The sequence below is a fragment of the Ambystoma mexicanum genome, chromosome 11, assembly GCF_040938575.1.
Source record: "Ambystoma mexicanum isolate Mex_15411 chromosome 11, UKY_AmexF1_1, whole genome shotgun sequence".
In the NCBI taxonomy this organism is placed as follows: domain Eukaryota; kingdom Metazoa; phylum Chordata; class Amphibia; order Caudata; family Ambystomatidae; genus Ambystoma; species Ambystoma mexicanum.
Window position 1 is genome coordinate 245,748,220 of NC_090934.1, and position 288,358 is coordinate 246,036,577.

Here is a 288,358-nt window from a genome sequence, read left to right on the forward strand (position 1 = left end):
TACTCACAAGACCACAAGCACTTAGTTTGTATTGGGATTTGGTTTTCCATGGAATATATCCACAAATAGCCGACATCTCAACCCACACTGATTCAGAAACAGTGTGTGCTTTGGGGGGAATGCAAGAGGGCAGGGGAGGTGAGGAGGCTGTTGGGGAGTGGAGGAGTCGGAACAGATGAGGGGGGCACATGGTGAGGACCTGGGGGGCAAGAAAACCTTTTGTTTTTCAGCCTTGTTTTACATTCGCACCTATAAAACTACAAATAGCCATGGCTACCTGTAGTCCATACATAAAATGTAGGGCCGGACTGGGAGCCAAAAGTGGCCCTGGAATTTTTTCTAAGTGGCCCCATATTTTGCCAAATGAGTGAGCATAGCGCATGAGCCCAACCCTTCTATGACGGTAATGGGTGTACCCACTAAGAAAATGTTGAATAAAATGTGTCAAAATGAGTGCATTTAAAGCATGTTTGTAAAAATATATGTATTAAAAAGTCATGTTTTAAATATGTTAATGATCTCTCAAAGTAAATCTTCAATGACAGGCACCTGGGACATTACACATTTTGAAGATGAGAAAAACGAATCAATCCGGTATAAAAGGTGCCCAGACAACATGTATCCCTAATCCATTTAATCCTATTTCCGTGCAAGGAAGGGTAAACAAATAAAAGGCATTCTTAAATGAGCATTGGCAATACCAACAGTTTTGACTTTTGTGTAGAGATGAGAAAGGCATTTTCCAGGCGCTGCCGTAGTGGTATTAACTCTCCATTGATGGTAGCAGCTGCAAAGTGGTGGGAGTACCTGGGCATATAGTAGCACTGCTTGGTGAATGCCTAATATTAATACACAGCTTAAACTGTTGGTTTTGGCAATGCTTGTTTTTAACAGGACTTCATTGAAGGACAGGCATACTGCTTATAGAGTGGCTGAAGGAAGACCTGGTAGATATTTTCATTTCACCAGTAGCACTTTTACAGTTCCAATTAAGTAATGAACTCTCAGAAGACTGCTTTGCGAAAATAATTGCAGGCACTTCATGCACAGAGTTTGATGGTAAGGCTTGATAAAGCTAGCCCCAAAACATACCAGGATGATGTGTTTTGGGTGGAGAGGGTCAGAAAGTGGTTGGAAATGGTCGTAGGGATTAGCATGGCCTTTGGCAGCCAATGGGTGGGTAAATAACCAAACAATATGTACACGCTTTGTGTCCCGAAAGGCACAAACGGGTCAGAAAGTGGACAGAAGAATTCTGGGAGTTCATGTTGGTGGGGCGAGAAGATCCGCCAGACATGATCTGTGAATAAAACTTAGAGGTGAGTACAATAATGTGAAATATATGATAAATGCTATGGTTTGTAGACAGCACCTCTGTACACGTAGACAATGGGCAAACATGCAGTCCACAATGTTAATCTCAATAACACATACCTGAAATCAAGACTATTTTCCAATAAGGACTTACCCACCTACGAACTGTGAAATAATTCACTGTCTCTTTCCAGGCCAAAAACCATAGTGCTTGGCTGGCTGCCTGAAAGCAATCATTGGTTTTGGAAGGGCCGTTCGAACAGGTCTTTAATTTGAAAATGAAAAACTGGTCTAGCACGCTTTACCCCTTTGTCAAACTAGTATATCATGTTACTGAGAAACAGTGTTCAGCTCATCTTACTTTCCAAGTCGGAGTACAGTATATAGTAGACTAGAATGCAACAACCATTACGGTTTACAACAGGCCTATAAGATGTCACAACTGCATTGCAAGTGAGTGCATAAATACTTATAAAGTGCCCGAGTTTTCTCACAGTAATCATCTTACTATAAATGGGCAAGTATTCCCTTCCATCCATCAATTACTGCTTGCTTTCTTAAAATTGTTTGCAGCCCTATGTCGTGTGCCCTATTCCCATATTCTTTTTGAATATGAAAAAAAGACATTTCTGAAAGAGAAAGAGCTTACTTTTGGATGTCTTATGTGCACTTATACCACCTAAACAAACTGGTAAGAGGAATCCCACTTTGGGAGGTACATGATACCCGAGGGGGAACGGCAGCATGGAGGTCGGAGGAGTGTGCTAAATTGACACTGCAAACTTGCCCTCCTAGGGCTAATTTGTACTGGGGTATCGGGGTGTGACATCTTTCCAGAAACTACATACCAAGAATGGAACAGGACTTCAGAAGATACCGTTTATTTTAATGGAGTTCCTATTGCAGTAGTGGACTTATAAAAAAATGATATATTATGAAAAGCAGGGCACCTAGAGTATTTGATATTTTGTGTTGTGCTTTATGACACGTTAATAAATGTTCAACAAAAGCGCTGAGGGTTAAAAGCTGAGCCTGGGCCAATCAAGATGCGATCTCGTGACCAAACCTCTAGAGTGGGCCTCATCACGACTTTGGCGGTAACCCTTAAATCCGGCAGTCGCGCTATTACCGGCAGATTTAAGGGTCCGCCAAATCAGGACTTTGGCAGATTACGCCCCAGCTCTTGGCTGGGGGGAAATCCGCCGAAAATTTGTGCTATTACCGCCGGTGGGAAATCCGCCGGCGGTAAGAGCGCGAGTTTTCCCCATTGAGCCCAATGGGCAATAGGGCATTCCCGAATGGGCTCAATGGGGAATGGGGAATTACATTACCGCTGAACTCGTGACCCGGTGCTATTAGCGCCAGGGAGTTCGGCGGTAGGGCTAATACCGCCGGCGGTAATACTGCCGGCGTTACCGCCAAAGTCGTGATCAGGCCCACTGTCTGGGAAACAAGCTTGAATATTAACAGATGTGGGCTGCCATGGCCATCTTCCCATTCCCCACCGGCCCTAGAACGAGAAAGGTGCAGAAGCTTTTGAAGTCGCAGTGTGAAAACCCTGGTGGGTCTCCCCGCTCACTGAGGCGAAAACCAGCAATAGCCTCATGTAGTTTGCTACGCCCCACCGCCTGCAGCAGCAGGTAGAGGCCTCATCCAGGCTGATGCCCTGCGCCCCCAACATTTCATGAAGCAAAATGTTTCTTATGTGACCGTCATATTTACATTACTCTACATTTTCGTGCTTAATGTGGCTTCCTTTGGCCTACTGCTACTTGCCAAAATGAGGGCAGTTACAAATCTATTTTTACACCTCCTAGCTTTTTCCGACTTGCCTCTGGACCAGGACCCTATCCTCGAGAACTCGCCTCTCTTGGGCTCACCAAGCGAGACTGACTCTTCTCCGTGCCAAGGGGCGAGCCAGGATGTGACTCCCTCTTGTCAAGCACCAAGTTAGTTCACATTTTGACTGAGCATTTTAATCCATCTTCTCAAAGAAGCCTTCTCCAAAAAAAATGGCTTTCTGCTAGTGTGAAAACCCCGGTGGGTCTCCCCGCTCACTGAGGCGAAAACCAGCAATAGCCTCATGTAGTTTGCTACACCCCACCGCCTGCAGCAGCAGGTAGAGGCCTCATCCAGGCTGATGCCCCGCTCCCCCAACATTTCATGAAGCAAAGTGTTTCTTATGTGACCGTCATATTTACATTACTCTACCTTTTCGTGCTTAATGTGGCTTCCTTTGGCCTACTGCTACCTGCCAAAATGAGGGCAGTTACAAATCTATTTTTACACCGCCTAGCATTTTCCGACTTGCCTCTGGACCAGGACCCTATCCTCGAGAACTCGCCTCTCTTGGGCTCACCAAGCGAGACTGACTCTTCTCCGTGCCAAGGGGCGAGTCAGGATGTGACTCCTCTTGTCAAGCACCAAGTTAGTTCACATTTTGACTGAGCATTTTAATCCATCTTCTCAAAGAAGCCTTCTCCAAAAAAAATGGCTTTCTGCTAGTTCTCTCCAGAAAAGCTCCTCAGAATTTCCATCATCTTAATGTAGGCATTTTGAACTCCCTGAAACATCACTTTCTTTTACAGCACTATGCCAAGCAACGAGCATGCAGTGTTTTTTTTTACCAGGATTGAACAATGCAAGAGTTTGTTCCATTTATTTTTCCAATTCAACCTGGTGCTGCGTGAAGGAGGAGTGGGATCTGCTTTATGTGCGGTCTCGCTCATCTGACACACATACACACACTTCAAAAATCAGTGCACAGCAACAGCATCTCCTCCCGCGCAGAGTTCGAGTCCACTGGCAGCATAACCCTAATACACCATAACTCAAAAAAAAGCTACGAAGACAGGAATGGGTGCACGCACTGCACCATCCGCTCTGACTAGCACATCCCTGCACTCGCACTCTTTCTCAAATAGGGGCCCTAATAGTGACGCAAAATGCACTCAAACAAATGATACACCAGAAGCCACCCCATCCAAAACACTGATGAAATTATTTGCGTATTTAAGGTTTAGCTTAGAATTTAAGAATAAGTCTAAGAATCAGACTCGTAAAGAGATTAAGAAACGAGGAAGAGCAAAAAGAATAGCAAGAGAAAGGACGACAGAAAGAAAAAAAGTGTAGAATGTGGAAAAATAAAGATTGAAAGGGGAAATTAAGAAAAAGCAGGAGCAAGTGCAAGGAGGAAATTGCGAGATGCACGTGAGTGTCAGAGAAGGGATTGGCCTCAAACCTCACTATCCATCAGCACAGCCTTTACTGCTGTTTAAGCCTCACTTTCAGTTAGCAATGGGTTGTATCAGAATATGGCTAGCCCTAATGTCACCAGCAGGACATGGTTGGCCCTCAACCCTTGGTTTATATGTAGCTACACTGTTCTCAGTGTGTGCCCGCAATTTGCCCCCAGCCAGGGGCACCTTCATCATTCTCATTCAAGATGTATGGAAAAACACGTGATTAACCACCCCACCCAAGCTGAAAGGCATTACCCCCTCAACACGTGCTAGAGAATGGTGATGGAGCCCTCAGCGTGTCACACTGCAGAGCCAGTGAGGCCTTGCCCTCTTAGTGTGCAACAAAACATGACCAGCCCTCACCTTCATTGAAGCTGCAGGGCTGAGTGTGAGCAGAAGTCCGTGACTGGAATGTTGTCATTGGGCGTGAGGTGCAGGCGGACTCCTCTCTCACCTCCTCACGGCATAGTGTTCCACAGCAGCCCAAAGCCCACAATAGCCGTGTCACTACACCTTGTGCATCCGGAGTGCCAAATACCATAGAGCTCATGGGACAAGCACTAAAACATATAATACACCTGCTTGCTCGGTGCGGCATACACAAGGTCCATTCAAACTCATTGAGAGTGCGTTCAGCCTGAACAGCTGTTGCGAGCTACCTTGATGCTGTTTTGTGAGAGGTCACTGCACTGATATTGTGCTATTTGTTTGCTGCATGTGGAGCTTGGGACATTGCGGCTGCCCAATGTCATGAATGAATTCCTTGGAAAAATACCAGACTTCCACTTTTGCGCTCCAAATATACATTTTATTTGATTGATAACACAGTTGATTCAGTACATTGTTTCTCAGTTGTGAGGGTTATAAGGTTCACCCTCAGTTGATTCAATACATTGTTTCTCAGTTGTGAGGGTTATAAGGTTCACCCTCTACACGTGTTTCACCTTGCTTGTGTTGGCAAGGATCTTCAGGAGGGATTTTTAACGTATAGTTATGCTGGTTGGAGCTAAGGAGAAAAAAGGAACAGAAAGAAAAAATCAGCAAATCAATGCTTTATAGAGCAGATCATCATCAGGTTCGCCCTATTCAAGTTTATTTTTATACAGTACCTACTTACATATATTGGGATTTCCTTGTTAGTGCTAGCTTCTGATATTACATCAATTTCCTTCATCGTCTCATTTTTTAACACAAATTCGTTGTCTATATCCAAAGTTTTCTGAACAATCTACAAAAAAAATATAATTTTTAAATGTGTAGTTGATGTTAGCGTGGCTGTTTGCCTATTACAGTTGAAAAGTAACATCTTCTTTAACAAAAATAAGTTCTACCATTTAGAATATGCTAGGTTGCTGTTATTGGGCTTACCTGGAAGTGTTGTTTGGTCTTAGATCATCTTGGCGGTCGCTTTCGAGGGTGTGCATCGGATACGATTGTCCGCTGCACCCCTCGAGAGCCGCTGCTTTTTATGGTGAGTCCATGGCGTCGCGACATGATCACATCACCTTGCCGTGGACCCAAACTGACGTCACTACGCACCGTGTGTCGCGTAGTTGTTCCGACCGCCATTTTGGATCGGGAGAAAACGTTGTATTAGTGCCGGAGGAGAAAACTTAGTCTCTGCCGGTTTACATTGAGTCGAACATAGGGAACTGTCTATACCTTCTGGAGAAACCGTTTTGTAAGTTATCACTATGAATTATAAATTGACATAATATTTTGCATTTTTTTACATTTTTTGCAATTTGTTTAGACATATTTTACATATTTTACAAAAAGTGTCCCATTTCCATATCGGTGTTTAGACCTTTGTTGCAACAGTCCATTAAACAAATCCATTTTGCTTCATGTTGCCGAAGTTTCTTTTCTTTATTGCCACCTCTCTGTCCCATCTTGACTTGTTCAATGCCAAAGTATCTTATCGCATCCATACTCTCTTCAGAGTGTTCCATTACGAAGTGTTTTCCCAGTGGGTATCTATTGTCTTTGTTCCTGATTGTGCGTAAATGTTCAGCAATCCTTATTTTAAGAGGTCTTGTTGTGCTGCCTATGTATTGTTTATTGCATATACAGATGATGGTGTATACTATGTTGCTCGTGTTGCAGTTCATGAGGTCCATTATATTATGCGTTTTTCCATTGGGTAAAGTTATAGATTTTTTGCCATTTTCTGCAAATTTGAAATAGTTACATTGTCCACACTTGTAAAATCCTACTAGTTTCTCTGTTGACCATAATTGTGTTTGTCCTTCTTTTGATAAATCTTGTGTAAAATGCGATGGGCATAGAGTTTGTTTGAGATTACTTGCTTTGCGATATGTGATCAGAGGGTGGTCATCAATGTGATCCTTCAACTCTTCATCCAATGTAAGCATATTCCAGTGTTTGTTTAAGATTTTCCTTAGAATTTTGTTGTCTGAATTGAAGGTAGTAACAAATCTTATTTTGTTGGCTTTTTTGTCTGCTTGTTTTTGTTGTGTTGTTGTATGTAGAAGATCTTGGCGATTCCGTTGTTGAACTTTTGTTAGTGACTCTCTTAAAAGTTTGTCGTGATAGCCTCTTTTTCGAAATTTGTCCGTTGCTGTTTCCGTTGCTGTTTCCAGACTCCTCTCCCACCTCCTCACGGCAGGCCAATACCGCCCCAGGTAATGCCTACTGGGCCGAAGTTACAGGCCCGAGTCTAACGAGGACCTTAACGAAGCCCCAGGGGCATTACTGTGGGCGTTATTGGCCCGCCGTCGAGGGGCTTATAGCTATAAGTACCCCAGCCCATTAGACCGGGGTACTAATAGCATTTTTCTTCTGTTCCGAAAAGCTGCCGTGTTTCGAGAAAAAAAAGTCAAATAAAATGGCCACCAGGAAAGGGAAAACATAGTCCGTTTTCCCTTTCCATGTTGGCTATCGGGTGGAGACGCGCTGGGAACAGAAGTGTTCCCAGCGTGTTCGCTCCCGACAAAAGAAGAAAAAAGAAGGTAAGTGGGGTTGGAAGGGTGTGGGGATAGTTTGGAGGGGACGGGGGTGGCGGAAAAATTAAAAACTTACTAGAGTCCCCGACGGGGGACAAAGGCAGCCTCCAGCCTTGGGCATGCTCGCAGGGGGTTTGCCCTGTTTCGAGCCTCTTCATTGGCTAAGGCTGCCATGACCCCCCGCCAGGAACAAACGCAGGCACGTAGGTGCGTCCACAGGATTACACCGTGGTATGGCTCGGAATCGAGCCAATCACGTTACGTGTATCCCGTGGACACACCCACGTCGGGTACTCATGTTTAATAAATGTTGTTTATGCTTCTCACATACGCTCCCTCTCTTGCATTTCTCTAGCTGGAAAAACATTATTTGGAATTGGCCTGTCCTCTTTTTTTTGTGTATGCCCATTCACGAACCTGCACCTGTAACTCATTCATGATACAGGTGCAGGTTCATGTCCATCGCGCCAACACATCCTCACGCCAAGAGGTCCCCACGCCCTAATGGCTGTGGCGAACAGGGCTTGCCGAAATGGGACCTGCGGCCAAACGGTCACGCCATAACGTTTTAGGCTGAACCAGTCATGCCGAAACATCCTGCTCCGTCCTGGTGAGTGCAGACATGCATACCCCTGTGCAATAGTGACATCTAGTGGCCATTTCTGTGTGGTTCATTGGCTGTGGCCTTAGGGGGAACATCTATCCAGTTTTTATAATTACTGTGGCATTGGATGGAGTCTCAAGGGAGAAAGTAGAGAGAGAGAGGTGCAGGAGTGACGCACCCTCACAGGCCACTGTCTGGCACTATCCGAGGTTCCAGATCTCACAGATTGACACCAGTGCAACCGTGACATCTAATGCTGATTAATAGTAAGGTATTGCTTGTGATCCTGGAGGCAGAAGACAGACATCTGAGGACTCACTCATCTATGGAAGAATAGGCTACAGAAATCAGCGAAACATTTTCTTAATAGCATGTGTACAGGACACAGTGAAATAGAAAATGGAGCATCATACCGCAAACAAAAAGAATCCTGTTGGGAGTTCAACAGCCAGAGAAAAATGTGTTATGCACGCATGCTCTGCGCTGGCATTTGTAGTGGGGTACAGCAAACAAGCTTTGCTGCACATAAATCAACACCATATTCTCCATTGAATAAAATGTGTCCTGTGTTAATCGCACTGAAGACAACATGTTTGCAGATAAATCAAGCTATAAATACCAAAACCCATGACAGAGGAATATAAGAGCCACAACATAACCAGAAGTTGTTGGCTCTGCGGCTAGACATGTGTTTTTTCAATTTGTTTTATTTTATATTTAGTGTTTAAAATGTTACACCTTACCATTGGTGTTCCAAATGTTGAAAGATTTTAACATTTTATAGATGGTAACCTTATTTATTGAAAAAAAACAGACACGTTATGAATTTATAGACAATGGGCCTCATTATAGGTTTGACGGTGTGGGAAAAGTGCTGGTAATTCCATTACCTGCACTTTTTCTGCCCCGCCAAACTACAAATTTGGCCATGTGGGTCACTGATTTACCTTCAGCCAAGAGCTGGAGGTAAATCAGGCCCCCACTGCCTGAATAATTCTAGTATTACCGGCACCAGTATTACTGGTGCTGGTAATACTGGCAATCCCCTCCATGGAGAACTATTGGACTGCATGGAATGGGGATTTACCGGCCTTACCATCGCCTGTAATATTGCAGAAAATACCGGGATATCAGGTGGTGGAAATGGTAAGTCAGTTTGCCGGTATCCCACTGATACCGGCAAACTTCTAATGACCCCCAATACGTATTAATACAGATTTTAGCTTTGGATTGGTTTTCTGCGTAAGTCAGAGAAGTTCTTTCTTGTTTAGAGGAGAATGGGCAGACTTCTCCTCAGTTTGAGATAGTTAGTGAATGCATTAGAAAGGACACGGGCCTCATCACGAGTTTGGCAGTAACCCTTAAATGCGGCGGTAGCACTATTATCGCCGCATTTAAGGATCCTCCAGATCATGGCCTTGGCGATTTCCCCCCAGCTTTCAGCCGGGGGGAAATCCACGTCAAAATTGCCGATTTTCGGTGCTATTACTGCCAGCAGGAAATCCACCGGCGGTAATATCGCAAATTGTCCCCATTGGGCCCAATGGGGAATGGGCACTAACCGTTCCGCCAAACCCGTGATCCGGCACTAATAGCGCTGGGGGTTTGGCGGTAGGGCTAATAGCGTTACCGCCCAACTCGTGATGAGGCCCACACTGTTAAGCGCAGATGCAGATCTCTTAGTTTCATTGGTCGTTAATTGAAATACGTGTCAAGTTTTGGACACGCCTTACTGTTGCAAGGCATATTGGTAGTTGTAGTTTCATTGTCTAACACAAAGTGGGTATGTCACTTTAAGTATAGAGCAAACAGGAGCAGAATGTGATAACACATCCCATGAGTAATCTGTTTAGGTGAAACGTTGGACTGCAACAAGATTAATCTATCTGTCACATGTACATTCACGTGTACGTTTGTATATGAAAAAGAGGAGGCTGCCTCATGTTGAATTCAATATGTGTAGCTAATTGAATCACATTTGTGGCTTTTTTGTGATGTCAGCATTTATTCTGTGAGAAAACATTAGTTGAGGTGATAATAGGTTGATAGTTTAACACAATAACATTCTTGAAATTCAGCATGTGTCGGAAGCTACGCTAACTTAATTCTGAACTCCTCCCATTGCGCAGCCCATGAGCACACTGATGACATCAAATGTTACATCAAATATGCTATCACTGGAAACTAGAGCACACTCTAACAGGGAGTTTCCTGTGATATTATATGCAATGCCATTAGTGATGTCATCTGTGATGTTATGTTAAATTGATTTATAATGTGCACTGCTTCCACCAACTGGGGCGGTCTCCAGGTTCTCATGTGACTTTTCAGGAAAGAGGACAGGGTGGATTAGTGAGGCTCAAATGATAGGATAGGTCCAGAACCAATAGAAACTGACATCTGTTTGTATTGGCTTGCAGGTGAGTTGATTTCATGCACTGGCTTGTTGTAACCAGGGTGAGGCCCAGTTCCTGGGTTGTTCATTGCATGTGAATGTTTGGTATGTTGTTTGTGTGTTTGTGTGTTTTATGGATAGATTGGCTTTTAGTTAAGGTTGTGGTTGTGTACACTGGCTTATTGTATCCATATGGGTAAGGCCCAATGCCTGGTTAGCTGTCTGCAAGTGTTACTTATGTGTTGTGTGTAGTTTGGCTACGTCATATGGTGTGTATAGTACGTGGAAGGTGTGTTGGAGGGGAGGATGAGTAGAATGGTTAGTACAATTGAGTACTCTCAAAGAGGCTAATCTTCACAATTTTATCTAGTGCTATGCATGGCTACTTTTCATGAATATTTCTAATGTGATGCATGGCTAATTGTCACAAATGTATCTAAGTGTGACACATGGCTAGTCTTCACAAATCTATCTAAATGTGACAGATGGCTAATCTTCACAATTCTATCTAATGTGACGCATGGATAATCTCCACAATTCTATTTAATGTGACGCATGGCTAATCTGCACAATTATATCTAATGTGATGCATGGCTAATCTCCACGATTCTATCTAATGTGACGCCTGGATATTCTTCACAGTTCTATCTAAAGGTGATGCATGGCTAATCTTCACAATCCTATCAAAGTGATGCATGGCTAATCTTTACAATTCCATCTAATGTGACGTATGGCTAATCCCCACAATTCTATATAAATGTGACGCATGACTAACCTTCACAATTCTCTCTGGTGTTACGCATTGCTAGTCTTCACAAGTCTATCTAAAAGTGGGGCATGTCTAATCTTCACTATATTTTCTAAATGTGACACATGGCTAATATTCACAATTCTGCCTAAGTGATGCATGGCTAATCTTCACAATTCTATCTAAATATGACGCATGTGTAATCTTCACAATTCTATCAAACTGTTGCATGGCTAATCTTCAAAATTCTTTTTAAATGGCTAATCTTCATAATTCTATCTAAATGTGATACATGGATAACCTTCACAGATCTGTCTGGTGGTACGCATTGCTAGTCTTCACAAATCTATCTAAAAGGAATGCATGGCTTATCTTCACAATACTATCTAAATGTGATGCATGGCTAATCTTCACAATTCAATCTTCTACATTCTTCCTGGCTGTAAAGGCTGTGCCTCAGTGAGCAGCTGTTTTTCTTCACTTTACTCATATGCTGGACCTCCATACTTCACACGCATACCTTGCTGGTCAGGTCAGTCCCATGGGGCCATTTTACATTGCGCGCATTATTGTACACTTTTTCACCTAAATTGAGTTGTAAATTGTGATTATTTGCAGCGTTTCATCCTGCAATTCTGTATGCATGATCGGAAGTGTGCTGCTGGTTCAAAGGCATCTCTATTCCTTTATTCTAACCGCATCTTATATGTGACTGCCACTCCAAGATGGCTGCCCTCTGCTGAGCACTGGAGTGCTTAGGGCTCTTCCCTGCCATGGTCCGTGATTGGCTGGGCCTCACCTTTATTCAGTGAATTGCAACTCGGCAGGCTTGGCTGGCCCTCCAACCAAAGGCCCACTCCTAAGGCCCCTGTCTGCTCTCTGTCTGCTACAGGAACGGCATGGTCACCTGGGTTGCCATGTGATCCCCGCCATGGTTGCCTGTGTTGCTCTGTGAGGCGCCCCCCATGGTCGCCTGTGTTGCTGTGTAGGCCCCCCATGGTCACCTGTGTTGCTGTGTGAGCCCCCCATGGTCACCTGTGTTGCTGTGTGAGCCTCCCCATGGTCACTCGTGTTGCTGTGTGAGTCCCCCCCATGGTTGCCTGTGTTGCTGTGTGAGCCCCACCCATGGTCAATTGCGTTGCTGTGTAAGCCCCCCATGGTCACCTGTGTTGCTGTGTGAGCCCCCCATGGTCAATTGTGTTGCTGTATGAGCCCCCCCCCCCTTGGTCGCCTGTGTTGCTATGTGTGCCCTTCCCCATGGTCACCTGTGTTGCTGTGTGAGCACCCCCTTGTGTTGCTGTGTGAGCCCCCCCATTGTCACCTGTGTTGCTGTGTGAGCCCCCCCATGGTTGCCTGTGTTGCTGTGTGAGGCCCCCCATGGGCGCATGTGTTGCTGTGTGAGCCCACCCATGGTCACCTGCGTCGCTGTGTGAGCCCCCCATGGTCACCTGTGTTGCTATGTGAGCCCCCCTATCCCGGGAGGATAGCTCAGCAGAAACGTGCTTGCCTTGGAAACAAGACAACACGAAGCAACACAGGTTTGATCCCTGGGTCTGCACTTAAAAACCTCCAGCTATTAAGCGCATTGTTAATACGCAACTAAGAGACATATTCCTGTAACAGTGCCTCGATGCCGATGGGCTGTGTGAGCACTTTAATAAAATTCAAATAAATGGTTGCCTGTGTTGCTGTTTGAGCCCTCCCCATGGTTGCCTGAATTGCTGTGTGAGCCCCCCCTTGGTTGCCTGTGTTGCTGTGTGAGCCCCCCATGGCCGCCTGTGTTGCTGTGTGAGCACCCTCCATGGTCGCCTGTGTTGCTGTGTGAGCCCCTGCCATGGTCGTTTGTATTGCTGTGGGAACCCCCATCCATGGTCGCCTGTGTTGCTGTGTGAGCCCCCTCCATGGTCGCCTGTGTTGCTGTGTGAGCCTCCCTATGGTCTCCAGTGTTGCTGTGTGAGACCCCCATGGTCGCCTCTGTTGCTGTTTGTGCCCTCCCCATGGTCACCTGTGTTGCTGTGCGAGCCCCCCATGGTCGTCTGTGTTGCTGTGCGGGCCTCCCCCATGGTCGCCTGTGTTGCTGTGGGAGCCCCCACCCATGGTCGCCTGTGTTGCTGTGTGAGCCCCCCACCCATGGTCACATCTGTTGCTGCGTGAGCCTGTGTTTCTGTGTGAGCCCCCCACCCATGGTCCCCTGTGTTGCTGTGTGCGTCCCCCCACCCATGGTCACCTGTATTGCTGTGTGAGCCCCCCCATGGTGACCTGTGTTGCTGTGTGAGCCCCCCCATGGTCTCTTGTGTTGCTGTGTGAGCCCCTTGCCCCATGGTCACCTGTGTTGCTGTGTGAGCCCCCCCATGGTCACATGTGTTGCTGTGTGAGCCCCCCCCCATGGTCGCATGCGTTGCTGTGTGAGCCCCCCCATAGTCGCCTGTGTTGCTTTGTGAGCCCCCCCATGGCTTCCTGGGTTGCTGTGTGAGCCCCCTCCAGGGTCGCCTGTGTTGCTGTGTGAGCCCGCCTCATGGTCACCTGTGTTGCTGTGTGAGCCCCCTCCATGGTTTCCTCTGTTGCTTTTTGAGCCCCCCCATGGTCATTGCTGTGTGAGCCCCCCCCTGTGTTGCTGTGTGAGCCGCCCACCCTCCCTCCCTCCCGTTAGTCCTGCCCCTCCCCTTCTCCCTCTACTCCAATTCACGCGCACCTACACTGACTTTATGCATTTGTATGCTGCTGGCAGCCTGCAACAAGGGGTTCTGCAACAAGTTTGTGCCACCTAAAGTGACTCTGCATTTTATGCTGCGGCTGCCACCCAGAACCATGGGGCTATGCAAACTGTATGGGGTCATTCCGAGTTGGGCGGTAGGAGCTTAACGGCACCATTAAGGATGGCGGTGCCGTTAAGCCCCTACCGCCCTATTCTGAGGTCCCTTAGCGGGTCCCAGCAGGAACGGCTGGTCTGACCAGCCGTTCTTAGCGGGACCCGTTAAGGGACCTTGGAGATAATAACGGGCCCGCAATTTGCGGCCCCGTTATTGGCGCCTTCCCTATTCCCATTGAGCCCTATGGGGGCTCAAATGGGAATGGGGAATGCTTTACTGAATGGGGAATTACGGGGTCTTCTAAGGTCGGAATGACCCAATAAGTCCCCACTCAGTGAGACCGGGCCCGTACCCGGTTCAAACTCGTAATGACCCCCTATGTCTTTGAAAGCACCTAAGTAATCTGCCCTGCAACATGGGGTGAGGCAACATGTATGTATGTATGTTTTTGTAAGCACTTATGTAACTAAGCAAGCCTTCTGTAACAGCACTGCGATGCCTGGGGGCTTTTGTGCACTTTATAAATGCAAATAAATAAATCTAAAAGTGCTCATGGCTATACTTCAAAATACTATCTAAATGTGATGCATGGCTAATTTTCAGAATTCTATCTAAAAGTGACACATGGATGGCTAATCTTCACAATTATATCTAAAAGTGACGCATGGCTAATCTTCACAATGCTATCAAAGTGATGATTGGCTAATTTTCACAAATCTATCCAAATGTGGCACATGACTAATGCACAATGGTTAACTATCAGGTGCCGCACAGTGCAATACAGTAGCTAGCTATAGGGAGCAGAGCAGTTGGGCACCAGCTGACTATGAGGAGAAACAGGATGGCTAACTATCGAGATGAGAACAGTGAAAAACTATAGGTTGCAGCACTGTTCAACACAGTGGTTAACTATAGATAGCAGCACAGTTCAACACCGTGACTAGATGTAGGGTGCAGCACAGGTCTATCTCACAACACAGCAGAGGAATATAACTAGCCTATACCAACCGTTCGGATGTGAAGTATGGCTAACTCATGTAATTTAGGCTAAATGCAAAAATATGGTTAGCTTACACAATTAGGCTATATTGTAATAGGTAATAAGAGTGGTGGGGTTTTAATGGACTACAGTAATGGCTGTACTCCACGACCACACCAAAGTTACCTTATCAGTTGCTGTAGGTAGTCTGTGTCAGGCATCCCAGGTGAACACTGGCAAACATGGAGTGGAGCTGCTTACTGGGGAACTGCCTTTTGCCATCTGGCCCTTAGACGGCAGCTCCAGGCAAGACTGCCCTAGGGCTCCCAATTTTAAGGGATTCAAAGGGGCCAGCCGTGCAATTTGTGTGTGATGGAGGAGGGAACAGGGCAGGGAGACAAAGAAACAGAGTTTGGCACGGGTTAAGTTTGTTTGTTTGTTTGTTTGTTTGTTTAGTATTTATTATGCGCACCAGACCCTGGGGTATAAGGGTGCAGAAGGTAAGAAGATGTACAGCTTAGAGCACGGTTACAGGTTACAGGTTACAGGTTACAATAGTTGTAAGTTCACAGGCGAGTAAAACATGGTAACAGACAGGTAGGAATACATTCATGCATTCATTTATCATTTGTTGTTGTCAACCAGTTGATCACATATTGTCTGAATTTGGAGAAAGATTGTTCTAGCCTCTCAGTGATAGGTAGTTCATTCCACAATTGGGCAGCTTTGACTGGGAAGCTAGCTCCGCCTATGGTGGTGAGTTTGAATCGGGGTACTTAGAGGCGATTGGTGTTGGCTAGTCTAGTTTGTCTGGTGGAGTGTGTTCTGGTGAATCTGTCCTTTAAGTATTTATTATAAAGTGATTTGTATGTGAAGGATGCAGTTTTGAGTCTGATTTTCTCATAGGTGGAGAGCCATTTGTGTTTCCTTCTTGTTTCTGAGATGTGTTCTCTCTTGGGAATGTTCAATGCTGCTAGGAGGGCATTGTTTTGCTGTGCCTGAATTTTGTTGATGGTGGATTTAGTAGCTCCTATGTACAATTAGTTGCAGTAGTCTAGTTTGGAGATGATTAGGGCTCTGGCCAGTGTTAGACAACTGTGCTGAGATAAGAATTGTTTTCCTGCTCTGATTAGTTTACATGTGTAAGCTGTTGATGAGGCTAGGGAGTTTTACTTCTTTGGAGAATGATAAGGTGGAGTCAAGGTATACACCTAATGTTTTTACTTCTTTGGCTACTTGTATGCAGTTCTCATCGATGATGAAGGAGGAGTAGTTTGTATTTAGTTTTTTAATGAGGGAAGCAGTGCCTTGGATAAGTAGCTCGGTTTTATCATCGTTCAGGCATAGGCCATGGGTTGCCATCCATGCCTGAATGATGCTGTAGATTTTGTTCACTAGTGCTGAGTCCTTTTCGTAGTCCCCTGTGAGTGGTAGGAGGATCTGGGTATCATCAGCGTAGTTAGTATACACGATACCCAGGTGGTCCAAGTCATCAAACAGGGGCTTAGTGAAAATGTTACAAAGCGTTGGTGAAACGCAAGATCCCTGTGGCACGCTGCAGGTGATGGGATGGGGTCTGCAGCTGCAGTGGGTGAGAAGACCTTCATGATGCGATCGCTAAGGAATGATTGGATCCACACTATAGCCTCAGTAGAGAAATGTGCTGCTGTGTCTAAGTGGTTACACAAGACTTTATGATCTACTAAGTCAAATGCGGCAGATAAATATAATAGGAGGAGAAGTGCTGGTTTACCAGAATCTCGTACTTTATCTATTTGGGCTTTTAGATCAATCAATGCAGTTTCTGTGTCATGTAGTGGACGGAAACCGGATTGACGGGAGCCAAGTAGTTGGTTTTGTTCCAGGAAGTTCTGGATTTGGATATATGCCACCTTGTCCAGAATCTTCAGTAGGAACGGCACAGTAGTAATCAGTCTATAATTAGTGGGAATAGCTAGGTCTAAAGTTGCCTTTTTAAGGAGTGGGAGCACCCAGGACTCTTTTAGGTTGCTCAGGATGGTACCTGTGGTAAACGAGGCATTAATCAACTTTGTGATGAACGGTGCTAGGTCTCGTGCAGCATCTTTGACGAGTTGTGCTGGGCAGAGGTCTCCTTTGCAATTGGATGGTTTTAGACCAAGTATTACTTTCTCCATCTCTAGTATGAAGACTTTGGAGAAGTGGAATTGGGTGGTTGGATTAAGATTGGGAAGCGTTTTAGTAGAGGGTGATGTGGCCGATGCTAAGGTCTCTCGTTTTAGTTCTATTTTCTTTTGGAGGTTTAGGACTTTATTGGATAATGCATGCTGGATTTCAGAGCACCAATATTTATCTTTAGTGCAGTTATCTTGAGGTTTTATGGGATTTTCCAGTTCTCTGAGTATGGAGAATAGTTCTTTTGTGCTTGAATTAGCTTGTGTAATTCTGTTGTTGTAGGTCTCTTGATTAGCTAAAATGATTTCTTTTTTATATTGAGATGAGATGTTAGTTAATTTCAGTTTGTTTTTCCGGAGTGGGGTGGGCGTTCCACATATTTTCCCATTTCCTTTTTTCTAATCTGAGATTTTTTAGGAGAGGGGTGAACCAGTTGATCAGGTGGCTCTGTCGTTTACTGTTTCTAAGCTTAAGTGGAGTGATATCATTGAGGGTTTTGTTATTAAATTCTTCCACTAATTCGTTGGGGTTTAGGTTGTTAGGTAAAGCGTTCAAAGTGGGCATGATGCCGGGGAGTAGTTTGTCTAGTGTCATATTTTTTTTGTTTCTGGTGAGTGCAGGTGGTGCACAAGGTTGTTGCAGTTTAGGAGTTGTGGCATCCAATGAGAATGAAATGAGATGGTGATCTGTCCATATTTGGGGTGAGATAGTGAGGGTGGATATTTTGCAGTTATGGTCAGCAATCCAATCTAGGGTTCTCCCTTTGATATGTGTAGGCTCAAACACTCTTTGGGAGTAGCCCAGTTCAGTCAGAATGCTGGAGGCAGCTAAGGCTTGTGGGTCATTGATATCATTGAAGCCAATCTTAAGGTCGCCAAGTAATATTGATTGGGTGGTGCCCTTGAGATTTTCTGATAGGGTGGTAGATAAGTCTTCTATGAAAGTCTTGATGGTACCAGGAGGTCTATATATCAGATGGAGGTTAAGAGTTTGAGAGTTAGCTGTGGGAGTCTTGGTGGACATTATCTCGCAAGATTCAATGGTTGGTGAAGGAGTAAGTCTCATACCAAGCTTAGTTTTAGCGATGATGGCTAGTCTGCCAACTCGAGATCCACATCTATCCGTTCTAAGGATAGTGTAGTTGTCAGGAACAGCTAGACATAGTGCTGGGCCTGATGCTTCACGCAGCCATTTTTCTGTTATGGTTAGGAAGTCGTAGTCTTCACTAGAGATGACTTTGGATATTTCTATGGCATGGGCGACTAGATATCTAGCGTTTATTAAGACTTCTTTAAGTTTGGGTGTGGAGTTTGAAGGTGGGAGTGAGGCACGGTTTATTGACGGTGTGGAGGTGCAGCTTTTTTCTCTATTTATTTGAAGGTTGTTCTGCCTTTTGTAGTTGTGAAAGCTAGGTTTGGGATTGGGTTCAGTGGCCATTTTGGTTCGAAGGTTGTTTGTTTCATATTTAATAAGAGGATCAAAGATTCTCGGTAGTCGTGCTCGTAATCTTACATTTCTCTCGGCTATGTTACATTGTATCATGGGTTGTTGTATTATAGTTCCTGTAAAGGGCGACATACTGTGAAGTTCCAGTAGTATGAGTAAAGTGCCCCAGTGTACTAGGTTGGCCAATAAAAGGTGCATTATATAATGTGTAGGGTGTCCTGAACTAGGTGAAAGGCTAATTAGTCTAGTTTTCTAGGTGGGCAGGCGAAGTAGCAGGTCATAGAAACTAAGTCTGTCAGTACATCTAGATTTGAGAATCAAAATACAGCCAAGAATGAGAGTGATCTAGGCGGGCACAGCTATCTGAAACTAGTGAGGCACAAAATGAGCTAAAAGCAATAATCAAAGCAGGGCACATATGTACTGAGAAGCGAGATCAGATCATCTGGATGCAGCTATCACAAGGCAAGGCACTCGTAGTCTAATGTAGCTAGCCAAGGCAGGGCACATGGGCTAATGCTGCTATCAAGTCATGGCGCACAATGTCAGGCTGAGGGTACACAGTCTAGATGCAAATATTGCAGGCTATTACAATACTGCTAACAACGGCAAGACACACAATGACAAGTTGCCAGATACACATTGCAGGCAAGGTTAAAAAAGGCTAGTGTTGCTAGCAGAGGCAGGGCAGGCTAATACTGCTATCAGAGGCAGGGCACGTAGCAACAATCCAACAGTAAAATAGGCACTAGCCAGACTTGTTAGAGGCAGCGCAGGCAATCAAACACTGGGCAGTAAGTGACTTGGGAAAACAAACTGAGTGCACAATTTGCAGCAAAAAGTGCACTGAATACAACAGATCGAGTGAAATGCCAATATACCACGGATGCAGGTAATTAAGTAGTGTCAGGAGTGATTAAGTAAATTATTAAATGGGACAGGGATGAAGCTTCACAGAATGGCCTCACCTGGAAGCAAAATCACATTAGAGTGGGTCCCTCAGTACACAGGAGATGAAAGAGGGTCTGCCTCAGCAAGATGTTTAAAGCTGCCAGGCTTTCAAGAAGACAGCCAGCCAATCAGCATGTGAGGGAGGTGGGAACAGGGTAGGGAGTCAAAGAAACAGAGCGTGGAACGTGTTAATGGACCTGGGAAAGCACACAAGTGTGAAGTACCGGACAAGTACTGTTTGCTGCCGCTGCGCCCTTCACCTTACATCTTGTGGATTATTGCTGCCTTGCCTCTTTACTGCCGTGCGGCAGTGGACTTTGCTTGCTTCACAAGGAGGAAGTCTTAGCTGGTTACACCAGTGTGCCTGACTTGAAAGGTGACTGTTTCAATCTAGTGCCGCTCTGTGTCAGCATTGTGTTACCTTAATTGAGCTGGTGTGCCTTTCAATTTGTGTGCCTTTCAGACGACGTGTTTGACGTGTTTGCAAGTCAGGGCGTCATAGTTGTGCACATAGCATTGTCTATTTCCAATCACAAGCATTTAACTCCGCCTTTCTTTTTTTCGAAGGCACTTCCTACTGTGGTGGCCACGCCCTCTGTGACGAGTCACGTTGTTTGGGATTCAAATTGTAGCAGTCTGGCGCACCCGCGCCGCGCACCAAGTACCGGACAAGTACTGTTTGCTGTTCGCTGTGCGTGGCGCGGGGTGCCTATTGAGTGTGTTTAGGGGGTCTCGCAGTATATACTGAGGAATATTTTAGGTTGTAAGTATCCTAAGTATTGTGTTGATTGCGTGGGATCGAGTGTATTCGTACGTGCATCATGGTAAAAAAATTGCGAAATGGGAAGAGATGCCTAAATGGATCACCCTCAATGCTGGCTGAGGGGAATATGTCAGACGATGAGTCCATGCATGAAACGGTTAACCAAATTAGGAAAAAAGGAAAAGGTACAACTGAGAATTTGAGTGCTAGTTCGCAATCGAAATCTTTAATGGATACAAATGTAATTGAACCTATACCATCAGGGTCAAAAAAAGTCAAAATACTAGAAACCGTAAATGAGGTTGACATTGTGGCCCAAATTCACAGGGAAGAGAAAGAAGGCATAATCTATCCTTCAAATCCGATACACAATGTACCCATTACTGATAGCTCAATACTGGGAGCGGTAGGCGACGATTGTAACATCCCAACGATAGATATTTCACTAGTTGCCCCAGTAGTCCTAGCAGAACTCCACAGCAGAACACGCTTATCTAATGGCCCCTCAACACCCGCTGCAGAGTCAAGGGGCATTAGGGAGCAAGTTCACTTTCATGCAGCGATAGCCGAAAATTTGAGTCAACTAAAAGAAACGAGGAAAAATGCAAAGGGGTGGGGGATTAGGGATTTAAAACATTCCTCTAGCTCACCTACACAAGAAATTCAATTTAATCCATCAGACACAGTAGATCCTCATTCACCGGTCTTGGGCATTGACCCTATACCCTTGAGGCAAAGTGCTGAAAAACTGCACCATCCTACCTCATCATTTCCGTTATATCCACTAGAAGACACTTTGGTAGATCTAAATCCCCAGGAATTACAGAATCTTCCAGTCTTGACTAGAATCCTGAACCTGCTGGATAAGGGGCACGAATTTACTCATGGGGCAATTGGTGCTCTGAGTCTAGCAACGTCAGAAATCAACTCGAGAATATGCAAGATTGAAGGTTTTTTGATGGTTCAAGAAAAATGTCACATGTTTTGGGCTGAGAAACACTTGTGTGAGAAATGTCATCATACTGAAAAGTTAGAAGTCATAGTAACTGGATCAAAAGAGGAAAAACTGCACAATGTAAAATCTGTAGCTTCTCAAACTGAGAATGTAGAAAAAAAATGCACTATGGAAACAAATCTAAGTAATGGGGCTAAGACCGTTATATCGAATCAGACTCCACCGTATGAGGAAATAGCAAAATTACAACATGAAAGAATACTGATTCTAGAAAAGATAGTGCTAGCCGCAAATCTAATTCCAGAAGAAAGGATGGCTGAAGTACTTGGTCCAAATGAAGCCCAAAAGTCATCTCCTTCAAGGTACGCTCCTGATAGTCCCTCTGTGCTTATAGATCTGATTGATTTAAATTCGGATCCTAGCGTGAGGGAAAAGGAATGTACTGATGACTTGGCTGAGGCAGGAAGTGGAAATCAGAGCACATTCTTTATGTCTCGCAAAGCTAAAAAAATGCATGCGAAAGCATTGAAAAGACAAAAAAACGCCCTCTTGCAAAATCCCTTGATGTTAGCAGGGTCTAATAGTGCTGGCAATAATAAAGTAAAAAATAAAAAGTCTATGTTAATAGAAAAACAACAAGTAAAAAAGCAACAACAAACAAAAAAAATAAATAACAAGTGCGTTCCTAAGGAGGACAACAACATAGATATAATGCAACTTAATATTGAAAGTCAAGCTGTATTGGGTATAAATGATACTGTGTCAACAATCATTGTTCCCTCAAAATCTGACGTGAATACAAGTGAAAAGGGCTCAGATGATCTATCAAACAACCATGATGTAAATATAATCGATGACAATGCGATTTCGTCACCGATTCTTATACAAACGCAGTTACAGCGTTTCTTTGAAAAAATCGATAAAAAAATTACGTCCTTAGTACAAAAACCTCAGAATGTAGAAGACATCAGTGCTAGCCGCTCTGCTGCGAACACCTTAGTAATTAGCAGTGTGCAGAACCAAATAAGTCAGGATGCGAAGGAAGTTGTAAGTTCTCAGGAACAAAATTCTACCCACTTACAAGCTACGCAGGGAGGCCCTGATGCACTTCAGAAATCGCAGTCTATACCGCCCGTTGTACTCATTGATGGAGAGTGTGTAGATAAATGGTCTTATTATAATACACTGGGGCCCGAAATGAAACTGGTAATGGGTTGGACGTTGGATCCAACGAAAGTAGACAAACCCAACCTAAATCGAGCATCTTTGATGAAAGTATTCCATCAAATACCAGCTTTACGCAACTTAGTATCTAACGACATTGATTGGATTCGCTTACCGTATGTATCGAATGGTAGAATGCTATGTAAATATCAAAACACTATCATTGCTGCCCTAATATGGAAACATTCGAAAGATCTTCAATTGCTTGGGTATGAGTTGTCTATGTACAACTCATTGGAAAATGCTACACTCTTTGTAGAGTATCAGCCCTCAGCTTCATATAATAATAAGCTCATTGAAGATCACGAGAACCAGTTTGCAACTCTACATGAGAAAATCAGAATTCAATCTGAATCTGTCGCTCAAATTGCTACAAGTCTGGCATGGCTTGAACCTCTTATGAAAACTCTAATAGGTGACATGCCAGTCAAAGAAAAGCAATAACACAATAGAGTGGTTATAAATTCTTGGAATTGCTGTGGTTTCAACAATCTAGAGCAATGGTTTCAGAACATTTCACACGAACAGTTACCAGCTATAATTATATTGCAGGAAACTATGGCAATCCAAGATATTTATTTGGAAGGATATGTAGCTTTTTGTTCAAGAGCGGTAAAAGGTATACAGGGCCGTCCATTTGGTGGTCTTGCTATCCTTGTGAGACACTTATATTATACTAAGTTGCTGCAATTTCACTCTTCTTCAGACATACTGGTTGTGGAAGTGTCATCGAATGCTCAAGTGTTCTTTCAGTTAATCATTATTGCACTATATTGGAATCCAGCAACTACAATAATAGATGTGTTTATTGAAAAAGTGAACTCGGTACTTTTACAAGTTGCAATCGACGTTCCAAATGCACAAATCATCATAGGTGGCGATTTTAATTCAAATCTGAACTCCAAAACGGCAAAAACTGATATAGCGACAAATATCTATGAATTACTAGCATTTGAAAGGGGGCAAATATGGAAGAACTTCCTAAACGAATGGGAACTGTCTGTTGTACCTTTTGTACAATGTGAGCATATATATACGTGGTCTCGTAGTACGAAAAGATCAACTATAGATTACTTAGCAATTTCGGATGCGCTAATAGGAGCTACAACAAATTGTAACATCATACAGCCACACCTAGGTGATCACTGCATATTGGAATGTCTCTTAGACTGCAACTTATCTCTGTATGAAACTAGGCCTGCATTGTCCCTGTTGGAGACAGATCGGAAAGCTATCTCCATCAGGTGGGATGCTCGCCTATACAGGCAACTAAATTATCTGGTTAACAGAGATACTGTAAAAATCAATATCGAAACAACGAACAGTTGCGAGTTCACTGTATGGGAAAGAAAGAACGAGGCCATGATACGTGGTCATCTGGAAACTTTGGTAAAGGAATGCTCAATAATCAAACAGTTTGGCTATAAGAGCAGTTATAATGCAGGAATTGCATTGAGGAAGAAACAAAAAAATAACGAAATTCGTAAACTGACAAAGGTAGCTAAGGACATTGTGGGCTATGTAAATCAGAAAAAAGAAATCATTACCAGTTATAGAAATGATGTAAAACAGTTGAAAATTGGTATATTCATCGAAACCAATCAAAAAATGATTAGGAACTTAAGCGGAAAAAATTCCAGGGAAATTTGGGCAACATTGAAAGATCCTCTTTTAAAGGGTAAACCGGATTTATGTTCGGCAGTAAGTGGGGAAGTCTGGAGCACAATCTATAAGACCAAGTATGCCTTACCATCAAAATTTAAGGAGTTACCGACTTTAGACTTGGCTACGTTCTTTCCCTCTAAATGTCCTTGGGATTTGAACGATATTATATTAACAATAGCAAAGTTAAAGCCGTCTAAAGCAGCGGGATCGGATGGCATCCCACCGTGTGTCATAAAGGATGACCCGATCTTATGGGCAAAAATTATATTAAGGAGGCTAGAATGTGTATTTAAATCAAAGAAGGTGCCAGAGTCGTGGCTAACGGCAATCATAATCCCACTACATAAAAAGGGTCTATTGAACGATCCCAATAATTTCAGACCTATAGCGTTAATTGATATTTCTGCAAAGATCTTTGCAGCATTAATATTAAAAGATCTAAACGCCTTCATTATAAAACATAAAATTATTTCACGTTTTCAAACTGGGTTTCGTAAAGGTATGGGCACACAGTTGAATGCGACTTTGTTGGCCCACCTACTGAAATCGAGTAGGAAGAAAGGACATGGTCCGATATATATGGCCCTAGTTGACATATCGGGGGCATTTGATTCTGTAATCAGACAATTATTATGGCAAAGGATGAAAGATCTTTTAATCCCAGCTAATCTGATAGCAATGATCATAATGTTACATTCTGATACAAATTACAGGATTAAGATCGACAAGGAAGGATCCTTAACACCTCCGATTCCAACGTATGTTGGTGTAAAGCAAGGCTGTAATCTCGCAGCCACCCTGTTTAATTTGTATTTATCCGAGATATCCACAATTTGGTCTGCGTGTAACGCATTTTCAGTCCAATTAGGGGATCTTAAATTGGATTGGTTGGCATTTGCGGATGACTTGATTATGTTCGACCTAACGCCCTTTGGGCTACAAAATAAATTAGAATGTCTTGTAAAATTCTGTGAAAACCGCAATCTTAAATTGAATCCAAAGAAATCCCATATTTTGGTGTTTACAAACAAGCGAAAGATTGTAAGATATGAATGGAAAATAAAGGGACTGTCGATCCCTCGGTCATTGGGTATGATCTATTTGGGGTATAATTTGAATAATTCTGATTCGATCAATAAATGGCAAGTAGAAATCTCAATTAAAGTTATGCCACTAATTGCACAAATGAAATTGATTTACTCAAGAATTTGCAATTTTTCTATGATTCCCCTGATTGAATTTTACAAGCTCAAAGTAGAGGCAATTATTATATATGGGTTGGACTTGTGCTACTTGGAAATTGGTCCCATGCTAAATAGAATCCAAGGGAAAATTTGGAAGAAAGTCTTACATTTGCCTATGTCTCTCCCAAACTCGCTTATTATACATGAATTAGGACTGACATCCTTGGCTACTAAATATCTGTGGCGTAAGCTTGCTTCTCATGCAAAAATATTAGACCCATTGTTGAACTCCCTTTATGAAGATCTTGGAAACATGTTAAGAAAGGGTTTTCCAACATCTGTAGCCGAAGCAGGAAAAAAGTGTGATGAAAAGCTGGGATTACTAGCTATGGAAAGGGAAGATCTAATAAAACACCCACAAGTTGTTAAGGTCAAACTATTACAATATGATTGGGCATTGAACTCAGACAAAATTGGGACTTATGCATTATTTCAAGAGTACGCAAAATTTCGACATAAACAGTTACCCATATTGCCATATTTGAGTCTGTGTCCTGGTCACAAGCTTCGCTCTTTTTATATGAGGTTTAAATTCAACCTCTTTCCAACTCTAGAGCATATTGAGAAATGGCCTAACTATGTATCTGTGGAAGACGAAGGCTGTAGATTTTGTAAAAATCGTCAAAAAGAAACCCTGAAACATCTCGTTATACATTGTGTTTATTTTACAAAAGCACGGCAAACTAACCTGTCGAAATATTATAATGAAACTTCATCTTATCAATGTGAAATGCTATGGATACAATGTATGTGGGGCTATAGAATGCCTTTGATCATAGATTTAGTGCAATTGTTATATGACATCGAAAAGAACCTAAAGTGTAGGGAATCCTGCTTAGACAGATCTGTTAATGAGCTTTTAAATACATCAACTGATGCGGTGGCAGTGCGCTCGTTGTATGCTTGAAAGTGTTACAAGTATTTAGATACCGATGAGAAATCGTTGATTTTAATTTTTTGTACATGGTATATCCAAACGGAGGTGGTGATAACGTGTGGGTATGTATAAATTACATTTGTCACAAATAGTATTTAAATGTAAATAAGGTCTTGTGTAAAAACCGTTATGTGAGCGCAGCTGGTACTGTGAAACTGGCTTTTAGAGTAGAATGATATTTTAATAAGACAGGTATGTGATAATGTAAAAAAAATATATATTTTAAATTGTTGTAAAGATCAATTTGTATCGAAAAACAACAATAAAAAAAAAAAAAAAAAGAAATTAGCAGCAACGAGTGCATTGATCCCAATGGATCGAGTCAAATGTCAGGGCAAGATAGTAGTGCCAGGAGTGGTAAAAAAAATGTATTGAAACAGCCGGGGATGGAGATTCCTGGAGTGACCTCCCCGGGATCAAAATGGTGCTGGTGTGCCTCTGCCAGTACACCGGAGTTTCATCAGTGCCCCATCCGACATGCTGCATGCTTGTCAATTCACCTACAATAGCCACTTTACTTCCATTGTGGGTCCATGAGCCACATGTGAGGTTGGCCAGTTTATGGCAGTTCACAATACACCGGACACTGGTAAAACACCTTTACCCGCAAAGTAGTTCTGTAGGTATATTATATGAGTGATGTTATCTATTTTGTATATTTGTTATTCAGAGAAAAAAGGCCTCATCTAACTCCCCCCTCCATGGCAATCACACCCCAGAATTCCGGGGCAAGAAACAGGCTGTATTTTATTTGAAATAATTAATTAAATGTAAAGGTGGTCCCCTAGCTTTATTCTGTAGAAATCTCCCACAATATTGCATACAAATACTGGCAGCTTGTTTACAGAAAAGAAGAAAACATGTACACAACCTCCCTGCTATTCTATCGCTAAAAGTTAGATTCACAATCCACACAAACAGCAATGTTTATCAAATCAGAATATCTGTTCCAGGAAATATATTGGTAATTATCTCCAGGTTAAACATTGAAATGATCACAACGTTCCATCTTCTCATTTATTTTAATAAAAAACTTTAAATATTATCATCAGAAATGTACACTAAATTTACTTCATTTTCTCTAATACCATCGACAAGTCTTGGCACTTGAAAAAATGTAAAATATCTCAGGCTCCCACAACAAGTGTTGCCATCAGAGAAAAACATACATTGGATTCTGTACTGTACTGTAGGGTAGTGTTGGTTTCTAGTTTGTACATGTATATGACTTTAAGGTTTGGTATGTTGTGCTATTTATTCTACTTGTTTTGTTTTAGGATTGAAGCTTTTATTTTTGGAGAGCACAACATCTATGTTAATTTAGAGTTTGTCATGCATGCGTGAGAATATAGCTTTGAAAAGAAATCAACACTTCTTTCTTTTCTACCTGGCATTAGGTGTATGCTTAAGGCAGGATCATTTCTTTTCTGAGCAATCTTACTTGCAAAATAACATTGGTTAATAATTAAATTGACATTATTCAATTGGAACTTCAACAACCTACATCTAAAGTGGAATCCCAAATCAGCACTTCACCAGTTGGACAAGCTCCCTTCATCTGCAGATTCATCAATAATTATTTCCTGTTTGTTTAGTCTTAAATAATCTTAAACAACACCCATGCAGCATCATTTGAGGCAGCGTTTTCTCCTTGGATGTGGCTTCCAATTGAATTTCTTCAGATACTGAAACTCCCATTTATCCTCATCTTTATTTTGATTGGTCCAATGTATTTTGTCATTCTGATGTACAGTCTCCCATGAGATTCTATGTGATGTAATCAATGATGGCACCTGTATTGTAATAAGTGTTCTCTAGTTTCCAGTGATGTCATCATTGATGTCATACTATATGTCATTGGTAATGCCATCAGTGTGCTCATGGTCTGCACAATGTGAGGCAAGAGTTGCAGTGGTGTAGGTTCACAGTCTTTGTTGTGCTAAACTATCAACGTGGTGTCACCTCAACTAAGGTTTTTCACTGAATTTTAAGGGTTTTGTTTTTTTGAACTGTTTCATTTTAACTCTATCTTCACTACAGTGTTTTCACTAAATGTCAAGGGCTTTGTTACGCTATTACTTACATCTGCTAGAGTACCAACGCTTTTTCTATTCATATCATCATAGATGTCATATTAACATTTTTAATATTTTGCTAAGTTAAGCATCCTGGGACATTTTGAACAGAAAATAATAATCATACACCAACCACAAACACTAAAACCACACAATTGTAGCTGTTGTATCCTTCCCACATCCAACCTACAGGCAAACACTCTTCTGGCCCTATCCTGATATCATTGTAAGTGCATTGTGGGTTCCTGTTCTGGTGAGAATAGTCAGGAGAGCACCTCACATCGGTAAAAAAAAATACATTTCTGCAGTGAACCTTGGGAGAGATATAGATAAATTTGGTTTTGGCGTGTGTAAAGTTGCAGAAGTAAGAATCTGACACAGAGGTGGCATATTGGTTGGCATAGACTTTTATTTACAACCAGGAAAAGAAAAGCCTATATTGCCCTACTTACTATGGGGGTTGCCCAATTTCAACAAAAATACTAAGACCCAGTCAGGATGTCTGTAAAGTAAAATGTCCTCCATCCTGTGTCTAAACCTACTTCGTCCCTTACACTTTCAAAGCTAACTAAAGGAAACCGGATGTCTCATTAACCCAGAAGGAGGCCCCTCTCATCCTTGATGTAAACTCCAAGGTACAGTTCTTGTGAAAGAATATGTAGTTAAATGTTCACTACTTCAATGTTCAGACCAACTTAAAGAAAACCCAGTTCAACACACTCCTGGGAGGAACCTCTTCACTGGCTCTTGCTTCCATAAAACAAAAAAACAGTTCTCCCCTCTCCTGCAGTGCACCTTTTCCTCTGTTTCAGTCTTCACCTCTTAAACAAAACACAGTTTCCAATCTCCTGCAAGGAAACCTTTCCACTGTCTGTAAATCATAAATTAACCTTTGCGGTCTTTTCTCAGGCCTGGATCACTAAACGGCTGCCCATAAGTGAGTGAATCCATACTCGGCACTACGGCACAGAGAGAAAATGATGAGCCGTTGAAGCATACATCAAGAGATTGGTTCAGGCTATGCTTGCAGGCATTCAACAATATATAACCATCTGGATCGGGATTGTGATTGGAACTCCTGCTTCCTCTTTTTCATCAGCAAACATCTACAATAATGAGATAAGGCAGACAAATCACTTGCCAAATGATTCAACACACACCAAGGTGATCCGAAATGGAGTTTTCTTTATATGCCGTGATGATGGCGGTGGAAGGACAATCATACCAAATACCATGCCAGAAACTCGAGTAGACAGTCTAACAGCTCAAGTTCCATTTAGGATCTCGATTGTTTTGTCTATATAAGATTGTATTAGAATCACAACATAATGTATGCCATAATCATTAAATTATCAATGCATTTATGTACAACACAAATCATCTTGCATTGAAGGTCTAATTGTATGACCTGATGTTGTTTACAAATTGTTTCTATTGCATGTTTTGCACAAGTATGATTGGTTTTTGAATGTGTATGAATGAAGTTGTTATGTATGAGTTAGATTATGAGATCACAATATGGTGTGTTGTGTCAATATGAAGAAATTGTTTGACTATAGATCTAGTTGCACTCTATCAATAATTTTTTTAATGATTGTCTTTTCAATGTATATTTTCTTTATATATGATGATGAGTTCTAGAAAATAAAATAACAATAATAATAAAAGAAGAAATGGTAATAATTGATTGGCTTTGACTTTTACGAGAAGGGATTGACGTTGAATGTGTATAATCAGTTGAATGCAATGAGAGTCGGTACATCTCGCTGGCAATTGTATTTTTTGTGCTGGTTCACTAACCTGCCAGACCTGACTGTAGACTTTCCCATTGGAGTATCAGGTCTGGTTCACTAAGCTGCTAGGCTTGATTTCATATCTTCATTTCCAAAGATGTTTGCTCTCTCGCTGGTTTCTTCTGATTTTTCCTTTTTTACCTTCTCTACGACTGCTTCTTTATTTAGTGTGCACTTGTAAAGACCTGGTATACTCTCCTGCTAGGCACTATTCCACATAGGTTTATTCCCAATATTCACATCTGCTTGTGTAATTCTTCTGTTATCCCCTTGTGCTCTTTGGATTGTGTTTATCTGGTTTACAAAGTTCATATTAAAGAATACAATTCCTATTGTATCCCCTTGTTCTTTTTGGGATGTATTTACATGGTTTATAAAGTTCAAATAAAAGTGTATAATTTCTCTACTAACCCCTTTTGCATTTCAGGATATATCTACGTGGTTTACGAAGTTCGTATCAAAGTATACAATTCGTCTTTTATCCCCTTGTGCTCGTTGGGGTATATTCACAGGGCATTCAAGTTCATTCAGCTCCCTCAGTGCCCCAATAACCCTTCCAACCCTTTCCCTACCTTTGGGAAGTCACAGGACGTTTCCAGTCTATTCTGGAGATGGAGCAGAGCTTACCAGTTGCTGCTGCGCTTGTCATTCTCTTTGTCCTGACTCTGCAGCTCCAGACTTTCTCTTGCATCTCTGGTTGCCTGAGTCCTCATTCTCGGTCTGCTTTTACCGGTCTGGCTTCCTTTCTCTCTGCCACTGAACAGGTCCACCTTGCTTGGACCTCTCTGATAGATACATCTTTCTGCGCCCTGACTTCAAAACTTTGGATCCCCTGCTATGGAACAAGCGTCTCGTTCCTTACTCCTCAGGGCGTGCTCGGTTGGCTTTTGAGTCCTTCTTTCATTTTTATGATTGGGGCTGGCTCTTGACCACTGTTCCACTTGTGTTGGTTCTGCAGTGGAATTTTTACTCCTTGTTCCATCTTCTTCGTCATGATATTTTGTACTAAACTTGAGTAACTTGCATTGGTAGTGTTGGTCGTACATTTCTGAGCTCTGAGTGCTCTTGCTGCTTTTGTCTGAGCCTGCAGTGGAGACAAGCTACAGCTGTCATTATTTAAAATCCGTAGAAGTGTTTAGAAAATGTAACTGCTGTTGGCAGTCCGTGGGCAGCGGGGGACATGGGAGTGGTGCCTGAGCTGAAGTGGAGGGAACACACCAACATGTATTTTATTTGACACTTCAGTGTTTCTGGAGATTTGAGAGACATCAATTGAGTTTTATTTATAAGTGGATTTGATGCAGGTCTGCCTCTGATGATGGATCTTAGAGACTTTCAAATTGCTGCAGTGCTACAGAGTTTTAAAGATCTTACGTAAATTTGGAACTGTGATAATTTTTAATCCATTCGGACTCTAACCATGAGGCAATCCAGGGGGGATCTCACATAAGTGGATATACGACCTTCTTTGAATTATAGTAATTGGTTTGATATTCAACAAGGACGAGTGAAGGGTATGCACTTGCCTCTTGGTGGTAGCCGAAAATAGGAAGTGCAAACCTTGGGAGCCACAGTGGGTAGGAATTGAACCGCAGAATACCTAAAACCCCTGTGTTGGCCAATAAGGCAGGAAAAGCAACAAATCGGTGCTTAAGAACTATATATCAAGGAGTACGGCTCACAGAGGCGTGATGTATAATTTAAGGAAAAAAAGACACACCGAGCATATCCCGACCGGGTATAACAAGAGCCCCTTCTTTTCACTAATAGGAGAAACAGCCTTAGTCTGGCAATGGCCATTTCTCTACCCCCGTCCCTGGTGGAAGAAGTTACTAAATTTGTAGAGGGGAGAAAAAAGGGGAAACAATCTGGAGAAAATAAATGATCATTAGACACTAGACCTAAGAACAGCTAAGTATCAGCCTCCCCTCTGGATGATTTGGGTAACTTGCCGCAGATTATTTAAAATCAGATAGATGGATCGAGGACGATGGGGAAGGCCCACCCCACCAGGTGCAACAAACAACTGTGACCCCCTCTCTTTTAAATACTCTGACAATTTTTTCAGAGGATGAAAACCTATTGTTGGAGGTTTCTGAATATATTCTGAGTGAACAAGTGAGTTAGGCCAGTGTCTTCAAAGTCTTAGAGCAGTCATTTAATGTACTACCTTCCTGGGCAGACTTTCATTTGGTCATTTTGTCTTTGGAAACATTATGTGAGAATATGTGTGGGGAACTTAGAGTACAATCCAGCTATTTGAGCAACCTTTTCCTGCACTTGATCACTTTAGAAAAAGCAGCAAAGATGTCCAGAAGTGGTGTCTCCTTTAGGGGAGCAAGGAAAGTCAAACCAATGCACCATCTCCATATGATACATTGGGGGGCGAGCATTAAAGATCGCCATGATCTCAGAAGAAAGGGTGGACCTTGATAATAGGTGTGATATGAAGTGCCACACACAGTTTGTAACTACACTGACCCCTGGTGGTAATAGGCAACTTCATGGAGGGGGTCCATAGGCAGGTGGAGAATGGGGATGGGGGTTTAGATGTGCAGATTGAAAAGGTTCTGCAAGAAAGATGAAACAAGGGGGTTGGGTGTGATGCCCAGTGTCAAACACAACTACTAAGGGTACAGAGGGAGAAATCACGGACTCATATAGATACCACAGTGGCTATAGTGGTGGGGTCTGAATGGAAAAGCTATGAGAGCAGTCCGCAAAATGTATTGTTGAAATATATGTTTGATAGAGGGGACTCAGGCACACTTAAAAGATCTCATGTCCTGGCGCTCTTTAATGAAGTACCAGCACTCTACCTAATTACCACCAAAGATATTGAATTTGTGAATTCTACTAGGTTAGATTGTGTTAGTTTGGAGATTCCATCAAGAATGATTTATGATGTGTTGCTGAAGTTGGGTTATGACCACTTGCCCATAGAGGGGGGGAGGGGTTGGCTCTGGCTTTGCATGAACCCATTACTAAATTAAAAGATCTTAAACAGTATCTTTAATGTAAAACAGACCCTCACATGCATATCGTGGCATTCAAGGGGCGTTCCGCTTTGTTGACAGATGGTAGATTGTGTTCTTTTTAAAACCTTTTGCAATATTTTTTCTTCAAGAAATTTGGTTAATGCCTCCTCTCGTTTTGGACAGATTTATGATATCTTTTCAGCCCGCCTACCAGGGAACGAAGGGACGCCCCTCATGGGGGATGGTTGTTGCAATAAGCAATGATATACTTTTTGAAATCATTAAGCAAGTTGAGGTGCTAAAAGGGGTGCTGGCAGTGGGGTTCAAGAAAAAGTGGAGCAAGGACTATTTTTGCATTTACTTTTAGTAAAGATATGTTGGCTCCCCATAATCCTGGAGACCTTGGGTGTGCTGTATGCTATTTTCGGGGTATGTTTTTTGTCCTTCCCTTGGATAGGCAAACCTTGAACTTAGAAAAAAATGATAATTTAACATTATGCAATCCTATTAAGATTCACAGGGGGGCAGTTGATTCTGGCTGGGAATCTAAATGCAGTTTGAGGAGAGGGTTTAGATTCTGGACACACTAGTAAGAGGTGGCACAAGAGGAAAAAGGTGAGATGGAAAACATGCAGGCTGTCGAAAGGCATGGGATGATGGAGGATTGGGGCCTGAGTATGTTGAATGAACAGAGGGGAGGAATTTGGCATGACCACCCAACATGGTACAGGGGGAATTCCTTGACAGAGAATGACTATATTTTTGTAAGCAAGATGTTGTTAGATCACTGACTACATTTTGAGATATTGACGATAAGACAAGTGACCATAGTATAATGGCGACTGAATTTAGGGGTAACCTGGAGTTTAATCCTAGGAAGGGTATGAGCAACCTGGAAGTAAATGCCATCCTTAATCGCGTAAAGTGGCAAGATGGGAATATAAACAAATGTAATCTATTTAGAGCACACAAGTTTGCACAATTCCCTTATGAAGCCAAGATCAGCAAATAATCTGTTGGGGCTAAACATTCTGCCATTTAGCTGGCTATAGCCTCTTTGCAAAAGGTTTGGTCTCACAACGTTTTGGGGGTGCCTCATACACATAGGTTGGATTCAGGGCCTTAAATGTGCAAATCGGAAGGTGATGCATGATTTAAAAAACTCAAATTTTAAGGAGGAGGAAAAGATTCTGCGTATTAAGAAAGTAAAATAAAATTGAAGAATAGTATGATAGCCTACCAACATCAGCTACACCAAGAGGATGGATGTGGTAATGTTGGCTATAATATATGGGAGAAAAGAGGCTAATTTCTGGTCTCTGATCAATGCAGTTGAGTTGAATCAGGGGAATGGTGCATTAAATCCCATATTTTAGGAGGTGTGGTCAAAGCATTTTCGGGAGCTATATGGGAAACAGGAGGTGGGTGGTGCTGGATGTGAAACTCTGGCCTCTGGCAAATGTTCCCTTGATTTTTCAGTTGAAGATAATAAAAGAAAGATTGTTGAAGCCTGTTCCTCTCAGCCAGGTTTAGGGGCAAGTCTCCTTTCAAATAAAATATTTAAAGAGGCTCCTGGAGTTTGGGACAAACCATGCTGATTTTATTTGAAGATATTGTGGGAACAGTCTCATGGAAGACAGCATTCGTCATTCCCATTTATCAAAAGGGTGAGAAAACATCCCCTTATAATTATCGACCCATGCAGACTCCAAAATATTTGCTGCACTCATCCTGCAAACAGTTGCGGTTTGGAGTTTGGAGAATGGTATTTTAGCTAAATTTCAAACTAGATTCAGAAGCAGGTTACAACAGACTACGTACAGGGAAGGCATTGCTTTGCTGTATCAATCGACCTATCTATGACCTTTGATCGTGTTGACCACAACAGGTTGTGGGCCAAACTAAAGAGATGGGGCCTAAAGATGGGCCTTTTAAAAATCTTGATACACATACATGAAAGAACATCGGTGCAAGTTAGGCTCAACAATGAGGGAGCAATGTCTAAACCAATTGTGACAAGGGAATGCCCTTTGACAGGGGTGTATTATGTCGCCCTGTCTTTTTAATTTGTATATGGGTGTTGTTGGTGAATTCCTGTTAAAGGCTTTTTTTATAGCCCACAAAATAGGGGAGCTGTGTATTCCATGATTGGCATACGTGAATGATTTTACCCTGTTTGATTGCACACCAATAGGCATGCAAAAAGTAATTAATGCCTTTGTTGTATTTATAGATGAAAACAAATTAAGGATGAATCCACATGAAATGGTTGTCATGAAATTGTGTAAAAGGGATACAAAAAATAATTGATATGTCATGCAAATGAAAGCAGTTTGTCTTTTAAGGAACATATGTTGTATTTATTTTACACAATTTCAGCACATACTTCGAAAACCTTTTATCCGATTTTATTTTAAAGCAAAAGGTGATGTTTGCCACGCAAATGGATAAGGTGAATGCAAAATTTGGCACATTTTCAATGCTCCTGGTTTTAAAATTTCATATTGGTAAGGTGGTCCCAAAATGTACATATGGTCTGGATATGGTCTGGAGGTTTTTACCAATGTGCTTATTGGATGAACTTGAGCGCTATAAAGCTATTATTTGGCAAAGAGTTTTTTACATTATTCCACAAAGTGTTTCTATAGTGGGGGTCCATTTCCCCCTCCCATTCACTTTATGCAAATTTTGGACAATTAGGGAGAAATCAAGCAAAACCATCGAGAGAGTTTGATGAACATTGTAAAAAAAACACCCTGTAATACTTATTAACCATTTGACAAATGTGTACCAAATCTTTAAGTTTTGGGGAGCCTAGACCAAACCAAAAAATATCATTCAAAAATGTCATATGCCTGCATCAAAAATGTCATATGCCTGCATCAAACTAGAAAACAGTTGTTGCAATAGAATTCTTGCATAGCGAATGAATCGTATCTCATAGGTTACCGACTATAAAGGTTCATCAAATTGGGCAGTGTTTGTATTTTCCAAGACTGGTCTGGCAAATACCAGACCATGCTGAAACAGATGGAAGAAAAAATATCTTTTTTTGCATGGGGCTTTCCATACTGGCAGAACAATTAGACCTTATCCCACAATATCTCAAAAATGTTTTCTGGGGAGATATTTGGCAAAATTCTCAGAGCTAAGCTGAAGTTGTGCATGCCATTCCATGTCAGTGCTGCACTGTCTTTGTAGTTGGAACAAAAATGCAATACAAATTTATATTTCGCCTCTGAGGAAGGCAAAGTAAACTATAAAATGCTTGTAGGTCCTCCTGAGTGGGATCCTCCCCATAGAATAGACTTTTTGACATGTTCATTCTCGGTAAAGGGGCACACAAATTTGTTCAATTGACACATTTTATGTCAAAATGCCCACAGCAAAGGAAAAAAATTACAAAGTGCAACAGCATTGATAATATGTTGGTATGTGTTAGTAGAAAAACCATAACTGAGTTAATAGGAAATATAAACTGTGTTAGTAACCAAAGAGAGAAGGGCCTCATTACGACCCAGGCGGAGCACCATGGTCCATGTCGGTGTCCGCCATGGCGGAATGGGGAATTACCACCCCATTACGAGGTTGGTGGGGCGGTAATTCCCCATGCCGCCATGGCCCTTCCCCATTCCCATTTTTGCCCCATAGGGCTCAATGGGAATGGGGAAGGAGCTAATAACGGTACCGCAAACTGCCACACCAAATCCCGTTATTAGCACCAAAGTCCCTTTGCGGGTCCCTACTTTAATGGCTGGAAAAACCAGCCGTTAAGGTCGGGTCCCGCAAAGGGACCTCGTAATCAGCCATTAAGGGTTTAACGGCGCCGACATCTTTTACGGCGCTGTTAAACCCTTAACGCCAGGGTCGTAATGAGGCCCATAGCATACTTATGTACAGTTAGTAAATACAAACTGGTTGATTACCTGGGTGTTAGTCTTAGCAGTGCACGGTGGTAGAGCGAATTATGGTTGCTTAGCTTACCATAACTGGCGAATTTCTGTGGTTTTTCGGTTTTACTTGTAACCATAACCTCCCTTTAACAAAGTTTTTTCATTAAATTTCATAGGTTTTTATTAGTGCAACGTAACCATAACGTCCCTTTAACAAAGTTTGTCAGTGAATTTTATGGGTCTTTACTAGTGCATGATAATATACTTACCCAATAAAGCAACATTTTTGACAAATTTACAAAATGTCACCTTTAAACTCTGCCATTTCCCACCTCCTAGCATAATTTTTAACACTTCTATACTTTTTCCAGTTGTTGCTTCTGTCAACGTCCGCGAACATCTGACATCATCGTGGACCTTCGGGACAGTGCCACTTGACCATGCGCTCGCATGCGGCATGATGACGTGTCCAAGTATGCGTTTGCACTTCGTGTTTCGGGTCCTTGCTTCAAGGACAGTTTAGAACTGCTTTTTGTACTGATCTAGGAACTTTCAAGCTCAAAATGTACACTTGCACAGCTCCTACACCTATTCTTACTCATTATTCATTAGCAATCTAGTACAAGCACATACTTGGAAGAATAGTAGCAAAACTGCTATTATCTTAAAAATTGCATCAGCTATTGCCATCCCTCCTCCCCAAAGCCACCACCACTCAGAGAAATGCACTGAGTGCCGCTTTGTATTCATTTGTGGACTACTTGGACATTACGCCTACAGGAACACATCCATGCACTGCCACACCAAACCCAACCACCGCAATGCTCTCAGAAAGATTGTTCCTTTCTTAGCAAGTAGTAGGCTGTCTTCCTCCACATCATCATCCTCAACCAATACTGTAACCACACAGCCTACCTCTGTGGGACACAGAATCCCACCAGCTACCTTGCAAGCAATAAAGAGGCTGTTGATCCATATCTTTCGAGAACAACAACCATCTGTATATACCACAATACACCACTCTGCAGGGGGAAGCAATTTCGAAGTGCTTTTGAATCTGTAATCAAGGAGCATGAGAAACAAATAACGAGGGCTCCAGACCATTATCCTCCATTCCAGGCCCTGCGATGGGGGTTAAAGGCAATTAGCACTCCTGATTCCCAAAGCAGGAACCCGAGGTGCTAAAAAATAGAGTCCCGCTGTAGGAAGGAAAATCCTTTTCCAAGAGGGCCACCACGGAAAGGGAAGGCAGGCCTCCATACAAACATTCAAGGTTGGGTCTATAATTTTTCTGAAAACCTTTGTCCACATTTGTCAATCGGCAACAAAGTTATAAGCCATCTAAAAAATGTTGAGACCCCCCTCTAATTTAGCCCCCTCTTGAGGAAATCCCACCACACCACACTTTGCAAATACACTTATATCAGGATTTACAATTGTTTTGCAAACTATGCAGATTTATCAAAAGGCACCACATTTATAAGCCTTTACATTATTCTGTGACCCCCTCTAATTTTGCCCCCTCTTCACAGAATCCCATCATACTTTGCAAAATCCTTCGGAATCAGGTCTAGCATGGACGGCCAAAATGTCATGCAGTTTCATTGAGCGGTGCCAAAGTTATAAGCCATCCAAGAATGGCTTTTTACCAACCCTATAAATGTCCGCAAACTTCACAGAACTGTTCGCGAATATCCGGACCGTTCGCTGACTTTTATGGTGAAAAACATCAGTTTTTTGGCTTCTTATGGCCATATCCCATCCTCATCACCCCTCACTTCCCCAGAGATTGTTTGATAAGTTTGACAAGTGCAACGTTGTGTTCTTTTATATGTTTTTACCATGATGTCCCCAGACACCAGCGGATGTACGCAAATCCAACATGGCAGGAATTTCCAAAAATCTGATGCACTTAACGATTTTCACCATCCAATCAGAGGGCGCGTCAAATGTCCGTGCACATCACATCGTCTTTTAGGCCAATCAGATGCTGTCCGCGGACTGAACAGGGAAATGGGTCCGCGGACCGAACCCAGAGAGCACTATTTTTTTTAGACCTAATTTATGGTCTTTTAAAAAAAAAACTACAGGACGGATTTCCACCAAATTTACAAAAGCATGCTTTCGGGACCAAGCTGCCGCTCAGTTTTCACTGTGCTCAGATAGTGTTCACGGAAGCTTCAATGATGCTGCTTAAGGGTATGCCACTGTGGTCACACCCAGGCACTTGTACATGTTGTCCCTTGCAGGGACTGGCTTAGGTCCATTCACCCAAGCCTTCTAGATAATCTAGACTCATTCCAGTACAATCTTCAGCTAGTGCTCCAGCTCCCAAAGCATGGCAGGCAGTTTCCTTTGATAGCCCCCAACTATCCCACAGTGTGAGGGATACATTGGGGTGGTTTAGCTCTTTATACTCTCATGTAAGCAGACTCCTGATAGTCCTTCTCAGCTTTGTGTAAGCAAGTATTTAATGTAATGCTATGCTTTCCTTTAAACAATGAGAATTAACAAGGGTTCTGCACAGAGATATCATGTAATTCATGTTAAACCTAATCAGACCAAATGCTTTACTGAAAAATAAAATGTGATAATGCAAAGAAGCTGCTATATTCATGCTGCCATGTAAAAAGTGAATACAGTAATCTGTGTGATTTGTATTTTATCACTCTGCAAGGAAATGATAGACAGAATGTGAATGGTAAATCACAAAGCAGTTTAGTATATTTAGAAACTGAACAGTTTACTATTTATGTTTAATTATAATAAAAGAAAGGTAAATACCACATGTATGTTACATTGGACAGGACATCATATGTAGCTGTTATACACATTGAACCTAAGCTGAAAACCTTGGTTCACCTAAACCATATATTTAAACAGAGCTCATCCTTATTGAAAACAAACATTATTCATTGTTGTCATTGAGGTGTTAAAGGGGCTAATGGCGCATCTGTGTTTACTGGAAGGACTACTGTCAGCATACAATACACAAAGAAATAGGTCAAAATGCATTAAAATCTCAGGATTTGTTTGGTCCCAATTTTTAAGTTGCGTTACATGACCACCCTGCTAAGAGTCAGCTATTGTGACTTCAAATAGACACATGGCTTAAACAGCCCCTGACCTAGGACCTGGTCGGGCAAAAGCAGCACATGCTGATTGTGTCTGCTTCATTACAATCAGCCTATTAATTGGGCCTTTTGTTCATGACAGCAGATGCTTATGTCGATTCTGGGATCCTAGCAACACATGTTATTACGGACAAATGGTAAAATATGCACAGAAAAACCTGCTTTTAAATTGAACAAGGGGAATGCATTAAAGGCTCTAGTTTTTTAATACTGTGTCCAATTTAAAAACAAAGTTAGCTTTGAATTCAGCAGAGCAAATGTAATGACACATACATTAAAATGATATATTAAAATGTGTGAATTATTAATACATGTGCATACTTTAATAACTCAGTTAGACTAGGAGAGCCTCATCAGGAGGTTACCAGTATCCCGGTGGTAATTGTGCCGGGATACCACCAATGCAATTAGCCTTACCACTACTCACTATGGTGCAATTTGCGCCAGATCACGAGTAGCGGCATAGCTGTAATTCCCCATTCCCCATTGGGTCCATTGGACAAATGAGGCTGGGGGTGCTAATTGCTCCGAAAAAGCCCTCTCTGCCAGCGTATTCACCTCCAAACTCGTGATTGGGCCAGCCCTTAAATGCGGTGGTAGTACGATTACCACTACATTTAAGGGCTAAGGCCCAACTGTCACCAAAATATAAAGGATGTCTACTGATTTAGAATATTCTTGCAAATCTTAATATATGTTATTAACATTGCATGTCCATACCGTAAATTTTTATGATCAATTATAAACATTTCAGTCCAATTTGGTCTTACATTCTGTGACATATTGCTGGAATTTGTACCTTCTCCCAAGCCCCCCTCCCGTGAGGCTAGAGAGATGAGCCCACTCCGCAACACCCTCCCTAGGGGCTGAGGCAAGTGAGAACTCACCGGGAGTGACTCCACTTTGAGAACAAGAATTCCCATTCCTTTGAGGAACTCCCTAGAAAACCTTCCAACCAGACCTCTTCAAGTCTATCCAACAAAGAAGTGCCTGAAGAAATGTCCAGCATGTGTTATTGTGAGCCGAAAAACTGTAAATAGTACAGAAAATGAAAAGTCCCTTTTTATTGGGATGAGGAGGCTGACATATGGAGTAAAAGAGAATGGCAAACAAACAGAGAAGGGAGGAGACTGGAGATTGAGAGAAGAAGCCTGCTTATCTAGAAGAGAGGCTGGGTGTGCTGCAAGAATGCAAGAAATCAAACCACCAAGTCAGACGCAAAGCGTCTGGAAGTGAAGAGGAGTGATAAATCAATTCAGATGTACAGCATCTGAGAAGCAAAGAGGAGAGAGAAACCAAGTTAGATGCACAACACCTGAATCCTGAGAGAGAGTGACAGCAGAGTGGTAATGTAACCACAGCAGGCTTGTGGTGGACCGGGGTCTCTTGAACAATGCAAATCCATCTCTGATATAGCAAACACAGAACCTACCTGTCAATGAAGTATTGAACAAGAACCCTGTGCAGCAACATGAAGAGAAGAAGAAAATGAGGATGGGGAGCTCTGGATGAGTGCCAACATGTCTGGAATTGAGCAAGTGTGTGTGATGAAATTACCTCTAGGTATCCTGTTAGCCCTTGTCTGCAGTACAAAGTGCACATTAGGTTAGCGGTAGAGCATGTATTGTTTTTCTTCACATGATCACCAATTAATTTCAGCATCATGCCTGATGACGCAAAAGGAGGAACCCTCATGGAAGAAGATGGACGGACTGGGCTTGAACCAATGTCCTGCCATCCCTTATGGAGCAGGAAGCCTATGAATAGGGTCTCACCAACCAGCCAGTACCTTATGTAATTCACATCACTGATGATGCTGTGTGCCTTCATAAAGTGTTGCTTGTACTAATTCAGTGTTTTGCTGGTGCATTTCTATTTTTGAGGAAATAAAACTTTGTTCTTCTTGCAAGAGGTGTGCTGGGCCTTTTCCCTAGTGGGTTGCAATTTTTCTGGTGTGAGCGTTGAGGGGTTCCTCTACATTTTTGGTGACACCGACATAATCCCAGTTACCCCGCGAAGATGGAGGTTTCTAGGCTGCATCTCTGGAGGGCCACATCCAACTGCAATGACCAGTTCCAAACATGCTGTCAAACGGGAAATTATACTGTTCTCCTATTGCAACGAATATATGTATATTGGCCTACTCCAAGCTGCTTGTAAGTCCCTTGCAAAGAAATCCGTGTTGCAAGGTCCTGACCTTAGAATTAATGTAAGCCGCCATTTTAGATCAATCCGCCATTTTAGGTTCTCTCACCCTGTGAGTTAAAATGGTGGACGATGTCATTCCGAAATACAATATGGCCGTCTTGACCTCTGTGTGTAATTAATATGTAACTTGCCTGCAGGCCACTTGTTGAGGTCGTGAACTGAGACCTTGTCCTTCGCTGACCTGTGTGTAAAGGATTACTCGTGCAATGAAACTAATCCACGAGCATATGTTAAGAACAATGTATTCAAATACTGAACTGAGAACACTTGTTTAAGTACATTGTATTAATGTTTGAGAAGACCTCTATGAGATCCTAAAATACACAGTTACCGTGTAGGCTTGTTGACGTATGTATTAAAGGCAAACTAGTTGCATGTGGATATGCGAACTCGGCATGATTCCTAGATCAGTAATGTATTAGAGGAATATTAACCCGAAGTAGGGTTGGACATCATGTTCGAAAATGGTATAAAAGAGCGACGAATTCTAATGTACAGCGTCTCTCACTGAACACACTGAACCACGCTGGAGTTTGTTGTGTTGTACTGAGGGCCGATAGCTATCTGTTACTTTTCTTGGAAAACTGTTCAGTATAAAATAAAGTTCTTTGTATGTTCCTTTGTAACCTGTATTCGGTGTATTTCCTTTTGGGGTACTCAGCCTCGATATTTTGATTTTGTTTTCCCAATGCAACCCACAGTTTTACATAGGGGCCTTTTTAACAGAATTCCTGTCTGCTCTTTAGCTCCTAGGAGAGTGCAGGCCATTTTTGGGACCCCTTAATAGAGTAGCTCGGGTGAACATGCAGAAGTGAGTACACCTCATGCAAGCGACCACAATTGGGGTAAGAGTGATTGGGGAGGTGAAGTGTGTGTGTGGGTGATGAGAAAGTGTGAAGACCATGTGTGTTTTTTGTAGTTTTTGTATCATTATTATTATTACGGAGATAACAAGGAGGAAAACAGAAGTGCGGGACACTTCAGACTAAGGGGCAAAGGTTGCGCCATATTTTTATTGTGATAAAAGGAGATAAAAGAAGGAGATTTGTATAATTAGTGAGTTCGGATTCCTGTGTCCAATATATTTCAGGTGGAGGAAGGAGACAAGGTAGTGGTTGTTATTTTTGCTTGTTGTTTTAGTTTGTTGTTTTAATGTGTTTTATTATTATATTGCAGTAGGTGAGTGCCAAGAGGGAGCATGTGGAAGTAGTATGGGTGAGGGTGTGCAAGAAAGGAGTGTGTATAAGGGAGGAGCTGCAGATAGGGGGTGACTGGGAGGTGGGTACAGGCGACACGTTGTGACAGACACAACAGCATTGTGTGCGACGCATGTCTAAATATTTATTGTGGAAACATCACAAGTGTCAATATGGGGGTATTAAGAATCCTTTGGAGTATATGTTTAGTGGATGAGAGGGTATGTTCTTCTTTGTATATCAACCTCTTATGCCCAGCGACTCATTTGTTGATTTTATTTTTATTATAGTTAGATGTCATGTGTCGCGCTTGTTGGGAGAAAAAGGAGGAATAGACCCCACCTCTGCTACAAAAGAATCAGTTGTCTCTCAAATTGAGCTGTGCCACACCGTATTTGGGATTCAGTTTCAAACTCTAATCATATAGTTCCACTACTGTGGATAGGCCCTCCTTAATTACACATGTTTCGGCATCTCGTGCCTTTTTCAAATCTGGGAATTTTTTTTAATGAAAATCAAGTCAACGTATTGAATGATGATGCTGGGTGCATGAATGTTCCCTAAATCAGGATGCAAGATGTTGTTGAAAATCCTTGATGCAATCTTGGATGTTTGAACCACATCCCCCCCATGCGTAAACACAGTGAGAGCAACTAGTGTGCAGTGACTGTGAGCAGCAGTGCCGGAAGGACTCAATCACCTTCCTGCAACTGCTAATGTACAAGGGATACAAGATAGGTAACGCAAAGCTGCAATACTGCCTCCAAGAAGTATTGTATTTAAGTCAATTGATATCTGTTAACGGAAAGAAAATAATACCCGATCAAGCAGCCTCGGTGCACAGTACTCCCCAGCCCAAAACTGTCAAAGAGATGCAAACATTTCTAGGGTTGTGCAACTACTGTAGAGCATGGATTTTGGATTATGCGGCATACAACAGGCCCCTATTGCAGGTCCTCTAAGAGGCATAAAAGAATGACCGCAAGATTGCATGGACAGAGGACATGCTCAACAGTTTTAATGCCCTGAAAGAAGTCATCTCCACTGCCCCAGTGCCCCTGATTACACACAAGAGTTTTACCTATTTTCCAATTCAAATGGCCAATTGATGACCGCAGTACTGATGCAAAAGAGCATGATGGGCCACAAGCCATTGGCCTACTACAGTGTGCTGCTCGATTCTCTAATGCAGGGCCAGTTCCCATGCGAGCAAGCTTTTGCTGCAGTTGCGTTTACAATAGAGAAAATCTCCACAATGGTCACACGGTGTTCGCCATATTGGATCTTTCTAAATCTACTTTGAATACTCAGTGGGAATCCATGTATGAGATCATCCTGTCCAGCCCAAACATTCATATTGTGAGGTGAAAAACTGTAAATCCTGCAACTATTTTGACAGAACAATGTACAGAGGAAGACCTGGCAATGCATGATTGTTTTACCTTTGATGGGGAAGAGGACGACATCCCGGAGGCAAGGGACAGCTCTCTTGAGGTGGGGTGCTTTTTGTTGAAGGGTTAGCAACTATTGACCAGGAAACAGGTTTGGGGAATACTGGAGCAACAGTGGTCCATTTAGTCGAGGGGCTCTATGAGGTATTGGTGAAAAAGAGACTATCCAATACACTATTCGGCCCAAGCAGCGGGGCTTGTAACACTCTTTGAGGTGCTTCTATCGTCTCAAGGGTGCCGTGTCACCATCTATTCTGATTCGGCTTATGTCACCACCACACTGCACCCAGTAATGGCATGATGGAAGAGTAGGGGATTTATAAGGGCTGACAGGTCCCCAGTGCAGCATGCGGCACTGTTAGACAAACTGATTGACACACTGTCCCAGCCCTCGTTGGTGGCAGAGGTGGAAAGCACTGGCCAGAGGTCTCACTCTGTAACTCTGTCGCAGACATGGCAGCCAAACAAACAGTTCATCTCCCTGTCCTAAATGTTTCAGAACACCAAGAAGTGACCCAGAGAAAAGAGCAGTTACCAGACTGTGACAATGCCTTACCAATTGCACAACTAACAGAGTTGCAGGGTCAGGCACCACAGGAAGAACATAATCTATGGGTGAAAAGGGACTGCAAGCAGTCCCCTACAGCTTTACTATGGTGGCAGAAGACAGCTGGCAAAGCAGTTATGCTGCACAAGTTGCTACTGGTCACATTCAACCAGCTACATCATCCTTCTCATGCATATTGCTGCAGATATACCAGAGGACTGATTTGTCCCCAATTTACAAGAGGCATTAACTACCATGGTTATTCATTGCACAACATGCTAGACATACATTACTGGATATACTTCAACAACTATTCGAGGTCCCCTGCCCCACCCTACTCGGCCATTGCGCGAACTACATATAGATTATGCAGACATGGGGTAAAGGTGTAACGGGTCTCACTACTTAAAAGTGGTTGTGTGTCTCTTCTAACAGTGGCTGGAGACTGGTTCTTGTGCACATCCTAATGCAACATGTGCTGCGTGGTTCTTGGTCAGAGAGGTTTTTGCTCAGTGGGGCATCTGTGATGTATTCAGGTCTGACAAAAGCACACACTTTTTCAATAAACTCTTTAAAAAAATCACAGCATTATTGGGCATCAAGTATCCGATGTGCAGATACTTTACCACCGCTAGGCCAACGGAATTGTGGAGAGGATAAATGGTCTTCTTAAATGCAAATTGTCAGAGCTTTGTACCACTTTAAATAACAACTGGGTGCAATGTTTGTGCATTGCTCTATTCAGCATGCGCACACAGCCCTTTATGGATCATCATTTATCGATCCATGAGGTGGTAACGAGATGGTGCATGTACACCCCCCTACCTCCAATCAGGAGAGCATCTAATGCTCACAGGGCTGTGCCTATTGCAGGGGAGGAATTTGGAAGTTACTTGCATGCCTTAACCAATGCCATAAAATGTATTGCTCAACAGTTCGCACCGCCAAGGACCAAAGAGTACACTGTTTGCACAAAGAACAATCTCTCTCTCTCTCTCTCTCTCTCTTTCTCTCTCCATCTATCCCCCTTTCTCTCTCCATTTTGCCATGGAAGTACAAGGGTCCAACAACTCCATTTATAAAAAGCGTAATTCTCGTTTTCAAGCATATTGGCCCTCATTACAACTCAGGCGTTAACCCTTAACGCCTGATTACAAGTGTCCCTTTGCGGGTTGGTGTTTAACACCTGCTTTTAGCAGGCTAATTACGGAGCTAATTAGGGCACCGTAATTTACAGTGCCGTGATTAGCACCTTCCCCATTCCCATTATGCCCTATGGGGGCAAAAATGGGAATGGGGAAGGGCAAATGGTGAATGGGGAATTACTGCCCCACTGACCTTGGAATGGGGCGGTAATTCCGCCAACCACCATGGCGGAATCGTAACCTTAGCGGCATGGACCATGGTGCTAATAGCACCATGGTCCTCCGCCAAGGTTGTAATGAGGGCCATTGTCTCAAAAAGGTGTTTTCTTCCACGTATGTATGTGTTATGGACTGTGTAACTGATATTTTTGCTATCTCTATGTTTGGATTAGGCATTTATTTAGGATTTGGTTTTATATGGGTTGCTCATATAAAAGAGGGAGGATAAGACATGCAAACATCACAAATGGTTTGTTAAATAATGGTTCTTTTGAGTCTTTAACATATCACATTGCTGTAAATATAAACAAAACAAGGGAGGTGAATTATACCACAACCACAGTCAATGATGTACAGCCTTATGTATCTGTTAATAATACACTTGTTGCCCACCAGCACATGGGAAGTTTACAAATGCACTCATGTTGTCATTTATTCCTGTGCTAACTGACATACTTGCAAATGATAGCTTCCCTCGAAAGTGTCTCACATTTTATTGTTCCTAAATGTTTTAAAAGACACATTAGAAGGGTTAAGTAAGATCAGTGCTGAAGACTCGGGTTAGACATAATAGTAGATGTGAACCCTCCAGAGTTAAGTAATAGATGGTGTGCCGACATGAACCCAGTGGGGAAAAAGAAGGTTAATGGGTGCTGTTATGTTTGTTCCCTGACACCACACGCGTTGGGAGCCGCCAAGGTATTAATGCCACAGGAAACTCATATTTTGGTGGCTCAATGTTTACTTCATCTGACATTGTGCACGCTGCACTAGAAGCATTCGATCCCGATCAACTGCAATGTGCCCAAAACCCCAAGAATGTGCAGTGCTTGCAAAGGCTGTACCTAACATCGGAGGTTGTGAGGTTCGTGTCAAGCAGATGGCAAGAAACTACAATGAGCTGCATGACGGGAGGACTAGTAGGATTCAGAGAAGAAGTGATACAAAAGGTGAATAGTGTATGCAGCAGGTACTGGAATTAGCAAGTGGCAAAACTCTTGTGGAACGAAGCAATGGAAAAGCCAGTGAAGGTGCAAAAGCAGGAAGAATATGAACTGTGTTTTTATAACAAAGGGAGCGTCTTTGTAGGGGACAATAGTAGGTGCAATAAGACCTTACACATCCCAGACCTCAAGAAAGGGACAGCAGCCATGATGGATAACGATTGTGTGTGCAGCCAGCAGGCATTTCTGCACCTCCCGTCTTCATGGAGGGGCACCTGCTTGCTGGCCTTGTTGCACTCGGCACTCCTGGTGGTGCCTGAAGAACATTTGATAGTGGGAGCAGGCGGCTTGTAGGCTGCAACCCCTACACAAGTGCTCGATGGGGCCTATATTTCGCATCTTGCCAGAAAAGGAAAAAAAAGACAAATTGAAAAGAAGGAAAAGGTTCAATTATCTATGTTAAGATTTCTCACAGCTTCTGAAAGAAATACCAAATGGGTATTGACTGTACAGCAAAGAAGATTTTCTTTTTTGCATCATTACTGTCACCAGGAGTGCAAACAGCCGCAAATACTGACTGGCTACAGATAGTGAGTTGGGAAGTGATCCAGCTGGCCAATGACACGGAACAAGGCCTTAACAAGCTCAAGATGGAAATGCATGCTATCAGGCTGATGATGCCGCAGAATTGCTACATGCTAGACATCCTCACGGCCATGGAAAGAGGAGTCTGTAAAAATATTGGTGATTCATGCTGCACATATGTACCTCCTAATGATGCAGACAATGGGTCCCTCACCAGCATTATAGGCGCCCTGCTTGTTCTCAGCACTCACATGCAAACAGAAGCTGGCATACAAGAGACTGATTGGTTTGACAACCTTTTTTCTTGGGCACCGTCCTAGATGGGGGCTATCATGAAGAGGTTGGTTCCAGTTATCATGTTTGGGTTGGCAATCATCTGCAACTGCCATCTGGGGCTTTGATGCTGCACAATAGCAGTACCTAGCAGCAAAATGATGATGGTCTCAATTGGGGTACAGCAGGCACCTCGTGGTACAAACAATTGCGCAGTACAAACTGATGACACAGACAAGCCACACATGGTTGCAATAGATACACAAATAGCCAAGGTGTCTTCACTGTCTGCGCTTCCAACAAATGTCAAAAGATTGTCCGCTTTAAGAAACAAGAATACATGAAAAAAGAAACCAAACATGGCCACTTGTAGTTTCATATGCTATTATTAGGCAACATATGTCATAAAGATTTACATATGAACATAGAGATTCACAGATTGTAGCTCCACAAACGATTGAAAATGTTGAAAACACTACTACATAAAGTGCCTTTAACAAAAACCATCAGAAAGTTTAAACATTCCTACAGAAGCGCCTTTAACAAAAACGCCAACATGTGTTTTAACCCTACTGTGCCGTCCTCAGGGCGTGTAAATAAGAGAGTAACTGACAATTATAGGCGAGATACTAATTTGTCGTGTGTTCCCACACAATGCTTAGGTACATGTTCTCTTGGTTTTTAAAACATCCATAATGGGAACTATCTGCCGATTTGCATTTTGGTAATGAGTGAGTGAACAAATTTGAGAGAAGCTCCGTGGCAATTGTGTCCACAGTTATTGGATGTTGGTTGCAAAAGGTGTTTAGTTTCCTCGGGTAAAGTAATGTGATTGCCAAGTGATATCTTTTAGAATTTGGAGGGTGTGAGTCGTATCCTTAAGATATGCCGGTATCTCTGGTACTAGATCTTTGATGCTTGAATTAATGTATTCTGCTAGATTCTCTGTGGCCCCTCCTTGGCCACTCATTATAGGTCTCACCATCTCTCAAGTTTATACTTCCTGCCAAAGGTACATAAACCATTTACTTACTTACCTACTGTGAGACCTATAATGAGTGGCCAAGGAGCTTGCAATAGAGCAATGCCTTCACCCCCCAGGCATCACCACGGTTCCCCCACCAGATCAAGATATTTACACAGAACACTGGGTAGATCTAGCAGGGGATAGAGGGTGTATATGTATGACATGCACTCACCAGCAATATGCACAAGCAGGGGAAAATCTATGGTCTGCATTTAGAGTATGGGTACCAAAGGATGGGTCACCGCCATATTTGGAAGCTGAAAGATTAGAAAGGGAAAGAATGATAAAGGAGCAAGAAAGCTTACATGAGTATGTTAATGTAGTATTAACGAAAGGATGGCATGTTGGGAATGGGGGATGATTGTCCCATGCCCCCAAGCGCTTTCAGATGCGGCAGTGGCAGAGGGAGTGTGCAGTAGGGGCTCAGCAAGGTTACAGAAGGGACGATGGTGTTGAGAGGGGCTACAGTGTGGGGAGGGTGGTCCGTGGTTTAGGTTTAAAATACATTAAGAATTAGACACCATCTGAGATAATAGCAGCCATATTGAAATTGAGGTCTAGCTTTGCTCTGCAGCCAGAGCTGTAGCCCAAGCCACACACATGAAAATAAGTGTGTGCATGCGGGAATAGGGAATAGGTTGTATTATGGGCAATGGTGACAAAGGCCAGAGCTGCAGAGATTCATAGACCTTTCATTGTCTCATGTTGCTAGCATTCATATGGCAGAAGGAATGTGCCCTTCAAGGCCACATGGGGGTTGATAGCTCTCTGAGAAAAGTGATCCCATGAGAAGGAGGGCACAAGACTCCGACCTTCCATGTCCCAGCTCTAATTAATAACACCTAGAAGCCCCATCCCAAGACCCCCAGCATTCCAAGGGGACAGTCAGTCCCAGAACACAGACCATAAAACTGTTAAACCTCCAATTGATCAGGAAATATCAGAAAGCAGAGACCAGCTGCCTTCACCATAGATCATGTGATTTGTACTGCGAGGTGCCATGAGGAGTAAAACAACATACCCAAAATAAGGGTGAGGAGCTTTGGATGGGCACTGACGTGTCCGGAATTGAGCTAGTGTGCATGATGAAATGACCTTGAAGTATCCTCTTAGCCCTTGTCTGCAGTAACAGGTGCACATTAGGTTAGAGATAGAGCATGGATTGTTTTTCTTCACATAATCACCAATTAAAGTTAGCTTCATGTCTGATGACACGAAAGGAGGAACCCATGTGGAAGAAGATGGATGCACAGAGCTTGGACCAATGGCCTGCCATCCATTATGGAGCAGGTTTCTTTTGTATGGGGTCTCACCAACCAGCCAGTCAGATTTGTACCTTATCTCCTATCCACTAATAACTTTGAGTTCCTTTTTCTTACAGAAACTTTACTAGGAGATACATCTGGCCACTCTATTGTCCAGGCACTTCCAGACAAATATGATTTGGTCCATCTGGTCCATCTGGATCGTGTTGCCACTCACCCTGGTGAGGGAGTGGCCCCGACCCACGAAACTAAATAAAAAAGTATCCAGTATGGTCATGGAGCATTCCCTTAAAATTGAATGCTTTTTTATTCATATTCTAGCATCTACTAATGACACTTTCAAAATTTTGTTGGTATATCGTCCTCCATGAAATGGGCAAGTTGTTAATTTTATGGCCTCCATGTCTGACCTTGGGCTCCCTCAGAGGGTAACTGAACCCACCCACCACCAAGGTAACATTTTAGATCTTATCTTTGATTTTTGGCCCAGAGGCAGTAATTGATATGGCCCCTCCCATCCCGGTGGCCTGGTTTGACTTTCTTAAGACAACCCCCCCCCCGGCTTAAGTCCACCATCTGCAAACGCTCCCTTTAAAACATACAAACAAAAAAGTCACCCCCTGAACCCTGGTTCACTAAGGAACTCAGATGAAGCAAATTACGGTGTAGACAGGCTGAGAGGAAATGGTGCTCCTCTTACTCTGAGGAAGCCAAAATCACCTTTCGTAATGTTCTCTCCTCTTACCATAAAGAAATTATTAATGCTAAGAAAGTCTATTTCAGCCATACAGTAGAGGTGGCCTTGAACAAACCTAAGGCCCTATTTGATCTGATCCACTCACTCTCTGTTCCAGAGAAGGCCGCCCATCGGTGCCACCTTCACTACCATTACATATAATATTAAAGCTTAGGCCGATGCATCTCCCTTTGGGAAGGTTCACATTGAAGCTCTCCCTGCTCTAGGGACATGGTCCACCTTCCCCTATTTTTCTGATGCTGACATTCTTCTAGCCATTCAGCACCTTAAATCAGCCTCCCCAGTGGACACCGTAACTCTGGCTCTTTTAAAGGAACTATCTGGCAATATGATTGCTCATGTCTCCTCTGCTGTCAACCTTTCCTTTAGTACAGGTGTTATCCCGCCCTCCCTTAAACATGCTTTGGTCATCCCTTTATTGAAAAAAGCCTCCCTGGATGCTGAAGTGCTGGCCAATTATTGGCCTATTTCTCTTTTGCCATGCATGATGAAAGTAATGGAAGCCTTGGTTTCCCCTTTACTTTCCAATTTCTTAGAGTCCTCTCAGTACTTTGACACATTCAATCTGGTTTTCGACCAGGGCGGGGCACTGAATCTGTTCTGAATTTGGTGCTTGATGATCTGGTACACCTGGTGGACCAGGGCGCAGTCAGAGCCATCTTGCTTTTAGAACTGTCGGCGGCTTTCGACACGGTCGATCCCCTCACCCTTGTCTCCCGTTTATCCGCCGCTGGTCTGTTTGGCCGAGTCCTTGATTGGTTTACGGTTTTTCTTGCGGACCATTCTCAGTCAGTCTCTCTTCTTCCTTTTTCCCCCCTGTTTCTCTGGTATGTGGGGCCCTTCAAGGATTGGCACTCTCCCCCATTCCATTTAATGTCTATTTCAGACTTTTTCTTCTTCTTCAATCCCATGGATTCTGCTATTACTCTTATGCACCGCACCGACACCCAGATCATTGTCTGGATGGACCTGACTGCATCTGAGACTGCTGCTCGACTGAGGAAATGTCTGGAGGAACTGGGCAGTTGGATGTCATCTAACTGGTTGAAACTCATTGCTAGTAAAACCGAGGAGCTGGTTGTTGGTACCCCCCCCCCCCTCAGCTGTTCTGGACGGCCGATTTGTGACCTCCGTCACTTGGCCCCCTTCCCACGCCTGTGTTGTTGGTCAGACATTTGGGGGTTAAACTTTCTGCCTCCTTAGCCATGGAAGGGCAGGTAGCGGCAGTATGTAAAACTGGTAATTTTAAACTCTTGGTCTTATGGAAGGGTCTTCCTTTTATCCCCACAGCCTGCCAAGCTCCAGTGGTGGCTGCCCTAGTACTGAATGATTTGGATTATTGTAATTTGCTTTATCTGGGGCAGCCTCTCAACCTAAACAAGCGGCTGCAACTCCTCCAGAATACAGAGGCAAGATTCATTCTCTGCCCCTCTTTTGGTACTCACATGACCCTTCTGCTGAGGCAATTGCAATGGCTCCCCGTTGTGGCCTGTGTTTTGTTTAAATCTAAGTGTATGGTCCATCAGGCCTTCTACGGTATCAGAGCTGAGTATCTACAAGCTAAATGTTTGCACTAGTCTCCGACCCGGCCCCTTGTTCACAATCAGCTCTTCTTATAGCTGTTCCTCGGTTTAGGCTGGCTCGGTCAGGTGGCCGTACCTTCTCTGTTGTGGACGCAAATGCCTGGAACAAACTCCCATTAGCTCTGCGGAGTACTCCTGATCATCTCAGCTTTTCGGTATGAATTGAAAACGCTACTGTTTTTATAACTTCTCATTTTGTCTATGGTTTCCGTTCTCTGCCTCCAGCGTTATGATGCCTTTGGCGTACGTGCGCTTAATAAATTCTGGTAACATAACATAACATAACATAACAACCTTATGGAATTTATTTCACTGATGATGCTGTGTGCGTTCATAAAGTATTGCTCGAACACATTTTGCTATAAGGTTCTGGGGCAGCAGAGTGCTTTTCTGGCACATTTCTATTTTTGTGGAAATACAACTTTGCTCTCCTTGAAAGAGGTGTGCTGGGCCTTTTTCCCTAGTGGGTTGCATTTTTATTGGTGTGAGCGTTGAGGGATTTCTGTAAACTACAACAGACGGTCCTACAACACGTGCTCCTATAACACATACAGCTACTACACCTGCTCCTACTGCACACTCATACGCTCCTACGACACATGCTCTTACAACATGCTCTCCTACAACACATACTCCTATGACACACATTCTTACAACACATACTTCTACCACATAGGCACCTACAACATGTGCTGACTATGTATGCAGAGCATATTAGTTTTAGAGTTGGTACTTTATACAAAATTAACACCTCCTGAACATTCACATCAAGTCAAGTCTTATGAGAACATATGAGTTTTACTTTTTTATATTACACAATTAACCTCTGCTAAAAACTCACATCAAAGGTAAGTCACATCTGACTTTGATTTAGTTTTAAGGTGATGGAATAAATGTACACTTTTCTTATGAACATGTACACTTTCATACGAAAATGGACACTTTAGGAGACACACAATGCATAAGCAGAACAGAGGTACATTTTATATTAAAACCCTTTATGTACATTTGTGATATTAACATTGAGTATATGAACACTAATAACATGCTCCTATGATATGCACACCTAATAGACACATGCATACTACACATAACATCAAGATGTACAAATGTTCACACATGCATCTAAGGCACATGCACCTAGGACACATGCACTTATGACACATGCACATATTTACACATGCTCCTATGACACACACTCCTACCACACACACTCTTATGACACACACTTACTGTAAACTCTTACAACACACACTCTAATAAAATATACTCCAACAATACATGTTCCTAGGAAATGGGCTGCTGTAACATGCGCTCTTGCAACACAAACTCCTATAATACATAATCTGTTGATAAGCACATCTACTACACACATGTCGACTATACATAACCTATACATAACCTGTGGATGCATTTTTATTGGTGTGAGCGTTGAGGGATTTCTGTAAACTACAACAGACGGTCCTACAACACGTGCTCCTATAACACATGCAGCTACTACACCTGCTCCTACTGCACACTCATACGCTCCTACGACACATGCTCTTACATTATGCTCTCCTACAACACATACTCCTATGACACACATTCTTTTTTTTAAATATGTTTATTTATAGCAAGGCAGTATAGGTTACAAACAGTATCGGATGGCAGTGTAACATAGCAAAGGAAAGATTCTGGCTTTGTGTCCCTTTTCCCCCCATCATTCCGGTTTTCCCGGGCCGGAGATTCAGTCCATCGCCCCCACCTGGTGCGTACTCTCCTGGTCCCTCAGGGCCCAACGGGCGTTGATTGGTTTGAACGTCATTGCAGGAAATCGCTGATCATAGTCCAGCACTGGGGCCCATATATTCTGGAAGCGGTGCAGAGTCCCTGCTCTCGCTGCGGTGACCTTTTCCGCTATTAAGATGTCCCACAATTTTCCCCACCAGTGTGCTAGGCAGGGGCCGTCCTGCGACTTCCAGAAACGGGCCAGAACTGTCTTGCCCGCCAAGAGGCATTGTGTGAGGAGCTTAGCCCTATTGCCGAAGCGGGGGTAGATTCCGGGGACCGGGATCCCCAGCAGAATTGTTTCAGGGTCCAGTGGGAGGGCGGAGCCGGTGATTTGTTCAATGGTTGAGAGACACCTGGTCCAGAATTGCTGGATCTTGGGGCAAGTCCACCACATGTGAAAGTAAGAGCCTGGTTGAGTGCAGCCTCTCCAACAGACGGGGTCCACTCGTGGATTCATGTGGTGGAGTCTAAGGGGGGGGTAATACCAATGCAGGGTGAGTTTGTATGCACATTCTTTGTTGGTGACGCAGGTGGAGGAGGAGTGGGTGCGGGACCATATGTCCACCCAAGTTTGGTCATCAATCGGGTGGCCTAGGTCCGCTTCCCACTGGGCCATGGATCGAGTTTTTGCCACCAGAAAGTCCCCCGAGAAGCGTCTATATATGGCTGAAGTTCTTCCTCTAGCCGGCAGATCCGCGAGAGTTAGCTCCAGAGGAGTCGGGGGGCGAGTTGCCGCCTGGAGGGTCTGGGGGTGTGAACACCAGTGGCGGAGCTGGCAGTACGTGAATCTGTCCCTCTCTTGAAGCCGAAAAGTCTCCTTGCACTGTTCGAAGGTCCGCGGTTTGTTTTCGGAGTACATCTGCCCCAGGGTTTCAAGGCCCCCGTCTATCCAATTCTGGAAGTTGCGGGGATGAGTTCCCGGGGAGAAGTCGGGATTGTGAAAGATCGACGAGAGGGGGCCCCGGCCCCTCGGGATTCCTTTCTGCTTTAGAGCCCAGTCCCAGGAGCTTAGGGTCTGCTTCGTTGTCAGTAGGACGTCCTTCCAACGTGCCCTGAGGGAGGGTTGGATGTGAGGGAGGAACCGGAGGGGGAGCGGAAGCTGGGCTTGCTCCAGTTCCACCCATCTGGGGCGAGCTGTGCTCGACTGCCAGGCGTGTAGGTGTGATAGTTGCGCCGCTGTCCTATAGGCCTGCAGGTCCGGGACCCCTAGGCCTCCTAGCCTGGCATTACCAATCAGGGTCTTGTGGGGGATCCTGGCCTTTTTGCCTTTCCATATGAATTTCGATATCTTCCTCTGTAAGTCGTGGAGGGTCTGGGCCGGGAAGGGCACCGATAGGGACGAGCAGGCATAGAGGAACCTAGGGAGCAAGTTCATTTTGACGGCTGTGATCCGGCCCATTAGTGAGATCTCTTGCGTGGTCCAGCGCTTCAGGTCTCCCTCCAGCTCCTTGATCAGTTTGGGAAAGTTCGCCTGATAGGTCTCCTTTGGGTTCGCTGGAATGAGAACTCCTAGGTAGGGGATCGAGTGGTCCCGCCATTCAATCGGGCATAGACCCGTTAACGCCTCTTTTTCCTTTGGGAGGAGGCCGATTCCCAGGGCCACTGATTTGGCGAAGTTAACAGTAAAGCCGGTGACCTCCCCCAATTCCTTTATTTCGGCCAGGGCGTGCTTCGCTGAGGTACTGGCTTCCGTGAGTGTCAATAGTACATCGTCCGCGTAGAGAGCGATTTTGTGGTGGGAAGGGCCCACCTGAAGTCCCTTGATGGACTCATTCCGCCTGATCTTCTGGGCGAAGGGCTCCATTGTGAGGGCGAAGAGTAGGGGTGACAGCGGGCAGCCCTGCCTTGTCCCACACATCAGAGATATCGGGGCTGAGTGGGCGCCATTGATCCTGAGGATGGTTTTGGGCTGCTTGTAGTTCGCTAGGATCATGGCTCGGGCTGTGGGGCCGAACCCAAATGCTTCCAGGGTACATTCCAGATAGGACCAATCGACTCTGTCAAAGGCTTTGGTTGCGTCTAGGGCCAATAAGGCAAGGCCTTGGGAGTTGCGGTGGGCGATGTCCACTAGGTTCAGAGTCCGCCGGATGTTGTCCCCTGCTGCTCGATGAAGAATGAAGCCTGATTGGTCGGGGTGGATTATTTCCGGGAGGATAAGTGCCAGGCGGTTAGCCAAAATCTTCGAATACAGGTTGGCGTCGATATTTAGTAGGGCGATGGGTCTGTATGACGCTGGATCCCTCGGGTCTTTCCCCGGCTTAGGAAGGAGGATCGTCACCGACTCTTGCATTGTGGGGGTTACAGATCCCGAGACCTGGAAGGAGTTGAAAAGAGCCACCATGTGGGGGATAAGCTGGAGCTTAAATGTCTTATAGAACCTCGGGGAGAATCCGTCTGGGCCCGGGGCTCGCGATTTGAGGGCCTTGATGGCTTCGTCGACTTCTTCATCTGTTATCGGGGCTTCCAACCGCTCTCGTGTGGAGTCTGGGAGACGCGTCAAGGCTGCGTTCCGCAGGTATGCCTCCTGCTTCGTCCGATCTCGAGGGGGTGCTGTCATGACCTGGGTTAAGTGGTCCGAAGCTAGTTGTAGTTTCATCTGTTCGGAGTGATGTATCACCCCCTGTGGGTCTCGGAGCCCTATAATTGTATTGGTCCGTCTTGTTTTAGCTAGCTTGGCTACCAGCAACTTGTTGGCCTTGTTGCTTTTGGCATAGTAGAATTGTTTGGTCTTCGCCAAAAGTTGCGCAGAGTGTTCCGCATAATGGGCCTCCAGTTTCTTCCTGGCCGAACGGAGCGCTCTCTGCGTTCTGGGCGACCAGCCGCTCTTTTTCTGGGCTTCCTCAGCTGCTCGCAAGTCCTCCTCCAAGGATAAACGGACGTGTTTCCGGTGTCGATGGTATGCTACGTCTTGGGCTATCAAGGATCCCCTAACTACAGCTTTCATTGCATCCCAGTTGTTGGCTAGGGAGGTGTCCGCGGCTGGATTCTCCTCAAAGAAGTTCTTGATGGTGGTAGTTATATTGTCTCTGATTGACATATCATTGAGGATTGGGTCGTAGAGCGCCCATCTGCGTGACGCCTTAGCGTGGGTGTTCTGAGTGCTTAGTTCCATTATTATCGGAGCATGGTCTGATAGAATTCGCTGGCCTATAGATACCTCATTAGCGAGGGCGAGAGTTTGGGGGGAAGATAGGAGGAGGTCAATTCTGGAATAAGTTCGGTGAACGCCCGAGAAGAAGGAGTAGTCTTTCTCGGTGGGGTGAAGCACCCGCCAGGTATCCACCACCTCTAGGGTTCTGAAGAGCCGCAGCAGACTGAGGGCCTGACCCAACTCGCCAAGAGCAGGGGGGTGGGATTTGTCCTTAGTGGGGTCTGGAACCCCATTGAAGTCCCCTCCAATTATTGTCTGGCCTTCCGCAAAGCTTGAGAGGGAGGAGCCCAGAGAGTCATAGAAAGTTGCCTGTCCCGAGTTGGGTGCATATGCCGATACCAAGGTGTAGAGGTCCCCCAGTAGGAGGCACTTGATGGCCACGAAGCGGCCCTCCGGGCACATCATGGAGTCTAAGATCTGGGGGCGCAGGTCTTTCCGGAACATAATTGCTGTGCCCCCCTTTTTAGAGTTCCCCGAGGCGAAGAACTGGCGTGGGTACATGCTAGATCGGAGACGACCAAAGTCTGCCGGGAGGAGATGAGTCTCTTGAAGGAACACCACACCGGCCTCCTCATCTTGTAGCTTCTGGAGAATCGATTTGCGCTTGGGGGGAGAGTTGAGTCCGTTAACATTCCAGGAGAGGCATCTCAGCGTCTGGTGTTCCGGGATCAGGGAGCTAGAGGTTCCATGCTTGGGGGATGGAGGGGGGACTCCAGGTTGTCCATTAGCTGCCATCTTGAAGAGGGTGTAGAGGCGATCTGTACCGCACTTGCAATTTTAACAGAGGCCCCCAACGGGAGGCCAACTTCTTAACTGGAGGGGTGGGAAACCTTGTGGGTGTAACCCCACCCCAGGCCAACAGGGCCAATTGTATCTGAAAAGGTAACGTATGCATCCAAGGACTCTAAGATGGAGCGGACCTTGGAGGGGGGCATAGGCCGTGAAGGAAGCCCGCCGCACCGGGCGAATATAGGACTGTGTTGGGCCGGAGTTAATGCTTCTGAGTTTAGCTGAGGAGCGGAGGACATCTAGGGCCGCTCGGGCTCCGGCTATCTTTTCCTGTTTCGGGAGGCCCTGGACCATGGGGGACGCCTGGGTTGGGGAGGAAGGGCTGACGTAGGGCTCCCTGAGGCCTCCAGGTCTGGGGAGGTAGTTCCTTCAGGGGAGGAGGATATCTGCATGATTTTAGCGGCATCTTCTAAATGGGATATTCTCCGGAGGGAGCCATTATAAGAAAATTGCAATGCTGTGGGGAAGAGCCATTTGTATTTGACTTGACGCTCTTGGAGGAAGAGGGCTAAAGGTTGGAGAGCCCTTCTTTTCTGTAGGGTTGAGAGGGAGAGATCCTGATAAATTTGAAGAGGGTGACCTTGAAAGGAGAGTTCATCTCCGGACCGACTGATAGCGGAGATAGCTTCTTTTGTGGAGAAATAGTGAACTCTCGTAATGACATCCGGGGACCGGTTGGAGTCTACTCCCCGACGCGGACGCAGTCTGTGGGTCCGATCCAGCAGCAGTTGGGATTTGTCTAGTTGTGGGAGGAGGGTTTGGAAGAGGTCTCCTATGTAGTCTGCAAGATTTTGGTCGGGGACTGAGGGCGGAACTCCCCGAATTCGGAGGTTATTCCGACGGGCTCTGTTTTCCAAGTCCTCTTGTTTGTATTCGAGGATTTCGCATCTGTCTTGGAGGGCTCTTACTGTTTGCTGGATATCTCCCATGGCAGATGTTTGGTCTTGGGAGCGGTCCTCGATCTCACTCAGCCTCTGCTCCACTTTGGTCACCCTGTGGTCCGTTTGTTCCAGTTTGGTGGTGAGTTCCGACATGCAGGACCGAAACTCGGCTTTGATGTCCGCCATAAACGCCAGTAGATCACCTCTGGTAGCTGGGGTGTCACCCTCCTCCTGGGAGATCGTTGGGGTGAGATTAACTGAGTCCGGTTTCTTTCCCTTATCAGGAGCGGTGAGCATGGTAGCAATGTCCACGTTTTTAGTAGCTTTCGACTGTCTAGACATGTTGGCGAATCGTGGGTGGGGAGATGGTTTGGAAGGCGCACCCTGTAGACGGGCGTCAGGGCTCCTGATTGAGGAGAGGGAATGCTGGTTCTAAGCTTGGCCGGTGCACCGTGGCTTCAAATAGGGGGGTGAGCTCTCCAGATCTTGGTGGTGGGCAAATGTGTGGGGCGTAGGTCCCGGTGGGTAGCTAGATTGATGTGCGCCCACTTGGGACTGGGCCGGAGAGAAAGAGCGGGTGATACAGTGGGCCGGGGCGCCCCAGGAAATACGCAGTCACGTCGCTTCTGAGGCTGAAGGGGGCTACCCCTCCGGAGTCAGGGGTAGCCCAGGATGGAGGTGCGGCCAGGCCCGGGGGTTAGCCTAGCCGCGTCGGGGGGCGTCAGTGAGGGCCTTGGGCCGGGGCTCCAGGTGGGTGGCGTTGGTACGTGGTGCGTAGGTCAGGCCCTCCTCGGGGCTTGCAGCTGTGGGTCCCTCAGCGTGGGCCACTCCTCCTCTGTGGATTCAGGCTTGGAACCCCTGTTGGGGATGATAGTGGGAGGGGACCTCCAGGTCCCGGGCCTGGGCGGAGGCCCCAGATGTTGATATGGGCCGGGGCGCCCCAGGAATGCGGCGTATGGGGTCCGGATCTCCGGGTATTGGGCAGCGAGGAGTGGGGGCAGGAGCCCACCGGGGGGCAGAGGGGGGGGGCGGTGATGGTGCGGCCCCCACCTCAGGCGCCGGAGGGCTTCTCTCGTGTGGCCTCAGAGGGATGGGAGGCCAGCCCCCCACCCGGGTCCTCACCCCCAGCAGCCCCTACCTGATAGGCACCGTCCGTGCCGTTCTTCGTCAGGTGGCCGCGAGCAGGCCTGGGCCGGTAGCGCGGGAAGCGGGGGCCCCCCGCGGGTGGCACAGCTGCGCAAAGGTCGCTTCGGGGAGGCCACCGGAGGGAAAGTCCGGGGGGCTGATGTCGTTTCGCCGCGCCCCGGGCACTCGAGGAGCCGAGCCGCGTCTGGATGCGGCTTCAAGAAGCTCTCTCCGCCCTCCTGGGCCGGGAGATGAGCTCGGCCGCCATCTTGGAAGTTCGTTGCTGAAGACGGCTCGGGGAACCGGGGCGGATAACTTCGTCCCCGCTGGGCGTCATGGTCCCCGCTTCAGCCTGCATGAGCCCCAGGTCCTCCGACGTCCATAGGATCAGCTGGGCTCCGGTATCGAGGCGTAGAGCCGCATTAGGGGCCCAGAAGCGGCGGGCTTCGCACGGCGGGCCTCAGGGGAGCAGCCACATCGTTGGCGCTCCAAGCCACGCCCCCTATGACACACATTCTTACAACACATACTTCTACCACATAGGCACCTACAACATGTGCTGACTATGTATGCAGAGCATATTAGTTTTAGAGTTGGTACTTTATACAAAATTAAAACCTCCTGAACATTCACATCAAGTCAAGTCCTATGAGAACATATGAGTTTTACTTTTTTATATTACACAATTAACCTCTGCTAAAAACTCACATCAAAGGTAAGTCACATCTGACTTTGATTTAGTTTTAAGGTGATAGAATAAATGTACACTTTTCTTATGAACATGTGCACTTTCATACGAAAATGGACACTTTAGGAGACACACAATGCATAAGCAGAACAGAGGTACATTTTATATTAAAACCCTTTATGTACATTTGTGATATTAACATTGAGTATATGAACACTAATAACATGCTCCTATGATATGCACACCTAATAGACACATGCATACTACACATAACATCAAGATGTACAAGTGTTCACACCTGCATCTAAGGCACATGCACCTAGGACACATGCACTTATGACACATGCACATATTTACACATGCTCCTATGACACACACTCCTACCACACACACTCTTATGACACACACTTACTGTAAACTCTTACAACACACACTCTAATAAAATCTACTCCAACAATACATGTTCCTAGGAAATGGGCTGCTGTAACATGCGCTCTTGCAACACAAACTCCTATAATACATGATCTGTTGATAAGCACATCTACTACACACATGTCGACTATACATAACCTATACATAACCTGTGGATGTACAACACATGTTCCAACTACACACACTCTTACGATGCACACTTAACACACATTCTTATGGCCCACACTCCTACACCACATGTTCCGACAACACATGCTCCTATAACACATGTAGCTACTACACCTGCTCCTACTACACACCCACATGTTCCTTTGACACATGCTCTTAAATCATGCACTCCTGCATCATGCACTCCTACCATACATGGTCCTACAACAGACCTTCTTACAACACATACTCCTACCAAACAAGTGCCTATTGCATGTGTTGCAATCACGTACTCAGAGCGCTTCAGTTTTACAATCGTACATTACAAAATTAATACATCATACAAACTGTAGACAGAGCATACAAGTTTTACTGTTCAGACATTTCACAATGAATATCTCCTAAAAACTCACATCAAAGGCAAATCACAGCTGACTTTGATGTCAGTTTTAAAGTGATGGAATAAAAGCACACTTTTCATATGCACCGTACACAGAGCTTATGAGTTGTACAGTTGATACATTACATAATTAACATCTAAAAACTCACATCAAAGGCAAGTGACGGCTGATGTCCATTATAAAGTGATAGAATAAATGTACACTGTTGGCAAGCTAATGATAGCAAGATCAGCCTGCAGAGATAGGCATAGTTGGGAAATAGCATGAAGTACAAATTCATAAAAATACATACTTTTAGGACGGTAGGCAGGTCTGAAGGACTGCTCAGAAATATTGACAATTTTTAAGGTGCTGCAAAGTTTGAATGGGCTGGGAGACACACCTCTTCCTAAATAGAACTGGATGTGAGGAGGCAAACTGGTAGAGCATATTATGTGGAGATAAAACCTTGCAAGTGCGTAAGGATAGAGGGGGCAAAGACTTGGGGCCTTGGGCATGTCCAGCACATGCTCCTACAGGACATGCTCTTATGGCACACACTCTTACAACACAAACTTTAATGAAATACACTCTTACAACATTTGCCCCTATGACAAGCACTGCTATAACATGTGCTCCTACAACACAAACTCAATCTGTGGGGTATATTTAAGGCCCATTTCAGAACTCCCCTTGAAACCAAAAACCGCATTGAAGTAATGCCACAAAAACAGCAGTGCTTTCCTTCCCTGGCACATTTGTGGCGAGCATTGAACACTGCCACCCAAAGAATGGCTTCGCATTTGTTTTACTTTCAAATGAAATCATCATAAAATGGCCTGCATTCAGAACGGCACCACATTTGCTGTTCTGCACTCGGAATACTAAAGCTGCACACAGAATTCAAGACGGCTTTGCAATTGTTCTTTATTTCATTTTAAACACCACAAAGTTGTGCGCTTGATGGAAAGACACCCCTGCATGCTCTATTTCATCTGTACAACTCAAGAATGGAATTGTCTACTGTGAATTTACTGTAGGAGCAAAGAATTCTGTTTTCCACTTAACACAGCTTTTGTTTTCTTTTGCGCTCAAATTGCAGTAAATGAAAGAAATAACATGGTGTTTCTTTTTCCCATGTCAATATCAAAGAAATCCTGTGCAGCATCCATTTGAGTCCATAAAACAACCATATATGCAAAACCCCCCAGATGATTAATTCAAATGAAACTGTGGTCTGTAGAAATCACATTTGTAAACTTGAAATGAAAGGAAATGAACACTCATGTGAATCTGCTCTTTTTAAAATCAGGAAATGCGGTTTAAAAGTTAAATGTTAAATGACAGCTTGTGCTCGCACAGAAATGTGATTGAATATGTGGGAGGGGGTTTTTCTATATAATATACAGTATATTTATCCCCACAAGAAGGAAAAAAACATCAGAAACAAGCAAAACTGGGTTTTGGCCCAGGCACTGACTTCATGGCTGTCATGTCTCCCACAGAAAAAGTTGCATCTATACGTGAACCTGTCCAGAAGGACACCTGAAAAGCCCAAGAGTGTGAAAATTCACTGCCTCGCTAGACCTGCAGAAAGGAACAAAGAAACCCAGAAGGGCTAGCGCATGACCAAGAGGTGCGATTTCCTCCAGCATCCACCCTGAAGGGGGAACTGTAAGAACTTCAAAGTGCATCATGAAAATCCTTTGTTGCCAGCCAAGCCTGGCAGAGACAGTTGGCTGTGCGGTTTTGCAGGGTGAATCATAAATGGGATAAATCTGAAATTAAGAGGAAATATGCAAATTCTATTGGCATATGTGTACAGAATTTAAAATATTATGCATTTCATAAAAATGACGAAACTGTGCCAATGGGCGATGGAACCTCCCACAGAGTCGGCAATTGGACTGTCCAATTGCCTGTGACTTATGGAATCTGTATATCTGCTTCTTATGATGGTGGATAGTATACATTTGAAGTTTTCTCCACAACTCATTTCTGGTAAAAAGTAGTTTGTGAGACAAAGAAAGGTCCTAAAGGCAAACAAATAAATGATGTAATTTCCCATGAACCAATCGAACCAGGGGGAGGAGAGAGGGTTGAGAGACTCTCCAATCCTGGGGTAGGGTAAATTCCAGGGTACTGCCACCAGATTGTACATTTGATGATGTCATTTTGGCTATATAAGGGGGAGACAGAGAAACACAAGGGAAAATCCACTGAAACTCACCTTCAAGATACAGGAAAGCAGAACCATCCATCCAGATTTAGGCACACACAAGAATCCATGGAGAAAGGAGGGGAGGCAGCTGATCCCATTCAAGAGAGTCCAGTGACCAGATCCCTTGCCTAGCTGTCCAGCATCCCATCCTGCTGTCCACAGTGACCAGACCTTGTCTAGCTGTCCAGCATACCATCTTGGAGAGCCCAGTGACCAGATCCCTTGGCCCAGCTGTCCCAGAGTGACCAGACCCTTGGTGTAGCTGTCCAGAGACCTTGCTGGCTTTCTAGTATCCCAAACTCAAGCTTACATTGTAAGTATTGCATCACCCAGTTCCCAAAATTGCATGTCCCGCTCTTTTGAATCTTGCATCCTATTGAACAATCCCATTGAAAGTCACAAATTGCCTACACCATTTATTCACTTTCCTTAGTAGAATCCGTATTTAACCTGCGTATATTAGTGTGTTCCTTTGAGAAATCTTTCCATAGTTGGAATAAGTCCTTAGTATTATTTTGAAGTAAATCAATGAATTTCCCCATTAAAATTCACATTCATTTTTGTTGGCATTCGAAACCAACAATTTTGTTGAATGATTTTACTAAAAATAGTCATTAAAATATAGCCTAAATAGAATCAGTCCTTGTGTAACACAAACCGAATTTGCCTGTGTTCTTTTTGCATTACCATTGATTTCCGATTTGCATTCATCCCATAAAACCCCCCAAACTGCAGTCCCATTGAGAACCATTCCTTTCTAACAGAATCCCACCTGTTATGTGCCTCTGTTCCCTGTCCTCAATACCGATTTTCGATTTGGACAGCTAAGCCCTTCCTGTAGCTGCCTGTCATCCCAAGTCCTGTGTAGAAAAGAATTGTCATTCTGCTGCGTGTGTTTTTTTTGCATTTGTTTTCATTCCCAAATCTATCCTCTTACCTGTATTCACGTTGCCTTGGTGCCCTGCTAGTAGTCTGCAAGCTTCCTCATCTGTTTAGTGTAGCAACACACATTTCTGATCCTAGGAATCCCAACTCGGTTGCAAACTGCTGTGCGAGTAAATCGCAAATCTGATTATGCTGTTTTGCTCCTTAATCCGATTTTCATTTTCGTTTTTGGCCTCCCATCTTGGGGTGGTGGGCTGAATTCAAAATCTGTGTTTTCACTCTTCATTCTGACTCTTTGCTACTGCCTTCCATCCAAAAAGAATTTAGTTAGCAAATGTTTGGGGGTGAGTGTTGCAGGGGGAATGTTTAACCTGAATGCCATCTGTTGATTTTAAAACACTTTCTCTTCTGTTTTGCTATTAAAGGCTTCTCTCTTTTGTGTCAGGAGTTTGGTTTACCTGTATTGTGGGAATTTTTGCATTTGTATGGCCCCCACATCAGTGGCTGCTGCCCAATTGTTTGATTTTGCTTGATTTTTCATTTGACCAAAAACGTAATAAATATCATATTGTTACACACCAGCCTGGTTCTTGGCCCACTGCGACACAAGGTGTTTGTTAAGGTGGTCGTGAGACGGGGTGGGGCCCACTAAAAATGAATCCAGGGTTAGTTAAAGATAGAGGGTGTTTTTATTGTGCGCCACATTCCTTGTCGGTGGAAGAACTCAGTGGCTGAAGTGTGCCATGTTATAAAACTGTTATACTATATTAGTACCCGGCGAGGGCGCAATCAGAATGAAAGAGCCATTCTGATTGGCCCACGCCGAGTCGTTACCAGGCCGGGAATCCCTCTGTTGGGATTCCATGGCCTTTGTCCCCGGTGGGGGGTGTGGCAGCCCCTCAGCCAATGAGGAGGCTCGGAGCAGCCATCCCCGCTCCGAGCCTCCACACAGCTGGAGACTTCCATCGTCCCCCGCCGGGGACCCAGGTAGGTTTTTTTTTTCTTTTTTTTCCTTTGCCCTCCCTTTCACCCTCCCAACTCCACTTACCTTCTTCTTTTCGGGAGCGGATGTGCTGGAAACGCTTCTGTTTCCAGCGCGTCCGCTCCCAATGGCTGCCATGGAAAGGGAAAATGGACTACGTTTTCCCTTTCCATGGCGGCCATTTTCTTTGATGTCTTTTTTTTTTCCCCGAAACGCTGCAGCGTTTCAGGAAAAAAATAAAGCTTTTAGTGCCCCGGTCATGCAGTTTTTGCGGGCCGGGGTACTAATAGCTATATTCCCCTCACGGAAGGGGAATTACCGACTCTGGTAATGCCCCGGGGGCTTCGTTAAGGCCCTCGCTTCGCTCGGGGCCTATAACTATGGGCCCTGGGGCATTACCTGAGTCGGTAATGCCCCTGCCGCTCGGGGCATATTGCTTAAATACATGTTCTGATGACAAGCACATCTACTACACATTGCACCTGCTACACACATGTTTCAACCACACACACATTTATGATGCAGACTTTCCAGACACTCTTACGTTACATTATACACTTCTAAAACATGCACTCCTATGACATGTGCAGCTACTCCAACTGCTCTTACTGCACACTCACACGCTCCTCCGACACATGTTCTTACAGCATGCGCTCCTATGTCATGCGCTCTTACAATACATGGACCTACGACATGCATTCTTACAACATATACACCTAATGCACAGTCATCTATAACATGCACTTGAATCAGGTATGCAGAGTTTTACAGTTGGTACATTACAAAATTCATATCTGAAAACTAAAATCAAAGGCAAGTCATATGAGATGTGCGCAGACCATCTGAGTTTTACTGCTCATACATTACACAATTAAAATATCCTTAAAATTCAAATCAAAGCAAGTCACAGCTAACTTTGATGTCCATTTTAAAGAGAAGAAATAAATGTATACTTTTAATTTTTTATTTATTTATTTAAATTTATAAAGCGCACAACGGCCATGGGGCATTGTGGTGCTGTTACAGAGTGCTTACTTGGTTGTGCAGTTAAATAACATTATATTGTAAAAGAGACACAACGGTGGCAGGAATAGAAATACTGGTTCCGTGGTTACAGTTGAATTTGGTATAGGCAGAAACATTAGTAGCACATTACGGGTCGGTGGAGGCAGGCAGGTGAAGAGTTTGGTTTTCAAAACTTTCTGGAATACTGTGTATGATGTTTTGGTTCTGAGTGATGATGGGAGAGCGTTCCAGTTTTTTGGTGCTAGGTGTTAGAAGTTTGCAACTCCTGCTTTGGCTCATTTGAAGGGTGGCACATAGATCTGGTTAGTGAGGTGTGACTTTGTAGGCCTGGAAGAAGTGACGGGTGTGATCCTGTCAGATAAGTATGGGGGGCATTGTGTGAGAGGAATTTGTGTGTGATTGCAAGGGTTTTGGATAGGATGCACTCTGTAACCGGCAGCCAGTGTGCCTCTCTTCTAGCTTGAGAGATGTGCTTCCTTTTAGGGATGCAAAGAGCTGCCCAGAGGGCGTTGTTCATATGAAATGTACACAGAGCGTATGCATTTTACAGTTAATACATTACACAATAAACATCTAAATTCTCACATCAAAGGCAAGTGACAGCTGACTTTGATGTTAGTGTTAAAGTAATTGAATACATGTACACTTTTGACATGAAAATGTACACTTTCCATAACAAAATGTAGGCTTCAGGGGCATACAATGCGTGATCAGAATGGAGGTACATTTTATATTAAAACCCTATACGTACAGTTGTGATATTACCATTGTTAATATTGACACTAATAACACAAACTCTTACCATGCACACTTGTTCAACGCACACTCCTTTGACACATGCTTATATAACATGCACTCTTACGACATGTGCTCCTACCACATGCACTCCTACCACAAGTGCTCCTACAACACATGGTCGTATTGCACACTCTTATAAAAACATATTCCATTGACACATTTACCCTATGACATGCACTGCTATTACTCACACTCTTTCGACACAAACTGTTATCAACCATACTCCTTCAACACGTGCACATACAACACGTAAATCTACAACACATGCACATACAACATGTGGATGTATGACATGTGGACATACGACACATGCTCCTACGGCACACACTCCCATAACACACCATATGATAGTACACACTCTCAAAACACACACTGTTATGACACACGCGCCTGCAACACACGTTCCTACAACACACGCACGTACAGCACATTCGCAGGTACAGCACATTCGCCTAAATCACACCTTGAACACACGCTTGTACAACACAGAAACTTATAACACATGCACTTAAGACGCAAACATGTGCACTAAGGGATGTTATGAAACCTGCTCTTATGCCACACACACACACAAACACACACACCTATAGTACATGCTAAAGCAACACACAGTAGCATTACAACAAACCATACACTCAGAATCAATAATTGTGTGACCATAAAAAAATGAAATTATTTTAATTAAAAATAATGTTACAAAAGAGTTAAGGTTAAAGCAACAACAACGTAAAGTCTACACACATCCCAAATGAAAGTTAAGGTAACAACGTATTAAACATTGTAAATAAATAAAATATATATATATCAGCTCAGGTTAAAGTAAAGAACGTTTTTCTTGTTTTTTGTTGTTCTGCTTTGAGCCAGCTTTGCTGTATAACACAAGGACCTGATGAAGTTGTTCAATCAATTCTCTCCTGAACAGTTCCTGGTCGAACTCCCACTCTCCAGGGATCTTTAAATCATCAATATTCTGATTGGCCCCCATTTCTGCAGAATCTCAATTAGGCCTTCGAGAGAGCGCAGAAAGTGCTCAGAGGGAACTCACCCATAGCAGCAGTGGAGCTGTCGCAATTGAAATCGATTGGTTTGAATAGCCATGAATAGCAATGCCAGTTTTTTGTACATGATTTAAAAAAACATATTTTGTTTGGAGTCCACGCATTTGTGGTATGCTTGCTAGGGAGGTACAGCCATCAAACATCAATAAATGCACATAAATAGGAGAAAAAAACAAGCCGAGTACAGAATCAATTCAGCCATTGGCATTCCATCGATCTATTACAGGGAGGTCTATAAAGCTTCAGATGCCATGTGGTTTGGGAAGATCTTGCAAATATTATTTTAGCCTAAAAACAAACCATTGTTATTAGGTCACTTTACTCCATTTGGATTATTGCAACCAAAACAAGAGAACCACAGACCGAAAGAACGAGATTGTTACATGAAACCCCAGTACTGGAACATAACTTAGTGACATGGAGTCATCTAGTAGCTCTGTATTTGATAAAGCACATATAAACCCCTGGAAGTGGCCCTTTTAGTCTTACCATAAGTCATCACAGAGTATATTTATAAGAAAAATAAGAGCGTCTGCACTGGTGAGGTGAGAGAAGCCCTCTACCATCATATGCTGCCCATAACAAATCTGGGACTAGGAGCAACATTTTTAAGTATTAATGTATTCACACTTGCCTCGAGCATGACTTTGAAAAATAACGCAAAGCCTCTTTATTTTTTCATTAAAATGCCCTTGCATTGTTGACTGCCAGCACAGTTTTCCTACATAAACAAAACAAGAATGCGCAGGCTGGAAATGGCACATGCATAGGGGGGGCTCATGGCGAGAAGAACGCCCAGATTTGTGTCAGATGAAGTCGCCTTTCAGGCTTGAATATCTGGCATGCACTAGGGAGAAAAGGGACTCATTTTTGATCAGCTAACAAGCACTATTCTCTAACAAAATGAAAAGGTAGACACATTCCAATCCAAGACACATCTTTTTAGTCTTTCAAAAAATGCCTTTACGTAAGGCTTTTACGCCTTACAGTTGCATTACTGCTCATTATGAACTCATTTCTGATTTGGTACGGGCGCATGTGATCAGCCAGAACCCGTAAGGCACATGGTACAAGTATTTTGCATACAAAATATCAAAATTTTATAAAGGAATGGCACATGTCACAGTGATGACTGAGCTAACCCGAGGGTCATTTTGGAATGAGTGGTGCGCAGTGGTTGAAATGGGAAATAATTTGAGGGGGATCCCACAAGGGCGGGCAGTGGGGGTGGAGTTTGGAGGAGGGGCGGAGTCCGAGGAGTCAAGGTTCAGAGTTGGTGGAGCTGGCAGTTGAACACCAATCAAAGGAAATGTTCAAAATACTAGTTTAAGAACAGCGCAATTGCTTCCTTGCCGCTTCTTTTCTAAACCACACACTATTCCACTTTAAACAACTTCCATGGCCGTGGTGCACCTAAAATATGTTATCATTACAATAAAACGTTTTTCCAGTGCTTCAAACTGAATTCCTCTCCTTGCTATGTGTTGTAACAACATGCCTCCTTTTTCACACTCACTTTATGTATACGTTATACCTCAGTTTTGCAACACTGTAAATGGCTGGGTTGTGTGGGGCTGACTCTGGCTGGATCCGGAGATCCGGCTCCAGATCTGATGCCGGATCTCGGACCCGGCGAGAGCTAGCCCGAAGGCCAGCGCTGGGGGTGCGGAAAAACGAAAGCATAAAAGTGCCTTTGCCATTGATTTTCAGCTCCATCTCATTGTGCCGTTCTGAGATGTGGAGGGCAGCAAAGCAGAGATAGCATCTCCACTTTGCTTTCCTCTGTCTGCGAAGAGAGATTTTCATGTAGGCATAAAACTAAAGGATTACAATGGAATACGCCTTGCATTTACACCTGGTAAATAGCAACCACATCCCATTGGAATGCATTATAAGGCGTTGCCTGATAAGCACAATTTGCAGACTGTGTTTTATTTTTAATAAAATGCAGAGTAAAAGCGAAGATTTAAACTGATTTTGCCATAATTTACTCTTCGCAATTTACCTCCGCTTTGTGAGTGTTTAAAATTGCATGCAGGTGCCAGCAACATGTACGTGTGGCACCCTGCATGCAATTATCATATAATATAAAACTACCCATGGAAAGACCACCACACAACATTTAAACTACCTCAAAGAACATCCATTCAAAATAGGCTTCACACAATGCATCTCACAAGGCTATATAGAAATGCAAAGCAACAGCGAAGTCCACGTGCAGATGGCATCCATTTTACTGCAGTGAGCTGACTTCCTGTGATGTCACTTACACCAAAGGTCAAGTAAAGGCACTTCCTGGAATTTCATTCAGGAGGTGGGCCAAAGGGCATGAGGTGTGACGCCTGTTGCCCCTGGCACTGCGGTGAATTGATGTCCCCGAGTTCAGCCTGCAATGGCTAACAGCAAAAGAAAAAAAAGATGGTACCGATCGTAGCTTTGCAGACAGGACAGACTGTTGTTTGTCAGCTGCCCACTAGGGAGGTCAGAGCTCCGACAAATAGGAAGCATTTGTACTAATTTATTTCAAACAATAGTCCTCGTTCTACCTTTATGAAATGCTTTGACGGCTTATATAGGATACAAACATGTGAGCTGCAGGTTGCAAACAAACCACTGCGGCTTATGAAGCAACCAAAAGATGTACCTTAAAAATGGCATTCGTGTTATTTATGCTGTCGGCTTATGTATTGAGGGACTGGGTTGGTACATGATACATGTAATTTTGAAGGGGAAAGAGGAGTCAAATCAAAAAGTAATGCATTGTAATGTAACTGGGTCTTCTACACTGTGGCCTCTTCCTTTTGGGTGACCTCTTAGCCCAAACGAAGCTGTGGATGTAATGCTTCGAATGCTATGAAAACCACGATCATTTCTCTGGGCATCCTTCCATGCCATCATTTTTCAGCCTGTGGCATTGCAGAAGTGGGGTGGCCATATGCAAAGCCGTGTTGGTCTTGACACCAAAGGCAGAGCTGTCCAGTTCAAACTTCTAGGCGCTGTTACTTGTGCAGGTGAAGAAAAGCAACCAGAGCCACAATTTGGCCGAGTTATCTATCAGATGCGCCAGACTGATCACATTGGTGGCAAGGCCAAGCCTGATTTGCCTATGGCGGTATACAGGACTGCAAGTAGTTATGATGGACACAAGGACATCTAGCCATCACACTATGATGTTACAGTGTCCTTTTAAATGAGAAGTGCACGATAAGACGTGGGTGCCTTACTAGCTAGGGAATCAATCCGCTCCTCAGAGGTTAGGGCTAGCAAGGCCAAAACATGTCAGGAGTTGCTAGTGTTCCTGTGCAGAGGGGGCATGGTCTAGCATTTCAGACTGGACTGCTACCCTGGTGCAGTATAAATGGGTATGGCATTCCAGTAGTAGCCGAAGGAAAACTGGCTTGCATGTGTCTGGTCCCATGCACCATCGTTTCAAAGACAGAAGTTGTTTTGTGGAGGTAAAAGAGTTAGGGATGTGTTGAGGGGAATCTGGTATTGAGTAAGGGCAGTGGTCGAAGTGAGCGGACACGGCCGGGAGCGGTGTTCCACTTTTACTTTTAACTGTTGACATCTCCACTACATTTTGCAACCATTTTCACCATTCCGGGACTGAGTTAAAGCACACATTTCTTCTTTACTACCGGATATCAGTTAAACTGAAATCCGTTTCAACTCCATTGGCTGTCGCCCAGCATGACTGCAACCCCTGAAAAATGTGTTGTACGTTTCTTCTTTCTTCCTACTCTGTCCCCCGCTGGAGTCACAGTTCCACTACTTTCTTGGTACACTAACACTTCTAGCACTGGGTAAGGGGTACGGTAGGGGTGCATAGATGGAAGTTAGGGGGTCGTGTGGTGACCCTTATTAAGTAATTGCTGTCTTCGAAATCCTGTAGGCCCGCTAAAATAATGATGCCATGAAAGTTTGCCCAGAGTAGTGCTTTTGGTTGTGAGCAATTTAAAACCCCTCATTCATCACATTTTAGTTTTGGTGGAAAGTGGAGTGCCATTCATAGGGCCTCATCACGAGTTGGGCACTGCGGTATGACCGTCAGTTTTCCGTCCACGTTAATAGCGTTACCGCCAACCGGGTTTGGGCAATAAGTGTAATTCCCCATTCCCCTTTGGGTAATTGCGCCCGAAAATAGGAATTTTTACGCACAGCTCTGAGCTGAGGTATACACGCCAGGCCCATGTTTGGGCGGACCCTTAAATGCGGCTGTAATAGCGTTACCGCTGCATTTAAGGGCTACCGCCCAACTGTGATGGCCTCGACAGTGTGTCACCCACAGGCCCTCCCTTTGAAGCCACTCCCCAGTACCACTACCCCTGACATCTGGGTTTAAACGCTGCCCCATGAGCTTTCCCCCTCGTCAATAATTACAATGGTTGGCACCACTCAATTTCAAAGCTTTCTAAATGTGCAAAATATATGCTATGGTCTTGCGTTTAAAGCCCCCACCCATGCCCCTGCCTGAAGTCCCCACAGTCCACTTGTGATTGCCAGTGTGGGTGCACGCACGGCTCTTTTGAGTGGCGGCTGCTCCCCAGGATACCTGCCTCGGCCATCATGTGCAGCTGCCAGCCATAGCAGCTTTTGTCCTCTCAATCAATTAAGGTACACAGCTGAGAAGTAAACTGTTATTTATGCGCCATTAACTCCCTTTTTTCCACCTAATTAGTTGCTAATTTAATCTTCACAATCCAGTTTCTTATCCACTCCGCGCCACCCACTCGCAGGTCTGCAAATTCTCCCACGCAGAGAAAGCTCCCGGCAAGGGACAGCTGCTTCCAGAGACAACAGCGCTCATGCAAGGTGTAAATCCGCGGGTGAGGTCTAATGAGGGGTGCAGAATGTTTCTGAAGAACCATCCTTTGAGCTGCGTTGAAATCTGATCTGTTATTTTCACCTATCGTCACCTGCCACACTTTTGATTTTAGTGTTCATGTACCAATGTCACCGAAAAAGGCGTAGGGCCTGATTCACATAGCGTTTTCCTATGGGGCTGTGCCATCATAAAACACTACTGTGAATCAGGCCCCAAGGGCCAGATATATGGAAAAGTGTCCAGTTATCCCACAAAGGCCGTGGCTGAGAATGACCCTGTGCGAGTCGGCGTGCAGAATAAATTCTGCACGCTCTGCATTTACATGGAATTGTTTGCACAAAGTAACCATATACGCAAGTCGTGGCTGGAATGCCCCTGACACACCCCATGGAAAGCAAAAACAGCCAGAACAGCTACCTTTGTGTGCTCACCCAGGCCTGAACACACGCACCCTTCAAACATTACTTGGGGTCCCCCCCAAGCAGATCTGCATCTCGTGGACCTTGCAGTGATCCTTCGTAATTGTTACCGGCACCACAACAACATGCGTACGATTTATCGGGTACAACTCAAGTGCAAACACTGCATACGCTCACCACTAAATCAGATCAGAACCGCGGCTGCGTACACGCACCCCAAAATCCGACACCCGAGCTTACCTCTGCGTGGTGAATCCTATGCGCAAGTGTCTGTATGCCTGCATTCGGGTGGAGGATGATATGAGGGCTTTGCGAGGCCATTTCACTGCTGAGAGAAAGGGCCTAAGTGCCTTCTCTCGTAAAGCCCACTTTTTGCCTTGTTCTTCATTTCCCTCCCCCTACCCTGGCCTCGGCATGCCCACGCTGTGTGTGGTGTCTTGTACAAGGCGCTCAGCCTCTCACAGTGACGTGCCGAGCCAGTGCGAAGTCCCTGCAGAGTTCGGAAAAATGTGCTGCACAGTCGATTCCATGCCTCGACATATGGGATTTCGCACAAAGTTTGGCACGCAAAGTAACGATTTTCCCTGCAGGTAATGCCATGAATCGGGCTAACTACAATATACTTTCCCATTTGTTATGTATTCTTTTATTTTGTGTTTTTGCATCACACTGCTAACATACAAAGTTGTTTCAGGGCATGAGGAGAAGTTATTTCGCTTCTCAAATGGTCATCTACAGGGGCAGGGTAGGAACCTTAGGAGCCAGAGATTCCTTGTTTGGAAGTGGCAACGTTTTGTTGTCCCTCAGATGTGAAACACTATTTTTCAGGTGTGTCTGCATCTTAGTAGATCATCCTGCCTAAGGCTGGTATGCAATATGTAGACTTCTCAAGGGTCATAAACTAAATAAATAAATAAAAATTAAAAAATAAAATACTACTGCAGACCTGGTCATGGTCCCATTTTTTTAAAATCTCTATTTCTTTACTCTAATTGATTGTTTTCTTTCTTCTGCTGTTCTGTTTCTTGTTTTCTATGATATTATTGCATATATTTTTTTGAACTGCATTTGTTCTGTTGTGCATCTCTATGTTTCCATTCCGTGTTTGAGTTGTGAAGCAAGGAGACGAAACAGGAGGGCAGATGGGTATCATTCGTGACAGACATGTAAGTCGTCTTCCAGAAAACATTCCATCCGATCATTGTTCTTAACAATAGTGCTGAGGCTGGGTAATTCTCTGTGAAGAGTACTGTGTTACTTCCTTCCTGAATCTGAGGTGGGCCGGCAGCAGTCGCTTGTGTGGGTGATAATTACGACGAGTGGGCCTTTGGCAGCAAACATTTTGCTGAAACGTCCTTTCCTGGTTTGGAGTTGGTCCAGCCTTTTCTTGGAGGAAAAGTGATTGGAACTTGAACTAAGGGTCTGGAAACCGAATATGATGCCTCGGGGACTTGAAACCAACCTTGGGGCGCAGTGGAAGCTGGTGAATGAATTCACAGGAGGAGCGTAAACATATCCCAATAATGTGAATGAGTGACAGAACCTAGCAAAGAACCCCCCAACCAACCAAGTGGGTATGACGGGGCGGAGAGGGGGTCTCCCTGGGACATGTTTTGAAAGAATGGGTGAAAATGATGCATTTTACAGCACACTCGCTGTGAAAAACTGGGCAAAAGTCATACACTTTGCAATAACATTTGTAAGATAAAACATTAAACAATGAAAAAGATATCAGGACACTGACAGTGCTCGGGAGCAGCGTTACATGTTTTCAAGGAGCCTTAGCTCTCAATATATTTCTTTGCCAGTTCAAAAGAAACGTCATGCTTTCTGCGCCCACACATGTCCACACTGGCTGCAACAATGTAGGCCAGAATCCATACAAGTAACACATTCATCATGTTGGCTTTGCCCAAAAGGCCATTATAAATGCTAGGCACTGTAAGAAAAGATAGCCACACTAGCTGCACTCCTGTTGGGCAATATCCAGACGCAATCCCAATCGTCCTTTTGGCTTTGCCTGTGAATCCAGTACAAATAGTACACTTTCAGTTTGGGACCAAGAGACCTCATTTGCTTCAACATACACACAGCACTCTCATTCTCTCATCCACACATGCTCCCACAAATTACAACATGCACACTGCACTATAATTTACACACGCTCTGATTCACATGAACAAGTACACAGACAAAACCCTTAGGTGGACGCATACATTAATGCATAAATACATGCATGCTTACATACATACACACCTTCCTACAGTTACACAAAGGTTATGCTTATTTACCTGCGTGACGCTTCAGCTCCAGCTCTGAACATTGACCGGTGCCACACATGCTAACTGGATAACCCACTCGTTCCTGTGAACCCTGTAGACATGAATCAAGAAGCAAGGGGAGGTGTCAATCAAACACCTTTCCCTTTCTTGTTCCCGACATGCACAGTGGAGTGCCACCAACCTGCTACCCTAGCCCCTCCTAATGCACTGGAAAATGCAGGAGTGTAACCTACACACATTCGGGCCTGCAGCCCCATCCTGCTTGGCCAACGGCTGATTAAAGGATGGGGAAGCAAAACACCTCTGACCTTGCATGGCCGTTTGGGATTCTATGGCTGGGGAAACCATATTTCTCTATCACGACATTGTAACATGTATTCAGCTTCTTGTTGCAGCTGTGGTAGTGTCCAGTGTTTTCACTGGATTAGCTAGTTTCCTCTAAAATGTCTTGCAGGTTTGTGCTTGATACCCCACTTCCTGTCTTTCTACAACAGTGGTCTTCAAACTTTTTTGGCCTGGGCCCCCACTGGCCAAAGTTTGGGCAGGCTGGCCCCCCCCAAAAGTACCAGATGGACAGTATGTAGAAATCGCTATGAACTTTTGCGTGCCGTCACCGAAGCCTACTCCCAGTACAGACCTTGGGCTCTCCCCACCTTACTCCCACCACTATCCCAGTCTTGCCGCCCATCCTGCTCCCACCACAGTCCCATAACACAAGCATACACACATCCATACACATCTAAATAAAAAATAAATCGCCACAAACGTACCTTCTGAAGGGGCCTGCGTGTGGTTGCTAAAATGCCTGGCTCCAGGTTGCTCTGCCCGTATGTGTGAGGAGGCGCAGGAGCACCCCCTCGCACATATGTACATGCAGTGCCCCAGCCAGCATTTCCAATGAGCTATGCAAGGCTGGCGAAGCAAAACACTGCCAGCGTTGCATGGCTCAGTGATCATGTGCGGCTGTGGAAATGAACTGTCAAAGGCAAACATTGTTTCCCTTTGCAGTTCAGCCAGCCCAGGAGCACTAACTCATCTGGAAAAAGCAGCTGAGAGAGTGCTCAATGTTTCACTGGGCTCGCTTTTCGGCAGGGGTCAAGTCCTAAAAATTAAAGTGGGGGGGACTCATCAAACGCAATGGGATGTGATGTCGCCAGAAATTAGCATATCAAGGTGAAATATGCACATTTCATTAAATTGGCTTTGCATAACCACCCACATTGCACAGGACGGATGGCATTTGCGTTTCATAAAATCAACGCACACACAAAACCAAAAGATGATATTTTCTTCTAATAGTGTTTTTGAAAACGTTAAACAGTGTGCGTGTTTTAAACTCCAAGAACCAATACAAATGTTTTCTCTAGAACTTGCAGTATCACAGTGGGACATTTCATCTTTAGTTGTTTGTTATTTTTCATCAGGTTATATGGTGCAGTGGTGAAGTGTCTGGCTTGCAAACCTGACGACTGCTGTTCAATTCCCGAGTGTAATTCCTAAATTCAAAGAAAACATACAATGTTTCTCATTTTAGCTGGGGGGGGCTGAGTCCACCCTCTGAAAAAAGTGGGTGGACTCCGTCCACCTGCGTGTACCCTCGACTTGAGCCCTGCTCCTCGGCTCCTCCATAATGGGTGAGGTGGCCAGTGGGCGGACGCACCCTCACCCATTATGGATGAGCAAGCAGGCTTGGACTGGCCTATAGGGTAATAGGGCTATGACCGTTCCAAAAAATGCAAAATGCTAATGTAGGCCAGTCAAAATGGGCCACTTTTTTGGCCAATGTGGGCCAGTTTGAGGAGTTACTTCAATATGCAGCTAGTAGTTTTGACCATTGTTGCTGAATAAATATTTTTTAAATATCACAATTTGTTTACATTTGAACAAAAGACAACCCCTTGGGTACTAATCAAACAGTCTGTGACTAAAGGACTGAATATCCATTTGCAACTGCTGGCCCTTTTTTTCATTGGTGCCTAAGACCGTTTTATGGTCCAGTCTGACCATGTGAGTCTCCCCTTCCCATCTAAAAAAAAAAAATATATAATCACATTTCATGCTGGGCTCTGGCGCCCCCCCCCTGGGATGCGGCCGCGCCCCCCTGGGGGTTGCGCCCCACAGTTTGAAGACCTCTGTTCTACACTATCATTTCCTAGTATGTTGATGCTGTCACCTGTTTTTGGACACCCCCTTGCCTTTGGACACTCCATCCCTCTGTGTCTTGGGTTCTGTCTTGTGCTCTATTCCTTGTCTCAAGACACTCTTCACCTATCCATAGACACTTCCCCCATGTCTCTGAAATAAGAGTGAGCTGTATGTAGAGCCCTGTTCTTGTGAAAACTCAATACATGCTCTAATTGCCTCCAGAGTGCAGTTAGAAAGCAGATGGGGTTAAGAAGAAAAGCAATATAGTGTGTCAAATTACGGTCTAGGCAGATTGAATGAGCACAGATCAATGTTGTTTATATTAAGGATTGTACCAAATGGGCCTGATTCATGGAATAATCTGTGCTTCAAAAATGGGACTTGCGCGTGAAATCACGTGCATGTCCCCATTCATCGATTCATGGAACACAATGCGCAGGGCTTACCCATGTCTTGCGAGGAATCTGTGCTGGTTCAACACGCCACTGCGACCCGACAAACACCTTGCACGAGACTCCAAGGGAAGGGTGGCTGGGCCAGCGCAAACAATTGTACCTCCCATACGCACCAAAATAAACACCTTTTCATGGAATTGAACAGGGAACGCCAGCGCATGAAAAACCATATGCGCAAATCCCGAAACACCTATGCCATGCGATAGCAGGCGTAAACGTCAACGCGCACAAAAACAATTGTATAAAAAGCAAGCGCGATCAACAATCACACGTATACAGCCATGAGGAATGCACCATTTGTTGCAGGAGTCATCCTGGGACACCACAGGAGGAGGAGGATGGCCGGGCCCGGATCTTCCACTCAAGGACCAGCCTTTTTCGGATGCCCTGATGAGATGGTCTATGGCCAGTATAGGTTCCACCCCCATATCATCCTAGAACTGGTCACAGAGTGGGAAGATGACCTGAAATCAGCCACCATGTGCTCCCAAGCACTGAGACCTTTGCAAAAGGTGCTCACTGTAATGCATTCTTTAGGCACTGGCTCATTCCAGTGGACCAACGCCATAGTCGGTGGCATCTCTCAGGCCACGTAATCACACTGCCTACACCTGGTGTTGGCAATGTTAACTGCATGTCCTTCTGTCTGCCTGCATATCTATATACCCAGAACACCTGCAGAAAGGCAAGTAGTGGTCCAGGATTTTTATGGGGTGTCACACTTCCCAAAAGTGCCAGGTGCCATTGATTGCACACATTGCCTTTATCCCTTTATCTATGAGTCACACACCTAGGTGTTTTATTTAATCTCTGCCATTCTGTGAAACCTAGGCCTTTCTCCTGTTATCTAGGAGTCACAAATCTGGGGGTTTAATTACTGTCTGCCTTCCTGTGAAATCCAAGCCTCTTGCTAAATATCTAGGAACCCAAACCCCAAGAGTACTATCTCACTGTAACCCACTCTGTGAAAACTAGGCTTTTCCCTCATTATCTAGACACCTCGAATCTTGTTGAATCACTGATTCCTAGGCCCCTTCTGTTACCAAGAACACCCAGCAACCACTGAAAACTAGTGACCTCAACCAGAATTACTTCCCAATCAACCAGGAACCCATAACCCTCCTATATCCAACAGCACCACCTCTAATGCTTAGGACTCCACTTAGAGGAACACGGAACCCAACAGACTCAGTAGACAGACACCCTCAATGATCATCCAGTTATCGAAAGATAAGAGGATAAAACTGAATATTATCCCACTCCAGGCAGGATATTGCCCCTGAAAACTCAAAACCAAACCAATCCTATTACCAAGGACGCAAAAGGCCCAGACGCAGAATCGTATAACGCCAAAGAGATCTGGAAGAAGAACCAGCCACAACGAAAACACAAACTCACTCATCTCCAATAGAAGCTGCACTGAATACAGAACGCACCCCAGCGAACAACACAAACTACAGAACAAACATTGTAAGAGAAAAATCCCTATACCTTACACCATACCTCGCAAGTAGCACAGAACCTCAACACCTCAGCGCTGCTGACATGTGCAGACAAGATAAGAATGTTCTTGAACCCCGTAAAAAAAGATGAGAGGACTCAAGAAGAGATAAGGACGATACCAACGCCATAACTCCATATATCAAAAGAACAGCAGGTTGCTACCGACAACTACATCAAAACATGAAAGAAGATGAAGCTTCAGAATTTATCAACCCAACCATCAATCTAACAGATCGGTTCAAAGAGGAAACGGCGATCACGGAACATCAACTAACCGGCAACAGCAAAACAGAAGCACTCCAACTGAACATCCACAAGTCAAAATAGGGAACAACAAACAAACAGAACCACACCAAAAAGATCCATTGCAACCTAATCAACGCTAGGTCAGTGTCCAAACATGCCACCGAAATCTACAACCTCCTGTGCGATGGATTTATAGACACCCTATTCATAAACGAAACAGGGCTAGATGACAACTACAAAATCATTCTCCACAACTGCCTCCCTGAAAACGTCAAGTGCGTCCAAGCAAACAGGGAAAACAAAAGAGGTAAGGGACTGGCAATAGCCCACAAGGAACACCTGGATATTAAACTAGAAGACCCTTTATAGATCAAAAACTGCAAATCTCAAATCCTTCACCTTTCAACAAACCTCACAAATCGCTCACCATCATTGCTCTCATCATGTCCAGAGTAGACGTGCCATGCTGACATGTGCATGTGCAAATGATGCATGTGTATGGAGCATGCACAATTAATTGGTTGGGACAGTGGCAAGTAGCCTGATGTGAATGCCTGGGGTGATGGCCAGTCATATATCTGCATAGATGTGGATTGCATGTCCATGTTTGTGGGTGTAGAGGTTGATGGTTGTTTCCTTGACTAGTCATGTTCATGTGAATGTTGGTATTTCCACGCATGAATTGGTGCAATACACCGATGTTTCTGTTCTATGTCTCCTTTTCCACAGTTGTATCTGATGAAGACGGTGGAACCAGTGCTGTGGAGCATGGCAGCAGGAATGCCTCCACAGTCAGAGGCAAAGGGCCAAGCACATCCCCATGAAAGCACATATTCGGGGAGCGATGTGGCTGTGGCAGCACCGGTGACATTGGGCATGGCTGCTGGGGATAAGTTCAAGAAGGTGAAGGTGGGAGTGGACTCCTCAGCAGCAGTGGGGATAGATGATGCCAAACAGGGGCCATCCATGGTGGAAGATGCCCGGAGTCATCCAGGTTGGTGGAGGGGGAGGAGGTGGCCATTGCAGCCCAGCCGATGGGGTAAAGTGGTGGTGTGCAGTCTTCTTGCAGATCATCACACTGAGGTATGCTGCCTCGTTTCCTGGCTTGCAACATGCCAGTTCCGTTTTGTGCTAAATTGGGCTGTTCACTGCTGAAACCCAGACCACGTCTTCCACTTTGTGCGCCAGTCGTTCTTCAGGGTGCCTTCAGACCCGGATACCGCCAGGGCCCCCTGTGCACCAGTCCCACCCATATTGCCCATTCCGGTGGAGCCAACATACTTGCCCGAGTTGGGTGTCCAAGGTCAATCAGCTGAGGTGGTCACCGTGCCTTTCCAGGCACCGACAAGGTCACCGGCAATGGAGGGACAGTAGGCACCCAGAAGCAGTGCACAGACTGTACGCCCCCAGGTAGCATCATCAGCTCGGAGGGTGTACACACATAGCTGGCACCAGGCACCCTGGCAGCAGGTGGCAACAAGGAGGAGGCTACATTTCTCAGGGCAGATGAGGAGTGAGAATGTGGCACTGGTCTCAGCCCTGGTCGAAAGCCTAAGTGGGATTGGCGAGGAGGAGTTGTACTAGCCCGCTGCCTGTGTACATAGTTCTTTAGATGTAGGGTTCCTTTGTTTTTTCTTTTTTTCCCAAGACCTTCCATACATTCTTTCCCTATTTTTATTGTATATAGTTGTTTAGCCATAAGGTAATTATTTTTTGGCTTATTTACCATGGACTACTTTTAGATTCATTCGAAGTTTATTTTTGTACATATTTCTTTAATATACATTGCTCTGTTTGTTACATTCCACGCTTTGTGAAGTTCATTTGTGTGTCAGCCTCTTTGCTAGTTCTATTTTCAGCGAGTGCATCTCTCCATTGGAAGTCATATGTCTTCTGGCATGCATGCTTGTGTATTGTTGTTGCTGGGATGGTTGCAGATGGCAGGATGCACATGTGCCTGACATGTGATGGTGGGTCTATCAGATGACTGGGTCTGCACTGTTTTTTTTAGATTAGCATTTACCTGTGCTGCATCACTGTGTGTTTGCCATCAGTGTGGTTGGGGTGGAGGGTGGTGGGCGCACTGTGGGAGTGTTCCATGGTCACGTTCATAGCACATTAATTTGGCATTACTGTGTAAAACACATGTCATGCAGACACCTTCACCAGAATGTGCAGTCACACAATGCCTTCACTCATGTGTTGCTCGACCACTGGAATGCAGTGTTGGGCCATATTTGCTCTTCTAAAGTGGCTGGACAATTCACCAGTCTCTGTGAATCATGCACTCACTTACTGCACTACCATCACCCATGCATGGCCCTGTCATGTGATTGTTCCCTGACAGGTATTTTGCCACCCAGCTCACTGATTCTCAGGCTGTGACATGTCTGGTCATTGTATGTGGATCTTGCAGCATCTTTTGGTATTTTTCCTTGTGTTGTGGGCATACATTCTGTCACTGTGCTTTGATGCCTTGTCAATTTGATATGGGCAGCATACACATGTTTTTGCATTCACTTGTCACATGTGTGTTGTGGGGGATGATTAAGGCCTGGAAGGGTGTGTGAGCAGATGCTCCACTCATGGATGGACCGCAGGTGATTCTAGTTGGTCAGATTTGCAGATTGCATGTTGATGTTGCAATTTATGGTGCTGTCAGACCACGGAAGTTCAGGTGAGCAGCAGACATGCATTGCACTAGTAAAGTGTCAGGCTGTCTGTGGGGGGTGTCACAGGTGTGGGAGGCTGGAGGTGGTGTCCAGTCTGGAGGGGGCTGCCTGTGGGGGTTGTAACAGGTGAGGGGGGCTGAGGGGTAGTATCCTGTCTGGAGTGGGCTGCTTGTGGGGTGGGGGCACAGATGAGGGGGGCTGGGAGTGGTGTCCAGTCTGGAGGGGGCTGCCTGTGGGGGGTGTCCATTCTGGAGGGGGCTGCCTGTGGGGGGTGTCACGGGTGAGGGGGGCTGGGTGGTGGTGTCCAGTGTAGAGGGAGCTGCCTGTGTGGGGTGTCACAAGTGAGCGGGTTTAGGGGCGGTCTCAAGTCTGGAGGGGGCTTGGAGGGGGCGGCCTGTGGGTGGTGTCCATCTGGTGTCGGGTGTCTTGACCCACGTTTGAATTATTAGGCTACAACATTTGGTGCTGTGGGCTTACAAAATCCAAGATGGCCGAAAAGCCCACATTGCGCCAGAATCCAGGAAAACCGTGCAGTTTTTGCGCACACCAAAATGGTCACCTAACCTGCCACCCACCAGTGCGAGCGTGATGGGCCAAAAGCGCCATGAGTGAAACGTGGTGCCAAAGGAAAAACAGCAGTGCCTGTTAGCTCAAAAAGCGCTTTGAAATCACCTTTGTTTCTCTGAAATGCAAGCTAAAAATGCCTATTTTAAACATTGCAAGATATTCAAAAATCTCACTGAACACCAGCAGACATTTGGCAGAATGTAGTCTTGTGTGCATACAAAATCTGGAAAGATGACGAGCCAAAACAATGTTTTTAACAAAACTGGCTGAACTGTGGATGTCAGCAGCTTAACTGAAATTGGATTTAAAACCACTAAAATTGAAATGTTTAAAATAAATGAGTGACCTACTTTTGAGTGTCACATAGGTTGCAACTGTTTAAAGGTCATAGTTTTGAACTTAGAATCAACATTCTAGCTGCATGTGTAAAAATTGTAAGTTTGATTTGAATGAAGAGAAATTGGAACAAAAGTGACATTTAGCTGAAGCCTGGCTTGAAGAGATTGAATTCTGCCCGGCAACTACCCCGACAGGAGTTGAAACTTGCCCAGTAACTGCTGCCTTCTGCTGTTCCCACCAAAAGGAGATTACACCTCTCTGATTGAATCAGGGGAGTAGCACCTGGGAGCAGGGAAACAGAACAATGAGCTTTCCTTGGCTCAGGCAAATGTTAAATTAGGGGGGGTCGTAAATGGCTTCCTCTTGGAAGAAACTGGGAGGAGCAGTGCCTCTGTGAGCAACCTGAGTTGGAGATTGTGGACAAACCAGAAATTCCACCATGTGCTTTGGCAAACCACACCCCTCTGGGCCAGAGCATAATTTTAAAAAGATGGATAATTCATAGTACGGACTTGTCAAAATTATATAATTAATATCATTATTCTTGTGATTTTTCTGTGCACATTTTAAGCGGTGTTAGGACTCTGTGGTATGTTCTGGGGGGTAGTAGCGGAAAATAAGGTCTTACTCCGAATATCTGTATGTTAAAAATCTGGCAATTTATTATCTGATGCCCATATTCCTTGTGCATGTTTGTGTAAATTCTGGAAAAGTTTAGAGTTTGTGTTCTTAATGAAAAGGGCAGAATTCTGTCATAAGTGGACACAACATCTTACAAAGACAGGGATCGGATGGTTTGGTGCTACAGAAAATATGTTAACTGGACTATTGGCAGTTGATGCAGGTGAGGTGGGGAGTGGGGTCCTCAGGCTTTTTGATTCAACCTATTTCCCATCCTAGGACTAGGTGAGTCGGTCCCCCTTGCGCAACCCTTTCCATGTGTTTTTTAAGGCCAAAAAGTGCCCCCAGGCCCCCGCGTGCCCCGAGCTCCCCAGCCCCGCTTCCTGGTTCTTCCCCTCTCCCTCCCACCTCCCATCCCGCCCCCCATCCCTGATTGGTTGTTGCGGCCGAGGCAGCGTCGGTGTACCGACCCACTTCCTGCACCTGCTCCTATTTCCCATACTAGGAGCAGGTGAGTCGGTCCACCTTGCACGACCATTTCCATGTGTTTTTTAAGGCCAGAAATTGCCCCTAGGCCCCCCGTGCCCCGAGCTCCCCAGCCCCGCTTCCTGGTTCTTCCCCTCTCCCGCCCGCCTCCCATCCCGCCTCCCTCTCCATGTGTTTTTTAAGGCCAAAAAGTGCCCCCAGGACCCGCGTGCCCCGAGCTCTCTAGCCCCGCTTCCTGGTTCTTCCCCTCTCCCTCCCGCCTCCCATCCCGCCCCCACCCCTGATTGGTTGTTGCAGCCGAGGCAGTGTCGGTGTACCGACCCGCTTCCTGCACCTGCTCCTATTTCCCATCCTAGGAGCAGGTGAGACGGTCCACCTTGCACGACCATTTCCATGTGTTTTTTAAGGCCAGAAATTGCCCCTAGGCCCCCGTGTGCCCCGAGCTCCCCAGCCCCGCTTCCTGGTTCTTCCCCTCTCCCTCCCGCCTCCCATCCCGCCTCCCTCTCCATGTGTTTTTTAAGGCCAAAAAGTGCCCCCAGGTCCCGCGTGCCCCAAGCTCTCTAGCCCCGCTTCCTGGTTCTTCCGCTCTCCCTCCCGCCTCCCATCACGCCCCCCACCCCTGATTGGTTGTTGCGGCAGAGGCAGCGTCGCTGTACCGACCCGCTTCCTGCACCTGCTCCTATTTCCCATCCTAGGAGCAGGTGAGTCGGTCCACCTTGCACGACCATTTCCATGTGTTTTTTAAGGCCAGAAATTGCCCCTAGGCCCCCGCGTGCCCCGAGCTCCCCAGCCCCGCTTCCTGGTTCTTCCCCTCTCCCTCCCGCCTCCGATCCCACCTCCCTCTCCTTGTGTTTTTAAGGCCAAAAGTGCCCCCAGGCCCCCGCGTGCCCCGAGCTCCCCAGCCCCGCTTCCTGGTTCTTCCCCTCTCCCTCCCGCCTCCCATCCCACCTCCCTCTCCATGTGTTTTTAAGGCCAAAAGTGCCCCCAGGCCCCCGCGTGCCCCGAGCTCCCCAGCCCCGCTTCCTGGTTCTTCCCCTCTCCCTCCCGCCTCCCATCCCACCTCCCTCTCCATGTGTTTTTAAGGCCAAAAGTGCCCCCAGGCCCCCGCGTGCCCCGAGCTCCCCAGCCCCGCTTCCTGGTTCTTCCCCAATGAAGCCAGCAACTAACAGACACCACCAAAACCGTGAGTGTGGTATGGGTGGGGGAGTAGGGCAATCACTCCACTCCAGAAAGCCCATGCCACTCTATCTTACCTCCAAGTAACATAGACTGCCATAATGTTAGCATGTCCACTCTTAGATGGAATTGTGAAAGTTAGCATGTCCACTCTTAGATAGAACTGTGAAAGTTAGCATGTCCACTCTTAGATGGAATTGTGAAAGTTAGCATGCCCACACTTAGATAGAACTGTGTAAGTTAGCATGCCCACACTTAGATAGAACTGTGAAAGTTAGCATGTCCACTCTTAGATGGAATTGTGAACGTTAGCATGTCCACTCTTAGATGGAATTGTGAAAGTTAAGCATGTCCACTCTTAGATGGAATTGTGAATATTAGCCTGCATCGCATCTAGATGGAGCTGTGAATGTTAGCATGTGAAAGTTGCATTTAGAAAGTGTGCCCTACAGCCTCCCCATCAAGCTTAGAAATGTGCCCAATAGCCTCTCTGGCAAATGGAATTTAGAAGTGCGCCCAAGATCCTCTGTGAAAGTTGCATTTAGAAGCGTGCCCAATAGACTCTCCGTGAATTTTAGAAATGTGCCCAATAGCCTCTCTGGTAAATTGAATTTAGAAGTGTGCCCAAGATCCTTTGTGAAAGTTGCATTTAGAAGTGTGCCCAATAGCCACTCTGTGAAAATTGCATTTAGAAATGTACCCAATAGACACTCTGGAAAGTTGCATTTAGAAGTGTGCCCAATAACCTCGCTGTGAATTTAGTAGTGTTCCCAACAACTACTCTGTGAAAGTTGCATTTAGAAGTGTGCCCAATAACCCCCCTGTGAAATTTAGAAGTGTACCCATTAGCCTCTATGAGAGTTACATTTAGAAGTGTGCCCAATAGCCACTCTGTGAAAATTGCATTTAGAAGTGTGCCCAATAGACATTCTGGAAAGTTGCATTTGAAATGTACCCAATAGACACTCTGGAAAGTTGCATTTAGAAGTGTGCCCAATAACCCCTCTGAAATTTAGAAATGTACCCAATAGCCTCTGTATGGAAAATTGTACTTAGAAGTTCGCCCAGTAGCCTTTCTGTGGAAAATAGAACGTAGAAGTTTGCCCAGTAAAGTTGCATTTAGAAGTTTGCACATTGAAAGAGCATATAACCATTCATACCACACCCCACGCTTACTCTCTCCTTTACATCACCACTCAACTAGAACACAGAGATACTATGACACCATTTGGTATAACTGTTCTCATACGAACATCCGCCGCTTACTCCACATCATTCTATGTAAACACTGCTGGTCTCACACCCCCAGCCAGGTGTTTTCCTCAGGCCTAACGCAGCCACATCCGTTCCGGATAAATCCTGCCAGAACAAACACATTCTCCTGATCTCTCAACCACCACACCTACCAATAAGAGTCAGCTATTACACGTGTACCGCACGAGCTGCACAAATATCCGGTGCACACACGCACCTTTTGACTCTCCCTACTCTCTCTACTGATCTGAACTTCGGTTCCCAAGGGCGTTCAACCTACCAGCGCCTTCAGACCATACCAATGGTATATAAGGCGCTATATAAGCGCAAAATAACAATAACAATAACAATATAATATTAGAAAAATGGTACATAGATAAATATGTATTTGGATCAAAAATAGATTTGTGTGCAAATTGACAAGGGGAGTGTTTGTTCTGTATGCCATAAAATTGATGCCTGATGACACTCCATTCCTTGCCCCAATCAAGGGAGAGAGGAGAGCTTGGCCAATGATAAGTTGTGAGGGGCAGGCTTAGTTATGCCCATGCACACACCCATTTTTAAAACACATAAAAAGAGACTGCTTTGGACAGGCAAGTATTCACTTTCCCCTTTCTTGCAAAGCACTTTGCCGGACCAGACAATATCCAGAAGGACCATCTCCAGAACTTAGAATCCAGACTTCAGATCTTTTTCAGCAGGCCTCAAAATCTTTAGCAAATTATTCAAACAGCCGGGCTGAGCTGTTTGATTCTGGCTAGAACCCTGTGCCAGTACCCAGAAAGCAGTGCTGTATCCAGAATCCACTTGTCCAGACCAGCAGAACCAGAGATCCAGACAGCCGTGCAGTGCCGAGTGCCAGACCAGACCAGCAGAGCAGAGATGACCGAGAGAGCTGTGACTTCAGAACCACCCGCCAGGAGTCCAGTCCAAACCTGATCAGACCTTAACGGCCTATTTCAAATTTATAGTGTGAGTACTCAGCCAGAACTGTGCAAACCAATCTCTTAGTTTAAAATAATCTAATTCAAACCATTTCCACCTATCTAGAACTGCATCATATAATTATGTGTCCATCCTGTTGATCCAAAACCTTCCACAGCGCATCTGTCGTTCTGAAACTTTAATTTCATTTCTGAAAATCTATCTCCACAAAATCGTCCGTATCTCTTGAACCACGTGTGCTAGGAATGAGCATTTAAAAGCTAAGAATCTAAGCTTTCCAACAAGCCATAAACTGACTTTCTACTCCTTATAGTTTTTCCGTAATCGCGCTCGACGTATTCGGAAAAGGTGCCGCAAATTGAAAAGGAGCTCAAACTTCTTCACCTGTCAAAAAATAGCTGTCTTTTGCTTGCATTGCTGAAATTCGTTTTCAACCTGATAATCCCTCATTAATCATTGTTAGGTTGACCTGAACTAATTCAAGGTAGCTGTCACCTACCCTGAATCTCCTATCGGGAATTAAAATAATTTTTGCATATTTTTCCATTCTTTGAATATTACATTAAAAGTATTTTTGCCTGTGTTTTAAAATGATCCCTGTTGCTCCAAGCTTGCTAGGGGTGAACTGGAATTGGTATTGAATTTGATTATATTCCTGAGAACTGTGTGCTCTCCTGTCCTTCTTTTTATATTGCCACAAGGGGAAAAGTGAACATATTCTCTCTTGTGAAACCCGATCAGTTTATTTCTGTACTGCATTTTTATTCATCATTGCATTTCCTTGAAATCATAAAAGTATTCCCAGCTACCTTATCCTCCCTATACTAACTCCTAAGTAATTAAATCAGTGTGCTAGTGTAACATCATCCATTGTTGATCACTGTCATAAGCCTAAGTGTGCTATCAAATATTAATTTATTCATAAAAGTGTGATATATGCATCATAGATGTATATAATGTGATATATATATATTGTTTACTTTCTCAATAAACCTTTTAAATTGCAAAACAAACCTACTTCTTGGCTCAGTGAGGTCAGGGGGATTCAAAGAGAGGGGTTTATCATCCAGATTATAACTTGTCATACACATATATAAATAAGGGCTTCCCTTGGGCGTCCCAGACGAGGCACTGACTTAGTGGGATTGCTGAATTGAAGTCCCTTAACACTGGAGGGGGATGCCTGTGGGGGTGTCCAGTCTGGAGGGGGCTGCCTGTCGGGGATGTCACAGGTGAGGGGGGCTCAGGGGTGTTGTCCAGTCTGGAGGGGGCTGCCTGTGGAGAGTGTCCAGTTTGGAGGAGGCTGTCTGTGGGAGGTGTCCAGTCTGGAGGCGGATGCCTGTGGGCGTTGTCACAGGTGGAGGGCGCTGGGGTGGTGGTGCATTTTGGACTACAGCGGTTGATCTGCAGTAGGGGGTTTGTGGACAGGATGGGTGCCGAGGGTGTAGAGGGGACTCACATTTTTGTAAGGGGTGTAGCCTACACTTATGAGGGGGTCCCACCTTATCACTGGGGTACAGCCTGTGCTTGCGAGGGAGGTTACGTGTTTTCTATGGAGTGCGGCCTGCGGTTGTGAGGTAAGGCAGGTGATTTTGCTGGGATACGTGCTGGACTTGCTAGGTAGGGCACGCGTTTTCACTGAGGTGTGGATTGGTATTGCGAGGTGAGGCATGCGATATTTCTGGGGTACGGTCTGGGTTTGCGAGGGAGGGAATGTGTTTTCTCTGGGGTGCGGCATGGGATTGCGAGGGAAATCACGCAATTTCACTGTGGTGCGGCCTGGGCTTGCAAGGGAGGGCATCTGTTTTCTGTGCGGTGCGGCCTGGGATTGCGAGGTGATGTGTGCGATGTTGCTGGGGTGCGGCCCAGGCTTGCGAGGGAGAGCATGCATTTTGTCTGGGGTGCGGCCTTCGATTGCGATGTGAGGCATGTGATTTTGCTGGGGTGCGGCCCGGAATTGCGAGGGAGGTCACACGTTTTCTCTGGGTTGTGGACTGGGATTGCGAGGTGAGGCACATGTTTTTGCTGGGGTACTGGATGCTGGGCCAGGGGTGGTGCTGAGGCTTGCTCGATGTTAGTCCTTTGGCTTGCTTTCTGGTGTGTGTGGGTGCGTGTTGTGGGCATTTCTTGTGGAGCTGGTTGTGACTTGCACGATGGATAGTAATGCGTCTTTAAAATCCATGAATAAGCGTGACGCGCAATATCTTTTTTGCGCCACAGCTCACCCAGGGTCATTCTCGCTGCATGCCCCTTGCTCCATTCTGCGCCAGATTCCATGATTCGGGCCCTAAATCTTTATGTTCTCAAACAGGAAACAGTTGTGGCTGCCACGAATGACAACATTTGGGCATTCTGTTCTTCTCTTTGCATTGCTCAGATCTGGGCCTGCTCTGACCATGAACACAGTGGCAGGGGCAGGAGAGAGAGCAGAGCCTATGCAGGCCAGTGGAACGTCAAGATGAGGGGAAGTAGAATGGGAGACTAATTAAGGTGGTATCCAAGCGTGAACAACAGAAGGCATAGATGGAGGAAGAGTTGTCATTTGTATGATGGGCAACAGAAGTGGGTGAGTGGAAAGTAAATGTGGACTGAAAAATTGCTTCTGTGAATTGCCTGTACACAACTTGCTTCAGCCTATGATTTATCATCTAGCACAAAAGAAGCCCTGGTAGTTGGGGGAACGAGAAGGGGAGTAAGCTGTCTCTCTGGTTCCCGTCTTTTGCAGGTAGGGTGTCTCCTGCTTTCGTCTTATGCACACTGAGCTTTGAATCTGTCTTTTTGGCATAAGGTGCTATACAGAGGCGTTACTAGGAGGGGGCTGAAGGGGCTATAGCCCCAGGTCTTTGAGTTGTAGCCCTGGATAGAAGCTCAGGGGCTACAACCAAAATGCTAGCTATCCCTGAGTCCCGCCAGTACCAACATTAGCGTAGCCCCTGATCTTTTTCAGACCTAGCAACACCTCAGGTGCTATAAAACACATGCCAAAGTTATCATATGATAATAATACATCTTTCCAAGATAAATAGAATATGTTCGATTTGATTGCGCGATAGAATCCCTTTTATTTGAGTACAAGTACACACACGGTGGCTAAGCACTACAAAAGATGGGAATTATTTTTTGGTGCATGATTACACACCTGTATCCATTTAAGGGCAACGCATTTCAAACAGCGCCCTGCTCACTTATCCTGACAAAACTAACATCTAGAGCGCATGGACGAGCTTCTGAAATGCAAATGGAAAAAAGCAGAGCACACATTGTTCTCACTTCAAGTTTCATATCATTACACGATTTTACAAGGGTTTAAAAATAACTATTTAATCTCTCCTCTCTTCATGAGACAGAATGTTTTTTTCCTTTTTTTAAACTGATATGATCTCCTTTATACAATGCATAGTTGAAATATGTGTCCATAGAGACAGCCTTTTCGTTCTCATTCACATCAGGCAGGAGTGTGAGTCAGCTTCAAGGATAAATAGTGGAGACAGCCAGGAGAATGGGTGAGCTTCAAGCACGCAACCAGCAGAGGCAGCCAGGAGAGTGAGTGAGCTTCAAGCATAACCAGAGCAGGCAGACAGGAGAGTGAGTGAGCATCAAGAATAACCAGAGTGGGCCAACAGGAAATGAGTGAGCTTTAAGCAAAACCATTGGATGCAGCCAGAAGAGTGAGTGAGCATCAAGTGTAAATAGTGGGGAAAGCCAAGAGTCTGAGCGAGTTTCAAGCACGGCCAGCAGAGGCAGCCAAGAGAGTGAGTGAGCTTCAAGCACAACCAGCAGAGGCAGCCTGGAGCCAGAGTGTGCTTCAGGTACAACCATTAAAGGCAGGCAGGAGAGTGAGTGAGCTTCAAGCATAACCAGAGCAGGCATTAAGCGAAACCATTAGATGCAGACAGAAGAGTGAGTGAGTTAAACTCATATATATAGTGCGGAAAGGCACGAGAATGAGTGAATTTCAAGCACAACCAGCAACGCAATCAGGAAGGCTGCCAGGACAGTGAACGTGATCCAAGCACAATCAGTGGAGCTGATAAAGAGAATGCAGGAGTTCAAGTACAACCAGTGAAGGCAGCCAGGAGATTGAGTGAGCACAACGAGTGGAGGCAGCCAGGACAGTGAGTGAGCTTCAAGGACAAGCGGTGGAAGAAGACAGGATAGTGATTTAGCTGCAAGTGCAAACAGTGGCAACAGCCAGGAGGATGAGTTAGTTTCTAGCACAATCAGTGGAGGCAGCTAGGAGAGTGAGTAAGCCTTAAGAACAGTGGAGACTGCCTGGAGAATGCCGAGGGAAGGGGGTTTGTTGTATCCTCAGCCAAATGTGCATTAGCGACAGAGGATAGCAAGGGTGTACGAAACAACCAAGGGGCGTCCTCCCCTAGAAACATTTTTAAGCAGTGGGTTCAAATAGTGATATGATATGATAGTTTATTTATATAGTGCCTATACACAATGTGTTTCAAATCGCGTAGTGCATTGTACAGCACACTTTCTGTGAAAAATGATGTCAAAAGGAATACAGTTTACAATCCGTTTTGCAGGGTAAGACATTACAAAAATCTATTAGATGTCAAGTCACCAACAATGCACAGAAGCATTTTCCAACTCATTGTAATGATGCCTTTGCACACTATATGCTAGTGTTCTTCTAGAGTAAGAAATAATTTCATGCTGATTGTGCCCATTCATGTTGCTGCTGATGCACCTATATATGCCAATATTCCATATAAGATACTCATGTTTGCTTTGCCTATAATGCCAGTAATGATACTATAAGAAACATGTTTATGTTGCCTCTATATATGGCAGCATCCCCACATAAGACTATACTCCTTTTGACTTTTCCCTTAATATCAGTAAAGAAATCCACGCCACAGTAAGAAAATGTGTCCTTGCTGACTACGAAAATGTCCTCACTCCCGACTTGTAACCATAATCATCATGTTGGCTTTGCCCTTAACACCAGAAAAACATGTTGTTTCACATTAAGAAAACATGTCCTCCCCTCCCCCATGCAAGAACACTCATCATGTTGGCTTTGCTCTTAATATCAGTAAAAAAAATAATGTCACAGGTTGAAAACATGTACTCGCTGGGTGCAAGAAATACTCTGTTCCCATCAAATAAGTCTCATTATGTTGCCTTTGACCATGACATCAGTAAAACTACCATGCTACAGCAAAAAAATGTGTCATGTTAATGTGATTTATACCAAGCACTGCTCCCATTTTCATGCTCTCCATGCGTTCTTCTGGCGGATCTGAAAATAGAGGGGGAGGAGATGGAGAGTGTGAGAGTGCTTTTGCTGTACTGTTGGTAGTTTCAGTTTGGGAAAACACCGTCACTGTGTGTTCAGTTTGCTTCTAGCTGGTGTGATTGATTTGTATTCTGGGGTTTATAGTGAAAAGGTCGAATGAAAAAAGTCGATTGTCAAAATCTCGAAAAAAAAAATCTCGAAACTAAAAAGTCGAATTTTTTTAATGACGTTTTTTGTTTGAAATGGGGGCGTTCCCCCCCAAGCCCCTCTTTTTTTTTTTTTTTTTACCCATTTTTTTTATTCCCGGAACCCAAAATAAATATATAATTAAAAAAGAGGGAATTCGATTTATTTTTTTCGAGATTTATTTTTTGAGATTATTGTCATTCGACTTTTTTTTCTCGAGATTTTGACTGACCACCGTATTCTGGTGTGTCGGTCTGCATAGGTTGTTTTGTGCGCATGCAGTGTACTGTTCAAATATGAGTATGTTGTGATTTAGTGTGTTCTTGGAGGAGGTGTGCACATGCTTTATGATTTTAAAGTTTGTGTTGTGGTAGCACTGTGTGGGTGTTGTATCTGGTAATTGTGTGTTGTGTAGGAATATGGAAAGTTTTAGTAGGACTGGGAGATCGTATGCCATTGATGAGTATAATGCTTGGATTTGACTGAAGTTACATATCAGATGGTTAGCAATATCATGGTTCCTTTTGCTGGGCCTTCCCCGTTTGTTTGAGTTGATCAGGGAGGCCAAGGAGACCCCATAATTCCTGGTGTGTCTCTTTGTATTGAGGTTGGGTGTTTCTCTTAGACTGTGCTTTGTTTTTAGGTTGGCAAAATGAAGAGGCAGGTTTTCAACGATTTCCTGTCGATCAAATGTTCTTCTATTCTGTGTATTTCCTTGTGTAGTAGGTTCCACAGTCTTGTTGAGACGTATGAGAAAGCTGATCCATCATATTTTATTTCCAAATGTAGTTTGACTCCAAAACGTTGCTGGATCTCAGGGTTCGGTTCGGTCTGTAGATATAGATTTTATTTCAGGAATTCTGCTCCTTGACCATGGAGTGTGCTGTGGGTTATGCGGAGTGTTTCGAGATTTTTTTTTGTTTACTGGTAAACAATGTGGGGATCTTAGTGCCTATGTGATGTTTTCTCTTTTAGCGAGTCTGGGGAGCAGACTTGCTGTTGCATTTCGTATCCTTTGAAGTTTTTTGGTTGAATAGTCTGCCATTCTGAGTTAGATACTGTAGCCATATTCTGTTCTTTACATGACGAGGGAGATGATGGCACGTGCTCTATGTAGGAAGGTGACAAAGGGTAGTATCCATTTCATTGTGCAAAAACGAAAGAAGCACACAGACATACATTCATACATTCACCCAACAGTCACGCCCCCATACAGCTTCTCTCTGTCATTCACATGAGCATCAGACCGTTTACAATTAATTTGCACACTACATTCATTCATATACACACACTTACACAGACAATGAGTCCAGGGTACGGAGTCTGTGTTAGTCTCTGTGCTAGATGACCTGGTCAGGATTAGGGATTAGGGTCCAATCTTGTTAGACATGTCCGCCACTTTTGACACTATCAACGATTCAGTCCTCTTGTCCATATCCCAAACAATTGCATCTGTGTCAGTGTTTTTAATTAGTTTGTTTCCTTTCTTGAGTCATGGAAACAAACTACATCTAACTCCTTTTAGATTATCGGCTGTGACAGTCAACTGTGGGGTTCTCCAGGGCTCTGCATTGTCTCCTTTCTTTTTAATATGCATGTTCAACCCTTAGTTTGTCTTATTCATTCTTTTTTTTTTTTTTTTTTTTTTATTTGATTTGATTTAGCTGAATTCAATCAACTTTTCAAATTTACATATTTATACAATTAATAAAATGAAATGTTGCAAATAAATAAATACATGGTTCATTATTTGATACAAAATTCGCATTGGTACAAAATATAAAAAAAGAACATGCGAGCGATTTAAAATCACATATATACATTGAATTTCAAATAATCACATGTTTATATAAAATCTTCTCGATGCGAACCCATAATGATTTCATTCTCCCATGTTATGGCAAAATAGAATTAGATACATTGTGTAAAATTTAGTCATACCAGTTTAGAGATGTATTTCTGTTTGTAAAATGGTTTCCAGGAAATGTACCATTGATTTCATGATTGAAAATCTAGGACTGTTTACTAGGATACTCCATATCTCCTTTTCATCTCGGTCCACATACAGATTTATAAGTTCGGTAAATTGTTTTGATCGTAAAGATTTTAAGTGAGGACATGTCACTATCAGATGTTGCAGTGTTTCTATGGTGGTACCAGATTTACAATAACGACAATAAATCTGTTCAACATCTATCATTTTTCGTCTCGCCAGAACTTCTCTTGTTGGCCATAAGTTCAGTCTTACACGTAAGAACTGATTTCTAATTTTAGCCGAAGGACACCTCCGAAGATAGCTAGTCATTTGTCCCAGACAGTTAGAGCGAAAGATGTTTATATTGAAATCTTTATACCTTGCACAATTTTCGTAGTTATGAATCCACGCCCATTGGTAGTATCTTGTTTTGGCTCTAGTTGGGTTCTCTATTAGATTCTGTAGAGAGATGTTAGCTTCCAATAGAGTGTTCAAAACTAGATTACGCCATTTATCGGGGAAGTACTGATTTGATGAGATTAGATAGTTAGCAACTGTGCTTAATATGTTATTATTAGACACTCCAAGTAGGCATTTGCGAAAAAAAGCACACATGCTCCATTTGACCCTACTGTTTATTGATTTGATACCTAGTTCGAGTCGAAGGAGCGGCATAGGGACGCAATTTGGCAAATGGAGCACCTTTCTCCAAAAGGTCGCCTCCATTTTATTCCACATCTGATCATTGGTATATAACTTGGATTCAGCACCGTATGTAAGTATAGGACATACTTTTTGTTCATAAAATAACAATAAATGATTTAAAGAAAATTTACCATACTTATAAACTAAAATTTTTGCCTGAGATACAAGAGATATGAGTTTGGTTTGTAATTTTTTTGAGTGGAATTGATCATTCACGCTATTTTGAACGAAGATACCCAGGTACTTATATTCTACAACTGTGTCCATCAGTTTTTGCTGCAAGTACCATGCAAAGTTTTGTAGTTTGCGTTTTCCCAGGGACCTGCAGATCATAATTTGCGATTTCTCAGTATTTATTGATAGATGATTCTCCAGAGCATATTTGGATAGCGCAGATAGCAAATTCTGTAAACCCACAGGAGTTTGAGAAATTAGCACTAAATCATCAGCGTAAAGTAACCACGGGATGCGCTGTCCACCTATCTCGGGTGCATCTGAAAGTATTTGACGAAAGGAGTTACCCATATCAAGAATAAACAAATTAAATAGAAACGATGCCAAGATGCAACCTTGTTTTAGTCCAAGCGAAGTGGCAAAAGCTGCAGAAAGAAGACCCCCAATGGAGAGTCTTACACGCATGGAGGTGTCAGTATGTAGCTGAATGATTATTGCTAACAAGGAGGTAGGACATCCCAGAGTCTTTAATTTATGAAACAGCAATTTACGACTTATAGAATCAAACGCTGATTTAAAATCAATAAAAGCAAAATATAAGGTTTGTTTCCTAATTGCATATTTAGATTTGAGCATGTTTAGCATTATAATGTTTGGAAGTGTACCCAAACCGCTAACAAAACCCGATTGCAGGGGATCAATTTTGGAATCTCGAAATGCCCACTCCTTCAACTGCTTCAAAATAATTCGAGAAAATATCTTCCCAGGCACATCAAGGAGCGAGATAGGGCGGTAGCTTGCTGGTTTAGTCCGCTCGCCCTTTTTATAAATCGGAACAACAATTGACTGTTTCCAGGACAAGGGAATATTCTGTGTTGCATTAATGGTTTCAAATACCATGTACAGAATGTCGGCCCAGATTTCCGGGAAACATTTGAGTTGTTTATTCGAAAGGCCATCTGGGCCAGGAGCTCCCGAGTTACTCGCTTGCGATATGCATAGAAGGATATCATCTCTATCGAACATGATATGAAAAGGTGAAAGCGGACCCGGGCTAGCTATGCCCGATTGATCCGATGGAGCAGCAAAAGCAGTGGAGTAATATTGGATCCACTCATCCTCCATGACATCATTCATTTGAATGGCCACTTGGTGCCCAGATGTAGCTTGGTTTATGATGTTCCAAGTTTGCGCGGAGTTTTTAGTGGCCAAAGCTTTTAGCATGTTAAACCCATCGCTTTGGTAAAGTTTGGCTCTTTTACCTCTTATCCAATTTGTATATTTAGTTTTAATTGTAGTTAGGGCATGGTTGCGCAATGACGGGGGAAGCTTAGCAATGCTTCTTTTATCAGCTCTGAATTTGGCTTTTCTCATTCTTATTTCATGATCATGAATGTGAAGGTGAGGAGTCTGCTTGTGCTTATGTATAGTTGAACCTCGCTGAAAGAGTTGCATCAGATCATAATATATTAAGTCACTATATCCAGAGACTCCATTTCTAGCTTTTAACTCGGCTTGATAACAATTTCTAAATGCTGTCAGGGACGACTCAGACCACGTCAATTTATTCCTTGTGGAATTTATGTTACAGATGCCCGGAATATATGCAGGCAATGATTGGTTTGTATTTAGAGTAGAAGACCAAATCATATTTAACATGTTATGATCACTAGCATCTGTTTGAAGGATTTGGAAAGCTGTGATCTTATTTAGCATACGGGTCGTGGTATACATGAAATCTATAATTCCCGTGGACCCATTCCGATGCCAAGTGGGTCTCGGAGGGACATCCTGTGGCAAAGTTCCATTCAGCACAAGCAGACTCCTGGACCTCACAAAAGACGACCACTTATCAAGTCGTTCTCTTTCAGAGGTACGTGGAGGACCCAAACAATGAAGATTTAGATCGCCAACCACAAGTATATGTTCTGTTAAACCTTCAAGTAAAACAATGTCAAGTGCCTTAGCCATACAGTCCAGAAAACAGTCATCCTGGATACCCGCCGGGTTCCAATAAACATTTACAATAGCACATGTAAACATCCCCATCCCGACTCTTGTCATTTGTAGAAACGGGTTAGGAGAGTACCATGGTTTGATTTTTAGGCCTGCCGACTGCTTCACTGCCGTCAGCAAGCCCGATGTAGGCCGACCCCACCGACTTTTTACTGCTGGGGTTAAGAGGATATCAAAGTTGTTCCATGAAGGCATCTCTGTGAGCCATGTTTCTTGTAGTATGATGACATCATGATCAACCAAGCATACATTCTTATTGTTTAACAAATGATTATGGCCTCTGGAGTTCCAGCTAATAAATGACACTGTCACACTTCGCAAATCCTTATCCTAACAATCACTTGCTTTGGTGTTGCACTTACATGTTTTTGCAGTTGGGGGTTGGTCTTGTTTTAAAGTATATATTGAATTAGATGTCGGGATATAACTTGATACGGAGTTTGTGGGTTCTATCATTGTCTGGAGCTTGAAACCCAACTCGAGCAATTGAGTTTTTACAGCCCATATGGTGTTTACCACTACTCTCGAGTTGAACCATAAATTAACAGATGTACAGTTTGATTGATTCACAAATTCAACTAGTTCAATATCAATTGTTCCAATATCATCTAACTCTGGAATTTCCCCAAAAATTGCAAGGACAGAAGCTCGATTAAGATTGTATTGCTTTGCTGGTGCGGGTAAACAAGTGAGGGTCAGAGCATGAATAGCTGGACGTTTAAATCCTACAGTTGTTATCTTTTTGTTACCTATCGATGGTAAAGTTTTAAGGTTCGATGGTATTTCCAGACTGGCTTTAGGCTGAGAAAGACCATGGTTCTCAAAGAACTTAACCAACGAGGACTGAATCAACATATCCATATTTCCCGCAATGCCAAGCTCATGAGGGGATTTATTTGATGTTTTTGTTGGGGACACTTGAATCGGCATTTGAGATTCAGAGTTTCCAGGTGCGATATTCGAGACTTTCTGTGTAGTTGTTTGGGTACAATATAATTCAGATGTAGCCAATTTTGGTTTTGCTACCTCGTTTGTACTAAATTCTAGCTTTCTGGGGGCTGGCTGAAGTGCCATATATTCATCAATGGCGTGCCTCAACTCTTTGAGTCGTGTGTCTCTGTTCACGCATGGTTTTGATGAAGCCATATTAGGTGAAGGTGTACTGGGGATCTGTTTTTGTTGGACATTTTCGGAAACATCAGTGGCAGCACGGATCAGATCATTTAAAGGACTATGATCTGGAGCTGGAGTTATCGATGCTACATGATCGTTTATTTTTCGGTTTCTTGCTTGAGAAGAATATTTTTTGGCAATCGCTTTGGCCGCAGTTACAGAATTAGCAGCTGGAATGGAGATGTTTTTAACAAAGGTTTTAATTTGTGAGGAACCTTTGATTGTAGATTTAATATTTTTAGATTTTTTTGCAAGTGGAGGTTTTTTAAGTCCCCGTTTGTTGTTTGAGTCAAACAAGGGATATGTGGCTTTTTGGGAATGTTCCACCCCAGTGTTAATTGGGTCGCACGAGAGGTCAATTATGGGAGTCGCAAAACAAGGAATAGTCTGGTAAACATGCAGGGGAACTGCAGTTGGAAAGTAGGTCTGAGATGCTATTGACCTTTTGTTGCTTGTTGGGCAGTCAGTTTTGGACATGTTTTCTAGTTTACTGGCAAGTGTTAGATGCTCTGCCAGTAATTGATTTAATTGGGCGGAGTGCAGGTCTGCTTTCGTTATTAGGGCCTCAAACAACTTTGCTAAGGCCATAATGGCCGTGTTCATAGACATTAGAGCTACTCCTGTGTTTACAGTAGAGGAATCAGTGAATCCAGCTTCTTTAGTGTTTTGGGTCGGCATTCTCCGCGGTGTAGGGGCTGTAAAAGACAGATTGGCAACCGACTGGGCTGCACTGACGTTTGTGAACAAAATTGGTGATCTAGACAAATTTTCAGAGCGAGTGTATGAAGAGAAGGCCGTTGCATTATAGTCCAAATCAATGATGGGCACAGTTTCAATATTTGAGAGAGGGTTTAGGCTGGGACCTGTTTTTAACTTGTGAGCTTCATCTAGAAGCAAAGACTTCGAATCAGATATCTTTCTATGCTGAGCAGTAGTGCCTGTCAAGACATTCTTTAATAGAACGCTATCTGTGAGAGACACGTTTTCTTCAGCAAAGACCACAGAATCAGTTACACCAGTGTCAGCGACTGTAACCCTTGGTGTTGTGCCTTCTTTTACTACTACCTTTGTATCAGGCTCAACTAAGGCGATTTCGTGATCTATAGGGGGTGCTAGCACAGGACTGAATAAAGGAGGACCATTGTTGTATTTAGAATGTAGTGAGGAAGTTGGGATAGACGAGTCACAACAAAATGGACGGATATCCATACTTGCCAGTATGTCCGTTTTTGTTTTGGATTTTCCAGTGACATTGCTCACACGAGGGGTGGAACTCAGTCGTGGTTTTTTGGATTTTGTAGCTGTCGCTTTTTCAGCAGAAATGTCATCATTTGAAAAGTGTGAGGTTAAAACTGGAGGCATGCCTGTTTTTAAGGAAACAATGCTGCGTTTCATGTTGAACAATTCAGTACAAAATAAAAAAAATTATATAGATAAATAATAATAAGTAAAAGATGGATAGGTAGATGACTGATGTCTTGTCCCAACAAATCACCTTAGATATTATCGCTGCACGCTGCAACAAGCGCGGCAAAGCGGGTAAGCGGGACTTGACCGGGACTTTGCTCCGGTGCGCGCGCGCGGTGCGCGCGCTCGGCAGGCTTTATAGTACCGCCCACACAAAAGGTAAGCAAAGCCTTCTGGGCGTTGTAGTGTAAATCTTCCAAGTAATCGTCCAAATAATTCAGCGAGGATCCTGAGAGATCGGCAAGAAGCTGCGGGTAAGCGGGACTTGACCGGGACTTTGCTCCGGTGCGCGCGCGCGGTGCGCGCGCTCGGCAGGCTTTATAGTACCGCCCACACAAAAGCTAAGCAAAGCCTTCTGGGCGTTGTAGTGTAAATCTTCCAAGTAATCGTCCAAATAATTCAGCGAGGATCCTGAGAGATCGGCAAGAAGCTGCGGGTAAGCGGGACTTGACCGGGACTTTGCTCCGGTGCGCGCGCGCGGTGCGCGCGCTCGGCAGGCTTTATAGTACCGCCCACACAAAAGGTAAGCAAAGCCTTCTGGGCGTTGTAGTGTAAATCTTCCAAGTAATCGTCCAAATAATTCAGCGAGGATCCTGAGAGATCGGCAAGAAGCTGCGGGTAAGCGGGACTTGACCGGGACTTTGCTCCATTGCTTCATTCTTTTGATTTTCATTTTTTCTGTTATACCTAGATACACAAATTCTTTTTAGATTATACCTAGAACATGCTGCCACTGCAGCTCACTTAAAAGCTTGCCTTGAGGCAATGAGCAGTTGGATGAGCCTAAACTGGCTCGTATTTTTGGGGTAAACTCCCAGGCATGCCAGAGGGCCACTATGAGTTTGCAGACTCTCGGAATGCCCAATACATTCAACAGGAGGAATTTAAGACTCAGTCAAGTGGCAAGTTCAATCTGCGGTTTATTACAGCAAAAACCAAAGGTGATCAGTGCAAGGACAGAAGAAATCTGTGGACATCTCCCTGGCTCGCAAGCCAGTTTTGACCTAAAGTAACGTCACAGTGATGTCACAATCTGGGCCCCTCTCCATAAAACCTATCGGACTACTGGATTGGTTACTGAGTAATAGTCCACCTATAGTGGACACTGTACATGTTAATCTACTGGCTCTTGCATGTCAGGCGGCTGGCCTGGTCCATCCCCAAATCTCTATCTATAACAAAGTTGCAGTGTGAGGGTCTTACCATTGGTTCTTGCCCATTGCTACCCACCCCTAGGATACTGAACCGTGGTTGGCTAGAGCTGACGTCCCCAGGTCTGGGATACACAAAGCTCCTGGTGTACCTTCTCAAGGTAATAAGAATGACTATGTGTCTGCATTGTATCTTGTGTGTACCACCTAAGACGATGAGAGTGATTGTTCATCTCGTGCAACACTTGTCTCATGTTGTAACATCTTTGTTGCAAGATTCTGTCTGGCGGTGTGAGATCGGCTCCCTTTCCCAGTGCTGGTTTGCTGCCTATTGTCTGAGTCGGCCGGGTCACGTGTTTGGCGACCATAATTTTGAGCTCTGCAGCTCTGAATTATGTAGAATTATTTGTGTTTATTGCAGCTTCTGTTACTGTTGTTCAGAGAATTGAATGCCATTCATATCTGGTGCCCTGTCTCACATGTTTCTTCTTGTCAAGCCTGAATTCACTCAGCTCAGCTCTTGCTGAGAGACTTATGGCCTGCTATACTTTTACTGAACCATTATGTGGTTCCTACAGTATCCATGCTATTCTGTATTCCCCATATGTTAGTGACACTTGGCTCTGTCAGGTCCCATAGGTGCTCCTGCAGTTCTATAAGGTTATTTGCATATAAGCATCTGCAAGCTTTATTCAGCATCTCTTGCTTCTTGATGTTTCTGCTTTGCTGCGTTTGGCTAATGGCAAAATAATAAAGCAATGACAGTATGTATGTGTATCTATCCTCTAACTATAGAACTGTACACTTGTGTTCTTCATGTATTCGAGTATGTGTTTGTGTTCCCAGGTGCGGATGGCACATGAGCTTCATGTCTAACGCTGCAAAGTCGTGGTGTCTCTATCGACGTCAGCAACATGGCTTCTCGGCGCTTTAATCAATACTGTCAATTGAGGTGTCTTTAGTTGCAGCCTAGGGCTCCTCGTCCACTCTGGCGTAGAATTGTACTGCTCCTGGCCTATAGGGTTGGCTGAGGGGGTACCTGTCGACATACTTGTCTATCATTAGAGCACTAGGAATTGGTCCGAAATAGTATGGACGTTCACGGTACCTTCTGGCTTTTTTTGGCGTCATGTATCTTATAGGAGAGGGAGGAGGGGGTGAATTTCCCCATCACTCTTCAATACTAAATGTGGGAAAATGGAGGTGCTGGTGATAGGTCTGTCCCCCTCGGCTTTGTGCTGGACACTAGATCACTGTCCATCAGAGCTTGGCCCTCTACCAACATCTGTAAAGACCGTACAAAGCATAGGGGTGAAAATCTCTGCCTGTCTATGGAAACTCAAGTTGGTGCCATTTGAATGTCCGGTATTTTCAAGTTGAAAAAATTGTGGAAAATTCTACCTTACATTCTTGATGAATTCCATGAGCAGGTCGTCGCTGTCATGTTGAATGGCTGCCTCAATTACTGCAATGCTACGCTTCTTGTTCAGCCAGCAGATATACTTAATCGGTTACAGGTGCTTCAAAATGCAACAATTTGGCCAGTTACGGGTATTCCTTATGGCAGGCCTGTTTCTTCTGCCTGACTTCAACTGCATTGGCTGCCGGTTGCGGCCCTCATACAATTTAAGTCTTTGGGCCTCATCACGGGGTGGGGCAGAGCGCCCCAAAAAAATGCATCAATAATGCTATTAGCGCCGCATTACTGCTCCGCCCAATCCAGAGTTTGGGCAGAAATCTGGAGATTTAAATCTCCAGCTTTCCACCCATTTTCAGTGCTATTACTGCCGGCGCTATTACTGTCGTCTGAAATATCACCGAAAAGCAGGAATCTTAACAAAATGGGGAATTAAAGCCTTACCACAACTCGGGATCCATCGCTAATATCGCAGCACCGAGTTGCTGTACCGCTATTTGTATTGGCCGTATTCCGGCACAATTACCATTGGGATACCGCTAAGGCTGTGATGAGGCCCTTTATGTGTTATTCATCTGGCTTTTCAGGGTAATGGTTGTAAGGCTCTGCAGGACAAACTATGTCCTTGCGGTCAGATTCTCTTCCTCGTCTCACAGTTCCATGCTATTGATTAGAACGTTGTGGAGGATGTTTATTTTTTTTAAAATGTGGCATGCCTTACGTTGTGGAACTCCGTTTCACTTTCTCTGGTAGAATCCAGGATTTAACTCAGTTTAAATCACTTCTAAAGACCTATTTATTTGTTTCATTTCTTTCAGTCTCATTGCAGTTTTATTCTTTTAGCACCCTGATGTCAATGGTGAAGGTGTTTGCACTATATAAGTACCTGATTGATTGATGTATTGATAGCCACCCCTTGTATACAAACATACTTAAATACAATTCTCGTACACATAGAAAATAAATGCTTTTTTTCCCTTACCTGTTTTTTTCTATATTCAACAGGATGCCACCTCATTGGCTGCTCTGTAGGCCTCTGGCTCCCCAGCTCTACTCAGACAGAAACCAGGAAGCAGGGAGAGAGTCATGGTTCCTGATATGCACAGAGGAGCCAGAGAGAGGCCCCTGCTGCTGATCGGCTGCTGAATGGCATTTATCTGTAAATGCCTGCTCGGTGCTGCTGAGTGCGATTTACATATTTTTGGGACTGCATTGCCTGCTCAGGTCCTTCACTGTCTTTACCCCTGAGGGTAAAGTGAACTTCAAGCACAACCAGTGGAGACAGCCAGGAGAGTGAGAGTGACTGATCGTCAAGCACAACCAGCGGAGGCAGGGTCATCTTAAGCCCTTTTGCGGCCCAGGTAATGGACACATTTGGGAGCCCCCCTTCCACCAAACCAAAGAAATGAAGAGATCCAGACTATTTGGTCACACCCCCCTCGTTGCCATCACAACCCATAGCTTCATATGCTGTCTCGCAGCAATCAAAATAAGCATGGTTGCACCCTTTCAGTCCAATTCCCCTCTTAATTCTTGCTGTAATCAGAACAGTATGCAAGTAGCATTTCAAGGCCAACATTAGCAGTCAGCGAACAGGGTACTTGTGTTCTCGCATAGGTACAGGACACCTTTCATCAGTAGCAGCCACAAGACCGGTACACCGGTCATGGTATGATATGATATGATATGATATGGTATTTATAACGGACCTATACACAAGTGTTTCAAGGCGCGATGAGGCAAGGGAGGGGAACAGAGGGAAGACAGAGACAACGATCTTAATAGGCTAGGTGATATTGAGATAGTGCAAGTTCGGGACGGGGGAAGGGGAAGGGCAGTACATGGGATAAACAGTAATAAATAAAAACAATAAATAAGAACAATAAATAAGAAGTGTGGCCAGCTGGTGGCAGATGCAACGGTAAGTGCAGACATCAGGTGTCGGGGGCTGTAGGCATACCAAAACAGCTGCAGAGTGCACAGGGTGCGGTGGGCCAGTGCAGGTGTGCAACTGGCAGGGAGGGAACCTGGGCCGGAGAACAGAGGTTAGCCAGGTGACCAGTGTAGTTTCAGTTTCAGCCAGGAGTTCAGCAAGGGAGAGGAGGAGAAAAAGCAGAAGCAATGAGGAAGGTCTTGAGGTGCTTCTGGTTCTCCTCAATTTTCAGAGAGGCAGGTAGGCTGTTCCAGAGGGTGGCCCCAGCCGAAGAAAGAGATCTACCACCAACCCGTTACTTAGAGAAGTGACTGACCCTGAGGTAGTTGGAGGCGGATGAGCAAAGAGCTCGGCAAGGAAGATATTTAGAAAGAGAGAGTTGAAGGTATTGAGGCCCCAGGTCCAAGAAGGCCTTGTGGACAATGCAGAGGGTTTTGAACTTAATCCTCGCAGCCACTGGGAGCCAGTGCAGAGATTTCAGTCCTGGAGAGATACGATCCCTGGTCTTCAGGCCAAGGGCAAGTCTCTCAGTCCTGTATTGGATGAGTTGCAGAAGGCAGAGAGTAGAGGCAGGCAGATCTAGAAAGAGGCTGTTGCAGTAGTCCATCCTAGAGAAAACCAGGGCTCTGGAGACAGTGAGCTTCTGGGGGAAGGAGAGGAAAGGAAGAATACCTCTGAGGAGGTGCAGCTGGTAGTGTGACTTCTTAGGGACGTCAGAGATGTGAGAAGAGAAGGAGAGTGTGGAGTCGAAGATGACCTGAGGTTTTTAGCCTCACATGTGGGAGCAGGAAGAGGGCCAAGAGAGGCCGTCCAGAGAGTGACAGGAAAGGAGGGAGCGGGTGTGCCGATGAGGAGAATCTCAGTCCTACTCGCATTAAGGCAGGGATCATTGGTGGCACACCACTGCTGGATAGCAGACAGACAGTCAGAGATGAGAGGAGAAGAGGTGGCTGAAGGGAGCCTGAAAATGAGCTGAGTGTCATCCGAATTGCACTGAAAGTTGGCGCAGAGCGGCAATGCGTTAGGCAAGAAGTGCCAGGTATTGGTTAAACAACCAGGGAGAGAGGTTAGACCCCTGGGGAACACCACAGGTAGAGATAGAGATAGAAGAGAGGAAGGACCCAAGTTGGACCTGGGAGGGTCGATTGGAGAGGAAAGAAGTCAGCCAAGCCAGGGCCTGATCGGTGATAACCAGGTTATCGCAGACACGGTTGAGCTGGATGGCATGGTCAAACATGTCAAAGGTAGAAGAGGGATCAAGTAAGATGAGGACACAGGGGTTATTGGAATCAAGGTTGCAGAGCAGGTCTTCACAGTTGTTCAGGAGATCAGTTTCCATGCTTCTGGATGCTCTTAAGCCAGACTGATGGTAATGAAGACAACCAACAGATTCAGTGTGAAGATTAAGCTGGGAGATGGCCAGCTTTTCCAGGAGTTTGCCCAGGAAAGGGGTGATGGAGATTGGGCGATCGTTAGCCAGGCACGACGAGTCGGCAGAGGGTTTCTTAAGTGCACAAGGGAGTGATTGAAGGGGGAAGGGAAGACTCCTTTGGCAAAGAAGGGTAACAGAAGTTGACAACAGCAGGAGCCAGGGTGTCAATGTGTTCCTTGATGGTTTTGGAAGAACAAGGGTGAAACTGTTTTGACGAGACTTTCATAGATGCGCCTTGTCTCGAAACTGTGTCTGCGGAGAACAGGGGAAAGGATGAGAAGGAGGGAGGAGAGGTTTCTGAATGAAAAGGGCCAGAGGAAGGGAAGGGAGTGGGGGGAAGAGAGGGAGAGGAAGAGAGAGAGGACAGGATGTCCTGAGATTTAGAGATGAAATGAGACTCCAGATCCATGTATATGGCCTGGGAGGGGACAGGAGAGGTAGAGACTGCATCAGGATTGGCCAGTTCCTTGCAGATTTTAAAGAGTTTGGCCGAGTTGTTAGATGCCACAGAGACGCAGGTTTGGATGTGAGCTCTCTGCTTGGTGCGGACAGAGAGCCGGTATTGCCTTTAGAGCAAGCGGCAGGTCAGTTTTTCAGAGGATGTACCTGAAGCACGCAATTTCCTGTCAGCCACTCTGCACTTGCGTTTGAGGGTGACAAGGTCAGAGTCATACCAGGAGTTGCACTTGGCTTTGGGCTTCAAGCGGATCCTCATGACAGGGGCAAGAACATCAAGAGTATCAGATATAGCAGAGTGGAGCGTTGAAAGGGCTGTGGCAGTGTGTGAGTCAGCTAAAGGGGGAGTGGGGATGAGAAAGTGGTAGCAAAAGCCTCAACTGACACAAGATTCATGGGTAGGATAACTGAGAAGGTGGGTGGTAGTGCTGGAGGTGGCTTGGCCTGATGGGTGGAGAGGGTGAGCTGGGAGTAAAGGATAAAGTGATCACTCCAGGAGAGAGGAGTGGTGAGAGGGATAGTAAGGGGAAGGTCTGAAGAGATCAGAACATCCAGAGGGTGCCCTGCAGAGTGAGTCAGGCTGGAGGGGAGAATATAGAGTGAGAGAGAGTTGCAGAGGTCGCGAAAGAGTCCAGAGGAAGGACAGGAAGCATTCAGGTGGATGTTAAAGTCTCCAAGAAGGAGGAGTTGAGTGGTCGAGACCAGGAGGGAAGAGGAGAGGTCAGCCCACTCGGAGAGGAATTAGGAGATCTGACCAGGTGGCCGATAGATGATAGCCATAGTAAGTGAATGGCCAGGAGAGAGAGAGAGCCTGCAGATGAGGCATTTGAAAGAGGAGTAGGACTGCGTAGGAATAATAGAGGCAGGGATCCACTCTGGGAAGATCAGTGATACACCCCTTCTGGAGCAGTTGGATCTGGGCATGGAGAGGATCTTGTAGCCATCGGGGAGGAGAGTGTCGAAGCTTGTGACTGAGTTGGCCGTGAACCATGTCTCAGTGAGACCAAGAGCATCAAGGTAAAGTTCTTCCATGAGACGGCAGATGTCAGAGGAGTGTTTGACAGCAGAGCAAGAGTTGAGAGTGGCAACTGTTTCTTGTAAATTGTAAAGTGTAAATTGTTTCTTGTACTGTTTTCTGGTTTGATTCAATTTGTTATCTAATGCTTTTTGTATCTAATGTTTGTTGTGTGTCTTGCTTGTTCCTCTTGTAAAGCGTTTGGATTAAAACGCTATATAAATTCAATAAAAGACAAATACAGATACAAATATGGAGAAGGTTGCGGTCCTTGAAAGACTTCCGGGGAGGGGTACAAATCAGAGGTACGCCCTGCAGAGGTGTAGCAGAAGCCCGATGGCAGAGCAGAGGATCAAGGAGAAGAGAACAAGGTAGCCAAGGAGGAGACAGCAGGGAGAGGCAAGGAAGCTGTGGGGGGAAGAGAGGGGACAGCAGGAGAGGAAAGGAAATTGATGAGGCATGGGAAGCGTCTATCAAATTGGAGAAGGTTGGCCTGAGAGCCTTGGACCAAGATGGTAACATTCAGGTAGACATTAATGATGACCTTAGAGAAGTCGAAGAAGGCCAGGAGGGTCTCCAACTGGGTGCCACCATTAATGGGAGAAGAAGAGAGAGGAGAAAGCATAGAGACCATATGAAGAGTCCATAGGTCTGGTGAGGGAATGACAAAAAGGATGTTGGTGAGGGTTTGCCTGGAAGAAGCACTGGTATATGTATCAGTGATAGGGAGGCCTGGGTTGGAGACCAGGATGTCCTTTTAAACTTCTTCCTGCCAGATTTAGTGAGGAGAGCAGGATAGTTGATAGAGAAGCAGTTAGAAAAGATACGAGAGACAGAGAGCACCATAGAGTATGTAGAGGAGAGAAGAGGAAAGGTGTGGGAGGAGGAGGGGAAAAACACTAGGGAAGGACACAAGCAGAAGCGACAGAGAGAGACGAGACAATAGTAGACAACTGGATAAGATGACAGGGGCTTATATAATGGTAGAAACGTGTGCTAGATGAATGCAAAGACCTCAGGATGGTGCTATTTCACAATGCAATTTAAATAACGGTGGTAAAACACACCTAAGTCTGAGAGTCTTGTAAGTGGGGAAAAGGCCTAGGTTTCACAAATCAATTATACACACTTTCAAAATGCATTTTAAATAACAAGGGTTAAACACACCTATGTCTGAGAGTGTACTATGTGGCCAGGTTGGTTAGAGTGAGGCTCTATCCCTAACCTGGGCCACTCCTACCTTACTTAGTTGCTGCTGGTTGACGGCTGGCTTCCCTTGCTGAAACCTGCAGACACTATCTGGAGCCACCTCAGTGGGAGCCGCCCTTTGCCTTGGGGCCCATAGCTGCAGGGGCTGCTGGGCAGGGGGCTGCTCTGAGAAGGTCAGAGATTAACAGCAAGCCACCAATCAGGGGAGGAGGGCGGGCAGGGGGCTGCCCTGAGAAGGTCAGAGATGAACAGCAAGCCGCCATTCAGGGGATGAGGGCATGCAGGGAGGCAAGAGGGAAAAAAGCAACAAGGTAATGGATGCAGGGGAGGTGGGAGGAGGGAGAACAATGACGACGCTGGGAGCACTAAAGTAAAAAATTCAAATTTTAGCAAAGAGGCCCAGGAGGGACTCGGATGGACTGTGCAGCACTCACCTGCTCAAAGCCGGAAAATGCAGGGCATAGATCATATGACAAAAGATGCACATAATCCAGAATATCTAGGGACTCAGCTGCATCCAGTGGTGTCAGTAGGGGTTGCAGGGGATGCGGACTGCACTGGGTGTCACCATTTTAGTGGGTGACACCATGAGGTGCGTGCACAGTAAAGAATGTATATGGTCAGGCAGCATGCACTGCAGGCTGGCGTGGACACTGCTGCAGAGCAATATTCGGACAGTGAAACACAGTCTGCCAGGGTCCTGTAAACTGCAGAGCCACTACCAGACTGGGCACAGAAGCACAGAAGTGCAGAGCGGCGCAAGGAAGAGGGGGGAACCAGCCTGGCCAAAGTTGTTGTACAATATTGTGTTTGCAGAGACAGCAAAGCGAGAGAACATAAGTGTCCTTCCATTTACAGGCAGGCGAATGGTGCGGATTGATTTCGTGTTTGTGTTCACCGACTTGCCTTTGAAGCAACACAGGATATTTGTAATTACAGAGAATGAAAACAAAACGAGGCACCTGCACCCAACCCTCCTCCCCTTTCGATTCTTGCTGCAGCAGAAATTGGTACAAAGCTTCCTCCTTTGCTCAGAGCCCCACACCGGTAGCAACTCCCTTCCCAAAGCCTGTCCATGTCCCCTGCTGCTGTGCACTTGTACCACTAGTTGGACGATTTAACCCTGCATGGGAAATTGCATTTAAATGGTAACAGAACTCAAGCACCTTATATTACACCACCAGGCCCGCCAAACCTGCCTACTCGTCCCCCGATGTGAGAAAAAACACACATTCATGCATTACTGTTCCTCCACGCAGCCCCGCCCAATACCACGACAAATGCTTGGTTTCCAGCCTCGGCTTGTTTTAGGCTTACTTTGGCGATTACACAAAAGCCATTTGGTCTCTGGCTGTGTACCGTTGCACGGTCAGTCCTCATTGGGCAGATAGCAATCACACCTGTCATGCAAACAGATGACAAATGGGCCTACTGGCTGGGCATATTATGGCAGCGCCTTCCAAATGCATATACAAGAGCCAACGCTTAGCAGGAAATCAATGCAACAAACCAATGAGAGAAACAATTTGCTGAAGGCACACTTGGTTAACACATTTCTATAACATTGTGAGCCGATTTATAGCTGCAATGAACGCAATGGCCCTCATTACAATGCCGGCGGTAACCAATGGCGCTATTAGTACCATGGTTGCTGCCGCTATTGTAACAAGTCCACCAATGGTAAATGGGGAAATACCACCCCATTCCAAGGTTGGCGGGGTGGTAATTCCCCATTTACCATTGGCCCTTCCCCATTCCCATTTTTTCCCCATAGGGCTCAATGGGACTGGGTAAGACGATAATTACGGTACCGCAAATTGCGGTACCGTAATTACCTCGGAAGTCCCTTTGCGGGTCCCTACTTTAACGGCTGGTCCAGACCAGCCGTTAAGGTCGGGAGCTGCAAAGGGACCTCATAATCACGCGTTAAGGGTTTCACAGCGCCGACACCTTTTACGGCGCCGTTAAACCCTTAACGCCAGGGTCGTAATGACCCCCAATGCCTTTCAAACGACTGCTTAGAAATAGCAACAGCAGCACCGCCAATAGTTTCATGTTACTGCTTGATAAAGCTAGCTCAAAGAGATCCCAGGTCGGTGTGTTTTAGGTAGGAAGGGGGCTTGAATTGACATGAGGATTAGCATGACCATGAGAAGTCAACAGGTCGGTAAATATCCAAACACATAGAAGCTGAGGGTTTGCTTCTCATGATAAAGGGGGGTTTCCACGTATCAGGCATACTGAAAAGATTACAACGTGTTTTCTTATACCTACATTGCGTTTCGTACCCGATTCAGGGTGCTACAATAACAGGTGTTATTACCCAATGTAATGGTAGTCAATATCAACCTTGTGGAATGGGTTCGACGGGTGTAATTTCGATGTTCTTTTTCAGAGTATTTTTTACTGAAAAAACTCATTAAGTCACCCATCCCCTATTGATTTTTTTACCTATTCCCGACCCCAACCCCTTATATATATATATTTCCAACCCCCAATATATTTCGATGAGTTTTGTCAGAAGAATGTACTCAGAAAAAACCCCATCGGAATGACACCCGTTGATGGAAGAATGCTATACCCTGCGAACAAGGGCTGAGGGAGCCCTGCTGCGAAATTCGGCTTGCAAAGTGCAGGGTGACCTCCATGCCTGAGGCGAGCATTTAACACCAGAACTCCCTACCCGGAAACTGTCTAATAAAGGTGAGATGTGCAAGACTAGTGCCTGTACCCCATGAGTAGGTGGACCCCAGGCCCCCGTAGATATTGTAATGGCCCCTGCCTTATCACAGAAGGGGGTTAGACACCGGGTGCGTGCTCCGAAGGAACCACCGATACACCCTGTTGGGACAGGCCTCCGATTCCAGAGGCCTTGGCCGCCTAGCACAGCAGCAAGAGTCCCCTCTGTGTGCCCCTGAGGTCGGCCCTCCTCTCACCAAGACTCTCTGCACCCACCCTCAACACACTGCCATGGACAAGGCCTTGGTGTTGGGACTGGCCACGAAGGATGCTCTGCAGCGTAAGCGGTTGGCACCAGTGAGGTGCAGCTCAGGAACCGAGGATAAGGAAGGGCCGAGCAGGGTTAAGAGGAAGAAGAAGTAACACCGCTAAGCCAAGCTCCCCTACACCTACCTGGCCATGTTCGCCCGGGTCATCCAGAACTCCCCGGAGTGGAAGCTGACGCTCTGCCAAGTAAGCGGGCCCCTCTCCCTGCATGCACCCCCATGGGAGGGCTGGCCTCTCCCTTGTGTCCCTGGAATACCCCCTGCATGGCTAAAGTTAGAAGCTAACATTGTCAGGAATGGGGTGCATACACTCCCACCCACGTGAGGCGGCCTCTCCAAGTGCTGCCGGCTTGGCCAGAGGTAGAAGCTGTCCCTCTGCCAGCTAAGAGGACATCACTCACCACAAACACTCCCACAGAAGGACTGGCCTACCCCCTTATTTCCTCGTTATAGGTGAACATAGCCTTTCTCCGATTCATCAATGTGTGATTCTAAACAGTGGAGTCATTAGGGTTCCGAACATGGAGGAAGTCAGGAGGGGGTGACACCATGAGGTGCTGCACTGGGTGACACCAACTCTAGCAATGCCACTGGCTGCATCACAGAATACTCAAGGGCTCAAGCATGAATACAGGAGACCAATTGGAATCAAGGAGAAAGTTATACATACCATAACGTAGATAGTGAACGAAGATCATAAACTAACAGGAGGATGTCCATATCCAGACAGACTGACATTAGAAGGGGGGCATGGTTTTGAAGCAGTGTTGCCATTAGAGAGCAAAGAAATACATGGTTGTGGTGTGCAATATATCAATGCTCACTGTTATTATAGAGAAAGCAACACTACAGCCCGACAAACCAGCAGTGAGGCTTTTTTGGGGATCATACACTGAGAATAAAGTCACTTTGAAGGGGGATGTTTTGAAAAGTTTAGGGACTTGCAATTTTGATAGGTTAGGCAGTAAGAACTTAAATGAGATGCCAAGGATCATACATTTGTTAAGAGGTGAAGCTGGGATTTGCCCACTCTGCAATTTCTGCACTTTAGCACGTTCTTTTCCAGTTATTTCCACGAACTGAAACAATACCATTTTATATTAGTGATTTGGAACAATACACAAATCACATAACCAAACCTGATCATTTTTAAAAACAAAATGGTACAGAAGTGTGTTAATCAACATGGGAATTATTCTAGCTCCATCATGAAGGGAGGTATATAAATACCAGCATACTAATTGAGGTCATTTAAGAAATTAGATCTGGGTTTCTCTTTGTATTTTAAAGGTTTTAATACATCCAAAACACAGGCTTGTGACATCGTTTTTTGTAAACGCGTGGGAAATAAATCTGAATTGTACAAAAAAGATAGTCGTTTGTTTAGACAAATGAGCAGACCTTGAAATATGGTTGCCAGGGGCCTGCGATATCTGGTCCACATTCGTCTGTCTAGAACACCTTCCACTCAAATGACCAACATAACAAGAAAGTCCAGGCAATGGACAAAGAAATGCCACCCAGCTTGTGAGAAGGCAAACATTCACAAGACTATTCTTTGTTATAAAATGTAATCGCCTCGCTGCTAACTTATTTGCACTTTATCTGGGGGAGTTGAGTATTTTTAAAAATCAATTGTGGGAAGTTAATTTAGTTGTGTGTTTTTAGAAATCAGGTTACTCAGCTTTTATTGGAAGCACTTAGCATTTTAATTAGTCTAGTTGCCCTCTGATCTTCTGCATTCTTTGGATAGTACAGCATTACTTTCCTGACCGTTGACGAGCATGAACTATAATTCCAATTAGAATTGTAATTCTTGTACCTTTTTGAGACAACATCAGTCGCGTCAATGCCGACACATCTAAGCCGGTTGTGTACGGTGAGTGTCTCCTGTGCTGCTCCCTCTAATTCTATATCCTTTACTAATACGGTGTTGCATATGTCTACGCAATGTAGTCTGATAGCTGCTATCCAGAGAAACTGCAAGGAGTGTCTCGGAGGATAGCAATCTGGGGAATTGCCTAATACAAACAGTAGCAACAGAAGTCATGGAGTTTGATACACCGAGTATTCCCTGCAGTTTATCCTCATCAAGCAGCTCAAATGAAACCACCATGACCCATACTAATGCCTAAGGTCATGCAGGCAATCTTGATAACCAGAGCAATTGTACAAGAACATACTCAGCTGTAGAGGTACCGAGTAATACACTGAAATGCAGCTTACTAAATACTCTGTCTTTAGTTCTGCATGCTGTCGAAATAGCTGATTTTTTATTGGAGGCCAATCTTGACATATTAGCAATTACTGCGACTTGGCTTCATGAGGCAGCTTGTTATGAAGTGTCCATGGCTACTCCAGTTGGCTACTCCTGTCTCCACACCGACCGTGAAGGGAGTAGGGGAGGGAGAGTTTCCATGCTTGTTAAGCAAGATTTGAAATTGTACGTTTCTGACATTTCAAAATTTGATCAATGTGAAGTTATATTATTGAAATTCAATACCAACTCAGTTAACTCACTTAGTGTTTTAATATTATATAGACCTCCTAGGTCAATATCGCTTTTCGAAGAGCAATTATTAGCATTTATTGGTAGTGCCTCAAAAGATACAACAGCCTTTATTATCTTTGTGGATTTTAATTTATGGGTGAATAATCCTTTGGATCATGAGGCTTCGTCATTGTTAAAGGCCCTCCAATCAGTTGGTTTTGATCAGCACATTCATGCCCCAACACATAACGCTGGTAACACCCTGGACTGGATTTTATCTAAAAACCAAAAGGTGCTGGTAACATCCGTGGAAAAGTGTATCTGGTCTGATCATTTCTCCCTCTTTTTTAAAATTCCTTCCCCTCTCCTTCCAATGAAAGCCTTGAAAGTAGTTAGACCAGCAATCCTGAGGCTTTTGACTCACGAGTGATACGTTTATTACAATCTATGGTAGAGAATCTTTCCTTTGATGATTTTATATCCTCTTTTAGATCAGCTACTAATCTTGCTTTCGACTCTCTGGCTCCATTAAGATCAGTAAAATAGAATAAAGAGGTCAGCTTTAATCAATGGTTTACCATGGAGGTTCTGTATGCCAGAGGGGTGAAACGAAAGGCTGAACGCAACTGGTGGAAACATCCATCGAATGATACGGCAGTGATTTACAAGCTTGCAGCCAGATCTTTTAAGGAAGAAGTGTTTAAAGTCAAAGAAAAGAATTTAAATGCAAGAATATATAAAGGCTAAATAAAACCCTAAGGAACTGTTTGCAGTCCTACTGGAACTAAAAGGAACTGTGGTTGTGTCATCTATTGTCGAAGACAATGATTGGTGTCAACGCATTCATGAGAGCTTTATCCAGAAAACACACAACATCAGCAACTCATTATGGATCAGCCTGCTGATGATTTTGTAATTCCTTCCTGTAACACAATAAATCCAGATACTGTGTTCTTTGCATTTAAAGAGGTAGTATCTTTCTGAGGAACCTTTTTTAAAGTGGGTTTCCCTGCATAGGACCTCAGCGCCCTTCTTTGTAGTTGATGATTAACACTTCACGGTCGCATGAGATTGTAACAATGGAGTTGGTCTGGCTCCACTAATCCGTTTTGACTTCAAAAACTAAAGCTTGCAGTTACTTTGATTTATTCTCATGCGCCCACATTTTCTGAGAAAAAGAAGACAAAAATCACCCTTTTTCTCCGTATTTAGTGTGAGAATTTTGCTTTTAATTGCACATATTCTGTACTTTTGACAGGGCTAGTAATATCACATTTGCAAATAATAAATTCCCTTTAAAAAGAAGAAAACCTTTATATTTTTGATTATATGAAATACCATATGAAATTCACATATTCATTCCATATTTTCATTCATTTGGTTGGTCATTGAGGGACGGGTAATGGGTAGGAGTTTTAAGGATGTTTGAGAAAACATAAAAAATAAAAGAAAAAGAAAAAGAAAAAAGAAAAATGAAAAGTGAGAAAATACATAGTTAATAATTACAATCACATTACTCATTGAAAACTTTTTTATCCAAGTATTCCTATTAGACTGGTAAGTACGGTGAATTAAATTATTGTTGTCCTTCTTACCTAATGTTGCTAGTTCAGATTTCATACTCCTTAAGTTTTTCAAGATCACGGGTTGTGGTTCAACCCCCGTGCTGTTAGTCTGAATTTGTAAACTCAGAATCTTTTCTCTCAAGTCATGGGTTAAATCCCTAGAATAGAAACGTAAAACAGTGAGAACTGCTTGTGTTTGTGCAGCTCTCTTGTTGTTCAGATACTGTTTAATGTTAACTGATGTGTTGTATTAACTTATAGTGCTCTGATCTGAAAAATCCAATCTTCTATTTCATATTGGCTTGTTTGTGTCCGTTTAGACTTTCGGCCACATTTTCATTTTAGAAAAAGTACAAGTAAAAAACCTAGCATTCAAGAATTAGCAGCTGTTGTCGAGCTTAGTCCTATTGAAATATGGACACATTTTCACGTCTGCAGCATATAATTTATGCTATGCAAACGTTCGTAAACAATTTGCTGTATCTTATGAATTGTATTAGGTTCTAGGGTCTCCACGAGGACCCACGTGTAGCCATAAATACAGGCACAGCCCCCTAGGGAGCCCCGTGTGCACGCTTACCTTAATCGGCATCTCTCGTGTCAAACTGTCCTCGTTTCGCTTAGCGCCGTACTTCTGTTATTATTGTCTACGTTCGGTTGCCTAGCAACTCCGTCTTTCGTCTCTTTCTGTTTTAGTGGCCATGTTCAATGCTCAGCGTAAAATTAAACCGTTTTTTGGATTAAACTTGGTTTAAAAATTAATCTGAGGATTCCTTTATATATCACAAAGTTTTGGAGTTATATTACAATGGATAATTCAATTAAAAATGTTATCTGGGAAAGTTACGTTTGGTGCCCGATGCTGTTGCAATATCAGTACCTGCGTTTGTTAAACCCATGGCTTGGTCATGAGTGTTGATAGATTGCTGAAATAATTGGAGTTGTTTTTAATCAAGGTCTTTACCAGTAATGTTTCGTCATTTCTAGTCCTTTATCTATTTCTATTACCACGGCCATACTTTGGGCAAAATGTAGGCTTTCAGCATTACGGTTTCGTAGTCCTCATAATGTTAGATACAGATTTACATTTATTGTAATACCATTCTCTGTGTTTTCCTGTTTTTGGATGACAAGATTTGGGACTAGTCTATGGTGACGTTAAAATATATAGCATGTTTGATCTTTGCACCATTTTGATGGCTTGGTTTTTTTATCAGGTTATTGCCCATATACCTTACTTCACTGATTTCCTTTTACTGTTAAATGGAACTACTAATTCTTTGCTGATTGGTCTAATACCATATCTTAGCGTCTCAAATAAATTACCTTACATCATGTTATTCATTTCTGACAAGTATTATACATTCATGTAGCATTATAGAAAAGAGGTCATCTCATGATCCCAATTCAGGCCCCTTTCCACTGTGTGAAATTTACAGATTAATGTTGCTTCTTCTTGCCTTAGTTTCACTTCATGATCTCCACCTCTCGGTCCTAAAGTCACTTTTTTAAGTCCAATGAATTTCAGTTGTTTTTTGTCTGTTAGTTGGTGATTTTTCTGCCAATGTTGGGCTAAAGGTAAATTAATGTTTTGGCTTCCAATGGTTGATATAAGTTCCAGTATTCTTGTCCTGAGTTCCTTATTGTACTGCCTATATAGATTTCCTCACAGTGGCAAATAATTGCATAGAATACATACTTAGTCTTAAAATTTATGGGATCAACAATCTTCTGGGTTATACCATATTTGTCTTTGAAGATCATTAGAGGCCTAGAAGAGTTCAGACATAGAGCCAATCAGAATACAATGGGGATTGAGTTTACTGGAAATGTAAGTGCGATTGAGATCAACTTTTTAGATTTGAACATCTATGTCATGCAAGATCATCTCAAAACAAAAACTTTTAGGAAAAGTACTGAGGCAAATTCAACGCTATTTTCTACGAGCTGTCATTATAACTCTGTGATCAGAAATATACCAAAGGGTGAATTTATTAGAGCTCGCAGAAACTGTACTGAACAAAGAACATTTGAGTATGAATATAAACTATTGACCAGCAGATTCAAAACAAGAGGCTACGGAAAGAAGACAATAGCGCAAGCACGGGAGAAAGCATCCAAATTGAACAGGGAGAGCACTCTCATGACAACCAAACCCAAACCAGTGAAAAGGGAAGAAATAAGTTTTATCACCAATTATTGTGCTGACAATATAGTGTTGAGAAGAATCCTGATTAAGAACTGCCATTTGTTACAATTAGACCCGAATTTGAAGAAATATATAGCCAATAACCCAACACTGATCTATAGATGTGCTAAAACCATCAACAACATTCTGAGTCCATCTTTCCTTCCAGAAGTGAAAAAAGAAAACTCGCCAACATGGCTTTCACCACCACCAACAGGTTTTCGGAAATGTGGCGCATGTTCAATGTGCAAACACGCATCTCATAACACAGTGATCTTCAAAGACAAATATGGTATAACCCAGAAGATTGTTGATCCCATAAATTGTAAGACAGACAGGCCGATTCATGGAATTAATGTGCACTGAAAATTTCTGCGCAAGCGTGCGAAAGCGTGCGAATCGCAGCGCAAGTGCAAAAATCCCAGCGAAACCCACGCAACAGCGATTCATGGAAGTCCCTGCGCGTGTAAATCAATGGATGTGTGCTAAAATGCTGTGTGGCGCACGCTGGCGCACACGTCTTTAAACAGCGTGCGCTACGCGCACAGCGAAAGCGCACATAGCGCAGCGCACACAACAAAAGTAGGCGTAACACGGGGCGTAACACGCAGAATGGGGAACAACGTGTGAAAATGTGGGCGTCACAGGGGAAGTACAGGAGGCAAATGCGCGGAACGCCCACATGCGCGCCTTCAACACGTATTCATGGAATCGAATGGGACTTACGCGTGCGCCACAAAAGACGTGCTAATCCGGAAACACATACGCTTGCAGGAAGCAGGCGTACCTGGACCTGCGCAGCATAAAAGTGTGCACAAACAACAAACAAGCTCAGACGCTAAGATGAATATACCGTTCCTTGCAGCAGTGGTCGTGGGATACCGCAGGAGGAGGAGGAGGATAGTCAGGGCCAGAATTTTCACACCCAGAACCAGCCTTTTTGGGATGCCTGATGACCAGGTGTATGGGTGGTACAGGTTTCCACCGCACATAATACTCGACCTGGTGAGTGAGTGGGAGGATGACCTCACATCACCCACCCTGTGCTCCCAAGCACTGAGCCCCTTGGAAAAGGTGCTCAATGTACTGCACTTCCTGGCCACTGGTTCATTTCAGCAGACAAGTGCCATAGTGGGCGGATGTCACAGGCCATGCAGTCACGCTGCCTGCACCAGGTGTTGGCCATCATGACTGCACGCCCATCAGTCCGCAGGCACATATACCTGCCCAGAACACCTGCAGAAAGGCAGGCTGTCGTCCAGGATTTTTACGGGGTGGCACACTTCCCCAAAGTGCTAGGTGCCATTGACTGCACCCATGTGGCTCTACGTCCTCCCAGGGCAACTGAGCACATCCACAGAAACGACAAGCACTGCATTCCATCAAGGTGCAGGTAGTATGTGATGCCAAGGGAATCATCACCTGAGTATATGCCAACTATCCAGGGTCCACCCATGACAGTTTCATTTACAGAATGTCAACCGTAAATCGGGACCTAGAAGCTGGGCGGCATGGCGATACATGGCTGCTTGGTGAGTATAAATGCCCCTGCACATGCATCCATGTCAGATACTGAGTAATGTCACAACCCCACTAATGATACCCATCATCACCTCCCCAGGGGACAGTGCCTACCCTCTGAGCACCCACATGATGACGCCAATTCGGAACCCCACCACACCACCTGAGGTAAGATACAACACAGCCCATATTGCAACCCGGGGCATAGTGGAGCACACATTCGGAGTGCTCAAGTCACGCTTTCGCTCCCTTGACCGCTCTGGTGGGCAGCTGCTATACGCGCCCCCAGTAGTGTGCAGGATCATAGTGGCAGCATGTGTCCTGCACAACGTTGCAACACGATGCGGCCTGCTGGTGGACATGGTGGTGCCCCTACAACCCCAACCACAAGCACAGCCCCTGCACATTGGAGGGGAAAGGGCACTTGGTGAGGCAGCCCGTACACAGCTGGTGGCTAATTACTTCACCTAAAGTCACAGCCCTGTGGAGTTCACACAGCCCTGGCACATACCAGCTGACAATCAATGATGATGACATAAGGGACAGTCAACTGTCACAACCACACCAGCCTGAGATTGGTCACCTGGAAGTGTTACATAGTGTACATCCCTACCTACCCAAAGACAACCAATGCTGTGTCACAAAAAGACACACATCCATGCTGCATGACTGACTACCCCCTTGCAAAATACAACATGGAAATAGCGCCATGTCACCCAACCCCTCCCCATCTCCGCCACCCAACACACCATGGCATGTTCTGCAATGTGAAAGCAAACAAAGGAATGCACAAGACATGACACACGTGTCACAAAGTGCACTGTCCCAAGTGGAAACAGACCACAGACAATATGCTCCCAGTAATCAATAACAAACAGCACACATGACCAAATACTTACCAGCAACACAATACAGCAACACAGCATGAATCATTGCCAAAATATGACAGTACAAACTCAAAGTGATGTAAGTCATACAACCTCAATAAGCCAGCACATCGACCCCTTCCAACTCCAGAGTGTTGCTGTCAGGCAAATGTGTCAGTGTACTGCATACAACATGAACTTCATCTGCAAAGGAGACGGCCCTGTGAAGACATGAAGAAGGTACCTGCGAATAAGGAGGAAGACATGGATGCACAAGCACATATCAATACACCATGCAGTGTTCAATACAAAAACAAACCCCACTAGGGATGTCCACACAGTTATGACTACAGACTGCCCACACAGCTCATGGGAGCCCAATGTCACTGTGTAAGTCACTGTCACTTGGTCACACCCTTTGCAAGCCCATGGAAACGGGAAGCAGGAGGGGTGTGTGTCAGGAACCCAAGCATCTAACCCAAACACAGGACAAGCTTGCATGTGCCCATCCGGAATACACAGTGGATGCCCACGGGAGCCACACAAGGCAACATACTGTAAAAAAATAAATAATAATAATAAAATAAAATCAAAAATGGCCATGTGGTGGTCAGGGGGGGCACCCAGGAGGTCTGAGGACAGGGTGCACACCAACACCCCCCTGTGTAGATGTTGCAAAAAAAAACCCACCTCCATGGCTCATGGCCTGCACGGCTACGCTACTGTGGGAGAACTGCTGCTGTCGCTCTCATCACCCTCTGCTGCTGGATCATGAGGTGGTGGTGCTATGGGAGGCAGCCCACGCAAAGCCCTGGTATGGTCCTCCATGGCAGCAAGTATGCGGGTGTGGAAGGTCTCGTTCTGGAGGATGATAGTACGGAGATCCCCATGCAGCACCTGACGGGTTGCCTGCATTTCTGCACGCATGGCCTCCCGTGATGCCCGGATCTCCTCTCGAGTTGCCTGCAGATCAGCTGAGAGTGAACGTGTGAGCCGCTCCAGCTGCTGTTCTGTCCTCAAATTTGTGGAAGCCTCATGTTCAACAAGAGTCTCCCTGAGGTTATGGAGTTCTACCCTCAGGGCTTCCCTGTGGTCCTGTGACTCTATAGAAATGGCTTCCCGCAGAGTCTCCAGTGCTGCCCGTCGGTCCCTGTTGGACGCCAACATGTCTTCCCTGTGTGATTGGCAAATAGAGTCTGTAGCCTGCTGTTGTTGCTCCATCTGCCTTTGAGGGGGGATAATGGAAGTGGCCACCCTCTCCATTGCCTGAGCCATCATTTCAACTGATGCTGCCTGTTGGGTTGCCATACCGTACATGGAGTTCTCCCATACAGTATTGCCTGGTGGCGTACGGCCACCGCGTCGACGGGCACCACACCTGTTTGGGGCAAGGCGATCTGCACCTGCCTGAGGCTGCAGGACTGCATTCCCCCTCTGATCTGCTGGCCCAGGAACAGGATCAGATGTTGTGGAGTGTGACCCTGCATCTCTAACTGCCAAAGGCGGAGTAACCAACACTGACATCCCCATAGAGGGTTCTACCCCTGGTGCAGGTGGGTTGGACAGAACAGAATCCCTGCCAGAAACACTCACCTGCGACGGCAAATAAGTCTCATCATCCGATTCAGCACCTGAATAGAGGTCTGGGGAGGTGCACCCAGAGACACCCCTGGACAGTATGGTCTGCAATAAGATTGGGTTTTCACCCACCACCACACCACGTTCCCCACTGGTGCCCGGTCGTGCTTGAGATTCCTCCTGTGTCTGCACCATCTCCTCCACCTCAACAGCATCAAGTGCGTCATCACCTGCAAAAACATGAAAGACAACAAATGGAAACAGGCATGAGCACCATAGCACACACATAGGCCTGACAAGGCAGAGATCCAGTACATGAATAACACATGTCCCACATGACTATAACCCTGGCATGCATGCACTGTCAATGAGTTGGAAGGGGAGGCAAAAAGCCCACACTGATGACACCAAGATGGAAAAGCAAGACATTTGCTGCATGCTGGGTAGCACTGGCATCACACATTAGCCTGTGAGTGGCATGTCCAATACACATACATGACACATGCCATCACACAGATGGCATGTAGCCTAGCCATGGTACATTCCACAAGTACAGCAATATGTCAGTGAATGAGTACTGTCAGCCATCCATGTGAGATGGACATGATGAGATGAAAAATGCTACATAGTGTGACAAAATACGCAAGTGCCACTCACTGCAACACATCCAGTGTACAAGAATAAAGTGATTGCAGGCAGATGTACACATCAATGGTTGGTCACTTAAACTTGACAGGAAACAACTATCATGTACCACATACAAACAGGCACCAAAAATCAATGTGAGCAGGCCAATACTCAATCAGCCTGAATGGTCTAATCATTCACATAACAAGGTAACAAATGTGGGTCAATGTGGGGTGTAATCAATGACAGAAGCATGTCACATATGGAAAAGTGGAAGAATTGAAACAATCAACCTGAATGAACACTGAAAAATTCTGAACAATGTTGTTGCAAGATGACAGTTCAAGGGCAACTGCAGTAATGTGGCGCTAAATGGCTACTGTGGGCAGAAGGGATACTGTCATACCCAAATCCAAGACCAATGAAAGTTTTGGAGGAAGCACATGGGTGACCCATACCACTCAGGTGCACACACCCTCACCTGGCACTCAATCAGAACCCGTCACCCTAACAACATACACATGGATTACACACACATGCATGGGCACTCACCGGACAATGCGTCGTAATCTGGGCCCAGCAACAGACTCATGTTCAGTGAGTTTGTTGTCCTCTTGTGGAGACCCACCGCCAGTCACCAGAGTAGAAGCATGATTTGAGGCCAGCTTGTTCTTTGCTCTGCGTTTCAGGTCATTCCACCACTTGTAGCAATCATCAGCTGTGCGCCTCACAAATCCAAGGGCACTAATGATGTCCTCAATGATCTGCCAGTGTGCCTTACGTTGACCAGGTGTGGTCTTGCACCCTGCAGACACCACCATTTCGTGGCTATGTGCTGACACATAGGCCACAAGTGCATCAAGTTCGGCGTCATTAAAGCTAGGCTTCCTTGACGTGCCGGAGTGTGTAGCCGTGTCTGGGGTCTCAGCCTGTAGTGCTAGAGCACCCTTCTTCCTCTTTTTCAAAGGTGGTGCTTATCCTGAGTGGCTTATGCCGCTCTGGTCAGTAGGGGCAGAAGCGCCAGTGGACTGGGTACTAGGAGTGTGTGAATGCACAATGACCATAGGTCTTGGTGCAGGCATTGGCTGCAGGGTGATGTTGGCAGGGGCAACGTCAGTATCATGGACCGGGACCAACACTGTCCCAGCTGGGAGACTCAGAGATGGGGTGGATCGAGCTGCAGCTGCCCCTGCAGCCTCCCACCCTGCCTACTTGGGGCATCAGATGACATAGCTGTTCCAGATCCACGTGGCCTGGTGACACCAACTTGCACCGCCACATGTGGCTTAGACTTGCTGACCTGCAAGTCAGCCTGGGAGTCATACTGTGCCGGTTCAGGTGCCACAATGGGCTGGTCCAACAAGGGCTGAGCTGGGATGGTGTCAGCTACGTTTCCCACAACCATGGGGGGAGGCATGGGTGTTCCTGATTGCTCCTCCACACATGGGGGTCTAGGGGCACCCTGAAAATCCTGGCCATGTCCCCTACCGTGCCCACCACGCCCACCTTTTGGAGGTCGGCCACCTTTGCCTCCCTGCCTCCCTTACCGCTTGGTCGCCTCCCAACCATGGCACTGATGTTCTTGTGCGTATGGGAGTAACAGTAAACGATTGTCCTGGGCAATTGGGGGTGAAAGGGGTAGGGTACTAGATGGAATTCATACCCTAGTGCTCTAGCAAGGCTGTCTGTGACCCCTGGGAGAAGATGACGGGTCACGCAACGCATAGGCACCCTGAAAACAAAAAATAACGTGCACGCAACCCCTCGTAGAGCACGTGCATGGAAAAATTAACCCGCACTATGCTGTGGCACCCAGAAACACAAAATTAAGCATACGCATAATACACGCAGCCTACAATGACCTCTGAAGGGGTACGCGACACACGGGGCAAGCACAGTTGGTAAATACATGCGCGACTCACCGTCTGCCTGGAAAAAGAACGTGAAAAATATGCTTGTGTGCGCATTGGCGAAACCCCCGCCAAAAGAAGAAGTGAACGATGTTTGAGGAAACAGGCCCAACAACAAAATTGAATGCTGTCAGAGGTAACAGGGAGTACGAACCTGAAACGCTGTGAAGTAATCGCGTGTGAAGAAGTACAGAATTCACCCACTCGCTCTCCACGAAAAGCACGTACAAGGAAATGGCGTCCTACACGCACCTTTTTAAACCACCCATACGTACAACGTCACTTACTCGTGTACGCGCTTAGGCCCTTTCCTCCAATTACACGAGCTGACACTCGGACGTGCAGTTTTTGCAAGTGTACGATGAACATACACCCGCGTTGAGGGAAACGCCCTTGCGCGTCATGTCACAGACGCGTAGGCCCTTTCCTCGGATTACACGCATTCACACACGGACGTGCAGTTTTTTCACGCACCCTGAACCACTATGCCCACGTCACGAGGGAAACGCTCCTGCCCAGAAGGCCGAATTACTGCCCCCCAGAGCCCCAACCACGCTCCCACCTGCCATCTGCTGCTGCCTGCCTGCCTGCTGCCCACGTGCCCTGCTATTTGCTGCCTGCACATCAGCCATCTGCAGGGGTGCAGTTGTTGTGACCACCCCTGCTGGAACTGAAGACTCCCGACTGGGATACCATCGCTCCACAGCCCAGCCCCAGGACCCAGTTGCCCAGACACACCTGCCTCTGGGGTTGCCATGTCAGGCACACCACCATCTGGCACCACTGGCAACCCCCAGCCAGAGAGGTAGAGGGCCACCAGCTTCAGTGCCAGGGAAGTTGGTGTCCTGGTGGAGCAAGTCCTGGGGCAGTATGATGCCCTCTTTGGAAGTTCGCGTGCCGACTGTGAAGGACAGACCAGGATCTGGATGGACATCATGACTGCCATCAACGAGGAGGGGGTGGCAGTCCGCGACTTCAAACATGTCAAGAAGCGCTGGGAGGACTTCAGGTCCAGGACCCCTGACAAGGCCTGGCACCTCTTGAAGGCAGCGGATGCCAAGGGGCGCCAGGGCCACCTGTCCGACCACCAAATGAGGGTCCTGGAACACATATGCCCAGCGCTCCATGTCCAGGTCCTTAAGAGGCAGACCCATCTGGTGTCGAGCGGTAAGTGTACATGCATACTGATTGGACGCTGTGCGTGTCGTGGTGTGCCCGTAGTGTGCAGGTTGCACATGTGTTTTTGTAGGGCCATGTATGGATGTGTATGTACAGGGGCGTGAGGCTGACACATGCGACTCCTCTCATGTGTGAGACACATGGATGGTGTATGTGTGGGTAAGCATGCAGGCCAAATGCAGATGTGGGAGCACACATATTTGAATTACTGTGTATGTACGTTGGCATGGTTGTGGTGTCACACATGGATGTTGGTTCCAGCTGCCTGTATCTGCACTGTGTACATGTGCATGTGTGTGTATTTGACAAGTCTGCAACTGTGATGCAACATGGATGCATGTGACACTGATATGTAGAAGGCTGAATGCCAGATGTGACATGGATGGCGATCTCATCACTGCGACAGTTGGTGGAGATGTACACATGCATGCAAGTGTGTTGGCGTGTGTGCATGTCTTGTGCACTCCCCGTGTTTCATGTGATGTCAGGCTCACCTTCGGCTGCTCATGCTGTTGTATGTGTATGGATGGTGCTGCCTGGTGCGATATTGCTGTGGAATTGCTCATGTGTGTGAGTTGAAATGACATGTGTGTTGGGGATTGTGATGCCATGTCTGAAGTTTGACACTGCCACTCATGTGCAACTGTCATGTGTGTATAAGTCCATTGTACAGTGCCCTGATGCCTGTGTCCTATCTCTCCCTGTCTGCGGCAACTGATGAAGAGGGCATAGAGGGTGCTGTGGAGCAAGGCGGCAGGGATTGCACCGCCAGCCGGAGACGCAAGGCCCGGCTCCCCTCCCAGGTTGTCATCTCGTCAGGGAGTGAGGAGTCCGGTGCCGCATCCCAGGCCGCAGCTGCCGAGGGTAGGTCCAAGAGGCGGAGGTCGGAGTTGGACTCCTCGGCAGAAGGAGGGGCAGCTGAGACTCTCTCGAATGCCTTGTTGACCACGTTGACCTACTGGGACGGGTCACCAGGGCCGGATTCCTCTGTTTGCTGGACCTTGTTTCCGACCCCCTCCTCACCTGAACCCCCTATACGCCAGTCGTACTCCATGCCATCTTCCCATCCATGTATCACCTGGGTACCCTGTGGAGCTGCCTCTGACCCTGTGGCCAGGCTGGTGGAGGACACATCCCTGCCACAGTTGGGAGTCGGAAGTCCAGCATGGGTGGCCACCTCAACAACTGCACCCCAGCCGGAGGAGGATGTGCAGGCAGCAAGAGCCAGGGCACAGGCACAGCAGCAGCAGCAACAAGGTGGGAGCCATGATGGCTCGGGGCCTTCAACATCGGAGGGGCAGGCATCGGCCAGAGGGCAGGAGGACCCAGGATTGCAAGTGTCTTCCATGTGGCAGTGGTTGGGCCAGGCCATAGATGCGGAGCGGCAGCAGATGGAAGAGGCACGGCTCACAATGGTCAGGGCGGAGAACTCCATGCGGAGGGCTCAGAGGCGGGCCGAGTGCCTTGAGGCAATTCGCAGGGAGTTTGAGGTCCACATGTCATCGTCCCTGCGAACCCTCGGGGCCATGGAAGAAGACCGCCTCTGGGACATCGTGCAGGAGTTCGATGATGCCCTGGCCCGGGAAATCGGGAAGTGAGCTGTCGGACTAGCCCGCTGCCATTGTAAATAGTTTTTAGTGTTAGGTTTCCTTTTCCTTTGATTTGTGGTGAATGGACTATGCCACACACATTTGTATATAGTTTTTTTATTAGGTAGTTTCTTAGGTAGGTTTAATTTCTTTTGTTGGGCTCGTGGACCCTTGACAATGGATTGTACATAGTTGGACAATGGATTATTTTGAACTTTTTCTTTTGATTTCACCCTGGATGAATGGATTTTTCTTTTTACGTTCCTTTGGATTTGCTTTGGTGGAGGGAGAGTTTTGACTATTTTTCATTCAGATTTATTTGGATTGGTTATACTATTCATTTACTCATCTTTTGCACATGCTTTTCATTTCATGTTTGCTATTTTGTTATGCTTTCATTTCATTGCTTTATTTTTGTACATAATACTTTTTGATATTTTAGTTACATGTGTGGGATTCGCTCATTGGGTTAATGCATGTGAAAATGTGGGTTTACACAATCAATGCCAAACAGTGTGTGTGTGTGTGACGGACATGTGTTGATGTACATAATTGACTTTTGGTTTGTGTCTTGAGATAGGCATGTCAGTGTGGGGTGGATTGGGAAATCATTGCGCCTCAAGAATGGGGTGGCGTACTGTAGTATTTTGGTGTGGAAGTGGGCCATGTGGGAGGGACATGAGTGGGGTCCTGCTGGCAGGTGCCCCTCACTGCTGGGGTTGGGGGTGCAGGGGGACATGAGTGGGGGCCTGCTGGCAGGTGCCCCTCACTGCTGGGGGTTGGGGGTGCAGGGGGACATGAGTGGGGGCCTGCTGGCAGGTGCCCCTCACTGCTGGGGGGTGGGGGTGCAGGGGGACATGAGTGGGGCATGAGTGGGGGCCTGCTGGCAGGTGCCCCTCACTGCTGGGGGTGGGGGTGCAGGGTGACATGAGTGGGGGCCTGCTGGCAGGTGCCCCTCACTGCTGGGGTGTGGGGGTGTAGGGGGACATGAGTGGGAAATGAGTGGGGGCCTGTGGGCAGCTGCTCCTCACTGCTGGGGGATGGGGGTGCAGGGGGATATGAGTGGGGGCCTGCTGGCAGGTGCCCCTCACTGCTGGGGGGTGGGGGTGCAGGGGGACATGAGTGGGGGCCTGCTGGCAGGTGTGTGGAAATCGAAATAATATTGTACCTCCTATCGCATTGTTTGAATGTATGTTGGCCTACGCCAAGTTGTCTAAAAACATCGTGTACATAGATTCTGCGGCAAGGTCTTGACCTTAATGTATTGTGTAAATCGCCATCTTGGATTTAGCCGCCATTTTAGGTTCTCTTGTAGTGTGGAAGTCACCCTGAACAACAAAATGGAGGCCGAATGACATTTCGAGTGGGATTCTGGCCGTTGTGACCTCCGCACACATGAATAAGTAATATGCCCGCAGGCCACTTGTTAGGGTCGCGAACTGAGACCTTGTCCTATCCCTGACCTATGTGTAAATGAACAACTGTATCAGCGGAACTGATCAAAATGCATACATTATGGGATTGACCTGGCAACGAACCCTAGGTCTGGTTCTCAGAATGGTTAACTTGCGAGGGGGTTGGCCAGAGCTGGATAAAAAGTATAAAAACCCGAGTATCCCAATGTTCGGTCTCTCACACTAACACGGCGAACTACCGTTGATGGTTCGTTCTGTTACTCTGAGGGCCGAATAGCTATCCGTATGTCAATTGACTTTTGGTAATTGTTGTATCTTTGAATAAAGCACTTTGTATGTTCTTTGTAACCTGTGTTGGTGTGTTTCCTTTTGGGCTTCCCGGCCTCATATCAATTTTTCTGTTTCCACAGTTGGCGCCCGAATAGGGACCCTCAAGATTGATGCCGGATCATTGAAGGTTGACGCAGACTATCGAACCGGGATCGGACGGTGTGATTCTGCGGGCCCGACCGATCGAGACGCGATACCTCGGCAGCGCTGCACGATCCGATCCTTGGACGATAGTCATGTGGTCTGACATGGCATCTTGACGAGGGTCCAATTTTGAGGCGGGCAGATTTGCCGAAACCACCAAACACAAGGTAAAATTCGTTAGGTAAGTTCTTTGGTAAACCGTACGGTCCTCCTTAGGTTTGGTCAGGTGCACTCCTGACCCGGCTCTTAATTTAACCCTGACACTTTGAATTTGGCGTATTGTATCTGCAGACACAATTATTGAACCAGGTAACACCAATATTTTGTGAAATGCCTGGGAAATTGTCTAGCTGTTTTAGGGCTCTGTTCCGCAGCGATCGACAATCTTTGGAATTTAGCCGCCCGGCACCACAGGAGGGGTCGCCGGCATGTACTATGTACTGTAAGTATGGCATTGGAAGTATTGTATTTAATGATATTTGGCACAGACAGACCAGACATGCCTGCGAATTTCAGTGGCCAATCAACGGTAGTTTTGAGATCCCCCGTATCGAATACTTAGAATCGATCTTGTTAAAGAAAAAGGCTAGGCCAGCAACCTTTGATGTGTTACAAAATTGGAAGAAAGAAGCATCGCAGCAGCTTAAAAGTAGGGATAAACATGCACGTCGTCATAAAACAAACGCTGAAAAAGCATTATTATATGATAAAGAAAAGCGGTCAGAATTAGTTAAAAATATGGATAGAGCCTTTTCACTCGGAGTCCAAAAAATTTGCCGCTCTAAAGATTTCCATGTTTCTGAGGAATTTATTGAGAAGTTATTAAATGAACACAGGCCCGATGCCTCAGCGCCACCTCCGTATGCTCCTATTTTGGGCGCTCTGCCTATTCCTGTTGTCGCGCCTGTTGTTATTCCTGTTCCCCCTGTACAGCCTATTGTTCCTAGTCCTTTGGTTGTTGTTCCTCCGCCTATCGCACCGCCTCTTCCCCCTGCACCGATAGTTGCACCTTTGTTAAATGTACCTATACCTCCGCTCCCGAGTGGCCCCGTATTGATTGAAGTTGATCCAGGTGCAGGGTCAAAGGTTGTGACTCGTAGTACTGTTTCTGCAGATAGGAAGCAGGAATTGTTTGCATGGGCTAAGCATTGCATGGAGAAAGGTGATCAAGCTAATGTTTTTTCTACATTATCTAATTTGAATAGTTTTCCCGAGAAAAATGTCTTTATCGAAGGTTTGGGGACTCATTTGTGTGTGATGTGGGGTAGATTACAAAATTCGGATCTTCCACAAGGGGTGAGAGATCTGAATGCTTTGGCACTTTCGAGGGACACAGAGCAGAAAGTATATGGACATGTTGAAAGATTGTTTGAGTTTAGGAAAGACTTTGAAAAATCACGAGATGAGGACGATAGAATATATGTACAGAAACGGTTCCTTCCGTGCCGAAGAGCGGCACCTGAGGAAGTACGAATTTGTACCAAAGATGCGGTTCGATGGATCTCGGATTCATCGATACCGCCAGACGAAGTGTATGACACGTATAGTCAGTATACAGTAGAAATGCAAAGAAAGGTAATTCAGGTGATGGTACAGCACCTGCAAGAGGAATGTGTAAGGAAGAGGGTTAGTTGCCCCATAGAATTATTGGGGATTTGTAAAAGGGCTTTTTCGCCCGACACTTCTACAGCTGCCTTAGCGCTCGACCTGGCTCTATTGCTTAGTAAGCGGCCAGAGGTACCTATATCTCAGTTGCCAATGAGAGTTTCCTCCGACCTTTGTCCCAAAAGTTGAGATCCCCGCCAATGCTGGGACTGGTGCCCCCGCTGTGGATATCCCTGCACATTATGTATCGCAATTTGTTCACGTCCCGTTTTCACGACAGGAAGTGAACACAATTAGACAATCAGTTCCCGATATTAGGAAAAACCCGACAGGGTTTTACAAAGAAATAGAGTCCATTTTACAGTCCTCTGTGTTCACCATGAGTGACATTGACTTGTTATTCCCTGTACTCCTACCCGTAGATGTATGGAAACAGGTTCGGACAATAGATGATGTGCCGGGGTTGGGAGATAAGTGGGCAAATATGATTAGAATTGATGGCGAAAGACCAGCTGGTGAGAAACCGCCACAGGTAATACTAACTTTACCTGATAGGATTGTCGCTAAACTAAAAACTATAATTCCAGAGAAAAGGATTATTTGGGACAAGCTTACGGCCTGTGTCCAAGGGAAAACTGAAGGCGCCACCGAATTTTTTAATAGATTCGAGCAGGTATTTTCTGACTTCAGTGGACAGGATTTAGGTACAGAGTCGGGAAAGAGGTTGTTCGTGGACAAATTTGTACGTGGATTGTTACCTGAAATCCAGTCACAAATTATGTCCTCAGAGAGCGCTAGGTAGGCAAAATCTCAATCTGAGGTTTTGCACATGGCTCAGTATTATGAGAACTGTATTAATAATGAAAAGGAGAAAATTGAAAAGAGAAAGGGAGATTTGAAAACCAAAGTATTATTGCAGCAAATTGTTAGAAACCCCAGAGGAGGTACGACACAGACTAGAGGTCAGTACGTTCCAAAAGCAAATGCTCCTCTGAGTACTGTGAATATTAATCAATGTGCTTATTGCCGCCAGGAAGGTCATTGGCGAGCACAGTGCCCTGTCCTTCGCCAGAGGTCAAACAGTGCGTTTGGGGGTATGGGTAGACGACCTAGGGGCCGCCCTGGAGCAGGGGGCCCTGACAGAGGTCAGCTTTTACAAGATTCTCAGCAACCTTTTTCACGGGAAAATCAGACCTCGAGTATGGACTCGAGAAACATATTTGATCACCCTTCTGCTGCCTACCTTTCTGAAGAGCTTCCTTCTGACGAGGCTCCGTTTTATTAGGATTGCCCGAAGCAGGGTTTGGAACCTTTGCCTATTCCTGTTAATCAAAAAGGCCCCTACGTTGAATTATTAGTGGGGAATAGGAAACACCAGTTTTTGATTGACACTGGAGCACAGAAGTGCTCCATTGATCATTCTCCGGTTCCAAACATCCCACTGTCAGGGCAAACAAATGTTTCCGTAGGGTTTTCTGGTGTACAAACTGTCTGTCCGGTTTCTGCGCCGGTATCCGTTTCTTTGGGTCCCTTTACGGACCATTGTCCCTTTCTTCTCACTTCGAACTGTGGAGAGAATTTGCTGGGGTTGAATTTGTTAAAGAAATTGAATGCAGTAATTCATTGTTCTTCGGATGGAGTACGGCTAACGGTTTCACCACAGCAACTTCCTAATTCTCAGTTCTTGATTCGACCTTTACCTCCCGAGTTTAGCATTGTCCCGGAATGTTTGTGGGCGGTGGACGACAATGATGTCGGAGTGTTATAGATTGAGCCCGTTAAAATAGTCCTGAAACATGGGGTGAAACTGCCACGCATCCCGCAGTATAAAATATCAGTCGAAGGCGAATGTGCTTTGAAATGCATTGTCTCCGATTTCGTACATCGTGGGGTGATCGAAGAGATTACAGGTAGTTTGTGTAACAGTCCGATCTTACCCGTATATAAGAAAGGCGACAATGCAATTCCATACCGGTTTATAATTGATCTTCGTGCTATTAACCGAGTGGTCGCCCCACAATTTCCAATTGTGCCTGATGTGACAACGATATTAACAATGATCCCTGCTACGGCTCGCACTTCAGCGTTGTGGATCTGAAAAACGCCTTCTTTAGTATCCCTATACATAAAGAAAGCAGATATCTGTTTGCGTTCACCTTGGGGGGAGGCTCATTTACATTTACAAGGGCACCTCAAGGGTATACTGAAAGTCCTAGTATTTATAGTAGAGCCTTGAAAGAGCAGCTCGACACCCTTGAATTGCCACCTACTTGCACGCTGCTTCAATATGTTGACGATTTGCTTTTGGCTGCAGATTCTGAGAATAACTGTAAAGAAGGCACTATACTGATGCTTGTTCATCTAGCTAAAAATGGTCACAAAGCTTTGCTTAAAAAATTTCAATATTGTTGTCAGGAGGTTGCCTATCTAGGCTACCTCCTGTCAAAGGAGGGGAGAAGATTGACACCTGAAAGAATAAAACACATTTCTGGCATGTCTGTTCCAAATACACAGAAGGAAGTCAGAGCCCTGATAGGTATGGCTTCCTACTGTAGGTTGTGGATCCCGAATTTCGCACTAGTGGTAAAACCGATGTTGGCTTTGACAAAGAAGGGCATTTCTCTGCCACTGCCATGGGAATCGGAACATCAACGATCATTTGAGCTTCTCAAAACCGCGCTATGTTTGGCACCGGTTCTGGGTACTCCAAATTATGACAAGGCCTTTGTGTTGTTTGTGCATGAATGTGATGGATGTGCTTTTGCTGTGTTAACACAGGAACACAGAGGGAAGAATAGGCCGTGCAGCTACTACTCCTCCGCCCTTGATCCTGTCGCATGCGCTTTGCCAAGATGTTTGCGCGTTGTCGCTGCTGCTGCCGCGTCTGTAAAACAGAGTGAGGGAATGGTCCTAGGCCATGATTTGATTTTGATGGTACCTCACTCTGTTGATATTCTATTGAATAAAACCCAAACGCAACACCTCACCTCTGCACGGTTAACAAGGTATGAACTAATTCTGTTTGCCCCTCATATTCAAATTAAGAGGTGTTGTGTTCTTAATCCGGCTCAACTCTTACCTTTCCCGCAAAACACTGTTTGCGGTGACGAAGAATCACATGACTGCCTGTATACCACCGAACAAGAAACGAAGGGCAGGATAGATCTCATAGATAATCCTTTCGATAATGCAGAAGGGGAGCTGTTTTGCGATGGCTCCTGCTTCAAACTTCAAATGGTACATCTACAGCTGCTTATGCAGTTACTACATTGAGCAAAGTTGTCGAAACTAAGAGAATTTCGCATAACTCCGCGCAGGCCGCAGAGATTATAGCGTTGACCCGAGCTTGTGAACTTTCCCAAGGGCGAAGAGTAAATATATATAAAGATAGCCAGTACGCATTTGGGGTGGTCACAACTTCGGAAAGCTTTGGTCGGAAAGAGGGTTCCTGACCTCACATGGGACCAAGATTCAGCATGGCCCCTTGATAGTGCAATTACTTTCGGCACTCTCACTCCCTAAACGGTTAGCGATCATGAAATGTCGAGCACATCGCAGGGTCATAGATGATGTGGGCAAAGGGAACGCTTTTGCGGATTTGATAGCCAGACAAACGGCCACAGACCTTAGCACGGACATGTATGCCTCGAGGGAAATGAGAGATGTTTGCATAATGGATGAAGGTATTGGGTCTGTGCGAGATATTCAGACTGATGCCACGATGGAAGAATCTAGAAAGTAGGCTGAAGGAATGGGGAAACTGGATGACGAAGGGTGTTGGGTGGATACATTCGAAGGGAAATGGTTGCTTCCTGATTCTTATGTATTGGCAATGGTTACGATGGCACACGGTCCTACGCATGTGTGTGCCCAGCAGATCACGAGAATGTTAGAACAGGTCTGGGTGAATGGCAAGATTCTGGACACTGCAAAGAGGCATGTCCAGAACTGTATGATCTGCCTACAGCACAATGTGGGTAAGGGGACAGTGACTCCAAGGGGAAGTTTTGGGCCCCCTTCTGTCCCCTTTGAGGTTATACATTTTGATTTTATTGAAATGGAGCGATGTAATAATCTAAAATATGTTCTTGTAATTATTTGTGCCTTCAGTAAATGGGTCGAGGCTTTCCCCGTCAAAGATGCTACCGCCATGACCACTGCAAAGATTATGGTAAAAGAATTCTTTCCTCGATTTGGGCTCCCGAGGATAATCTGGTCGGACAATGGTCCTCACTTTATCGCAGCAGTAATTTTGCAAATATGTGCAGCCCTATGTATTGAGAAACGATTTAATTCAGCTAGGCATCCTCAAAGTGCTGGGTTGGTAGAAAGACACAACGGTATTTTAAAGAATAAACTTGCAAAAGCATGTGCTGATACCAAACTAAAATGGCCAGATGCTCTGCCTATTGTGTTATTAGCTATGCGTACCACACCTCAGACTAGAACTGGGCTTTCTCCATTTGAAGTAGTAATGGGGAGACCTGCTAACATTTGGGGTCTCCCAAAACCTAAAGCCCTGAGAGAGGTGGAAAATGTATTGCTTGTAGACTACTGTAACAAGTTAACTAAAAACCTGTATTTCATCTACCACCAGGTGCATGCTGCTTTACCTGTACGGTTCACGGGCCCAGGACACGATATACAGCCTGGAAGTTGGGTCCTCGTGAAGGCCTACGAGAGGTCTTCCTGTCTCGCGCCTCGCTGGCGGGGACCCCATCAGGTACTATTGGTCACCAGGACAGCAGTGCGGGTGGCTGGAAAGAAGAACTGGATTCACGCGATGCACGTCAAGAAACTTCCTCACCCGACGCCACACGCTACAGAAGAAGCAGAACCCCTCGCTGATGCTACAGTTTCTGATCCTGGAGTAGCAAACAGTGCTGTGAGTGCGTCAGAGAAGTTCTCTGAGCCTGAGGAGCTTGGGGAACAGTCCATTTCGTCTCCGCACTCTTTTGAAAAATCACTTCCAGAAAACATTGTTTCGAGCTCTGTGACTTCCGTCGCCACCGACAAGTCGCTTCCCTCAGGAAGTGACGATACTTTGCTTCGGGACCACACAATTTTGGGTACCATCAGGTACGACCTTCGACCACGGAAATAGAACTACGGCACGAGTGTCGTGCATCTGGAAAAGGAAGTGATTGGAAAATTGTCTTGTTATGAGAAATTTTTGTTGAACAAAAAGGGATTCTACTGGCTAGGGTTGGGAAGGACTAAGAAATCACGCGACCGTAGTGTCGCCAGCAACGAACATTGGGGCCGTCGATCGAGAAACTACGATGTCTGCCACCTTCACCGCTGCTCCCCGCACTGGACTTTTAGATAAGGGGGTGACCAAATCGAACAATGAACAATGTACCTGGGCCCCGAAAACGTACTGTTGTGTTTTGATAATAATTATTGTTATTTTTGCAACTGCTGCTGTAGGACTTTGGTATTTCGAAGAAATCTATCCTTTGAAACCTTTATTACCGACCAAGATCGTACCAACTGTTTTGACTCCCTCTGTACACCTTCACACTCTGTCCCCTAGAGACTCCCAACATAGACAGAAGTATCATAATAACACTCTGATGATAGTAATGAATGCTACTCATGCCATTTTTAATAAGAGTAATTGTTGGATTTGTACTCATTTACCGCAACATGGGAACAAGGGACTGGGATGGTATATACATCCTCTACCTTTAACAACTGCTTGCTATGCCTCTCTTAGAGCACTATTCTTTGGCCGATGGAATGATAGCATCTCAGGGAACTTTGATGGAACTAATTTAAATGATTTTGAGAAACGTGAATTGACTCCCCTGGGATGCTCGCTTTTCGCAAATAGAAGTAAACCTAACGTCGCTTCTATTAGGCCGTCTGACAAACTATCTCTTCCTTTTCAAACTCTGATCTCCTTTAAAATGGCTCCGATAGGCAATAAGGACGCTGTACCTCCTTCCTATTCTGTAAATCATAGTCCTGACTCAGTTCCCTTCTGTGTACAGAGAAACGGCACTAGGCCAATGGGAGATTTTGAAGCTTGTAAAAACATTGTAAATTTGACTGGGGAAAACAGGCCTCTGTATGTAGGGGGGCCTGTTTATTTTGTTTGTGGTAGTTTAGCATTTCCATGGTTGCCCAAGGATTGGCAGGGAACCTGTTATTTAGGAATATTGTTACCCGGGGTATTTGTAGCAAGTACATTAGAGATTTCTAAGGCTCGCCCACGGCGAGACGACAACAGAGATACCCCTGGGCAAGTATTGGGGGACATAGCGAAATCAGTTGTGCCCTTTTGGGGACAAATAGCAAACTCGGAGAACATTAGGGGATTAGCAAGGGTACTGGAGAGAATGATCAACCGGACCACGGACATTCTCTACAATATGACCTTAGAGCAAAAGGCAATAAGATTGGTAGCACTTCAAAATCGGATGGCATTAGATGTCATTTTGGCAGAACGAGGTGGAGTATGCAAATTAGTGGGGTCCGCTTGTTGTGTTTTCGTACCAGACTCCTCGCCAACAATTTTTAAAGCAATTCAGAACTTACATACTCTCAGTTCTGAAGTCCATATCCCTGTAGGAGACTGGAACCTTAGTACTTGGTTTTGGGATTATTTGTGATCTTGGGGTTGGAAGGTGCTTTCCGTTATTATGGTTATTTTAGGGATTCTGTTATTCCTTTGTTGCTGTTTTCAATGCCTCCCAAGTGTGTGTGGAATGATAGGGGGGTGTTGTGCTCAAGCAGTGAGCGCAATAGGGCATAAAATATATACTCCAGATACAGCATCTAAGGAGTTCATGTTACAAGAGGTTCTTATGAACGACCTTATGGCTATAGATATTACAGACAATGATGCGGAATCTATGGATGATAATACATGGAGTTATTTTCGAAAGTATTAGGGATGATGTTTAGCACTTGGCATAGGCCAAAAGGAGGGTCTGTGGAAATCGAAATAATATTGTACCTCCTATCGCATTGTTTGAATGTATGTTGGCCTACGCCAAGTTGTCTAAAAACATTGTGTACATAGATTCCGCGGCAAGGTCTTGACCTTAATGTATTGTGTAAATCGCCATCTTGGATTTAGCCGCCATTTTAGGTTCTCTTGTAGTGTGGAAGTCACCCTGAACAACAAAATGGAGGCCGAATGACATTTCGAGTGGGATTCTGGCCGTTGTAACTTCCGCACACATGAATAAGTAATATGCCCGCAGGCCACTTGTTAGGGTCGAGAACTGAGACCTTGTCCTATCCCTGACCTATGTGTAAATGAACAACTGTATCAGCGGAACTGATCAAAATGCATACATTATGGGATTGACCTGGCAACGAACCCTAGGTCTGGTTCTCAGAATGGTTAACTTGCGAGGGGGTTGGCCAGAGCTGGATAAAAAGTATAAAAACCCGAGTATCCCAATGTTCGGTCTCTCACACTAACACGGCGTACTACCGTTGATGGTTCGTTCTGTTACTCTGAGGGCCGAATAGCTATCCGTATGTCAATTGACTTTTGGTAATTGTTGTATCTTTGAATAAAGCGCTTTGTATGTTCTTTGTAACCTGTGTTGGTGTGTTTCCTTTTGGGCTTCCCGGCCTCATATCAATTTTTCTGTTTCCACAGGTGCGCCTCACTGCTGGAGGATGGGGGTGCAGGGGGACATGAGTGGGGGCCTGCTGGCAGGTGCCCCTCACTGATGGGGGGTGGGGGTGCAAGGGGACATGAGTGGGGGCTACTGGCAGGTGCCCCTCACTGCTGGGGGGTGAGGGTGCAGGTGGACATGAGTGGGGGCCTGCTGGCAGGTGCCCCTCACTGCTGGAGGGTGGGGGTGAAGGGGGGCATGAGTGGGGGCCTGCTGGAAGGTGCCCCTCAATACTGGGGAGTGGGGGTGCAGGGGGACATGAGTGGGGGCCTGCTGGCAGGTGCCCCTCACTGCTGGGGGGTGGGGGTGCAGGGGGACATGAGTGAGACATGAGTGGGGGCTTGCTGGCAGGTGCCCCTCACTGCTGGGGGTGGGGGTGCAGGGGGACATGAGTGGGGGCCTGCTGGCAGGTGCCCCTCACTGCTGGGGGTGGTTCAGGGGGGCATGAGTGGGACATGAGTGGGGGCCTGCTGGCAGGTGCCCCTCACTGCTGGGGGGTGGGGGTGCAGGGGGACATGAGTGGGACATGAGTGGGGGCCTGCTGGCAGGTGCCCCTCACTGCTGGGGGGTGGGGGTGCAGGGGGACATGAGTGGGACATGAGTGGGGGCCTGCGGGCAGCTGCCCCTCACTGCTGGGGGATGGGGGTGCAGGGGGACATGAGTGGAGGCCAGCTGGCAGGTGCCCCTCACTGCTGGGGGGTGGGGGTGCCAGGGGTCATGAATGGGGCATGAGTGGGGGCCTGCTGGCAGGTGCCCCTCACTGCTGGGGGGTGGGGGTGCAGGGGGACATGAGTGGGACATGAGTGGGACATGAGTGGGGGCCTGGGGGCAGCTGCCCATCACTGCTGGGGGATGGGGGTGCAGGGGGACATGAGTGGGGGCCTGCTGGCAGGTGCCCCTCACTGCTGGGGGATGGGGGTGCAGGGGGACATGAGTGGGGGCCTGCTGGCAGGTGCGCCTCACTGCTGGAGGATGGGGGTGCAGGGGGACATGAGTGGGGGCCTTCTGGCAGGTGCCCCTCACTGATGGGGGGTGGGGGTGCAGTGGGACATGAGTGGGAGCCTGCTGGCAGCTGCCCCTCACAACTGGGGAGTGGGGGTGCAGGGGGACATGAGTGGGGGCCTGCTGGCAGGTGCCCCTCACTGATGGGGGGTGTGGGTGCAGAGGGACATGAGTGGGGGTCTGATGGCAGGTGCCCCTCACTGCTGGGGGGTGGGGGTGCAGGGGGACATGAGTGAGACATGAGTGGGGGCTTGCTGGCAGGTGCCCCTCACTGCTGGGGACGGGGGTACAGGGGGACATGAGTGGGGGCCTGCTGGCAGGTGCCCCTCACTGCTGGGGGTGGGGGTGCAGGGGGACATGAGTAGGACATGAGTGGGGGCCTGCTGGCAGGTGTCCCTCACTGCTGGGGTTTGGGGGTGCAGGGGGCCATGAGTGGGGGCCTGCTGGCAGGTGCCTCTCACTGCTGGGGGTGGGGGTGCAGGGGGGCATGAGTGGGACATGCGTGGGGGCCTGCTGGCAGGTGCCCATTACTGCTGGGGGGTGGGGGTGCAGGGGGACATGAGTGGGGGCCTGCTGGCACGTGCCCCTCACTGCTGGGGGGTGGGGGTGCAGGGGGACATGAGTGGGGGCCTGCTGGCAGGTGCCCCTCACTGCTGCGGGTAGGGGTGAAGGGGGACATGAGTGGGGGCCTGCTGGCAGGTGCCCCTCACTGCTGGGGTGTGGGGGTTCAGGGGGACATGAGTGGGGCATGAGTGGGGACCTGCTGGCAAGTGCCCCTCACTGCTGGGGGGTGCGGGTGCAGGGTGACATGAGTGGGGGCCTGCTGGCAGGTGCCCATCACTGCTGGGGTGTGGGTGTGCAGGAGGACATGAGTGGGACTTGAGTGGGGGCCTGCGGGCAGCTGCCCCTCACTGCTGGGGGAGGGGGTGCAGGGGGATATGAGTGGGGGCCTGCTGGCAGGTGCCCCTCACTGCTGGGGGGTGGGGGTGCAGGGGGACATGAGTGGAACATGAGTGGGGGCCTGCTGGCAGGTGCCCCTCACTGCTGGGGGGTGGGGGTGCAGGGGGACATAAGTGGGGGCCTGCTGGCAGGTGCCCCTCACTGCTGGGGGATGGGGGTGCAGGGGGACATGAGTGGGGGCCTGCTGGCAGGTGCGCCTCACTGCTGGAGGATGGGGGTGCAGGGGGACATGAGTGGGGGCCTGCTGGCAGGTGCCCCTCACTGCTGGGGAGTGAGGGTGCAGGGGGACATGAGTGGGGCCTGCTGGCAGGTGCCCCTCACTGCTGGAGGGTGGGGGTGCAGGGGGACATGAGTGGGGGCCTGCTGGCAGGTGCCCCTCACTGCTGGGGAGTGAGGGTGCAGGGGGACATGAGTGGGGGACTGCTGGCATGTGCCCCTCACTGATGGGGGTGTGGGTGCAGAGGGATATGAGTGGAGGCCTGCTGGCAGGTGCCCCTCACTGCTGGGGGGTGGGGGTGCAGGGGGACATGAGTGAGGCATGAGTGGGGGCTTGCTGGCAGGTGCCCCTCACTGCTGGGGATGGGGTGCATGGGGACATGAGTGGGGGCCTGCTGGCAGGTGCCCCTCACTGCTGGGGGGTGGGGGTGCAGGGGGACATGAGTGGGACATGAGTGGGGGCCTGCAGGCAGGTGTCCCTCACTGTTGGGGTGCAGGGGTGCAGGGGACCATGAGTGGGGGCCTGCTGGCAGGTGCCCATCACTGCTGGGGGTGGGGGTGCAGGGGGGCATGAGTGGGACATGAGTGGGGGCCTGCTGGCAGGTGCCCCTCACTGCTGGGGGGTGGGGGTGCAGGGGGACATGAGTGGGACATGAGTGGGGGCCTGCTGGCAGGTGCCCCTCACTGCTGGGAGTGGGGATGCAGAGGGACATGAGTGGGGGCCTGCTGGCAGGTGCCCCTCACTGCTGGGGGATGGGGGTGCAGGGGGTCATTAGTGGGACATGAGTGGGGGCCTGCTGGCAGGTTCCCCTCACTGCTGGGGGGTGGGGGTGCAGGGGGACAGGAGTGGGGGCCTGCTGGCAGGTGCCCCTTACTGCTGGGGGGTGGGGTGCCGGGGGACATGAGTGGGGGCCTGCTGGCAGGTGCCGCTCACTGCTGGGGGGTGGGGATGCAGGGGACATGAGTGGGGGCCTGCTGGCAGGTGCCCCTCACTGCTGGGGGGTGGGGGTGCAGGGGGACATGAGTGGGACATGAGTGGGGGCCTGCTGGCAGGTGCCCCTCACTGCTGGGGGTGGGGGTGCAGGGCGAAATGAGTGAGGGCCTGCTGGCATGTGCCCCTTGATGCTGGGGGGTGGGGGTGCCGGAGGACATGAGTGGGGGCCTGCTGGCAGGTGCCTCTCACTGCTGGGGGGTGGGGGTGCAGGGGGACATGAGTTGGGGCCTGCTAGCAGGTGCCCCTCACTGCTGGGGGGTGGGGGTGCAGGGGGACATGAGTGGGGGCCAGCTGGCAAGTGCCCCTCACTGCTGGGGGTTGGGGGTGCAGGGGGACATGAGTGGGGGCCTGCTGGCAGGTGCCCCTCACTGCTGGGGGGTGGGGGTGCCGGGGGTCATGAGTGAGGCATGACTGGGGGCCTGCTGGCAGGTGCCCCTCACTGCTGGGGGGTGGGGGTGCAGGGTGACATGAGTGGGGGCCTGCTGGCAGGTGCCCCTCACTGCTGGGGTGTGGGGGTGCAGGGGGACATGAGTGGGACATGAGTGGGGGCCTGCAGGCAGCTGCCCCTCACTGCTGGGTGATGGGGGTGCAGGGGGACATGAGTGGGGGCCTGCTGGCAGGTGCCCCTCACTGCTGGGGGATGAGGGTGCAGGGGGACATGAGTGGGGGCCTGCTGGCAGGTGCGCCTCACTGCTGGAGGATGGGAGTGCAGGGGGACATGAGTGGGGGCCTTCTGGCAGGTGCCACTCACTGCTGGGGGGTGAGGGTGCAGGGGGACATGAGTGGGGGCCTGCTGGCAGGTGCCCCTCACTACTGGGGAGTGGGGGTGCAGGGGGACATGAGTGGGGGCCTGCTGGCAGGTGCCCCTCACTGATGGGGGATGTGGGTGCAGGGGGACATGAGTGGGGGTCTGATGGCAGGTGCCCCTCACTGCTGGGGGGTGGGGGTGCAGGGGGACATGAGTGAGACATGAGTGGGGGCTTGCTGGCAGGTGCCCCTCACTGCTGGGGATGGGGGTGCAGGGGGACATGAGTGGGGGCCTGCTGGCAGGTGCCCCTCACTGCTGGGGGGTGGGGGTGCAGGGAGACATGAGTAGGACATGAGTGGGGGCCTCCTGGTAGGTGTCCCTCAGGCTGGGGTTTGGGGGTGCAGGGGGCCATGAGTGGGGGCCTGCTGGCAGGTGCCCCTCACTGCTGGTGGTGGGTGTGCAGGGGGGCATGAGTGGGACATGAGTGGGGGCCTGCTGGCAGGTGCCCATCACTGCTGGGGGGTGGGGGTGCAGGGGGACATGAGTGGGGGCCTGCTGGCAGGTGCCCCTCACTGCTGGGGGTGGGGGTGCAGGGGGACATGAGTGGGGGCCTGCTGGCAGGTGCCCCTCACTGCTGCGGGTAGGGGTGAAGGGGGACATGAGTGGGGGCCTGCTGGCAGGTGCCCCTCACTGCTGGGGGGGTGGGGGTGCAGGGGGACATGAGTGGGGGCCTGCTGGCAGGTGCCCCTCACTGCTGGGGTTTGGGGGTGCAGGGGGACATGAGTGAGACATGAGTGGGGGTTTGCTGGCAGGTGCCCTTCACTGCTGGGGATGGAGGTGCAGGGGGACATGTGTGGGGGACTGCTGGCAGGTGCCCCTCACTGCTGGGGGGTGGGGGTGCAGGGGGACATGAGTAGGACATGAGTGGGGGCCTCCTGGTAGGTGTCCCTCACTGCTGGGGTTTGGGGGTGCAGGGGGCCATGAGTGGGGGCCTGCTGGCATGTGCCCCTCACTGCTGGGGGTGTGGGTGCAGGGGGGCATGAGTGGGACATGAGTGGGGGCCTGCTGGCAGGTGCCCCTCACTGCTGGGGGATGGGGGTGCAGGGGGACATGAGTGGGGGCCTGCTGGCAGGTGCCCCTCACTGCTGCGGGTAGGGGTGAAGGGGGACATGAGTGGGGGCCTGCTGGCAGGTGCCCCTCACTGCTGGGGGGTGGGGGTGCAGGGGGACATGAGTGGGGCCCTGCTGGCAGGTGCCCCTCACTGCTGGGGTTTGGGGGTGCAGTGGGACATGAGTGAGAAATGAATGGGGGTTTGCTGGCAGGTGCCCTTCACTGCTGGGGATGGGGGTGCAGGGGGACATGAGTGGGGGCCTGCTGGCAGGTGCCCCTCACTGCTAGGGGGTGGGGGTGCAGGGGGACATGAGTAGGACATGAGTGGGGGCCTCCTGGTAGGTGTCCCTCACTGCTGGGGTTTGGGGGTGCAGGGGGCCATGAGTGGGGGCCTGCTGGCAGGTGCCCCTCACTGCTGGGGGTGGGGGTGCAGGGGGGCATGAGTGGGACATGAGTGGGGGCCTGCTGGCAGGTGCCCATCACTGCTGGGGGGTGGGGGTGCAGGGGGACATGAGTGAGACATGAGTGGGGGCCTGCTGGCAGGTACCCCTCACTGCTGGGGGGTGGGGGTGCAGGGGGACATGAGTGGGGGCCTGCTGGCAGGTGCCCCTCTCTGCTGCGGGTAGGGGTGAAGGGGGACATGAGTGGGGGCCTGCTGGCAGGTGCCCCTCACTGCTGGGGGGTGGGGGTGCAGGGGGACATGAGTGGGGGCCTGCTGGCAGGTGCCCCTCACTGCTGGGGTTTGGGGGTGCAGGGGGACATGAGTGGGGGCCTGCTGGCAGGTGCCCCTCTCTGCTGGGGGGTGGGGGTTCAGGGGGACATGAGTGGGGCATGAGTGGGGACCTGCTGGCAAGTGCCCCTCACTGCTGGGGGGTGGGGGTGCAGAGGGACATGAGTGGGACATGAGTGGGGGCCTGCTGGCAGGTGCCTCTCACTGCTGGGGGGTGGGGGTGCAGGGGGACATATGTGGGGGCCTTCTGGCAGGTGCCCCTCACTGCTGGGGGATGGGGGTGCAGGGGGACATGAGTGGGGGCCTGGTGGCAGGTGCGCCTTACTGCTGGAGGATGGGGGTGCAGGGGGACATGAGTGGGGGCCTGCTGGCAGGTGCCACTCACTGCTGGGGGGTATGGGTACCGGGGGTCATGAGTGGGGCATGACTGGGGGCCTGCTGGCAGGTGCCCCTCACTGCTGGGGGGGTGGGGGTGCAGGGTGACATGAGTGGGGGCCTGCTGGCAGGTGCCCCTCACTGTTGGGGTGTGGGGGTGCAGGGGGACATTAGTGGGACATGAGTGGGGGCCTGCAGGCAGCTGCCCTTCACTGCTGGGGGATGGGGGTGCAGGGGGACATGAGTGGGGGCCTGCTGGCAGGTGCCCCTCACTGCTGGGGGATGAGGGTGCAGGGGGACATGAGTGGGGGCCTGCTGGCAGGTGCACCTCACTGCTGGAGGATGGGGGTTCAGGGGGACATGAGTGGGGGCCTTCTGGCAGGTGCCCCTCACTGCTGGGGGTGAGGGTGCAGGGGGACATGAGTGGGAGCCTGCTGGCAGGTGCCCCTCACTGCTGGAGGGTGGAGGTGCAGGGGGACATGAGTGGGGCCTGCTGGCAGGTGCCCCTCACTACTGGGGAGTGGGGGTGCAGGGGGACATGAGTGGGGGCCTGCTGGCAGGTGCCCCTCACTGATGGGGGGTGTGGGTGCAGGGGGACATGAGTGGGGGTCTGATGGCAGGTGCCCCTCACTGCTGGGGGGTGGAGGTGCAGGGGGACATGAGTGAGACATGAGTGGGGGCTTGCTGGCAGGTGCCCCTCACTGCTGGGGATGGGGGTGCAGGGGGACATGAGTTGGGGCCTGCTGGCAGGTGCCCCTCACTGCTGGGGGGTGGCGGTGCAGGGGGACATGAGTAGGACATGAGTGGGGGCCTGCTGGCAGGTGCCCCTCACTGCTGGGGGGTGGGGGTACCGGGGGTCATGAGTGGGGCATGACTGGGGGCCTGCTGGCAGGTGCCCCTCACTGCTGGGGGGGTGGGGGTGCAGGGTGACATGAGTGGGGGCCTGCTGGCAGGTGCCCCTCACTGTTGGGGTGTGGGGGTGCAGGGGGACATTAGTGGGACATGAGTGGGGGCCTGCAGGCAGCTGCCCTTCACTGCTGGGGTTTGGGGGTGCAGGGGGACATGAGTGGGGGCCTGCTGGCAGGTGCCCCTCACTGCTGGGGGATGAGGGTGCAGGGGGACATGAGTGGGGGCCTGCTGGCAGGTGCCCCTCACTGCTGGAGGATGGGGGTGCAGGGGGACATGAGTGGGGGCCTGCTGGCAGGTGCCCCTCACTGCTGGGGGTGAGGGTGCAGGGGGACATGAGTGGGAGCCTGCTGGCAGGTGCCCCTCACTGCTGGAGGGTGGTGGTGCAGGGGGACATGAGTGGGGCCTGCTGGCAGGTGCCCCTCACTACTGGGGAGTGGGGGTGCAGGGGGACATGAGTGGGGGCCTGCTGGCAGGTGCCCCTCACTGATGGGGGGTGTGGGTGCAGGGGGACATGAGTGGGGGTCTGATGGCAGGTGCCCCTCACTGCTGGGGGGTGGGGGTGCAGGGGGACATGAGTGAGACATGAGTGGGGGCTTGCTGGCAGGTGCCCCTCACTGCTGGGGATGGGGGTGCAGGGGGACATGAGTTGGGGCCTGCTGGCAGGTGCCCCTCACTGCTGGGGGGTGGCGGTGCAGGGGGACATGAGTAGGACATGAGTGGGGGCCTCCTGGTAGGTGTCCCTCACTGCTGGGGTTTGGGGGTGCAGGGGGCCATGAGTGGGGGCCTGCTGGCAGGTGCCCCTCACTGCTGGGGGTGGGGGTGCAGGGGGGCATGAGTGGGACATGAGTGGGGGTCTGCTGGCAGGTGCCCATCACTGCTGGGGGGTGGGGGTGCAGGGGGACATGAGTGGGACATGAGTGGGGGCCTGCTGGCAGGTGCCCCTCACTGCTGGGGGGTGCGGGTGCAGGGGGACATGAGTGGGACATGAGTGGGGGCCTGCTGGCAGGTGCCCCTCACTGCAGGGGGGTGGGGGTGCAGGGGGACATGAGTGGGACATGAGTGGGGGCCTGCTAGCAGGTGCCCCTCACTGCTGGGGGGTGGGGATGCAGGGGTACATGAGTGGGGGCCTGCTGGCAGGTGCCCCTCACTGCTGGGGGGTGGGGGTGCAGGGGGACATGAGTGGGGGCCTGCTGGCAGGTGCCCCTCACTGCTGGGGTTTGGGGGTGCAGGGGGACATGAGTGGGGGCCTGCTGGCAGGTGCCCCTCACTGCTGGGGGGTGGGGGTTCAGGGGGACATGAGTGGGGCATGAGTGGGGACCTGCTGGCAAGTACCCCTCACTGCTGGGGGGTGGGGTGCAGGGTGACATGAGTGGGGGCCTGCTGGCAGGTGCCCATCACTGCTGGGGTGTGGGGGTGCAGGGGGACATGAGTGGGACTTGAGTGGGGGTCTGCGGGCAGCTGCCCCTCACTGCTGGGGGGTGGGGGTGCAGGGTGACATGAGTGGGGGCCTGCTGGCAGGTGCCCATCACTGATGGGGGGTGTGGGTGCAGGGGGACATGAGTGGGGGTCTGATGGCAGGTGCCCCTCACTGCTGGGGGGTGGGGGTGCAGGGGGACATGAGTGAGACATGAGTGGGGGCTTGCTGGCAGGTGCCCCTCACTGCCGGGGATGGGGGTGCAGGGGGACATGAGTGGGGTCCTGCTGGCAGGTGCCCCTCACTGCTGGGGGGTGGGGGTGCAAGGGGACATGAGTAGGACATGAGTAGGGGCCTCCTGGTAGGTGTCCCTCACTGCCGGGGTTTGGGGGTGCAGGGGGCCATTAGTGGGGGCCTGCTGGCAGGTGCCCCTCACTGCTGGGGGTGGGGGTGCAGGGGGGCATGAGTGGGACATGAGTGGGGGCCTGCTGGCAGGTGCCCATCACTGCTGGGGGGTGGGGGTGTAGTGGGACATGAGTGGGGGCCTGCTGGCAGGTGCCCCTCACTGCTGGGGGGTGGGGGTGCAGGGGGACATGAGTGGGGGCCTGCTGGCAGGTGCCCCTCACTGCTGCGGGTAGGGGTGAAGGGGGACATGAGTGGGGGCCTGCTGGCAGGTGCCCCTCACTGCTGGGGGGTGGGGGTGCAGGGGGACATGAGTGGGGGCCTGCTGGCAGGTGCCCCTCACTGCTGGGGTTTGGGGGTGCAGGGGGACATGAGTGGGGGCCTGCTGGCAGGTGCCCCTCACTGCTGGGGGGTGGGGGTTCAGGGGGACATGAGTGGGGCATGAGTGGGGACCTGCTGGCAAGTGCCCCTCACTGCTGGGGAGTGGGGGTGCAGGGGGACATGAGTGGGGGCCTGGTGGCAGGTGCGCCTCACTGCTGGAGGATGGGGGTGCAGGGGGACATGAGTGGGGGCCTGCTGGCAGGTGCCCCTAACTGATGGGGGGTGGGGGTGCAAGGGGACATGAGTGGGGGCCTGCTGGCAGGTGTCCCTCACTGCTGGGGGTGGGGGTGCATGGGGACATGACTGGGGGCCTGCTGGCAGGTGCCCCTCACTGCTGGAGGGTGGGGGTGCAGGGGGACATGAGTGGGGGCCTGCTGGCAGGAGCCCCTCACTGCTGGGGAGTGGGGGTGCAGGGGGACATGATTGAGGCATGAGTGGGGGCTTGCTGGCAGTTGCCCCTCACTGCTGGGGATGGGGGTGCAGGGGGACATGAGTGGGGGCCTACTGGCAGGTGCCCCTCACTGCTGGGGGGTGGGTGTACAGGGGGACATGAGTGGGACAAGAGTGAGGGCCTGCTGGCAGGTGTCCCTCACTGCTGGGGTTTGGGGGTGCTGGGGGCCATGAGTGGGGGCCTGCTGGCAGGTGCCCATCACTGCTGGGGGTGGGGGTGCAGGGGGGCATGAGTGGGACATGAGTGGGGCCTGCTGGCAGGTGCCCCTCACTGCTGGAGGGTGGGGGTGCAGGGGGACATGAGTGGGACATGAGTGGGGGCCTGCTGGCAGGTGCCCCTCACTGCTGGGGGTGGGGATGCAGGGGGACATGAGTGGGGGCCTGCTGGCAGGTGCCCCTCATTGCTGGGGGGTGGGGGTGCAGGGGGTCATTTATGGGACATGAGTGGGGGCCTTCTGACAGGTGCCCCTCACTGCTGGGGGGTGTGGGTGCAGGGGGACATGAGTGGGGGCCTGCTGGCAGGTGCACCTCACTGCTGGGGGGTGGGGGTGCAGGGGGACATGAGTGGGAAATGAGTGGGGGCCTGCTGGCAGGTGCCCCTCACTTCTGGGTGTGGGGGTGCAGGGCGAAATGAGTGAGGGCCTGCTGGCATGTGCCCCTCGCTGCTGGGGGGTGGGGGTGCAGGAGGACATGAGTGGGGGCCTGCTGGCAGGTGCCCCTCACTGCTGGGATGTGGGAGTGCAGGGGGACATGAGTGGGGGCATGCTGGCAGGTGCCCCTCAATGCTGGGGGGTGGGGGTGCCGGGGGACATGAGTGGGACATGAGTGGGGGCCTGCTGGCAGGTGCCCCTCACTGCTGAGGGGTCGGGGTTCAGGGGGACATGAGTGGGGGCCTACTGGCAGGTGCCCCTCACTGCTGGGGGGTGGGGGTGCAAGGGAACATGAGTGGGACTTGAATGAGGGTCTGCTGGCAGGTGGCCCTCACTGCTGGGAGGTAGGGGTGCAGAGGGACATGAGTGGGGGCCTGCTGGCAGGTGCACCTCACTGCTGGGGTGTGGGGGTGCAGGGGGACAGAGTGGGGGTGTGTTGGCAGGTGCCCCTCACTGCTGGGGGTGGGGGTGCTGGGGGACATGAGTGGGGCCTGCTGGCAGTTGCCCCTCACTGCTGGGGGGTGGGGGTGGAGGGGGACATGCGTGAGGACCAGCTGGCAGGTGCCCCTCACTGCTGGGGGATGGGGGTGCAGGGGGACATGAGTGGGACATGAATGGGGGCCTGCTGGCAGGTGCCCCTCACTGCTGGGGGGTAGGGGTGCAGGGGGACATGAGTGGGGGCCTGCTGGCAGGTGCCCCTCACTGCTGGGGGGTGGGGGTGCAGGGGGACATGAATGGGGGCCTGCTGGCAGGTGCCCCTCACTGCTGGGGGGTGGGGTTGCAGGGGGACATGAGTGGGACATGAGTGGGGGCCTGCTGGCAAGTGACCCTCACTGCTGGGGCGTGGGGGTGCAGGGGAACATGATTGGGGGACTGCTGGCAGTTGCCCCTCTCTACTGGGGGTAGGGGTACAGGGGGACATGGTGGGGGCCTGCTGGCAGGTGCCCCTCACTGCTGGGGGGTGGGGGTGCAGGGGGTCATTAGTGGGACATGAGTGGGGGCCTGCTGGCAGGTGCTCCTCACTGCTGGGGGGTGGGGGTACAGTGGGACATGAGTGGGGGCCTGCTGGCAGGTGCCCCTTACTGCTGGGGGTGGGGGTGCAGGGGGCATGAGTGGGACATGAGTGGGGGCCTGCTGGCAGGTGCCCCTCACTGCTGGTGGTGGGGGTGCAGGGGACATGATTGGGGGCCTGCTGGCAGTTGCCCCTCACTGCTGGGGGGTGGGAGTGCAGGGGGACATGAGTGGGGGCCTGCTGGCAGGTGCCCCTCACTGCTGCGGGTAGGGGTGAAGGGGGACATGAGTGGGGGCCTGCTGGCAGGTGCCCTTCACTGCTGGGGGGTGGGGGTGCATGGGGACATGAGAGGGGGCCTGCTGGCAGGTGTTCCTCCTTGCTGGGGTTTGGGGGTGCAGGGGGACATGAGTGGGGGCCTGCTGGCAGGTGCCCCTCACTGCTGGGGGGTGGGGGTTCAGGGGGACATGAGTGGGGCATGAGTGGGGACCTGCTGGCAGGTGCCCCTCACTGCTTAGGGGTGGGGGTGCAGGGTGACATGAGTGGGGGCCTGCTGGCAGGTGTTCCTCCTTGCTGGGGTTTGGGGGTGCAGGGGGACATGAGTGGGGGCCTGCTGGCAGGTTCCCCTCACTGCTGGGGGGTGGGGGTTCAGGGGGACATGAGTGGGGCATGAGTGGGGACCTGCTGGCAGGTGCCCCTCACTGCTTAGGGGTGGGGGTGCAGGGTGACATGAGTGGGGGCCTGCTGGCAGGTGCCCATCACTGCTGGGGTGTGGGGTGCAGGGGGACATGAGTGGGGGCCTGCGGGCAGCTGCCCCTCACTGCTGGGGGATGGGGGTGCAGGGGGATATGAGTGGGGGCCTGCTGGCAGGTGCCCCTCACTGCTGGGGGGTGGGGGTGCAGGGGGACATGAGATGGACATGAGTGGGGGCCTGCTGGCAGGTGCCCCTCACTGCTGGGGGGTGGGGGTGCAGGGGGACATGAGTGGGGGCCTGCTGGCAGGTGCCCCTCACTGCTTGGGGATGGGGGTGCAGGGGGACATGAGTGGGGGCCTGCTGGCAGGTGCGCCTCACTGCTGGAGGATGGGGGTGCAGGGGGACATGTGTGGGGGCCTGCTGGCAGGTGCCCCTCACTGATGGGGGGTGGGGGTGCAAGGGGACATGAGTGGGGGCCTGCTGGCAGGTGCCCCAAACTGCTGGGGGGTGGGGGTGCAGGGGGACATGAGTGGGGGCCTGCTGGCAGGTGCCCCTCACTGCTGGAGGGTGGGGGTGCAGGGGGACATGAGTGGGGGCCTGCTGGCAGGTGCCCCTCACTGCTGGGGAGTGGGGGTGCAGGGGGACATGAGTGGGGGCCTGCTGGCATGTGCCCCTCACTGATGGGGGTGTGGGTGCAGAGGGATATGAGTGGGGGCCTGCTGGCAGGTGGCCCTCACTGTTGGGGGGCAGGGGTGCAGGGGGACATGAGTGAGACATGAGTGGGGGCTTGCTGGCAGGTGCCCCTCACTGCTGGGGATGGGAGTGCATGTGGACATCAGTGGGGGCCTGCTGGCAGGTGCCCCTCACTGCTGGGGGATGGGGGTGCAGGGGGACATGAGTGGGACATGAGTGGGGGCCTGCTGGCAGGTGTCCCTCACTGCTGGGGTTTGGGGGTGCAGGGGGCCATGAGTGGGGGCCTGCTGGCAGGTGCCTGTCACTGCTGGGGGTGGGTATGCAGGGGGGCATGAGTGGGACATGAGTGGGGGCCTGCTGGCAGGTGCCCCTCACTGCTGGCGGGTGGGGGTGCAGGGGGACATGAGTGGGATATGAGTGGGGGCCTGCTGGCAGGTGCCCCTCACTGCTGGGGGTGGGGATGCAGGGGGACATAAATGGGGGCCTGCTGGCAGGTGCCCCTCACTGCTGGGTGGTCGGGGTGCAGGGGGTCATTAGTGGGACATGAGTGGGGGCCTGCTGGCAGGTGCCCCTCACTGCTGGGGGTTGGGTGTTAGGGAGAATTCTTTGCTTAGGCTGAATTTCCTAACCTAGTGAGTCCCCCAGCAGCTTTGCTGGATTTCTGGAGTTTGTTTTTTCCATCCTGCCAAGAGTGAGACTCTTTTTCTCCCACTCTTGGACATGTATGTGTGTAATTCCTTTGAATGTCAATGTGTTCTATGGGCTATTGGGTCTTTTTCTCCATAGGGTCTCATGTGTTTTTCTATGCGTGTTACACCGCACCCTATGTGCCGTAGCACTGGGGCATCCTAGCGGACCCCCACCATAGACTCCATACCCGGGGACTGACTACTGTCTCCCCGGGCATGTAAAGTCACCATTGGCTTTACTAGACCTAAATTTACAAACAGAACTAGTACAAACCATCTTATTGTGGACGTACTAGTAGGAGTAATTCGATTACTCCTGGATCTGTTACTCGAGGGGGCACTGTCCTGTCCCCCCTCGACGAGTTTTGGCTGGTGGTAGTGGACATTACTTGTTATGTTCGACCCCGAACCTAACCCTATGGGATTCGTCCCATTGTTGGAGATTGATACTTTTCCTCGTTAATCTCTAACGTACCACCGGTCTACTTATCTTAAATATGCTTATCATATGGTATTTTCTGCCAGAACTCGGTTTTTAAAATGGCGTCTGTGTTCGTCTCTGTGACTCCTAAACCAAAGGTCGAGCCCTTTGTTCCACTTTTGGCGGGCTCTGTACAGAGACCCTCCAAAGTGGTGCCATTCTGTCTGGGTTACCACAGGAGTGTGGGAGGGGGTTTAGGCACCCTGGACCGAGTTGCCTTGTCAACTCCGGTCGCACTCTGGAGTGATTGGCCCAAGTGGTGAGCCTCCCCGCTCACCACTTAGCAGGTGTTGATTGACAGCTAGGCTGAATGAATGGGGGTTTTCTGCATAAAAGCAGGGCTTTTGGGACTGGATCTTCTTAAGTCGCCACAGGACCTAAGAATCCGACAAGGGTAACGCTGAGCCGACCTGCACGACGACACCTCCGGTGCAGCCCTGCGGAACCGACTCACCACTTCCCGACGACAGAGGAGATCTCCCTGCCGGAGAGTCTCTTCGCCTGATTGGTGGGAACAACCAGTCCCCTTTGCTTTTTATTCGCCTCAGGACGCAGTGTTCGAATTGCCCGTGCAGAGCACCTCGGCAACCGGATAGCCACTACCCCTGTACCGCAACCAAAAGGTGGTGCCTTGTGACGGAGCACTCCGCGGCTGGTCTCTTCCCTGGTGGTGCACCGGACTTCACTTTTCTTCGACGACGAGATCATCTCTACTCTTGGCAAAGACCCGACGTGCATCCACCACCAGGAACAACTGCCCCCGCCGGAGCTGCCCTCCACAACAAGGTACCGTGTCCGCCTGGCTTCCCATTCGATCGGTTCGAGAGAGGTGTCTTCATCCTCTCCGCTCCGTTGGGTCGCCTCCAAGCCTTTCTCATTTATTGTTCTGAACTGGTTCAATCTGCCGATAACAATTTGCTACAAAGACTTGAATGCATCTCCACTAGAGACTTTTTGGGACATCGCGCCTTGCCTCTCTCCGAGTGGGCCTGGCCTCTGAACTTTACGATCTATTGTGATTCTTGCCTTCCTGCCTTGCATATTATCCGCGAAGGATTGAACTGTGTTGATTTCATAACCTGCCTATCTTTTTCTCTCCCGTCCTAACAAATATTAGAGTGTCATCTAGGTTGAGGTATACACCTCTGTCTGAAAATAAGTGGTACCGGTAGAACCTAGACTTGTCGAAATATTGCTAGGGGGATTGATCGTTTCTTCTTCGTAGAGTAATTGTGTTTGATTTGTTTTGCCGTGAACTTGCCATAGTGTTTTTCATAGATGTTTCGTTATAAATAAATACCTTAATATCTTTACACTAAGCCTTGTTGCGTGTTTGCTTGTCTTGCTGGGAAGAATTGCCCTATCTTGTATACTCCACATACTGCTCAACTCTTCTTGAGGGAAGTCTGACTGCTCAGCCACAGCTACCAAGTGAATCTGTGGGGTACAGACTGCTACCAAGTGGGTTCACCGCCAAACACCTGTAGTCCTAAATCTTTTGCAGTGGTCCCAGAGGGAACTGCACAGGTTTCCGCCTAACACTGGTGTACAGCGGTGGGATTTGTATTGAGTATACAGTTTAGAGTGCTTTTCGACACTGTAGGATAACTAACCACAAAACTTTGCACAAAAAGCAACTTTCAAAAAACATGTCTACGATGGAAACTTACAGTCAAGAGTCTTTGTCAGGTGAAAATACTGAGAGTTTGCGAGCTCTCTGTAGGCAAGAGAATCTTTCTGTAAGAGGCAAGAAGTCAGAACTAATCGAGAGATTGCTGGCGAACCAAAGTCTGGGTACTGGTTCAGAGGAACCAAGCTCTCCAGCAAATGTAGATAACAGTAATGGTGTTGATCTAAATCGTAATTCTGATGATAGCGATGCAGAGGCTGACGAGGATGGCGAGGCTAACGAAACTGTCTCCCCTGCTCCTCTACCCGCCTTACCAGCTGTGCCTACGGGGCCCATACCAGGTCCCACAAGTAACCCTGCATATTTTGAACTTGAAAAAATTAAGCTCGAACTAGAATACAAATGGTTCTTGGCTCAATCCCAACGAAACCAAGAGCTCGAGTTCAGACGGATGAATGCCCAGGCTGAGCAAAAGCAAGCTTAGTTAAGACTCAGAGAAATAGAACTTAATCACGAGTTAGAGATGAAAAAGTTTTCTATGGAAAATGCTTCTCTCTCCTCTGGTTCCTCTAGGAGCTCCAGTCCCAAAAGACCCGGATGCCGAAGGAATTAGTGGGTATGTATGAACCGAGATTGGATGTGTTGGATTGGTTGAAACTGTTTGAATACAATCATGGGCTCCAGGACATCACCGGGAATGCTTTACTTCCCTGGTTGTTCTCTAGGCTCCCTCCTGTTGCGACTGATGTGGTAATGGAGTTGGGGGAGGCGGATAAGGCGGATTACGAAAGTGTGAAACTAGCTTTAATAGCTAGATTCGGGAAGACCCATTCCCAGTATTTTAAGAGGTTTAGAACCCTCAAAAAGCATGATGGTACCCCTTGGGCTACCTGGGTGAGTGAAGGGTTGAAAAACTTAGAGGGATGGATTAAGGTTTACAAAGTGAACACTTATGAGGGTATGAGAAATCTTTTTATGTTGGAGTCTATTTATGATGCCTGTTCTCCTGAGCTCAGACAGCACTTGGCTGATTCGAAGGAATTGGATTCCAGGGAGCTAGCTAAGGCTGCTGACTTGTGGGTTGCCAACAGGGCTACTCATAAGGATTCTGGGGCAACTCAGAAAAAGGATGAGGGAAAACAGCCTAAAAAAGACTCAAAAGAGAATTCTAATAACTCACATTCCAAAGAGGGCCCCAAACAAAACCAGAAGGGTAAGCCACAAGGAAAACCACAGCAGAATAGTGTGTCTTCTGGTGCCAAACCGGAAGGAGGTCAGAACAAGCCACCATTCCAGAAAGCATTCGGTAAATGCTTTGTTTGTGGCTCGACTGACCACGTGAAAGGAGATCCCAGATGTAAGGGTAAACCTTCAGGGGTCCAGCTTGTCTCCTTAGCCTTTGCTCCAGAGGAGGAAGTCCAAATGGCAAGTGGAAACTTTCTACTGCTAGCTGACGAACCCATTGGAGTCTCAGCCAGCGTTTCTTTAGTATCTCTGGGGTTGTGGGAACAACAGAATATAGATGTCTATAATTCTAGCCCCGATAATACTAAAGAGTATTATAAGGACAGTGTCCAGGTGAATGGTCAGGAGACTCCTGCCATTAGGGACACTGGGGCCAGCATAACTGTGGTGGATAAATCGTTTTTTCAGGCTGAGGATGTTGCTAAGGCACCCAAACGCCTCACCAAGTTAGCTGGAGGGCCTGTGCAGATGCTTCCCCAATTACCAGTTCTCATCCAGTGTAACGACATGACTCTGAAGATACCTGTCAGCATACAGAGTGAGGTACCAGGACGCGTACTGTTGGGTAACGATTTGAAAACTCTCGGAGTTGTATCGCATACTCCCAGACCTCCTAGTAAACGGTTACAGGAGCTAACCAGACCTGCAAGAGAGAGGACCATGCGCGGTACTCTCGAGGAGATGATGAAGAAAGAAATCACTCCTGCTCCACTGGAATTGTCGGCCCCTGTCTCCAAGACATCAGAAGCGAAAGGGAAACCTAAGACTTCTATCCCGAAACCAGCAGCCAGCATTCCAGTGCAGCCAACACGGACTTCCCCGCGGTTGTCCAAAGTTACACCCGTAACTCCACCTCCAGCCGAGGCTGAAAGGGAGGTACAACCCTGCGTGGTAGAATTAGACTCTGAGGAAGAGCTAATGGAAGGCCAGGAACTCATTGGAGATCTGGATCCTGTTGACCATCCTGAGCTGCAGTCTTTACTGGCAGAGGGTGGACCTAGCAGGGCAGACTTCAGTAAGGGGCAGAGAGAATGTCCAACTCTGGAAGGTCTTCGCCACCAGGCAGAAGCTCAGGCTGAAGGGCAAGAGCCTGGGAAATACAGGTTGCACTGGGAAGATGACCTCTTCTACAGTGAACCGACCGAGTCTGCACCTGGAGACTACAAACGACTTGTAGTACCCCAAGAGAACAGACCACAGTTCTTGCAGTTAGCAGTTAGCCCACGAGATTCCTTTGGCTGGTCACTTGAGTTTCAAGAAGACTAAGGAAAGGCTCTCTCTCTACTTCTATTGGCCGAAGATGGGGGCCGAAGTAGAAAAACACTGCAGGACCTGCCACACCTGCCAGATCTCTGGTAAGGTTGGCTCCAAGAATGTGGCACCTTTAGTGCCTCTCCCAGTTGTGGGAGTCCCATTGAGAGAGTAGGGATTGACATTGTTGGTCCCCTTGATCCTCCAACCTCCTCAGGCAACAGGTTTATACTTGTTGTAGTAGACCATGCTACTAGGTATCCTGAGGCAATTCCTATGAGGACTGTTACGGTCCCGGCTGTGGCTAAGGCCCTCCTTGGTATTTTTACTAGGGTCGGGTTTCCTAAGGAAGTAATCTCTGACAGGGGGTCAAACTTTATGTCCAACTACATGAAAGCCATGTGGAAAACCTGTGGAGTTACTTACAAGTTCTCAACAGCTTACCACCCACAAACCAATGGGTTGGTAGAACGGTTCAACCGAACCATGAAGAGCATGATAGGTGCTTTAGAGGAACCCCTTAACCGTAAGTGGGACCGTCTACTGCCATGCCTTCTCTTTGCTTATAGAGAAGTCCCTCAGGAGGGAGTAGGTTACTCTCCCTTTGAACTACTCTATGGTCATCCCGTCAGAGGTCCATTGGCCCTGATTAAGGAGGGGTTGGAGAGTGCTCCTTCCCCCAAGCCAGTCAGAGTGACTGACTACGTGATAGGTCTCCGGAGGAGAATGTCACACATGATGACGGAAGCAAGCGATAACTTGAAAGCTGGACAAGCATTGGTCAAGCACTGGCACGATCAAAAGGCTAACATGGTTGATTTCGCTCAAGACCAGCTTGTTCCCAACAAGGCAGAGGGCCTTGCAAGATAAGTGGATGGGACCCTTCCGAGTTGTGGGTAAACTCGGAGAGGTTAACTATCTGGTGGAATTGGGCAATCCCAAGGAGGCTCCGACAGTCTTTCACACCAACCGACTTAAAACGTATGTCTCACGACCCGATGTAGGAGCATTGCTTCTAGCATCATCCGAGGAAGAAGAAGAGAGTGAAGCTCTTCCGGATCTCCTCAGAGGCTTACCTTTAGATGAAAAAATTGAAGGAGTAAATCTCTCCTCCAATCTGACACCCGAGCAACAAGAAGAGTGCAAATCTATGTTGAATCAGTTTGCCTCTCTGTTCTCGCTTTCACCAGGCTTGACCCCTTGGGGCCAGCACGACATACTCACTGGTGACTGTCTGCCCGTCAAAAGCAGAGGATACCGCATGTCAGAAAACGTACAAACCCACATCAAAGGTGAGGTCAGCAAGATGCTTGATCTCGGGGTAATAGAGCCCTCTACTAGTCCATGGTCTAGCCCAGTTGTGTTAGTACCAAAGGCCGGATCTAAAGAACTTAGATTCTGCGTGGATTATAGAGCTCTTAATGCAGTAACCAAGACTGATGCCCACCCTTTGCCAAGAACAGATGAGTTGGTGGATAAACTTGGCGCCGCCAAGTTCCTCAGCACATTTGACTTGACGTCAGGGTATTGCCAAATAGCCCTGACAGACCATGCCAAGGAGAAAACTGCATTTTCTACCCCCGTTGGCCTCTACCAGTTTAAGGTAATGCCTTTCGGATTAAAGAATGCACCTGCTACGTTTCAACGAATGGTAAACCAGGTTCTGAATGGGATGGAGGACTTCTGCATGGCATACTTGGATGAAATCGCAGTGTTCAGCAATTCCTGGGAAGAACATGTAACCCACCTGAGAGACGTTTTGCAGGCTCTTGGACGAGCCAATCTGACCATAAAGGTGAGCAAATGCCAAATTGGACAGAGTAAGGTAGTCTATCTTGGGCATGAGGTAGGCGGTGGAGAAATAAGGCCTTTGCTCAGTAAAATTGAAGCTGTGCAAAATTGGACAACACCGACTACTCAAACCCAGGTGAGAGCCTTCCTAGGCCTCACTGGGTATTACAGGAATTTCATAGAGAACTATGGGACCATAGCTTCTCCACTGAATGTCATCTCCTCGCCCAAATTTCCTAAAAAGGGTAAATGGAACGAGGAGTGCAATCAGGCTTTTGAAAACCTGAAAAAGTCTCTTTGCCAAGCCCCAGTACTCAGAGCTCCTGATTACCGCCAACACTTCATTGTGCAGACAGATGCTTCAAATGTAGGAATAGGTGCCCTACTCAGTCAACTGGATGGGAAAGGTAGGGAGCACCCCGTTTGCTTTATCAGCCGCAAGCTGAAGGATCCTGAAATAAGGTGGGCAACAATCGAAAGAGAGTGCTTTGCTATTGTGTGAGCACTGAAGAAGTTTAGGCCGTACTTGTATGGTTCTACTTTTGTCATTCAGACTGACCACCAACCCTTGAGATGGTTAATGCAAATGAAAGGGGAAAACCCAAAACTATTGAGATGGTCGATCTGCCTGCAAGGGTTTGATTTCACCATTGAGCACAGGTCAGGATGTCACCACCAAAATGCTGATGGTCTCTCTAGGATGTATGTTATCGACTAGAGGTATGAGATTCATCCAGAAGTGGATTAAATCCTCCTGTCCCTTAGTCTGGGGGGGGGGGGTGAGTGTTAGGGAGAATTCTCTGTTTAGGCTGAATTTCCTAACCTAGTGAGTCCCCCAGCAGCTTTGCTGGATTTCTGGAGTTTGTTTTTTCCATCCTGCCAAGAGTGAGACTCTTTTTCTCCCACTCTTGGACATGTATGTGTGTAATTCCTTTGAATGTCAATGGGCCCCATTAGGACCCAGGCGGTAAGGGGTTTACGGCGGCGTAAACAGCGCTGCCCTTACCGCCTGATTCCGAGGTCCCTTAGCGCCATGGAGGTTTTAACACCTGCTTTTAGCAGGTGTTAAAATCCATGGCGCTAAGGGACCTTGTTGTTAATTACGCCACCGTAATTTACGGTGGCGTAATTAACGCCTTCCCCACTCCCATTATGCCCTATGGGGCAAAAATGGGAATGGGGAAGGGTAAATGGGTTAATGGGGACTTACCGCCCCACTCACCTCGGAATGGGGCAGTAAGTCCGCCAACCACCATGGCGTAAACGTAGTTTACGCCATGGTGGTAAAGGTACGACCCAGGCGGTAACTTACCGCCTGGGTCCTAATGAGGCCCAATGTGTTCTATGGGCTATGGGGTCTTTTACTCCATAGGGTCTCATGTGTTTTTCTATGTGTGTTACACCGCACCCTATGTGCCGTAGCACTGGGGCGTCCTAGCGGACCCCCACCATAGACTTCATACCCGGGGACTGACTACTGTCTCCCCGGGCATGTAAAGTCACCATTGGCTTTACTAGACCTAAATTTACTAACAGAACTAGTACAAACCATCTTATTGTGGACGTACTAGTAGGGGTAATTAGATTACTCCTGAATCTGTTACTCGAGGGGGCACTGTCCCGTCCCCCCTCGTCGAGTTTTGGCTGGTGGCAGTGGAAACTACTTGTTATGTTCGACCCCGAACCTAACCCTATGGGATTCGTCCCATTGTTGGAGATTGATACTTTTCCTCGTTAATCTCTAACGTACCACCGGTCTACTTATCTTAAATAAGTTTATCGGATGGTATTTTCTGCCAGAACTCGGTTTTTAAAATGGCGTCTGTGTTCGTCTCTGTGACTCCTAAACCAAAGGTCGAGCCCTTTGTTCCACTTTTGGCGGGCTCTGTACAGAGACCCTCCAAAGTGTTGCCATTCTGTCTGGGTTACCACAGGGGTGTGCGAGGGGGTTTAGGCACCCTGGACCGAGTTGCCTTGCCAACTCCGGTCGCACTCTGGAGTGATTGGCCCAAGTGGTGAGCCTCCCCGCTCACCACTTAGCATGTGTTGATTGACAGCTAGGCTGAATGAATGGGGGTTTTCTGCATAGAAGCAGGGCTTTTTTTTTTATTTTTTTATTTTTTTTTTATTTATTTTTTTTATTAACGTTTTGTTTATAGTTTTACAAAAAGCAAACTTTTACAAAACTTTCGAAATTTCATAAGTTATTCATTAAAATTTCAGATGACAGACAGATAGATCATCAGCTGTTTCTTTTGCAACTTAAAATTTGGCATTTGTTAATTCAGAAGATTACATTGTAGCTTTATGATTTGTAACTTCACGCGACCTTCTCATACCCATATTAAGATTGGCCTGCGCAAGACATACCAAAGATTTTGATAAAACACACCTTAAAATGCACAGATTTAGCTTGTGGGGTTATAATAGACATTGGGCCTCATTACGACCCTGGCGGAGTGGGTTTACGCCAGCGTTATTCGCGGCGGACCCGTCCGCCATACTACGAGTTCCCGTAGCGCCATGGAACGTTTTCCGCCTGGTTTTTCCGGGCGGAGAAATCCATGGCGCTACGGGACCTTGATGTTAATTACGCCACCGTATTTTGCGGTGGCGCAATTAACGCCTTCTCCACTCCCATTATACCCTATGGGGCAAAAATGGGAATGGGGAAGGGTAAAATGGGGGATGGGGATTTACCGCCCCGCCAAGGTCGGCATGGGGCGGAAAATCCGCCAACCTCCATGGCGCTATCGGCAGCTTTCCGCCGTGCTCCGCGGTGCATTTAGCACCGCGATTTCCGCCAGGGTCGTAATGAGGCCCATTTACATTTTCTAACGCATTTTCAATTTTACTCAACAAACGAGTTAGCGAAATGACAAGTACCAAGGACCCTCCATACATACAACTGTCCCATAATGATGTTTTGGAGATATCAGAATCTTTCGGAGCAAATTTCCCCAATAAATCTTTCCTATCCTGTTCAAAAAAAATGCATTCAATAACAAGATGTTTCATGGTTTCAATAATGTCACATTCACAAAAGCGACAGTGTTGAGTTGAAAAGGCACCTTTATATATGCTCCACATGTAGATTCTTTCAAGTGTATGATATTGGTTTAGTTTAAACCTTAAATATGCTCTCCGTATCTTACTTGAAGGACATAACGCCAAATACGACGATCTCATATCTCTCCTGCGTGGCCTTTTGGCATATTCCGCATACAGACGATATGAATTGTTACAATCTAAAGTGGTTGACCAGTCCCGATCAAAAAGATTTCTTTTGACTTTTGGAAGTTTCATTACTAGGTCAGTAATTGTGCAATCACAATCAACGAGAATTGAATTCATTTGATTAACAAAAGCACACATGGATTTTAATTCTGACCGCACAACCAACCCATGTACATCCACATATAGAGAGTACTTTTGAGGTGCCATAATATCAGCATAGCGTGATAGTTTTCGCCAAACCCATCTAGCTGCTAGAGATACTAGACCAAGTTCGTGCCTAATTATAGAATTGGGAACTGAGGTAGATAGCCCCAATACACTTTTCCACACACTACCCTGAATTTGATTCAATATGACCCCGACATCATGAAGACATATATCTAACCCATATAAGAGAATCGGTTCCACTTTCAATAAATAAAAATCAATCAATGGTTGCAATGAAAATTCACAGATTGTTCTCAGCATGACCTTCATCATCGACACAAGTGGACGAACCTTCATTTTTAGGTATTTCTGCCAAAATATGAGAGAGTACTGGACATTTAGGGGATACCCCAGATAACGAATTGAGTTTTCGCATTCGATATCAATGCCATTAAGTTGCCACTTGTACGATTTAATTTTCCTGAAATTCCGGAAAACCACAATTTGTGACTTTGAAGAATTGGGAGATAGATTGTGAGAGGCTGCATATTTAGCAAAACTATTCAATTTTAACTGTAGACCACTAGGAGTGCGATCAAATAGTAAGATATCGTCTGCAAAACATAACCATGAAATTTTCAGTTCCCCTAGTTTCACAGGAAACATACCAGATTCATTCCACAACATATCCATATCACAAAGGTATTTTGGGACGGGATCTTCAGAAGTCGCCACAGGACCTAAGAATCAGACGAGGGTAACGCTGAGACGACCTGCACGACGACGCCTCCGGTGGAGCCCTGCGCAACCGACTCACCACTTCCCGACGACAGAGGAGATCTCCCTGCCGGAGAGTCTCTTCCCCTGACTGGTGGGAACAACCAGTCCCCTTTGCTTTTTATTCGCCTCAGGACGCAGTGGTCGAATTGCCCGTGCAGAGCAACTCGGCAACCAGATAGCCACTACCCCTGTACCGCGACCAAAAGGTGGTGCCTTGTGACGGAGCACTCTGCGGCTGGTCTCTTCCCTGGTGGTGCACCGGACTTCAATTTTCTTCGACGACGAGATCATCTCTACTCTTGGCAAAGACCCGACGTGCATCCACCACCAGGAACAACTGCCCCCGCCGGAGCTGCCCTCCACAACGAGGTACCTTGTCCGCCTGGCTTCCCTTTCGATCGGTTCGAGAGAGGTGTCTTAATCCTCTCCGTTCCGTTGGGTCGCCTTCAAGCCTTTCTCATTTATTGTTCTGAACTGGTTCAATCTGCCGATAACAATTGGCTACAAAGACTTGAATGCATCTTCACTAGAGACTTTTTGGGACATTGAGCCTTGCCTCTCTCCGAGTGGGCCTGGCCTCTGAACTTTACGATCTATTGTGATTCTTGCCTTCCTGCCTTGCATATTATCTGCGAAGGATTGAACTGTGTTGATTTCATAACCTGCCTATCTTTTTCTCTCCCGTCCTAACAAATATTAGAGTGTCATCTAGGTTGAGGTATACACCTCTGTCTGAAAATAAGTGGTACTGGTAGAACCTAGACTTGTCGAAATATTGCTAAGGGGATTGATCGTTTCATCTTCATAGAGTAATTGTGTTTGATTTGTTTTGCCGTGAACTTGCCATAGTGTTTTTCATAGATGTTTCGTTATAAATAAATACCTTAATATCTTTACACTAAGCCTTGTTGCGTGTTTGCTTGTCTTGCTGGGAAGAATTGCCCTATCTTGTATACTCCACATACTGCTCAACTCTTCTTGAGGGAAGTCTGACTGCTCAGCTACCAAGTGAATCTGTGTGGTACAGACTGCTACCAAGTGAGTTCACCGCCAAACACCTGTAGTCCTAAATCTTTTGCAGTGGTCCCAGAGGGAACTGCACAGGTTTCCGCCTAACATGGGGGTGCAGGGCAAAATGAGTGAGGGCCTGCTGGCATGTACCCCTCGATGCTGGGGGGTGGGGGTGCAGGAGGACATGAGTGGGGGCCTGCTGGCAGGTGCCCCTCACTGCTGGGGAGTGGGGGTGCAGGGGGTCATGAGTGGGACATGAGTGGGGGCCTGCTGGCAGGTACACCTCACTGCTGGGGGTGGGGGTGCAGGGCGAAATGAGTGAGGGCCTGCTGGCATGTGCCCCTCGCTGCTGGGGGGTGGGGGTGCAGGAGGACATGAGTGGGGGACTGCTGGCAGGTGCCCCTCACTGCTGGGATGTGGGAGTGCAGGGGTACATGAGTGGTGGCCTGCTGGCAGGTGCCCCTCAATGCTGGGGGGTGGGGGTGCAGGGGGACATGAGTGGGACATGAGTGAGGGCCTGCTGGCAGGTGCCCTTCACTGCTGAGGGGTGGGGGTACAGGGGGACATGAGTGGGGGCCTACTGGCAGGTGCCCCTCACTGCTGGGGGGTGAGGGTGCAGGGGGACATGAGTGGGGCCTGCTGACAGGTGCCCCTCACTGCTGGGGGGTGGGGGTCCAGGGGGACATGAATGGGACATGAGTGGGGGCCTGCTGGCAGGTGACCCTCACTGCTGGGGGTGGGGGTGCAAGGGGACATGAGTGGGACATGAATGGGGGTCTGCTGGCAGGTGCCCCTCACTGCTGGGGGGTAGGGGTGCAGAGGAACATGAGTGGGGGCCTGCTGGCAGGTGCCCCTCACTGCTGGGTTGTGGGGGTGCAGGGGGACATGAGTGGGGGTGTGCTGGCAGGTGCCCCTCACTGCTGGGGGTGGGGATGCTGGGGGACATGAGTGGGGCCTGCTGGCAGTTGCCCCTCACTGCTGGGGGGTGGGGGTGGAGGGGGACATGAGTGGGGACCAGCTGGCAGGTGCCCCTCACTGCTGGGGGGTGGGGGTGCAGGGAAACATGAGTGGGACATGAATGGGGCCTGCTGGCAGGTGCCGCTCACTGCTGGGGGGTAGGGGTACATGGGGACATGAGTGGGGGCCTGCTGGCAGGTGCCCCTCACTGCTGGGGGGTGGGGGTGAAGGGGGACATGAGTGGGGGCCTGCTGGCAGGTGCCCCTCACTGCTGGGCGGTGGGGTTGCAGGGGGACATGAGTGGGACATGAGTGGGGGCCTGCTGGCCGGTGCCCATCACTGCTGGGGCGTGGGGGTGCAGGGGGACATGATTGGGTGCCTGCTTGCAGTTGCCCCTCACTGCTTGGGGTAGGGGTGCAGGGGGACATGAGTGGGGCCTGCTTGCAGGTGCCCCTCATCGCTGGGGGGTGGGGGTGCAGGGGGTCATTAGTGGGACATGAGTGGGGGCCTGCTGGCAGGTGCCCCTTACTGCTGGGGGTGGGGGTGCAGGGGGACATGAGTGGGACATGAGTGGGGGCCTGCTGGCAGGTGCCCCTCACTGCTGGGGGGTGGGGGTGCAGGGGGACATGAGTGGGGGCCTGCTGGCAAGTGCCCCTCACTGATGGGGGGTGGGGGTGCAGGAGGACATGAGTGGGGGCCTGCTGGCAGGTTCCCCTTACTGCTGGGGGGTGGGGGTGCAGGGTGACAGGAGTGGGGGCCTGCTGGCAGGTGCCCCTCACTGCTGGGAGGTGGGGGTGCAGGGGGACATGAGTGGGAGCCTGCTGGCAGGTGCCCCTCACTACTGGGGGGTGGGGGTGCAGGGGACATGAGTGGGACATGAGTGGGGGCCTGCTGGCAGGTGCCTCTCACTGCTGGGGGGTGGGGGTGCTGGGGGACATGAGTGGGGCCTGCTGGCAGTTGCCTCTCACTGCTAGGGGCTGGGGGTCGAGGGGGACATGAATGGGATTTGAGTGGGGGCCTGCTGGCAGGTGCCCCTCACTGCTGGGGGGTGGGGGTGCAGGGGGACATGAGAGGGACATGAATGGGGTCCTGCTGGCAGGTGCCCCTCACTGCTGGGGGGTAGGGGTGCAGGGGGACATGAGTGGGGGCCTGCTGGCAGGTGCCCCTCACTGCTGGGGGTAGGGGTGCTGGGGGTCATGAGTGGGGGCCTGCTGGCAGGTGCCCCTCACTGCTGGGGGGTGGGGTTGCAGGGGGACATGAGTGGGACATGAGTGAGGGCCTGCTGGCAGGTGCCCCTCACTGCTGGGGGGTGGGGGTGCAGTGGGACATGAGTGGGGCCTGCTGGAAGTTGCCCCTCACTGCTGGGTGGTGGGTGGTGTAGGGGGACATGAGTGGGACATGAATGGGGCCTGCTGGCAGGTGCCCCTCACTGCTGGGGGGTAAGGGTGCAGGGGGACATGAGTGGGGGCCTGCTGGCAGGTGCCCCTCCCTGCTGGGGGGTGGGGATGCAGGGGGACATGAGTGGGGGCCTGCTGGCAGGTGCCCCTCACTGCTGGGGGGTGGGGTTCAGGGGGACATGAGTGGGACATGAGTGGGGGCCTGCTGGCAGGTGCCCCTCACTGCTGGGTGTAGGGCTGCAAGGGGACATGAATGGGGGCCTGCTGGCAGTTGTCCCTCACTGCTGGGGGTGGGGGTACAGGGGGACATGTGTGGGGGCCTGCTGACAGGTTCCCCTCACTGCTGTGGGTGGGGGTGCAGGGGGTCATTAGTGGGACATGAGTGGGGGCCTGCTGGCAGGTGCCCCTCACTGCTGGGGGTGGGGGTGCAGTGGGACATGAGTGGGGGCCTGCTGGTAGGTGCCCCTTACTGCTGGGGTGTGGGGGTCCAGGGGGACATGAGTGGGACATGAGTGGGGGCCTGCTGGCTGGTGCCCATCACTGCTGGGGGTGGGGGTGCAGGGGGACATGATTGGGGGCCTGCTGGCAGTTGCCCCTCACTGCTGGGGGGTGGGGGTGCAGTGGGACATGAGTGGGGGCCTGCTGGCAGGTGCCCCTACTGCTAGGGGGTGGGGGTGCAGGGGGACATGAGTGGGACATGAGTGGGGGCCTGCTGGCAGGTGCCCCTCACTGCTGGGGGGTGGGGGTGCTGTGGGACATGAGTGGGGGCCTGCTGGCAGGTGCCCCTTACTGCTGGTCGGTGGGGGTGCAGGGGGACATGAGGGGGACATGAGTGGGGGCCTGCTGGCAGGTGCCCCTCACTGCTGGGGGTGGGGGCGCAGGGGGACATAATTGGGGGGCTGCTGGCAGTTGCCCCTCACTGCTGGGGGTGGGGGTGTAGGGGGACATGAGTGGGGGCCTGCTGGCAGGTGTCCCTCACTGCTGGGGGGTGGGGGTGCAGGGGGACATGAGTGGGGGCCTGCTGGCATGTGCCCCTCACTGATGGGGGGTGGGGGTGCAGGGGGCCATGAGTGGGGGCCTACTGGCAGGTGCCCTTCACTGCTGGGGGTGGGGGTGCAGGGGGACATGAGTGGGGCATGAGTGGGGGCCTGCTGGCAGGTGCCCCTCACTGCTGGGGGGTGGGGGTGCAGGGGGAAATGAGTGGGGGCCTGCTGGCAGGTGCCTCTTACTGCTGGGGGATGGGGGTGCAAGGGGACATGAGTGGGGGCCTGCTGGCAGGTACCTCTCACTGCTGGGGGGTGGGGGTGCAGGGGGGCATGAGTGAGGGCCTGCTGGCAGGTGCCCCTCACTGCTGGGGGTTGGGGGTGCAGGGGGACATGAGTGGGGGCCTGCTGGCAGGTGCCCCTCACTGCTGGGGAGTGGGGGTACAGGGGGATATGAGTGGGGGCCTGCTGGCAGGTGCCCCTCACTGATGGGGGGTGGGGGTGCAGAGGGACATGAGTGGGGGCCTGCTGGCAGGTGCCCTTCACTGCTGGGGGGTGGGGTTGCAGGGGGACATGAATGGGACATGAGTTGGGGCCTGCTGGCAGGTGCCCCTCACTGCTGGGGGGTGGGGGTGCAGGGGGACATGAGTGGGACATGAATGGGTGCCTGCTGGCAGTGCCCCTCACTTCTGTGAGGTAGGGGTGCAGGGGGACATGAGTGGGGGCCTGCTGGCAGGTGCCCCTCACCGCTGGGGGGTGGGGCTGCAGGGGGACATGAGTGGGGGCCTGCTTGCAGGTGCCCCTCACTGCTGGGGTGTGGGGGTGCAGGGGGACATGAGTGGGGGTGTGCTGGCAGGTGCCCCTCACTGCTGGGGGTGGGGGTGCTGGGGGACATGAGTGGGGCCTGCTGGCAGTTGCCCCTCACTGCTGGGGGGTGGGGGTGGAGGGGGACATGAGTGGGGACCAGCTGGCAGGTGCCCCTCACTGCTGGGAGTGGGGGTGTAGGGGGACATGAGTGGGATATGAATGGGGCCTGCTGGCAGGTGCCCCTCACTGCTGGAGGGTAGGGGTGCATGGGGACATGAGTGGGGGCCTGCTGGCAGGCGCCCCTCACTGCTGGGGGGTGGGGGTGCAGGGGGACATGAGTGGGGGCCTGCTGGCAGGTGCCCCTCACTGCTGGGGGGTGGGGTTGCAGGGGGACATGAGTGGGACATGAGTGGGGGCCTGCTGGCAGGTGTCCCTCACTGCTGGGGCATGGGGGTGCAGGGGGACATGATTGGGGGCCTGCTGGCAGTTGCCCCTCACTGCTGGGGGTAGGGGTGCAGTGGGACATGGGTGGGGGCCTGCTGGCAGGTGCCCTTCACTGCTGGGGGGTAGGGGTGCAGAGGGACATGTGTGGGGGCCTGCTGGCAGGTGCCCCTCACTGGTGGGGTGTGGGGGTGCAGGGGGACATGAGTGGGGGTGTGCTGGCAGGTGCCCCTCACTGCTGGGGGTGGGGGTGAAGGGGGACATGAGTGGGGCCTGCTGGCAGTTGCCCCTCACTGCTGGGGGGTGGGGGTGGAGGATGACATGAGTAGGGACCAGCTGGCAGGAGCCCCTCACTGCTGGGGGGTGGGGGTGCAGGGGGACATGAGTGGGACATGAATGAGGCCTGCTGGCAGGTGCCCCTCACTGCTGGGGGGTAGGGGTGCAGGGGGACATGAGTGGGGGCCTGCTGGCAGGTGCCCCTCACTGCTGGGGGGTGGGGTGCAGGGGGACATGAGTGGGGGCCTGCTGGCAGGTGCCCCTCACTGCTGGGGGGTGGGGTGCAGGGGGACATGAGTGGGGGCCTGCTGGCAGGTGCCCCTCACTGCTGGGGGGTGGGGTTGCAGGGAGACATGAGTGGGACATGAGTGGGGGCCTGCTGGCAGGTGCCCCTCACTGCTGGGGCGTGGGGGTACAGGGGGACATGATTGGGGGCCTGCTGGCAGTTGCCCCTCAATGCTGGGGGTAGGGGTGCAGGGGGACATGAGTGGGGGCCTGCTGGCAGGTGCCCCTCACTGCTGGGGGGTGGGGGTGCAGTGGGACATGAGTGGGGGCCTGCTGGCAGGTGCCCCTTACTGCTGGGGCTGGGGGTGCAGGGGGACATGAGTGGGACATGAGTGGGGGCCTGCTGGCAGGTGCCCCTCACTGCTGGTGGTGGGGGTGCAGGGGACATGATTGGGGGCCTGCTGGCAGTTGCCCCTCACTGCTGAGGGTGGGGTGCAGGGGGACATGAGTGGGGGCCTGCTGGCAGGTGCCCCTCACTGCTGGGATGTGGGGGTGCAGGGGGACATGAGTGGGGGCCTGCTGGCAGGTGCCCTTCACTGCTGGGGTGTGGGGGTGCAGGGGGACATGAGTGGGGGCCTGCTGGCAGGTACCCCTCACTGATGGGAGGTGGGGGTGCAGGGGGCCATGAGTGGGGGCCTGCTGGCAGGTGCCCTTCACTGCAGGTGGTGGGGGTGCAGGGGGACATGAGTGGGACATGAGTGGGGGCCTGCTGGCAGGTGCCCCTCTATGCTGGGGGGTGGGGGTGCAGGGGGACATGAGTGGGGGCCTTCTGGCAGGTACCCTCACTGATGGGGGGTGGGGGTGCAGGGGGCCATGAGTGGGGCATGAGTGGGGGCCTGCTGGTAGGTGCCCCTCACTGCTGGGGGGTGGGGGTACAGGGTGACATGAGTGGGGGCCTGCTGGCAGGTGCCCCTCACTGCTGGGGGGTGGGGGTGCAGGGGGACATGAGTGGGACATGAGTGGGGGCCTGCTGGCAGGTGCCCCTCACTGCTGGGGGGTGGGGGTGGGGGTGCAGGGGGAAATGAGTGGGGGCCTGCTGGCAAGTGCCCCTTACTGCTGGGGGATGGGGGTGCAAGGGGACATGAGTGGGGGCCAGCTAGCAGGTGTCCCTCACTGCTGGTGGGTGGGGGTGCAGGGGGCCATGAGTGGGGGCCTGCTGGCAGGTGCCCCTCACTGCTGGGGGGTGGGGGTGCAGGGGGACATGAGTGGGGGCCTGCTGGCAGGTGCCTCTCACTGCTGGGGAGTGGGCGTACATGGGGACATGACTGGGGGCCTGCTGGCAGGTGCCCCTCACTGATGGGGGGTGGGGGTGCAGATGGATATGAGTGGGGGCCTGCTGGCAGGTGCCCCTCACTGCTGGGTTGTGGGGGTGCAGGGGGACATGAATGGAACATGAGTTGGCGCCTGCTGGCAGGTGCCCCTCACTGCTGGGGGGTGGGGGTGCAGGGGGACATGAGTGGGGCCTGCTGGCAGGTGCCCCTCACTGCTGGGGAGGTGGGGGTGCAGGGGAACATGAGTTGGTGATCATATTGCAACGTGACATGTGGCTTGGCTGGGGGCATGCCCATGGTGGATGGGCTGCATGCGGGACATGACCAGGGGTGCAGGGTAGTCCCCTGTGGTGTGGGCTGCCTGCAGGGGCTGTGGAGGAGGTAGAGGGGACACCTGGGAGGACCCACACTGCCAATTCACGTGTGGGACTCCCCGCGCACCCCACTGGATACACGTACCCCGCTCTGACAGCGAAATCGCGTGTGAAACTTCACGCGCACCCCCGAAATACACGTACCCTGCTCTGACAGCGAAATCGCGTGTGAAACTTCACGCGCACCCCAGTTAAACACGTAACCCTCTCGCACAGGGCCAATCACATGTGAAACTCCTCGCGAACCCCAGTAATACACGTAACCCGCTTGCACAGGGCCAATCACGTGTGAAACTCCACTGCGAACCCCAGTAATACACGTACCCCGCTCGCACAGGGCCAATCGCGTTTGAAACTTCCCGCAAACTCCAGTAATACATGTAACCCGCTCGCACAGGGCGAATCGCGTGTGAAACTCCCCTGTGAACCCCAGTAATACACGTACCCCGCTCGCACAGGTCCAATCGTGTGTGAAATCAACCGCGAACCCCAGTAATACATGTACCCCGCTCGCACAGGGCCAATCTCGTGTGAAAATTCCCACGAACCCCAGTAATACACATAACCTGCTCACACAGGGCCAATCTCGTGTGAAACTCCCCGCGAACCCCAGTAATACATGTAACACGCTCGCACATGGCCAATCGCATGTGAAACTCAACCGCGAACCCCAGTAATACACGTAGCCCGCTCACACAGGCCAATTGCGTGTGAAACTTCCCGCAAACCTCAGTAATACACGAACCCCGCTCGCACAGGACCAATCGCATGTGAAACTTCCCGCGAACCCCAGTAATACACAAACCCCGCTCGCACAGGGCCAATCGTGTCTGAAACTTCCCGCGAACCCCAGTAATACACGTACCCCGCTCGCACAATTGCGTGTGAAACTTCCCGCGAACCCCAGTAATACACGTACCCCGCTTGCACAGGGCCAATCGCGTGTGAAACTCCCGGTGTACATGTATTCGGAGGGGTGCTCAGGGAGTTTTACAGGCGTTTTCGTGGTTGGGGGCCTGTGCACCATGTACGGGATTGGTGTCCTGTGCATGGTGCACGGGGATGGGTTGGGGGTGTAACTGCTGCAGGGTCGCTGCGCCACTCTGTGCCACGGCTGGTTTTGGATGTTGAAATCCATGAATACGCTGTGCGCGGAAATTGATTTTAGTGCACGCGGCTGGCGCAGACTGTCACACGCGCACACTGTGCGCCAGCCGCATGTGCCACTTGTGCACTGGATTCTATGAATTTCACCCTAAGTATGTAGTCTATGCAATTATTTGCCACTGTGAAGAAATCTATATAGGCAGTACAATAAGGGAACTCAGGACAAGAATACGGGAACATATATCAACCATTGGAAGCCAAAACATTAATTTACCTTTATCCCAATGTTGGCAGAAAAATCACCAACTAACAGACAAAAAACAACTGAAATTCATTGGACTTAAAAAAGTGACTTTAGGACCGAGAGGTGGAGATCATGAAGTGAAACTAAGCCAAGAAGAAGCAAAATTAATCTGTAAATTTCACGCAGTGGAAAGGGGTCTGAATTCGAACCATGAGATGACTTCTTTTCTATAATGCTACATGAATGTATAATACCTGTCAGAAATGAATAACATGATGTAAGGTAAATTATTTGAGATGGTAAAATATGGTATTAGACCAATCAGCAAATAATTAGTAGTTCCATTTAACAGTAAAAGGAAATCAATGAAGTAAGGTATATTGGTAATAACCTGATAAAAAAACCAAGCCATCAAAATGATGCAAACATCAAACATGCTATATATTTTAACATTACCATAGACTAGTCCCAAGTCTTGTCATCCAAAAACAGGAAATCACAGAGAATGGTATTGCAATAAATGTAAATCTGTATCTAACATTATGAGGACGACGAAACCGTAATGCTGAAAGCCTACATTTTGCCCAAAGTATGGCCGGGGTAATAGAAATAGATAAATGACTAGAAATGACGAAACATTACTGGTAAAGACCTTTATTAAAAACAACTCCAATTATTTCAGTAATCAATCAACACTCATGACCAAGCCATGGGTTTAACAAACGCAGGTATTGATATTGCAACAGCATCGGGCACCAAACTTAACTTTCCCTGATAACGTATTTAATATAATTATCCATTGCAATATAACTCCAAAACTTTGTGATATATAAAGGAATCCTCAGATTAATTTTTAAACCAACTTTAATCCAAAAAACGGTATAATTTTACGTTGAGCATTGAACATGGCCACTAAAACAGAAAGAGACAAAAGACAGAGTTGCTAATGTTTGTTGATATGTGTGCCTAAATATCCTATCCTTTCTTACTCAAGTAGCACCATTATACTTGAGTGCCATAACTTTGTATCATTTATATCATGCCTAATGACATTTTCTGATTGGCCACCAACTATCTCCAAAACACTGTTGTGTTGGGGAGAAGCTGGACCCCCACCAGGTCTGTGGGGGCCAGCAGCTATGGGAGACCCCAACACCTCCCATATGGCCCACAGAAATGCAACAGAGACCCCAGCAGGCAGCCACAAGTTCCAAACTGCATTTATTCCTGGGCAGCAAAAAAGCAAAGCTTTGTGCACATCGAAAGTCCAGGCGCTGTCTCCCCCGGGGCTGGCTTGCAAGCCAGCTTTGTAATCACACTGCAGGCTGACCTCACAGAATTGGATCAGTTCCCAGAAACCTGTCTCCTCCTGTTATTGGCTGCTAAGTAATAGGTTACCTATGTAGCCCATATAGAGAGCCTGATAATTGGACATTGGACTTTTGCGTCAGTGGGTTGGTTTAGCTGCGCCAACCCCCCATTACCTAATTCTAACTTGTTGCATTATGAACTTGTTCCCATCAGTTTTTAGCTGAAACAGGTTTTTTTGCCCCTGGGCTCTCAGTGTTCATTGGCCAGAGCTGAGCCATTCTTGTTACAATTATGTTTCAAATGGTGTGCGAGTCTTGCGAAAATGCCTTTCGCTCCCATAGAAAAAACACTGGGCTCTGGATGTTCTACCGTGGCTTGGAGTATTCATGAAGTCAGCACGGCTGGTGTTCAGTGAGGCAAAATGCACTTGGCTGTGATTTGCCTGAAACATGGCTTTACACTGTGCAATTAGTTCATGTTAATTACTATAGGCATCTGCAGCCTATAAACAGGGGCTCTTGTGTTTTGTAGATTATGGTATTGCTGCATTGATTCTAATGTAGCATGGAAGTTGCAATGTTGGTGGAGTGGGTGTCTTTAAGCATGTTTTTCACCCATGGGTGCGCTGGGGCCTGGTTCAAATGATAAGTGTGCTGCTTGTTCTTCCTGCTGTTCTGTCTGTCGATGTGCCTGGGGTGATGGGCAGGAGTTTGATCTCGATTTTCTCTCTTCAATTGAGTTATTCTAAGAGAGCAAGTCAAATAAGTCCCATGTTTTACAACCAAGGGAGCAGAATCCCAAGACCATGGAGAGCTAGCAGAAGACATTGTTGCAGAGGTTTAGTTGGCTGGCCATATAAATGCGACAGCCATCAAAGTAGCAGCCATTTTGAATTTGCCTCCATCTGCAGTGAGTGAGCCTACCAAAATCAAACTACATATGGAGTTGTTAGATAAGGACGGTCGCCTCCTGGTGTCTGAAATCTTAGTAGTAAACGTTTGGCCAATTATGGCTGCGGATGAACAGTGTACAGTTTCATAGAGGAGACATTTAACAGAAAAATATGTGTCCTCTGTTAGTCCCAGGATTAGTAACCTTTAAAGATGAACATTTAAATGAGACAATTGGAGGACAATACGATCCCAAGTCAGATTTAAGCTATCAATTTTTCTACAAAGTGCATCATTGTCGATGATTGACATAGATACATGAATAGTAGTATTGGAGAGCATTCGCAAAAACACTTTAAACATGTTGTTTTTCACAATTGGTGGGAATAAAGGACGAGATTGTTTTACCCTGTGTGATATTTTTGAAAATAAGCTAACGTATTACTGTTTGCAAAAACATTAAAGAATGGCTGTTTTGTCACCTTCTGGTCTTGTATTTCAGGTCACAGCTTGCGCCGATGTTTAATTGCAACTGTTTTTCACCCTGTGTGGTTTCCCTTTCTCATATCTTATGTTAGTGTTGGCGTATTACGCCAACTATGGTGCTAGCATCAGGGGTTATGTCATGATCTTGAAGAGAAACAATGTATCACATGACTGGATTATCTGGTTCCAACTAGGACAAAAAAAGAATACAAAACAGGACAATGAGTACCATCCACATGTTTTACATACATGCAATGAATAGGAGGAATCGGATGAGGTTAGAAGCCCAGGTTGCCTGTCTACTCACAGTCGGTATCGAAGATCGGAGCTGACAGTTTGGTTACATAGTCTGGTTGATACTTCTGCTATGTCTAAATGGCTTACATATATTCCTGTGCTACTGGCCACATGCAGGTGGAGTGGGTTGACTGTATCAGTAATAGCATAGTGGGCACCCTAGTTTAGTACCCACACTAAGCTTAAGCCCTTAACCCGGGCGGCAGGCCTTTACGGACAGGGCTGGCCTAGCCAAACAGGTTATATCACCTCCTTCGAACATTGCAGCATTACAGTTCCATTGCAGCCGATCCAGTAGCAGATGGGAAACATGTAAGGCAACACTCTGCGGTTTCACCTTTGTCTCTCCTTGCTTCAGGGCTGTTGCTAGGTCTGGAAAACATCAGGGGCTAAGCTGATGTCGGGACTGTCGGGACTCAGGGCTACGTAGCATTTTGGTTGTAGCACCTGAGCTTCTATCCAGGGATACAACCAAAAGACCCGGGGCTATAGCCCCCTCAAACACCCTCGTAGCAACACCTCTGCCTTGCTTTAAAGGTAACGTTCTACCCTTGTTGGGTGGATTGTTCTAATAGCATTATTGCCCTTTCACCAGAGTTATACCAACATTTAATGCCTTTAGCTTGGCCTACACCCTGTGGTGAGGGCATTAACAGTCAAAATAGTAAACAGCACACTGATCGTATTACATACCCAAAAGCTTTGAATTTAGTAAATAATTGCACTATTTTGTATTCTATTGATTGAAATGGTGGTCGGTTCATAAAACCACAAATGTGTCACAACAAGTAAATATGTCACTGATCTCAAAATAAAATAACACGGTTATTTAAAATGATACACACTTGTTTGTGCCTAAAGAATGCTATCTAAGAATCTTTCAAAGACATACACCATGTTCGGTTCTGCAGAAAACTGCACCATCTGTTTCAAAATGTTGGCCAACAGTTGTAGGTGCTGGACACCGTATGAAACCATGAACTTGCTATTCCATGCATAATTTACACAATTAATGTATCCACTCTTTATTCCTTGTGAGACATCCTCTACTTCCCCTAAAGGTAGTAGATTGAAATGGAATTAAAAACAAACTTTGGCAATGTCAACAGTTGTGACATTTGTGTAGGCATGTGAAAGGCTTTGGCCAGACACTGCTGGAGTGGTATTAACTGGTCATCGATGGTAGCAGCTGCAAAATAGTGTGAGTACCTGGGAGTAAAATAGCAGTGACTGCCAAATGCCAAATACCTATACACAAGCCAAAACTGTTGGCTTTTTCAATGCTTGTTTTTAACAGGACATCAGGAGAGGAAACCCATAGGGCCTGATTCATGGAATTATTTGCGTGTGAAATTGGGATATGCGTGCCATTCTACCCGCAAATCCCTGTTTCACGGATGGGGATTTGCGGCCAGAATGGCACGCAAATCCCTGTTTTACACATCAGGGCCATAGTGCTTATAAATTTAGTCGCCTAATGCAGAGCTAGTTAAGAGATTGTTATTACACCAGTAACACATTTACAACTCCAATTGAGTCATTAAGGGCCAGATTCATGGAATCCGGCACAGAAATGGCACAATGGCTGCGTGCCGAGAAGGACCCTGTGCGAGCCGTGGCGCAGAAATTATTTTGCGTGCCACGCGTATTCATGGATTTAAAGACACATTACTAGGTGTTGTGCAAGTAAAATCAAGTTGTGCAAGGAACGCCCACAACACTCGTCCAAAAACACCAAAAAGCAAGCAAAAGGACAAAACAGGCAAAAGCCTTTGTGCCACCCCGCGCACACCATCCATTACCCCTGTCAGAAGGGGGGAACCACCTCACAAGCCCAGACTGCACGCCAGCAAAATCATGCGTCTCATCTTGCAAGCCCAGGCTGCACCCCAATGAAACATGCATGCCCTCCCTCGCAAAGCCAGACTGCACCCTAGCGAAAATGCGTGCCCTCCCTTGCAAAGCTAGGGTGCACCTCAGTGAAAACACGTGCCCTTACTCACAAAGCCAGACTGCACTCCAGCGAAAACACGTGGCCTCCCACGCAAAGCCAGACTGCACCCCAGCGAAAATGCAGATCCTCCCTCACAAGCCCAGACTGCACCATAGCAAAACTGTGCACCTCACCTTGCAAGCAAAGGCTGCACCCCAGCGAAATTGCGGGTCCTCCCTCGCAAAGCCAGAGTGCACCCCAGCGAAAACGGGTGCCCTTCCTTCCTCGCAAAGCCATAACACAATTAGATAAAGTAAAGGGAGTGGCTGACGGAAGATAAATAAAGAACACACATACATTTAATTTCCATGCACCTACAAAATGGACTTATAAAATACATGACATTGTACCAACGCTTACATTGTGAACAGATGTGTTCCTGTTTTATTAAAGGTGTCAGGCTTGGCTTGCGGTCCTTGCATTTTGTATTGTATTTGTATGTATGAGATGCAGCATAAGGGAAGCAAAGGCAGGACATCCACACCATGTCATGTATGCTAGTAAGTGGTGATTATAGATAAGGAGTGCTGAGATTTTGTTTCCTTGGGGATTACCAACTACTGTATCAGCCGGGGTGTTGTCTGGGCAAAAACCAGGCCTGGGATACTTGCACGGATTGGGGTCATTTTGATTGATTGATTGATTGATTTATTTATAAAGCGCTTTACACCAAGGCGCTGTACAATGGAACAACCAAATACAGAGTAATAGCAACAACAAATAACAGTGTGAGCATAGTGGCAACTTGAATCATTCAGTGTGTGTGTGAGTGTTTCCCGTGTGGAGACTCTGCTGTTTTTTTTTTTCCCAACGTGGAGCGAGAAGGAAGAGGAGGAGCCCGCCCATAAAACACCCGGCTACGCGGAGCGGAGCGTAGCGGAGTGTGGCGAGTGTTTCCCGTGTGGAGACTCTGCTGTTTTTTTTTTCCCAACGTGGAGCGAGAAGGAAGAGGAGGAGCCCGCCCATAAAACACCCGGCTACGCGGAGCGGAGCGTAGCGGAGTGTGGCGAGTGTTTCCCGTCTGGAGACTCTGCTGTTTTTTTTTTCCCAACGTGGAGCGAGAAGGAAGAGGAGGAGCCCGCCCATAAAACACCCGGCTACGCGGAGCGGAGCGTAGCGGAGTGTGGCGAGTGTTTCCCGTGTGGAGACTCTGCTGTTTTTTTTTTTCCCAACGTGGAGCGAGAAGGAAGAGGAGGAGCCCGCCCATAAAACACCCGGCTACGCGGAGCGGAGCGTAGCGGAGTGTGGCGAGTGTTTCCCGTGTGGAGACTCTGCTGTTTTTTTTCCCAACGTGGAGCGAGAAGGAAGAGGAGGAGCCCGCCCATAAAACACCCGGCTACGCAGAGCGGAGCGTAGCGGAGTGTGGCGAGTGTTTCCCGTCTGGAGACTCTGCTGTTTTTTTTTTCCCAACGTGGAGCGAGAAGGAAGAGGAGGAGCCCGCCCATAAAACACCCGGCTACGCGGAGCGGAGCGTAGCGGAGTGTGGCGAGTGTTTCCCGTGTGGAGACTCTGCTGTTTTTTTTTTCCCAACGTGGAGCGAGAAGGAAGAGGAGGAGCCCGCCCATAAAACACCCGGCTACGCGGAGCGGAGCGTAGCAGAGTGTGGCGAGTGTTTCCCGTGTGGAGACTCTGCTGTTTTTTTTCCCAACGTGGAGCGAGAAGGAAGAGGAGGAGCCCGCCCATAAAACACCCCGCTACGCGGAGCGGAGTGTGGCGAGTGTTTCCCGTGTTCCCTGGCGTTCCCCTGGCGTTCCCCTGGCGTCCCCCTGTGGCCCCGGTGATGTGATCCTGTGTTGACGCGGAGAACTGTAAATCAGCGTCCCCAAATCCTTAACCAGTATTACAAAAAACGGACGCGCCACCTGGTAAGCCAAAGTTATTTCAAACCTGTTCACTTTCCAACTCGGACATGGCGCAGCAACCCCTACAGGTAGGGGCTGGCACGGTGGGGGGGGTCAACCCAACCCTCACCGGACCACATAGAACTTTGCGCAGCAAGGCAAAGGGCTTATCTCAAGGAGACCTGATCTCGACAAAACTTCCCCCCTTGGTGATGGCTGGCAGCCTTAAAAAAGGTGAATTGAACGGCGGTGATGCCGGTCCAAGAAGTTTGGGCGGAATTCACCTGGTGGATGGACAAAATCTACCCCCCCAGAGACTGGTCTCTGCCCAACAAGCATCACCACCGCCAAGGATGAACCCAATCAAAAATAAAACAACGGAACAGAGCTCCGCCTCGGCGAGAGGTTTCCCAATGAGAGACACCGAAGGGTGTGTCCCATTGGACCTTGCTCTGTCTCCGTGCCTCGATACCGGGGGACCTGCCGCACGGAACCAGGCAGTTGCTGAGTCCGAGAGTCCCCGCAGGCATCATGCCTTTACCCTCGAATTATAACAGATGGGGGTCCTTTTACAAGAACAGATGATGAGCAGCCACCAGTCTATACGATGCCTGCCTGTTCTCAAAATAACATCACACCGTACAAAATGGCAGCCTCTGACGCCCTACCTGTAGGGAAACTAAATCCAAGTCGGGACACAATCTGTTCCCCTACCCGAGTCGTGAAGCGACCAGCCACAGACAACGCAAAAGCCAAGGCGAACATCTCGACTCGTCCAGTCGAACCTTCTACAAACCTAACTAACGACAGTGGCGACGGGCCGGACTTGAATCCCTCAGGTCAGATAGAGCCACCAGAGCCATCAAAGACCTATAAGCAAGGTAGCACCAAAAGGAACTATATAAAACCCCTAAAAAGAAAAAATTCAGATACAGCAGTCAGAAAACTCTAAAAACTTGGTAGCAAGTCCCACATCGCAGAAACAAAAAGAGACAATTGGAAAAAACTCCACCAAATTCAATACGGGACAACAAAAAAAAGGTGTTGAGACACAAGAAAAGATCTTACCATATGCTAAGCCAAATGTACTCCACACGTACTTTAGGAAGCAACAATCAAAACGAAAAATGGAAACAGACGATGAAATTACAGACGCAGAGATTCTAGAGGTGATCGAAGGATCCTTGCCAGCTTTTAAATCCAGACGAACCTCTGTTGGGCAGGAACACCATATACAAAGTATAAACAAGGAATCAATCAAATCAGACCTCGAGACACTCAGTCCATCAATTAATTATTCAGACAATACTCAATGTAACGCCAATATAAAGATCAAAGATGTTAGTCCCTCAAAAACGGTCCAAACTGACGGACAGGAACCTGCAACTTCCATCGATCTTACTGGCGATCAACATAACCCCTATACTTCTCAAAGGTGGGGCGCAACCGGATCTGAAGCCTCTCCGTCCCAAATAATTCAGGAGTCTCGACTGACCCGATTCACATGTGACATGATGAGCAGAAACCAGAATCTTCATGAAAACAGCACAATCGATATCGATAAAAGTCAACTGAAAGATTCTCACCAAATCGAAGGAAACAAAACGGAAAGAACAAGATCTAATGAGTCAAGAACAATTCGACCACCCAATATGAGCGACCATTTGTGGGCAAAAAACCACATCCAATTGCAGCAAAATAGAGGTCAATTCACTAAGCACGTCAGAGAACGTACTTTGTCGGAGCTCAAGTCTCCGCGCCAGGATCAAGATCGCGAAGAGGTGGAACCCAGTTTAATCGAACCATTAAGTGGAAATCCTTCCTGCACACCTGTTGAGCCAAACTCTAGTCGTGTGGTCCAGAGCACTCCGGCAAAACATAGAAGACATAGTGAAATTTTGATGGATACCCAAAGACCTTCTCCAACAAAAAAACAAGATCTGACGACGATCATGTCACCCTTAACTATAGCCCTTGCTCCATTCTGCAAATTATACGAATCACTAAATGACGTCTCTAAGGACAACGCGGCCATTCTATGCAGGCTGCAATCCAAGATGGACTTCCTGGAAGGTTTTATTACTGCATCAGAAGAAAGACATAATAAGAGATGGGAAGAACAGGAAAAGATCCACTCAAACCTAGTTAAGAATCAACTAGCAGGAAAAGGGCCGGAAACGAGGGTAAAAGTATTAAAAGAAACTGCCTCACAAACAATGCCAATACCTGACGCAGGTCAGCCTGAACTAACTCGCAAAAATTGCCCCTATATTCACTCAAATGAAGTACGTGAAATCAAAACACTGAACAAACAGACAAGGGCAACCACAAAGAATAAGGCAGGCTTGCAGCCCTCCAACGTGACTGCAAATGGTAACCGATCTACTGTCAAAACAGACCTAGCCTACGTAAACACACGGCTGATGACAGAAGTTGAGAAAACAAAACCACTTAGTAGCCTCGCAAACATAAACCACGATGCCATCGAGAATCTGAAGTCACGTGCACAATCCCCAAAATCTCCTAGAACCATAGATGAATTCGCTAGATCAAGCCCTCTAATGGACCTCTCGCTATTTGAAGATCCGGAAGGAAATGACTCTGAAAACAAGAGTCATGAGCCTTATAAAAGCGACCTGGTGCGTCCCACGCCAGCAATCCCTGATGGAAAAATTGACGCAAAAAGCAGTGGGGAACAAACGGAGGGGGCCACCACCTTGAGGTGCTCGAAGCTGTCTTGGTCCGAGACACCAAAGCTCCGAAACAAATCTTCTAATGGAGATACCGATGTTTTCCCTCGACTATTGCCAAAAGACGAACTTAGGTCAAACCCATTTTCCCGAAATCTGGAAAGCTCAGGAAATGGAAAAAATTCCAAAAGAGAAGTCAAAGTGTTCAAAATAGAACAGACCTCAAGTCAAACGAAATTCGTGATTCTGAATAGAAAAACGGTTCTTCACACCCTGCGTAAGATCAGATGCCTCGAACATCTGAAATCGGATGACTTTCCATTAATCGAACCATATCATCGTGAACAAAAAGCAAAGAGCTACATACACATTTACTCCTCCTCATTAAAAGTGATGCCAGAAGCGGCGTATTCGGAATTAAGGAAAGCGGGTTTCACCTTAACAGAAATAAAAAGGACACGATACGAAAAGACAAAAGATAGCAGATGGAATGAACAACACAGGATACGCCCCCAAGGAGCTAGCTGGACCGATCGCTTCAACAGGAAATTAGTAAAAGATAACGACGGTAAACAGAGTCGTTGGACGAGTGGAGAGAGAAGTTATGTCCCACACGCACGTCCCAGAAGCGAATCGCGCTCCAGACGGAAAACGGTACGTCATGATGCAGACGTTCGATGCTACTTTGAAACAAAACGACTCACTAACGAACGCCAGGAAGACAGAAATATCATGAAAACAAATTTTGAGAAGAAGGACGGTGAAGACCGCCGTCAAAAAGGCCCATGGTCGTGGCTAAAAAGTACGCTCAAAAGGCATAATGAGAAATAGCAACTAGAAAGCGGCCATCAGCAGATTCCAACTGCATCCAACGATACCAACTCACAGAATTTGCCCAATCTGATCTCGATGGCTTCATGGAACACTAGAGGGCTTTCTCACCTGGCAAACTCGGACAACCTAAACCTGGGGGCATACGATATACTATGCCTCCAAGAGCACTGGTTGATGGAGAAACCACTGCTCGACGGTTTCGAAATAGCGTTCTCCCCTGCATCAAAAGGCATCCTAGGTCGTCCATCCTCTGGCCTACTAATTGCAGTAAAAGCTAGATCGGGCATCTCCTTAAAGAAAACACTGAAGACGTCGCGAGATATCTTAGCCATACAAACTGAATGGAAAGAAGCGAGTGATCATTCACACTCAACTGCAAGTGAAAACTTGGTACTTATCACGGTCTACTGGAACCCGGCGAAAAGTTCCACTGAAGACTTTTGCAATCAAGTTGCTAATACAATTGACGACATTACAGCAGATGCTCCAGACTCCCACATAATATTATGTGGTGATCTAAACGCAAACTGCAACTATAAGCGTGAACAGTCATTCTCATTGCCCAAAACTCCGGCCGAAAAAAGAGGACGCTCATGGCTGTCACTGATGAAATCGCGCAATTTTCATGATGTTTCAAGACTCAATTCCTGGAAGATCTGTACCCCCACCTGGGAACGGGGCAAATCCAGTGCTAACATCGATTACTTCTTTGTGTCACACAGTCTGGTGGATCATATTGTACACTATTCGGTGGTCCAGACTAAAGAGAGCGACCATAATCTACTTGAAATCAAATGGAAGACACAAAGCACGAAAAACGATCATTATTCCTACCAAATTGCATCTAACAATCAACAAACACGTGTCCATCTGACAAAGGATAATTATGACCCATTCCAACTGGGTTTCTTAAAAGGGGGGAGCACGTCTGCCAACATCTTTCTTCTCAACATCCTAAAAGCTAGGGTCAAACAAGGCGCACCAACTCTCTTTTTGGCCTTTGTGGATTTGTCCCAGGCTTTTGACAGAGTTGACAGGCAAAAGCTCTGGGACAAACTGGAAAAATGGCATTGCCCTCCCGAAATACTGGACCCAGTGATGGCTCTTCATACCAACACCAAACTAAGAATCCGTCTAAACAATCAAGGGCTTCTGTCAAGAGAGATACCCGTAGAGAGAGGGGTCAAACAAGGCTGCCCGATGGCACCTCAATTATTCATCACATTCTTAGGAGACATGAAAGACACAGAAGCTGGCATTAAGATGGTACCACCGAAGCTGGGCAACGAGCACATATCACGTCTCATGTATGCCGACGATCTAATCTTATTAGATCAGACTCAGATCGGACTTCAACGCCAATTATCCAACTTGGCTCTGTACATGGGCAAGAACAACATGAAAATCAACAAAGAGAAATCAAAAATCGTGATAATTGGAAAAGGTGGAAAAAAGATAAATCCACACTTCACATGGACCATGGACTCAATTCCTATTGAAGTGGTTACCAGCATTAAGTACCTAGGGATATACATCGACCGTTCAGCTAGGGAGGCCACGATGCAACAAGCCTTATGGGACAAAGCGCGCAACCTCGCAGCCCAAATGAAAACTGTTAACAACAGATTTGGTAAATTCTCACTTAAACCAGCAATTGAATTTTACAAAGGAAAAGTGGTGCCCACCCTCACATACGGTATGGGAGCAACCTTGACCATACCAAATAGTATCTGGCGCAGATTAGAAAGTTTGATTTGGAAATCAGTTTTAGGACTACCAAATTCTACCTCGATGGATCTCATCAGACGCGACTTGGGCCTACAGTCATTAGAAGCAACGGTGATGCTACATGCTCTCACTCTCTTCAGAAACACCTTAATACCAGACAGTCCTTTAATTTACCAAATCGTAGCTGATGAAATCGCAAAGCAGCGAACAATGAACTTAAACGCATGGTCAGAAAACTTAAAAGGAAAACTATCAGCTATTGCATGCTCAGTTGAAGATCTTAAGCATAACCCAGAAAGAGTCAAAAGAAAGTTAAAGGAACTGGACTGGATCCTGACCCTGTCGAAAGCTCAATCAAACAAACTGACCATGAACCTTCCACCTACCTTTAACGGACTCAAGGTCCCGATACCATACTGTTCTAAGTTTCCAAGCCAACAGCTACGAAAATTCTTCATGAGAGCTCGTTTCAACCTCCTGCCGACGAGAGAAATTCTAGCAATCAGATCCAGTTCAACTGTCATTACCTGTCGCCTCTGCCACAATTCCACTACGACATAATCAATCAAACATCTCCTACTTAGATGTCCTAACGTGAGAAAAATTCGAGCCACCTACCTGTCGACATTAATCTGTGAACACTCATCTTTCGGAGAGGAAGAAGAACCCACGTGGTGGAACAGGTTAATGTCGGGAGAAAAAACCAGATGGACAATCGCGACTGTCAAAATACTGGAAACTGCCTTTGAAATGATCAGTTCCAGTTCACAAACCATGAGCGAGAGTACATTTCCCGAGGTCTCCACTCCCCCACAACAATGCTGATAAGGGAGATCATGCTTCCTGTGGTATCTACTCCTCGTTCGGACTTCTATGTCCATTTGAGCCCCTACCAACATCTTTTACACACTACACTGAGCTGGAAGTGGTAATCTCGCTCTTACTGGTAGCAGACATTACAACTTGAAAGCTCGAGGCGCACCTCTCTTTAAGGGTCGCTGCCACCCTCAACCGTTTGTAAAAATTCTTTTCAATGAATTAGAAACAAATAAATAAAAAAAAAAAAAAAGAATCATTCAACAACAAAACAGTGCAAAGAGCAATTTACTGAGAGGGGGGAGAAGTGGAGTGCGAACAGGGGAGTGAAGGGAGGGGCGGGGAAGGATTGAGTGAGAGTAGAAGGAAGGGAGAGAGAGTGTAAAATAGAAAAGGGGAAGTTGGAAAGGGAGGGGAGGGATTAGAAGAGGGGAAAGACGGGGGAGTAGAGAGGGCAGGGGGGCTTCAAGGTGGGGAATGGAGGAGGAAGGATTTAAGGGAAGTGCGAAATGAGATGAGGGTAGTGGAAGAGCGGATTGAGAGAGGGAGAGAGTTCCAATGCAGAGGAGCAAGAAGTTGGAAAGAGCGGAACCGGGAGGAAGCGCAATGGAAAGGAGGTACAGAGAGCAGGAAGAGGTCAGCAGACCGATGGGAGCGAGAGGGGGAGTAGAAGGAGAGAAGGGAGGAGAGATAAGGGGGGGCAAGACCGTGAAGGGATTTGAAAACAAGGCAGAGAAAGTGGTGTTTTAGTTGTAGGTGGAAAGGTAGCCAGCCGAGTCGAGAGAGCGAAGAGGAAATGGAGTCACGAGAGGTAAGGAGACAGAGGGTTTGAATGGCAGAGTGGTATATAGATTTAAGAGGGGCAGGCAGAGATGAGGGAAGACCGAAAATTATAGAGGAGCAGTAGAAGAGGCGGGAAAAATATGAGTGAGGAGATTAGGAGCTTGGCAGCATGGAATGTGAGGGAGGGACGGATTTTGCGAATATTGTAAAGGTGGTATCTGCAGGAGCGGGAGGTGAGCGAAATGTGTTGCGAGAAGGTGAGAGAAGAGTCAAAAAGAACACCTAGGTTGCGAGCATGAGTGGAGATAGGGAGATTGGAAGGAGGAAAGTAGATGAACAGGGGAGGAGAAGGAGGGGGAAGAGAGTTAGTGGGGAAGAAAAGGACTTCAGTTTTATCTGTGTTAAGCGAGAGAAAGCGTGAGGACATCCAGTTCTTGATGGTTGTGAGACAAGAGGAGAGTTTAAGGTGGAGGTCAGGTGTGAAGGAGGAGAAAGAGAGAAAGAGTTGTGTATCATCCACATAGAAATGATGGGAGATGCCAAAGGAGGAGATGACAGGGGCAATGAGGGAGGTATAGAGAGAGAAGAGGAAAGCGCCAAGTACAGAGCCTTGAGGAACACCGTAAATCAGAGGGAAGGAAAGAGAGGTCTGGCCTCCCCATGAAACAGCAAAGGAACGAGAGGAAAGGTAAGAGGAGAGCCATTTTAGAACAGGGCCTTTGAACCCGAAGGAGGAGAGAATGTGGAGCAGGAGAGGATGATCGACAGTGGTAAAAGCGGGAGAGAGATAAAGGAGAATAAGTATGGAGGATTGCTCCGCATGGCGAGCAGAGAGGAGCAAGATGAGAATCGAAGTGAGAGCAGTTTCAGTGGAATGTTTGGGACGGAAGCCAGATTGGAAAGGAGGAAGGAGAGAGGAAGACGAGACAAAGGAAGAGAGCTGAGAGTAGGCAAGGCGTTCAAGGAGTTTAGAAAGGAAAGGCAGAAGAGAGATAGGTCTGTAGCTGGCAGAGAGCAGTGGATCAGCAGAGGGTTTCTTAAGAATAGGAATGATCGTTGCATGTTTGAAAGCAGAGGGAAAGGTAGATTTTATTTATGTGATACTCATGTTGTAGAAGAGAAGTGGAGCTTGGCCCCTCTAGGACACTACTTGTTATGGTTTATAGTCCTTCCATCGACAGCCAAAGCATCTAACGCCATAACATCTAAAAAAACATCTAAAAAAAAGCTTCTAATGCATTTTTTTCTTTTTTTTAATGGGGGAGTCCCGCCAAACCCAACTTTTTTAAGCTTTAAACCCTTTACAAACTAAAGAAAATGCATTAAGTGCTTTTCTTTAATGTTATTTTTAGATGGTTTGGTGTCGATGCTTTGCTTGTCAATGCAATGACTGGATACCCTTGTTATAATCTCGGCCATTGAGAGTGGGCAGGGGACGGGAGCTCCCAAATCTTGGGAACTTTTTATTCTGCATTGCATACTTCTACAGTCCATGTACCTGGACCATTTTTTCTCCCCTGCACCTTAAATCCGTATAATATTGATTAAACTCAATATATCCGATTGACATCAATTTAACAACCTCCAGTAGGTGTGCTTGGTGGATCATCCTTTCGCCACTATCATGAGTAGTTGAGCATAGGCAGAGTTAGGGTTTATTTAAATTGTACTCATCAATCAATGAAATGCAAATCAGGGCGCTGTGTAAACCTTACAGTATCTTACAATTTGTGACAAGGTCAGTAATCGGACTGTGTCACGAGGGGACAGGAAACCCTCTCACCCTGGGGTAGGAAACCTACCAGGGTGAAAGGAAGGGCCAGTCCTACGCCAGAGGTGGACATTGGCAGATGAGAGGGGCCCCAATTCCTGTCTCCTCCCAAGTGCCTGCTCATATATGTGCAGTGCCACCGTGCATTACCCCCTGGCCTCATGAAGAGAATGCTGGCCACATTCTTTCTTTCTTTCTTTCCTAGACTCAGAAGTGAGCCAGGAGCAATACTGCAAACCATCTGCACCCCATGTTACCTGTCTACAGCCATTGAAGCTTCAGAGCCAACAGGGAGAGAGTGGCCCAGCAAGATCAAGATTGAGAGAACATACAGGGCTGCTCCCCAGCACTGGCATACGCAGTCACAGTACTGCTTTGCCAAAATTATTCCACCAACAACTTGCCATGGAGCTGTGATCGCATAGTGAGTCTTCAGTTACCTTGGGAGTGACCGCAATGTGGCCCACTAACACGAACTGTGACACTTTGCTTCACAGGCAGTGTGGTGGACCATGTGAAAAAAGGAGCAGGCTTAACCCACTATTTGAAACTTCACATGATTGTAACACTTCCCAGGTGGGAACGACAGGACCAGATTTGCCAGGGCCAGTAATCCAATGGGAGATGTAAGGGGAAGGAAACAGGAAAAAAAAACATTGTTGTTTGTTTGGGTGAGGTCGGTGGAGGAGGAGTTGGCAGACCAAGATACCAGCAGGAGGAAGGATAGTGGACTTTAGTGTGGAGGCAAATCAGAGAAAGGTTGAGGTATTGATTGATGAGAGCAAGTAGTACTGTGTGGTGCGTGTGAATGCAAGAAAAGTGAGAGAGTCTGTTGGAGTGTAGAGAGTGAGTGAAAACAGAGTGTTAGAGTGAAGGAAGGGTGTCTGAGAAGAAAGTGGGTAGAATGGTAGTAAATGTGTGGAGTGGTAGATGTAGCATGGGGGGGAAGTATTCGTGTAGACGAAGGAGTAGTAACATCATAGATGGGAAGCAGCTAGGCAGAAGTCTCAGGGAGAGGAGAGAGATGAGGTGTTTGGAGCTGGATGCAAGAGAGTAGTGAGAGGAGAACAGCAGTCAGAGACAGGTAGAGGAACATCAGGGCATTAGAGAAAGGTGACCAAGTCCGGTAGAGAGTCTGAAAGGCACAGCCCTATCACCCATTTAGTTACTTCCAACATCCATAGTGTAGGGATAGTTTAGAAAGTCCCAGAGGGAATGTAGATAGAACAGGTAAGTGCCTTTATGTTATCCCTGACAGCTAATCAGAAACTAGACAGTAGGAGTTCATAGCATCTATTAACTAACCTGGGCACCAGGGATGCCTAGACTAGGTCGGAAAATGCTGCATTTTGATGAGTGAGTGAGGGATGGCTCTATTGCCATGCCAAAGAAATCAATAAAAACTTTAAACTGCTTTGGGCGTGGAATGTTCTTTGAGCCGTCTGTGAGACATTCATTTCATTCACTGATAGGGACTTCTGCCTCTCTCTCTCTCTCTCTCTCTCTCTCTCTCTCTCTCTCTCTCCCCCCCCCCTCTCTCTGTCTCTCTCTCTCTCTCTCTCTCTCCTCCCATTTCCAGGCCTCTCCTTGGTCTATTCTTGTTTTCTCTCTATCTCGCTCTCTCTCTCTGATTTGTTCTGTCTTCCACTCTCACACTCTCTGCTCTCTCTCTCTCTTGCTTTGTCATTAGTGTTCTTTCTTCTCCCTCATTTAGACAAGCAAAAGACCTGGGGCCACACACTGGCTCGCTGAGTATGGCGGCTCCAGTAAAAATAGCAATAATACCACTACTGGCACTTTCACTGTTCACAATATTACCAGCATGGGGATAAGTGATAGGACATATCCCAACACATAGCTGGAGTTATTTCCGCCATGTTTTTATTTTTTAAATTTTTAATTGTGTTATAGCTTGCAAAAGCAAGACTTTCACACATAACAATAGCATTATTGTGGAGAAAGTATGATTTTCTCCATAATAATAGAGCCATTATCCCCAGCAGTATTGCTGGTAGTGGCAATGACTCAAATGCCCACTAGAGGCATTACATAACAGTGAATACCACAACCTCAGAAATGGGGGTTATTTTTCCTCAAATCCCAATGTTGTAAACAGTACTCAAGGGTATTAAAGAGAATGTCTTTTTGACCATGTATTAGACGGAACTATATATCCCCTACCTTATATAAAACGGACCTTGCAAGGCACCTAAAACCTCTATCTTCAGTCTCCTTCCACAGATTGCCCACAGTCTCTGTGCAGCAGTCACAGAACAGACAGTGAAATAAGTTATCCGACATAAACCCAGTGGGCTGTGGTGTCATCTGACATGTGTAATAGAATTAAACTGCCAATGGGATGTGCAGGATTTAAGGGGAGACACACAATGCCATATTGCCCCGGCATAGGTGCCACCAGCACTTTTGCCTCCCACTGATTGGTAGTGAGAGAGGATACCTGGTGCCAAGATCGAATACCACAGCCTATGGTTCTATACAAAGGGCTGTTTGAAGGCCGCAGAGAGGTAAGGATCCTGCAAAAAAAAAGGAAACAAAAAAGTGTCATGAAAGAGGTGGGAGAAGGAAAAAAGACTAAAGGCATGTTTTAAAAAAGGAATAATGCTGCTACAAACGGAGGCATACTAATGACAAAAAATAAATAAAAACGGCAAAGAAGTGCACAGTGAAAGTAAAGATGGCCCGAAAGGAGAAGTAAGGTGAAATAGTTACAGATTGATCGGGAAAGAACAAGGTGGGGGAATGCTGGGAAGTGATTGAAGACCGCAGGCATGAAATGTAAGGGAGTGATTGCACCCCATTGTCAACACAACCATGTCGCATGCCACCTGCGAGTTTAGTAACACTGAACAGGCTCGCCAAATCCCCCTCTATGTAACAAAATAGTCATACATTATCTGGGCGACCTGCACGAACAGAACACTGCTCATCAGTATGTATTTGTCGAATGATTGCCCAGCAGCTACTTTAAACAAAACGTTTGCACATGGCCTGCCTCACGCAGAACAGAAGAAGGCTGCTCTCTCAGTATTCAAGCCACAGAATGATTATCCATCAATAATTCTGAACAGCATATCTGCCCATCAGATACTCTGCGCACAGCGCTGGGCCATATTCCAGCTAACGTGATGGAGCCACATGCATATATGCACACTGACGTGTCCTCAGTGTACACATAAGGTGTTTTGCCTCTGCATCACTGCATATGAATTGCACCCATCCCTTACGAATACATGTAAATAATATAGGACTGTTCCATATAGATTGGCGACAAAGCTACGGGTTATATTCACAATATAGAGATCTCTGAATTACACACTTACTGATCGCATTAGCCACATTCGAGATTTTCACCATTGATATATTTACACATGCGCAGTAGTCCCAGAAGCATACCACAGCATGATATGCCACCGAGGGTCAGCAAATGCACTCAAAGATGCACAGGTGAGACAGAATACTCTGCGCAATTAACAAGACATCAGCGCACACACACACACAAACACTCACACTCACATGCAGCATACTGTAAACATACACACCCAGAAACTCAATTGATCTGGGACTACATGTTGCACGTTAAACTTAATTTTACATTCATCGGGTCATTGTTCCATTCCTGGAGCTTCTCTCGAGACCCTTTATAAGTAAGGAACAGATCATCAATAAATTGCAATGCAAATCGCTGTATGTTTCTGAGAACAGTGCACGTTTTGGGAAAGGCATGCATCCTTTCCTACCTCCCTATGGTGCAAAGGGGCACACATCTAATCCCCATGTCTGTTCCCTTCACCTGAATGTGAACTCATATGCAAATATATAATTCTCAGAGGATGACTGTGCATTGGCATCCCCTTGTACCTTCTACTCTTCTAAAATGCTGGCTTTGTGTGTCACTCAGACCCCAATGGTGCAACATATGTCACAGCCATGTCATCCCTGCATCCGAATTACAACGTTGACCAAATGATTATGTTTGATTAATGGTTGTGAGCATTTTGATGTTATGGTAAGTGATGTGAAATTTCAAATGAATGCCAAACCCGTAGTGCATTATGCCATTTAATGATTCAATCATACAACCCTTATTATACAGGCATATTTGTAAAATATAATGAGCTTTGGTAATTCTGTTTCCAGAATACTCTTTGATGTATTGAAAAGTAGCCAGGAACTCTCATTTGTGGTATTTGTGCCCTAACGTTTTCTCATAGTGGACTTTCAAAAGAGTGCAATAGGAGTGTCCCACCCGCACTGTCCATCTTGGAATGATTGACTACAAGAAAATAATACTAATTGTTATTCTAGGTATCTGAAATGGTTAGACTAGGTGTCAGCCATGTGCTTTCTCTGCTAATTTACAGTGTTATTACTTATGATTGAAATAATGTAGCAATATGTTTTGCCTAGATCCGTTTTTCTAAATTAAGTTATTTAAATATGTCTTTGAATTCTTATTTATGAATGAGATAATTCAATGAGGTATTTTTAGAATTGAATAAAAATTGAATTTCAGACCCTTGTGGATTTTTTTTTTAATATAGCCATAATTATGAAGAATCTTGATATTTTATTTCAATTATAAATCTCATTTTTTGTTGGGGTTTATCATAAAATATGGAATGCATGAACTAGCATGTATAACTATATTTCTCTGTCAGTTTGTATTCATTTAGATTTTTTTAAAACTTCTTTTTATTATTTTTTTGGTTACAGACAAACACATAGTTACGCAGTGGAATCCAACTTAAATATGTTCTGACCACACCCCCCACTCACCTCGTTTTCCGGCAGTCTTCCTTCGCAGATGCTTCCCACTATTCTCAATATACGAAGTCTGTGGGGACAGTGCGCCTCTCTGAAATGTTTGTGTTGGAAATCCAACAGTGTTCCCATTCTGTGGTGAATTTGGCTTGTCTCCCCTGTAAGGAGTATGCCATCCACTCCAGGGATACGAAGTTCCACACCTTTGCTAGCCAATCCTGTTCTACCAGGGGTCTTTGGATTTCCATTTTTGCGCTAAGACTAGCAGGGCTGCCATAGATAGGATCACATATGGTTTCAGCTTGTGTTTCTCCCAAGATCTGTGCATTTCTCCCCCTATACATAGTAAGTTTTCATTGGGGCCTCTGCACACCTGCCCACTGAATAGCTTTTGCATGTGTTTAGTAATTGCTTCCCAATATTCCCTTAGTTTCAGGCAGCCCCACCAAGTATGGAGCCAGTCTCCCCTCCTTCCGCATTCCCGCCAGCACTCCTCGGTTCTCATGGGATATATCTGTTGATTGCAAGACGAGACATGAAAGACCAATACCTGAATAATACAGTAAGAACCCCTGACGGCTAGGAAAGGCTCCAGGCTATTCTTGAGTCGGAAGCGGCCTCATCCACTTTCCATGCGTGTCAGAGATGCGGCTTGACTCAGTGAGCTAACGAGCGGAGAGAGCGGAGATGGAGAGGTCCCTTTCTCTAGCCTTTGTGAGAGAGTCACTGGGCCTCATTCCGACCCAGGCGGTAAGTTACCGCCTGGGTCGTACCTTTACCACCATGGCGTAAACTACGTTTACGCCATGGTGGTTGGCGGACTTACCGCCCCATTCCGAGGTTGGCGGGGCGGTAAGTCCCCAATCCCCATTTACCCTTCCCCATTCCCATTTTTGCCCCACAGGGCATAATGGGAGTGGGGAAGGCGTTAATTACGCCACCGTAAATTACGGTGGCGTAATTAACATCAAGGTCCCTTAGCGCCATGGATTTTAACACCTGCTAAAAGCAGGTTTTAAAACCTCCATGGCGCTAAGGGACCTCGGAATCAGGCGGTAAGGGTCGGCGCTGTTTACGCTGCCATCAACCCCTTACCGCCTGGGTCGTAATGAGGCCCACTGGAACGAACATGAGCCAACGCGAGCTGACGCGAGCCGCCAAAGCTTCCAAGCAGCTTGTAAGCCTTTGAAGCTGCGCAGAAGTGCGTTTAGTGTGGTGCAATCACGGCTACAGTGGCACAGTGGTCACAGCCACAGAGGCATCCAGGAGGCATCAGGTGATGGGCTGGTTCCCCCATGGGTAAGATCTCTCTGGCAACGTCTCGGGCTGTTTGGCACTGTTCAGTAGTGCTGCGCTGCACTATGCTGGGGGAAAGTAGTAAAAGCAACATAATATACGTACGGTGCACGGAGCCGTGGCGGCCTCAATATTTTAGGTGAGCCGGCCTGTTTTTGTCTGTTGAGACTGTTGAGACTGTGTGTCCAGGCTCTCAGACCTTGGTGCCCCACCGCTTATATTACGTTATATACACATTATATATTTCGTTATATTATGCTGTAATCTAGAAGCGCACCCTTTACCTTTACGCTCCTATAATGGGAGAGGAGCCAGAGGGCTAGCTTCACAATGCCTGTAAGAGCCTGGCACAGTGACAGTTGCATGATCCTCGCGCTCACTACATAAACCACCTAGCAACTGTAGTATAACACTGAATTAGTGTATATTATGTAACAAAAGTTTTGGTGGAAAATTATGAACTTGGTCTACCTGACCGTGCCAACTAACCCCACAAATAACCGGCCACATGTTGCATTTGTCTCTGTTGATCTGGCTTGCACAGGTGATAAGAGTGAGCCAAGTTTGACTGAGCTGACACATGTAATAGGGTTCATCAGTACGGACATAAGAGTGGATACAAGTGGGGCTGTGTCCACCCCAGAGCCCAGGGGCTGACGGCTGAGTCCCGCAGTCGTAATTTCTTCCAAAACACTGTCTTACAAAAACACGCTGCAGAACGAAATACATGAATGTGAGGAAGCCATGGGAGATGACCCTGTAAAAGACTCAACCTCAAATCATGTAAAGAAAACCAGGAAAACAGATTGCTCTTTGGATAACGATTCCTCCGAAGATCAAGTAGGTTCCCCCCGGCCATATATACATTTGGTTTGAAATATAAAGAAACCTCAGCCAACGGCCACTTGCAATTGGTGGCATCAAGTCCAGTTTCATTACAAGGAACCCAAAGGTTTTTTTTACACCAGGAAGAATGACTGTGTACATACCAGAGAGGGGTGGTAATGCAGTCTCAGGAAACAGCAAGACTTCTACACCTCAAGTAAATGATACATGTCAGCAAAGGAATGCTGTCCTGATGATCACAACTGGCTCTTCGAGTCAAACCCAAAAGCTACCACAGCAAAAAAAGGTTCAATGGGACCCTCAAGCAACTATTTTTGAAACAAGTCACGAGCAGGGAGAGTATAGGGGGAGCTCTCCACAAGACCCTACACAAAACCTGCTAGCCTGTAACACTGAGACAGACCTCAGAGCCTGGGGGGTTGGACTTAAATGCAAAAAATAACCCTAGGTTTCGGGAAGCAAGATCTACAGGGAAGGAAATCCCCAATGGAATTCCAAGCAACTATCCCTCATCCAACAAACGCCAAAGACTATCATCAATCGATGTGGGGTCCCCTCCAACAGATGAAGATCTGCTGATGGACAGAGTGGCCTCCCAAGTGGAACAAAGAAAGGAGGAAAAAGCTGCAAAGAATACGATCGACACTAACGTGATTGCAGATTTTACCATTACTATGGCCCCCTTTATGAAACTCATTGAAAATGTATCTGACCAACTGAAAGACCAGACGACAGTGATAGCTATGCTTCATTCTAAACTAATTTCTTTGTTAAGGATTTATCACAGCTATGCAAGGTAAGTTGGACAAAAACTCTGAACAGACACGTTGATTCTGAAAAGCATAATTGAGCCAATCAGCCCTGACAAAGAAAGAAGATCAGAACGATTCACTGTCAACTCCCAGGCCAAAAACCAACTATTGGTGGCAGGCTCCTGTAATGAGGGTATTCAATCTGAACATTACTCAAACGCCACCTTAGTAGCCTCCCCACCAAATAGTAGGGAAAACCAACACCTAAAAGACGGAAGTGGTGAGGACATTATTACAATTGCGGACAAAGTCCTGGATGGGCAGCGATCAGCCTATACTGAGAAAGAAGCAGTTCCTCTCGTTCCATGTACCAGTACCCCATGCGTGGATACAATGGCGGTAACAGACTCACCAGTCATGGAAGACGCAGATACCGACAAGACAGACTTGTGCTCCTTTTAACATCTTTTCCAAACTAGGAAGCTGTGACTTGGGAGCCACGGCGGTTAACTACTCACAACAAACAAAAAGAATGGGGTTCAAGGAAAAATTGAAAACACCAGGACCTGTACCACCCGAAAATACACTGAGTAAGCCGCAGAAGACCAAAAGACCAGCTTTAACCAAAACAGTGAATCCACAACAAAAGTTAACACCATAATTCGTAATATCGCCAGGCCAGACAAACCAGTGATGTTTGAGAGACCAACAAAGATAGCAGTACTACAAACCGCTGAGGCAGCAAATTTGAAAACAGCTCCTTCCAAGCTGATCTTGAAACAAGGTAAGTCCACCGAAAACTCACGAATTGACTGAGGACGAGATGGATATCCTTTTAAACCTTTAAACACACTCAGACACGGTGGAAGAGATGAACATTGACTCATCGGAAAAGTCTGGGAGTGAGGACCTAGAGGGAGATGAACAGCACCAGGAAGATAACAACGATTCTCGGATTGTAAAAGGGGGGAGTGCAGCACAGGCTGTGAAAACCACTTCTCCGCAAAACACTAGATTCTCTGAGACCGGCTGCAGTAGTTCTAGCTTAGCAGCAAGATGCTCGCCGAACATTAACCCTCCACCGACGAGGAATGTTGATCACAGAGAAGGTTCCTCACCGGATCAGGACCATCATCTTCGGAAAGAATAGATCAGATTTGACCAGAAACGGAAAGTACTGAGGATGAGAAAAGTCTGACGTGCCTGGAGTTAGAATTATTTTAAAGATAACGAGAACCTCACAATTACAACTAAATTGCAACTCCAGCCAGTACTACTGTCTATAGATATAACCTGGAGAGGGTCTAGCAAATCAATTACAACCTGATTCTGAATAGGGCGAACATCGTGAGACTCGTAAAGAACGTCCCGGAAATGAAAACAATCAACTCTAAGAATCTCCAGCTGATATAGGTTCCTGACTATTCCAGTCTAGATTAAGTTGCAATCTATACTGCAGATTTAAGAGTGAAACATCTCCTGGACAAAGAAGGAGCAAGATTTCTTCTGATGGGGTTTAGTCTGACTGAATGGTATGTAACTGATTACCCCAAGAGTAAGGAGCACGAGAACCAGGCTGGCTGGGGTAAGGAGTACGCACACAAGGACACACGGACAACCAGGAGTCTGTCGGACAAAGAATCCTTCATCGATGACCGACCAGGCGGGGCTCACAGTGGACAGACAATCCAGCATTCTAGAAGGGTCACGTTTCATAGACCTGGGGGTCCGGAAGACAACACCAGTGTCTGCAGGAACAAAAAGCAAGAGTTGAAAGGAGAGGACTGGAGTTGGCTATCAGCTACACTGGCTTCAAGATCATAATGCCAGCAGGAACACAAGAGATGACTAGTCGACAAACCATTACCAGAAAACCATATGAACTGATGACTTTTGGATCCTGGAACACCAGGGGTTTCACGCACCTCTTTGGGGAAGGGGACTTAACTTTTGAAGAGTATGACATTGTGTGCCTCCAGGAAACCTAGTTTAGGGAAACGCCAATCCTAGAGGGATACAAAGTCCACCTTAACCCAGCCACAAAAGGGGAGGTGGGATGCCGGACAGCTGGCTTGATTACCACGGTCAAGAGATCTATTGGCTGGCAGGTATGATCTACGAGGAATCCAACCCCCTTAATCCAACTAACTGTACTGGAAAACACAACCAGGACAGAAAGTTATCAGAGATACCTCCTGATTTGCAACCTCTACTGGAACCTGGTTTCTTCCGTGGCTGGTAACCTCGTAGAGTCATTGACTTCCTACATAGATGAGGAAAGGATGGCCAATAACAACCTAGACATCCTTTTATGTGGTGATGTGAACGTAGAATGCTTTGACAATGCCAAGGCATTAATACTCAATTTACCAACTAAGGCATCTCCAAAGGTCACAAGAGGGTTGCCCTGTGGGGCAGAATTAAAGAAACGAAACATACACATACTTAACAGACACATGAAGGGGGACATTCCTCCAAACACAACCTGGAAGAGAGGTGATCAAGGAAAAACCCTGGATTACTTATTCACCTCAGAAAATCTCTGGGGAAAGTTGGGTTCTTTGGAGGTAACAAGAACCTCCCAAAGCGATCATGACCTACTCAAGCTAAAAGGCTATCACAGGGTCACTAGCATCCTCTATTTGACCTATACTCCATCTTATGTGACTCTGGAACTCAAGCTATGTCAGAATCATCTAAGAATCAATCATCCGGAGTTGGCCCGTCTGAAGGCATTGGTCACTAATGGACCCATCACAGACAAAGTAGGAACACCTCAGTCTATCCTGGAATATCCACTGGTCTTAAAACAATTTGGAGTAAGAAAAGGCATCAGTAATACTCAAGTCCATATTGCTAAACATGCATTTAACCACAAAGTGGCAGTTATGAAGAAAGCACTGAATAAACTGCGACGTAGGCACAGAAAATCACCTAATCCAGCATCTGCAGATGGGGTCAGACGGGCAAATCAATCTTTCTGAAACTGTCTAAAACACCATAGAAGAAGGTTACTCCAGACGAACGGCGAAGATATGCTAAAGTTATTAGCCTCAAAGAACACCGCTGGTATGTGGAAGCTGTTTAATGCCCTAATGGCCCCCCAGGATGCCCTATTTGCTCATCCAGTTTCAGCTGGGTCTTCAGGGATACATTTTGTATGCTATTCAATAATGAGTGGGATCCAATTCCAAGACCAGTTAGGAGTAGTTCCAGTGCATGGAGCTTTGTCAACGATAAGGAAGAAGTCAAGACTCTGATAGACAAAGCAAACAGTTCCAGGGCCAGAGGGCATGACGGCCTTACCAATGCACTACTAAAAAAATATCCGTACTACTGGCCAGACTTTATTGTACAACTGTTTGAGAAAATCAATGAGACTAAGGCAATCCAACAATCCTGGACCAAATCCATCGTGGTACCCATTTATCAGAAGGGCAATAGGTCTGACCCTTCCAACTATAGACCTATCACCCTCCTTGATGTGTTTGGAAAATTGTCCTCAACAATTTTATTAAAGGAATTGAACACATGGAGTAAGGTTACGAACCGCCAGGTTCCCTGGCAAGTGGGATTTAAAAAAGGCACAGGAACATCACTAAACCTATTCCTGGTTAATCTTTTTAAATGCAGGATAAAAAGTACCAAGATCAACAACAAAATTTATATTGCCTCAATAGATCTGGCACATGCCTTTGACTCCATAGACAGGAACATTCTTTGGTCTAAATGGCAAACATGGGGCTGCCCATCACAACTAAGAGAAGCGTTGGAACTACTCTACAAGTCAACTATGATCAGAGTGAGACTTGACAAGAGGGGAACACACTCCAAAGGAAATAACCACTTCGAAGGGCCTAAAGTAGGGGTGTCGTCTGGCCCCTGCAATTTTCAACCTCTACATGTCCGACATTGAAGAAGAGTTTGTAAATGTGAGATGCTTTGCACCACAAGTCTCTGGATAGCAATGGGAAGACTGCTCTATGCAGACAACCTCTTACTATTAGATCAAACAGAGATAATTCTACAAAGACTGTTGGATGCACTGGCAACTGGCTACGTTGACGGTAATGCGTTAAAAATCAAACCACAAAAATAAGAAATCTTAACGCAAAGCAACGTTAGGGGCTGACAACATTCCAAAAAAGCTTGGTTCCTTAAAGGGGAGAAAGTTCCAGAAGTAGCAGAAATTACATATCTAGGCCTGTCCTTGAACAACAGCACCACTGATTCTTTTGGCCTGGAAATACTAAGATCTAAAACAAGGAATTTTACCAACTCAAGTTTATGACAATACTCTCATATGGGGCAAAAACTCCATTAAGGCTGGCAGGAACAGCTTGGCAACAGGCTGAGGGAATCTTCTGGAGAATAACCCTCGATTTGCCTAACTCATTGCAAGTCGAAATAATTCAGAGAGAGTTAGGCTTGACATCTTTGTATGATGCTTTGGAGTGGAAAACCCTATCTGTTCTTCACAAATGCCTGGCCCCTCTGGGAGAGGGAAGTTTTGACTTACTGCACCATGCTCTAAAGAACAATCAAGAAAGATCCCTGACAGAGTGGAAGAGCATATGCTCTGAATTACTTCAAAGGTTGGGTCTCTCAGAAGATACTCTGCTGGAAAAGTCAGTACTCGTAAAAAGAAAATAACTTGACCTTGACTGGATAATTACAAACGACAGGATTACCTCATCTAAAATAGGAGGTGAACTGGGAAATCTCTCTGTGAAAAGAGGGGATACATTGACTTATTTTTTAAAAATATTTTTATTGTACTTTTTTGTTTAGTTTACAGAAAAACAAACTTTTTATTACACTGTTACATATATACTTTGCTTGACAGTCCATCATGTTGCTGCTTATTGGGTCTGGCCAGAACCTCGTCAGATTTCTGGCAGTATGAAGTCCATATAATTTATCACTGCACACGTCAGCCGTGTATTTGTTCCAGTAATTAAGTAGCTCCACCACTCTTCTAAGTTGTTGTCTATTGGAGCATAGCCTGCGAGATGTAGCGTCCTTTGGTGGCTGGGCATTCAATTATCAGGTGTTTGGCTGATTCCACTGCATTGCTGCAGTATCTGCATTGATTATCAGTAGTGTCAAGGTCGCGCCTCATCATTAGAACTGCTTTGGTCTTGTGAAGGTTAAAGCGCAGTCTCATAAATTGATTGCAATGTTGTCGTGAAGGCAATTTACATAAGTACTTGGGGGTTTCATCAAGGCCGTGCAACGAAGTTCCCAGATCTTGAGTAGATGTCAACTTTTTTCACTTTTCATCATTCTGAATCCAATTCCAGCGTCTCAATTTTATTTTGGCTCTTTGTAGCCTTTTTATGACAAGCTCTTCCGTCAGATCTGCAGATCGCATGATTGCAAGCAGTTTTTGTTCCCACACGTGTATTAGATCCGGCGTGTTGGTGTTAGAGCTTTTTTGTAGAATTTCGTATGGGCCAGCTACTGGAACCATTCTCATTTTCTGCCATGCAGAAATGGACTTCCACAGCACTGTGCCCTATAATGACTCTATGCCCAGTTCATAGCAGATCACTGTTATTGAGAGGTTCTATGGTAATCTTAGCACTTTCCGCCAAAATGTACCCTCTAATTTACACCAGATGTCTGCAGGTATGTTCCATCCACCTTCACTGCCAAACGTTATGGGTGGTATGACTTTTTGTAAGTAGAAGGAGAGTAACGGTTTTAACGTGAATTTGCTATATGCAGCATGAAGTTTCAATCCTTGCAAGGCGAACATTGTTATTTGTGTTAACAGCTCTTGAGTCCAGTTCCATTCACGTATTGAGACGTTAATTTGCACTCCTAGATATCGAATGGAATTTGTAACTTCTAGTTTTTCACTGTTTAGGAACCAGTTGACGTTTTTTTTACTTCATGGAAATCCGCTGATAATTAACATAATCTTTGATTTCTTTGAATTTATTAGTAAGTCGTTATTATTGCAATACCCTTGAAACGCGTCTAACAATCGTTGTAGCCCAATTTGTGTGGTATCCAACAGGACAATATCGTCAGCATATGTGACCCAAGAAACATGATGGTTATTTATCTTTGGGGGAAATGTGCTTGGCTCTATCAAAGCGATGGGTAAGTCCGATATAAAAAGTTTGAACAATAAAGCTGCCAGTGGGCAGCCTTGCTTAACTCCCCTCTTTGTATAAATTACATCAGATAGGTCACCTTTTGCGTTCAATCTTACACGGAAAGAAGTGTTAGAATGTAATGCCATGATAGGTTGCAGTATTTCCAAGGGACATGCCCATGATAGTAATTTTCCCCATAGTTTCTGGCGGTTGATGGTATCAAAGGCTTGTTTCAAGTCTATAAAGGCAAAGAACACATTTTTGCCACTCCTCATGGATTCTAGTTGTATGGTGTTTAAAATGATCAAATTCACTTCGACGCCGACTCCCTTGATGAAACCTGTTTGCCGTTTGTCGATTACATTTGCATGCTCGGCCCAGAGCGCTAGTTTCTTTTGAAGAAACGCAGCAAACACTTTTCCTATTGTATCGAGAAGTGTGATGGGACGATAATTCGTCGGATCGTTGCGGTCGCCCTTTTTGAATATGGGTACGACTATTGCCGTACTCCAGGATTCAGGTAAGGTCTTGCTCGCTGCGATCCTCTCGAACAATGTAGCGATGAACTTTGCCCATAGAGAACTATTTGTTTTCAACATTACGTTTGAAATGCCATCTGGGCCGGCTGCTCTAGAGTTGTTTAATTTTTGAATGGCACATTTTATGTCCTCCGATGTTTCAACAATGAGCTAGTTGCAGGTATTTTCAATCTCTGGTATTGGGCATGCAATACTCTGTGAGTCAAAGACAGCTGTGTAATAGGAGACCCATCTTGCATCATTTACCCCATTTGCCATGTCGTAGTCTGCTTTTACAGAGCCGGTGTTGATTATTTCCCATAGCAATCTCGTATCTTTTCGCATGATGAGCTGCAGCATGGTTTCCGCTTGCTCCTGGTCATGCTTGATATTAAAGGCTTTTAGCCAATTTCTATATTGGAGCCGTCATTTTTTCATTTGGATGGCATTTTCTTTGCCTTTTCCTTTTTTATCTTCTTTAGGTCACTGTGCAATTGTTTCTTTGCTTGGCAGAGGATTGCACTAAAAGAGTGTCTGTTGGAAATTTGATGTGTCCTTTGATCTGTTATTTCCACTCTTAACTGCATCAGGAGCGGGCTGTAGTTGGTGTTTGATGCCAGTGTAGGGATTGTCACGTATTTTTCAGTAAACGTGTTCAGTTGTTTGGTGTTAATCCTCAACCTTGATCCTGAGTGATTTGTTGTTATGTATTCCGTGTATTTGGCTTCAGGACTCGGCATTGCCATCTCATACTACGTCATCACTAATGCATCATGATCGCTTTTTGTAGTTTTTGCTGTTGTCAAGTGAGTGGTTTTGCTTTTTAGATTTCTAGACACCCAAATATAATCAAGTTTTTTGGAACTGGATCCACGGTGCCATGTGGGTGCAGCTGGGATATCTCAGTTTGTGCATCCATTTAACATCGAACAGTTTCTTATCGTCATCTCCTTCATCCAGCAAACGCCTCTGTCTAATGATTGAAAACTTGTCAGAATATTTGTTTTGAAAAGTGGACTTTGCTCCTTAAACCAAGAGTAGTTTAGATCACCACATATGATTATTGTTGGATCGTTGTAGGTGATTGGGCAGTCATCAATTAATGCAGTGACAGTCACTATTAGTTTGTTTTGGGAAATAATCGCTGGATTCCAGTACACGTTGATTATTAACAGGTGACACCCAGGACCCTCATTGCTCATGGGAAGCTTTACCGTGGTTGCTTGGGTAAACAAGTTCGGATTTACGGCCTTTACAATGGTCCAATTTAGATTGTTTTTAATCATCATGATTAGCCCAGCAAACGGTCGACTGAGCTCGTTCTTGCCAGCTGCATTAAACAGTAAAGTGTATCCATCGCTTGTTGGTTTATGCCTGAGCCAAGTTTCTTGTAGACATATAAGCGTACATTCGTCTAGTTGTTGCCATTTCTCTTTGACTAGGTGGGCGAAGCCTCTTGTGTTCCAAGATGCCAAACGGTGGATAACAATCTTTCCAGGGGTCTTGTCCTAGTGGTCACCTCTCTTCTGTCCTTGAAAGTTCCATAGTGAGTTTAAGGAGTCTGTTTGGGCAGGCGCAGGTGAAGCTCTCAACTGATCTCGTAGATCTGTGCGTTTTTGTTCGTCGCTCCATTGAACGGACTGACTTGAGTTTGAGCTACTTTGATGGGATGAACCTTCTTCTAGGAACTGTACATCGAAGCCAAAGAACAGCAGGTCTTCTTTGGCATCAAGGAGTTGCCTGGCAATTAGTTTTGACTTGAGATGAAGAGTGACCCAGTCTAGTCATGCCTCCGACATATATTCAACGACTACAATGTCGTCGGATTCGATTGTGCGTAAAGTGGATATGCTATGTAGGAGCTTGATGATATTGCGACGATTTAGGTTCACATCATTTTGTTCATTTAGAATATTCTCAAGTTGTAATTTCCAACTGTGGGTCTTTACAGATTTAACAAATTGCTGAGAGCTTGTTCTGTTTTGTCCAACGCATTTGGCTTTTTGAGCCATTGTCTCTTTTGGATTTAAATTTACAAATGAGGTTTGTTTGTTGCTTCCCTTGTTTCCTTTTCGGCAATTTTCTGTGCTTGCTGCCTTAGCGGTCTCTGCCGGGGCTTGGCTTTTGATAATTTTGTTTCTCATCTCTACATTTATTGGGGGCGAATTTTGTGACCTCTTTCCAAGTTTCACATCAATCGACTTAGCCACATTTTTTTTTCTCTGGTTATAATATCCCAGTTCCTCTTTGTTGAATCATTGTGATCATCATCAACAGAATAAGTCGACAGATCACAGAGATCGAGCGAAAATTCGCTCTCTGCATCTTCTTCCTCACTTTGATCTTCCCTCATTCTCTTGGTATGTGGTGCTGCCCCCATGTTCGAATTATTGACTTTTTTTGTTTCATTTGAAGTGTTTCCCTTCTTCGTCGCTCTGTTGAACATGCAGAGGGGCGGTGGGGTTGTGCTATTCCTGATTAATCTTTTTGCCTTGTTGGTTGTTGGTCTCTTTGCTCTCGGTTCGAGTCTCGCTTTTGAGAATTTTGCTTTTGCTTTTATTCCTGATTGAATGTTTTGCCTGTCTGGAACCTTTATCGTTTTTGCTTGTCCTCTGAATATTCTAAAGGAGAATTTGGAAGTCAGGTCTTGAAAGCCTGGATCGGGAGATACTTGAGAGTCTGTCATATTTGAATCTGTGGTTTCATTTGAATTTGCTTTCTCAGCACCATCAATCAATTGGGCATTCTTTGCAGAGCATGTTGGAACTAGCTCTGGGGATGTCTTTTCTGAACATGATGGATCAGTTCCCTCTTTTGAGGCGAGAGCGATAGTTAATGTCACTTGGTTCGTTGCCATTATGTTAGGGACAGAAGAATTTGTTGCAGCTTGCGTGTCAATGATCTCAATAGTTGGAAGCTCTTTGGAAGTGTGATTTGGCCCATGTGGTTTTAACGTTGGCTTCCTTGTTGGCATTTTTTTAGTTGATCTACATGCCATAACGGCTGTGAAGTTGTGCTTGGATGTCATATTATGTCGCATCCATTTTGTACATTCTATGACGGCATTCATCAAATCAGCTTTACCACTAGATTCTTGTCTGGCAATATCGCTTAATCGCGATTGCCAGCAGCGTGAGGCGTCGGCTTCATAGTCGAGCCTCTGGGTGATGTTTTGCGATAACGTTTCCATCTTGCACAGTTTACTATTTATTGTGGCCAGCAGTGAAATCTGGTCATTTAGAGAATCATGCATGGCCTTGTACAACTTCATGAAGGGAAGCATAGCAATCGATGTTGCTGCCAGAACATTGTTATGAATTTGCAGGCCGGGAGCTGTAGATAGATGGGCCTTATTCTTAGAATCGGAGTCTGAGTCACTGTCACGTACAGCCGAGATGTTGGAAGATTGCATGCTCACTTTGGAAGTCCCGTTTGTTTTGGAATGTGAGGTTGTTTTCCTTGTATTATCATTGGCAATTTTGCCTCCAGCGGATGTTTTCTTATGGGGCGTACTTGTCTTTGAGAACGGAGAGTTCAAGCATGTTCTTTTGTCAAAATTGGTGGTATCACAAGCCTTTCCATATTTATGAATGAAGCTCCCTTCAAGTCTCTCTCGCATCGTTAGGAAGTCTGCCTTTAATCTTTTGTTTAGACATGCTTCTCTCGCGACCAACTCAGATGCAGGCAGCTCCTTATGTTTTGGGATTGTGTTCACTGGGGCAACAGGACTTCCAGCTTTTTTTGGCATTATTTATGTCGAGCCTTGCAAGCTTTTTTGCAGGTGAGTCCTTGGGCCTTAATCCATCGACATGCGGCCGTTTTATAGGTCTTGGGTCGACTATCAATTCCGCGTTAGTTCTCAAGATGAGTGAAGTCTGAGAACAGTTTTCATTGCTTTCTATGTTTTTTTGTATCATTGATGCTAACTTGTTTGGCCCGCCTAATTGTGGGAATATGAAAACATCAGGCTCGATAGTTTGGCCTGCATTGTGGACTGCACGCCCACTCACAGCCTGGTGAGGCCGGGGGTTGTCAACCCGGTCATCACCCCGGCCGTTAGTTGGACGGCAAAGGTTGGGTTGGACACCGAATGAGTGTACAGCTTTGGTGCGCATCGCAGTGATCTCTTTAGTGCTAATCTCGCTCTCCAGTCGCAGCACCAGCAGGTCAGAGTCAGTTACGTCAAAAGGAGATTCGCACGCATCGATGTAAACTGACAGCGAAGGGAATACTGAAACCAAGGGCGTTCTACTAATTTCTGGGAGCCCGCATGATAGAGTAGTCACAGCTGCTCTCGCGGTTTCTGGTAGTCGAAAATCATAATTTGCTTGTGCTTCTAAAGCATTGGCATCCTGTAACTCTTAAAATGCAACGGGGACTGCCTTGTTTACTACCGCCGTTGCTAAGAATTTTAATGTTGGTATAACCGAAATGTCATTTGCGGAGGGGGCAACATATAGTTCAGGAATGGAATTGTTTACCTCTGACTCCGCTCCATTGATCAAGTTCTGACGCAGCTGCAGCACCTTATGAAACGTTTGGGGGCCAGATGAAAAAGACAATGGCAAAAGCTGTGTTTGGGGTGCTGCGGCGGCAGTAATGATCGGGGCACTGCGTGTCATTTTGCCGGTGCGGAAGCCGGGGTGCACTGGGGCAGACTGAACTCACTGCCGAACTCCGTGCCGTGCTCCGCGCCCAGCAGTAGTTTATGTAGGTTGGCTTTAGAATTAAAGTACAGCAACCAAATGGGGATTGGTCCAACAGAAATACAAACAGTCGCTGCAGCTCCTCACACCAACAGGATCTGGGGCAGACTGAACTCACTGCCAAACTCCGCGCCGCGCTGCGCGCCCGGCAGTAATTTATGTAGGTTGGCTTTAGAATTAAAGGTACAGCAACCGAATGGGGATTGGTCCGACAGAAATACAAACAGTCGCTGCAGCTCCTCACACCAACAGGATCTGGGGCAGACTGAACTCACTGCCGAACTATGCACCGCGCTCCGTGCCCGGCAGTAGTTTATGTAGGTTGGCATTAGAATTAAAGGTACAGCAACCGAATGGGGATTGGTCCAACAGAAATACAAACAGTCGCTGCAGCTCCTCACACCAACAGGCTCTGGGGCAGACTGAACTCACTGCCGAACTCCGCATTGACTTAGATTAAGAAATTCCCTTTGCCTACTCTAAGACAAGAGATCCTGAGATCTCAAACTCTTCCCCACCAAGGAAGTAACTGAGAGATGGTGGATGGAAAGCAAACGCAACCATTCATGCAGACTATGGGCAGAACCTTTTGAAACCCAGATGCATTTAATGACTGAGTGTCTGGCTTTGAAGGATTTAAGGGAAAAACACTTGGGTGAATTTAAAAAAAAAACTGCTCTACAAGGTCATCAAGAGAAATATGGTTTCTCTTGATGCAAGGGAGAAGAACCACTTTAACCACTTTAACCACTTTAACATTGGGATTACTGACTTTTTTAAAGACATTTCAAACAGGTTTTTGGAATTACAAAAGAGTTCCATTGCACCAGAGTGAATTAACAAAACGATAATGAAACCTGGATTGTGTGGTGACCTCCTTGGTGGTGACAACATACTTGTATGTGGTAGTAGGCTCATATACCCTTCTCCTTATGTTCTTTTTTTTATTCACTATCACTATTCTAATATCTTTTATGTTTTCCTTCCCTTTGGAATCAATAACTTTTTTTTAACAAATAACATGTTGTATAATATAAATATAGCATACAAAGTTTAAATTTGTAAACTAAGAAATGCTAATAAATAAAAAATAAAAAAATATATCTGTTGCAGTCGTGATGAGGTGTAGTGCCAGTGAATGATTGTCTTGTACCAGAATTCCCTTATTTGGATGGCTTGGGTGAGTTTGGGGATGTCTTTCCATGGTTGTTCCCAGTCCTCCTCTGGGATAGGTTCCCCCAGTGTGTCTCCCCATTTGGCCATGCATTTTGGGTTTGCCTTCAGGTCTGCTGCTTGCCCCAGTTTGTATATGTTGGAGATTGGGTGTTTGTCCCTGAGGCTATGGTTATGTATTTCTTAAATGGTGTGAGGGGGCGGGTTGGGGCGTCTCGTATAGTTGGGTTCAGTAGCCAATGGTGGTATTGCATCCTGTCATTTTCTGTTAGGCCGAGCTCTTCTTTGCATTGAGTGAAGGTTTAATGTCTGTTCCTTGGAAAATGTCTCCAATGTTCATGCACCCCACCTCTTTCCATTTCTTGAATGCCCCCTTCTCCAGAACTGGGGAAAACTGGGGATTCTCGAATCATGCTGTGAATGGGGAGGGGAAGAAGTTATCTGTCTGCATCTGGTTAGAGTGTCCCATATGTTCCAGACCAATTTTGTTATTTCGGATCTATGCATATTCTATGTACGGTCTGAGTTGTGCAGCCAGAGTATTCCGCCTAGGGGTGCCCCCACCACTGCTCTGTCCACTTGTATCTATCTATTCTCGGGTTTGGTAGTTAATCAGTCTTTGATCACCCATTTCTGGGCAACCCAGTAGTACATTCGGAGATCCGGTAGTCCTAGCCCGCCTCTATTAATTGGGGCCATTAGTGCTTTCAATGCAATGCAAGTTTTTTTTTTTTCAAAATGTATGGAGTTATTAGTTTTTACAGTGCACTGAAAAATATATCCGGGCCTGGAATTAGCAGTGCTTGGAATACGTATAAAAGCCTGGGGAGGAATATCATCTTAAGAGCATTCATCCGGCTGAGCCAGGACACTGAGAGGGCACCACTTTTGTAGTTGGTGCTTAATGTGGGTCAGAAGGGGTCGGTAGTTTTCTCCATAAAGAATGTGGAGTGAGTGTGTGATCTTGACTCCCAGAAGCCTAATGCCACCCTGTACCCACAGGAATTGTGTGGCATTTTGTGTCTTGCAGAGTTTCTTACCTGACATCGTGAGATTAAGTATTTCGGATTTTGTTATGTTTACTTTTAGACCTGCTACTCTCCTGAATCTCTCTATTTCTCATACCACTTCTTTGAGAGACGCCTCTGGGTCTGTGAGGGCAAGGAGCATATCGTCTGTGTATGCCATGATTGTGTGTGCTGGCCTCTCGAAGGGGATTCCCTGGATCTACAGAGATGCCTGTAGTAGTGAGGAAGGGTCCTAGGTGTATGGTGTATAGTAGTGGGGAGAGAGGGCAGCCTTGTTTGGTTCCTCTTTCTAGCTTTATTGGGTGTGAAAGGTCACTATTAATTTGGAGTCGGGCCTCAGGGTCTTGGTAGTTTGCTCAGACCATATTTATGAATCCTGTCCCAAATCCCATCTTCTCCAGGGTGCTAAATAGGAAGGACAACTTTACCCAGCCACACACTTTCTCGGCGGCTAGCGACAGGATTCATTTTTTTAAAGACATTTATAAATGTATTGGGTGCATTACTCCAATTAGGGAGTGGAGGAGCGCCGGTAAAGTGTTAAAACATTCCAAGGAGGCAGTGTGGAAGATGACTAAAAGTGCTGGCTTCCAGTTGAACATTGCGTTAGCTTCAAGTTTTTGTGTTTTGTTCACAGAGCCTTTTATAAAACAGGGGCAGAATACCTTCAAACAAAGTTCTGCCCTTACAAGCCTTGTAGGTCACTTCGCTCCCAATCTTTAAAAATTGTTCAGCCTCCGAGGATTAGACTCTCTCAGGTTGAGGCTGTGCTTTTTCAGTGGCTGCAGCAAGGGCATGGAATTCTCTTCCTCTTTGTCTGCGTGCCATTGAGACCCATATTACCTTTCTGCGGACCTTGAAGACTCTACTTTTCTAGCATTTGATCATTTGTCTGTTTGTTGACTTTTGTGGTTATAGCACCATAATGCCTTCGGGCGAACAATCTGCTTTATAAGTACAGATAAGGTAATGTGGTGTTAAAACATTCCAACGAGGGAGTTCTGCAGATCACTAAAAGTGCTGATAATGTGGTGTTGAAACATTCCAAGGCGGGAATGTTGGAGCGTTGTTAACTAATGGCACGTCTCAGATTTTTAAATGCAATTGTACTGCAAGTAGAGGGTGCAATGATGCTTCAAGGAGGAAATGCTGGAGTGGAGTGCTGTCATGTCACGGTAGTTGTGTGGTGTTAGGTTATCAAGGTGTAGTATGTCTAGCGTGCTCATTGCTGCTCAGTTGAGATGCCAGCGCGCAGGCAATCTAGAGAATGTGGTGTGGTACCATCTATGCCAAAGGATGTGCGGAATTGTAACACTGGGAGAATAACACTGTGAACATTCGTTTTGTTCAGCCGATAGTGGTTGACACTGAAAGGTTTCAAGGAGACAACTGTTTTTGAATTTTTGGTGAAATTCAAAGGGTTGCAGTTGGATGGCTAGGGTTTGTTAGCTGTGAACTGTAAAAACCCATTCATCACTTTGAAATGTGTCAGGTAGAGAAATGGTTTTAAAGCATTAGAATGTTGTTATGTTGTGCATATGATGCTATTATTTGTGTGACAAATATTGGTTGGGCAGTAGTCTTGTGTACTCCGACCAGGAAGCTTTGCTGTGAAGGAGTTGTGTGGTAGTAGTTTAATCTAAGGAGGTAGTGCTGATTCGGCAGGTTACTCTTAGGTAGGAGTTCTTTGAATAAGGCCTGAGATTAGCAGTGTTTCTTTATTTGTTTTGGTGGCGAATTACTCCAAGGATGGAGTGACTATAGTTATGTGAGGGAGCAATACTTCAACATGGGTGCTAGGTGGTTTGCAAGGCAAAGATCGCTACATGCAATTTTTGATTGAGCACATTTATTACAGCATGTAAAATGTTGCTAGGTCAGCAAAGATGCAATTATTTGGAAGTGTAATATTTGAATGTGATCGTCATAAAAACGTATATCATCATCATTATTCATTTCAACATTATTTCGGAAAATTTCCATAACTGTTGTGTGTACAATCCATAAACTAAATTGCATAATATCAATTAAAAAAAGGATTAAAACAAAACATTAGCTAACAAAAGATAAAAAAGTCCCCATTCCAACATCCAATATATCATACATTGATAATTCAATATATGCTTTTTACACTATTGAATACAGTTGATAAGAACGTTTCTCCTCCTCCATATTAAAAACAAAATGCATAAATACCATTGCGTGAATGTTCAGCTTCAATCAAACACTGCTCACCTTTACTCTTCAAGCAATTATATACATGCCTGCATCTTATTTCCGCATATTGCGGACAAATAAACAAGCAGTGCTGCAGGGATTCTCTTTCAGAGGTGCAAAAAGGGCAGAACAGGGAGATACTACTGTCCGACTTTTACTACAGCAAGTAGGGCATTTCCTAATCGCATCTTTGCAAATAATGATCTTCCACGCAGGAAAGGTAAGCCTCCATTCCAAAATCAGACTTACAAAGCAAATATTCGTACCCCATTGATAGATCTAAGTATTTCAAGACATACTTCCCCCACAAAAGCTGTTTATATTTATCAAGGACAATTTGTCTGGTGGTGTTGTCAATAGCTCTCGGGTAATTCCACAATTACTCCAGCCACAAGATACAGAACAATTGCGTAATGTGGTGAAACCAAGGAAGGGAGCTCGACTCGCTGGATGACAACACATCTGCCAATACTTCATGATATCTCCTATGATAGTCACTCGCCCAAATGATCAGTTTCAGGGCTATTGGATCAGCAATATACAAAAGCTGCAGCTCCATATTCAACATATTTTAGTGCATTGTGAAAGCCTTGCTTACATTAGGCTTTCTTATGTTAAGTCATTTCGAAATGTTAGACCTAGTGGATATGTGGAGCAAATGAATGCATGGGAATGACATCAATTTTATGTACTATATCATAAAATGTTACTGACACTGTATGAATATTCTAAATGAACTATCCAGTGGTATATGTTGAATGTATCTTAAATTACTTTTAAAGTAGCTCTGAATTAATAGATGATGATTATTTTTATTGTAGAAGAATGTGTTTGTATATTAACTATTCATAGAGGTTTGCCTTTGAATATATTGTATTGTGCTCTTTTATATTTGTATATACAAAGTCAATTCCTGGCTATATGTATATTAAATTAAAAGTTCACAAATATGCAAGGGGGTGATTGGGGTACTAATCAGTAACCTTAATAACTTTTTCAAGAAGGAATTTAAAGGAATTTTCCGTAACACACACATTAGTTACTTTAGTTACCACCCAAATCTCTGCCCCATAAAGAGCAGTAGTCAGGTCTTGGGTCTTACATATTTCCACAGCAGGGGCCACAGTGTGCAGTAGCACCTGGAGCGTTCCAAGTGCCAGATGGAATTACCAATACACGATCTCAGACCCAAGTAACCAGACAGACTCAAAGAATATGGCAAAATACTACTTTATTATCAGCTCAAATAAAGTAGGGAAACCTGGTGAACAGACAAATTGCAGCACACACACTCTCGTCCACATTTCGATTATACAAAGGATTATACCTCGATGCATGTCAACTATGATGTCATCCTACATGGCAAACAGTAAAAACCTATTGAAAGGAGGGATTGGTTAAGGGACCATATATACTTATGCATTGTTTATGTGTTAGTAACTTAATTGGCTGCCCCTTATCTGGTGGGCACACCTTGAACTACCTCTAAATACATATAATAGAGATTACTAGCAGAATAACAGCAGCAGATTGGTTTCTGCGACATTGTATAGTACACTACTGCATAGGCCCTTATGATGGGTTGGCAACTTTTCGGCTCGTTACCAGCATGTGAGCAAAACGAAACCCAGGTGCAGGGTACAACGTCAGACTACTACCCACTTGGTCAATTAGCCCACCATCTCTCAGAAGTTAGGACCTGAGCAAAGGCTTCTTCTTTGTAGTTGACCTTGCTGACTCTTCTCTTCCTTAGGACTTTTAAGGGAGTGTCGGTACATTGCTATCTTCAGTTAGAGCTTTATGAATAGGCCTTGTTTTTGAGTCCTGAATCACGTGTGACGAGACCATGATTTTGTCAATTTTGACATTTTATTTTGAGATATTTAATTCAATTATACTGGGCGCTATTAGTCCTCTTGCCCTCTGGAGACTTGGTTGCTCCATTTTGTTTATGATTTCTGCATCATTAATTGTTCAATACATGGCACTTGAAAATGTTTTCACATTTACTTAATCTAGGAGACATATTCTTTGTGTATGTAGTTTATCCCCTTTGACTCCCCTTGTTCCTTGAAGTTATTTCACATTATGGCATACTTGACCCTGAGCCAGACACATATTCTTTGTTCTGCACACACAGCTGTTTTCCAATGCCTTTCAGCTCTGCAGCCCTAGGCTGTCTCTGAGGTAGCTTGGCTACTTTTAACACAGGTTTGACATCTATCTTTTTATCATGCCCGCTTTACTTGGGTTTTCTCCTACACCTCACTCTCTACCTGTGGTGTCCCTCAGAGCGCTAGCCTATCGTCATGAATTTTCAACATCTATCTGGCCTTCTGGCCCACCTGATCTCCACATTCTTAACTCATTTCAAGTGTTATGCAGACGACACACAGCTCTCTTTCAAGCTGCCATCATCTACCTCCTTCCACTCCTCCCTCATACCTGATTGCTTGACTGCTATTCAGGCATGTTGCTCTGCCAATGATCTCTGCCTGAATGCCAGTAAAATGGTGATACTTCTCATTGGGAAGCCTGCTCTCTGTTCCCCCCAACCCCCACTCTCTGGTCAGACTTCTTGGGTCCCCTACCCCCACCCACTTGTGAGGGATAAAACCTTGGGATCATTTTTGACTCCTCTCTCTCCTTCTCGCCACACATCACAGCCCTTGCCAAGACCTCCTCAGGGGAATTCTACCTGTCCTCGCCTTCCCCCAGAAGCTCAATGTATCCAGAGCTCAGATGCTCTCTACGCTGGATTACAGAAACCGCCTCGTCCTCAATCTGCCTGTTTCCTCCATTCACCCCCTTCAACTAATCCAGAATAGGACTGCAAGATTTATCCTTGGCCTCAAGCCCAGGGACCACATCTCTCCAGCCCTAAAATCTCTTCAGTGGCTCCCGGTGACCGCAAGGATCAAATTCAAGATCCTTTGCATCATCTACAAGGCTGTCCGGGGCCTGGGATTTCTCTACATCCAGCTTTCCCTCCCTAAGAACCTCCCGGCCAGAGCCCTCTGGTCCTCTGGCTCCAACTCTCTGCAGGTGAAAATTTTCTCCAAGAAGAAAGTGGGAGGTAGATCCCTTTCCTCGGCTGGTTCCTCCCTCTGGAACAGCCTCCCTGCCCCCCTCAGACTTGAGCCAGATCTTCTTAAGTTACAGAAACTCAAGACTTTCCTCTTCTCCTCTTCCTTTCCTCTCACCCTCCCATGCTAACTCTTCCGCTGTCTCTGTGACTGGGGCCTGGTCCCTTCAGAGTCATTGAGGGCCCAACCTGGTGCTCCATGTCCAGTGCACTAATCCTCCCTTCCCTCCTCTTCCCCTGGCACTTGCCACCTTGGCCCTCCCAGCACTTGCCCACCCCTTTACTTGGGCACCCAACTCCTGCACTTCCCCCTCTCCCCCTGCACTTACCACCTTGTGATGCACTTGCATGGCAGGATTGTCAGAAGGCCAATATAACCGTTTTTTGTTGTTCTCCCATGCCCCCCCACCTTGTCTTGTGGTGCCTGGAAACACTTGTGTATAGGCACCATACAAATGTCCAATAAAATAAATTAAAATACATATTTTTTCCTGCAGCAAGCTTCTATATATCTCATAAACCTTGCGTTTCTGCGTTGCGCGGGTGTTTCTCTTGTTACTTCATTTACATCTTCATTCTTTAAGCATTCGCGTATCATTTCAGTATGTCCTCATGTCTTCTCTTCATGACGTCACTTTGCTCTGGTCTAATTTCTCTTATAGCTCTTCTATGTCCAATGGTGTATGCAGACATCCTTCCTCCACGTCAGTGTGAGGGTATATTCGGCACGGCTGTCTGAGTGCATAACGTCTCTCTTATCTTCGATGCAGTTTTGGGATGATACCTGGTGTCATACACAATGCTTTATGGCTGCTATTTCAGCATGACAGAGGTGAGGGGCCGGGCACTAGAGATGACATGTACATATTCCTCTTTACAACAGATTGGTGTTTAGCTCTGTTTGCCAACATTACGATGCAATTACATTTTCTTCCCATGCCAAAATTGCTCCCCCCGCCGAGACATGCTCCCTCCATGCACCATTGTTGGTCAGTCTTATACCCAGGTAGTCAAAGTGACAAACCTCTACCCTCTCACCTTCAATTTCAATCCCCATTTGTGACTATCACCACAATTTTCTGCCACACCTCATATGTTTTGTTTTAGAAGTATTAACCTCCAATCCTCTAGATTTACAAAATTTCATGAAGTGAGTTATCTGCTTTTTCAAACGTGACAGGGTACTTGACACATCATCTGCAAAGAAACAGAATACCTGTTTTTTCTCCAGCTTCCATGGGGAATCTGCGGAATCCCATTGGGAGCTCTATCAGTAATACATCAAACAAAGAAGAGATTCAAGAGTAAGGGGGCCAGCGTACAACCCTGTCTGACCCATTCTACACCCCAAAGACTTGGGTAGTCTCATCACTGAAGCCCCATTTTACTCTGGCTGTAGAATTGGCAAACAATTCCATTATAGCTTTCAACAAGTTTGGCGGCACTCAATCAGCAAATTGGTCCTCCCACAATGCCTGCCTCAGAATTCTATTGAAAGTTGCCTTTAGATCAACGAATATAAGATACAAATTACCATCCTTAATTTTCACATATGTATCTAGTAATAAGCTCAATATTAGCACCTGATCTACTGTGCTCACCCACTTTGAGAATCCTACTTGAAGGTACTGAGCCCATACTTCTAGCTTGCTTTGCACATTTTCTCCCAAACTGTTGCTACTAGCATTCAATAGGTGGATTGATCTGTAGTTTATGGTTCCTCTCGATCTCCCTTTTTAAAAATGGGAACAATTTCATCCATATTCCACAGGGAGGTTTATGAAGAACTGCATTACAGAGCTCATGCAAACAGGGTAGCCAAATCGTTTGCTCCCATTTATAAAGGTCCACTGGCATAAAATCAGGTCCAGGAGCTTTCCATTCCTTCTGTGTCTCTCCAGCCTTCGCCACTTCATTGAGGGATAGCTCAAGCGGTGGTACAAATAGACCCCCGCTTAGCCCCAAAGGGTAAATACCCTCTACATTTACAAGGCCAACCACACTTCCTTATACAACCCAGAGAAATAATCAAACCATTTATTTTCCTGGAAGTCCCCTGGGCCTGGATTTTTATAGTTATCACACCCCGTGAACGCTGGCCTTCAGAATTCCCTTTGGTATTCATCCCTAAGATTAACCTTTAGGGAATCCCAGACATTGTTGTAATATAATGCCTTCTTCCTTTTAGTTATTTACTTATAGTCTTGCCTTCAAGATTGTGTAGCCAGTTGCGACCCTGATTCCTTGCTCTTAAGTGCCACCACCAACTTAACCTTGGTCGTCCTACAGTCCTTGACAAACCATCTCCCTACATGTTTGAAAACATTTTATTGAACTACATGGTTTAGTGAGAAAACTAACAAATATGCATGTCACTTTAGCATCCAAATTAAGTACCACAAAATCCCCTACACACTCCACAACCATAGTTTCTTCCAATGCTGTTGATAAGATAGGGACAGCTAATCCACTAGGTCTGTATCATCCCATCTCACTCTATGCCTATTATTTGCTGTGACAATTCCCTGACCAGCAACAGGTTCCGCACTCCTATTATACTGGCCACTAAGACTCTGACATAACAGGTTATGGTCACTTTCGCTCCTCTCATGGATCTCAATGTGACTGATTTAACTCCAGGAGTCCAAATCTAAAAGAACTTAATCAACATAAATTTCCTTATTTGTACTGGACAAAGTCACAGAGGGCCAGACATCCGGTCTCACATGACCATGACAGGCCCGCAGGCCTAATCTAAAAAATAGCTCAGCAGTTTGCAGTGAATACTTATATGAGTGTTTCTGGTTGGGAGCCACCAATCCCGGAATACCCCAAATATTATCATCCTCCTGCAAAAATTCAGCTAGCTCTTACCTCGGTTCACATATAAGGTTCATATCTCCTACCACAGCAACTATTAACTTACTTTCATTGGAGTAATGAACGTCCATCATCATCTCACCGAGCCTACACATGGTAGCCATTCCCTGCCTACCTTACATCCTATTATAAACATTAAATATAACATATATACCTCCCTTGTTAATACTATTGTGCAAACACTGTAAGTCCGGGGACTCTGCCAGGGAGATTTCTGCCCAGCCCAGATAATCAAAGAAGCTGCCAGAGACCTGGCTCCATTTATCACCAAATTAATTAATGCCTCTTTTCGAACTTGCAGTGTCCCCAGCAACCTCAAGGATGCATGGGTTCTACCACTTCTAAAAAAATTCCTCTCTGGGCCCAACCATCCCAACTAACTATAGGCCTGTTACAACAGTCCTGTTCTTACTTAAGATAATAGACAAAGCAGCAGAGGTGTTGCTAGGTCTGGAAAAGATCAGGGGCTAAGCTAATGTCGGGACTGGTGGAATTTGGGCTAACTATAGCCTTTTGGTTGTAGCCCCCTCAGCCCGCCCGCCTAGCAACGCCTCTGCAAAGCAGAGTACCTACAGATGCAAATTTACCTGGACACTAACAACCTTTTAGGGCTGTGGAAATCAGGTTTTAGACCATTACATGGTACAGAACTGCACTGTTAGATTTTAAAATGCAAATTGATCAACTTAAAGATAATAGGCAATGTGCAGTCTTACTTCTACTAGACCTATATGCCACTTTGATTTGGTGGATCACAAAGTGCTGTGCAAACACCTATCCACTGCTGCCCACTTCTCCCAAGAAGCTACAGCATGGATTCAATCCTTTCTCAATAATAGGTTAATGAGAGTCTTCTCTCCTTCGGCCTTGACAGATCCCTCACCAATTACATATGGTGTACCGCAAGGTTCTTGTGTATCACCCACAGTGTACAATGTATTCACAAAGCCATTTTTCGACGATCTAGACCATCTGGGAGTCACCTACACTAATTATGCAGATGACACCCAGGCACTATTACCCCTCTCTGGCGACTACGATCAGACCTGGCCCTAGTCAACAAAACGTATCTAATCATTCAGGCAACGATGGCAGCCCATGGCCTGTACTTGAATGATGACAAGACTGAGCTCTCGATCCTAAACACCCTGGCTAACCTGAACAAACTTAGCGACAAATACACATCTTTCAATATTGATGGTATTGTCATCAAAGTTACTAAGGAGGCAAAAACTCTAGGTTTCTACCTAGATTCAGCTGTGAACCTGGGGAAACAAGTTAATGGCATGGCCTCTGCAACAGCATACAGATGTAAGCTGATACGTGCTTGTAAACCCTTCTTATCTACTGAGAGAAGCATCACATTACCAAGAGCCTTAATTCTCTCAAAACTCAATTATTGTAATGCCCGCTACTTAAGAGCCTGCAAACACATCACTAACAAACTTCAAATACTACAAAATAATGCACTCAGAATAGCTCTAAGCATTCCTAGGAGACAACACATCTCTGAGTCAAGGAGAAAGTATAACTGGCTTTCAATTAAGGATAGGATTCGGTTCAAAACAGTCTCCATTACCCATAAATGTCTAAATAATGCTGCCCGCAATACCTAAGGGAAGAAATTGTCAGAAAATCATCAACACATCCCACAAGGACTGCTAACTCCTCCTGTATCATAGTTCCCAGATTTAAACTGAAAATAGCAGGTGGCAGTCGTTTACCTGTCCTGGCCGATCAACATTGGAACACCCTCCCTTCTCATTTGCAAACTGACCAGACCTTCCACTGTTTCAGGAAAAATACCAAAAGCTGGCTTGCTACGAATGACATATGATTTCCTCTAGGGAATACACGACTGTTTTTTTTTATTTATTTTTTTATTTTTATTGGTTTGTTACAAACCTTTAAAAAGGTGAAGAAAAAGGAATGAGAGAGAGCGAAAAAAAAGAAGAAAGAAAGACAAGAGGAGCATTAGAAAATTCGTTCTTAATAAGTCCACAAAAGGAGCTCCAATCTTAGAATAGAACATAAATAAACAGTAAGACTAAAAAAGGGATTGGGATGAGTGCGGCGTAAAACCAAGACATATGGCTTTGCGGCCCGCGGTGGTTTTCGGTTGCTGACGATTCATGCTGGAGTTTGGGTAGCTTTACGGTCTTTTTCGTATTTTTCCAGCTTATCGTTCATTTTTCCCAGAAAAAAAGTTAGTTCGAGCGTTAGGCTGCGGTTCAAGTCTTGATGCATCAAATCCCACCAATCCTCAATAGACATAGTTGGTTGTGTCATAATATGTCGTCTGAAATGAATGGATCGCTCCTGTCACAATTGAGGGCAAAACAATGTGAGATGCTTTAAGGTTTCAAGTTCTTCCCCACATAAGCGACAGGACAGCATTGGATCGCCATTGATTTGGCGAATTGCTAGCGTTTCCCTTGTTGGAAATTGATTTAAACGGAATTTCATATACAGAAGTCTGCGTGTGATGTCTGGAAATTTTAGCAAGTAAGATTGAGTAGCATTCAGTTTTCTTGCTTCTGCTGGGCAAGTTTTCATGATTCTATGTGCTCCTCGTATGTCAACTGTGTCAATCCAGTCTTGTTGCCATAATAAGGATTTGACTTTGTCAGGATTCCCATAAAGTAGCTCTCTATTAGTACTTAGATCGCTTAGAATATTGTCACAACGTTTTAACCATTGGGACAAGATGCAGTTTAACGGACCTGAATCTGCATTAGTCAGAATCTGATATTGAGGTACAGTTGGGACAATGGTTATTTTTCTGAATTCAGTCAAGGTAGACCATGTTACCATTGCATTAATTGACAGCAAGCTTAGCTCGTATCTTATACAGGCTGTTGGGACGCCTGTTGGAAGGCGCAAGACTTTGGACCAGAAATAATGTTCGAGTGATGACCATAGGGCGTCTGGACAGCCTAGGGCACAGTTGGCTCCATATGTTATTACTGGGATGAATTTTGTTTTGAAAAAGTCCATAACTGGTTTTAACGAATGTTTACCAAATTTCTTGTTTAGTAGGCTGGCTTGTGCAGTTAGTTGTTTACATTTGTCCCTTGTTTTCGCTACCCATGGTGAGTCGTTAATGCTGGAGCTCATGCACATACCGAGATACATAATTTGATCAACGCTTGTTAATGACTCATTCCCAATTCGCCATCTGAACTTTTTCGTGCCTTCTCTGTTTTTGTGTTTTTGAAGATCTTGCAGAGTTAGTATTACTGATTTTTTGGAGTTCACTGTTAGACCATTTTGCATGACATATTGATCGAGTATAAACAGTTTCCGTTGCAGGCCTATTGGGGTTAGGTCCAGTAGGACTAAATCATCCGCATATAGGAGCCAATTTACCTCGTTTCCATTTATTTTTGGGGCAAAAGCGTTGTTATTTTTGAAGGCGATCCCCAAGTCCGAAATGAACAGGTTAAAAATTATGGCGGCAAGTGGACAACCCTGTTTAACACCTCGGTAGGTTTTTATTGGATCGGAGAGAAGGCCTTGTTGATTCAATCTCACTCTTATCACTGTGTCAGTGTGAAGGGCTTTAATCGCCAGGAGTAAACTAAGAGGGCAGTTCCAGGTCGCCATTTTCTTCCACAGTAATTCCCGATCGATGCTGTCGAATGCCTGTGATAAGTCCACAAATGCGAGATAGATTTTCTTATTTGCTCTTATTGTGTCCATTTTTAAAATATTGAGCATTAGCAGGTTTAAGCCACAGCCGACACCTCGGACGAATCCAGTTTGTCGAGGGTCAATGTGTTTTGTAGATTCAATCCATTTGTTCAGTTGCTTTTGTAGCTGAGTAGCAAAAATTTTTCCGAGGACATCTAGTAAGGCTATAGGCCTGTAGTTTTTGGGATCTGCTCTGTTCCCATTCTTGAAAATGGGAATTATGATTGCAGATTTCCAGCTAGATGGTAAGGAGGCTTCGTCTGCAATTTTTGTGAAGAGTAACATGAGGAACTTGGACCAACCCTCTGGATTTTGTTTTATTAGATGGTTGGAAAGGCCATCCGGACCTGGTGCTCTTGAGGAGGATGCTCGTAGTATGGCCTGTGTTATACTCTCCTTATTGAACTTTAAATCCCACTTGGATAACTTCAGAAGTTCAGGTTCGATTGTAGAACTGTTTTTTCTGTAGATCGAGTTGAAATGAGCAAGCCATTCGGCTTGTGTGACCATATTTGTCTGAATTGCACTTTGTGGACAATTCATGTTATTAATTAACTTCCAAAAGTCGGCTGGGTTCTTGTTGCTGAAGGCCGCTAACATGGCTTCGCTGTCCAGTTGAAATTGTATTGCTTTGTGCGAAATTAGCCAGTTTTTATATCGCTGTTTTGAGGCTTTTTTTGCAAGCTGGCATTGGTCACGATCTAATTGTGCATGCTGTCTTAATTCTTTCCTCAATTGCCTCTTTCTTTCTGCGATTTCATTGTTGTAGCGGTGTTTTGGTGCAAAGGCCGGTTTTTTTGATCCATTCTGGGTTGTCATGAACTGTTTTAGGATTACGGTGTATTCAAGGGTGGAGTCCCTTGAATTATTGTATGGTTGTAGTACGAATCTGTTATCCGCTCCACCTCAAATGGCTTTATTTTTAAGCGAATTCTGTTAGATTCTACTTCGACGTTGTTCTTCCAGATGTTAGGTTTCGCTATGGATGGGCAAAGTAGAGTCAATGTTAATTTGCTATGATCGCTATTGAGATCTTCTAGGACAGTTAGTGCCACTGCTCGATGGTTTAGATTTCCAGAAATAAAGAAGTAGTCGATGATGGATGATGACTTCTCACGTTTCCATGTTTTTTGGGCTGGTATATCTCCACTAATATTCCCATTCATCATTGTAATGTCTCTTTCTAGTAGAGCTGAGCACCATTTTGCTGCCAGTTTTTGCAATGAGGTAGACGCTACAACGTCTTGCGCATCCCTTATGCACGATAGATTCAAGTCACCGCAGCATATTATATTCGATGCGTGTTGCTCGCTATTAATCGCGTCGATTTGATCCAGCACTATGTTCATGAATTTATTTGTGCCAGCTTCTTTGTGGTGCCAATACAAGTTGATTATGTTCAGCTCGGTTTTGGTTTCTGTCCCAGAGTTCAGTGAAATTGCTTCTATAATAGTATGTTGAATGTAGGGAGTGAGATTGAGGGAGCTTTTTACTTTCCATCCCGAGTTTTTTGCCACCATTGTTAGTAACCCAGCAGATGGACGCCCTTTTTTTCTCGATATGGCTGGGTTCATGACTATTTCATATTCGTCTGACAATGGGCACAGGGTAAGCCACTTTTCCTGCAGGCAGATCACTGACTGATTCAAGAGGCTTTTAGTTGAATTGTTGAATAAATGCATGAATCCTCGGGTGTTCCATGAGAGGACATGCATATGGGGACTACTGTGTCTCTGCTGGCGTTAGCTGGTTTGCCCGCCCAGGACTCCGGCAAGCCAATTCCAATTTTTTGTTGTGTTATTATTCTCCAAGGGTTCCTGATCATTGGTATGGTCATTTGCAGCAGAGGTATTTGTTCCTAAAATTGTAATTTTAATATTTTCTCCCATATTACGGATGTTTTTTTCCAGTATTGGACTACTTTGTTCCTTATTAAGTTCCGGTTTATTCGGCAGTGCCGTAGATGTAACTTTAGAGGGAGAATTTGGGTTAACATTGTTTCCAAATATAGTCTTGTAAGATGGAGATAAATTGTTGACTGATGCTTCTCTTGCTTTTGTTGGGCACGTATCCACAATGTTGATTTGAGGCACTTCATGAATATCGAAGCCTACGGACAGCAGGAACGAAACTGCATTTAGAAGTAAGTCACAGACAAGTCTGGAATTTATGTGTAAGCGGACTCTATCATTTTGGTTGTCATTAATGAAGTCTACTGTTTGAATGTCATTGGACTCTATTGACCGAAGTCCTGGTACATGATGTAAGAGTCTGAGGACATTATTTCGATTCAGGATTAGTCCGTCTTTTGTGTCCAATATTCGTTCCAGTATTAACGTGTGCTTAACACAGTTTCCAAGTTTGTCTTTGTTTGCGTGAAGATTTTGTTGATTTTTGTTAACCTGATTGAATGTTACCGTTTTCTTGTGATCCTTCAGGATGGGCCGAGTTGAAGAACTCGACGTATTGGTCGTGTTTGATTTTATTTTAGAGGTTCCTTCATCCTGCGTTCTCCAAATCTCATTCCAACGAGTTGGGCTGCTTTCCGTGGCTGGTTTTTGGGCTCCGTTTCGATCTTCCAGACGTCTTCTTTTTTCAGCCATAGTTTCAAATTTATTGGGGTTTCCAGTAGGGACCAACGGGATTACTTCTGTTAACGGAAGTATCAATTCACAAACTCGCCCAGTACCAGCTCGCGGTGCTTCGATCGCGGATTTTTGCGTGTCAATTTTAGCCAGGTCATCAGGGCTTAGGATCTTTTTTGCCACTTCCTCATCATCTAGTTCTGCATTAATCTCGTCTTCGTAAACTGAAAAGTTTAAGAGCTCCTCCGCATCAGGCTCGGAGCTTTCATCTAGCACAATTGTTGATCCTGGTCTATCTGGGCACTTTTGCGAGGCATCTATATTAATCTTTTTTGGTGGATTGTTTACTTTGTCGGTATTGACAAATACATTAACTGATTTTAGATTTCTTAGAAACTTTCTTGATCCCGTGTTGTTACATTTTCGTTTGCATTTTTGGTTCTTTTGTTTTTTTTCCTGTTGTTTATTTGCATCAGTAGGATGTGCTTTTTGGAATATTCCATACGTTTTGTCTTTCATTACTGTGCAATGGTTTGCTTCTTGTTCTAAGGGATCTTTGATTCCTTCTGTGTTAACTGACGTGGATGGCACAGGGATGCTTATCTGTGCCAGGTTATTAGCGGGACGAGTGGATGGAGTGTTTGGAAGGCCTGTGATACCTACTGCACTAGCAGAAGTAGGTGGCACTGGGGTATTAATGTTCACGATACTATCTACTATAAGGGTAGATAAAGTATTTGAAGGAGGTTTCATTACGTTTTCGGCTTGCTCTGAAGAAAGTGATGTGAAGTTTGCCACTTGCGGGGGGTTATCTGAAACAGCGGCCCGAGCTGGCAGTGGTGGGTTCTTGGATAGGTCTGTCCGTGACACGTCAGGTATAATGGATCCCTCTTTTGTAGGTCTTTCCTCGCATAAAGAGTCCCTGTTGGAAGTATTCCTGGTCGACAATGGGGAGTGAGGTATGGAAGTCGATACCTTTTCTTGGCCGTTCGATCTTAATAGTACATTGTTTGGCCTTTGCGACATTCCAGGGTCATCGTTTCGATGAGTGCAACCTTCCCATGAAGTTGATGCAATGTTTGTCACTGGAGGTAGTGGCTCAGAAACACTGGAGACGGGACGAGGTTCGTCATGCATTCTCTTTGATGGTTGGGTCTGTTTCAGCAGGCTTAACGCCTCTAAGGTTATTTCGGACATTAGACGTTTCTCGTCAACGTTTAAGCGTTTTTGGTCCGCAAGATCCTTAGTTAGAATTTCGAATCTTTGGATATAGGCCAGCATTTTCGTGTTTTCCCCGACATGCAGCAGTTCTACTGTTGCGAGTTTGGTATTTGTCAAGGCTGTTAATGCTGTTAGATCTTTAAGATTATCGCTTAATTGCTCATAGAGTTTGAGCATTGGGGCCATGGCTATAGACAGCGAGGACGAAACAAAAGGTCTAAGATCATGTAAAGCGTCTTTCACAATGTTTTGGAGCTTAAGGTCTTTCAAAGTTTGAGACGCAGATTTCTTGTGGTTATGAGCTTTCCCTTTAGGAGGCTGGTGTCTGGTGGGTGAATCATTCAGTGATTCATCTAGAGATGAAGTATCAGACGGCTCTTCGTTACATGACGAGATAATCAACCCTATGTTGTTTTTCCTGAAGCCTGATGATGACGTTGATGGATTTTGGGAGCCAGATATTCGATTCCATCGTTTCCTGTTTTGGGAGCATGGTACAGAAGGAGATACACTGGAGGCAATTCGTCTTCTTTTTCTGGGGCGTTTTAGCCATTCGCTTCCCAGTCGCGTATTATCCTCAATATCGTTTGTCATAGGGCAGGGTTCAGAGGAAAGAGAACCACCATTGGCATCGCTGACGTTGGCTATTGATTTGGCATTTATGGAGCTGTTCATTTTTGTTAGATCTATAAGGAGTTTATTCACTATAGCCAAGGAATTATTTTTTCGTTCGTGTTGAGTTTGGGAACCATTAGGATCTTTGCAGTTCACAAAAGGATGGTTATTTTTGGCTAATCTAAGTTCTTGTTCTTCTGCTTCGATCGTGAGTACAGGTAGGTTGATTGGCTGAGATCTAATAGCAATGACTCTTTCTTCCATCTCATATAAAAATTTATTACGAGGGATTGGACTATCTTTGTCTATCAGAAGATGGGCAGAAGTGGACTTGGGGGGCAATGACGGTGATCCAATGGGCGAAGACGTAGGCATCAGGGAGTTCGTGTCAGGAGTACAATCGAACCAAGAGCCAATGGCATCCGAAGTTAGCCGTTGATTTTTATGGTTGTTTGGGGCATGCAAAACTTCTGTTTGCGATACATCTCCTGATGAATATACAAGCCTTGCCGTGTCGGCAGGTAGTGTGCATGAGGAATGGTCAACAACCAAATTAATAATGTCATCGGCGAATGCAGATTCACCCAGTAATGGGGCTCCGCTTTCAGCGGGATAATCTGCACTCCAGTTTGTGTGACTCGGCGCAAATCTGAGTTCGTCGCTTCGTGATTCACTGCGAGGGGGCTCCCCTTCATACCCTTCAAGTTCTCTACTGAGGGATTTTGTGTTTTTTTGGGCCGACGAACTATCGGAAAGAGGACTGGGGATTAACTCACTGTCTATCTCAGTGTGCGGTTGATTTGTGGGAGAAACAGTATCTTTCAGGGCTCTCGCACCGCTGGCGCGGGTGCTCAGATCATCCATTAATGCGTGTGGCAGTGATATAACGCGAGCGGCAGGGGAGGAGGGGGGTTTGTAATTTCTTACTTGGTTTCTCCCGGCAGTGAAGGTGTTAGAGGCGAAGCGGTTCCAGGTGACGACTTGGGTACCTTCAGGACCTTCGACTTCTTCGGCGCGTTTCAGCTGCAGTCGGGTAACAGGATGGTGTATGGTCCTTGCGGGAGCCTTGAGCGTTTTTCTTGGATCCATATAAGTAGAGATTGAGGCTACCAGGCCTCGAGAGCCTCCAGAGACTCACGAGACTCTGCACGACTCCGCGCCGCTCCGTGGTGTGCAGGGGTTTAAGAACACTCCCCCTCAGCTGTAGCAAGGAGCAAGGAGTAGAGAGAGGACTGATACTCCAAACAGTCCAGCAGGCACAGCAGACTCACGAGACTCTGCATGACTCCGCTCCGCTCCGCGGTGTGCAGGGGTTTAAGAACACTCCCCCTCAGCTGTAGCAAGGAGCAAGGAGTAGAGAGAGGACTGATACTCCAAACAGTCCAGCAGGCACAGCAGACTCACGAGACTCTGCACGACTCCGCGCCGCTCCGCGGTGTGCAGGGGTTTAAGAACACTCCCCCTCAGCTGTAGCAAGGAGCAAGGAGTAGAGAGAGGACTGATACTCCAAACAGTCCAGCAGGCACAGCAGACTCACGAGACTCTGCACGACTCCGCGCCGCTCCGCGGTGTGCAGGGGTTTAAGAACACTCCCCCTCAGCTGTAGCAAGGAGCATGGAGTAGAGAGAGGACTGATACTCCAAACAGTCCAGCAGGCACAGCAGACTCACGAGACTCTGCACGACTGTTGATACCATAGCTGTTTAGATTGTGTAATGTACCTTGCTTTGTATTATATTATGTAACATCTGCTGTATTTCTCTATATAAAATGTGTATTATACCATATGGCTCATGTTGTATTACTGTATTTATTGTTTGTAACTAATCTGTGTGTAACTGTAATCCTGAAATCTCTTGCAACGTGCCCAGATACCTACGGGTTTGGTGCGCTTTATAAATCAATAAACAAACAAACAAACTCTGTCTCCACCATATAAGCCTGGACATTCAACCGACTACTAGTCTACATGCACAACCCACTGCTTGGATATTCACTCGAAGACCTAACGGCAGGAGCCAAAAATGTGGAATACCCTTCAAGAACACATTGCTTTGATGACCAAGTTTCCTGAAAACACAATCTGTCAAAACCTCTCACAAATTCTACTCAGTCTATGGGCCTCATCATGACTTGGGCGGTAACGCCGGCGCTATTAGCGCCGGCGCTATCTGCCCTACCGCCGAACTCCCCAGCACTAATAGCGCCGGATCACGAGTTCAGCGGTAATGTTAATCCCCATTCCCCATTGAGCCCATTCGGGAATGCCCCATTCCCCATTGGGCTCAATTGGGAAATTTCGCGCTAATACCGCCGGCGGATTTCCCGCCGGCGGTATGAGCGCGAATTTTCGGTGGATTTCCCCCCAGCTCAGAACTGGGGCGAAATCCGCCAAAGTCCTGATTTGGCGGACCCTTAAATCCGGCGGTAATAGCGCTACCGCCGGATTTAAGGGTTACCGCCAAAGTCGTGATGAGGCCCTATGCCTTCTAAGCATCTTGATAAACTCACAATATTCCAAGAAACCACTTTTAATTCACTGCTTGTATAACCATTCTTATGTGGAACATTTCTTATTTCCAGGTCATTGAATGTGGGGGACAGGGTTGTCAAGCCACAGAGTCAGATGTAGGTAATCCAACCACTTGCAACACAGTTATAGCATTATTTGGCCCTTTTAAGCCTTCAAAACCAGCAAGTGGCAGGCTTCCTGTCAACTCAATTCTGCTGATTGCAAAACACTAGCATCTGTTGACGATGGTCCTGTTTAAAGTACTCATTTTCTAAGGTCAGTTAAATGAAATCTAGTCCACTTGTGGATTTGGGACTAACACAGGCTACATTCACAATATCCGATCTAATAAAAGATAGGCATTGTTTCCTGTGTATTATCCAATCTATACAGATGCCCTGTTGGCCATTCCTATTGTTGTTGGAATGCTCCGAGTGTCGGTGATTGACAGCTCAAGCAATGTTTGATGAATAATAACATGTTAGTGTTCTTGGAAGTGTTAGTTGAGACCTGACGTGAGATACCTGAGGATGGCTGGTGGGTGTGCCCCTGCTACTAACATACAAGAGTAACTGGAACCGGAAACTATGTCAATAAAGCTATGGACTTTTCCACAGTAGAGTCTGGAGCCATAGGTCCTGATTTCCTTTACTGGAGAAGTTCACTTTATAACACAGTTAACAGGGTAACAGTGGTCATTTATTCTACACACGTTAGTAATATTCTAGCCAAGAAAATATCCAAACGAAATACAGAAATGTGAAAACACAATAAGAACATGTGCCACCTGTTTTCTAGGAGTGAAATGTTAATTTGCATATAATAAACAGTAACTGAAATATTTCATTAAAAAAGAATGTAACCATGATAAACGTTTATGCAGCACAAACTTCTCCTTCGAGTACTGTGTGTTCTAATCACCAGCTGCCATTTCATCATCCTCTGATGCTACACTCTAATGCAACCTGTGAACAGCACACATGGTCCAAGAGCAAGTGCATTCGTCCATCCAGCCATCAATCTGGGTTTAACACCAAACATAACAGGAAAAGGGCTGCCACATGTGGATTATTTTAATGTGCATGCCAGACAGGGTTGATCTTAACCACATTAATCATGCATGATTTATATCCACGTGACACATGCTGGGCTCTAAGGGCATGACAACTCTTCTACTGCCTGTAAGTGGATCTAGAAGTCCAATTTTCATTAAACCCAATAACCGCTTAGCCAGAAATTACATATTGATCTCCTTTAATCCCAGCCTAATTTTCAGCATTTCGGTGTTAGCAGGAACATTATTGCACTCAGTTCTTCCGATGATTAGTGTTTATAACAGCAATCAGCGTGTTGATCCTGGAATAGTGAATTTAAAAGAGCTATAGTGAAATGTCAGGATTGCTTCAAATTGTGAACAAAGGGTCCAAGTCCACAATGAAAAGTTCCAATTTTTATTTCTTAAATACTGTATGTTGCTCTCTTGGTTAAAAGGTATAAAGTCAATTGGGCTTCTTTACAAAAGGAAAACCTCCCACCAAAACGCACTAGCATCCACCTTGATGTGTGATGTATGTGTTAGTAATGTGTACTTGGATAATAATAGGAAACAGAGCTTCAACATACTAAACTTTCTCTGAACCTAAAAATATGCCTTTGCTACCAAACATGGGGGGGGGGCTCACAGGGTTCTAGGTAATTTGACTGACAACATGTTTCATCCACGGGTACTGAACACACTAGTCTTCTGCAGGACAACTGAAGGTTTACTTGTTGCATTATGTGCTGATACATGTTCTTTGGCTACCAGCAGTATTGAAAAAAAACAATAGCCAGAGATCCTATGTGGCACACAGCCAAATACAAAGTATAAGCTGCATAATCAACATGAGAGTCATCATAGTGAGCCCTCCTTTGCTTTATGTCCGCTATAGCACCGTTGACTGCTATTCCTTCTTCCTGCATGTACACATCACTTTTCTCCAGGATCAATTCCCACATCAAATTCTTGCATGGACCATCTCTTTGTAATTCAATATCTTTGTGAACTTCAAACAAACTAGGTATACATTGTTATCCACTGTAAAAGCTAAATACATTTGCCGTTGAAATTGTCAATAAGAAAGTTCAACATCTACCTCGGATGGTAATAAAACAATAATTGTGGGTTGGCGAAACTGGCTCCAGTCTGATCACCTACATTAAAACGCAGGGGTTTGAATTAGTTTGAAATACTCAAACCATTTGGAGCAGTAGTCAAATGGTTTTCAGATTCACACCCAGACCAAATCAGCTCAGCTATTTACAAGCGCATGTTGCCTCCAACCGTCTCAAACCTTTGACACATTTTGTTTGCTTCTGTTTGATTTTAATGCGATGTTCATCTGTTATCAGGACTTTTTTTCAGGACAAATCAAATCGAATTTGAGTCATTTCAACATGTGCTTATGATTCAAACGGATTAATGGAGATTTTAATACAAAACGAGGCACATCAGGTATTTTATGATTCAGAGCAAACTCCCTTGCAGGTGAGGTCAATAGGTTTTTTCAGATGTTTTCGACAAATTATTTGTATGTTTAGAAACATGATTGGAGTCAAATAGACTAAGGTTTGTCAGCCTCTTCTCTTAATAAAGTTGGATGCCCATGCCTTGTTCCATCCCTATTCTCTGCTTGCTATCTCTCACTGCCATGCCCATTTTTTTACTTATTAGTTGTACTAAAGAGTTTCTTTCCAGCTCCTTTATGACCTCCTCCTTCTTATTTGGAAAGGTCCTCAACCAGATAGTAATGTCTGCACTTCTCCATCAACCTGATGCAACCTTCCAATATGGCTACCTCCATTTACTGCGTTTGATAACATGCTACTGATATTTTACCTTTTCATAATGGAAACAATACATCTTATCAAATATTTCTCATCTAACTTTGATCAATATCAAAAAAACAACTTTCCACTGTTGGATGACTCATGCACACACTCCTAGAGGGAACAGCATGCAAGTTTACGTTTCACCACAAACCAAAATGTCTCCTGTCCGCGGATGGGGTTTGTTGTCTAGATGACGCACAGTTGGGTAGTCGGGCACCCGGGGCTGCTGCAAGGATTTGTAATGCTCTATGGGAAGTGGCATTTTGCTTCGAACGCCTTCGTGTAGTTACTGCCCAGAAATTAAATACATCTTTTTGCTGTGATGGTTGCCCTTACTATTAGCTAGGCAATTGCCTGCAGTGCCTGATTTCTAATGCCACCGTAATGGCAGAGATTGGATAAGGGCTGTCTCTTTCTCAGTGGTCTGTTAGGCAAGGACGTCAGACAACCTAGAGTGGCCATTCCTCCAGCAACCCTCTGCTGTCAGGGAAAGGGATACATTTTAAAAGCATACCTTATTCAAGATTCTATGGATATGTTCACTTAAATACCTGTTCAGGTCGCCTCTCGAAGGATGGCAGAACACATTCTGTACAGGGACATCAACTCACCAAAATGCCTGGGGTAGCGGAAGTGACATCACACGACCCTTGACCCCTTATGACATCACAAGAAGTAACATCATTTGACCCCACGCTGAAGTGACATCACGGGAAGCGATGGAACACTACCTTTCAGCCCACAACAAAACAGGAAGTGGCATCACATAGCATTGTTTCTGAGTAGCTAAAAAGATATGGTTACAATATCACTGTAAAAGTGATATACATTTCATACAAGAATGGTTCACCATATGTATCGTTAATATCAGTGCGAATAGGCCCATATTACCAAATCACTGTGAATGCAAGCAGACGTCCAAGGCCAAACGATAATGATCTGTTATAATATAGCACTTACACGTGAGCGATTCATATAGAACACATATACATACAATATCACCCAACCGGTGTTGGTACTCATTTACCAACCTCAACAGGATGAAAGGCTGAATTGACCTTGCTGGGAATCGAACCTGCAACCTGCAGATCACACACACACACACAAATTACAGCAGCCATCACTCAACCCACTGAGTTATCTTACCAGCTATAGCCATCAGAGAACCAGCCACTCCAGAAACAAAGAGCCACGTGCTGCTGGCCCCAGACCATGAGCTTCAATGTAAAAAAAAAAAAAAAGAAAAAAACACTTTTTTGTCATTTTCTTCAGGGGTAGCAAGGGAGACCACAGGCTGGCGACCCCTAAAGGACGTCCATGATACTGTCTCTGCTGATTGCTTTACAGTCAATTCACGTCTAGTGAATAATGTCAAATCTACAATGTACTCCAATGTCTTGCTCTAATCTACACTGTCATGCTCTATTGTATTCCACCCTCGCATGGTCTGTAGTGCCCTTCCCCGAACTACACTTCCCTTCTTTGGCTTATGATGCTTTGCTTTACTCAATGATATCATGTTCTTGGATATACTCCGCAGGTGTCTAATGCCATGTTTTAGTCTAGTCTGCAATGTTTTGGTCTATGCAGCAGTGGTCTTTACTGTCCTTTTTGGTCTACACTACCATGATCTCTTTTAACCTACACTGATTTATCCTGCTGTGTTATATGTTGTTCTATCCTGCCTGGTCTACACTGTCCTGACAGGTTTGTACTGCCAGGTTCTGGTCTATACAGCCTTTCTTTTGGCTAAATTGTAAGACCTCTGCCTTATTGGTTGCATTGTATACTGTGTGGTTATTTTCTGCCCTTATCTAGTCTAGCCTATACAGTCCTGCCTAGGTGTATACTACCCCAATCTTCACTAATCTACACTTTTCTATACTTTTCGTGTATTGCACGTCCAGCAGTTATTTAATCATACCTGCCCTTATACTGCTGCTACAGCTCATACCTGGTGTATCCTTCCCTGCCCTTGTCTATACTGCTCTGGTCCAGACTGGCCTACCAGGCGTATGCTGGCCTGATCTGGTTTATAATGCCATTCTCTTGTCAGTACAATCATGCTTCAGTATATAAGGTTCTGTAATGATCCATCTTGTGCCAAATTTCCCCACAAGAACCTCTACTATATTGCACTGCCCACCACTTTTTGTCCTGCCCAGCTATAGTCTGTTCTTTATTGCTCTGGCCTATACAGCCATGTTCTTATGTGTACTCCAGCGATCAAGTCTATACCATGGTTTATACAATCCAGGTATGGTTTAAATCGATCCGTGGTTGTCTATATTCCCCAGGTCTATTTTGTATGTGTGTTTCTTGTGTAGCACCTCGCCTGACCAAAAGGAGGCTTCAAAGTGCTAAAGACAGGAAGACAAGGAGGGAAAGCAGAGTGAGTTTGGCTAATAGTAAAGTGGTAATTCGAGGAGAGAGAAGATGGCTGAAGGAATCGATGAGGTTGGAAGATAGTGCTAAACATTTGGAAGGTAGGAGTAAAAGGAGACCAGGCCTGACAGAGAGATAGACTTCAGGGAGCATGGTGCATTATGAGGAGTACCAACACAGAGAGCTTGCAGGAAAGCAGTTGCGCTCTTGCTCCCTCACGTCCACCACAGCATCTCACGCACAGCCCACCATCCCTGCTCTGGACATCTCACCTACCTGTAGAGCTCCAATCTAGAATTGAGGAGAGTGATAGAGACAGGAGAGAGAGAGAAAGAGAGGACAGTAAGAGAGAGAACGAGAGAGAGGGAGACATGTAGATCAGTGTATGATATGCTGAGTATGCAGTCTTCTGTAAGGATAAGGCCAAGGGAGGACTACACTCGAGGGAGCTCCCTGGAGACAATAGTACTCAGCTTGCAGGGGAGTGGGGCAAACATAGAGTCCCAGAGCTCTAGTGATGACTCTAGGCTGCTTTGTTATCCTCCCTGGTCAGGTTTTGGAATGCCCGGCAAGCGTGGGGGATGCAGGCTGTGGAATCATGCTAATCTGTTTTGCTAATTTCCATGAGAAGCCGGAGATAGCAGTCTGTACAGTGTGCAGGATTAGAGATTGCCTGGCTGTGCTCTGGAGAGAGTTACCAAACACTGTGATGGAGGGCAGGCTGCACTATAATGATGCTTGATACAAAATACCTTTTATATTCACACGCCATGCCTTTCCTGCAACACCGCACATACAATCAGCCTGCCACAATAAAAATCTCGTTTACACATGCACACGCACGCACGCACACACGCACACGGGCACGCGCGCGCGGACACACACACTGTACATGCTGTGCTCTACAGGAATAATACCCTTCAATTGCCTTTAACTCAATCTAAAAGTAGCATTTTCATTTAACACAGAACCCCCCTCAGTGAGAAATTACATATTGGTTTTCATGAATGCCAAGTTAATATTCAGCATTCTGGTGTAAGCAAGTAGCAAAATTGCAGTTCTCAGTTATTCCAGAATTATTTGTGATTTTAATACACGACACCACTTCAGTTCTGAAATAGTTGTCTTAAAATAACTATAATGATGTGTCAAGTTTCTGGTAACAGCCTGGAGAGTGTTTTGACTCCTTTAGAAAGGAAGGTGTAAGTGAAGACCTGAGATATCCAAAACTGGGGGTCGTGGGGATGAGGGCTGTCATCTAAATGAAAACATGATGAGGATATACAACTCCTTCTAGGAGCCCTTGCGAGATAGATAGAAAGTTATCAGACAGATCCTGAGGGTTCCAGATAAGGGATCAGGGACAACTATTGTCAAGGCCTCTTTTTTTAAGGGGTGTCAGAGATGAGTTTCTACACTATGCTTCCAAATCCACCCATTGGAAGCATACATTTACCACATTTGGAGAACCACACGAGGGACACATTGTCGGGTGTGAGACCTGGCACTGCCTCTGGAGGGACTTTGAAATCCAGAGAAGTTGGGTGAGAAATAATAGGAGAAATAACTTCTACAAACTGAGGAATAGACTTGACTCTCCTCCAGCATAGGTAATCAGGTCGTATCCAGTGAACATCTTGTTAAGGAAAATGTTGCCACTGGTGGGTGACATTTCCCCAGATTTGCACCCTGAAAAAAAATCAAACACTTTCTCCAATTATTCTGGGATTGGAGTTTAGCATTGTAAATGACACTGCTGCTAAAATATTTGGGGAAATTATTTTAGAGGTCAGGAAAAGTAAATCACCTCCCTGATGATATTTTAACCAAATCAGGTCCTTCCAGAAATAAGAGAATAGAGATTAAAAGAAAGAGATGTAAAGTTGCAATATCTTATATTTGTTCCCAAGTTGGGTTCATTTTAAGTTCCCGACAGCAATGTGAAGGCAAATGTTGAATCCTTGCCCCATGGAAATGATGGTCATTCCCATGAGTTTACCTTCGCCTCCTCAATAGGTCCACATGTTGCTGGTTTCCTTTTCTGATTTTAGTGCACATCTCTAGCCATTAGGTAAGAGATGCTATTTGGACATCTGAATCTTTAACATTGACATGATCCAGCACTCTTGAGGATTCAACATCTTCCTTAACAAGGATTCAAGTCCAGTGGACGTAACAGACTACACCATTCTTGGTGGATTTTCAATCTTTTTAAAGGAGTTAAAAAATTGATAAAAGGGAGGCCCTCTAGTGGTCTGCTCATGTGCATAAAATAATCTAGGGATTCATATTAAAAGAATGGCCTATTAATAACGATTCCATATTAGCCATCGGTGAGGAGCAAGTAGCCTCCTACCTTCTTCTGGTCAATGTCTATTGAACCTATTATACTGGACACACCACACAAGGCACAAGGAGTTTGTCTATAGATCCCGTAATACAGAGAATCGACAAAATGAGTCATGATTTGAGCTTTATCATACTCTCCTATTGCAATCAAATTTTGAGTTTTGGCCAGAGGTTACCCTCCTCCTGAGAAAACCCTGTCCAGGAACCTTAACATAGCAAAACAAAAGAGGTGATGGTTGGAAGGTTTAGAATAAATCTTAACCCCTGGCATTGCTCTGGGCAACCTCCAGACCATCATTCTTCACCTGCCAAGCCATTACAAAAGGGGAAAGACCATTTGCAAATCAGACTTGGTGCCACCCCCAAAGGGGTAGTCCATCCCGAACTGCAAGGTCATATCCCTTCTGCATGAGACCACAAGCATTCCCAGACATGTTCATCCTTGTTGGGCGTAATCAGTGATGAGTATCATAGGTCTCTAGGCCCAGCAGGCACGGGACCTACGTCTGGGCATACTCGTCCCACTCGGGATGACAATAGCAAAACAAAAGAGGTGATTGGCAGGTGAAGAACGATGGTCTGGAGTGTTGCCCAAAGCAATGCAAGTGGTTAAGATTCATTCTTAGTGTAGTTGAAAGGTCAAAAAAGTCCTTATTCAGCCTTACACAACCATTTGGCGAGCCTTCCGTTAGAGTTTGTTATTGTTATACGTTTTTTGTTGGTTTCCGCTGGGCTGCACTGTGTTTTCCTAGTCTGAGGCTGATCAGACTTTATGAAAAAGTCAATGTGTGGTCTTTTGCAAAGACGGAAACCTATTAAATTGCGCCCTCAGCACATTACTTGTTTTGTGAATGAAGAGAGAAAATCGATTTGGCTTCATTTATTCGTAGTTTTTATTTTTTGTTTTCAAATTAAATTAGATTTACATCCATACACCCTCGACACGTGTTTCACTGACTTTTTTGTCAGACAGTTCTTCAGGAGGGAAAAGAAGCCTTTCTTCGTCTTTGTGGTTCATAAACATTTATCTGAAAATAAAAGATTGCAGTTTCACTCTTGTGCCTTCTATTGTGTTTCAAACACCACCATATATTTCTTCCCAGATCTTTAGCCAAAACCAATGTGACTTATTATTGTGAACTAACATTATAGATAATATTTGTGTAAAGGAAAATTATAGAGAAATGTGGCCATAGGTATATGGATGTTAATCTAATTTGAAAACAAAAAGAGGGTGTATGGATGTTAATCTAAATATAAATCAAGCCAAATCGATTTTCTCTCTTCATTCACAAAACAAGTAATGTGCTGAGGGCGCAATTTAATAGGTTTCCGTCTTTCCAAAACACAGCACATTAAGTTTAATTCTTAACCTTCCAGCCATCACCTCTTTTTTTTCAGAATACTTAAAATACCAGGAATAAGAATCCAGCATCTATGTTATATGCTATTGATTGATTGAAGCAAAGCCCTGAGGAAGAGATTAGCTCAAAACTCGTGTTGGCTGTTTTCTTGTAAAGGCTATTTGTGTGCCAATCCAGAAATCTGTTATTGGTCGTTTAAGCCACTTTTGCTTTCAATGGATTATTGCTATCAACAATGCTATAAACATTTCATAGCATTTACTACATTTTAGAATGTGTATCACATCTAATGAGTATTGATCCTCATGTTGTGGTACGTGGTGTACTTTGAGACTGGGAGTGTGGTTTGGTACTTTTATCATTTCTTTTGAGTGACATTTGGGAAGCGTTCACACCAGTCACAATTGTGATGCCAAACTACTAATAGTCCCAGGCCACTCTCTTTACTTCATCTTAATACTTGGTTCACCCCTCACCTGAAAGCCTTTACACTAGAACAAAGGAAAATGGAAGCCATCTGGAAAATCCTACTCTGTAAAAAAACAAAGATAAGATGAACCAACTATCCACTAACTACAAAGCTGAGATCATTAGAACGAAACAAGAAACCTATAATGAAAGATTTCCGAAGGCCAAGTTCTAACACTAAGGAACATTTTGCAATCCTGAGGGAATTAGAATCACCTATCACCTGATGATTCTTGCCCAAAAAATAAAGAATTGTGCACGTACATCCAAAATGCTCTCTCTAATAAAATGAACACCCTTCAAAATAAAATTGTAGCCAAAAGACTAAACCTTCCCAAATCTGACACCTCCCAGAGACCCCAAAAGAAATCTACCCTTACCAAACTCCAAGAATTTAAATTTGCCCAACTCACTATTACCTTCAAGATGCCAAGATGCCAAGGCCAAGGCAACTCATGCCCAGCCCAAATAATCAAAGAATCAGCTAGCGTTCTTTCCCCATTTATCACTAGACTCATAAACGCTTCATTTAGAACCTGTCAGGTTCCAACTAACCTCAAGGACACATGGGATCTGCCCCTATTCAAGAAAAGCTCACTAGACCCAACTATCTCTACTAATTACAGGCCTATAACGACCGTCCCCTTCCTTCTTAAAATTATCGATAAAATGTCTTACCTCCAAATATAGCAATACCTCAAGATTTACAATCTCTTGGGGCTTAGACAATCGGGCTTCAGGCCACTCCACGGAACTGAAACTGTCATGATCGATCTAAAACTGCAAATAGATCAAATGAAAGATAATAGACAATGGGCCTCATTACGAATGTGGCTGCAAGGCAACAACGGCGCCAGTAGTGCTACCGGCACCGTTGTTACCATAACGCCACATTACGAGTTCTGCTCAGGTCAGACCAGGGGTGCAGAGCAGCACCCGCAAGCAGAACTCGTGATTGCACCGGCACCATTATAAACGGTGCCGGTGCAACCATGCTCCCCAACCCCATTCTGCTCTATGGGGCACCCGCGAATGGGCAATTACCAGCCCATTCAACTCGTAATGGGCCGGTAATGGCCCATTCACGGGTGCTGGTGCCAGTAGCGAGTTTGGCGGTAGCCGTGCCCTTATTAAGGGCACGGCTACCGCCAAACTCGTAATGAGGCCAAATGTGCACTACTCCTTTTACTAGACCTTTCGGCTGCCTTTGATTTGGTAGACCATAACATTCTGTACGAACACCTCTCAACAGCCGCAAACTCCTCTCAAGAAGCTGCTGACTGGATTAAATCCTTTCTAAGCAACCAATCAATGAGAGTCTTCTCTCCCTCTGCAGCTGCTGATCCTACACCTACTACATCCAGACTTCCGCAAGGTTTGTGTGTCTCCCCGACCATGTATAATGTATTTACCAAGCCTTTGTTTGACAAATTGGATCATCTGTGTGTCATCTACACAAACTACGCAGATGACACCCAGATACTTACTCTCAGGGAACTATGACACTGACCTTGCCCTACTAAAAAAAATCTACCTCATCATCCAGGCATGGATGGCAGTTTACAGCCTCTGCCTTAATGATGAGAAGATCGAAATCCTAATACTAGGCGCCTCCACAAACCTCAATAAGCTTGACGCCCAATACTCCTCCTTTAACTTTGATGGTAACATTATTAAAAACTGCTAAGGAAACTAAAACTCTGGGTTTTTACCTAGATTCCACCATGACCCTTCAAAAACAAGTCAATGCGACAGCCTGGGCCACATCCTACAAATGTAAGCTTGTACATGCTTGCAAACCTTACCTCTCAACAACTAGCTGCATTATACTAGCAAGAGCGTTAATCTTGTCTAAACTTGATTACTGCAATGCACTCTATGCAGGTGCTAACAAACAAATCCTAAATAAATCCAAATACTACAAAGCAATGCTCTTAGAGCAGCCTTGAGCATCCCAAGGAGAGATCACATCTTTGAAAGTAGAAGGACTCTTAAATGGCTCTCCATCAAGGACAGGATTCACTTCAAAATAGTCTCAATCACGCATAAATGCCTCAATAATGCTGCTCCACAGTACCTAAAAGACAAAATCATCACTAAAACCTCATCCCGACCCACTAGCGCAGCCAACTCTGTCCCACGATTCAATCTAAAAACAGCTGGTGGCAACAGCTTCCCTGTCCTAGCGGCCCAAGCCTGCAATACCCTCCCCCTTCACTTGCGTTCCTCTCAGACTTTTCAAAGCTTTACGTCCAACACTAAAAAACGGCTATCCATGAACGACACACCTCACTGGAGCGTCTAGAGTTCCCAGATACCGATACCTATGTCTTTCTTGATTATACACTTGTTCCTCGACCTCTGTAGATTCTGTGTCATACATATTCTCTGTTGCCTTGTTATTCTGTTTAACTTGCCTTGCTCATAGCCTACATCCCTTCTCTCATGTCTTTTATGTATGTATCCAGTTTACACTGTTATGACCTATTGTATGTTTCACATTTTTTTGGCATCTAAGCTGTCTTGTAATGCGCCCAGATACCCTAGGTGTGGCGCACTTTATAAATCAATAAAACAAACAAACAAACTTGTCTATTGGAACCCGTTGAAAATAAGTGAAGCAAAGCTGTTTGAAGCCGTGATTGTTATCTTTATTGTAATGAACGAAAGTCAGATCTCTAGAAGGTATACTCATTGCAGGAAACTTGGCTTGTCAATGCCCAGATCTAGATTGCTCAGAAGAGGCTAGTGTTAATCCCATCAAAGCCAATTATTCAAACAGAAAGGATGTTGCTTGGTTTGATGGATACATTGAATGTGTTATTGTAAAATGTTAAAGTGGCAGTGGATTTCCTCACGGAGGGGTAAGAGTAACTCAGTTATTTAATACCCCAGTGCAGGAGCTCTGAGGAGAAGCTGCGGATAGAGCCTGGGGGATATGATATGATATAATGTCATTTATAACACACCTGTACACAAGTGTTTCTAGGCACGACAAGACAAGGGAGGGGAAGCCAGAAGGAGGACAAGACAATAATCTTACTAGGACTTGTGTCATTCAGATTGTGCAATTGCAAGAATGAGGGTGCAAGGGAAAAGGGTGGTGGGGAATTGCAAGGGAGAGTGGAGGGGAAAACAGGGCAGCAATGCTCTAAGTAAGTGCAGACAGGGCAGCACAGTTCTGGGTAGTGCAATGAGAACAAGGTTACAGCCCCTAAGTGGTTGGTAGGCCCGGAGGCAGTGCAAGGGTGACTGATAAAGAAAGAGTCTGGTACCCAGTGAGATTCTGAGGGTAGCCAACCAACCAGTTGGTTCAGCAGAAATGTAGGTCAGGTAGGTCAGCAGGGGAGGGAGAGAGAGAAATCAGAGGAGAATAGGAAAGTTTTGAGCTGCTTCCAGAACTTCAGGTGGTCCGCTTAAGTTTAAGAGGGGCAAGGGAGGTCATTCCAGACAGAGGCACCTGCAGAGGGGAGAGATCTACCCCCCACTCTGTGCCTTGAGAAGCGTCTAACCCTTAGAGAGTTGGAGGTAGCAGAGTGAAGCGCTCGAGAAGGAAGGTGTTTTAGAAGGCAGCGCTGAATGTAGTGCCGGCCCCAGAAAGCCTTGTGGGCAATGCAAAGGGTCTTGAACTTGATGTTTGCAGCCACCGGGAGCCAGTGGAGAGATTTCAGGGCTGTAGAGATAAGGTCCCTTGGCTTGAGGCCAAGGATAAATCTTGCAGTCCTGGTCTGAATTAGTTGCAGACGGTGGCGAGTATAGGAAGGCAGATTGAGAAAGAGTCTGTTGCAGTAGTCCAGCCTAGAGCGAACCAGGGCTCTGGAGACAGAGAGCTTTTGGGGGAAAGTGAGAAACGGGAAGAGTCCCTCTGAGGAGGAGCAGCTGGTAATGTGACTTCTTGGCAACGTCCGAGATGTGATGAGAGAAAGAGAGAGTGGAGTCGATGATGACACCCAGGTTTTTTGCCTCACAGGAAGGCAAAGGAAAGGGGCCCAAGGCATGTGGTCAGAGTTAGAGTGAAAGCAGGGGCATGGGTCCCAATGAGAAGGATCTCTGTTGTACTGGCATTAAGGCAGTGATCGTTGGAGGTGCACCAATCTTGAATTGCACATAGACAGTCTGGAATGAGAGAGTGAGGAGAGGAGGTTGAGGGAAGCCTGAAGGAAACATCCGCATAGCACTGAAAGAGGAGATGGTAGAGATCAGGTGGGCCAAAAGGGCCAATTAGAGGTTAAAAAACCAGGGTGAGAGAATCGATCCCTGGGGAATGCCAGAGGTAGCGATAGGGAGAAGTGGCAGAGAGAAAGGGACCAAGCTGGACCTGGTAGGGGTGGGTCAAGAGGAAGGAGGTCAGCCACTCCAGGGCCTGATCTGTGACGCCCAGTTTCTCACAGAGTCCATTGATCAGGATGGCGTGGTTGACCATGTCAAAAGCAGAGTAAAGATCAAGGAGGATAAGGACAAAAAGAATGCTGGAATCAAGGTGGGAGAGCAGATCTTCACAGGTTTTCAGGAGAGCAGTTTCTGTGCCTCTGGCAGCTCTGAATCCAGACTGATGGTCATGGAGACAACCATCAGTTTCAGTGTGGTGAGTAAACTGGGAGATGGTCAGCTCATCCAAAAGTTTTCCCAGTGAAGGTTTGATGGGGATTGGACAATAGTTTGCTGGACAGGTAGGATCAGCAGACCACTTCTTGATGAGGGAGTGCATAAGGGAGTGCTTAAGGGGAGAGGGGAAAGCTCCAGTGGTGAAAGAGTGATTACAGAAATCACCCAAGGCTGGAGCGATATTGTCAATATGGTCTTTGATGGTTCTGGCGGAGCAGGGGAGCACTTGTTTGGACAACACTTTCATAGATCGGACTTATCTAGAAACCTCGTCAGGTGTCGTCAGAGAGAAACAGGAGAAAAGAGGAGGAGAGGGAGGGATGGCCTAAGATAGGGTGGAGGGGGTGAGAGAGGAGGAGTAAGAAGAGATAGATAACAGGTTTTCCTGATTTTTAGAAGCACCATACAGAGTGCCTGGGAGGTAACAGGAGAGATAGAGACTGCAACAGGATTGGTCAGTTCCTTGCAGATTTTAAAGAGTTTGGTTGTGTTGTTAGAAGCCACAGAGACACAGACTTGAATGTGTGCTCTCTTCTTGGACTTAACAGAAGTCTGTGTGACCTTTGGAGCAGATAGCAGGCTAGTTTGTCAGAGTATGTGCCCGAAGCCCTCCCCTTCCTCTCAGCCACCCTGTACTTGCATTTCAGGGTGGCGAGAGGCGGCCCCGTGCACCTGAGCATCAAGAATCCCAGGTGGGGAACCATCGCTGGTGGAGGGGCCAACACACTGCAACTTGAGCCAGCAGTCCTAGTGGGAAGACCCAGCAAGAGCGGGCACTGTAGCCTGCCCAGAAGAGCTGTGTACTGCACCACCCAGGTTAAAAGCCAAATCGGTGAGAGACAGAGGCACAGGTGACGACCTGAAGTGAGTTGGTTTCCCAGAATTGTCAGCAGAGCCTCCCGTCCCCCAGTGGAGGAGGAGAGTGGTCACCAAGCCCCAATGAAAGTGTGTTCCAACTCCAACCAGTGTCCCTAGTTGGAAAACCCAGCAAGCATGAGCAATGCAGCCTATCAAGAAGAGCTGTGTACTGCACCAGTCAGGGAGGTAAGTTCATTCCCTGGCATTGCCATCAGAGGTCCCTCTCAATGGAGGAGGAGAGGAGTCACCAAGACCGAGGAACAGTGTGTTTCATAAGGGGGGTCTCAATCTTCTACAGTTACGGTCACCAAAGTCTTAGAGATGGCCTAGCAACCAAAGACACAGAAAAGCGCAGATATAGCGGCCCTCCTACAATCCCAAGAGAAAGGGAAGAAGATGGAAATTGTGCACAACTTGGTCGACTCCCCAGAGTGACCACTGAGACAGCTCGCAATGAAGGAGGACATCCAGTCTTTGATGTCCAAAATGAAGGCAGAATTTAAGTCCTATATGGTGCAGATCTCAACGAAAATAGAACGCATAGATTGCTGAGTAGTGGAGGTGGAGCAAAGGCTTGTGGAGGTCAAGGATCAGACAACGCAGCAAGACAACAGAGCAAGTGTCAGTGATTGCAGACCAACAACACCAAGTCCAATCGCTTGATCGGAAAAGTGAGGCCATGGGATCAAAACAAGAAGACTTGAAGACCTGAAGAACGGGACCCATTGAAATCAGCTGCGGATTAAAGAGACCACATCTGTGATGCAAGATCAGGCCCTGGGAGAGTACATAGGCAAGGTATTCCAGACGCTCCTGTCACACCACGACAAAGCTGTATGCTGGACTGTACTCGCAGGCTGCGTGGGCAGTAAAGATCCCTGTCGGACCTGCCAGCAGATGTGATCACTTGTGTGCACGTATTTACGGCCAAGCAAGACATCATGGTGGTGAGCCAGACGCAATAAGCAATTAGCTATTGGGGGGCCTCCCACCAAAAATTCACGACCTAGAAATGGAGGGCACTCAGACCGCTCACTACAGTCCTGCAAGACTAGAAGATTTGGCAGATATGTCTCTTTCCAGCAACTTTACAATTCATGATCGAGGGCAAGACATAGCCAATTAGCTTTCTGGAGGAGGCGTAGGGTATTTGAGAGTAGAACTGCACTGGGGCATGTGGGATATCCCCACTGAGACTCCCCAAACCCATATAGGGTGACAACCCTGAACCCTGTCGCACCCCATGGTCAAAAGTGGGGAAATCACATAAACCCAGAGACCTCCACTAACAAACTGGATCCCTGGCCTAGTAGCTGTCCTAACGAGCGACGTCTAAGGGATAGCCTCAAACTAACCGACCTTGGGCAATGTCAAGACAAGTTGACCCCGTCCCACATCGACAAGGAGTTCGATGCCACTCAGCGGTCCCTTGGGCAGGAGGCCCGTGTCTGTTACTGCACTGTTTACAAGGTTTTGAGTTAGGTACTTAATTATTAAAATCCGGTTGCACCATCGACACGTAGGACATGCAAACCAGATGGTAGATGACACCCACCACTCTTCCAGCACCTCAGAAGAGGCCCTGGAAACTCAATGGAACCCCCTCACTGCATACTGAACTATGTGACATTCAACATGAAGGATCGGATTTCTCCGGCCAGGCCTAAATCCATCTTGTAGCGCCTCGAGGACTTGAGTGGCTCTGTCACCTTTCTACAGAAGACCCACCTGGCTCTGCAGGACTATGTCAGAATGTGGAATCGAAATTTCCCCCAACAGTTTATGGCTTTGGATGTCTTGAAGAAAGGGGGCACAGCCAATCTCTTGGCGAAAGACATCCCGTTTATCGAATTCGAGACCCAGCAGGGCCGGGGGAGCAGGTATATGGGATGAGATGACATTTTTCATGCAACTCTACACCGTCATATTGGTATATGCCCCGAATGAGAGGCAAGAGCCATTCTTACAAGAGTTGGAGTCTGAGTTTAATGCCCTTCGTGGAAGCACAAGTGATGATAGAAGAAGACTTTAATGGGGTCTTGGACCCCAATGTTGACACATACCAACCGCGAACGCCACGAGATTTCAAGATCTCATTCAGGGTACTACACCTATTTAAAACATTGGGAGTGGTGGATATCTGGAGGCTGCTGAACACAAGGGAGCAAGACTACTCTTATTCTCACATGTACACTGCATCTCATCCCACGTTGACCTGCTACTCCCCCCAGCTAATGCTGCCCCCCCCCAGCTAATGCCACACGTAGATAGCATAGCGATAGGAACAAATATACTTTCAGACCATGCACCAATCCTACTAGCCATCCGGATGCATGACCCACCCCCTCCTTCCAGGCTTCCCAGGAAATTATATCACCCTTTCTTGCATGACATGGCCTGTTGCGACATGGCCTGTTGCAAAGGTTATTCAAAATTACTTTTGAATAAATGAGGGGGGCATAAAGCGACAGCAATAGTGTGGGACACAATGAGAGCAGTCATTATCAGGGAATTAATAGCTTAGGGGGTGGCCTATCCCAAGCGCAGGCAGCAATGAAAGACCATTTAGAAGGTGAGGTCGCAGAGCCTGAGTGGGCACATATAAAAGGGTGGTCCTGGAAAGCACAAAGAAAGCTGCAAATGACCCACACTAAGTTGGAAGTGCTCCTCATGGAGGAAACAGCCCAGGCCCTAATCACAACCAGACAGGGGTATTATGCCAAAGGGAATAAAGCAAACAAGTTCCTGGTTAAGATGTTAGCGAAAACAACACAACGTAACAGTATACTGTGTCCACTGGCCGCCACAGCTCGGAAGGCTGAAGAGGACTTGCCAGTCCCTAAGATACCTTGGAGTAGGTGACCTTTCAGATACCTGGGAATTATAATGTATCACAACCCAAAGAGGGAACATGAATGTAATACGGTGATAGCCAAGCTCAGGCTGGTGAAGTCCATGGAGTTTTGGAGTAAGCTTCCCCTCTCAGTGATGGGCAGAGATTGCTGAAGATGGTTGCACTGCCTAGACCTATGCACTGCTTTGGGAATGTCCCATACTACATACCAAGGAAGTACTTCCAGGGCTTTCAAAAGCTGTGTTGAGTGTTCCTGGCACAGGATGGGAGGAACAGGGTGGCCTTTAGTATATTACAAAGACTGTATGACCAAGGGGGGGTTGAAGGTACCCAACCTTGAGCTATATTTCCTGGCAAGCCAACTGTAACATGTAATGCAGTGGATGGCGAATGGCCCCACTACGCAAATTACGCTGCTGCAACCAGTGGTGAGGGGGAGATACATGAGGGACCTCGTTTGGATCCCCACTAATGAACTTTCGGATAGTCTGTATCTGATGGAGCTAGACGTCCGAATTTGGAACAGGACTGTGATGGGGCTGGAGGACCCGCTCCCGCCACAGATACCGATAGCATCACTGATGGATGGGAAACCAGGCAGCAGATCCATGGCAAGGGTGCGGTGAGAAATGTGTGGGGTAGCCACGTGGGGGATCTGTGGAAGGAGGGAGGGTGGAAGACGTTTGGAGAATAAGAAGATAAAACGGGCCTAAACGTCGGTCAGTTCATGTTGCACAATACTATAATGAAGACAGTGCGAGAAAGATGGGCAAACACTGTGGGGGACACGATAGGTCAGGAAGATGTGGAGCTGCTGCTTACTGTGGCAGAGGGCGGACATACCATTTCAAGGATTTATGAGATATTGATGAACCAAACCTCAAGATCGGAACTGAAGTGTAGAGAGAAATGGGGAATGGACTTGGGGAGGACCTTGGAAGATGGTGAATGGGGGAAGGTAACACTGTACCATAAACCGTTTTCAAGGAACGCTAGACTGCAGTTAATACAATTGTACATCACGCACAGGGCATACCTCTCTCCTGCTGTTAAAGCAACGCTCAAAGGCGCAACCAGACAGAAATGCCCCAAATGCAGGGCGGAAAATGCCAGGCTTATACACATGTTTTGGGGTTACCCAGTGTTGCAGGGATTTTGGAGAGGGATTGCACATAAAGCAGCCCAGGGTTGCATAGATGTGGACATTCAGACACCGGAGGCTTGCAAGTTGGGTTGTTACAAGAGGACAGTGAAAGATAAACCACTAAACTTAAAGATCTGAAGTACATACTAACCAAGTGCTGCATAGCTATGAAATGGAAAGACGTAAATGGACCAAGTACAGCTAACTGGTGGAGGGAGGTAGAGAAATGGATCAGAGCAAAGAAAGGAGAAAGCTCTAGGGACCAAAGGGCTGACAGGAGTCTGGACATCCAGAGGTGGATAGAGTTAACGTAACACTGCTTGTGAAGGGGAGTGAAGAAGCAGAAGTGAGGCCGACAGTGGGTGAGGGGGAGGCAACATGTCAGAATATATAAACTGGAGAGATCATAAAGGTTAAGTTTAGGGGGGTAGAATTAGCAGTTGTAAATAAGCAAATTAGTTCAGAAGATGTGTTGAATAAAGTTACACAGTTGGTGTTTGCTGGTTGTAAAACTGCAATGAATATATATATATATATATATATATATATATATATATATATATATATATATATATATATGTATATATATATTTAAAAAATGTTACAGTATAATGGGGTTTCGGGATTCCTGCAGAAAATAATGCAAAATACGGAAGAAACAAAGCTACAGCTGGCTGTGGAGCACCTATGCAATACAATGTCTCCCGCACCCAATCTGTTGCGGATCAAAAGCTATACATAGATGAGGAGGCCCTCCCCCACCTTCCAGTCTCATATAGAGAGGCCCTTGACCCTCCCATGACTCCAGAGGAAATTGCCACTGTGATCAAGTCCCATAAGCTAGTGCCATTAGCCCTGATCGCTTTACACCTCAGTTTCATCAAATTTTTCAGGTGCAACTCTTGAAACCCATGACCTCCCTATTTAATACTTTCCATCAGACCCCAGAAGGGTAACACAATCCATGCAAGACTCTGCAACTATCCTCCTGTTGAAACCAGGCAAAGATCATAAAGACTGTGGCCCTCATTACGACCCTGGCGGAAAGGGTTTTACGCCAGCGTAATGCATGGCGTACCTTTCCGCCTTACTACGAATTCCTGTAGCGCCATGGTGGTTTTTTCGCCTGGTTTTTCCGGGCGGAAAAATCCATGGCGCTACGGGACCTGTTGTTAATTACGCCACCGTAATTTACGGTGGCGTAATTAACGCCTTCCCCACTCCCATTATACCCTATGGGGCAAAAATGGGAATGGGGAAGGGTAAATGGGGGTTGGGGACTTACCGCCCCGCCAAGGTCGGAATGGGGCGGTAAGTCCGCCAACCCCCATGGCGGAGTTGGCAGCTCTGCGCCATGGACCATGGTGCAAATTGCACCATGGTCCTCCGCCAGGGTCGTGATGAGGGCCACAGCAGGCCTTTCTCTTGGCTAAATATCGATGCCAATATCTATTCCAGAAAGATGGAGAACTCAGAAAATCTCCTTCATGAGTCATATCACAGCATGCAAAATGAACTTGCTGTCAAGGTCCCTTTACCACTGTGCGGCGCTCCCGGTGTAGCCACCGCAGAGACCCGTAATGCAGCCACAACAAAAGGTCCTCTGATTCATTTGGCTGGGGAAAAAGCCTAGAATTCCCAAACAGGTGATGTTGGGCAGCACACAATAGGGGGTTTGGAGTCCCTAATTTACATAACTACTACGCACGAGCACAATTGGCACATTTACCCACCTGGTCTGTAGACAAGGATCCCCCAAAATGGGTAGAACCAGAACAAACCAGACTTCCCCTGCCCCTTAGCTCCTTGCCACACACCTCTGCAGTGGTGCGGACCCACTGTTCAGGGCTCCTATCATCCACAAAAACTACCATAAGAATATGCGGCTGGGCACTGTGACAAGCAGGCATTCTGGGAGGACAGGGCCCACGCCCACTGATATGCCATAACCCGCAGTTCACTCCCAGTCTTCGTCCCTCAGACTTCAAAATAGTGGACACAAGGGGGCCTACACTGCATCTCGCAGCTCTTCTGAAAGGGGGGGCCCCTAAATTTTGTTGACTATACGAGAAAATCTGCACTGACTGAAGGGGAAAGGTACAGATACACCCAGCTCAGTCACTGGATTGTCCACCTGACATTCCAACAGGGGCGACCCAGGAATTGCGTGCCATCGAGCCAACCCTACTAGGTGGAATACAAGGGGATCAAATCCAAGCAATACAAACTCTTGCTTCCCGATATGTGGTCGTTGCGACCCGACTACATGTCACAGGGGGAGAGAGATCTAGGCCACCCTGTTGACAGCCAGGCATGAGTGGACATTTGGGCACGTAATTACTCCTCCTCCAAATGTGTGATGAACAGGGAATGCACTTTTAAAATGATCTACTGCTCGCACTACCGCGCGGACAGAGTGAATAAGATTAAGAACTTGGTGGATCCAACTTGTTGGAGGAAGTGTGGAGCTATAGGGTCATTCTTCCACATGTGGTGGGAGTTCCCATGAGCACAGGCCTTTTGTGAAAAAGTAGGGGAGATGATAAAGGCAATGGGCCTCATTAGGACCCAGGCGGTAAGGGGTTTACGGCGGCGTAAACAGCGCCGACCCTTACCGCCTGATTCCGAGGTCCCTTAGCGCCATGGACGTTTTAACACCTACTTTTAGGAGGTGTTAAAATCCATGGCGCTAAGGGACCTTGTTGTTAATTACGCCACCGTAATTTACGGTGGCGTAATTAACGCCTTCCCCACTCCCATTATGCCCTATGGGGCAAAAATGGGAATGGGAAAGGGTAAATGGGTTAATGGGGACTTACCTCCCCACTCACCTCGGAATGGGGCGGTAAGTCCGCCAACCACCATGGCGTAAACATAGTTTACGCCATGGTGGTAAAGGTACGACCCAGGCGGTAACTTACCGCCTGGGTCGTAATGAGGCCCAATGACTCCGCTCCAACTCCCTCTAGAGCCAGAGGTTATACTTCTAGGGAGTCCCGCACCAGGCTCATACCCAATATTGTGGAGAAAGGACAAGCTAATCAGTCAACTCCCGTTGGTGGCAAAGAATTCCTTGGTCTGGGCCGGGAAGGCAGCAGAGGCCCCCCTCATTCCCCAGTGGTGGACACAAATATGGGATATCCTGGTGGTGGAAAAGGTCCTGGTAGCCAAAAACAGAGTGTTACACCGATTTGTTGAGATTTGGTCTCCCGTACTGGTATTTGGCCTGGACTTTCCTGCACAATTGTTTAAACTATAGCAAGAGGCACGATTCCTACAGGCCGGTCACTACACCTAATATGCAGACTAGTGTTGGGGACAATGGGGAGGGAGGAGGGTAGTGGTATCAGGGGAGGGGCAAGAATTTTGAAGGCATCAAGTCGAACTCTGTAACTGAATAGCATCAGCGTTATGCTGCTCATGTGCAGTCGTACATAAATAAAGTTGTTAAAAAAAACGAGAGATAGAGCCAATATGTTGCCAGTCACCCGCTCAAATAATACAAAAACCTTTTGGGATCAAACACATAACATGGAAGGGAAAAATAACACACCTCAAATCAATCCCATTGCAGAACTGACATGGGTAAACCACTACATAGCTATTTTGTCCATGTTGCACCCCCCACCCCCACGAAGGCCTACTATATGGGTGAGCATGTGCCAAACTGGGAAATGTTCCTTCATGAAGTAGGATGCAGATAGAAAGATCTTAAAAATAAAATCTCAAGGGCCATGGGCCCTGATCGTTTCTCCAATGCCACGTTGAGATGTCATCCCAAATTATGGGCCAGATAGCTTCAACCAACTTACTCAAACACAATGAAAGAAACACACTTCCATGGTTCCATGGTTATGGAACAAAAGTTAAATAGACCACTTTTTCAAAAAGGCCGACCACAACTTAAAGGGACATTATCACCCCATTGCCCTCCTGGATTACACCAGTAAGACGTTTGCCTCTCTGATCCTGGATGACTTGGCCAGGTAAGCCAGAGAGGCCAATATTCTATCAGTACATCAAAATGGATTCAGGAAGGGCGTGGGTACAGATATGAAGGGCCTCATACTCACATTATACAGAGATAATATGTACAATTCCAAAGATCAATCTCTTTATGCAGCCTTTTTGGATTCCCCATGCAGCATTTGCAGCATAAACTGCCAAAGACTGTGGAACAAACTTCGGAGCATGAACATTCTGAGACGGTTTCTAAAACTGAATTTGTTACACTCAAACAGCTCAGTTCAGATTAAAACACATATGGGAGTGGCAAATTACCACCAGAGTGGAACTGCACCATGGTTGCGTACAAGCTCCTTGCCTGTTCAATCGCTATATGAGCAATTTGTGGACAAGGAGCTTGATCTGAAGAGATAATTTCCACCTAAAACTGGAAATCTCCACCTGAGTTACTTAGCGGGTGCCGATGATGTGGTAATGTTCAACTGTGCAAATATTGGTTTGCAGTGTGGACTCACAAAAATTGTAGAGTACCTAACTAATAATAATAGGAGGATCAACATCCATGAGATGGCTCTGATGATCTTTAACAACAGTAAGAGAAAGTCTGAATTTAGTTGGTATCTTCATTGCAAAGAAATCCAAGCCGGCAACTCAATCCTGAATCAACCACCCCAATGCAACTCTAAGCAATTCCCTCTGCACATGAAACCTCACTCAATCGGACGTATAAGGAGTCACTGTCTCTGGGCAACCACAAGCCTCACACACCACCGAGGCAACTCTACCCATTATACATTTCCACCCTGCCAACCGTGCATGACCTACCCTAAGGCGATTCAAAATCCTGCCACGCACCATCACATGTACCTCAGCCACACTCAATGGGGCTTCTACATCCACCTCCCCACTCAGTGTGGCCCCATACACAGCCCTGTCCACCAATTCTCTACTCAAGACCCAACAATGACTGGGGTCCCAAGCCAACTCTACAATTGTACCCCCAACAACACACTCCTCTTACCACTGTCTAATGAGCATAACTATATCCCACAAATACAATTGCACTCCTTGATAGCCAACAATGCACTCATCGGATCCACAAACACCACCAACCTAGATAACTGCTTCCCCATAATCTACAGCACTGACATATTAACAGCCATCAACTCCACTGTGCAGACGGACACATCATCTGACAACCTAGCCACCCAAAACTCCTCATCTACCCGAAAATAGCAGGCCATACCAACTCTGTTCCTCTCCAGATCCCTGGAACCATCCATAAACACCTGAGCACCAACTTCCCCCCTCACATACTGCACCGCCAATCTCTTAATCACTGCCCAATCACCACTCTTGTTGACCACCACCTCTGCCAAATCCAAACAGGTAATCGGATCATGCTGCATCCAAACAGGCACCACCATCCTATCCACATCTTCCATCATACACAACTACTCTACCCCCAATCGTTCCACCAACCTGTCCGCATGGAACCCAAAAGTACCCCTGTTCCTCTCCTAACTTCCACTCTTATAGGCATGCAACCAATTAACCACTAGACTCTTCTTCACAGGATGCCACACAGTGAGGGACTTCCATCCCAACTAATACCCAGCACTCAGCTCCTCTCTTTTCAAATCCAATGGCAACATCCTGTCAACACTTGCACATCCTCCGTTAGGGCTGACCGAACCGTCCCAGTCACAATCCTCATTGCCCTTGCCCGGGCACCATACAACACACACAGCTGTGCTCGACTGTCACCGCCCTGAAGCTGAACTTCAAACTCCAGCACATTCCTGACCAACCCCACATACAACATCCTCATACTCCTCTGCCCTCCACCCCACTCCTGACCCACCACCTTCTTCAACAAAGTAACTCACCTTTTACACTTCGCCACCATCCACTCCACTTGTAACTTCCAAGACAGACGCTCATCCAAGAGCACACAAAGATACCGGAATTCCGACACCCATACCAACACCGCCCCACTCAACTTAAGGTCCAAACAGACACCACTACGACGCCTGTTAAACAGCATACACACAGTTTTGGAGAAGGAATCCACAGCTCTTCCACCTTGCCACTGTGACCCTGCCGAATGCCCTGTGGATCGCCTGGACCTTCTGCTGCCTGGACTGCCGCCATTTTAGGGGCAACCTCTGCCCCACTCTGCTCCAGGATTTTGGACCAGTTTCTGCCCTTGCCATGCTGCCGACACGGACAAGTACTACTGGGAGAGGGTTTGCCTCCTCTGCTCCTGGGACTCCTACGGGCCGCAGACAGCTTCATCCAGACGTGCTGCATGTTTTTTGGTTCCTGGCCCCGGGCTCGTTGGACTCCGCTTGGTGCAGGTAAGGAGGTGGGCGTTGCATGGCGGGCTCTCTATGAGGCTAGCACAGCCTTTGTGGGGTCAGGCGATGTGGGTGGAGCAGAGATCTGGACAACTTGGCAGCATTTTCGGTTAGAGTATGTGGGCGCAAAAGGGGGGGCAGAGGATGGGACAGTGATCAGGGGCAGATCGCAGGTGGACAGAGCAAGTGGAGGACTGATTGGTGTTTGTTGCGGGTTTAGTGCTAAGAACAGGCCACCTGGGTGAAAGATCATTTTAAAATCTGCATTCATGTTTAAAAGAAACGCGTATAGATAGAGACTTCCCAACGTGATTTTTTTAAAACGATTTGTGTTACGAAGGAGAGGACCGCGCGGTTTCGTAAAGGGCAGGCTGACAGTGTGAACTAATTTTGTGTCCTAATTAGAAAAAAGCATGCACAGACATAAACTGGGCACTTGTCCATAGATATACAAACAGCAAAGCTCTTACCGTTTGCTACCCATACCTCCCCTTACTCTGGAAAAAGGGCAGATGGAGACATTTTTTCCTTTGTTGGTATTAAAAGGCTGCAGGTTTATTATCACAACATTCTTACCACTACATGTTTGTCATCACTACAAAACTAAATTTTGTAAAATTGTTTTCCAGGTGCGGCGGCCAGCCAACTGCTCCATCTCAACCTTGCTTCCCACATTTTGCAACCAAGTCCGCTCTAGGACAAAGCTCCCCCAACCGTTATCGTCAGCGACCCAGCTGCCCTTGCAGGTGATCCTGGGCTGGAGGAGTGCTGTTCTTGCCAGGGGAAGCCGAGCCCTCTTAGATACCTCCAGCCCCCTTGCCGCTTGGCCTCAGAGGAGCGCTGATCTCAGCAGGAGCAAAAACACCTCCCGTTTTCCCACAGCTTGTTTGTAGTACCTAAAGTGTCACTGGTCGCTAAAACACTGACCCACGGTCCTGCGACTGCAACAGTGAAGACTTTCAGCTTCCTTTGCTGTGGCCTTCCCTATGTAGGGTGCGTGGAAGGAAAAACAGCTCCCAGATTCCTTGTTCCTACATCGATGTAGAGAAAAAAGTATGCTGCCTGGTGTCCTGAGCCTTCTTATATTTCCTGGCTCACCTTTGTTGCACTTTCGTGGTCTTTTGCTACCGTTTGGCAGGCCTCCCGCCCCCTTTCCTCTTCACGGGCTGCAGCCCCATTTTTCGCGGGCTTACGTTCACCCACTGCCCCTTATCCAGGGGGAAGGAAGGAGGACGCTGCCATGTTATCTGGGTGCCTCCTTGAGGTCCCCTGTCGTAGCCTCCAGAGAGCAAAGAATAAGTGGAAGACTTTAGGGGCGGCATCAATAGGAAAGGCCCGCATATATAACAGGTATTGGTGTGTTTCAAAATAGTTAAGGATTTGTGTGGCAAGAACAGCATTGCATAGATTCATAGGAACAGGCTACCTGTGCAACATGATATAAGGTTGCATTTGTAACACAGGATGAAAAGGAGACGCAATATTGTGGGAAAGGGAGGAAAGGAGAACAAAGTCTGATGAATACAGTAAGAGGGGTGAATAACAAGGGACAGGATGGACCCTACTAAAGTAGCGGGTCTGTGTGCACTGTTACAGGATAAGGGGATCGACTCTGTAATGGCACAGCTAAATGGGGCAGTGTCAGGGAACACAGTGGGACAGCCACATAGAGCGGAGGAAGGTGCAAGGGCTGAAGGCAGACCCAGAAGGAAGAATGTAAGCCAAGGGCCGCATTTCCTCAAGAAAAGAAAAGGGGCAAAGGCAGGCACATCCCAACTACCAGCAGGGGCAATTTGTTACCCTAAGGAGGGAGCGCACAAACACAGTGGGCCCTGCAGGGCCCTGCAGGGGGCACAGCAACCGGAGGATCTGCTATCATAGGGACAGCAGAGCCACAGGGGGTGCCAATCACCCAGCAGGGTGGGGACGGGAAGCACAAGGAATGGCAAGGGAGGCCCAGATGGGATGAGGGTCAGCAAGCTCCAGCACATCCAGGCTGCAGACAATGACACACCCCACAGTAATTGGGGCATCACCAACAACCTGAGGAACTTACTAGTTCCAGGCCAGAGCTATGCAGGGTGGCCGGCAAGGGCAGATGTGACAACATGGGCAGGGTCCAGCACACATGTCCAACGGAGACTAAGGGGACCAAAGATGGAAGAGGGGTCAATGGCCCGTGGAGGCAGGAAACAGCGTATGTGTCACAGCGTTATGGGCATCAGGGCCTGGGAGTGTCGGGCTGGCAACAGGACAGTGTGGGGCCCTCAGCCAGGCCATGCCTGCCCTGAGACCACCTGGGCGCGGCTAGGGAGTACAGCAGCCATATATGACAATGGGGGGGCAGCTCAGGGCATGGGATCATCTGCAAGCATGACATGCCAGGCGGCTACACTAGAGATTACAGGTGTTGTGACAACAAGCAGGACCGGAGGAGATGTGAGGGCACCAGTGGCCCCAATCAGTAACCTTTCAGGTATGCTCACGTGGCACATACCACTGGAATTAAGGGAAAACATTTGGAAAGATACATTTGTTGATATATTTTCATTACTGAATTATACTGTATCAGTGGAGGTAAGGGAGGCAAAAGGAGAAAGTAAAGAAAAAAGGTACAGGTCGAGAGATTAATTGTGAATTGGACAACAGGGTTTGCGACATCTGCGGCAGTAATGGTAGAGAGGTACCCAGAGTTGCATCAAAGTTATTGTCATATCTGCACGTAATAATTGCCATGTATCAGGAATGCGCGTTTGGTGCCTGGCTGAACTATGAAGAAAGGTTTTGGACCCCCAAGGCAGGGAGCGTGTAGCTGGACTGGGGATCAGGGCTATAGACTTATGGGCCAGTTGCACCATGGTCCACCAACAAGGTGGAGGCTCCAAAGGGCCTAGTCACAAGGGGCATGGGCTCCAAGGCAGGTGCAGTCCTTTCAGAACCCTGCCTCGCAAAGGGGGAGATAAGAAAGGAACATGTTGGGCATTTAACACTAAAACATGCACAAGGACAGTATGCATGTTTAAGCATGCATGGTCATGCTGCGGGTTATCAGGTCACCCAGAACAGAAATGCAATAAGAGAGCAAAGGACAGAGAGTACAATAAAAAATGAGTAAGGGACCAGCACACAAGCCCCTGTTGCCTACACCAATCAGGGCAGATGTACTCCGATTATGTTAATGTTAAAGGTATTTGTACCGCGCACCGTCACCAACGGAGTTGGACCCCAGGCGCTCTGGCGGATCGGCAAATGAGAAGGTGGAATGGGATAGGTTAGTAAGGTGAAGGGGGAGTAGGATAGTTAGAGGAGTGGTGTTCTGTTGGCAGTTTCAACTCGGTATATTAATTAATTAATTAGGCTTTTATATAGCGCTACAAACCCTCAGGTATCTGAGCGCTGCTTATTATTACCCACGGTGTGTGGTGCTCATTTATCGACCTCGGAAGGATGAAAGGCTGAGTTTGGCCCCGCCGGGATTCGAACCTGCGTTAACAGGCTCTGCACGGGTGTCAAAGCGGGCGCTCTACTCGCTGTGCCACTTGACCGGCTTATCCCAACTATATACTGGGTGCTGAGCTTTGGTGCGAGTATCGGAACAATGTCAGCCCTCATGTGCTGTTGGTGCAGCTTATGTGTTGTTGCAGTGTTGTGAAGTGCGTGTGGGTTGTTGTGCGGGAGATGGTTGTGTGAGTTTTTAGAGTGAGATAAGTATGCAGAAATGTTGAGCTTTTTTTGGTTAGTGGGTTGTATGATATTTAACATGCTAACATTCACAATTTTGTCTAAGTGTGGCACCGGCCAACTTTCACAATACCATCAAGAAGCGAGTCAGGCTAACATTTAGGATACTATCCAGGTGTGGGACATGCTAACATTCCCAAATCCATTTAAGTGTTGCACTTGGTAATCTTCATACTTCCATCTTTTTGAGGCACATGCTAACATTCACAATTCTATCTAGGTGGGACGCAGGCTAGTGTTCAGAATCTTGTCCTGGTGAGGGGCAGCCTGAAGTTCCCAGTTCTATCTAGGTGTGGCGCTTGCTAATCTTCATAGTCCTATCTAGATGCGACGCAGGATAATGTTCACGATTATAACTGTGGCACTGGCTAACCCTCATAATGCCATCTAAGTGTGGCACATGCTAACATTCACAATTCTATCTAGGTGCAACGCAGGCCAGTGTTCACAATCCTGTCCCGATGAGGGGCAACCTGAAGTTCATAGAATATGGGCTAACTAATTACTGGTGGGGTTTTTTTTTGAAGGTTTTCACATTTCAGTAAAGGGGCAGGTACTGACAGAGGTGCCAAATAACTAGTCATCAGTAGTAAGCAACAATTCAATACTGATGGAAAACATTTCCAAGGAAAAGAGATTGGGGAGAATTGAGGGGCATTTTACAACCCCCCCATTCCCATTGTTTCTATGCTTCCCAGTAGGCATTGTGCCCAAAAAAGAGCAAGGGAAATTCAGGATGATTCGCAATTTGTTGTTTCCAAAAGTGGTCTTCGTAAATGATGCAATTGATGAAGAAATATGCTCTGTAAAGTATGCATCCTTTGATGACGCTGTGGGTCGCCTTAGGAAGCTGGCAAAAGGGGCTTTACTAGCCAAAGCAGAAATTGAATCCGCATTTAGGTTGCTACTGGTCCACCCGGCCGACTACCGACTACTGGGTTTTCGGTCGGGGGAAGTTTTACTTCGACAAATGTTTGCCAGTGGGATGCTCAATTTGTTGCAGCTACTTAAAGGCATTCATCTCATTCTTAGAATGGGTCACGAAGAGGGAGCTGAAGGGGCGAGAGTGGTGCACTACCTGGATGACTTCCTCTTCTTAGGTGCTGCACAATTTAGGTTATGCACAGGCGCGTTAGGAGCTCTTAAATAAATAAAGAAGGATCTAGGGGTGCCATTGGTGCTGGGGAAAAAACAGAGGGTACAGTGTCCATTCATGGGTATCGAAATTGATTCAGGACAGGGCACATGCCGCCTCCCAGTCGGGAAGGTGGCAGAATTTTGAGAGTCAGTATACATATGTCTGCAGGCCAAAAAAGTGACCTTGGCGCAACTGCAGCGCCTAGTGGGGCAACTGAACTTCATTCTGAGAATCATCCCGATGGCCGCCCATTCTCATGTACCATAGCAGGGGCAATGTCTGGTCTCATGGAGAAACACCACCATACCAGATTGTCTGCTTCAATTAAGGGGGATCTCAGGGTCTGGTACAGTTTCCTGGCAGAGTTCAATGGGCTCCAGGTATGGCCAGAAAAAGCTCAACCTAACCAAGGGATTGGGCTATATGCGGATGCCAATGGAAGTGTGGGGTTTGGGCCCATCTGGGGAAACAGGTGGTATGGCAGAAGGTGGCCAAAATAATTGGACAACAGGGGTCTGACTAGAAACATCACATTTTTGGAACTATTTCCTATCGTGGTAGCACTGACAATATGGGGTTAGGGCCTGCAGGGGAAGCATGTGGTATTTTGGCCAGACAACATGTCGGTAGTGATGACAATTAACAATCAGAGGGCATCATGCCCCATGGTACTCAGATTTCTCAAACATATGTTGTGGATTTGCTTGAAAAAGGGAATGCATTTTCAGTCAAAACGTGTCCCAGGGATTCACAATAACACTGCTGATGCATTATCTAATTTTAAGTTGCAGGAATTCCGCAGATGGTTGCCACAGGCAGAAGCGACAATGACACCCTTCTTCGACTCACTCTGGAGTTTTGGTGCCCTGGTTTAGTACCCCTCATTGTGAGTTCACTCACTAGGAAGACCAAGAAAGCATTTGAGATAGCATGGCACGAATATTGGGAGTTCTGTGGAGAAGATAAGAGAGGGGATATATTTCACTGGGTCTCTTTGATTGCCTTCCTGGGGCACTTATATGACAGAGTGGTGTCCACAGGGACGACAAAGGGCAATGTGGCAGCTATCAGGTGCATGGCCGGGTTGCACAGGGTGGCAAGCCCAATTTATGACTTTGCAGTGAAAAAGGTATTAAGAGGATGGGGGAGGGTGGGGGTCAGGCGAATGGACTCACTGTGCCCGTTAGACCCTCAAAAATTGGAAAATATTGTGCTATCTCTGGGCAGGATATGCAGGGATGGTTGTGAGAGTGCGCTTGTTAGGGCTGCGTTCATAACAACCCTCTATGGAGCTTTCAGGCTGGGGGAAATGGTGGGGGCTTCCAAGACAGACACTAAAAGGGGGCTAGCCTTCTCTGACATTTGCTTAAGGGGACTTCTCAGGGTGCAAGGGAAAAGGGGCTCAACCCTAGAAACCAAATTATTGTAAAAATCTGCATACCGTGGTGCACTTACACTTAAAATCCCGCCTAATTGCATTACTGTGATACTGTTGCATCAAGAAAGTGTGCCTAAAAGCGTATCTGTGGTATAGTTGCATCTTGAAATCGAAACTCACTGTTGATTTTAGATTGAGTGCTTAATACCCTCTCTGTGCAAAGTGAAATTTAGAAGTGTGCCTATTAACATGCCCTGGTTGACTTTAGAAATGTGCCTATTAACATGCCCTGGTGGACTTTAGAAGTGTGCCTAATAGTGTGCCTCGGTTGACTTTAAAATGTGTGCCTAATACCCTCTCTGTGCAAAGTGGAATTTAGTAGTGTGCCTTTTAACATGCCCTGGTTGACTTTAGAATGTGTGCCAAATACCCTCTCTCTGCCTCTGCAAAGTGGAATTTAGAAGTGTGCCTATTAATATGCCATGGTTGACTTTAGAAGTGTGCCTATTAACATGCCCTGGTTGACTTTAGAAGTGTGCCGATTAACATGCCCTGGTTGACTTTAGAAGTGTGCCTATTAGCGTGCCTTTGTTGAACGTAGAAGTGTGCCTAATATCCTCTCTGTGCAAAGTGGAATTTAGAAGTGTGCCTATTAGCGTGCCTTGGTTGAATTTAGAAGTGTGTCTAATATCCTCCTGGTACAAAGTGGATTTATGAAGTGTGCCTATTTACGTGCCTTGGTTGAACGTAGAAGAATATCCTCTCTCTGCAAAGTGGAATTTAGAAGTGTGCCTGATAGCGTGCCCTGGCTGTCCTTAGAAGTGTGCCTATTAGCATGCCTTGGCTAATTTTAGAAGAGTGTGTCCAATAACCTGTCGGTACAAAGTTGACTCTAGAAGCATATATAAAACACCACTCTGTCCTAGCAAAATTTGACAGTGTCCCTAATAACGTCACTGTGCCAAAGTCTAGAATGTCTGCCCTATATCGGGTGAACGGGTGAAGTGGATGCCCTATATCGGGTGAAGTATGTGGATGGAATGTGTGACGTATGTGGATGGAACGGGTGAAGTATGTGGATGGAACGGGTGAAGTATTTGGATGGAACAGGTGAAGTATTTGGATGGAACGGGTGAAGTATTTGGATGGAACGGTGAAGTATTTGGATGGAACGGGTGAAGTATGTGGATGGAACGGGTGAAGTATGTGGATGGAACGGGTGAAGTATGAAAATGGAACAGATGAACTGATGTAGAATGGGTGAAGTGGGTGGAACGGGTGAAATGGTAGAACGGATGAAGTAGATGAATGAACGGGTGATGTGCTTGGAACTAGGAAGTGGATGGAACGAGTGAAGTGGGTGGAATCAGTTAAGTGAATGGAACATGTGCTCCACGTGAAGATGACGTATGTGTATGGATGATGCATGGGTAAAGGATAACGTGGGTAGAACGAATGAAAGAAGTAGTGCTTAAAATGGTGGAGCGCATAAAATGGTTAAATTACATGGAACGGATGGGAGTGCATGGAACGGATGCGAGTGCATGGACCGAATGGGACTACATGGAACGGATTGGAGTGCATGGAACGGATGGGAGTGCATGGAATGGATGGGAGTGCACAGAATAGCATGACATACATGGAATGGTTTGGAGGGCATCGAACGTCTGAAAGAGCACTGAAAGGAACAGTCTGAGTGCTTGAAACGGTCATAATGCACGGAACAGTCAGAGTACATGGAACGGAACTATTGGAGTGGGTGCGATCTCAAGCACCTAAAATAAACCACCATATTCACATCTCCACGCTTACTCTCTTCTTTACACACCACTCAAATAGAACACAGCGATACTATGACACCATTCGGTATAGCTGTTCTCATACCAACATCTGCCTCATACTCCCCATCATTCTAACTAAACACTGCTGGTTACACCCCCCCCAGCCAGGCGTTTTCCTCAGGCCTAACGCGGCCACAATCGGTCTGGATAAATCCTGCCAGAGCGAACACATACTCCTGATCTCTCAACCACCACACCTACTGCTAAGAAGCAGATATCACACGAATGCCACATATCCGGTGCTCACACGCACCTTTGACTCTCTCTACTCTCTCTACTGACTTGAAATTCGGTTCCCAAGGGCGTTCAACCTACCAGCACCTTCAGACCATACCAATGGTACATAAGGAGCTATATAATTGCAAAGTAACATAACATGCTTCCATTACTTCCTTCTTTGAATCACTCCACCCACCCCAACCCAAATCACACCCTCATTTGCATAAAATCCCACCTGACAACCACACACACGAACCTTCTCTATAAGGCTATCCACCACCTCAATAAACAAAATAGAGCTTACAACACTACATTGCAGTGTTCCATTTTCCATCAGAAACTCCCAGGACAACACATCCCCAATGCGCACAAAAAACACCCTATTCCCCAGAAAATCCTTGATCCAAGAATACAGCTTCCCCTTAACAACTTTCTCGCACAGCACAAATAGCAACCCATCCCTCCACACCATTTTTACACCTTCTCCATATCAACAAAGATCGCCCTCAATATCTCCCAACAGGACAAGGCCTCCTCCACATCTATTGCCAATGATACCACAGCCTCCATCACTGATCTAAATTTACAGAATCCATGCTGAAACACACTCAGCTGCTCTGACTCCAAAAAGTGCACTAAACAGCCACACACCATTTTTTCCATCATGTCACACAAAAAACAGAAGTCAAAGCAATAGGCCTATAGGACCCACACAAGCTAGCAGGCTTACCCATTTTCAGAATCGTCAGGATGACAGCCCTCTTCCACCCAGTAGGCAATCTAGCACTACCCCACACTACATTAAACAGTCGCAACACCTCCAGCAAACAAACATCTGGCAAATGCTGCAAATAAACATAACACACCCCATCCTCACCTGGACTAGAATTCCATCGCCCCCTCAGCACATCCGGCAACTCACTCAAAGTGAAGGACATATCCATACTCGGTGTCAAATTGTCCACAGGATTCAGCACACCCTGATTAACAGCTACATACTCAGACATTTTCTGTCTGGACACCAGAGAATAATTTTCTGTGCTGTGCACACCCGCAAAATACTTACCGAATGCCTCCGCTTAACCACCATCATCCACCATATCACACCCCACAACAGTAATCACCGGAAACCGAGATCCACCTCTTGCCTGCCCGGACATTTGCCGAAACCTCACCCACACCTTCGATAAACAAGTGTCACCAGAAAGAGTACAACAATAATTCCTCCAATACACCCACTTATGACTCCGAATCGCCCTCTGCACCAGTGTCCTATCCTTTTTATACGCGATAATGTCCGCCACCGCTTTAGAACGCATGGCCTTCCGCCACTTCCTGATCCTGTACTGAACAGCCAGTGTACAATCTGAGGACCATCACAGGACCTCAGGTTTCTGGAAGATCTTACCTCGAGCTGGGGCCTGGTCAGCCACAACACTCTGAAAGATGTCTACCAGAGCCAAATCTAACTCATCCACAGTAGTCGGCACCCCACCCCCTGGGCACCACCCATTCCCATAAGACCCATCAACCTGTTACACCCCTCTCTAAACTTCACCCAATCCAAATAACAGAAGTTACAACACCTCGGGCAGGACTTGTCGACTTCACCACCCTGACATTTACTTCTAAGGATATAGTATAGACCCATGATCACTCCCCATCTCCCCATCTGTCCTCAGTTTCATCATACACGTAGAGACCAAAGAAACTGATACCCAAGTCACATTCAGGCAAGACCCCACACCTGTATGAACATCAGTCCTAGTATGCCCCGGTGTGTTCAATGAAAAAAAAAAAGCCTGCAGGACTTTTCCACAGCATATTTTGACAATTAAAGTCATCACAAAAAACCTATCTGCTGCTCTGCCCCAAGGCATTTTCTGTCTGGACACCAGAGAATAATTTTCTGTGCTGTGCACACCCGCAAAATACTTACCGAATGCCTCCGCTTTACCACCATCATCCACCATATCACACCCCACAACAGTAATCACCGGAAACCGAGATCCACCTCTTGCCTGCCCGGACATTTGCCGAAACCTCACCCACACCTTCGATAAACAAGTGTCACCAGAAAGAGTACAACAATAATTCCTCCAATACACCCACTTATGACTCCGAATCGCCCTCTGCACCAGTGTCCTATCCTTTTTATACGCGATAATGTCCGCCACCGCTTTAGAACGCATGGCCTTCCGCCACTTCCTGATCCTGTACTGAACAGCCAGTGTACAATCTGAGGACCATCACAGGACCTCAGGTTTCTGGAAGATCTTACCTCGAGCTGGGGCCTGGTCAGCCACAACACTCTGAAAGATGTCTACCAGAGCCAAATCTAACTCATCCACAGTAGTCGGCACCCCACCCCCTGGGCACCACCCATTCCCATAAGACCCATCAACCTGTTACACCCCTCTCTAAACTTCACCCAATCCAAATAACAGAAGTTACAACACCTCGGGCAGGACTTGTCGACTTCACCACCCTGACATTTACTTCTAAGGATATAGTATAGACCCATGATCACTCCCCATCTCCCCATCTGTCCTCAGTTTCATCATACACGTAGAGACCAAAGAAACTGATACCCAAGTCACATTCAGGCAAGACCCCACACCTGTATGAACATCAGTCCTAGTATGCCCCGGTGTGTTCAATGAAAAAAAAAAAGCCTGCAGGACTTTTCCACAGCATATTTTGACAATTAAAGTCATCACAAAAAACCTATCTGCTGCTCTGCCCCAAGGCATGCAGCAATACCCCACATCAAGAGACCTACATAGATTATAAAAATTCAAACACTTGCTTGCCTGTCCCCCAAAAAATCATTTTTTAGTTTCTTTTTGTTTTTTTGTTAACACTTCAGAATGACAAATCTTTTAATGGTCTGTCACTGTGAAATGCACTCCCGGCAACCATCTGGGTGCTGGCAACCTGTAATATACTGATGCTAATGTATGTAAGGGGTCGGCCCCAGATAATGTATGGTGCCGTACAGCCCCCCAGAAATGAGAAGGTCACATTTGCAAGTGGTGAATGCTTTTTTATTTGTGCATCATTTGGAGAATATGGTCCTATGTCTTTTGATCCAGAAGGTTCACTGCACAAGCCCTGTCAAAAAGTGTGACAAGCATTCGTTGTCAAATTTCAGTGTTCTTTGTTTGTGCTGCTCTTGGTCTCTTAGCTGGCAGGGAAGAAATATTGGGATTGTGTATGTGTTCTAAATTGGCTCCCTGAGCTTGCAGCATAGAAAATATCACTTTGAGCTAAGTGTCTGGGCGTGCGTGCTATGCAATTCACAGAGACATTTCAAACTCCTGATATTTGAAAGGTATTGGAGTCATTAGATGTATACGCAACATTTTGTTTGAAGTTTTAGAGCTCTGTTCTTTAAAGGGACCGATTAAGTAGCAGCAGCAGGCCCCAAACACTGGAATAACTGTCTTAAAGAGATATTAGTGCCATTTCTCACAAAGTGACAGGACCCTGCAATAGTTATCGGAATAATTAGGAGTGACAAGGGGTTTATCATACCCCCTTATGCCCATATTCGTTAATTTAGGGATGTACTTGGCCCCTATGATCAACCTGCTATATGTCCCAGAACCAGTCAGGCGACCTTGTCAAAGGGCAAGCAAAGCACCTCGCCAACGTTGTGTACTTGTTGTTGCGTGATGATCCACAGTGCTGATGTCTTTTTGGTTGGACGGTCTTTTATCGTAGGTAATCAGCCCGACAAACCCCAGGGAAGTGATACGTAGCATTGTCGAAACCACTCCCCACACCATGTGAATGCCTTCCCTGTATTGTCGTGGTGCTGGGACTGTGTAAACACTGATAGGGAAGGCATGATGGCAGCAGCAAATCCAAGGGAGAAGGAAACCCAAATGCAGTCCACAATTCTAGGAGGAAGGAGAAATGGCAGAGGACGGCACTGGTCTCAGATTCAGGAAAGGGGACTGCTGGCAATGAGGCAGAGAGGGCAGCAGGCAGGCCAAATAGGAAAGCAGAAGGGAGGGCAAGGCAGAGGAGGAAAGCTGCACAAGGCAAGCCGCTGCCTTCTCCACAAACACCTCCAACTGGATCCAATCATTCCTCTCAAACCGAACAATCAGGGTCTTCGCACCCTGAGCCTCGGCGGCCCCAGTACCCATCTACTGCAGAGTACCTCAGTGCTCCTGTGTCTCTCCGACCCTCTATAACAACTTCACAAAGCTCCTCTTTGATCGTCTTGATAGCATGGGTGTCACCTACACGAATTACGCAGATGACACCCAGGTTCTCAATACACTAACTGGGTGCTATGAAGATAAATCCAAAATAATGATTGAAATCTACCTCGAAATTCAGGCATGGATAGATGCCCACAGCCTGTGTCTTAATGATGATAAGACGGAGCTGCTGATCGTCGGATCCCAAGCACGTCTAAATAAACTTGACACCCAGTACATGTCCTTCAACACTGACATAAACACCATAAAAGTTGGCAAGGTGATGAACACATTAGGCGTCTATCTGGACTCTATCACTGAAGAAACAAGTGAATGCCACAGCTTCAACTGATTAACGCCTACAAACCATACTTGTCCACCAATAGCTGCATTACACTAGCCAGAGCATTAATCTTATCGAAGCTTGACTACTGTAATACTCTATTCTTAGGTTCTACTGAATGCAATCTCAACCGAATGCAGGTCCTACAGAATAATGCTTTAAGATCAGCGTTAAACGTCCCCAGGTCTAACCATATCTCACCCTGTAGATGGGATGCCCACTGGCTCTCGGTGCGTGATAGAATCTCACTCTGCACCCTAGTCATCACCCACACATGTCTGTCAAACTCTGGCCCAAAATACCTGGCAGACATTTCCTCCAGAAACCAACCAACCAGACCTACTAGATCATTATGCTAGCACTGCCTCAATATCCTGAGGTACAAAATAAAAACTGCCAGAGGAGCCAGCTTCCCAGTGCTAACCGCCAAATGTTGAAACTCTTTCCCTCCTATTATTAGAGCTGAATCATCTTTCTGGTCGTTCAGAGCCAAAGTAAAAAACTGGCTCGCAGAGAAGAAACATTAATGGACTCCAGGTAATCCCCTGTCCTCTTCCACTGAAATCTATTCAACCCAACACTTCTCGCACTGTATTACTGTATTTTTCACACTGTATTACTGTATCTCTTGTACTGTCGAACAGAGTTGTAACTGCCAGTGACAATTCTATCCTGTTATATGTATTTCCTGCAAGCCAACAAGTCGACTATCCTGTAACCCACTGTCGACTAGCACGCTTCTCCCATGTACTTTATGTGCATATTTATGTAAATCCGTCATGTGTTGTCCTGTAATGCTGTCACAGGTTCCAGCGCCCAGTTACCCAAGGGTTAGGTGCGCTTTACAAATAATAAACTAAACTAAACTAAAAGAGAATAAGGCTGGAGCAGGGAAAGAAAGAACAAGGGCCGGCTTGGAGCAGTTCTGGGCAAATGGGCAAAACCGGAAACAGGGATGCAGTAGTAACGTAGAAACAAGTTACTACTGGAGCACAATAAGATGCACCGAAGAAAAGGGAAATGGGCTTTGAACAGCCCCAGAAACAGGAACGAGGCTCTACTGAGTCTGGTTGGCATTGGTTGCCAACCAGCACCGTGGCCGTCGTGCTGCAAATGTGTGCAGTCTGTCAGTCGGACCAACACGCATACATGGAAAGGACAACATTGCAGTGCCCACAAGATGATGTGACTCGGGACTGGGTCACAGACACGTCTAACCACTACCACGTGTTTATACGAGAGTGGCGGCTGTTTTGAAGAGGTGGTGTGATTTGATGCTGGCCGGGGCTGCATGTGTTCAGCGCTGAGGCAGTTGAAAGTGACACAGCAGTTGGTTGTCGGTACGTGTGTGGTGGGTGTCCTTTTTCGCCAAAATGAGTGGGCATGGGAATGCTCTGGAGAAGGCGGCTGCTGACTGCGGTATGGGGTGGGGGTGCAAGATGGTTTAAGGCCTGCTCATGGGCGGGGTGATGCCTTAGAGCAGCAAAGGTACCCTTGGGTTTGCAGGGGTTGATAGTGGTGTGGCTGACAAGAGGTCCCTTAGGACTGGAGGGAGGAGAAGTGGGAAGAAAAGTTAAAAGGGTGATGGTGGGAAAGGGAAATTGGGTGCGGGTGGTGGTCACCAGTCTCAGGCTGAGGGTTTGGCGGAAGATGGTGTTGATGGTGGGGGGAGGAAGAGGGTTTGCACGGTGATGACAGTGTGGCACTAATGCTTTGTAGTAGATCCCATGTGGATTGTAGGGTTGAGACCGGTGGAGATTCTGGTGGTGGACAGCAGTGTGTGGGTGGGTGTGAGTCTGGGGTTGAGCCCTTGGAGGCAGAGTTTGGTTGGCAAGTGGTTATAAAGTCGACGAAGCCCGATCAGGATCTTGATGGATTTAGACCATTTGTGATGTCAGAGTGGGTCCAGAAAGGGATTGGAGGTGTGTAGTCTGTCCAGGTGATCAGTGGGGGGTGTTTGTTGGTCAAAGGTGTGGGTGAGGTGACCAGGAACAAGGCACTGGATTTGGGTAGTTTTGGGATGCACTCTGTGTCTGTGTCAGAACAGGGAAGTGTTGTGTGTAAGGAGGTGATTTATGCAGTACCTCACTGTGTGTATGACAAGGATATTGTGAGTTCCTTGCAGGAGTTGGGGTTTTTGGAGGTGAGTAGTTGGGTAGGAAAGGCCCTGATGGGGGCATTATTTCTTTGACTGTGGCTATCCGGTTTAGAGGATGTGAGGTGTGGGAGTACGTGTATTTCAGGTTTCAGCGCTTTAGGGTGAAGCCTTATGTTGCAGCCCCTCTTTGGTGCTATAAATGTCAAGAGTATGGCCATGTGGTGCGATCTTGTAGGAAGGAGAGGAGGTGTGGTAAGTATGGTGGTCCCCATGATATCAAAGATTGTGTTCTTGGTGTGTACGCTGAAGTGTTGCAATTGTGGTGGTGATCACATTGCTTCCTTTAGGGTGTGTGTTGCACAAGTGGAGTCCTGGAAGTTTGTGAATACCAAGTTAAGCCATAATATCAGTTATGCTGCAGCAGTTTAGAAGGTGTGGGCGGACCGGGTGGTTGTGACGTTATAGTCCTGCGGAAGTAGTGAAGCAGGTGTAGGTGGTGGTGGTTCAGCCTTTAGGGCATGGGGGGTGATTTGGCGGGGTGTCACTATCGGAATGGCTAATTTGCTGTATTTTATTATTGCAACTATCAATATGATGGCTAAGTGTCAGTCAAAATTGGAAAGGTTGCAGGCGGTGGTTCGGGCCCCCGAAAATGTATTTGAAGATTGGAAATATCATCGATAGGGATGTTCATAGGTTGACGAGTGGTGGTGACGTCTCCCTTGAGAGTTCAGGGGTCTGAGGTTGTGGCAATGGAATGCGAGGAGTCTGTTGGCGAATGGACAGGAGTTGAGGAGTTGTTGAGGGGGGTGATGTTGATGTTGTGTGTGTGTTCAGGAGATGTGGTTGACAGAGGGTATTCATTTCCACTTTTTGGGGTATGTGTTGTTTAGGAAGCATAGAGTGGAGGTTTGTAGGGGAGGGATCTGCATTTTGGTGAAGAATTGTATTCAGTGTTCTGTCCTTGAGTTTGGTGGGGAGTTGCAGATAATTGGTGTGAGGTTGTTTGTGGGTGATGGTGTGTTTGTTTTTTTGATCAAACCAGTATAACTTGAAGAAAAGTGCTTAACGGGGCCATAAATCACCGTGTCATGATTGATGAATCTCCATGTGCCTTTGCATCCACATCTGTTTGTGAATTCGGCTTTTGCATTGCAATGTGCAGCAAAGCCGCCTGATTGGGTGAAAAGGCATCTAAATGTGCGCAGCTGTGATGTGCAAATTCAGATGCCCTTTAGGAGCAAGTAATGAGATGCAAAACCACAACACATCACTTCCAGCAATACACGTTTTTTAGAATCTGGCACACAGTGTTCTCTCACTTGCTGCACAGAGACACAAGACACTCCAGGAAAGAATTGCAGCAGGCTAAAAAATGCCATTTTATCGCTTACCACTAGGTTGGTATCCTGCAAGTTATAGGCAACCTCCCACTCAAAGAAACATTATGAAAAATGCTAAAAAACACACACAAGGAAAGTGTATAATCCAAAATGTTGCTCCTTATAATAAAGCCTTGCTTACACCTGCAAAGCCTTTATCGCCTGCTACTAAGTCAGTTAGGAACAGACTACCATCGACCCTCAGAGGCAGGCTTTCACAGGAACACCAAACCAAGGGAGGAGTCACAGGGCTGAATAAGCTCAGCTGTGTGGAGTAGGGTCTGTTGAGAGGGGTTTGATTGAGTGAAGCAATCGGGGAAGGGGTTTCCGGAAGACTAGAATCCGAGGAAGGAGATTGGAGGAGAGTGGAGTGGAGTTTGGAGAGAAGGGTAGGTTGATGAGTATAAGGGAATATAAATCTTGTGGTAGATGGTTCAGAACATGGTATAAAGATCGGTAAATCAGTGGGTGGGTGGGTGGTGGAGAGCATTAAGAGATTGTGGACAGGTGAGTATCTGAAGGTGGGTGGAGGAGAACATCAGTAGGCGTTAGAGAAAGACTTGGAGGAGATGGGTAAATGAACATACAGAGAGTGACAACCTATACAAAGATATTAGGAGGTTTTGAATGGGCAAGCTTTGACTAAGGCATCCAGCTGGGTCAAAACCTCTTTCCAAAGGGTCAAAGCTACAGAGGGAGCCTGAGCAAGCATGTGCTGTAACAGCGAGTAGTAGAAGGACCACAGCAGGATTAGTGACATGGTGAAGGGAGCCGAAATCAGGAATCAAATAAGGAAGGTGACAGAGGCCATTGAGACCATTACCACAGTAAGAAGACATCCAGTACTGAGACAAAGACAGGAGCCTTAAAGGACAACAGATGAAGGGTGCAGAACACCCTCAGGTCTGAGTCTGGGAATCAGGGAGAAACTCTACTAGTACCTGCATCTGTTTATGGCAACCCAAGAATGCCTGCAAGCAAATCCTTCTTATCTGGATACTGTAAGTGTTTGGAGTGGGAGCCCATCAATCATTGTGAAGAGTATCTGAAGGTTTTGAGAGTTAACAGTGAAGTGTGTTTCCTGAAAAGACTTGTGTTACATTAAATACAATAATTTTGTTACCTACCTTTTGTGTTCAGCCTGTTTGTGGACCCCACTCGCCAACTTTACACATGGTGGCAGAAGTGAGATCCACAAGGTCTGTTTCGTGACCCTAGACAAGCGCTCAATGCGCTAGTGTCTGGGTTGTCAGTACTTCTTCAATGGCACAGATACCCACACAGGCCAACCTTACTCAGTCAGGATGGAAACCGTATTTAGTGGATCAGGGTGACATTCCCTTGGGGCTGAGCCCTAATTTTCTCTGGGTCAGAATGCCAGAAGGAAACCATGGAACGATAGCTTACATGTCCATCTAGTAGTAAAATATTTCATTCATGTGGAGGCCGGAGAGGTGGATAAAGAATATCTAGGGTGGTAAAGGGCCTGCTGCTTAACCACAGCTCAAAGACCTTCATGATTTAGGAGATGGATCCTATAGCTCAGCTGATCTGTGAAGTATAACTTCCCTCCACGCTGAGGAAGTTAAGGAACTTAGCAGGACAAAAAGGAGCACACTTTAGTTTGGAACCTCCTATTTATCAAGGAACCCAACTACAGGTTTAGTGTTCGACTAGCCCACCCTTTGGGGTAGCAGATACTGGACCTAATAATGGAAGCTAGGGAAACTCCTTTAACAACCCAGTTTGCTACTAGCCAGAGAATCAATCCCTCTCTACAGTTTATTTTTAATACCCTTATGTCCACTAAGGCGGGGAGTCAGGTGTCAAAGGGGGGTATGTTATGTAATGGGATATGAGCAGAACAGTTGTCGGTGGTTGGGGCTTCACCTTTTCTCAAGGCTTTTATTGATTTAGCTTTCTCTCATCTGATGGCCAGAGATCAAGGGGTAAGTAAGACCCAGAAACATGTCCATAGGAAGTTCTTCTGGTCAAGTGTCTATCAGAAAATGAAATGCAGGAAGTGTGTCCAATATGCTAAAGGACTTGTAGGAATAATGTTGTAAGGCTCCCCTACAACCCATGCCTATCATCGACATGCACTACTCCACAATTGGGATGAGGTAATGAGACCAGTAACTCCTGAAAAAGCAGGTCATTACTATATGCGCGTCATAATGGATTATGCCATCAGTCCCTCATAGCCCCTCCCTATGAATTTCAACATGACACAGAAAACAGAACATATTGAAACATTTAATAACTTCTTTCACATGGGCGGGTTCCCTAAAGGGAAACATGCTGACTGGAAGATTGACTTTGAGCCTACAGTTAGGACATAATTAAATACTATGGTTGTCAATAAACACCCTACGAATTCCTAGGCAGACAAGCTACTGGAGTGCTTTAATTAGCACCTAAATAATGTTCTTAGGATATTAATCTCAGAGGATGCTAGCAACTGGTATGAGCTACTGCCATAGGCACTCTTTGAGACATGAAAAACAACTGAAACCTCTACCTCAAGGTTTTTCCCTGTAGGAACATAGATAACATCAATATGTCTTGAATATCCTAAAGGATTAATGGGAAGGCCATAAAGACTCAGAGGGAGGACAACCATAGTTGTACAAGCTAGAGAAGTGTGACTCTGATTGATTTGTAACCTTTCCCAACAACATCTGCAGACCACCCAGTTCAAGCAGAAGAAGTAGAGGTTCAAGGTTGGCGATCTTGTCCTGATCTTACTTCAGATTTTGTAGAAGAAGTTGGTGACCAAGTGGCATAGACCGTAGTGGGTCCTGCAAGATGTCATTTTTTTCAATTACGGAGTACAGCAGAATGAGTGCAGAAAATCCTCCGAAGTGTATTATGTAAATTGCCATAGGACTTTGAAGAAAACTGAAGGACCAAGCTTGATATCTCACATGGAGATGGAAGAATGGGAACAAATCTTGGCCTGACTAACCAACTTAAATCTGGAAAACCTAATGGCCAAACAGACCTGAGACTTGTATGACTAGCCACAGCAGTTTTACATTGTCTTCATAGTACAGTTTGTCTAGGTCCACTGTTTCACAGACTGACTAGAGACCCCTCCAGAACGTTTGGTCATGTTTGAAGTCTATGAACTGGCCAAAGACTGTCAGAAGGTGGTACAGGATGAAGTAAAGAAATGCTGGAGATATGGATCATTGAACCCTCGCAGAGTCATTGATACTCCCAGATACTCCTTGTGCCTAAAGGCTGATGGTAGTTGTTGGTTTTTGCTTAGACTTCAGAAATGTGAACAAAAGCTCTCGCTTTGATGCCTACTCCATGCCAAAAATTGATGAGATGATCAAGAGGATCCGCTCAATGAAAGACATCTCAACCCTTGACTGAACAAATGGGTAATGGCATAGTCCAATGGCTCCAGAAGATTGGGAAAGGCAGCCAACCTTACCCCAATGGACCTCTTCCAATTCACTGCTCTCCCCTTCAAAGGTTCATGAGGCTCTGGCTACTTCTTATAGGGTAGCAGATACCATTTTCAGCCACACCAAACCTTTTCAGTGGCATACGTAGATGACATTATATGATGTAGTCAGAACTTACACTACCTTATAAGTATGTCTTCCAGTTTTCTGTTTTTACTGATTTTTACAGATAAATACAGACGGAATCAATCGGATTTCTGTACGCATTTATTTAAAACAGAAAAACAGGTCTTTCTGTCTGTTCTCTATGATGTCACCCATACATTGCCGGCCAATCACATTGCAGATTGGCAGCATTGAGAGTGTAAAAGTTGTAGAAAAGTAGCATTAAAGTTCTTCAAATTGCTAACAACCTATATCTTAAGGCAACAACAGTCACAGGAGCAACCATTTGGTGTTATGGAAAAAATGGAACTAGCGAATCTTTCCTGTATGGCTGCATGTGTGCTTTAATAAATGCATTTGTTTTTAATTAGAATAAATGCAGAAAAATACTGGTTGTGTATTATCTTTTTATATACAAAAAATAAATGTGGATACATACAGAAAAAAAGCCCCAAAAATAAATATGGATAAATACAGACGGAAATGGCAGAACATTAAATACTATAAAACAGGAAGCCTTATTTATAGGACGACCATTCCCTGTTGTGCAAAGTCTCTGAAAGGCAAGACTCAAGGCCAACTCACAGAAGTGTCACCGCATCCCGGCTGCTGTCAAAGAGTGTGCTGCATGCTTCTGGTGGGGCAGTACTGTTGATTCATTCCTTACTTCTCGATTCTTGCAAGACCTCTGATGGATCAGCTGAAGAGATCTAAGTTCAGCTGCATCCAATGACCCAAGGGTACTATGAAGATCTTTGGAAGGTTGAAGGTTTCCTGTGTCAGACCCCGCAACCCCATATTCTTACAATGCACAGCTTCCACGATCCCATAATTATTCAAAAAGGCATCTCCACAGTAGGTTTTGGGGCAGGGCTTTCATAAGTCTGGAAGGGAGTGGGACAACCTGTTTTTCATTTATCAGTAGAAAGCTCCATCCCTATGAGACAAACTATGCCACCATTGAGTTAGAGTGCCTAGCCTTCAGATGTGTCATAGAAGACTGAAATATTCCTTGACAGGACAAACATGCATGTTGCCCATGGACCATGCTCCCCTCACTTTGTTGTCTAGACCCAAGTACAGTACCCCCAGACTGATGAAGCCATTCCAGTACTACAATTTTCCATAGAGAGTCTGAACTCCAGACCAACATGGAATCCTAAGCAGATTCCCAATGGCAGAGCCCAAACTGTCCAAGAATGAAGATTGGAATATATGTGACAAGGTCTACAGTCTGGTTCTTTTGAAATCTCTTGGGGTTATCATATGACATAGGCACTTCCCCAACCTAGAGGATGAGGAACCTGGGGGGGGCTGGAATGGGTAGAATCTCCTAGTGCCTGAAACAGATCAGGGGCTTGTAAAAAGGAAGAACACGTAGTCATGGTCTCTTTAAGAGATGTTGATCCTGAAAATGTGTTAGTTTGGCTGGCAACAGTGATACAGTGTCTACCTTATCCTCAAAAGCAGCCATTCCCATATGCATGAAAGGGATGCAGTTCCTGACACTGTCTTTGTAAGGGAGCAGCGCTCTGAAACTTCAAATAAAGATTTAGGGTAATTATTATAAGTGTTCTTTTATAACATGCTTAATACTACTGGGATTTGAAACTGTGTTGCTATGTTGTTTTGCTTCCAAGACAAACGCGTTGCCCCTGGGCTATTCTCCCGGGTAAACCTGTTTTCTCCTATACTGACAAGGAGTTCCATTCAAACATCAAAGGTAGTTTGAAAATGTCTCTGTGCCATGGACAAGCTCGCTCATAAACTAAGCGCAAAGCGAATTTTCCTAAGAGATGAGCTTCGGGAGCCTGTGTAGAACAAATAAACAAAGGAACATTATTTCCTGTCAGCTCAGGGACCTGGCGCAGCACAAAACAACAAGCGGAATTTGCGACGGTGCTCACTCTGAAGGTGAGCGCATACAACAGAGGCATCTTACATTTTCTGGCAATGCTGGTGAGATGAACCTGCTAGATCAAAAATGTGTATTTCTCTGTGGCTCAGAGACACAGCGTGCGTCGAGTAAGATGGCAGCAGAATCAGAAATTATTATTTTTTCCAAGTTACCCCAATCAGAGAAACCCACAATCAAGGAGCCCAAGCTCAGTCCCTCTATCACTCAAATAAACATTATAATCATAACTGGGTCACGCAAAGGGGAATAGCCAAATCCAAAATAGCAGTGTCCTCTCATAAAAGCTTGACTACACCTGCCAATCCATGTTCACAAGCATCTGAGCCAGTTAGAATTAGGAACAGCCCTTACTCAATTACCTTCAAAAGCGCAGACCCCCACAGGAAGACCCAACCCAGGGGAGCGGTTGCAGGGATATGTATGCATACATTCTTAGCCTGGGTGGATGCTTGGAATAGGAGCTGGCAGTAAAAGGCAATGTGACACTGAGGGAGGAGTGTTGAGAAGGCTGTAGAGAGAAATGAGTTTGGAGAGAGGTGGAGGAGGTTGGACAGTGTAGGGGAGGAACATCTGAAGGAGGTTGGTACAGAACATCAGGAAATGGGAGGAACAGCGAAACCGATGGTGGTCGGAGGAAAGAGTTAAGAGGTTGTGTAAGAATGAAAGTATCAGTAGGTCGGTGGAGGAGGACATCAGCTGGTGGGAGCAGATGTATAGAGACTTGGAGAGAATGGTAAAAGAGCGTGCACCCAGTCAGACAGATCAGGAAGGTTATTATGGGCAAACCAGGCCTAAAGCATGGGCTAGGGTGAAGACCTTCATCCAAAGGGGTCAAACCCACAAGCGGGCAAAGCGGCCAAAAACACATGTATTGTGGTATTCCTGATGGGGGTCCCTGGAGAGGACGCTATGGTGGCAATGAGGGTAGACAAGGAATAGGAGCTAGTAGTTATGGTCGAAGAAATCTCATTAGCCATAAAGTACCAGAATCGGAGCAGGGCGGCAGGCCAGGATCATTTGCCAGCTGATCTATTCTTATGGTAGTTAGACCTCTGCACCCCAATTCTGACCATAGGTTTTAATGCAATATTTTTTGGGGGAATGATCCTTGCTTCAAGGTCCTGTGCAATCATACAACCAATCTTTTTCAAGGGCCACAGGGCCTTGCCATTATCGTACAGACCAATTTCTCTTTGAGACTCCAGTTTAAAATCTTTATTAGCAAGAGTGGAAGACTTGGTGGTCCAGAACAACATTCCTTCCCCAATCCAGCTAGGATTTAGACCTGGCTTGGGTACTTAAGAAAAATCTCTTAATGTGTTCCTTATAGTGGCCCATTCCCTGCATTTCAAAGAGGAGCCAATCTTTTTGGCTTTCATGAACCTGAGTACAGCCTTCGATAAAGTTAATTGGGATAAGCTGTGGTGGGTGTGCTCAGGTCCATGAACTGGTCAGCAGGGATAACCAACTTTTTAATGAGACTGCATCAGTCTACCCAAGCCTGAGTGAGGAGTAGGAAAAATTTCACAGTATGGATTTTTGCTCTAGTAGAGTTAGGTGTGTGCTATGCCCTGGCACCCCTACTCTTCAGTCTACATATAAAAGGTCTTTACGAGGGCCTGTTAAATTCTATCCTGGATGTCCCTAAAATGGGAAATTGAGTGCGGCCACTACTGGTGTAAGCAGAAGACACTGCTCTAATTGCACGTAGCCCATATGTGTAGCAGAAACTCATCCAAGACTATAGCTTGTCCATGGATGAGTTGGACCTTAAGGTCAATGCCCCGAAAACAGCTGTCATGGTTTGTTTTATGGAGAAGCGCCTACCCACATTTCCTGTAATGTACCTTAAGGGTTGCAAAATCCCCAGAGTCAGTGAATTTGACTACCTGGGGATTAGATTTGCATCTAACTTCTCCCTAGATAAACATGTCAAAAAACAAACTGTGAAATTTAGGCAAGACATTGGTGAGATTGCCAGAGGCATGGGTATGTTTAAAACTAAACCAGTAGCCATGGCTCTGAAAATGTATAATGGGAAAGCGTTGCTGATCGCAAGCTGTGGCATGGAGTTTTGGGGATATAGGAATGCCAGTCCTAATCAGATTGTGGATTTTTTTAATTTTTTTTTTTTTATGAGTGCTGGATATTGCTCAGCCTGCTCAGTATTCGTTATTAGATACCCCGGTGATCTATGTGTCAGAAGTGGCTGTGTGAGTGCAGTGCGGCTTGACGTGTGGACGTGTTTCTAGGTACCTTCCTCTAAGTTGAGGGAGGAAGGAGGAAGCTTGTTGGAGTGCTGCCGGGTGCACAAAGAGTGTGGCGTATGGAGTTGGACACAATAGGTGCATCAACCAGCATTTTAATTTGGTGTAAGCCTTTCCAGGCCCATGCTGGGCTGGTTTGGTTGGCAGAGCTGCCTGAGTCTGATCTGAGCCATATCGACCTGAGTTGCCTGAGAGCGCGGGACAGTCAAACAGTCGTGGCGGTAAGCAGGGTAATTTAGTAGGCGTACAGTTCTTTGAACTTAAAACTTCTAATACCGTGCATCTATTTTTTTAGTGCGGCGAGTGCAATCAGCACCCCACAGAACCCTGGTTGGGGAAAGCTGAAAGAGTGCTGGGAAGCTGGAAAAAGATAGTTTTTGTGCATTAGCACCTAGCACCTATACTTATAAACTGGGAGGGCATACTGGGCCATACCATCATCCGTAAGTGCTCTTAGGTGCTCAGAGGGGCAAATACCTTTAATACCTATATTTAAACTAATATTCAAGCCCCAGAGTGCCCTGGAGTGCCCTAGAACGACCCAGTGTGCTGGTGTCTTTTTGGCTGTCTGAGGGCAATACTTAGATCAAGACCAATTGGCAAAATGGGTAAATTATGCCAGGGAAGCCCATTACCAGCAAGGCTGGGGAAACACAATAGGTGTTTGAGCGGGGGAGTCAGTGGTGCAGTTTGCCGGACTGCCATGTGCAGTCGTAACCTGAAACAATCTACAATTAAACGGGCACTGCTGAGGTGGTCAGTCACCCGCGCTGCGGGTACACCAGCTCCAGCAGTACCGAGCCATCTGCCACCCTTGTCTGTACCTGAGTTTCCCTAATCACATGTACAAGAGACTCCTGCTTCACCTCCTGTTCAAGCTAATGTATCTAACGAAGAGATGACCTCTTTCCATGTGTTGCATTTGTCGGATGATCAGTCTGCAAGTGCCCCAAGGGCTTCATATGTCTCTGCCATCTCTGTTGCTTCAGTAGTTCCCCCTTCCCCTACTGGTTCTCTGGATAGAATGCTTCTTGAGACTTTGGAGGCCTCAATTGATCGCTATTATGATGAAAACTGTGTTCAAAGAGGGGTTCAAGAGCACGATGACTGTATAGGCCAGGGTGTGGGGGGTGGTGTAATGCAGGCCACTGTGCCTGCTACGGCCTATACCCGTAAAGTAGTACATGCCCCTTGGGACTCATTACTGGTGCGAGCATTTTTACACATATTCCCAGAATCTCAAATGTTATTGTTGATAATTTTGCAACTGCGGTTGGGGCTTCCTGGGATGGACCAAAAGTTAATGTAGACAGGCAGGGACCTCTTCGGCCACCTACCTCTTTGGCTGCTTCGAAATTAAATAACTCCTTTCCTGAACCCTCTGATCACTTGGTCCAAACGGGAGTCCCTGTGGATTTCACTGGAGAATCTTTCTTGCCAACAGGGTTCGATGTGGATTTGGATACTATAAAGCCAGGAGGTCCTAAGAGTGTATTGGTATCTCAAGTTTTCTGGTTGACTGTGCCAACTGCCTTACAAATGCCTATGCTGAGAAGAGCATTTCCTTGCGTATGCTCTATCATTTCAGAACAAAAGACGCTGTGTACATGGACAAGTGCCTGGATATGATTGGCTCTCTGATCTTTTTGTTGGAGAGGGCCAACCAGCAGCCAACACCAGGGGCGCCAGTCCAGGCACCTGTGTTAGGCAGAGTTGTGGCTCTTAAGACCGACGTGACTCATCTGGAGACTAATAGGGTGGCAACCTCCTCAATTAAGACAAGCTCCCTGCAGGAATGCTTGGAAAATCCCCTAGGCACAGGTGGCACACAGCACATGGTTAGTCCAGGCTGCTCAATGCGACCATGTTGCAGCACCAGTAGCACAGAGTTTGGACTTAGCCCCTGATTGACATGCTGGTTCATCTCCCCGAACATGTGGGCGGAAAGCACCTGTCTTTGGCGGTTTAGTGGCTTCTACAACCACTGTGCTTATGCCAGTGAATGTAGGCGATGCCATCCCAACAAAGGTACTGAACAATTACATCACGGAAAGGACTTTTTTGGGAGAAGATCCCCTTGTGGGTTGGAGGGAAAACAATTTCATCCTGTGTTTCAAGGGTCTCGCGCATGGGAATAGGAATTCTTATAAAAGAGCTTTATTTAAGGATCTGTATGACTGACATTTTGGGTGTTATTGACATCACTTTTAAATAGTTTCAAACCGTTTGTATTCTTTCTGACTGTATGTTTAGCAAGGGCTGCAATCTTAGTTTGTGTTTCTATAATCATTTTTTTTGCTCCTGTATATTAAATTGTCGTGAGGCTCTGTCAACCAAAGGGATCGATGTCATCTTCACAACACATGGCTCATCCCTTGTAATTGAGTAGAACCAGCCGACAGTTTGAAAAATTCAAAATTGCATTCTGAAAGAAAAGTAGACCCTAATGATTTAATTATCAATCTGACAAGAAAAGAGTTAGAACAGAGACTGGTCCTGTTATCTTCTTTACATTTTACATATAAAAACAAGAGCAGGAGAAGGTCTATGCTTACGTCAAGCAAGGTGCCCCTATAAGTCGCTTTAAGTTTAACTGAATATAATTCACTGTCTACTGTCTCGGACATCCCTGGCCCCAAAAATGTCATAAGGCATAATAGCAGGCCCGAGGACCATGTCTCGCCTGCTATTACAGTGAAATTGCTAAGTTGGAATGTGACTGTAGTCCGTAGTAAACTAGATGAACCTGACTGGCTAAATTGGCTAATAAATCAGGACATATTATGCCTGCAAGAGACTTGTTATTTCCCTGAGTACTGTGAACTATATGTGCGGCAACTCAGGAGAGGTTTGGTAGGCCTTGCAAGGGCCTGTCGACTTTAGTCCGAAGGACTCTTGACTAGAATCGAGTGTATTTTTCTAGCTCTTCTGATCAAGCTTTAATGACATCAATGTGCCCTTGTAATAAGGCTGTCCACAGGCTTCTGATCAGTGATATTTATTTGCATCTTAAGGAGGTTTGAAAGAAAATCATAACACCAAATGGGTGGTTTACGAACATGCTTACAACCGCTTGCGACTCCAGTCTAATTATCATGGGTGATTTCAATGCGAAATTATGGGGGGGTGGGAAACCAAAGGGTGTCTCACCTGCTAGTCCCTTGGGATCTCTCTCTCAGGTGTCCAGGGCACGGCCATCGCCTTTGCATCCAGACCCTGGGGGTTTACCAGTGCGGGAGCATCACCTGGGTGAGGGGTCTTCGAGGAGTGGGGGTTGAGGCGACCAATGGTGAGATGTAGCATTCCTCCCTTTCCCGCACAGCTAACCCATCCTATTTCATAGGATTCTCCAATGTCCCAACTCCGCCCACTCCTTTTTCACACAAACACTGGGCCGACAAAGAGGGCGACTGAGACTAAAGACTAAAGAGGCTAACCCTTACATATCACATTGGACATGTCCAGCCTATTGGGTCAGGCAAAGTTAGGAACATGACTCTAAGTGCATACATCTCGTAAATATTAGCTCTCCTCACACGGAAAAAAGTCAGAACATAGAAACACACTCTGAACAAGGTGGAACACGAGTAAGAGCAGAGCTTCCTGGGCGAAGGCAAACCTATTGGAGCAGAGGAACGGACTGAGCGACAAGAACAACGTGTGGAGAACCCCAGGAGTTCACTGCAGGAGGTCGTTGCCTCAAAAAGGCAGCGAAAGACATGCAGAGAAGGCCAAATCCCTAAAAAAAGTCTGCATTGTGTTTCAAGGATGCTAGCAACCCTGCCGGGTGAACGGCAGACTTGGGGAGGCAAGGCCAAGCCATTGGTATTAACCTTGACTCATGAATGGTAAGATAGTAAAGACAAGAACGAAGCGCACACAGCCGGTGAGTTGGCAAATGACATGAGAGACAGTGTGTGTTAAGAAAGATTGAAGTTGCAACATTATATCACACAATTATAGAATGCATGCGTGTATGATATAATATGATATGGGATTCATAATCCGCGTATACACAGGTGTTTCAAGGCGCGATAAGGCAAGGGAGGGGAAACAAAAACAACGATCTTACTAGGCCTAGTGACATTCAGATTGCGCAAGTGCAGGGGAACGGAGAGGAGAGAAGTGCTGGGGGGATGAGGGGAGATGGATAAGTGCAGGGCAAGGAATCAGGAAACAGCAAATAGTGCAGCCAATGGGTGGCAAGTGCTAGTGTTATAAGTGCAGACAAGTGTCTGATAAGTGCAGGAGAGGGGACTGCAGGGTTACAGATATAGACCACAAGTGCAGGGGGTGCCAAGAGGCAGTACATGCTTGCAGTTGGACAGGCAGGGACCTGGGCCCGAGTTCAGAGGGTTGCCAGGTGACCAGGGCATGCATCAGACAGGAGATCAGCAGGGCAGAGAAAGAGAGAAGGCAAAAGCAAAGAGGAAGGCCATGAGGTGCTTCCAGAAACATGGATGGATCTGCTCTAATCTCACAGATGCAGGGAGGCTGTTCCAGAGGAAGCACCAGCTGAAGAAAGAGATCTGCCCCCAACTTGTTGATGGAGAAGCGGCTGACCCTCAAGGAGTTCGAGGTAGAGGAGCGAAGTGCTCGAGAAGGAAGATATTTTGGTAGAGAGAGTTGGAGGTGTTGCGGTCCGAGCCACCAGCATGCCTTGTGGACGATGCAGATGGACTTTAACTTGGTCCTTGCCGCCACTGGGAGCCAATGAAGAGATTTCAGTGCTGGAGAGATATGATCCCTGTGCTTGAGGCCAAGGACAAGTCTTGCAGTCCTTTTCTGGATGATTTGTAGAGGACACAGAGTAGAGGCAGGTAGATTTAGAAAGAGGCTGTTGCAGTAGTCCAGCCTTGAGAGAACCAGGCAGTAGAGACAGTGAGCCTCTGGGGGAATTTGAGGAAAGGAAGAATACCTCTGTGGAGGTGCAACTGGTAGTTTGACTTCTTAGAGACATCAGAGATGTGAGGAGAGAAGGAGAGTGTGGAGTCGACGATGACCCAGAGGTTCTTAGCCTCACAGGTAGGAGCAGAAAGAGGGCCCAGAGTGGGCGATGAGCGAGTGGGAGGAAAGGAAGGTGTTGGTGAGCCAATGAGGAGGATCTCCATCTTACTGGCATTAAGGCAGAGATCATTGGCGGCACACCACTCCTGGATTGTGTACAGACAATCTGGGATGAGAGGCAGCTTAGGGTAGCCTGAAAGCGATTGTCATCTGCATAGCACTGAAAGTTGGGGCAAAGAGTAGCTATGCGGTGGGCGAAAGGTGCCAGGTATTGGTTGAACAGCCAAGGAGAAAGATTAGGCCCCTGGGGAACACCACAGGTATAGAGAGAGATAGAGGAGAGGAAGGACCTAAGTTTGACTAGGGAGGGTCGGTCAGAGTGAAAGGAGGTCAGCCAGACCATGGCCTGATCAGTGATACCCAGGTTATCACGGAGCCAGTTGAACAGGATGGCATGGTTGACAGTCTCCAAAACAGAGGAGAGATTGAGGAGGATGAGGACAGAAGGTTGGTAAGTAGCAAAGTTTGAGAGCAGGTCTTCACATATGTTGAGGAGAGCAGTTTCTGTTCTTCTGGGTGCTCTGAAGCCGGACTGATGGTCATGGAGACAACCAACAGATTCAGTGTGAAGGTTAAGCTGGGCAATGGCCAGCTTTTCCAGAGTTTGCCCAGAAAAGGAGTAATGGAGATCAGGTGATGGTTAGCTGGACAGGATGGGTAGGCTGATGGTTTCTTAAGAAGAGGGTGCACAAGGGAGTGCGCGGGGGGGAAGGGAAGGTTCCAGTGCCAAAAGAGTGGTTGCAGAGCCAGGAAGTCAATATGGTCCTTGATGGTTATGGATGAACAGGGAAGAACCTGTTTTGATGAGACTTTCATAGATCAGACTTATCTATAAACATCGTTAGGATTGAACAAGGGAAAGGAAGAGAATGAGGGAGGAGAGGCGGCCACCGGAAGGCCAGAAGTGTAGGAAAAAGTAGAGGAAGAAGGAGGAGAGGAAGAGAGGGTGGACAGGATGTCCTGGGTTTTGGAGATGAAATGTGAAGCCAAGGCCGTGTAGAGGGCCTGGGAGGGAACAGGAGAGGTAGAGACTGCAGCAGGATTGGCCAGCTCTTTGCAGATTTTAAAGAGTTCGGCCAAGTTGTTAGATGCCGCAGAGATGCAGGCTTGGATGTGAGCTCTCTTCTTAGTGTGGACAGAGAGTCGATACTGCCTTTGGTGCAGATGGCAGGCCAGTTTGTCAGAGGGTGCACATGATTCCCGCCATTTCCTCGCAGCAACCCTACATTTGCATTTAAGGGTGACAGTTCTGAGTTGTACCAAGAATTACACTTGGCTTTGGGCTTCAAACGGATCCACATGACAGGGGTAAGAACATCAAGAGTGTCAGAGACAGAAGAATGGAGGTTGGAAAGGGCTTTCTCAGGGTGTGAGTCAGCCAGAGGTGCAGGAGGGGGAGAGAAAGAGATGGTGAAAGCCTCAACTGACACATGTTTCATAGGTCGGATGACCGAGAAGGTGGGTGGCAGTGCTGCAGTTGGCTCGGCCTGAAGAGTTCAGAGAGAGAGATGAGAGGAGAGGAGAAAGTGGTTGCTCCAGGAGAGAGAAGTGGTAAGAGGGTTAGAGAGAGGGAGGTCTGAGGAGTTCAGAACATCCAAGATGTGTCCTGCAGAAGGAGTCGGGCTAGAGGGAGGAATAGAGACAGAAAGAGTATCACTGAGATTGTGAAAGAGTCCAGAAGAAGGACAGGTAGCATCCAGGTGGATCTTGAGGTCTCCGAGGCTGGGGTTGAGTGGTAGAGGCAAGGAGGGAGGAGGAGAGGTCTGCCCACTTGGAGAAGAAGGAGGTAACCTGACCAGGTGACCGGTAGATGGTAGCCACAGTAAGAGAGCAGACAGGAGAGAGAGAGCCTGCAGGCTATTCATTCAAAGGAGGAGTAGACCTGCATAGGAATGATAGAGGCAGGTATCCACTCTGGGAAGATCAGAGCTACACCCCCACTGTGATGGTTGGATCTGGGCGCAGAGAGGATTGTGTAGCCATCAGGGAGTAGAGTATCAAAACTTGTGACAGATCTGGCCGTGAACCACATCTCTGTCAGAGCGAAGAACAGCAAGGTCGAGTTCTTCCAGGAGACACAGATGTCAGTGAAGTGTTTGACAGCTGAGCAAGAATGGAAATGTGGAGAAGGTTGCCACCCTTGAAAGACTTCCATGGAGGGGTACAGGTCAGAGGTATGCCCTGCGGAAGTGTAGAAGGAGCCCAAGGGTGGGCTGAGGAGGAAGGAGGAGAGGGCAAGGTAGCAAGGAGGAGGATGAAAATGCCAGAGAGGTGACAAAGGTTGGAGGCAACAGGGCAGCCAGAGAAGTAGTAGAGGAAGCCAAATAGGTGGCAGAGTGTGGAGGCAGAGGAGCTGGAGTAGGGAAAGAAGGGACAGCAGGAGAAGAAAAGAAATTGATGAGGTGTGGGAAGAGTCTATCAAAAAGGAGGAGGTTGGCCTGAGGGCCTTGGACCAAGACGGTGCCATTTAGGTAAACATTAATAATGGTCTTAGAGGATTAGAAAAAGGCGGGCAGGCAGACCTCCCACTGGGTGCCACTATTAATAGGAGAGGAGGAAAAAGGAGAGAGAACAGAGACCATATGTGGAGTCCATAGGTCTGGCGAAGGAACGACAAAGATGATTTTGAAGAGGGTTTGTCTGGAAGAAGCACAGGTGTAGGTATCAGTGATAGGGAGGCCTGGGTTAAGCTTCTTCCTACCAGACTTAGTAAGAAGGATGGGATAGTCAATAGAGATGCAGTTAGAGAAGATAGGAGAGACGGAGAACACCATAGAAGATACAGAGGGAGTGGAGAGGGGAGAAAGTGGGAATGAAGGGTGGGGAAACAAAGGTGAGTCGAGGAGACACTAGTGGTGGGCACAAGAGGAGGGCTGCAAGCAAATGAGACAAGAACACGAACAAATTAATTTCAATTCACGATGGGCTTGATGAGACTAAAAAGAAGAGCAGTCCATAAAGAAAAAAGAAAACGGAACTCTACAGCGGTGGCGGCAGTACGATGAGAGGGAATGACCAGGCAGAGCGAGGGCTAAGTAACAGAACAATAATAGATGGAACCTAAAGGAGGAGAATGAAAAACATCCAGAAGTAGGCAGTATATGTAAACAGCAGTCAAAGATTGCAGACTCAAGAACAGAGCAGTCAAGCAAATAAGGGCCTAGAAATAGAAAAAGTAGCAGAGCACAGAGTAGTAACAAAGTGATAAGGGAAAGTGGCTGGGAAGTGGAAAAGGGACAGTGAAGAGGAGAGTAGCATCCCACAGGGGGAGCAGGGACGTGCAGAGGATGCGTAGGCATGAACGCAGCCAAGGATGGAAGGGGCACGGAAGCACACATGATCAAGGATTGCGAGGGAACCTCACGGGCAGAGGACGTGCTGGCATGAGTGCAGCCAGGAATGGAGAGGAACGGAGCACACACGAACAAGGAATGCGAGGGAACCACGCAGGCAGGGGATGCACGGGCAAGAGCATAGCCAAGGATGAAAGGGGCGCGGAACACATGTGATCAAGGATTAAGAGTTAACCACGCGGGCAGAGGATGTGCAGGCGCGAACGAAGCCAAGGATGGAAGGGAGGTGGAACACATGCGATCAAGGAATGCTTAGGAGCAACACTTGTAGAGGACACGTGGGTGCGAGCATACCTAAAGATGGAAGGGCGCACAGCGCACGTGATCAAGGATTGCGAGTGAACCATACGGGCAGAGGATGCGCAGGCGCTAAGGCAGCCATTGATGGAAGGGGCGTGGAGCAAACGTGATCAAGAAATGTGAGGGAAAAACGCAGGCAGAGGACACGCGGGCACCAGCGTAGCCAAGGATGGAAGGGGCGTGGGTGCATGCAATCAAGGATTGCAAGGGAACAATGTGGGCAGAGGCGCGCAGGTGCGATGACAAGGATGGAAGGGGTGAGAGAGTGCAACGCAAAGGAAGAGTGCAATGGAATCATGCGGGTTGGGAGCAAGGGTAACACAGTACGTGAGCGATCAGGGAAAGGAGGCACACCCCACCTAGGCGGCACGGGCAGAGGGACAAGTCTCGGGGGGAGGTGGGATGCATATCAAGGGAGGAAGGGCACAAGTCAGAAGGGCAAGAACAGCAGAGCAAGCTAAACTCCCCACAACGTCTTACCTGGCGGCTGCAGACAGGAGGGTGAGTCGTCCACACTCAATGTCTACGCCGCAGACCCCTTCACTGCCAAACATTGCATCGCTCAACACAGTGGTCTTGTCCTGCAAGGGCTTTGCCACAGAGGGTCCGAAACTTGGATTATATAGGCTCAGAAGCATGGACATAGCAAATGTGCTATGCGTCATTGGGCAGTGTCTCCGGCACACCTATGGTTTTCAACACAGCAGTCTTGTCCTACAGGGTTTTGCCTCAGA